This window comes from Bacillus rossius, chromosome 1 (genome assembly GCF_032445375.1).
Source record: "Bacillus rossius redtenbacheri isolate Brsri chromosome 1, Brsri_v3, whole genome shotgun sequence".
NCBI classification, from domain to species: Eukaryota; Metazoa; Arthropoda; class Insecta; order Phasmatodea; family Bacillidae; genus Bacillus; species Bacillus rossius.
This window is the reverse complement of record NC_086330.1, coordinates 92,026,377-92,314,734: the sequence shown is the minus strand read 5'-3', so window position 1 is coordinate 92,314,734 and position 288,358 is coordinate 92,026,377. Positions and strand designations below refer to the sequence as shown.

At 41.3% G+C, this 288,358-nt stretch overlaps 4 protein-coding genes across 9 annotated transcripts; 2 read left to right on the top strand and 2 right to left on the bottom strand.

The window, feature by feature from the left end:
* The first annotated feature begins 61,966 nt into the window (after window positions 1–61,966).
* LOC134540007 (cilia- and flagella-associated protein 298-A) lies at window positions 61,967–183,984 on the top strand. Of its 4 annotated transcripts, none has more exons than XM_063382445.1 (6): window positions 61,967–62,433; window positions 63,283–63,426; window positions 73,319–73,554; window positions 74,447–74,617; window positions 75,460–75,675; window positions 182,807–183,984. In XM_063382445.1, the coding sequence occupies exons 2-6, from the start codon at window positions 63,288–63,290 to the stop codon at window positions 182,915–182,917; spliced, it is 873 nt and encodes a 290-aa protein (XP_063238515.1). In that variant the 5' UTR covers window positions 61,967–62,433; window positions 63,283–63,287; the 3' UTR covers window positions 182,918–183,984. The 4 variants fall into 4 exon arrangements, with proteins under 4 accessions (XP_063238515.1, XP_063238521.1, XP_063238499.1 ...); XM_063382451.1 differs by having other exon boundaries at window positions 61,988–62,010; XM_063382429.1 differs by having other exon boundaries at window positions 62,423–62,730.
* On the bottom strand, window positions 110,455–201,177 carry LOC134539987 (uncharacterized). The gene is made up of 6 exons (XM_063382396.1): window positions 201,092–201,177; window positions 123,603–123,966; window positions 123,087–123,305; window positions 122,267–122,508; window positions 120,245–120,539; window positions 110,455–119,809 (listed from the first exon to the last, which is right to left on the bottom strand). The coding sequence occupies exons 2-6, from the start codon at window positions 123,963–123,965 to the stop codon at window positions 119,543–119,545; spliced, it is 1,386 nt and encodes a 461-aa protein (XP_063238466.1). The 5' UTR covers window position 123,966; window positions 201,092–201,177; the 3' UTR covers window positions 110,455–119,542.
* LOC134540024 (phosphatidylinositol N-acetylglucosaminyltransferase subunit C) lies at window positions 193,132–210,143 on the bottom strand. 2 transcript variants are annotated; one of them, XR_010076391.1, is made up of 3 exons: window positions 209,976–210,109; window positions 198,238–202,044; window positions 193,132–198,152 (listed from the first exon to the last, which is right to left on the bottom strand). XR_010076391.1 is itself a non-coding variant. In XM_063382463.1 (2 exons), the coding sequence occupies exon 2, from the start codon at window positions 202,010–202,012 to the stop codon at window positions 201,134–201,136; it is 879 nt and encodes a 292-aa protein (XP_063238533.1). In that variant the 5' UTR covers window positions 202,013–202,044; window positions 209,976–210,143; the 3' UTR covers window positions 193,132–201,133. The 2 variants fall into 2 exon arrangements, 1 of the variants encoding a protein (XP_063238533.1); XM_063382463.1 differs by having other exon boundaries at window positions 193,132–202,044; window positions 209,976–210,143.
* Window positions 210,093–256,062, top strand: LOC134539994 (leucine-rich repeat-containing protein 59-like). 2 transcript variants are annotated; one of them, XM_063382409.1, is made up of 7 exons: window positions 210,093–210,479; window positions 211,057–211,159; window positions 212,455–212,514; window positions 224,153–224,275; window positions 238,141–238,363; window positions 238,784–238,990; window positions 254,966–256,062. In XM_063382409.1, the coding sequence occupies exons 2-7, from the start codon at window positions 211,064–211,066 to the stop codon at window positions 255,283–255,285; spliced, it is 1,029 nt and encodes a 342-aa protein (XP_063238479.1). In that variant the 5' UTR covers window positions 210,093–210,479; window positions 211,057–211,063; the 3' UTR covers window positions 255,286–256,062. The 2 variants fall into 2 exon arrangements, with proteins under 2 accessions (XP_063238479.1, XP_063238487.1); XM_063382417.1 differs by having other exon boundaries at window positions 210,338–210,479; window positions 211,057–211,184.
* Window positions 256,063–288,358: the final 32,296 nt, after the last annotated feature.

Genomic DNA, 288,358 nt, shown 5'->3' with positions numbered 1-288,358 from the left:
CATGTAAATTATCGTACCTCATGCAGACAACTTTTCAAAAGCTTAGGTGTCTTAACATTTTCATCTTTATACATTTATGAATTACTTATATTTGCTCATTCACAGCTGAACTGACATTCTCTATACCCCAATTGTATTACATACATGTATAGGGGTCAACAGAGAGATGTAATTAAATAAAAAAAATGAACTGCAGAATTTCAATTTACATAATTATTCGACTAGAACAAAAAATAATTTTCATATATTACAACATCGTACAACATGTTTTGCAAATACTCCAAGATACTCTTCTATATGTCTTTATAGCAAACTTCCACCACATTATAAATCAGAAAACCAACTTTGTGCATTTAAAAAAAACTGAAAGATTTGCTGTTGGAATTCAGTTTTTATTCTATCAATGATTTTATGAAAGCAAAACTATGCTAAAAATGTATTATTATTATGATGATGATGATATTATGTACATTATTTTTGTTTATGTGTAATATATGATTGTACTGACTTGTTCCGGGCAGAGGGGAGGAACGGGAGCGGTCCCCGATCAGAAGTCGCTGCCCAAGAGCAGGGAGAGGTAGGAGCGGTCCTTCAGAGAGGTCGCTGCCTACCAGAGGAGGTAGGAGTAGGAGCGGTCCTTCAGAGAGGTCGCTGCCTACCAGAGGAGGTAGGAGTAGGAGCGGTCCTTCAGAGAGGTCGCTGCCTACCAGAGGAGGTAGGAGTAGGAGCAGTCCTTCAGAGAGGTCGCTGCCTACCAGAGGAGGTAGGAGTAGGAGCGGTCCTTCAGAGAAGTCGCTGCCAACCAGAGGAGGTAGGAGTAAAGGCGGTCCTCCAGGGAGGTCGCTACCTAAATAATATTGCTCAAATATTATGCCACTTTAATTTACCCAGAAATTACTGGGAAGAGCTTTCTGCCTGGCTTAGCTCAGCCAGAGTAAATATACAATGAATGTACATATTCATAAGGGTGGGCACAAAAGTACCATTCCTGTGCATACATAGTAGAATTACAATAATATTTACATTCACTTGTATACTTCAAAGGCTTCTTGTTACAACACTGGGTATTTACATATTTGTCCTGAATTATGCTGGGCAGGTTGACAAAGTTTCCTTAATTTACATTATCCTTTGTCTGCCATCTAGGGGCGGGTGGCGAACTAACTTTCCTCCCCATAGATTATGTAGGATGGGTGGCGCACTTGGGGCTTGCACTATCATAACAGCCGAGGCCAAACTGGTGGACATGACAATTCACCCCCCTTCCCTCTGTGGCCTTGGCTGGGATCGTTGCACATGCCAGGAGTCAGCACGCTGGGCTTCAGTCCCAGAGCTGGCTCCTCTAAACTGGCCACTACACTTCGTTTTATGACAACCTGTATTGTGCCAGTTTGGTGAGGCGGTCCTGTGGTCGTAGCCTCTGGCATGGACTGGAGTGTCTTCTTGGAGTAGTGTTTTCTTCTGGCCGAGTGTCCTGGGGTCCTGATTACGTTGTCCCTAATGATGGGGATTTGGGGAGGTTATCTGGGCCCGGGTTAGGTTTTCCGGTGGGATCCCTTAGTGGGGATTTTCGTAGGTCCTTTTGGTGGACCTTGATGGTCTTCTGAGGATTCATTTCTAGATCGAGCACTTGCCCGCGTCTCCCCACGATTGGGTAGGGTCCCTGCCACCTAGGGGAGAGGCTGGCGCAGAAGTTATCCTCCTGTGAGGACATTGGGTGTGTCCGCCAGTAGGCCCAGTCCCCTACTTGGAGTGTTGATTCTTGTACTCCTTCAGGAGACGCAGGGTGAACCCTTTGGTGGTATTGAGACTGATGTTCTCTGGCGGCTTGTTGTCGGTCTTCAGCTTCGGCTCCGGTGTGCGGAATTTGCTCCTGTGCTTCTTCGGCTTGTTGGGGTTGGGAAGTGGGTAACTCCCATTCTCCAGATCGGGAAAGTTCGTTTCCCAGCAGCAACTGGCTGGGGCTGCAGCCGAGTGCTTCATTGTATCGGTTCCGAAGGGAGAGTAATATCGATGGGATATGCGAGTCCCATTGGCGGTGGTCTTTCCCAAGCCGAATCCGTATTCCCTTTTTAATTTCTTGATTCCTTCGCTCTGTGGGGTTCCCCTGGGATGGTACAGTGCAGTGGTCCATCGGTTCACTCGCCATCGCTTGCAGGCTTTGTCCCATTGTTCTCCGGTGAATTGCTTCCCATTGTCTGTAAGGATCTGTTTGAGATATCCCCAGCGTGAGAAGACTTCATTCTCCAAGGCTTGTATTAACTTTGGTGCTTTAGAGTTTCTCAAGGGAAATGCCGCCACCCATCGGGAGAAAAGGTCGGTAACTACTAATAGGAATCGATTTCCCCGGGCACTCTTGGGGTATGCCCCCATGAGGTCGGCTGCTGCTGTTTCCCAGAGTTTCTCTGGGTGGTGAGGATGAAGGTGGTTGGACCCCGCAGGTCGGTGTGCTTTGGCCGTGTTGCACCGATAGCATTGCCCTACATACTCTTCCACATCCCTCTTTATCCCGTCCCAGGTGTATCCCTTTTGGATTGCCCTCCGGGTTTCCGCCATGCCGGGGTGGCCGGCGAGATCCGCATCATGGTATTCCCTTACTACCTTTTTCCTTAAGGCTCGGGGAACTAATAGTTGGGGGTTGGCCCCCTTGTCAGGCCATCTCACTAGGCCAGCGGGGTGGAGGCGGTGGGTAAGAGCAAACTGTTGATCAGCGGGCGATTGCTCAGAAGGTGGGGTATTATGTATGCGCTGCAAGCGCTGCACCATCATACAAATGCCTGGGTCTGCTTGTTGGCCCTGTGTTATGGCTTGGCAGAGACCTTCCCCTGGGATCCCCGTTTGCTGTAGGCTCATCCCTTCCTTTGCTGTTGGAGGGAGTGGGTTTGGGTCTGCGACCATCCTGTCGTAGTCTTGGAAGTCATCTTCCAGTGGTGGCCCTGTGGGTGCTCGGGACAACGCATCTGCGAACTCATTGTCCTTCCCGGCACAATGTTCAATGGTGAAATCGAACTCCTGTAGCATCAATGCCCAGCGGGCAAGTTTCGCCTTACTGTCCTTCATGGATCCCAGCCACGTAAGTGCCCTGTTGTCGGTGCACAACGTGAAATGCTGGTCTTCCAGGTATGGCCAAAATCACTTGATGGCCCACATGATGGCCAAGCACTCCAGCTCATTGCTGTGGTATTTTTGTTCTGCCGGTGATAGCTTGGTGCTGGCATAGGAGATGATCCTTCGGTTTCCCAGAGTCGGTTCCTGGTATAGTAACGCTCCTAGTCCCTTTTGGCTGGCATCTGTTTGTAGAGTGAATGGCTGGGTTGGGTCGGGTCGGCCTAGCCTCTTGATCTGGGAGAATGTCGTGCGGAGGTCTGCCAGGGCTTGTGCTTGTTCGGCCCCCCAGTGAAAGCGCACTTGGGGGCTCAGCAGATCGGTAATGGGTTGGCAGATACTAGAGAAATGTGGTACAAATTCCCTGATTCAATTGCAAAGACCCAATAGCTTCCGGACTTGACGTACCGAACTGGGCGCTTCAGCTTCCATGATGGCCTGTATTTTCTCTGGATTAGCTTCGTTTCCATCTGCTGATACGATGTGTCCCAGGTACTCCAGTTGGCTCTTTCCAAAGTGACATTTTTTTAGATGACAAGTTAGATGGTGTAACTGACACCGTTCCAGTACTTGTGCTAGATGGGTTAGGTGCTCCTCCCAAGAGTTGGAAAAAATAATAATGTCATCAAGGTAGGCAAAGCAGCATTGCCCAATGAGGTCTGGTAATACATCCTGTGACATCATTTGCTGGAATGTACTAGGGGCGTTCTTCAAGCCAAAGGGCATGACTTTGAACTGATAATGCTCCCCTGTCGGAGTGGTGAAGGCAGTCAAATGCTTGGAGTCTGGGTGCATGGGGATCTGCCAGTACCCTGATTTAAGATCCAGGGTGGAAAATACCCGTGCTGTCCCAATGGCTTTAAGCGTTTCGTGGATATTTACTGCCAGGGGCGCTGCACTGACTGTCGCCTCATTCAGCGGCTGGAAGTTAATGCAAAAGCGTGGTGTCTTGTCCTTTTTTGTCACTATGACAATTTTCGAGTTGTATGGAGACCGGCTGGGCTCTATGATATCCGCCTCCCGCATTTCAGCCACCTGTTCTGCAATCAACTTCCGCTTGTGGTGTGGGGGATCCCCTTGCCAACAGTATATGGGACGGTTGTCTTTCAACGTGATCTGGTGACATGCACTTGAAGTCCGTGGCAGGTTTCCATTGGGCATGAAGACAACTCTATAGGGCTGGAGCATATCAACCAATTGTTGTTGAAGAGACTCAGGGAAGGCTTGTTGTAGGTCTGCCAATGATAATTCCGGTAGTGTTGTCTCAGTTACTCGCCAGGCTACCCAGTAGAGGGTTTGGTGTGGAGCTCTTCCAAAACATATCCGCTCTGCTTCGAAATCCATAACAGGCTTTTGTTCAATAAGCCAATCTTGCCCCAGTATCATGTCTTCATGGAGGTCCTCGGCTACCCAGCAGGAAACTGGCACTTCCCTGTCTCCAATGTGGCATCTCAAGGAGGTCCTGCCTTGGAGCATAATACGGGTGTTTCGTTGTGCCAGTTGGGCATACTGTACTTGTGTGGTCATGGCAGCTCCAGTCTGCTGAACCAACTCGGCTTTTACGTAACTGGTAGTGGCTGCAGAATCCAGTAATGCATAGATTTGGTGAGGGCCCAGCTGTACGGAAAGGTGGGGTAGGACCCGAGGGTGGTCCTGCTGGATGCTCGTCACTTGCCCAGCTCCCTCTGGTTCTCTTGATATGGCAAGTGGGTTCTTGTATTCCTCCATTCCCTTGGGGAAGATTCCGGAGGTAGGTTTCCTTCCTCTTAGGCGTTTCCCTGCAAGGGCTTCTTGTCCTGGGTGTCCCGCTGTTGGCGTCGGACCGGGCATTCTGCGTTGAAGTGCCTCTCAGGACAGTACCAGCATTTTGGTACCTCCTGGCGGCTGACGGGTTTCTCCTCCCGAGTGGGGAAGGCGTTCACTTTTCCCGTGGGAGTGCTCCGGGTCTCTTTATAGTCCCGTTGTACTGCGGTTGCTCGGAGATGTAGCTCTGCCCAATCCTTGGGAGGTGGGTGTCTGAGGAATGGCCGGAATGGCCGTAGGTTGGGTCTGACCAATTCCAGTGCCGTAGGAAGGAATTCCATCACATTTCTATCAGGGTAGAGGCGTTCATATAGTTTCTTCTTGCGGGCGAGGAAACTCTCTATTTCCTCGCTGTCCTTCTGCTTGCGGCTGAACAACTTGGCAGTAAGTTCCGCGATTCGTGGCAGGCTGCCGAACTGGTTGGCGAAACTTGAGGCGAAATCTTCCCAGGTGTCGTAAAGTCCTTCATGACTCTTCCACCATCCAGTAGCTTCTCCCATTAGTAGTCGTCCGACATGGTCAATCCATTCGCCCTGGGGAATCCCCTGGGTCTGTAGGACCTGCTCCCAGTGCTGGAGCTGTTTGACAGGATCCTCATGGTCTTGTTCCCGGAAAGGCCTCAGTGTCATCTTCGTTTCGGCGCCACTGGGAATTTCTGGGGTGTTCCTACATATCCCGCACATGAAAGAGAGTTCCGCGAGGTTCAGTGGGGTGTCATTCCAGCCTAGGCAGGATATATGGTACTCCCGATAGCAGCTCTTGCAGGTGGTAAGCACTAGGGCAGTTCGTGGGCAGTCTCGGGCGAAGCATCGGCGTGGTACAACTGACGTTGGCTTCTGGTCCCACAATTGTTTGGCATATGTGGATGAAGTCTTGGGGATCGATGTCTCGATTATTGTGTCCCAGACACTGCAAGTGGAATAATGTCCTGCAACACACGCAGGGGGTTTGGGGTCCATCCTGGGTACGGCAATCTGGGGCGGCACACGGTGTAGACTCCATTGCGGTATTTCTGTTGGGCACCACCAGGTGTTGTCTTCACTCCTGGAAGTGGATGTTTGCTCCGGCTGTGCTGATAGCTCTCGTAGAGGCAGAGTGTTGGTCCTCAGGTTATCCAAGCTGACTGGCCCCACGTTGGGCACCAAATTGACTTGTCCCAGGCAGAGGGGAGGAGTGGGAGCGGTCCCCGAGCAGGGGTCGCTGCCCAAGAGCAGGGAGAGGTAAGAGCGGTCATTCAGAGAGGTCGCTGCCTACCAGAGGAGGTAGAAGTAGGAGCGGTCCTCCAGAGAGGTCGCTGCCTACCAGAGGAGGTAGGAGTAGGAGCGGTCCTCAGCTTGGATAACCTGAGGTGGCAGGTGTATAAGGGTAGGTCAAACAACACAGATATTATTCAGGTTCTGGTAATTAGGTGTAATATTTAATTACATGTGTGGTAATTTATTACATCGGCACCTATTGCTACACAAGGGCCTAACCCACTTAACACAAATGAGTATTAGACACAACACAAAGCATAGGTTAATATGGCAGGTTCATTCATAATTTGGGAAATTGGCAAGGAAAATTAACATACGTTGAAACTTTATTAATTGCAAAAATTATGAAATAAAAATATTTAAATAAAGTTTATTATCAATAAATTACTGAACTGGCTTGTGGAATGCCTATCATGTTCGTTAATCATCTGGATATTTACGTCGCACACATGATTACGATACAACAGATCATTTAGGTCCATTCAAAAATACGTAATATTATGTTGCACTTTTGCGTTATCAACGAGTTAGCAATCCACAAAAACAAGTATTTAAATAACAATTTCAGTTCGTTATAGAGTTCGTGTACCTAGGCTTTAGCTCAGTTTAATGATCGGTAGATCACAAAACTATCTCTCTCGTTTCACCGCTGGGTTAAAATTGATAAATGAGATTGTTTACAGTTACAATAATCTTTACTGTTTTTGGTTATTTAAAGTCTTTTAAAATGTTGATAATATAATTTAAACTCAATGTTCTTTCAATTAGTACGTCGCTATAACAACTTTAGTATGGCGCTGTTTCACATGGTATGGATGGTTTTTACTTACATAAACTAATCACTCCTGGGTACATATTCGACAGAATATGCCCTAACAAACTAGTAAACATTTTACAACACGTCGAAAAAACTCATCCTTTTTTGCGGATGGTCTGAAATAGCTAATTTCTTTTTTTCTTTCGAATTTTTGACAGGCTCCGCGCCCTTGCATCTCACTGGGACGCCATCTCTTACATAACTCTTTCTCAAATAGAAACGTTCCAGGCGCCTTCTACTTGAAACATGGCCTCTGATTGGCCGGAGTGGAATGCCGTTAACGAAATTTACAAAATCACATCTTGTAAACAAATGGTATTAACAAAGTTGCAAACACAAAACTGAATTAAATTTAAAAACAGAATTTCCAACAATGCCACATCCTTCGTATATGACACGTATAATAACACAGTTTATACGTTTTGTCCAATTGGTCCTTAGAGGGGTATATCTAAGTAGGGGGAGCACATCGGTCCTGGGACACTATAAACAAAGAACAGGTGATTGTCTGAGCACGTGGGGGGGGAGGGGGGGGGGCGTGGCACCACATGGTCGAGTGGGCATTGCCGGGAGCCACATGGAGGGGGTCTGCAGGGGGTTGTTGACGTCACGTGGAGGGGGGTGTGTGTATGTTTCTAAATGAGGAAGGTAGGTAGCGCTAGTGTCGTACGCCGGAATTATTTTTACAAGTATAAAATTGTGAGGGCGGGTGGCGGTTGGATTCGAACCTTCGTTCTGGATCATTAGTCCGTCACGCTAACCATAGGACCACGAGACCATGTTGGAGAAAATAATTTCAGATGTTGTATATATGCTTATAAAATATTATTTTAAAGAAAATGTATATTTTTTATAGTGCTAATCGGGAAATTTAAAATATTTAGTGTCGGCTGCTATGCGGCCACAATGTTTATTTTTTTATAGTGGTAAGCGGTAAATTTAAATGAGGCGCATCGGCTGCTATGAGGCCGCCATGTTTATTTTTTTTTATAGTGCTAGTCGAAAAATTTAAACGGCGGGAAATTTAAAAAAATATACAGTGTGTGTTGCTAGTCGGCCACCATGTTTATTTTTTATAGTGCTAAGCGGGAAATTTAAAATATATAGTGTCGGCTGCTAGTCGGCCACCATGTTTATTTTTTTTAGTGGTAAGCGGTAAATTTTAACGAGGCGCATCGGCTGCTAGTCGGCCGCAATGTTTTATTTTTTATAGTGCTAAGCGTGAAATTTAATAACGGGCCGGCCACCATGTTTATTTCAACATTGGAAAAAATAATAATTTCGACTGCTAGGAAGTAACCAGAACAGCCAACTTTGAAAAAAAATTAAATAATATTATATGTATGACAATCGATTGCTGAAAGTCGCCATCTTGTAGTACAGCATACCAGGCGGCCGTCTTGTAGCATAGCACACCAGGCCGCAATCTTTTAGCACAGCATGCCAGGCTGCCATCTTTTTTTCTTCCCCATTTATAGTCATCATTTTTTCATTTCTCAAGTTTGAATATAAAAAAAGTATTATTTCGGCAGCTAATACTCTATGACTATAGTAGTAGTAGTAGTAGTAGATGCCTAATTTTGAAAACACACACTTAAGTGAAGCCATGTTTTCTTATAGTACTAGACCAGTATAGTCATATTATGCTTAATTTGTTGTGTAGCATGTCTGTCTATAATAATAAAAAGCTATAGGCATTACTTATGCTTAAAGCATGTTAGTAAAAAAATTATACTTTACATATTTCAGCGAATTCAAACACCATTTTTTTGTGTGTTAAAAACATAATGTTCTCTTGTAGTGTGTATTGTGGAAATGAAATATACAGTAGTATTATTTACTTAAAAAAATAATATTATTTATAATATATCACCAATTTTATTTAAAAAAAGTATTCTTATAACGTCACTTGTCATTTAAAAGAAAATGTACTGTGCATTTATAGTCATTATATATTTTAAAAAAATAAAAAAATTTTCCCAAGGAGTGGTAGCTGCGAGGGAGAACGCGCCGTCGTCTGCGGCTCCAACCCCTTTCCTTCCTCCCCCACTGTCATTTTTTTACATAATGACCCAGACACTGGCGCCCGCATAGGGAAGCCGCTCGCAGAGGGGTGGGGGCTGCAGCCGCAGAGAACTGTATACAAATGTAATTTCTTCCAAAGTTAAAATATATATTTCCCCAACACTTAAAAAAATATATATTACTTCTACCTGGTGTGTTAGTTACCTGTACCTGTCATTTGATTAATACCAGGTAAAAGTAACTTGTAATAATAATATTTTGCCATAGTCTCGTTTACGTAATGTTTCTGTTAAAATATAATGTATGTATATATTTTTTTCTCACAGCATTTTTTTACGAGTCTCGTTTACGTAATGTTTCTGGTTACCAGCCACAAGTAACACATAATGGATATTGAAATAATGTAGTCAACACAACGATATTACTTAGTTAAAAAAAATATATTTCTTATCCCCCCTACCCCGCTGGGCGTCCATAGCCATCAGCTTGGCCACGACTTTGCCGCTAGGCAGAGCCGGCACCTGCCTGTTTGTAGCAGGTAGCCGGAACCCTCTTTTTTCGTCGACTGCTAGCGGCCGACCTCAGGGACATGTCCCAGAGGGGCCCGCCACCAACAGCAGCGGCAGTCTTGGCCGGCGGTGTTGGAGGAGGAGGGGGAGACGACGGCCCTTTCAGCAGGTCTTCTGCGAAGAAGGCTGCCGCAATGTCGGCTGTAATACTCGTCCCCTCCTCCACCTCTTCCTCGAAGAAAGAGGCCGCCAACGCTGATGGGATCCGTTCCATTGTCTAGGTTGGAGAGATCTGTAGAACGTCACACAAATTTCAGGCATTCTATCAAGAGGACGATTTATATAAATTAAAAAAAAAGAAACAGGAGAATATTTTATTTTTACATTTAATTTTTACATTTAAGAAGTTAGGCAGCTGTTTTCAAATATAGAAGTGGTTTTGAGATTGCAGCTTGTTGTACCCAGCTCTTCTTGTTCAGCTGAAAGAAGTTTCAGCTCTCTACGAAGGCTTAACTAAAACTTATCTCAGGTAAATATGTTTGATTTTTAGTGAAACCTTAAATGATTATTTGGCTTTAATAAATCTGTTTTTGTACTTTCATGTGTCGGAAAGTAATTATCATTAAATTTAATTTTTCAGATCAACTATGACACAGGCAAGACTTAACCATGTAGCTGTACTACATGCTCATCAACCTTAAGCTGGACGTACTTGATTTAAATGTCATTGCGTCTCAATTTATAAGTAAGAATGAGAGACGGGGACATGTGTTTGGTAAACGATAACGAGCTACTGGCAGTCGGGTACTAGTACAGCAGAAAGACTTTAATACAAAAAAAATGTGCAGTGTTATTTAAGGTATCGAATAGTGAATGACATGTGCTGGAGATTATAAATGTGTAGGGCTAATCAGTCAAAGTAGTCGTGACATAAGATGTAGCTTATTATGTAGACAAGAAGGCAAAGTTTATGAATTATAAACAATTTTTTTTAATGTTTCCAAGTGTACATGTTTTTTTTTTTAATTTAGATTGAAAATATCGTAAATTAATTAGTTGTAGAAAATAATTTATAAAAATATAATTATGAATGTAAAATAATACTATTTAATTCCATTCGAGTAAAAAAAAGAGGACTTGTGCCCTCCCTGTATTCTGACCATCTTTATTTGTAAATTCTTCACTCATTAAATTTTATCTTAAGGAAACAATAATAATTGTTGTATAACAATAATAATTGATGTATCCAATGGTTGGACCCAAACTTTATGAACACAGCTTCGCCAATGATACTCCGGCAATCAAGTGTCCACAAGCAATACCATTAAACTGAAGTTATAGAGATTTTGAAATCAAGAAAATGCTACTTCTAAAAATAAAAATAAAATTTGAACATAAAATGTCTAGCATCAAAAGCTATCCTGAAACAGCATGTTTTGAAACAGCTGATGGGAAAATTTTTTTATTCACGATGAAGCCAGGAGCCTCGAGCGTTGACAAAACTCAAGTTACTGATAAGAGTAACAAGAATGAAATGAAATATGAGCATTATTCAACCCAGCGAGCCCGCTACGGGTTAGGACACACAAACAGTGAAAGATGAGAAGGGAAGATAAGACCCCACAGTTGCACAACTGGATCGCAGCCCAAATGAAAAATAAAAGCAAGATGTAAATAAACACAATGAGATGTTAATTTATCAAATGTTCATTGAAATGAAAAACATGAACAATTAAATGCACTGTGATGCATCATGACCAATAAAGTAGACTAACAACGTGAAATGTTAGTAGCAAAGTATTAATATTTATTTTGTTGTTGTTAATAACCATGTATTGTAATGCAAGTTAATGAGAGAAACAATAGTTAATTGTGATTTAAATAATGTTAATTAATTATAATCTTATTTGTTTATGTTTAGTAAGTTAAGAATTTTATTTTCTTATTGATTAAGAGTTAGATTTGTTGGCACTGCATTACACTGCAGCAAGAACACAAGTTTTAATTCCTTGCAGACACTTGTATTTGTAAGAGTACAAGTACGCACATAGTGATTAAGTTAGTGATTAAAGCCCGGACACCTATAATTAAGCCAGGTGCGAAGGTTACACCGAGTAAAGCTAGATATTGTGCGGTTCGCAACGATTGTGTACCTAACAGTAATGGGAACCGACGAATGCTTCCTTGTGGGAAGTGGTGATCCCGCCGACACGATCAGCACCGCAGACGCCGCGTAGTCGCATAGACGCACGTAGTAGTGAGGCAGGGCGGCTGAATGTAGGCGCAGCCAGCAGCTGCAGATGAGAGCTGCAGTGCCAGGAGCAGTGCAGTATGGTACTGCATCATCGCCACACGCCAGGCCCCGCCGACGCTTGGTGAACCAGGCCAGGTTTGTTGGCCGCTTTGAGGACAGGCGCCGTCCCGACGCCTTGTCCGCTGCCGACCAGGGCCCTATTTCATAAACATTACAAGTTACAAACTTACAAGCTACAAGTCACAAGTTCACAAGTCACAAGTTCTGGGAAATGTGTTTCCTAAAAAAAGTCTCGTAACTTGCAGAAGTTTGTTAGCTTGTATCAAATTTTCACAAGTCACCTGTTTTATTCACAAGTTGTTTACATGAAAAATGGAGAGTGCACGAGTAGCAAAGAATTGAAATCAGCAGTATTGCAAAAAATTAAAGAGAACAAGGATACCTTGTACGGACAGTTTACTGATACTTTGACAAAAAAAGGATAAAATTGATGCGTGGAAGCAAATATTAATTGATGTTGCGGTTAGTATTGGAGCAGTAAAAAAAGAAGATGGTTGGGAATATTTGAGAGACTATGGCTGTATCCGAATACTGGCCTAATGGATCCCTTAGCTAAGGGATCCACTAAAAGTGCATCGTAGTGGACGCGGCCATCTTTGTGTTGAATCCGAATTCTCACAAGGGATGCCGATGCATCCATTCACGCATCCACTAATTCGAGATTTCTAGGGATGCGACACTCGCATCCACTAACGCGTCCCTACATCCATTAGCTTCGGAATCTGGTTTTATTTTGTTTGTGTATAATATTACTTCAGATTTTCAGTATCAGATTTGTTTAAAGCATTATAAGCGAAAGTGATAACTTAAACAGAGACAAATGAAGACGTTAATAAATATAATAAAAATACGAATTTAAACTTAAAGGATAATTCAAAACTCATAAGTATTTTTAAAGTTAACAATTTATAAAATGTATTTTATTTGGATCGCTAACATGTATAACATACACGTTACATTATTTTTTTAATTGGTAGGTATTTATTATTTACGTTTTGCTGAATATTCGTAGATATCCCTACACAAAATGGCTGCGTGAACATTAGTACGACTGACAGTCAACAGGTGGTGCTAGCAGTAAAAGTATTCGGATACTATCCATCCATTAGAAATGCGTCCTCTACATTGTGGCTGCATTTGCTAAGGGATGTAGGGATGTGTGTGCTAAGGACGCATCCCTATGTATTCGGATACAGCCACATTTTGGCCAAATTTGAGACGAGCAACTATGGTGCGCCACAGTAAATTCTTGCCATATTTATATATTAAACTGAAACTGGAGAGATTTATATTAATATCATTTTTTAAAAAAAAATTATTTCCAGAACATAGTAGACAATGCGAAAAAACATTGGGGCAGCAGGTAGTAGAGGTGGGTTGTGACAGCAATTTTCGGTATCTGTTCCAACCTGATACTGATACCGCATTGTACCTAGGGATGCAACATCGCTCTTAAAGACATCGATATCACGAACATCGATGTTCAAACGAAAAAGCATCGATGTCAAAAAACATCGTTCTGATAACCGATACATCGATGTTTTAACCGATGTTTTTTAATATCAGGAAAATCATGCCAAAATGATTTAAATTCTAGTATGTAGCCAAAAACCATACCTACTACAGGTTTCTGACCACAATATCCACAACCCATTTAGAGTCGTGTCTCTTGCAGAACAAAAACATGTATGTATTAAAAGCAAAGTCTGCTACCAAAAACTTAAAAATCCGCATGAACTACTTGACCAGCTCTCAGTAAACTTCAAAGAGTTGTGGACAAATTTAAATGACTACAACTTCACAACATTAGCAGAAATAAAGGTAAACATTAAGGAAAGAAGCAATGTGCATAACATGGCAAAATTTAAATACTTAAGTATTTTCACTTGACTTTTAATCCCTAACGAAAAAACAAAACGGTAAAAATGACAAAAAAATCATACAAAGAAATATAATATTTACATTTACTAAAAAATGGAAGAAAATTCTCTGATAAAAATTACACAGATGCATCACAAAAAATTATAAGGGTTACAGTCAAGGTCAGGGTTACAGTTATGTAAAAATAGCTGTCAAAATTATCTAGCAACATTAATATAAAATATAAATGTGCCCGTCTTTCTTAAAAAAAAAAGCATTTATATCTTAAAATGAATTTTGAGAAAATAGTTTCAATAAATACCTATTTATATTAAAACAATCACTAATCTAACAGCAAACTCTTAAATGCTTTTCGTAAGCAGACCCCCACTCGGATGTCTTGAGTAGTTTTCAAATCACGTTGTTTTTTCCTGAAGCTCTGCGCACCGTATGTGTGCCCGAGCAGACTGCAGTCTTAAGACACAGGCTTACTTAAAATAAAATTACCCTTTTTTTTATGTCATTAGTTATCATTTCATGAATATATTGTAAATAGTACAGATCATGAGAGATCTATCTATCCAAAAACATTTAGTTTTCAAGAAACTTTTTTTTTTTAGTTTTCGATACTTATAAAACTTACATTTGTAAGTATAAATAAATGTTGTAAATGCTAAACCATTTTGGTTGATATCCTTATCATTTTTTCCAGTATTTTAAGAAGTCTAAAATCATTTAAAAAATAACTATTTTTTTACACAATTTATTTTTAATTGAAAAAAAAAAATGGAAAAAGCATGAAGTGTATGTGCAGGTTAAAATGTAACATTAATTTTCTCGATAGAGCTAGCGAGACCGTATCAGTTCCAATCAATAGCTTGTATGTACAACAAGCTATGAAATTGTCCATAAAGTCTCGCTGCTTTTCCCCTTTATTTTTCAACATTTATAAGAAAATTCTTATGTTAACAATTTTTTTTAACGGTATATATTTTTTCCAAATGATTTTACACATCTTAAAGTACTGGAAACAAATTTATACTGAAATCAACCAAATAGTTCAATAATTACAACAATTTGATACCTACTTATAAATGTAGGTTTCTATAGTAAGTATAAACAGTTAAAAAAATTGTATCTTAAAAACTAAATGTCATATCGTAATGTATTTTTATATATTCAATAAATATTCCTGAAATGATAGCCAAAATATTATAATAAACTAGGGTAATTTTAATGATGAACGATGTCGATGTTTTTGGATATTTTCGTCGATGCATCGGCGATGTATCGCTCTTGAAAACATCGATGCTAACATCGATGTTTCATGAACGATACATCGATGTTTTGAAAACATTGATGTATCGTTTGCATCCCTAATTGTACCATGTTACAAGTCTCTGATACTTCTGTATCAGACGGTCCCAGGAGGCAACAAAGCTCCGCGTACGCAGACCGTGCGACCGGAAGGAGAATCTGATACATTATTTATCACGCCTGGTAATTCACTACCTCTGATACTCTCATGCCCGCCTGATACAACCAGTATCAATCAGTTCAACATTCACTGCAGTTCGTCCTGGCCGTGTATCACCATGTTGCGGGCTGTCATGCTTTGTAGTTAGTATCTTTATAGTGAAATAAGGAATGGATAAGTGCACGAAAAAGACTTCATTTGTGTGGAATTTTTTCACGGAAAATAATGAGTTTGCTAATTGTAATTTGTGTAAACAAAAACTGAGTTTAATAATGAAGATGTAGATTCTGTTATCTATGTGTATTAGAAATGTCATTCTGTTTGTTCTATGTATGTTTAAACTGCACATAATAGACATTTCTAAGAAGGGGCAATCTATAAAGTCAACGTTTGTACTTTATAGAAATATTTATATTGATCAATTTTGGTGGTTGCAGAAGTCGAAACAAAAAATTGTTTGATTTATGATATGCAAATCTTTACAAATTTTAAATAAGCTAAAACGTTATTTTGTCTCTGGAAGTATGCTTATCTTTGGTTTTTTAAAAAAAGGTAATATATTTTTTATTTATTACTATATTTGTAAAGAATAGGAGATTCATTTTGATTATATTTTGCTTGCGTTAAAGCATTGATTTTTTTTTGTTTAAAGAAAAATTGTAGAATTGCGTGTTACAAACAAGGACAAGTAAAAATATTCTTTTAGAATATTCGGTTTGTTCCATTTTTCGGTCATTGATAATATGCGTCCGTAATTTTAGCAGCAAACTGGAAACTTCGTATGATTTGAATTAATACTTAAAAGAGATATCGAAGAGCTGTTTTAGTAACGGTAAGATTTATTTATCGATATATACCAAGAATTAAGTAAATTTATTGAAAATATTGTGTTTTGATAAGAATTGTTAATTATCGTCGAAGATTTCAACACTAAAATTCACGGAAGAACATGCAACGAAACTTTTATACTAGAACGAAGATCTGCCTAATTATGTTACCTTAATCGACGCAAAGAAGAACGGTTAAAATATCTTGAGGATTTGAGAGAGAGACAATTCAATTATTCAATCGACGACGACTGAACCACGTTAAAATAGGAAAGGTGCTGCAGTTTTGACGACACGAGCTAATAAGAAGACGTCTCGGGAGCCTAGCAGGAGGACAACCCAGCAGCCCGGTCCGCGAGCAGGACCGACTCGACGGCGCAAACTAAGAAGGAGGCGGCCCACGAGCCGAGCAGTAGAACAGCCTAGCAGTCCGGTACGAGAGGAGGACTGAGTCAACGACCTACCAGCTATCCAGAGCAGGAGAGCCAGCTACACGCGGATCGTCGCAGAGTCCTGGTCATCGAGGAAGTCAATACGTCTGTAGAGGTTATAACTGTCACTGAGGTCGGTTTTTTTTTCAGTCCCCGTCCAGTCGTCGATTTGGAACGTTTCCCGTTTGTTGAATTTCACGAACATTATTTTTTTTATAAAACCATTGATTTTCGCCTGAAAGACTTACCAGCGTCATAATTTAAATCCAAGTCTGAATCTCTTGTTCTATAATTATTAGAATAACCAAACTAATTAATTTAAATTAACTCTCGGGATACCAAGACTATTGAATAGTAAATATCTGTTTGGAATTCTTTCAGGGCATTAAATTTGATATAAACGTTAGTCTCTGATGTAGTAATGTTTCACCAACACTCAGTGGTCCACGCTCACCGAGTGCTTTCAATCCTGGCTTAATACATAATTTTTACTTAATTTGAACTTACCACAACTTAACTTTCAACAGAAACATATAGAATTATTGAATCGTTTACATGATATAAAACAAATTGTTGATATATTTACACTACACTAACTTTGAATGAGTTTTTTTTGTTTTGTTTTGAATTGGATAAACTTGTTACATACATACACAAAGAATTCCAAGCATTCTAAAATAAGTTAATAGTCTAGTAGGATAAAAATGTGATCAATGTATGTATAATAATAATTGTACCCTGCAACGGCTCTGCCGCACTCACATTAGGTCTAAAATACACCTACTTTAGTTACAGACGCAATTTTACTTTTATTTACGACACATAAACTAGTTACATTGATTTACCTTGATAATTTTAGCTGTTTGAACCAAGAACATCTAATTCATTTTTTTTTTTAAACTGACGGAACTCGACGGTTGTGAAAATTTGTTAAAGAAACATAATCAATTTTTTTTAGCTTCACACACCCGTTGGTACGTCAAAATATTTCCATAAATGTTCTGAAATACATATAAAATGTATCATGTGACCCAAAATACCTCTGGAAATTAGGATGACCGAGGGTATATTTATAATTTAAAAGAGTATTGCACTTTAACAGATACCATAATGTTACAGCTGCATTGGTCAGCTAGTTCCAGTGAAGTGCAGTGACTGTGTTCCAATTCATCACAGCATTCCCTCGTACACTTCCTCTTGATCACTTTTTGCATAATGCCCCTTGACCACACCCTTAGAAAGTGTTAATCGGTGGATTGATATGATCTTGTTCGTATCTTCTTGTTTTCGTCAAGTTTTGCTTGTCCATAGTAATGTGTCATTTTTTGATTATATAAAAAAATAGATATTGTAATATTATTTTGTTTGAAATTATTTTAAAGATGTGCTCTGGTAGGGCATAGAATGTAAATTTTTGTCGTTTTTAATGTAATGATAATTGATTATATTACTTAATAATTTGGCTTGTACAATAATTAAAAATTTACTTATAATTTCTAATGTAAGATTAAAAAGGCCTGCCGACAAAATCCAACAATTCAGATAAATTAATGAAACCATATTCTCCACCCTACTGAGCTTAATTTATAATTTATATATATATATATATATATATATATATATATATATATATATATATATATATATGAACCAAGTTAAAGAAATAATTTAATTAATAAAGACATCAGATGTTTTCCCAGGTTAGCGTACCAGACTTGCCTAACATTAATTTTACAAACTATTTTATTATTCTAAAAACAAATTATGGTTATAAAAGTAAAATTTAAATAAGTCTTCAGTATGCTTGCAAAGTGAATGAAACTTACATGAATGTAATAGGTAGCCCAGCATTGGTGTCCATGGTTCCTGTCCATTGCATTTTATTTTAATGGGGAATTTGAATGTGATATAGTGGCAGGCAGGCATGTATCTACATCAGTACATGGGGAAAAAGGGACAAGCTAATGCACAAAGGTTCCATTATTAAATACAATGACAATGTCATCTTGTAATGAATAAATTAAATTGAGGCTCCCCAAGCTATCTAGATGTGATCTCCTTATGCTCAGCACAGAAAGTATGCTAATATTTACTTAATCCATAACAACCAAACCCCACTTGCATAGGAGACATGATTACTGAGCATTTTAAAATATAATTTTCACAACCCAATGTGTTATGGCCACTTCAAGTTTGTTTTTGAGTATCATAAATGAGCACTTGTCCATCGATGTCTTTATCTGTATTTGAACAATGTCTTGAGAATTTGGGTATGGTTTTCTATTGCATTCCAGATGTTGACATTCTCAAAAATCACGACACTGTTATTGTGTACGGTATCAGTGGTCTAGATAATCATGTGGTATTACATTAACTTAAAATACTTGATACACACAAGAAAAAAAATCGCATTCAACCTCAAACAAATGTTATAGAAATAAAAAAATAATATACCTATATACAATACACTAACATATTATAACAGAAAATTCCTACTTGTATGTTGCACAGGAAACCGGTATTAACATAATGAACAGCCATGAGACTTGACCTGTGCTCGTATTGTGATGTACTTTTCTCCTTATTTAATGCTATAGTAAGTATATATGGCTGGTGCTTGTTTTTTGGACATTTGCAAGAAAAAAATGTGCGCTTGAAAACCCTCAAAAGACATGTAACAATTTTATGTTATAATTAATGTCTTTTTCTTCTTAAACACACATATACTTGACGCCGCCGTCAGTGCTCCCTCTGAGAGCACAGGCCGTTATGTGTCCTCAACACCTGATAAGTGCCGCGCCCCGAACGCGCCCGCGCGCGCAACGTAGTGCAGTGCCCCGAACGGCGTGACATCAGTCACGGCCTCCTACGTGTGCAAAGCGCCCGGCCGGGTGTGGCACTGCGCAAGGGTATTGTTTCTCATGCATTTTATAATATAAACAAAATCTAAGAAATCTAAACCATTCAATAATTAATGTTAATTAAATGATCATATGTTAAAAGGGTATAATTCACAAAACTGGCCGAAGTCATCTTCCCGCGCTCCGCAGTTTTCCCGCGGAATTTCCCCCCTCCCTGGCCCCGGCGGCCAGGGAGGTTAGTCAGTCGCCATCCAGCACTCGCCCGGGCCGGCAGCCCACGCACGGGGAGCCTTCAATTTTCGCGCCAACACCATGTAACTGCAATAGGTAAATATAGTCCAAACGTTTTATATCAGCTCCCCGGTCGGCCCAAATCGGCCGTTAGCAACCTCGCGCGGTCTTTTAATAACATGTGTATCCCATCAGGGGTTTTTATATTTTACGTAAGCAATTAGGTGACCCGTCGTGGCACCTGCGCCTCACGCTATTACGTCCCACCTCGGGACATAGGTCTTGGCCCACGCAGGGCGGCACCGCGCCAAACGCGACCACAAACATTCGGACGAGTCATCAACTGGGACTTGCCGCGGCCACGTGTACGATATCGTTCCAGATTCTCACGTGTCCGTACCCAGCTTAACGTGGCCTTCGCCACCCCGCGGACTATCCGCTCATGCATATTCTCCTGTGCGGGACTAATCGCAGTAATTCAGTGTAACGTGTTTTAATAAGTAATCATTCTCCTGTGCGGGACTAATCGCAATCACTCAGTGTCATATGTTTTCTTAATTAATCTGCGGGACCGATCGTCCTCACGCTTCACGCCACGTCCGTATACTCTCGCAGAGACCCTAGCAGGTTCAGGTGCGCGGAGCTTAGGTCGACGATGAAGCGGCCAGTCACGTGAAGGTGTGACCTGTAGAGTGTGCGACGTAATAAATAACCAAAAGAACTCGTGTGTTTCATTAATAAGGCGTCCTGGGAGGCCATAACAGCCCGGGGAGTCCTTTGTCGCCGCATCTCTGCCTACCGCCACGAGGCCAGGAACCCCCCCCCCCCCCCCCCTTGAGATTCAAAATTAACCTACCAGCTTAAATTTACGTAAATTCAGATTAGGCAACGGGAACGGCGTCATACTAATTTACAGAGAATCTAAATATGAAACAATGCAGTCTTAATACAATTTCATCATATAGCTTTATAATCGACATATTGTTTTCCATTTCACACAAGCTCAACATAAATGAGACTGGACTAGAATCGGCTGTCCTCACTAAACAAAAAACTTGTCTGACCAGCCTAAATGAAGTGAGATGGTGGTGTAGTAGTGGAATATAAATGGGAATGAAACAAATGTGTAATGAGAAATACTCTTTAACATTGCAATGTCACTTTCCCTAATTGAAAGACTTATTGTATCAGACAAGAGCTCAAATTGATCCAGCTTCCCTAACATTGAGTGGCCAGTGACTTGCTGAAGATACAATAGTGGCAGTCCATAAAAAATCTGGTTTCCTTAATTTTTTCTATAGATAGCATGTTAATCTACCTAAAGTTCGTGGATTAAGCTAGGTTTTATATTTGTATTTAAATACTACCAAATTGACTAAATAGCCTAAGGATAAAACAACAAATACAATATGGCAATAGTATATAGGGTCTCTAAAATCCAAATTTTCAAAGTAAATACACAAAATAATATTAACACAACAGTACTTCCACACAAACTATATTCAAATGAGATCACAAATTTATTGTAAACAAATAATATAAATAATTTTGTAATATGCAGTACAAAATTTTAAAATAATATGAATGGCGAGTTATACTTTGTACAAAATAGAAGGTAGCTAGTTTGGCCTAACTCGTCAACAATGAAGTCATTAGAGATAGAGAAACTTATTCAAACAGACAATAGGGTTTTGGATTGTAACTTCTATGATCTATGTTATGAAACCAGCCAAGAATGCACCTGAAGTAAGTTAAGAACCATGTATAACCATAATCAGAAAGCCACACCAGGTCTAACCAGGTTCTTTCCATTTGAATACTTAACAATAGAGGCAAAGATGCAAAGGGGTATTTTCAATAACAAATAACAACATAGTCTGAGAAGTAGACTTTAATAAAAAAAACTATATATATATATATAAATAATATATACAATACATGAAACTTTTAACTGACTCTCTATGCAGATGTTTTTGGAGATTTTTGCTGGAAAAAAAAGAAGAAAAAACAATTATTTTTAACTTGTTTCAGGTCAATTATGACATGTATGTGAGATTTTTAAACATGTAGACACTAAGTTGTTACATTATTTATTTTTAAATTACCATGCAAACAGAAAAAAAAAGTTTCTGATGCCAATGATAAATTTCAAAACTAAAAGCATCTTAAAATGGACAAATTGGTATTGCAACCTATGCATTTTTTTTTCAAACTTATTAAGCAGGAATACTTCTTCACTGGGAATTTCTTAACATGCTTTTTACATTCCTAATAATCAATTTAATGGTGTCTGGTTAATGCAAAGAGGCCCATGACATTGTATAATAACACATTTTAAGCAAAGTTTTAAAAGAAAACTTAAATTTAAATCCTAATGATTTCCTAATAAGTGTCTGTGTGAACAGTGCCTGTGATGTTACATCATTACAATTCAGCCCATGTTTTTGTGCAATAATACTCTAAAATTTCTAGTAATTTTTTGAGCAGATTCTCAATATTATTTAGTGTAGTGCACATTTAATGTTTATTTTCATTATTTAAATTGCTACCACTACATAACTATACACATGTAATCTAATAAATCATCATTTAATGTGTTTCCTTTATTGTCATATAATGGATGGAATTAGGTTTTGTCAAACTCTCCAAATCAAACATACTTGGTTACTACCATAATTTAGCATAAGAAAAACTAATTTAAATAGAAAAACCAATGATGCTTATGCTTAGTACAACACAACTCGAAGACTTGTACCTTCTCTGCGGTAAAGGACAAGATTTATTTCAATTATTTGGCGCTGCAATTCCAGCCCACTAATAAAATGAAGGCCAGATTGCAGAAATAACTTTCTTAGGCGAAATGGAAATTAATGAAACCGCTGTCTAATTATATGTGTAGGCCTAGTGCATTCACTTACAATAAATTACATTTATGACAAGCCAGATATAATAGCAGGCTTTATTAAATTTCCGTTAATAGTAATACGTATGCCTACAACATACGATGTAAGTACTACAGAGTGCAGAACATAACATAATAAAAATAATTACTTAACCAGTAGAATTTTAAATTATTTCAAATAAAACACTTCAATATTTATATTAAAATAAACACAACATAATTAATTTATGTGTTGTGCACAGTAAATAAACATTAATTACCCTTAACTACATATTATAGGTTATGAAATATATTTACTTAAGTATATTATAAAAGCCCGAAGGTGATAACTGAATAAAATAAATTGGTTTAATCAAATGCTATTAAAACCAAAATATTTAGGAACCTATAAGCCTATATTTGTGTGATTTTTAACTAAAGATAATAAATAACCCATACATTAGCATTCGTGTTCTACAGTCAACGACCATATATAGCTACAGTAAGTAGAAAACTCATTAAACTCATTAGATGCTTTCGCAATTTTATTAAATCGCGAATATCCTGTTAATGCATCACATAAATTAAAAAATCAGACTGAAAACAGCGCACATATAAATATGGCACGGGAATGTTAAGCACACCGACAAAAAAAGACATTCCTTAACCTACAGCTTTACACATTTCGAAGACGCATAAAAGAATGTTTCTATACCGGTACTTGCTTAAGTGCGAAAGTAAAAACAAAAAAAAAGTAAACTAACATGAAATAAATAATGTTAAAACTTACAATTTATTCAGTGTTGCCAGGCGTAGCACACAAAATTCGGGTACACTTACCTCAAAATTCGAGTACTTACGGGTACGAGAATTTCTTATTTCGGGTATCATTCCGGTACACACACAAAAAAGGATTAAAACATAAATAGCTATCTTCTTAAACAAAAAATTGTCATATATGACACAATCTCATAGCAAAAACTTTTATAGTTTCAAGGCCCGTGTGAAGAATATTAAAATGTGTGGTTTTGGCAGAACGAGGTGGAAGGGATAGATTAGGTCTCAAATAAAAAAAAAAAAGTATAATTTAGAGGTCAGGAACAAATAACTTCGCTAGTATTATAATTTTTAGTTAACAGCTCAATTATATTATATGATTAAAAGTAAATTAAAATGAATATAAGATCTTCAAAAGCATTATATATACATCTTTTCCTGGTACAGTGAAGTGTGTTTCACACCCAACTAGCCCTCTTTTTTTTAAACAATACAAGACCCTCTTAACGCATGGCTATGCTACTGCTTCCTTTTATGAGTATTACTGGTGAACAAATGGGCATATTATAATTTTTTAAGATTGGTTTGTAATATCAGTTGATACTATTTATGATAATACTTGACGCCGTCCCCGTTGCCTAAACTGAATTTACGTAAATTTAAGCTGGTAGGTTAATTTTGAATCTCAAAGGGGGGTTCCTGGCCTCGTGGCGGTAGGCAGGGATGCGGCGACAAAGGACTCCCCGGGCTGTTATGGCCACCCAGGACGCCTTATTAATGAAACACACGAGTTCTTTTGGTGATTTATTACGTAGCACACTCTACAGGCCACACGTTCACGTGACTGGCCGCTTCACCGTCGACCTAAGCTCCGCGCACCTGAACCTGCTAGGGTCTCTGCGAGAGTACACGGACGTGGCGTGACGTGTGTGGACGATCGGTCCCGCAAATTAATTAAGGAAACACATGACACTAGATTACTGTGGTTAGTCCGCACAGGAGAATGATTTGCTTATTAAAACACGTTACACTGAATTACTGCGATTAGTCCCGCACAGGAGAATGATTTACTTATTAAAACACGTTACACTGAATTACTGCGATTAGTCCCGCACAGGAGAATATGCATGCGCGGATAGTCCGCGGGGTGGCTGGGCCACGTTAAGCTGGGCACGGATACGGTGGAATCGGGAGCGATATCACACACGTGGCCGTGGCACGCCCCAGGTGAATACTCGTCCGAAAGTTCTGGTCGCGTTCGGCGCAGTGCCGCCCTGCGTGGGCAAAGAACTATGTCCCGTGGTGGGACGTTAAAGCGTGAGGCGCAGGTGCCACGACAGGTCACCTAATTGCTTACGTAAAATATAAAAATCCCTGATGGGATACACATATTATTAAAAGACCGCGCGTGGTTGCTAACGGCCGATTTGGGCCGACCGGGGAGCTGATATAAAACGTTTGGACTATAATTACCTATTGCAGTTATATGGTGTTGGCGCGAAAATTGAAGGCTCCCCGTGCGTGGGCTGCCGGCCCGGGCGAGTGCTGGATGGCGACTGACTAGCCTCCCTGGCCGCCAGGGCCAGGGAGGGGGGAAATTCCGCGGGAAAACTGCGGAGCGCGGGAAGGTGACTTCGGCCAGTTTTGTGAATTATATATACCCTTTTAACATATGATCCTTTAATTAACATTAATTATTGAATGGTTTAGATTTCTTAGTTTTTGTTTATATTATAAAATGCCTGAGAAACAATACCCTTGCGCAGTGCCACACCCGGCCGGGCGCTTTGCACACGTAGGAGGCCGTGACTGACGTCACGCCGTTCGGGGCACTGCACTACGTTGCGCGCGCGGGCGCGTTCGGGGCGCGGCACTTATCAGGTGTTGAGGACACATAACGGCCTGTGCTCTCAGAGGGAGCACTGACGGCGGCGTCAAATGCCCCCCCCTCGACGAGGCCGTTCTGTGCCTCAACACCTTACACACACACTTAAAGATACGCCGGCACACTGACCTGGTAGACCCGTGGCGGCTGTCCATGGGGCGGCGTCAGGTACTTGTGCGTCAGCGTCAGCTGCGGCCGAGGTGGGCAGCGGCGGCGTGGCGGCGCCTTCGGCGGCAGGTGGCGGCACGTTCGAAGTGGCGCCCTCAGCGGCAGGCGGCGGCGCGCCCAAGGTGGCGCGCGTGGTGGCGCCCTCAGCGGCAGGCGGCGGCACGCCCAAGGTGGCGCGCGTGGTGGCGCCCTCAGCGGCAGGCGGCGGCGCGCCCAAGGTGGCGCGCGTGGTGGCGCCCTCAGCGGCAGGCGGCGGCACGCCCAAGGTGGCGCGCGTGGTGGCGCCCTCAGCGGCAGGCGGCGGCGCGCCCAAGTTGGCGCGCGTGGTGGCGCCCTCAGCGGCAGGCGGCGGTGCGCCCAAGGTGGCGCTCGTGGTGGCGCCCTCAGCGGCAGGCGGCGGCGCGCCCAAGGTGGCGCGCGTGGTGGCGCCCTCAGCGGCAGGCGGCGGCGCGCCCAAGGTGGCGCGCGTGGTGGCGCCCTCAGCGGCAGGCGGCGGTGCGCCCAAGGTGGCGCTCGTGGTGGCGCCCTCAGCGGCAGGCGGCGGCGCGCCCAAGGTGGCGCGCGTGGTGGCGCCCTCAGCGGCAGGCGGCGGCGCGCCCAAGGTGGCGCTCGTGGTGGCGCCCTCAGCGGCAGGCGGCGGCGCGCCCAAGGTGGCGCGCGTGGTGGCGCCCTCAGCGGCAGGTGGCGGCGCGCCCAAGGTGGCGCGCGTGGTGGCGCCCTCCGCGGCAGGCGGCGGCGCGCCCAAGGTGGCGCGCGTGGTGGCGCCCTCAGCGGCAGGCGGCGGCGCGCCCAAGGTGGCGCGCGTGGTGGCGCCCTCAGCGGCAGGCGGCGGTGCGCCCAAGGTGGCGCTCGTGGTGGCGCCCTCAGCGGCAGGCGGCGGCGCGCCCAAGGTGGCGCGCGTGGTGGCGCCCTCAGCGGCAGGCGGCGGCGTGCCCAAGGTGGCGCTCGTGGTGGCGCCCTCCGCGGCAGGCGGCGGCGCGCCCAAGGTGGCGCGCGTGGTGGCGCCCTCCGCGGCAGGCGACGGTATGGCGCCTTCTGCGGCGCGAGTGGGAGCACGGCCGGTTTGCATCGCGCCCACCCCCCGTGAGCCTTCACGGCAGTTGGGGGCGGCGTCGGCGGCGGCGGCGTCGTGGTTGTCAAGTCCGCCTCGGTGCCTTGTGGCACGGCGTCGACAACCCGGTGGTCTGCCAGACTAGGTCGAAATGTGGCGCTTTTGAGACGAGCGGCCGCGCCACGTGCTTTCTCGGTGGCTGGGGGCGGCGTCGTCGGTGGTACCGGAGGTGGTGTTTGGGATCCGCAGTGGCGCTGCGTGTGATCCGCCACCTGGTGATCTGGACTAGGTCGCGATGTGGTGGATTCGCGACGCGCGGCCGCGCCAGCTGCGCTCTCGGTGGCTGGGGGCGGCGTCGTCGGTGGTGCCGGAGGTGGTGTTCGGGATCCGCAGTGGCGCTGCGTGTGATCCGCCACCTGGTGATCTGGACTAGGTCGCGATGTGGTGGATTCGCGACGCGCGGCCGCGCGAGCCACGCTCTCGGTGGCTGGGGGCGGCGTCGTCGGTGGTGCCGGAGGTGGTGTTCGGGATCCGCAGTGGGGCTGCGTGTGATCCGCCACCTGGTGATCCGGCCGACGTTGTCGCGAAGTGGCCGTCTTGAGGCTTGCGGCCGCGCCAGCTGCGCTCTCAGTGGCTGGGGGCGGCGTCGTCGGTGGTGCCGGAGGTGGTGTTCGGGATCCGCAGTGGTGCTGCGTGTGATCCGCCACCTGGTGATCCGGCCGACGTTGTCGCGAAGTGACCGTCTTGAGGCTTGCGGCCGCGCCAGCTGCGCTCTCAGTGGCTGGGGGCGGCGTCGTCGGTGGTGCCGGAGGTGGTGTTCGGGATCCGCAGTGGTGCTGCGTGTGATCCGCCACCTGGTGATCCGGCCGGCGGTGTCGTAAAGTGGCCGTTTTGAGGCTTGCGGCCGCGCCAGTTGCTGCTTCAGTGGCTGGGGGCGACGTCGTCGGTGGTGCCGGAGGTGGTGTTCGGGATCCGCAGTGGTGCTGCGTGTGATCCGCCACCTGGTGATCCGGCCGACGGTGTCGCGAAGTGGCCGTTTTGAGGCTTGCGGCCGCGTCAGTTGCTCCTTCGGCGGCTGGGGGCGGCGTCGTCGGTGGTGCCGGAGGTGGTGTTCGGGATCCGCAGTGGTGCTGCGTGTGATCCGCCACCTGGTGATCCGGCCGACGGTGTCGCGAAGTGGCCGTTTTGAGGCTTGCGGCCGCGCCAGTTGCTGCTTCAGTGGCTGGGGGCGGCGTCGTCGGTGGTGCCGGAGGTGGTGTTCGGGATCCGCAGTGGTGCTGCGTGTGATCCGCCACCTGGTGATCCGGCCGACGGCGTCGCGAAGTGGCCGTTTTGAGGCTTGCGGCCGCGCCAGTTGCTGCTTCAGTGGCTGGGGGCGGCGTCGTCGGTGGTGCCGGAGGTGGTGTTCGGGATCCGCAGTGGTGCTGCGTGTGATCCGCCACCTGGTGATCCGGCCGACGGCGTCGTAAAGTGGCCGTTTTGGTTGGCCCAATTGCCACCTGGGCGGCAACAGGGGGCGGCGTCGGAGGCGGCGCGTCCGCGTCGTCCTGACGTGTCCACCCGATCCCCGCGTGCCAATTGTACCACAGGGGCTGGATGGGCGTGCCTTCCTATACCTGTGGTGATGTCGTCTCCGCCCCATATGGCGACGGCGGCGTCGGCGTCGGGGGCGGCGACGGCGACGGGGGCGGCGGCGGCGTCGGGGTCGGCGACGAGGTGCGGACGGGTGTTTCGGTTGTTCTTAAAGTGGGCGACATCTTGGCCGCGACAGCGGCGTGGTGGCTGGCCGTGTGTGGAAGCGGCGATGCGTGTTGTGTCATGTGGTACAATCGTGGCGGCATCCAGTCTACTTCCGGCCCCTCAGTGTACTCTGCGGTGACGTCATCCTCCCACTCGTCCTGTTCCTCGTACTCCCAGTTGTACCCTGGGCATGGGTAGCCCTCGCTTGCCCATGCCTCGTAGGCCTCCTGGAAGTCGTTCATCTTCAGAGACTCGTGGTGACTTATGACCTTGTTGCTCCACTGTGCTTGGCTCGCGGCTGTGCTACGTCACCCCTCACAGCTGACCTAGGGGTGGAGCGTGGTGTGGAGGGGTGGTGAGCGGAGCGATGCGCGGGCTGAGGGGTGGTATCAGTCGTAGGAGGGAAGGGGTGGTGAGTGGAGTGACGTGCGGGCTGAGGGGTGGTCTCGGGCGGAGGAGGGGAGGGGTACTGAGCGGGCAGTAATGCGGGGGCGGGGTTGTCCGGCTGGCGCGGCGCCGCTCCGTCGCGCGGTGTTGCCACGCTGCGCGCTGTTGCACTGTCCCTACTCGAGCCCTTTGTCCACTAAATTCTCCGTTTCGTTTTCTTGGCTTGATTGTCGAAAGAGTTTGGTGATGTTCTAGCCACACTAGTTGGGCGCCATTTTGACGCCGTCCCCGTTGCCTAAACTGAATTTACGTAAATTTAAGCTGGTAGGTTAATTTTGAATCTCAAGGGGGGGTTCCTGGCCTCGTGGCGGTAGGCAGGGATGCGGCGACAAAGGACTCCCCGGGCTGTTATGGCCTCCCAGGACGCCTTATTAATGAAACACACGAGTTCTTTTGGTGATTTATTACGTAGCACACTCTACAGGCCACACGTTCACGTGACTGGCCGCTTCACCGTCGACCTAAGCTCCGCGCACCTGAACCTGCTAGGGTCTCTGCGAGAGTACACGGACGTGGCGTGACGTGTGTGGACGATCGGTCCCGCAAATTAATTAAGGAAACACATGACACTAGATTACTGTGGTTAGTCCGCACAGGAGAATGATTTGCTTATTAAAACACGTTACACTGAATTACTGCGATTAGTCCCGCACAGGAGAATGATTTACTTATTAAAACACGTTACACTGAATTACTGCGATTAGTCCCGCACAGGAGAATATGCATGCGCGGATAGTCCGCGGGGTGGCTGGGCCACGTTAAGCTGGGCACGGACACGGTGGAATCGGGAGCGATATCACACACGTGGCCGTGGCACGCCCCAGGTGAATACTCGTCCGAAAGTTCTGGTCGCGTTCGGCGCAGTGCCGCCCTGCGTGGGCAAAGAACTATGTCCCGTGGTGGGACGTTAAAGCGTGAGGCGCAGGTGCCACGACAGGTCACCTAATTGCTTACGTAAAATATAAAAATCCCTGATGGGATACACATATTATTAAAAGACCGCGCGTGGTTGCTAACGGCCGATTTGGGCCGACCGGGGAGCTGATATAAAACGTTTGGACTATAATTACCTATTGCAGTTATATGGTGTTGGCGCGAAAATTGAAGGCTCCCCGTGCGTGGGCTGCCGGCCCGGGCGAGTGCTGGATGGCGACTGACTAGCCTCCCTGGCCGCCAGGGCCAGGGAGGGGGGAAATTCCGCGGGAAAACTGCGGAGCGCGGGAAGGTGACTTCGGCCAGTTTTGTGAATTATATATACCCTTTTAACATATGATCCTTTAATTAACATTAATTATTGAATGGTTTAGATTTCTTAGTTTTTGTTTATATTATAAAATGCCTGAGAAACAATACCCTTGCGCAGTGCCACACCCGGCCGGGCGCTTTGCACACGTAGGAGGCCGTGACTGACGTCACGCCGTTCGGGGCACTGCACTACGTTGCGCGCGCGGGCGCGTTCGGGGCGCGGCACTTATCAGGTGTTGAGGACACATAACGGCCTGTGCTCTCAGAGGGAGCACTGACGGCGGCGTCATACTTTATACCTATGTATCAAACTTTCCGAATGATTGAATGCTTTGTGAGAGAATAGTACAGTCCATTTTTGTAGTATTAAGACTGCTCTCTCACCTTACCTCTGTGTAGTTCTTGACCGTATGTCTACACTCCGTAATTTTGTTGCATAAACAGGATAAAATTTTGTTTTTAAAGTGTGTGTGTTTTCTTGTAGTTGACATCGCTTTAAACACCAAATTTTTTATTGGGGTTAAATTGTAATTATGTACATAACTGTTTCTATATACTGATATTTTTTTCTTGCTGAGTGTTACACTCGTAAATCGTGGTTTTAGAAGTGCGACAGACTTTCGCAAAAAAAAATTACACAAATTTTTATATGACACGTGTGTTTAACAATTTATAGAAAGTTCAGGAAATATTTGTGGGACGTTCAGTCACTAAAAGAGAAATCGTCTTCAGTAGTGACATGTAGTTGGTTTGATGTTTGTGGTTGTAGGTCTGCATAAACATTTGCATTTGTCATTCGATTAAGTGAAATAAATATAAATAGCCAAATAACTCAGACGTTACATACGTTTACCAGGCAATTTCAATTGAAAAAAAAATACTTATTGAATAATTTCATTCATGTAAACCATGCACAATTAAAAACGCAGGAGTAGTAATACATAAAAACAAGTAACTCAAGCAAGTGGTTCTACACACAAAAATATTTCATATTTACTATTCGTTTACCTGTAAATCCCCAATATATTCCAAGTATGTTGGGTCAAACCTAACTCTAGAGTTATCTCACAAATATTAAATAATAAAGTTACTGTTATAAAACAGAAATATTTTATTAAAATAATAAAGTTGAGAATTTATTACTGTTGATTTTTTCGTTTTCTAAAATTCGGGTACATTTGCGTACCCGAGCAAGTCTTCTCGGGTACCAGGTACAGACACAGTAATTCGGGTATGCGTACCCGAATTCGGGTACGTCTGGCAACACTGAATTTATTCACAACATATAAAAATCCAAGTACCAAAATACTGCGCCAAAACAAGAAATAATACACAAAGACAAAGATTTCTAAACTTCAGTGCCAACAAGCATGATGGGAAGTTTCAATATAATGTCTCAGATACATTTCAGAATCAACCACAATGTAATATTGCCAAACGAATCTTGCTGAAATGTATCTGAAACTTCATTTATAGACATGAGTACTATGTGTCCAATGAAATGTTTATGAAATATTCCAGAAACATGACAGATGAAATGTAATCTATTCGAAACATAGTAATGTTACTGCAATATCACAGACATGTTACTGAAACATTGTGTGCTGTATGGGAAATCATCGACTAATCTGAAGAAACATTTGAAAAAACATTGATATAGTATGCTCACTAATGTACCTATCTGTTTTTTTATTTTTTATTTTTGATAAAATCGTGAATTTTTAATGTATAAAAACACTAGTTACTAATTGTTTTCGAAAAAAGAAAGTCCATATGTTGATTACATCTGTTATTAGTGTCAACTGAGAATTTATTTGCATTTTCATAGCTGTTAGGTGCACAAATATAAATATTATATCTTGTATTAATGTACTTTTTAATATTAAAATTTCATTAGTTTTATTATTGAACGAGACGGTGCACGCACTGCGCACTGAGCGTACTTTGAAGTAGGACAATAAACAAAACGACCTGTAACCAGGGCTGCTACTCTGATATTCATGAAAAACCTAGATAACCTACAAAAAAACCCAGACACATGGGTAAAAAACCCAGATGCGTCTAAAATGCTATCGTTGAAAATGTTTGCGTACTAATTCAAAAATATAAACATAACTGGTTTTAATATAAAACAATTAATTACCTTACAAGACTGAAAACGGTTAAATACAACCAATACAAGAAAATTACACTCCAGCAAAATGGCTGTATAAGTAATTCTTGGACCAGCACATATCATAAAAAAACCTACAAATATATACATGACAAAACAAATACCATCACTGCATTCTTTAAACCGGTAATTGTTTTTATAAAACTGCATCATGTACGTTAGTCTTTATTCAGAGTCTGATTCTACAAGATTGGTTTGAAGGTTAATTGTTGCATTGGTTTTGTGTTCTGCAAGCCTCTTTGAAGAATGTGTCTAATTTAATATTCGACTTAGCTTCTTGAAAACTAGTTTTGTGTTTATATGTATTTTTGTGTGTGAAACACATAGACTTGTTTGCATTTATCAAACAGATATTGCAACAGATACAGTAGCTACTGCCTTTATTATTGTTTTAGGTATAAAAAAAATTAAAATTATAAAAAACCTAGAATTGTTGGAATTCATTATTTAAAAACCCAGAAACCCAAACACCATTGGAAAAACCCAGATCTGGGTGGAAAAACCCATGAGTGGCAGCCCTGCTTGTAACAATATCGCTTTGCGCCTCTCCTTCAAGGCTTCAACGCCTTCCCCTGCGCTTCCTCCCCTACATTCTTTCCCTTCTTTATCCCTTATTCGTCGTTCCTGCTCCCTCCCCTTTCACAAGCTCCGCCCAAGTGACCGTCATCTGCGATCGGGTACTGCGCTCATTGGCCGTGGTGTTCCAGGTGAATTCTGAACTGATACTAAAGTCTCTGATTCTTTTCAAGTGTACTCGTTTGCAGTTCCTGATACAGGCGTGTATCAGTGACAAAGTAACAGGTTGATACTTTTCGACCCACCTCTAGCAGGTAGAACACATGCCAAATACATAATTGGGAAAGACTCGCCAACTATAACAAGTTTGGGTGTACCTCTGTACTTGAAACATGGAGCAATGCATCCACAAATGTATCAGAGGAAAAACGTTTCACTGCTGAAGGAGATGAACAGTGTGACGATGATTGTCATACTTCAATAACACAAATCTCTAAAAAAACAGAAAGAGGCATCTGTAAGTACAACATTATATACGGTAATAAAAAAATTTAATTGTATAACTAAATTTTTGATACTATTATTGGTTAATGTAGAAAATCACTACTTTTGGATTTAACTAACCCAAAATAAGCTATGGCAAAACATAATGTATTGCAAACTATTTAACCAAAATTTAAACACTTTAAAATTGTCAAATCATAACCTAATCAAACATTCATGAAAGGACGTTTTTAAACAAACCTAACCTAACCAACCTCTTTTTTTAAACCTAGCATACCTCGCACACAACATAGGACGGTAATTGTGGATAAGAATAAGTTACGCATGCAGAATGACGGAACTGTTAGGCTTAGATGGAAGATTTGTTAATGAAATATGTTTTTATATGTGGGAGGTACATTAGGTAAAAAAAATAGTTTATTTATGATAGTTTATCTTACGTTGGTCAATGCTCATTTAGGTTAGGTTAGTTTTGTTAAACAAATTCCCTACCCCAATTAAGTTAGGTTGAGTAGGTTTTTAAAGTATATAAATTGTCGAAACATTGTGGAAATATATTTTAGTAAATTGTGGTTTGCCTTTTTAGGTTAGCTGGGCCAGGTTAGTTTAATTAATGTATAATAAGTTAATGCTGTTAACACTTTCCTAGTTATATGCACGAATAAATGGAGACAAGAGAATAACAACATCCATCTTGACTACTTTTTTTACCTCTATGCACTCTGGTGGCATGATACCACACTAGTAGGTTTGTTTACAATCTCGTAACACCCCCTGTCAATTTCAAGTATAGCATTAACATTCTGACAAACAGACACATAACTTGAAATTGTATAACAATAGACCATGCACACAAAGTCAACCCTCCACTACAAAGAAAAAGTTTGCCATACACATTATTTTAAACATAACATTTCTCTGTACACACGAAATTTGGTAGCAGTTAATGGTTTGGTGAGAATGTCTGCGACATTTCTGCTTGACTCTACATAGGCCACTTCTATTAGTTGCTTATCAACAATGTCTTTTATGAAGTGGAATTTTATGTCTATATGCTTTGAGCGCTTGGTGTTTTCATAATTCTTCATCATATGAATAGCGCCCTGATTATCAACCATGAGACAACCCTTAACATCACCCACAAACTCTGATAGGAGCCCCTTCAGGTACAGCAGATCCGATGCTGCGATGCTGCACGATGTGTACTCTGCTTCTGTAGAGCTTAAGGCAACGATGGGCTGCTTTTTTCGAATTCCAGGATACCAGATTGCCTGAATGAAATGATGCCACCCCACTCACACTTTTATGGTCTGTCTGGTCGCCCCCCCAGTCTGAATCTGCATATGTGATTATCTGCGATAACTGGTCTGGACATTTGTGGTATGTTAGTTTCTTGTCACTTGACCCCTTCACATACCGAAGCACTCTCTTTGCTGCATTCCACAAGACCCTAGTTGGGCGGTCCAGAAAGCGACTCAAATATGCTGTGGCGAATGCTATCTCTGGCCTGCTGATTTGGGATAGGTAGGTTAGGTTACCGACCAGTTCTCGATACGGTACCTCAATCACTGCATCCGATTCGCTGATATCCGGTCTGTCTTCCATAGGAGATGAAGATCCTTTGCAGTTCTCTAAGTTAAATCGCTTCAACATTTTTTCGATAAGCTTATGCTGTGACATTTCAATTCTGTCATCTGATATAATTAATTCTGTACCAATGAAGCACTGTACTTGTCCCACATCTTTTGCATTAAATTCTTCTTTTAGTTTTACTGACAATTGTTCTATTTTAGCTTCTTCACCCATCAAGAGAATGTCATCTACCCATATCACCAGCCACAATGCATCTCCCACATACAAACATGCATCAAAAACTGACCTTCTTAAATCGTTCTTGGTTGCAATCTCGTTAAACCTATTGTTCCAGCATCTTGGAGACTCACGGAGTCCATATAGAGCACGTTGTAGCTTCAGAACCTTCTCCCCCTTTTTCACTCCCTTTGGCGGGAAAATATATACTTCCGTGTCAAGTGTACCGTTGAGAAAGGCGGTTGGTACATCCATCTGCTTAATGCTCCAATCCTTCTGAAGTGAACATGACAAGGCTAATCTGATGGTAGGTAATCTGGCGACCGGTGCATACACTTCTCCCTGTGTGTCTGTTTGAAACCCTTTGGCCACTAATCTGGCCTTTTTAGTTCCATCTGCTTTAGTGTGAAATACCCATTTTGTCTCGATAGGCCTGACATTCTCTGGTAGGTCCGCTGGTTTCCAGGTTCCGAACTTATTGTGTGCTTCCAGTTCCTTATTGATGGCCTCTCTCCATTCTCCACTTTCTTGCACTGCTTCCTCATAGGTTTGAGGATCTCCCTCACTTACCAGGCAGTAGGCAACATACAGTTCGTAGTTCTCCAGGTGCTTTGGTTTTGTTGATTTTCTCTTTGGTCTTGTTAGTGAGAGATCGTCGTCCTTGTTTTCAAACCCATAAAACTCTTCGTCGCTTTCTGTCACTGTCGGTTCTGTACTTATCGCTCTTGTCACACCTTCACATTTATTCTCATCTCCATTGCTGACCTTCAATTTTGTTGCACCTGGTTTTTCCTCCTCCTCGTACACCACGTCAGTCTCATCGAATGTCACATCTCTTGACACTTGTACGTTGACTGTCACAGGGTCCCATACCCTATAACCATTAGGGCTGTAGCCAACCATTCTTGTCGGCTTGGCTCTAGTGTCCAGCTTGTCCTTCTGTGGCAACTTCACCGCCCATGCCTTGGTTCCGAAAATCTTCAATTTTGTAAGGTCAATCTTCCCAAGAAAGAGCTCCGCTGGGATTTTCCCTTCAAGTGCCGCTGTAGGGGACCGATTGAGCTGATATGCTGCGGTGCGTACTGCCTCACCCCATAAATATTTTGGCAGGTTTGTTTCTGCGAACATGGTTCTCACTTTGTCCAGTAATGTTTTGTTTAGTCTCTCACTTAACCCATTCATTTGCGGCGAGTACGGAGCTGTATATTCCAGTTGGATGCCATTCTCCGTGCAGAGTGTTCTCAGTTTTTTTGAAGAGAACTCTCCTCCATTGTCGCACCTCACCCTGCTTGTGCACTTTGTTCCGAACTGGGATTCTAACCATTTTATGTAATTCATTAGATTTCCCGCAGCCTCATCTTTGGTCTTGAGTAGGAATATCACACAAAAATGTGAGTGGTCATCAGTGATAGTCTGATAGTACCGCTCACCACTGTTTGTAGGTGGAGTGACAGGACCCCCTACGTCTGTGTGAAGTAATTCTCCAACCCTGTAGGATCTCGGTGCATTACGTTTTGGAAATGGTAGTCGACTGGCTTTTCCTTGCCGGCAAGAGTCACACACTTTATTTGAATGGGGCAACCCCATAGACTTCAAACTCGCCCTGTTCAGGTGTCCAAGTCGCCTGTGCCACAGATCTTCTATCTCCCCTAAACAACAACGTTCCAGCTTCTGCAATGAAAACGTGGCTTCATATAGCTTTCCAGATGCGTAGCATACAACATTTAGGCCATTATCATCCACTATTTCAGCTTTCTTAGCACTAAAAGTAACTCGTTTGCCTGAATTGACCACTTTTGTCACCGATAGCAGGTTAAACGTAAGGCTCGGTACAATAAGAGCTTCCAGTTTTATTTTTACACCGCCTTTGACTAGTCTTAGTGTTCCCCTTTGGTTTGAAGTCAGCTCTTCCCCATTGGCCACCTTTATCTTTATAGGATTTACAAGATCTTCAATGCTTTCCAAGCATGACTTTAGGCTTGACATGATCAGATGGTCTGTACATCCTGAATCTAATATAAAAGTGATTTCACTTACCCTTTCTTCACCTTGAGCTAGAGCAGCTTCTTTTGTTTCCGTTGTGGCAACAAAGGTGACTTCTGTTTCATCGGAGAACAAATATCCTGAGTTATATTCGCTTCTCCCAATATCACTGTTTCTCTGATTTCTACCTCGATATCTATTCCCCCAATCATGGAAAACATCTCTGTTAAAATGCTTTTCCACCTTGGGACAATTTGCCACAAAGTGACGGGTATCTCCACATCTAAAGCACTTCCTGATTGATCTTGATGCAATAAATGATGATTCTTTGCTCATATCTTCTGCTTGCATATGGTTCAATTTAATTTCTGCATCAAGTAATCTCGATTTCACGAAATCCATTGTTAATTCGGTGTCCATAGTTTCAAGGACTGTGATGACATTCTCATAACGTTCGGACATGGTTAGCAACAGATGACAGACTTTGTCATCTTGCTCTAGGGCAGACCCCATCCCCTCAAGATCGCTTATCAAACTGTCAAACTTGTTGAAGTGTTCTTGCAAAGGTGTGTTACATTTCAATGTTAAAAGTTTCTTCCTAATCAACAGCTTTGATATTGCACTCTTCCTGTCAAAGATCTTGTCCAATGCGGTAAACATGTCAGAGGCAGTTTTCGCATCCCTGACATAGTCAATGTGGCGATCTGTCACACAATTAATAACCAAATTCTTAGCCTTTTTGTCTGCAGTATTTGCTTTCTTCAGCTCTTCTCCCACCATATCCATCATTTTTACTCCTCCATCGACCACCCATCTCACCTCTTTTTCATCCAATAGTGAAAGAATGCGAAATTTCCAATTTTTATAGTTCGTGTCGGTTAGCTGCGGGTATAATGTTGAAGTGCTGGCCGCCATGTCATCAACGCTGCAACCCGATCACTTAATATTTTAATTTTTTTTTTTTTTAAACCGAATGTCTCAGAAATTCACTTCCCGATCGCGCCACGCACATTACCTACTTGTCTCCTCTTTCTTAATTACCAGTGTACTACGCCTGGGCCCATAACCTGTTAACACTTTCCTAGTTATATGCACGAATAAATGGAGACAAGAGAATAACAACATCCATCTTGACTACTTTTTTTACCTCTATGCACTCTGGTGGCATGATACCACACTAGTAGGTTTGTTTACAATCTCGTAACAAATGCTTTGTTTCTTTTTGTCGGATGCTGCAGTAATGACAAATTTATTGTTGAAGTTCTTCTAATTTTTGTGAACTCATCCTAAAACATTCATTTATTCATAGTAAGTATGTGACAAAGTTCATATTTATTCTCTCCTTGAAAGTCCTTTGCCTTCTAACCTCAACTTCTATTTCTTCATCTGAGTCAGTAAAAACAATGTCCATTGTTTGTACTAACAAAAGTACTAATTCAAAAGAGATTCACATTCAGCAGAAAGGATTTAACCACTACTTTCAAATCGAAGTAAGATTTACAAAACTAAGAATGCTTGTAGTAACTTAGGGGTTTGCTACGAGTATTTACTTGTGAAATTTGGTTTATGAAATGCTATAAATTTTTCACTTGTATAAAACACATGTAAATTGTTAAAAACACTTGTAATTTGTAGCTTATAACTTGTACTTTTATGGAACAGAATTATAGGAATTTTCACAAGCTACAAGTGATTGACTTGTAAGTTATAGACTTGTATAAGCAGCCGCCGACGTCGAGGATGCTGTCATCACCGCAGGTGGACGCTGATCCATTGCAGTGACGAACCGAGGAAAAGTGATATAATAGTGCGCGAATTCCGGTAGAGTAACGGAAAAAAAGGACGCTAAAAAAAGGAAAGGCGGTCGTGCCAGAGTTATTTTTTGTCGTCTTGTGCGCGCGTTGCTAGGCAACGAAGTATTTATTTTATATCGTGCGATGGAGGAAGAAAACAGCCAATCACATTGCACTATTTTGAACGAGTCAACGGTTACATTTCAATATGATTGCCAAGGGCAGCAATAATCTTACCGTAACATTTAATGTTTTCGCCAAGATTAAGTAATTATTTATGTTAATTTATTTATTTGCGATACGTAAATAATTTTATTATTTGAAAACTGTATTTATTTAAAAGTGTATATCTATGTTATTGATGTTCTATGGACTGAAATGAATGTTTGAAATGAACAAATGCAAAGACCCCTCTAAGGAGCTATTGACTTTTAACGGTAAACGGTTAATATGACGCCGTTATTATTTAATGAAAAATGTTATTTCAGTAGTTATTTATTTAAAATTAATGAAAGATTTGGTGTTCCGTGCTATTGTTGCGCGCGGATTTTATGAGTTTGACGTTAAATAATGTAACTTTTTTTAGCTTTCTGCCAATCACAAGCCGTTATTTAAAATACGTCAGGCATTGATAATATAATTTGCCGTCGCCCGACCTCTTTGACAGGTCCGGGGGGTACCTGACGGGCGCTAAGGGCGTCGCGATGCTGTGGTTGTATGGAGGGGCGCCAGGCTAGCGGACTGCTAGACCGTTGATGTTGGGTCATGGGGACTCTGCCCCCGCGTGCCCCGCCAGGTACACGGCTTGAATCTAACCTGAATGGTTCTCCCTTGACTGTGAAGGCCGCTCGGCCGTGTGGAGGACGGGAGACTACAGAAAATTATTGTACACGAGTTGGTGAGAATTACCTTTAATTAGTCCCGCTACAAAAACTCTCATTAACACTTGGCGACGTCTAGCGGTTACACAATTAACACAAAAAAAACACAATGCTACGCGACACTAATGGTTACCGCGGCAGTCTCGCGGGACGTAGGTCGATGCTCGCTGGAGACGGCCAGCGCCGAAAGTTAACGGGTGCAGGGGGGGCTCTATGAGCGGGCTCCTAAGTTCGGAGAAACACTTACGTGTGTGCAGCCGGCAGGCATATGCACGGCGTCCTTAAATAAAAATACTTTCGCTGGAGTCGGCCAGTACCGTACGTTCGGTGATACGAATCGTAGCGCGGTAACACACTGAAGACGGTCGGGATAGGCCAGGTTCCGCAAAAGACGCGCCGAGTCGACGTGGGCAGTGGTGAATTAATAAAAAGTTTTAAATTTGAAGATGTAGTACAGAATAAAAATAATCAATGAAACAAACTTGAATGCTGCTCACGGACACACGTCTGTTCCCGGCGCGGAGTGGTTGGAGACTGCTGAACATGGCCTCCTCGCAAGGAAGAGAAACTTTCTCTTCTTTGTGAGTCGGCACCAAAAACTTATAATAATTTAATTGGTTACATGATGAGTAAAAAACATGCTCCAGGTGCTTGATTAAAATGTAGCACCTGGTAATTGGGTGCTTAAAGCTTAACAATGGTTTTAATGTATTTAATTATTCAAATTGTGACATCAAGTTGGAGACTGTAAATTTACTAACATATTGTCCCACTGCGAATTATTTTAGAGGAATTTCTCATAGTCTGACTTGATCATAGTCACGGGCATTTTAATTAAGGCCAGTGGCCGCAGTGACTGTTAATGAGGTTTGTTGTCTGCTCCGTGCGTGGTGTACTCGCCCGGAGTGGCTATGACGCACTTATTACATGTCAGGTAATTAGTAATTTCGGACTAATGGCTTTTCGCTTAATTGAATTATGGGTTCGAGCTTCCGGGGTTCCGTACCTTTAAGTTTCATTACGTCTATTGGGGTCACACCCGAGGCGCTCGCCTGACTCATTCCGGCTGGGCAAAGGAGCGTGCTCCGAAAACAGGATACAGTTCTGGTGGTGCGGAGCACGGGCTTAACGGTACGACGTCAAACGCCCCCCCTCCCAGTGGAATCCTGTCTCCGCCCCTAGCACAGCCGGCACCCTTCAACACGCGATCCCATGGCGCTTGGCGCCTTAGTGCCTTTGGCGCATGAGGTGCTGGCGCAGGCGGACGCCGCCTCGGTCGCCTCGTGGGCAGCTGGGCCGGGAGGCGGCGTCGAGGCTCATGGAGTGTCGGTGTAGGCGGACGCCGCCCCGGTCGCTGCGGGGGCAGCTGGGCCGGGAGGCGGCGCCGCGGCGCTTGGCATGGGAGGCGGTGCCACGAGCCCGCCCCAGATGTACTCGGCCAGATGGACCGGAGGCCGACGCTACTGTTGGGGGTGCTCTCGTGGGCTACCTTCCTCCGGGCTCGTCGGGCCTTGCCGTCCGTAGGGCTGGAGTTCCCGCTCCGGTATCAGACCCGGACTGGGTGAGCTCCGCCCCGGGGTGGAGTCCAGGACGAACTCCCGCAGCCTCGCTGGTCTGCGTCTTGTCCGACGGGGAGGTCCAGCCCCCTCCTCGCGTGGTTGTGTGACGGTGATGCGAAAAGTTGTTTCGGCAAGGGAGGCCGCGTGTCCCCAACCGCCTCTCGTCAGGCTTGGGGGCGATTCCTCTTCGGCCTCGTCTGGGTCGGATATGATGGGTTCGGGGTCAGGGGTTGCTCTGGCGAGGTCGTCGGAGTCGCCCACTGCAACTTCCGTCACTCGGCACCGGGCATGACGGGGCCGACCCCTTCTCCGCTGGCGTGGCGTAGTGTGAGTCTCTGTAGGTTCCTCATGCCTTAGGAGGGGGGGGGGCGGCTCGCTCTCGTGGGCCTCCCCTCGTAGCGCGGTTTCGGCGGGACAGGGTGCCTCGCCGGGGTCTTGGGGTGCGTCCGCTTCCAGTTCCCCGTCGGTGAGGTACTCGGGCTCGTCTGGAGCGGTGTCCTCGGCTTCCTTTCGCTGTTGCTCGAGTCCTCCAGGAGGAAGTGCATCAAGGGGAATGTCTGGTCAGTCTGCCGTGTACCCATGTTTGGGTTCGGTTTGGAGTGGTTCACCGGGGGTCGTTGCCACTCGCAGGTGGTCCCAAAGGATCTTCTGCACGCGGCGGCCGCCCAAGTCCACCATGTAGGACGTCGCCCCCTGGCGCCGCGTCACAGTGTAGGGCCCCTCCCAGCGGGGAGCGAGCTTGGCGCAGTAATTGAGCGGCACCGCCGAGAGGGGGTATGCTCGGGCGTACACCCGATCGCCGGCCAGCAGTTGTGCCGGGGGTCGCGCTATCTGCTGCGTGATTCCCTTACTGTAGCAGGCTTGTCTTGCACGTGCTGCGTCGTGCTCCTGGGATCGTCGCTCGTCCGGCTCCTCTGGTTGTTCTCTTGGGTGCGGTACGCCGTGTGTTGCCAGCTCGCTGGGCAGCGTCAGGTTACACCCCTGGATAATCTCGGCGGGGGTCATCCCAGTGGCCGCGTTCACGTGCCGCCGGACGCAGAACAGTGCGTCGGCGACGTGGCGGTCCCACTGGGTGTGGTCCTCCCCTAGGCGCAGCCGCAGTTGAACTTTCAGATCCTGATTCCTGCGCTCAGTCGGATTGGCCATGGGGTGGTAGCAGGGTGTGGTGTGGCGGATGATATATGCCTCTTGGCACTACCCTCTCCACCGGGCCCCCAGGAACTGGCTGCCGTTGTCCGTCAGGACGGACTCCGAGTAGCCGATCCGAGTGAGGATCTCTCGCGTCAGGACCTCGATATTGGTGGCCGCCCGTGCGTTGCCGCAGGGGTAGGCTTCTGTCCAGCGGGTGAACATGTCGGTCACGACCACTAGAAAACGCTTACCCCGCGGCGAGCGGAGGTACGGCCCTATCATGTCCAGCGCGAGCATCTGGAACAGTGTTGACGGGCTGGCGAGGCTGCTGTGCTGCATGCCGTCGCCTCGGCGGGCTTTGCGGCGCTGGCAGATCTCGCACTCCCAGACGTAGACCCAGACATCCCAGTTAACCCCCAATCAGTGGTAGTACCGGCAGACGGCTTCGGGCGGGATGTAGGTCTTCCACTCGTCCTCTTCCCCCGGCGGTCTATTCATAAACCGGTCGTCCCGGAGCTGTCAGGCGGGGTGGTCTCCTCTGCGCGCTGTCTCGTGGCGCCGGTCGGCGTCCGGCGAGCGGCGCTGGGCCGTGAGGACTCGCCGCTCCAGGTCGGCCTCGGTACTGGGAGGGTCTTCGGTCCCTTCTATGCCGATCGTGAGGCAAGTGCAGGTAGGGAGCCCGCCGGCAGTCATGCTGGTGTAGGTGGGGGGCAGGATTTCGTCCCACTCCTCCTCATCCAGTACCTCCCGACTGCCATCTGGCTCGCATGAGGTCAGGTCGGGGATCTGATTTTCCGCGCCTGGCACGTGCTCGACCGTAAAGTCGAATGACTGTAGGAGCAGCACACAAAGGATAAGCTTCCCCTTCCTCACCTGCATGGTGTGGAGCCAGGTGAGGCAGCGGTTGTCGGTGTGGAGGGTTAAATGCCTGCCCTCCAGGTGTGGACGGTATTTCTTCATGGCCCACACCACCGCCAAGCACTCCTGTTTGTTGCTGTGGTACCGCCTCTCCGCCGCGCAGAACTTCGCGCTGGCGTAGTCCACCACCTGCCGTTCTCCGTGGTCGTTCACCTGGTACAGCACGGCCTCGGTTCCCAGGGCGCTTGCGTCCGTCTGGAGGATGAGTGGGCGCTCGGGGTCGATGCGGGCCAGTTTGTGGCACCGGGTGAACGCGCTCTTGACGGCCTCGAACTCCGTCTGGGCGGGCGAGGCCCAGTGGTAGCGGACTTGGGGTGACAACAGGTCCGTCAGAGGCGCGATTACTTGTGAAAAATTCGGAATATAGTTCCGGAGCCAGTTCAGTAGCTCGATGAAGCGCTGCAGTTGCTTCCGGGTGCGTGGGATTTCTGCCATCGCGATCTGCTGGAGGTGACCTAGTTGGGGGCGGTTCCCCTCCGCATTAACCACGTGGCCATGAAGTCGACCTCAGCGGCTCCGAGATGGCATTTGGCTGGGTTTGCCATCAGGTGGTTTGTGGCCAACTGCTCCATCACCAAGGCCAGATGGCGGCAGTGGCCCTCCCAGGTGTCTGAATACACTATGACGTCGTCCAGGTATGCTAGGGCCAACTGTCTGATGTAGCCCTCCAGCACACGGGTCATCATGCACTGGAAGGTGGATGGGGCACACTTTAGGCCGAACGGCATGGCTCTGAACTGGAACCTCTGTCCATCTGGCACCGTGAACGCCGTCTTCTCCCGGTTCCCGCGTCGTATGGGCACCTAACAGTAACCGGACTTCAGGTCCAAGGTGCTGAAGACCTGGGCCCTTCCCAAGCTGGCTACGCCAGCCTCGACGCTAATTTGGGGGGGCCGGGCCCTGACGGTCTCGGCATTTAACGGCCGGAAGTCCACACAGAATCGGCTTGTCCCGTCTTTCTTAGTGGCCAGTACAATGCACGCATTGTACCGGCTGTGGGACGGCTCGATGACTCCGTCGTGCAGCATCTCGTCCACCTGCTCCCGGATGGTTCGCTGCTCGCGAAACCTGTAGCCGCCAGGCGGGTCGAACACTGGGTCATCAGTCAGGGTGGGGATGCAATGTTCGGTGACGGTGGTCCGCTTTAAGGTTCCGTCCACGGCAAACACTTCGGGTCGGCCAGCGAGGACCTTGTTTACCTCAGGCTAGTAGGAGGGGGGGACATCGTGGCGCACATCCGCCAGGGTCAGCATCGCGTCCTGTCGGGGGGGCGTCTGTCCTAGGGCGTACACCACGTACCTCTCGGCACTTCCAGGTTGAGGCGGGGGGTCCTAGCTCCAAAACTGCATCTCGCTGGACCAACCAGGGGAGTCATAGCACCACCTACTCACACAAGTCTTGCACGACTACTGCACTACTACACTATTATATAATTCCTGCGTACTCACCACGATCTCAGCATACCCCAGCATCCGCCCGGTGTGTGTGGTGGTAGCCAGGCGCAGCTCGCCGCTGCCCCGACGTAACGTGCCTGCGGGCACGAACGCGGGGCGTACGAACACGTCGCTCGCTCCCGTGTCGACGAGCGTGGCAGCTGGCCGGCCATTGACCTCCACGGGGATGCGGAACAGGTTGTCCCGCGGGCGGCCCAGCTGTCCCAAAGTCGGGAGGGTGCTCACCCCGCCAGGCGCGGGGTTGATGGTCTGTGTGGGGGGAGGGAGCCTTAATCCCGGTCCCCCCGGGGGTCGTTTCCCGACTGGGCTGGGCTGGTGCGCTGTGGCGGTGATGGTATCGCATGCGCCTCCTGGCACGGCGGCATGGCGGGTCGTGCCGCTCGGAGTCCCCGCGGGCACTCGTTGTGCAGTGGCGTTCGACACCAAGGCATCCCAAGCGACACAGGGGGACTTGCTGTCACCCGATCTCTGTAAAAGTTCCGGGAGGTACCTGACGGTCGCTACGGGCGTCGCGATGCTGTGGTTGTCCGGAGGGGCACCAGGATAGCGGACTGCTAGGCCATTGGTATTGGGTCGTGGGTACTCTGACCCTGCGTGCCCCGCCATGTACACGGCTTGAATCTATCCTGAATGGTTTTCCCTTGACTGTGAAGGCCGCTAGGCCGTGTGGAGGACGGGAGACTACGGAAAATTATTGTACACGAGTTGGTGAGAATTACTTTTAATTTAGTCCCGCTACAAAAACTCTTACGAACACTTGGCGACGTCTAGCGGTTACACAATTAACACAAAAAAACCAACACTACGCGACACTAATGGTTACCGCGGCAGTCTCACGGGACGTGGGTCGATGCTCGCTGGAGACGGCCAGCGCCGAAAGTTAACTGGTGCAGGGGGGGGGCTCTATGAGCGGGCTCCTAAGTTCGGAGAAACACTTACGTGTGTGCAGCCGGCAGGCATATGCACGGCGTCCTTAAATAAAAATACTTTCACTGGAGTCGGCCAGTACCGTACGTTCGGTGATACGAATCGTAGCGCGGTATCACACTGAAGACGGTCGGGATAGGCCAGGTTCCGCAAAAGACGCGCCGAGTCGACGTGGGCAGTGGTGAATTAATAAAAAGTTTTAAATTTGAAGATGTAGTACAGAATAAAAATAATCAATGAAACAAACTTGAATGCTGCCCACGGACACACGTCTGTTCCCGGCGCGGAGTGGTTGGAGACTGCCGAACATGGCCGCCTCGCAAGGAAGAGAAACTTTCTCTTCTTTGTGAGTCGGCACCAAAAACTTATAATAATTTAATTGGTTACATGATGAGTAAAAAACATGCTCCAGGTGCTTGATTAAAATGTAGCACCTGGTAATTGGGTGCTTAAAGCTTAACAATGGTTTTAATGTATTTAATTATTCAAATTGTGACATCAAGTTGGCTACTGTAAATTTACTAATATATTGTCCCACTGCGAATTGTTTTAGAGGAATTTCTCATAGTCTGACATGATCATAGTCACGGGCATTTTAATTAAGGCCAGTGGCCGCAGTGACTGTTAATGAGGTTTGTTGTCTGCTCCGTGCGTGGTGTACTCGCCCGGAGTGGCTACGACGCACTTATTACATGTCAGGTAATTAGTAATTTCGTACTAACGGCTTTTCGCTTAATTGAATTATGGGTTCGAGCTTCCGGGGTTCTGTACCTTTAAGTTTCACTACGTCTATTGGGGTCACGCCCGAGGCGCTCGCCTGACTCATTCTGGCTGGGCAAAGGGGCGTGCTCCGAAAACAGGATACGGTACTGCCGGTGCAGAGCACGGGCCTAACGGCCATGGTTGGTACAATGTCAAACGCCCCCCCCCCCCACCCCCCAGTGGAATCCTGTCTCCGCCCCGTGTTCCCGTTCCCCGGGACGACGACCCTTTAGCACGGCCGGCACCCCTCGACACGCTATCCCATGGCGCTTGGCGCCTTAGTGCCTTTGGCGCATGAGATGCTGGCGCAGGTGGACGCCGCCTCAGTCGCTGCGTGGGCAGCTGGGCAGGGAGGCTGCATTACGTCTATTGGGGTCACGCCCGAGATGTTCGCCTGACTCATTCCGGCTGGGCAAAGGGGCGTGCTTCGAAAACGGGATACGGTACTGGCGGTGCGGATCATGGGCTTAACGGCCATGGTTGGTACGACATCAGATTTATTTAAGAAGTTTTTGAAGAATTTAATGGCCTGCTTAAGAGAGAAATCCTTCAAGACATCGACGTAAAATTTATAATCCTGCAAAATAGCTAGGAAAAGATAGGCATCTGCAAAAAGGGATGATATTTTTGCATTGTTAGGAAGTAAACAAGCATTTTTAGGGCTTGCCGTCCGCCGCGGTCTCGTGTTCGAAGTCGGGCGCAGGACGGCTTTCTTAGAGATTTCTGTTCCGGGAGGGCGCCAGGCTAACTCGGTGTCTAACCGTGTGATGATAGTGGGTTCTTTGTCCCAGCGTGGTCCGCTAGAACCGTCGGCGGTGATGGAATTTGTTTCCTGATTAGGTTGGGTTGTTTAGGTTAATTTACATTCACTGTTCTGGTTGTTCTACGGGTCGCACGTAGCGCACGGGAGGTGCGGGGTGGACGTTTTATTGTTCACGATTTACACTGGTTCATTACATTGGGCACGAGGTCTACTCGGCGGTACATGACTGCCAGTGAGGCGTCGGAACACGTAGAAGTTTTGATTACATTATTATTACAATTACACTTGACAAAACGGCACTCTGTGGTGCTTTTACGTACACTATTACACTGCACACGTTATCTGAGAGGAACACCTGCATGCCTCTACATGTGTTTACTTATTATGTCCTTACGCCAGTCGCAGTCGAGGGAGAGCGTTTGATTAGCATCGGCTAATATCGTAATCCGTAACTTGCGACGCGCGGGCCCACCTGTGTGGACCGCAGGTCGCTACTAAATTATAAACATGTTTAAGCTTGGATGTAGCCTGTGCCTGTGCACTTGGCGATTAATTAAAGTTCTGGGGTGGCGGGAGATGGCCCGTACCGTATACTGCACGGCCCCACGTAATGCTTTGTGTGGGGCGTGTTAAATTGACCCGGCTGGGATAGGCCCTACATCTGAAAAGGACCGGGCGCACACGGGGAGTATTTAAAAAAAGGTTTTGGTTGTGACTATAATTACCAGATGGACATTCGGTGAAACAAAGAAATGCTGGCTCCCCGTGGGATTTGCGTCCGTCTCGGTCCGCGAGTCGCGCTGTATTGGCGTCTAGCCCTGGCGCGAGATGAGGGGTGAGCTCCCTGTCGAGCCAGAGTTTCTAAAGTTCGTTATTTGTAAAAATCTATATAATTATCTAAATTTAAGTGGCGCTAAATTCACACAATAAAACTTAATGATTAACTTAATATCTATATATGTTTTAGAATTGACATTTAATAAGTTTGTCTAAAATAAGTTTGAATATTAGAGTCAAGCTGGAGACTGTCTGTTTCTTGATAACTACTCCAGTGGCGAATGATAATGCTAATTTGGGGCGGTTTGCGTTACATCACACGTTTCACTACTGAATTTAGGCTGAAGGCCGCAAGGGTTGCACTCACAGCAGTTTTAGTAGAAAACTACACTTGAGTGACCCGAGCACTCCTACGTCGCACTCTATTAATTAGGGGCTTTTGTTTGTTTTTGATTACTTTATTATTGTGTGGGGAATTTTGTAGGCACGGGGAATGTGTTGCATGTGTAATTAAACTGGTTCGCTATTCTCTACCTTGGGCTGCGGTCCGCTCACTTGACTCAGGTGGGCCATGGCTAGGGGTGCTTTCCGTTAGCGGAGCCGAGTACTGGCGGGTGCAGGTCGGGCTTTGGGGTGGCCTTCGGCCGTACGATGTCAAAGGCGAGAAGCCCAACCTTGCGCCGCGAGTGGCTCCGCCACGTGAGGGCGCCCCTAGCTTCGGCAGCAGCACCGCTCAGCGGTGTCCGTGATGGCCGCAGCTGGTAGGCTCTGCGTCCTGGGCCAAGGTCTTCCTTTGGTGAACACCCGGTTGCTGGCCTGTTAACGTCGTCCCTCGGCGTCTGGTACAGCGTGGATGGATACAGCCTCCTCACCAGTTCCGGTGTACCGGGCGGGTTTGGAGTAGAGGCCTCTTCGTCCTCGTCGTCCTCGTCGTCCAGTTCCGTCACCATGGGGTGGTGTCGGCGTGGTCGTTCTGCGGTTGTGCCCTAAGCACCTCCACGGACTCGTTCTCGGGGGATGACAGTTGTTCCGAGTGTGGCTGCGGTGTCTCGCAGCGTGCGGTGGTGCGGTGGTGGCCAGGGTGCCGGCCGGCAGGGGCAGCGGCGTCCAAGGTCAGATGGCCTTTGGCAGGCGGGCAAAAGCGCGGGTGGCGCTCGGTACGACCTGGCTCAACCTTGCCAATATGCAGGCGTTTCGCGGCTCGTCGTGTCAGACGGATGACAGGTGTCATCGTCTGAGTGACGGTCACGTGCGGTGGTGGGGCGGTCGGGCGCATGGGTACCGGGGCGTCGACCTGCATTTCGTCAAGCAGATGCAGGGAGAACAGGTGACTCGGTAGCCGCGGTGACGTCACGGTGTTGTGGTGCAGCGCCAGTGGCAGCTTGAGTGCGCGTCGCCTCGGCGGCTGCTGTGGCAGGCCGGCCGAGGGGTGGCGTCGTGGCGCCAGTGGCGGCTTGAGTGCGCGTCGCCTCGGCGGCTGCTGTAACAGGCTGGCAGAGAGGTGGCGTCATGGCGCCTGTGGCGGCTTGAGTGCGCGTCGCTTCGGCGGCTGCTGTGGCAGGCCAGCCGAGGGTTGGCGTCATGGCGCCTGTGGCGGCTTGAGTGCGCGTCGCCTCTGCGGTTGCTGTGGCAGGCCGGCCGAGTGTTGGCGTTGTGGAGCCTGTGGCGGCTTGAGTGCACGTCGCCTCGGCGGTTGCTGTGGCAGGCCGGCCGAGGGGTGGCGTCGTGGTGTCTGTGGTGTCTTGAGTGCGCATCGCCTCGGAGGCTGCTGTGGCAGGCCGGCCGAGGGGTGGCGTCATGGCGCCTGTGGCTCCTTGAGTGCGCGATTCCTCGGCGGCTGCTGTGGCAGGCTGGCCGAGGGGCGGCGTCGTGGCGCCTATGGAGCACAAAGTGCGCGTCGCCTCGGCGGCTGCTGTGACAGGCCGGCCGAGGGTTGGCGTCGTGGCGCATCTGGAGCACAGAGTGCGCGTCGCCTCGGCGGCTGCTGTGGCAGGCCGACCGAGGGGTGCCGTCAAGGTGCCTCGGGCCTTCCTGATTTCGCCTCAGGTGGTGACGAAGACGGCATCAGCGTCGTGCGCGTTTGTTTCGTTCTGGCGGGTTGTATCGACTGAGCCTCGAAGCCAGGCTGGCACCGCGTGGCGAATCCAGGCGGCGGGGCCTCTCACAGGCGTCTCAGCGTCGTTGCCCTGGGCGTTGCGTTGTCCAGCGTCCCTTTTGAGACCGCATACTCATGTGGCAGTGAGGACGGCTGCATGACATTGAAACTAGGCGGTGGCGACGGTGTGGCGCGACGTGTCGGTGTCGAGTCTGGTGGCATCCCGGATGAGGCGTGTGTCGGAGACGACGCGGATTGCGTCGAAATGGTCCTTCGCGGCATGGTCACGGTGGTCAGGTGCGGTGGCGAGGCCATCCCAGCATCGTGAGGTGTTACCGACACGAGGCGGGTTTCGGGACGTCGTGGCAGACTGCGGTGGGACGGTCGGCGTCGTGCGTCGTTCGGTCGACTTCGGCGGGTCAAGCGTCGTCACAGTCATGTTGAGTGGCGTCAGGTCTGCGAGGGGTGTTGAGGCTGGTGGCTTTGGGCCCGGAGGCAGAGGGAGCAGGATTGTCGGCGAGAGGGTGACGAGCGTCGGCGTCGGGACAGAAGGCGTCCTTGGTGAGGCGTAGTGCGTCGGCATGAGTGGCGTCAGGTTGATGAAGCGTGGTCTCGCTGGTGATGGTGTTTCCGGACTTGGGTCGGGAGGCGTCAGGTCTATGAGGGATGCCGAGGTTGGTGGCTCCGGGACAGGAGGCGACGGGAGCGGGATTTCTGGCGTCAGGAAGCCGAGCGTCGGCGTCGGGACGGTAGGTGGCTGGAACATTGTACGTGACGGTGCGGATGTCGTCGGGACGTGCGTTCGTGATACGTCATGCGTCTGCGTGAGTGGCATCTCGATGTCTTGAATCGTCGCGGTGTATCGTAGGGGAGGAATTATTACCATCGCTGCTGAATACTGCACCTAGGTGGCTCGTTCTGCGGTACATCGCGCACACGTGAAGGTGAAGGGCTCGCGCCGCAAAGTCCCTTCACGCTCGTTGGTGCAGTCATGATGCCATAGTCTGGCACACTCGTCGCAGTGGTAGCCCATGCTACTTCCTCCAGGACACGACAGGTTTCCACACATCGTCACTATATATAGGCGGTACTCTTGACAATAGCCACAATCGTACCCCGCGGCGGTCCTGCCATATAGGTTCCAACTCGGGCAGGGATGGTAACACCCGATGCATTCGTCTGCATACATCTCTTGTTATTGTGCGTGTTCAGCTGTGTCGATTCGTGTTTTTCAATCGTGGCTCTGTGCGCGCCGTGCAATTCTGTGCGCGGGGTCGCGCTTGCCGGCTGGGCAGGTTCCCGGACAGCCGCACAAAGCAGAGGCCGAGAATGGCCGAGGCGCGGGAGGGGGTGCGGCTGGGTGTGCGAGGCGATGGCCGAGAGCGCCCGGACAGCCGCACAAAGCGGACGGGTGGAAGATTGAAGGAGGGGGAAGCTGTTCGGATGGCCGTGCGAAGCGGATAGTTGCTAGGGTGGTGGATAGGTGGGGAGGTGGGGGGAAGGGCATTCGGCCCCTCACGCGAAAGAGAAAGCTGGATGGTGCGGAAGTGAAAAGGGGTTGGGTGTGGCCGCTGGGCTGTGACGTCGCTCGCCTGTGTCGCGCGTTCTGCTGGAATGTCGTGCGCTGGGGGAGGGGGAGAGGGATCCTTTGTCCGCTGCTCCTGGCGCGTCAGCCTGTCTAACTTTCGCGCGTCCAAAATGGCCATTTTCTTGCAGTTTGTTCGATTTTCAAGTATTTTGTTCAAAATTTAGCCCCACGTCTGGTGCCATTTGCCGTCCGCCGCGGTCTCGTGTTCGAGGTCGGGTACAGGTCCTAGCGAGGTGGCTGGTTTTCTTAGAGATTTCTGTTCCGGGAGGGCGCCAGGCTAGCTCGGTGTCTAACCGTGTGATGGTCGTGGGTTCGTTGCCCCAGCGTGGTCCGCTAGAACCGTAGGCGTTGATGGAATTTGTTTCCTGATTAGGTTGGGTTGTTTAGGTTAATTTACATACACTGTTCTGGTTGTTCTACGGGTCGCACGTCGCGCACGGGAGGTGCGGGGTGGACGTTTTATTGTTCACGATTTACACTGGTTCATTACATTGGGCGCGAGGTCTACTCGGCGGTACATGAATGCCAGTGAGGCGTCGGAACACGTAGAAGTTTTCATTACAATATTATTACAATTACATTTGACAAAACGGCACTCTGTGGTGCTTTTACGTACACGATTACACTGCACACGTTATCTGAGAGGGACACCTGCGTGCCTCTACATGTGTTTACTTATTAAGTCCTCACGCCAGTCGCAGTCGAGGGAGAGCGTTCGATTAGCATCGGCTATTCTCGTAATCGGTAACTTGCGGCGCGCGGGCCCACCTGTGTGGACCGCGGCTCGCTACTAAATTAAAAACACGGTTAAGCTTGGATGTAGCCTGTGCCTGTGCACTGGGCGACTAACTAAAGTTCTGGGGTGGCGGGAGACGGCCCGTACCGTATACTGCACGGCCCCACGTAATGCTTTGTGTGGGGCGTGTTTAATTGACGCGGCTGGGATAGGCCCAACACCGGAAAAGGACCGGGCGCACACGGGGAGTATTTAAAAAAAGGTTTTGGTTGTGACTATAATTACCAGATGGACGTTCGGTGAAACAAAGAGATGCTGGCTCCCCGTGGGACGTGTGTCCGTCCCGGTCCGCGAGTTGCGCTGTACTCGCGTCTAGCCCTGGCGCGAGGGGAGGGGTGAGCTCCCTGTCGCGCCAGAGTTTCTTAAGTTCCGTTATTCGTAAAAATCTATATAATTACCTAAATTTAAGTGGCTCTAAATTCACATAATAAAACTTAATGATTAACTTAATATCTATATATGTTTTAGAATTGACATTTAATAAGTTTGTCTAAAATAAGTTTGAATATTAGAGTCAAGCTGGAGACTGTCTGTTTCTTGATAACTACTCCAGTGGCGAATGATAATGCTAATTTGTGGCAGTTTGCGTTACTTCACACGTTTCACTACTGAATTTAGGCTGAAGGCCGCAAGGGTTGCACTCACAGCTGTTTTAGTAGAAAACTACACTTGAGTGACCCGGGCACTCCTACGTCGCACTCTATTAATTAGGGGCTTTTGTTGGTTTTTGATTACTTTATTATTGTGTGGGGAATTTTGTAGGCACGGGGAGTGCATTGCATGTGTAATTAAAATGGTTCGCTATTCTCTACCTTGGGCTGCGGTCCGCTCATTTGACTTAGGGCCGGATTCAGAGAGCTCTTTCGATGGTTATCCACACACCGAATGGCTTTTCCATTGAAACTGCTCGGCAGAGACGTTTTTCAGTGGTTGGTTGACTGTTGGATAAGGAGAGCCAACCACTTGAAAGTGAATGTGGTCTGAAGCTCATTCGAATGCCTGTTCAGTTGAAAATCGGTGGAGCAGTTGATGGTTTTAATATATAATTCCCACATAAAAACGTGTTCATGTATGTTTGTTATTTTTAAAACATTTTTGTCATATGGCAGATATGTAAAATATGGTTTGGAATTAAATATGCGTTTTTAAAGAAATCGTTTCGCCCGCAAAGTGTGCATCAGACACGTGTTTTGTAGCGATGGCAGAAGATTTGGATGAATTTCCAAATCACATTGACGAGGTTTTTGAATTTTTTGATGATCTTAAAAATGAAAATCCAGTTCTGCGAAGGTATATAAGAAATTTAGCAGGCCCGTTTTATTTTTGTCGGGATCAAGAGTTCGAAACAATTTTTTTCTCTGTAAGAAACTGCATCTGTTTTTTTTTTGTTTTGTTTTGTTTTCGATTACGGTTTTGTGCTTTCTCACGAGATCAAAAATAATCGCTTTTTCATCTGGAGAAAACACTATAATTATAGACAACGTATCCATCTTAAGAACATTTCTTAACCTTGTGTAGGGTTACCAAACGTCCTCCTTTTTATGTATTTTTTTGCGTCCGGCCGGATTTTCCTTAATGCTCCAAAATGTCCGGCTTTTTTTATAAAGTGAGATAATTCCTGCAGTTACACTATGGGCAAAGCGCGCGCTGTCCGTAGAGTCATCCCACTAGTAAGTAGTACTATGACAGTTTGACAGGTAGCAGCACATGCAGAAGCAAGTGTTTTTAAAATGCTGTATATGCGTAGTTTGTTTGATTATTTATACTGAAACTGGATTAAATACAAAAACATTGTAAAATATTGTGGGAAGCCTACATTTCACAAAGGGTTGAGGACCAACCCGAACATGCCCGAAGACTTCACCTTCGGCCAACGAGCATACAATCATTCTGAAAGAGTGGAAACTCCCATGTTAAACGCGTGTCACGATAAGCAGACTGCTATCATGGCTGCTATGGAGCGTTTGCAGCGAAGTTGACGCTGGCACGGACAAAATAAGAACTAACAACTTGCGCATGCGCAGTGGGAAGCTGTCACGCACGCACACATTCATGTTTTTTTTTGTTTGTTTATGTTTGGTAGCGGTAACGTAACCATGAAAATGTTTTTTCTTGTCAAAGCATAATGGAGTTTGGATCAGCTTCGGATGTAATACTTATTTGCTGCTAATCTGGATGCAGACGACAACGACGACGCCCCCACCCTCCCGACGACGCTTGTTAAAGCTTACGGTACATAACCCGCACATCCAAGCAACCGCCGCCATTAATTTCTTTACATGTGGACGTGTCAGCACGCGTTTCAGAAAACGTCAGTGAAATATCGAAAATGGTCCATTAGGTTAGGTCCGTTAGGATGGGTTAGTATACCTACAATAAAAAATACTATAAACACATGTGAACAAATGGTTATGTCAGGAAAGCTATATTTTCAATTCGAAACTCCCAGTGATGTAAAATAATTTACAGTATTTTTAATGTAGCTTTAAAATTCGTTTTCTCGGAAACTGTTGGGAATAAAATAACACCATTTACACCGTAAATAGAGGAAGGTCTGGAGTGTCCAAAAAATGTTTTTTCGTATTTTTATAATTTTTTTTGCGGATGAGACCCTATATCCGATAATTACCCTGCATTGTTAATATATTATTTTAATTACTTATCACGTATCCTGTTTTATCACTTTATTCGGATAGCATGTTCCTTTTTATTTTATCTCTTACCTGGCTGCTTCGGCATCGGTCCTACGTCGTGGAAACCGAAAAAATCGCTGCTTGTTAGGCAGCGATGTACAACCACGTGCTGCACATTTCCTCCCATAAGCATATCGGCCAGACATTCCTACCTTCTCTCAACCAAGTCAAGTCACAAAACGCATTTTCATTCACCAACCAACCAACTGTGTAAATTAAATATTCCAAATGAAAAATAATTGTATGTTCGTAGATGCACGTTAATTCCAACTTACAAACACAAACAAACACACTACTATGACTACATGTGTCAAATATATAATTACAAGATTACTTATAACTTAAGTAAAACATAGTTTTGAATTTAAAAATAAAAATTATTAATATTTCTGTTAAAAGCTACTTATTTACGTTAATATGTAAAAATATAATTGTCAAAAGTCTCCAGTATGACCTAATATGTTACAACTAGCGATAGTTTCCGCTGGCACGGGAATAACAGAAACTACCAAAAAAAAAGCTACATAACATTGCAACCGATTCCTATAACAGTTTCCTCCCCATGCCTTCGGCCAACTTCGTGACTTTGTTTTTATTTTCATAAACAGCACGACCATGTTGGTGGATATCGTGGATATCAAAAACACTTATTAATAATAATTGTGAGGTTAAGTGTTTAATTCATAGAAAGAAAGTGCATATTTAGTAATAATCTTAAGATTATTATTCACTGTTATATTACAAGTATTCGTTATGTTCAGGATCTTTCAACGCACTAAATTAAAACAGCAAGCATCATGTACCTCGGGATCAAGTGAAAAACTTGGATATGAGATACTGAACTTTAACTAACTTTCAGATTTGCGTGTAAATTAAGAGATATGTATCATCATTTAGTTCATATTTTCTCTCTACATGTTTTAAAGTTTAGCCTAGGTTGACGTAATTTTTTTCGTATCACGTGTCCAAATTGATCCCTTGGTTTTGTGGTACAAGATGCTTGCTGTTTTAATTTGTTACGTCGAAAGAGTATGGACATAACAAATACTAGAACATCACAAGACAAACAAATTATCTCAGGTGTTGTGAAATAATTTCTTTTGTAACTGTTTTACATTCATATATAAATTGTAATAACACAAGTTAGTATGCCCATGTTCTTTCAATGTACCAAATCAAAACATCAAGCAAAATGTACCACAGGAACAATGTATACAAGATCATGCCTTCTGGATCAAGGGATGAATTTGAATATGTTATACGGAACTTTTACCAATTTCACTTTCGGGACAAGTATGTATCACAATATCATTATCACATTAATGATGACATTAACATGGCACATTTATGTCATTACCATTTCTGCATTATTATGTGACTAGCATGATTATATGGGGGTTTTAGTTTGGGAGTATTCTAATGCTTGTTTTGCACAAAATATGTTTGTGTATTAAACTAGCTTTCTGGTAACGTATTTTATGTTATGGCCATGCTTATTCTAGATTTAGAACATACCTACTACAGTATATATTTTACCTGTGGTATCATATTCTATACTTAAGAACAAGCCCTACCTGTACTAGTATAATAGAACACCATACTGAAGATATATTACATTTCATTATTATTTCTCAAGATATATATCTGATGTAACAGAAGCATATGAATGTCCTCCGTCCAAAAGTTTTTTTCCCAGTGTTTGTACTTTAAGAACGTACAGGTATGTGTGAATGCACAGGTATTATAATGTAAGCTTTAAACTTTGATTACTTGCTAACCTGTAGAAATTTAAAGTCTGTTTTCAGGATAAATTCAGGGCTATGACTAGTGTCAAAAAAAGTTTTTGTCTAATTTTTTTTTAGTTTGTAGAAAAGCCACAACGTAAGATTATTACCCACCTCTCCTAACAGCAAATAAAATGCACAGAGTAATTGTATTGTTTTGTGGCTTTTAAATGAATAAAGAAAAATTTCTGAAAAACTTGTTCTCACATCCTGACATGTATCGAAATATTTCCCAGGAGAATGTTGAGGTACTTTAAGTTGTTTATCGTTTTTAAAACTGCACAAGATTTTATTAAGTTTGTTTTAATCAACAAAAGTAAGAAGAGTAAAAATTATAACTTTTTTTTTACTTCCTGATATGTTTTTCAGTCATTACCCAAGAGAGCAATACTTGCAGCAAGAAACACATAACTCCATATGTGACAAAATCTGATTATGAGGCCCTTGTTTTTATTGAAGCAAGCTTTTTGCAAGCACAGCAGGGACTCGCACATGGCGGCACTTGCGATATCACAATCATGAATGTTAAAACTATAAAACTATTGGTAGACTGCTTGATGTAACACAGTGCTGTCTTACAAAATTATTCCAAAGCATTTCAGGAAGCAAAAGGTATTTTGTAATTTTTATTTTCTTGTTTGCAAAAAATCTGATAAACTGTAAAATTACAATGAACACAAAACACTACTACTTAATTACTATAACATTTTATAAAATCATAAAAATAAACCACCTACTTTTCTGGCTGCTTGTCTTAAGTTTACACAAAAAATATTTACTGTTCTGCCATTAATCTCACTTAGTGTTGCAGCATACAGTATCGCAAAATGCAGTCACTACTACAATCACCACACATTTATATTCTATACATCTACCTGAGAAACATTAAGAGCTAAGTGCTGTTAACTTTTGTTACCACTTGTATTTATAAGCAGTAGTAGTTTTTTTTTTAATTAATGTGTGTAGGTGCTAATTTTGCCATTGCATTAAATCACCCAAACACTCTTTGTGATGTAGGTATACGATTTTTCCAATTTTTTATGTAACTGAATGTTTGACAAATATTAAAAACAAAAAAAAAAATATTGAAAGCTGTGAATACATGAAGAACAGTATACATTTAAATAAGATAGGCCTACCAAAACTATTGAGCTTATCAAATTATACATATACTTACCAAATGAAATGTGTTGACCATCTGGTGTGTATCATGTTGCCATGAATATTATTTTTCTGCTATATAGTTTCTGTTAAATACTATGTATTACTTTATTGCTCTACAGTTTCTGTTATGGACTTTGTCTCCAGATTGCCATTTATATGACTTATTCTCTACATTCTCAGTACTTGTAATTGTTTCTGTTTGTTGCAGGTATGTAAGGAAATTAGAAAATGAGCTGAAACATTAAACTCTTTGGACACTCCATAGAAAGGAAGAATTATTTTCTGTTTAATGCTGGCATGTGAAGACATTAGAACATTTTCTTGTAGATTAAATTCTTTGGACATTCAATGAAAATGAATTATTTTGTGAATTTTTGTTATAATAGTGCTTTTTTTATTTCACTTAGAATTTTATTTCATTGCCGGTTAATTGATAGTAACTAAGAAAGTGAAATAAATTTTTTTTTGGAGAAATAAAGAGTATTTTTTACAACCTTATATTTCATGATTGTCTATCTTCAAAACTTACCAAACTTGGGTGATTCATATGGAAAAAATAATGCTGTCATTTAAAGGAAAGAAAAGTGTAAATATTTTTGCTGAACGTTCATAATAAATAATTTTACCTTTTGACATGTCAGTTATCTTTAAAACACATTGTAGTTATTAGTATGTACAAGAAATAAAGTGCAAGATTTTATGCCTTTAAAATATTAGTGTTTAAATATACAATGTGTCTTCGTTATTTTCATTCCACAGCACATAAATGAATTTTTTTTATAAAGTGAACATATAAATTTAAATGTAACATGTAACCTTTTATGTGGTATCGCTTTCAAGATACATTCACCCACTGTGTTGGTACATATCAAGTAAACCAACGAACAATTAGGAAAGCTACAATGATAGGGTTTTTTTATACAAGAATGTTACGGATAAAATAATACAATGGAAAGAGATTACTGTGGACACAAAAAAAAATTAATATTTATGTTTGTTTTTTTTTTCTTCATAAAAAAAATATTCTTTAGTGACAATCTAGGCTGCAAATGTCTCATACATTACTGAATTTCTATACTGAGCATTACCAACACAGAGCTTACACAGTAATAGTTCCTCTTTACATTATACCATCAGGTGACACTACAAAGTCTCATAACATGCTATTGTTTTAAACAACCTCAGTATGTACCTTTATGGACAATTACTTTTATGGTGAGAAACATAATGTAGTAATTTGTGCATAAAATAATTGTTTATATAATTTACTTAATAGTCATGCAGTATAGCTGCACAGTATGAACCTCACAAATATAATGAAACCAGTTTTTAGTGAATGACCACAATATTAACTCTCAGCATTTTCACACACATGTCTTGAAATATTGTGGTAAATGTTTTATAGACTTTCTCACCTCTAAATCTTTTTTCTCTCGTTACCCACACATCCCTGGGTCATCTTTGCGGAGCCGGGCTTATCCCAACCGCCTTAGATTTAACCCTGCCACGTGACCACGCCGCAGGGTCGACAATTATGGAACTCGCTGACTCCAGAGGTAAGCGTTTTAATTTAATGTAGCCGTGCATATGTTTGCTGGCCCAAACAAAGACATTAAAGCACTTGTAGATTCACGGCTCGTAGAGCCTGTTCGAGTCGTAATTCAAAAACTTACGGGTATGGCCGACTCCATGCAAATCCCCAATAAGACTGCTGTTAGATGTAACGTAAGCACATAATGAAGCAATCAGAAACTTTTGTCAGGGTAAAGTATAAGGTATAACGCATAGTGTAACACCGCAATGCATAGCATGCGAATAAATGCGAGAACAAATTGACAGTGATTTCCAGTGCCCCCTTACCTAAGTTAGGCATCAGCCATCCATGCTGCCTGAGGAGTGTGATACTACTTCTCTAGTTAGTAATTCAACCACTGCCACGATCCTAATGAACAAAGCTGGGGCCGACGACCCACCAAACAGCTGCATAAGTTAGCCTGGCACCCTCCCGGAAAGAAAATAAAATTTTTAAGCTGTAAATATATAAAGGTGATTTTGAATTTTCCATGAAAAACAATTGAAACATGCTATAGATACAACACTGAATATAATTATCCTGAAACATGTTGAATTCAGTTAAGTTCTGTTACATAGTTGAACAGTGACGAGATTCTGCAAGATAGGAATAGCCTCTGTCCGTAAGTATGGGCGGTGGGCCTTCACTAATCAAAATTCCCGCGCGTCTTGTTAAAAGAAAAACAAAGTCCCGAAGTTGGCCGAAGGTGAAGTCTTCGGGCATGTTCGGGTTGGTCCTCAACCCTTTGTGAAATGTAGGCGTCCCAAAATATCGTACTCCATTGTAATTAATTCATGGCTTTTTTAAAAAAAATATATATATTGTCCTCCTTTTTAGTGAAATGTCCTTTTGCGAGATGAATGTCGTCCTTTTTTATTATCGGTGTCTGGTAACCCTAACCTCGTGTCCAATCCAAACAAAATATTATTTTCAGTGGGAGAGCAAACAAAAGACAATCGAAATTAAATAGGGCGCTTTTCCACACACACTCCAAGTACTTGATCTAAGAAAATTTTTGTGCCATGTTGCCAGATCTTCACTGAAAGTGGATGGGAACAAGCTTTCAGCTGGCAGTCATTCGAAAGGCGTTTTTGAACTATGAGAGGTGGAGAGTCTGCCAGATGAATGAGAGTTGGATGCGCTTTCGAAGGTCAACTCTGAATTCGGGCCAAACACAAAGACACATGGGTCGATTAAGTTGGTTTTATTGATATGTTACACGTCCTCATACAATCCTCCCTTTACACAGCTAAAACGCCCGAGGCACGATTCGGTATAAGTTGAGGAGGCGGACCACACACGTGGCCGCCTCAAGCCTTTACGTAGAAAGAAGGTCGTAAAAACTCCTGAGAGTATAAAAATTAATAACTAAACAGCCCCCACCGACCGAGAGAGGCCCCGAGGACGAAAAAGAAAGCTATTTGGATTGGTTAATTTTACAGAGCTAATTATCGGTGAGCCAACGGTGATGTCCTCGGGGTGTCTGCATAGACGTCCGCTCTCGGCCGGCTGAAGAAGGAGACTAGGGCGAGACAAGGCTCGCGGCAGGAAACATGGCTTCCTTCGTGTGAACACAATTACCGTTAACATTTTAGAGACTGTGTGCCCCGGGTTATTACAGAGAATAAAATGAATCTTTTATAAAATTAATATACCCATACCCACGACCAGACTGTCTGTAATAATTACTTGTGCATGAAATTAGTTTAAATAAAGTTATATACTAGTTCCGCCGTTGCCTGCTAGGGAACGTCCTTGGACGTGCTTGCACTTACTTTATTACAAAAATATAATATAAAGAAAACAAAAGAGACTCACTTGACTGACCCATCGTGACACTGTTTAGGGGTGAAAATAAAAGGTTAACAATATTAATTTAAATACATATAGGGGTGCGGCGCACTGCAGCTAAGCGTCCTCTTGCGGTAGTTCGTGGCGCGCAATTCAAATACTCACACGACTACGTACATCATGGTACAAATGCCGGGCAGGATAGGTGTGGAAAGGGAAATGGAGGATGATCAGGCTCATGGGGCGAAGCCCCGGCTGACGTCATAGTTTTAGAAATGGCCTGTGCAGCTTATTTCTTGTAAATATAGTAGTTTGGTAATATTGTATGTGTTAGTAACATGATTGTAATTTTTAGTAATATAAGTAAGATGTTTTAATTTGTTACTTACTCGTGCTCTGAATCTATGCTTCGCCACTGACTTTAACTAACCTTGTCTGCCTATATTGTAAATTCTCAGGCAGCAGGCTGCTTTTTAAGAAAAGCCTAAGATGTCCATTAAGTTCTGTCTCTGCCCGAACACGCCTGAATATTCACCTTCGGCCAACCTCGGTATTTGTCTTATTTTTGCGCAGGAAAAATGAATTCAAATATTAAAAGTGGTCGGTTAGGTTAGCTACATTAAAACGCTTTAAAACACTATGAATGGTTAGTTATGTTAGTATAGCTACATTAAAATAAACAGAGAAATATAAATATATATATAAACCCGAGGTTGGCCAAAGGTGAATATTCGGGCATGTTCGGGCAGGGACAGAACTTGATGTACATCTTAGGCTTCCCGCTCCTTAACTTGTTCTTTCAATTTTCTGATGAGTTCATCACGTCACCGGCGTACCCCTTCTTGTTGTTTACGTCTACTTGCGAGGTCTGTTAAGTGCTGTCCCATTTCCTATTAGAGAATGACATCCACATATGAGTTAATGGTAATGCCCTTGGGTCCCCTGTCCTTGGTGACCGGTGTATTATATTAACATTTGACCTTATTCCATGGCCTTCTTTCCATTGGTCGATGGGCCTCGACCGAGATGATAGTTAGCAATGAATAGTTCCTGCTAGGTATTCCTACCATGCCCCTCCGCCTACGTGCGCTCCGCCCGGTATATATTTCAGTTGGATAACGCCGGTATTGATCTCTAGAAGAGGCGGCTTCTGCAGCAAGACATTGAAGACATCTGGTTGTGAGGGACCATAAGCCGTGTTGACCACGTGCGAGTATAGTTCTGGTTCTGGGCGAAAGCCGTTAACCAACAAACAACAAATTCATCACGTCACTGCCCAGTAACAATAGGTTCTGCACATGTTCTTTAACCTCGTTACATTTACAGTCAATTGATAACGGGATACGACGTTACAATGAATTGAATGCATATTTTTACAAGCTTTTTAATCAATGTTAGACGCTTCTAATGTTGTACATGTAAATTCATGTACATTTGTTTCAAATTAAGTGGAATACCATATTGTTGTTAATTTGTTTCAATACTGCATTTTGGAAGAAGCCTTATGTGGTTGTCATGGCAATCTTATGTAAATAAAAGTAAATAATAATGTAATGGTTTCTTTGAACCACTTTTAATTATTGGCGGTAAGCATTAGACGAACATTTTTTAGACTACAATTTAATGGCTTTGCAATGTAAAGCGAACGAAGAAATTAATAAAGTTATCTTAATTCAGTTTAATGATGTCATGTAGTACTCTAAGTGGATGTAATTGTTGTTATTATAATTAATTATATTACACTACTTGTTCTGTTTTTATTTTTGAATACTTTAAGGTAGGTAATTACTGATGATTTAAAAAAAAAGACAAAATAAAATTTCGAGATTTGATCTTTATTATTATAAATTTCCAGCACTTTTTTTAACTCTGAAGAGTTAAAAAAAGTGCTGGATATTTATAATATATATATATATATATATATATATATATATATATATATATAATATGGGCGTAAAATAAAAGTAACTGTTAAACTCTCACATTTATAAGTGTAAACCTACATTACTGGCATGTTCTGGAAGTCTTTATGGTTAAGTGAAAGTAAATCTCAAACATTGGACCATCTGTAACGGCCAGCGTCTCTATCCGAACGAGAAAAGCTTTGTGAGTGAAGGGGTTGTGTGACCTGGTTGCAGCCAACATGGTGAAGCTGCATGTGAAGAGGAAGGACGAGAGCCAGTTCCTGTATGACACCAGCGTCACAAGCACTGTGGACGATGTTATCATTGATGTCACCGCCATATACAATGGCAGGCTGAAGGTCACCAGGGTTTGCTCAGGTGAGCTCATTTAGTTTGTGTTGCAGGTAAACCTCTAAGAATATCTTGCAGGTGTAGTGTGTAAGTGTAGGGAAAGTGACTGTGCAGAGAGACTGTAAGTAGGGCCAGGTTGGCAGGATTGTAGGGAGTAGGGAGTAGGCATGATGGCGGACAAGAGGTGTGAATGTGTGTGGCTAGTGTATGAAAATAAATAAAGAAAATACAAAATTGGCGACGAGGATAAAAACAAACGTTATATAAACGTTAACCAAAAAAAATGAGCAGAAACTATGGGGTTGATAGGACACATCGGGGAATTTGATCCTGATAATGAAGATTTCGTGTCATACCTAGAACGACTAGAACAATTCTTTCTTGTTAACAACACAAAAGACCCTGACAAATTGCCATTGTTCATCACCTTGGTAGGTGCAAAAACGTACGAAATTTTGAAAAATGTGCTTCTTCCAGCAGCTCCGACATCACAGTCGTTCGTTGAATTAGTGGAAGTGCTGACTCGCCATTTTTCGCCGGCGCAGATGATTATCGCTGAACGCTATAAGTTCCACAAATGTGACCAGCAGACAATGGAATCGGTGTCGCAATACATCATGGAACTTAAGAAGTGTGCAAAGCCATTTGATTTTGGAACGTTTCTGGACGATGCGCTGCGTGATCGCCTTGTTTGTGGGTTAAGTTGTGACATGACACAAAGGAAACTGTTCACTGAGCCGAACCTCAACTTCGAGAAGGCATGTACTATTGCACTCAGCATGGAGTTAGCTACTTCACAAACGAAACTACTACAACCAGCAGATGCAGTAAACAAGTTATCAACGAGACGTCCAGACGAAAACAACGCACGAGGCATCTATCAACCGAACGTCCATGCCTCAGGCCATGGCAAGGCAACGAGGCGGGTAAAATCGACAGAAAAATCGCGGTGCTCACGTTGTGGTCGGGAACACGCACATGAGCGGTGCCCGGCTTTAAATTGGAGTTGTTTCCAGTGTGGAAAAAAAAGGACACGTAGCCCGTGTATGTCGGAGTAAACAAGTTCATAAAGTGATCGAAACAGACAGTTCCGGTGACGAATCAGTGGGATCAGTGGTAATAAAACACCTGCACAGACAGGTGCGTGGTAAAGGGGCGTGAATGCTGTGAATAATCCGCTCACAGTAGTTGTCCCGGTTGATCACCATAGGTTAGAAATGGAAGTCGATAGTGGGGCAAGTGTGTCCATTGTGTCAGTAGCAACATATAAGGCTATGTTTCCCAAAGTCAAGTTGCAGCACTGTGATTTGACACTTACAGCGGTCACTGGAGATTGTTTGAAAGTAGTAGGCAAAATCCAAGTAAATGTGGTAGGCGAAAATGGACAACAGCACAGTTTGCCTTTTGTTATGACAGCATCGCGCCGAAAAACGGCCCCACTTTTAGGTAGAGACTGGCTAGATAAAATCATACCCCACTGGAGAAAACAGTTGTGTATGGGTGCAGATAAGATCATTAGGGAGGAAGCACTTACACCTCCGAATAACAGTGCCAGTGTAAACAAAACTGAAGGGCTGACAACGAAGTCCTGGGAACAAGAACTACAAGAAAAGTCTCCTGTAATATTTGAAGAGAAGTCGACGAGTGCTATACAACAGTTCCAGGTGCACCTAGTGCTAAAGAAGGATGTAACACCTGTCTTTCACAAAGCCTACTCAGTACCTTATGCATTGAAACAGCAAGTGGAAGACCAACTGAGGGACCTGCAGAAGTTAGGAAAAATTGTGCCAGTGAAACACAGTGAGTGGGCGAGTCCAATTGTAATGGTGAGAAAGAAATCTGGGGCTTTTAGGCTGTGTGTTGATTGCAAGGTGTCATTAAACAAAGTTTTAAATGTAGATTCATATCCACTGCCAAGGCTAAATGATGTTTTTGCAAAGTTGGCTGGAGGACAGATATTTACTGTGCTGGACCTCAGTAATGCCTATCAGCAACTAGAAGTTGGGCAGGAATCTAGGAAATACCTCACAATAAACACACACCTGGGTCTCTTTCAATGGACTCATCTACCATACGGTCTTGCAAGTGCACCTGCAATCTTCCAGTCTGTGATGGATAGGGTGTTACAAGGGTTGGAGGGTGTGATGTGTTATATTGATGATGTCTTGATTATAGGTAAGTCATATGAAGATTGTAAACATAAGGTAGAACAAGTGTTAGAGCGTATCAGTAGCTTTATCATTAAGGTCAATATGTCAAAGTGCCAGTTCTTCAAGGAATCAGTAGAATATTTAGGGCATAGATTGGACAAAGATGGTGTGCATCCAACCCCTCAGAAGGTTGAGGCGGTGGAAAGGGTAGCGGTGCCTAAAAATGTAGAGCAGCTAAGATCATTTCTAGGACTGATACAATTCTACCACAAATTCTTCCCAATGTTGTCAAGTAAGCTAAAACCCCTCTACGAGCTGACACAATCAAACAGGGTATGGAATTGGACTGAGGAGTGTCAAACAGCATTTGAGTGGTCCAAACAAGCACTAACATCGGCAACATTGCTAACGCACTTTGATCCGACCCTACCAATAGTAGTGGCTTGTGATGCCTCACCTTACGGAGTAGGAGCGGTCTTGAGTCACTGGGTAAACGGAGAAGAAAAACCAGTAGTCTTTGCTTCCAGCACCTTATCCAAGGCAGAGCAAAATTACTCCCAAATAGATAGAGAGGCATTGGCCATTATATTTGCTGTAAAACAATTTCACAAATATTTGTATGGACAGAAATTTACTTTGCTCACAGACCACCAACCTTTACGAAGGCTTTTGGGTCATGAGCAGGGGATCCCTACATTAGCCAATACTAGATTACAGCGATGGGCGGTCATACTAGCATCATATAACTATGTGATAGAGTATAGAAGGGGGTCTCTGATGGCAAATGCGGATGCCCTGTCCCGTTTTCCAGTGTTGAATGCAGCAGAGGAAGGGGTGTATTCGTTCAGTGTAACCTTGACTAGCCCGGTTGATGCGCAGGCAGTGGCAGAAGCCACAAAAGTTGACCCAGTACTGTCCAGAGTATTGAATGCAACAAGATCAGGTTGGCCTAATAGTGTTGTTGACATAAACATGAATCCCTTTTTTCGTAGGAGGCTGGAGTTAGCCTGTCAAGAGAGATGTTTAACCTGGGGTGATCGAGTTATCCCATTCGGGCTCCAACACGAAGTTATGAAACTCCTACATGCCGAACACCCAGGTATCGTACGGATGAAAATGATGGCTCGTTCTATGGTATGGTGGCCCACTTTAGACGATGACATAAAACAAGCAGTGGAGAGTTGTGAAGCTTGTCAGAGGATGAATGTGAGGAATGATATTCCAACAGTGACGTGGCCTGACACTTCTGAGGTATGGGAGAGGATCCACGTGGATTTTGCGGAACATGAAGGAGTAACAATGCTGATTTTGTGTGATCAGTTTTCCAAGTGGATTGAAGCTTGGATAATGCAGAAAACAACTGCAAGTTGTGTCATTGAAAGGCTACGATCTTGCTTCGCCATTTTTGGAATACCATTGACTCTAGTGTCTGACAATGGGCCACCGTTTAATTCGGGAGAATTTAGTAACTTTTGTCAAGCAAATGGCATTCGGAAAATGAAAAGTCCATCGTACCACCCACAATCAAACGGGTTAGCTGAAAGGGCGGTGCAAACCCTTAAACAAAACTTAAAAAAACAGGTCATCGACAACAAAAAATGCAGTCAAATAGTTGACATGCAACACAGATTGCAAAATTTTCTATTTGCATATCGGAATACTCCATGTTCCGTAACCAAGCAGAGTCCTGCTGAAATCATGTTCAAACATAAACCTCGCACACGGCTTACGATGTTAAAACCACACAGGAAAACGGTGGCAAAGGAGACGAAAAGGCAACAGAGTAGACAGGGATCTTGACATCCAGTACCACTCTATGTGTCAGGGGATAAGGTCTGGGTACAAGGTGTAAAAGCAAAGGGACAAAAATGGTTTCCAGGTCGGGTGGTGAAAATCTTAAGTCCCATGACATACCTAGTGTTGCAGGATAGAGAACAGCGCCGGAGAGTGGTTCATGTAGACCAACTGCGGAAGTCACAATTGACCGAGGAGCGTCATCCTGGGTCTCCGTCAGCTAGAGGCCCGGTTGGCCCTCCGACAGTAGACTTGGCGGGGACTTGTGGTACTGGGATAAAACACTCTCCTCCTCACAGTAGTGTATTAGAGAAGATAGGGAGCAGTGAGAGAAGTGGTAGCAGCTCGCCCACTAGAGAAAGGAGGTCAAGTAGTAGGGATAGCAGTATGCCTGCTTCGCCCTTCTGAGGATGGGGTACTGGTGGCACTCCTGCTCCACCTTCCCAAGGATTTTCCAACAAGCTACCACAAAGGGGTGTAGTCAGGCGTTCTGGCAGGATGGTCAAGGCTCCAGATAGGCTTGATTTATAAGTAGGGTATTTGACATGGTAAGGTGTGAGTTCTGCATTGGAGTTGCTGGTATTAGTGTTGTACTGTGTTGTTAAAGTTTTAAGAGAAGATGGAGTGTAGTGTATAAGTGTAGGGAAAGTGACTGTGCAGAGAGACTGTAAGGAGGGCCAGGTTGGCAGGACTGTAGGGAGTAGGGAGTAGGCATGATGGCGGACAAGAGCTGTGAATGTGTGTGGCTAGTGTATGAAAATAAATAAATAAAATACAAAAGCAGGTTAACTCAGTAAAATTCTTAGGGGTAAATATTGATGAGCGATTAAAATTTACCGAACACATAAATAATATTGCGAAAAAATTAAATTCAGCCTGCTATGTCTTGAGGTATCTTGTAGAATTAGTCAATTTAAAAACAATTAAAACTGTGTATCATGCATATTTCCATACAATCATGTCATACAAAATTGAAATCTGGGGAAATGCCAAAATAAACGGAAATATACAAAAATTGCAAAAAAAAAAAAAAAAAAAAAAAAAGCCATTCACATAATAACTAAAGATAAAAAAAACATCTAGTTGCAGAAAAAAATTAAAAAAATTAGGAATACTAACATTTACAAATGAATTCATATACAGAACATTAATTTTTTGCTATAGAAACCAAACCAAATTTAAAAGAAACAAAAATATCCATCATCATAATACTCGAGGCTGCAATAAATTGAGACCCATACAACACACCACTACTCAATTTGAAATAGGAATAGAGCAAATTGGCAGAATACTATTTAATAGCTTACCTTACAAAATAATAGAAATCAGCAACATAGACAAATATAAAGCTTCCATAAAAAATTTACTTGTATGCAATCCATTTTACAATTTAAAAGAATTTACAATGGAGTATATACTGCTGAAAGAGGGGAAGCATTCTGGTTACAGCCAGACTCCCTTGTATAGCTACAATGCCTAACAACAATATCCTAATACCCTAAATCCTGCTTAATTTTTTTTTTCCCCTAAATAAATATAAGAAATTGCTTGACACATCATGTCTATGGGTATGTATAAAAGAAATAATGTAATATTTGTGTTTTACTTCAAAGTTATATGTATGTAAAACTAAATATGTATGTGTATTTTAAACTGTGTACCTACATGTAAAACTGTATGTATATGTATAACTGTAAATATGTAAATGACATGTTCCATAGCCTTATGGTTTCTACCAAAAGAAGACTCAATGGAATACATATAAATAAATAAATAAATGTCTACTTTAATGAAATTTTCTGGCTTTATAAGTTGTACATCAACATTGCATCCAGTACTTCTTTCACTGTGCCACTCACTCATTACTGCATTTGTATTAAGACACATTAGTTAACCATTGGTAGCACAGGTGATGTCACTTTAAATCCCAATTGAACTCTCTTTATAATTTAGTCTATTAAAATCTGATCATATAATCAAGAATCATGATGGGATTTATTATCTTGTCTTTCATGGAATTTACACTAGGCGCAATATAACTCCGAGCTTGAGCTACGTCACACATGAGGAGTAGGGACTGCAACACGTGTGGGGGGGTCGGGTGGAAGAGGAAGGGTATAAGCAGATACGGCGACCTTTCACAGCAAGTAGAGAATAGCAGAAAACATTGACCACTTACCACTGACGTTCCAAGCACTACCTCAGTTCTTCAACGCCACTGACTGTTCCATCCGAAGAGTCTGATGTGTAAACGTCACTGATGCCACTGTTTGCATCACCTAACTGAACAATCACTTTATCAATTTCAATGTCAAAACGCACATCCTTATCCCGGTATTCGTTCTCGAGTGTCTTAACGTGATTGCAAATCGGTATCCAATCTTCTGGACCCATTCGGTTAAATATCTCCTCGCAAAGTTTTTTTACATTTGCCAAATTGTAAGTAACATTTCTTGAAGAGACTTCTCCTTTCACTTTAGCCCTTATGCTTTCTATCGGATTCAAATCCGGATGATAAGGGGGCAGACGAAGTAATGTGTGGCCACTATTTACCAATAGTCTGTCTGCCGAGTACTGCACTTGCGAAGGTTTGTGCTTCTTTATGAGGTTTTACAAGTTTGGTTTGAGCATGTCGCTAGTAAAGGAAATATTCTCTTTACTTAACCACTGCTGCATTTCCGATTTTGTCGAGCTGGAGGTAGGCGTTTGATTTATTTTTACATCGTGATAGGGAGCATTATCTATCACAACAACACTGTTTGGTGGAAGATTTGGTATTAATTGTTCGGTGAGCCATTTTTCATAATTATCTTTATTCATGTTTTTGTGATAATCCCCTGTTGCCTGGCGCGACTTCCACATTGCAAGAGCATTTGGGATAAAACCTTTTTCGCCACCTACGTGAATCATTATTAATCTTTGACCCTTCGCGACAGGCACTAGTAAACCATTTGAGGACATGTCACTCCACATTTTATTTTTTACATGAGACGAGAATATGTACGACTCATCCATGTATATAATTGTGAGTTCATCGTTTCTATATTGACGCATACTCTTGAGATATTCTATACGTTTTTGCCGAATATCTGATTTTTCTATTAAAAGTAAGCGCTGCGATTTGGTTTTCTGCCACCTGAATCCTAGCTTCTTCAAAGTCATCCTTAAGGTTGTATTGCTACCTTGGTAATTTATGTCATTCTTTAGTTTACGTTGTACAGTTTCGACAGTCTGCACACGTTTTTCAAGTAAGTAAAAATTGTACACAGTACGTCGTACCACAGCTTCATCAAAGGTGTCAATTTCGTGTTTACATGTTTTCTTTCGCTTCTTGTTGGGCGTCTCGAAAGATGTTCCTTCATAGCTTCATTCCTCTTAGCCTCCTTTTTAATTGTTTGTACAGTCGTGCGAGACACACCCGTCGCCTTTGCTGTGAAATGGAGGGTTCCTGCAATCGCGCTTCATTTTCCATAAACTGCAGAACGTTATAGACGATTTCCCGTGCCTGCGAGTGCAGTTTTTTACTCTTAACTTTTGACAACACTGCAGGCATTTTATGTATAAAGTTGTACTTTACTGAAGTACTGCACTACATATGCAACACTGGCTCTGAACAAAAGTGATACACTACATGCACACAAATCTCAGATCTAAACTGTAAACGAAAACGTTTAGTAAGTACCACGGATGTGTTAACGAACGTATTCGTCGGATTTCACCGAAGGACTAAATTTTCACTGTGTGCAGTAGCGTGTAACCCCTGTTATCAAGTTACGCATTATCGCTCGCAGCACCACATCTGCCTTCTCCAATGTCGTGACTCACATACACACAACGATTTTCTAACCGTCACCCAGGCTCGGAGTTATGTTGCATCTACTGTACATACTGTGAAATCCCACTCACTTAGAGCTTTCAGATCTTTATTAGATGTTTAAAATATTGTAACAGTTTAGTTTAAGGAAATCTAATAATTTAGAACAAAAATGTTTGGTGGTTTGTTGTTATGAGATTTAACTGTAAATAATTATATTTCTAAGTCATAATAAGTGCTACTAATTCACACACACATATAGGCCTACATACAATCACTAGTTAGATTTACAGAAGACTCCACAAAGACATTGGGGTAAGGTGATTTTAGAGTCAACTACAATTTGTACATAACTTTATTTTTATTATAACACATTACCTTGTAAATGTTTTTGTTAAACTATGTTGCATTTCATTTCAGAATATATTTACATATTGTATTACAATGATAGAATTGTAACCAATTCCTGGCTCTCTTGGGGCGGGAGGGATCTGACTCATCATGGGAACTTAAGTCTTGGGGTGGGTTCTGCTTCGTTTTCTTCATCCGTAAGAAAAGGGATAAATCTTCGAGGATGTCTTTGTGGAGTGAATGTTAGTATACATCTTATATTAACTGTACATTATATATTATACACATTGAATACCAAGTATTATCACCTATATAGATGGTTATTATGGCGCCTAAATAACAATACAGATTCAGCTATTTTCGATAAATTTCCAATTTAGAGTATTATCTGGTTGTTTTCATCATGCATAGTCATCGTATATCGGTAAGGGTGAGAGATGGAGCTCTTGAAGTGTTTTCATTAGATTCTAGGTGCAAAAAATAGTATTCAATAACAGTGATGTTCGAGCGCAGTTATTTCAGAAACTATGTGAGACAGTGATAAAGTGACTAGTACAAATGTTGTGGAACATTTTGTGTACTTTAATTTTATATAGAGTGATCTTTTCTTTAGGCTGCGTAGTTTTCGAGATAAAAGCCAAAAACTTCTACAACATGCCCCCCTGCCCTCGCTCACCTTCTAGGAGTGGGGACTTTCAGTATTTTTACCTCCTAACAAGTTGAAACAAAGTCCGAAGATCAAAAATTGTGTTCTTTCCATTTCAACCTTTCATTGACTGGACTAACTAGTTTCTGAGAAATTACAGTTTGTAGTTCACATTTGATAGCCTATGCAGTGAAGCAGCAGCTGCCATGTTGTGTTTTAAATGCTTTGCAGATCCTGAGGTTTTCCATACATATAAACGTGTATAGTTTTGATTTGGATATGTAACACAATGTCACGTAAATAATAACTTAAAACAAATTACGTGAGTCCTTACTGTGTATCCAAACCGAAGCGTCAGTCTTTGGCAGGGATTATTTTAGCAGTATGGAGCCCGAAGCACCTACATGTTGTGTGCGATAGCACGTAATGATCCCTTCCAGTGTTCACAATCACCCATTAAATTTATGCCTGAAGTTTGTGCACTTCTGTATTCACCAAACTGAGTGAAAATTGTTAATTAACGTGGGGCGAGAATCACTCCATGTTTGGATTGCAAGGGCTTGGGAAACCTAATTTGTCCATCTTCTGTCATCAGCATTAACACACGTTCCTGCCGACGCATTGTGCTTGGGTGTGACATTGGCAAGGCTGGGCAGTTACGAATGTTATAACACATGAGCTGTGATGTGGTTGCAGCAGTGGCATATGGCTCAAGTGGAATAGGGTCTGTTCTGTAGTCAATGTACTTTTTTTTACAAAGTGAATCATCCTTAAGTTTCACAAAATTATGTTTAACACTAATTTTGATTAATTATTGTTCTATTTCACTTGTTGATTTCATTTCTTTCCAAATTCTAAAATACCAACTTTATTTTCAGGTTAGTACTCTACCATTAGAAAGGTTATGTTTATAAATTTTTTTCACAGGTTGTTCTTTACCACTTAGTTTTCTTACTCTTTTTCCACTGCAAGTTTATTGTTTTGCCTCAATAATTATTTCTTAGGTTTATAAGCACACTGTTACTCTTCACCATTTTACACTAGAGGCTGATCCAGCGGAACAAGGGGGCGACGGGGGCAGCGCAAGAAGACTGTTAATATAGCCACATTGAGCCATGCATGCATGCCCACACCGCGCTGAGAGCCGTGTTCATGCGTGCGCAGAGCTGGAGGAGCTGGCACAGCACGGCACGCTGCTGCCCCCCAACATGGCGGGGCTGGCGGACGAGCAGGTGTGCGAGCTGAGGCTGGTAGACGAGTGGGGGGAGAAGTGCGTCCCCAGCGGGGGCTGGACGTTCCATAAGGACCCCCTGGGCCGCCGGAACGGCCGCCAGCCCGGCGAAAAGATGAGAGATGTCGTAGACAAGACTGTGGCAGAAGCCAGGGCCATCGTATCTAAGGTAACCGAACCCAACACCATAAACATTCTAAATCAAGGTTGCTACATGTTTGGCAAGCATGGAAAAGTCAGTGAATTTTTAAGTAGTTGAGAAAATGTTTGGAATTGGTAAATTAGATAGTGGTAATTTGTAGTAAAAAACAAAAATTTTAGTCAAATAATTTATTATAGATTTATAAATTTCTTTAACAGCAGCAACAATTCTCTTGGTTGCAATAAAACAGCTTTCACTATTAAAATTATTGTTGTTAGATGAAATAAAAATACATTCAGGACTACAGCCATGTGAATTAGCAGTTCTGCAGGATTATTGAACACCAATATAGTTTTAGTGGGAATACCAGACGAAAGTTACCCCGGTGCTTAAAAAATGTCGTGATAAGCTACTCTATAGAAAAAATACAGATGATCATTGGTCTTTTTTAAAAAAAAAGTAATTACTGAAACGTACATGAGAAATGTAACCCACTATAAAACAGGAAACTCTGTACTGACATGAAAACAGACAGTAGCGATAAACTCTGAGCAAACTAAAAAAGGCCGGCAGCGCAGTAATACAATCTGGCGGCCAAGTTCAACAATTACAATCCACCCAAAAAATACCTGAATGCGAGCGGCTCAATTACAGAATGTGCCAAACTACAGAATGGCAGGTTAAAGACATTTTACTAGTATGTGCTGCAGAAGAATTATACATACAATGATTTTGGTTTGAAACAGCTGAAAATTTTTATTTTAGTATTCAGATTTGCTTGGAATAACAACTGGAGTATTTAATAAAAGTATTCTTGTGAAAGAAATGTGGAGCAGTTAAGGTGGTCTGGTCATGACATAGTGTAGTATCCATGAGGGGCCAAGCTAAGGCTCCTACTGATGCCCTGTGTGGGGTGCAGAAACAAATCCAGGCGGACGTGTGCCTCACCCAGCGGGCAGTGCAGTCTGCGCTGGACATCCTGCGAGGGGCTGTCATGATCATGTACCCCATGGGGCTGCCTCCCCACGAGACTATTCGCCTGGAGCTGGAGAACTCGGAGGACCTGACCGGCACACAGGCATCTCTGGAGGTGAGAACATGCATTCACATCCCTCATCTACATCAGGGTAGGGTTGAAAACCAAAATATTGTTTGTGTAGAGGCAGTATGCTTGATCAGTTGTTTAGATGTGTGTAGTATGTTGAATCTTGTATTGTATTTATTCATGCACCCTTGCTTTTTATATACATATGGTAAATCACAGTAAAATGGCGTTGTAAAATTAATTAATTGTTGTACTTAAATTTTTTAAGTTTAATTTTTAATTGTTTGATAGTCAGTGAGAAGTAGTTGACTGGTAAAAAATCCTCCTTCCTTCCCTATTAAATTTTTCTCTTTTTTAATTTGTGTCATTCTATTTCTCTTATCTCTTTCACTTTCTATAATTTTTCTCTTTTTCTGTATGCCTCTGTGTGTGTGGATTAAGTGTGAATGCATATACAATATAGTACGGTGATCCAGATGAGATGGGACTTTTCCCTGGCCAGATCACCGAAAGTCAGCATTAAAAATAATTAGTTTTAAAATGCACATAATGCAAGTTTAAGATGGGTAAAATTATAAAAATCTATTGTTTTTTTGGTTTATAAATTCAACATTTTCTGCACCTTAAATTAAGTTTTAATACTACTCTGTATATGTAGCAAGTTTTTAACCAACAAAAATTAGTAAATTGTAGTTTTTTTTTATATTCTGTCTGGATTAACCGGATGTCCTGACGAGTGGGGTCCGAATTAGCGGGACTCTCCATTATTTAGTTAGTGTGACTTGTATTTTTGCATGTGTATCGTGTCACCGGACTGTTGGGGCCTGTGGTTGATGAAGGTCCGCGAGGGGACGCTAGGGACGCGTGCAGTAGCGTGAGGGGCACAGGTGTTGGACGCGGCGCTGGCCCAGCTGTGGTTCTCGGGGCGCGAGCTGCAGCGGGGCAAGCTGATCGGGGACTACGTGGGTCGCAACGAGAAGACCAAGGTGGTGGTGAAGCTGCAGAGTCGCGGGCAGGGGCCACCCGCCCGGGAGCCCCTCCTCTGCGAGGAGGAGCAGAAGCAGCTCATGCTGCATGCGTACCGCCGCCAGGAGCAGCTCAAGGTGGGTCCCCACCTGTCCCCAGATCGATAGAATACCATTGTCGAGGGCCAGATGTCAATCTTCAAACTAATTTGAGGACTATGCATTATTTTGTTGTATTATTTTGTATATTAACCAGTAAATACAATAGGTGGCATGTCATGAAGAAACAAAAAATATATATTATTTTAAACAAAGAAAAAGATTTGAGAACTGTAGGGGAATTTCTTTGATGTGCAACTGTGTAAAGGCATAAGAGAAGATCTCTGAAAAGAGGGTAAGGAAGGGCATGGCAGGAAAATGCAGTGAAGATCAGCATAGGTTTAGAAAGGGGAGGTTAACCGTAGACTTGATTGTTGCCATATGATAACAGATGGAGAAAAAGTACAAATTTGAGAAAGATCTAGTAATGATATTCTTTGAAGAAAGCATAGCGTAGGACAGGGGGAAAGACTGTGTGTTTGGTAATCAAGGGAAGCAGTTGGGACTAACAAAGAGTTAATAAGTAGAGTGAGGAGTATGTATAAGGAAAACAGAAGCAGTGTAGAAACTGGAAGAGGATTGACAATGATTTGTGTGTGCAAGTGTGTGTATGTGTGTATACTTTCAAATATGTGGATATTTTTATTAAATATATTACTATTACATATACACTCTCAATTACTAAATATAAGTGATAATTACCGGCTTAAAAGATTCTCTGTGTTATACAGTGGTGAATAAACACAACACAAATGAAAATATAACTTTTCCAAGATAATAATACCGTGTTTTATCGCTTAATGGTTGCACGCGCGTAATCGTCGCAACCATATTTTAGGCTGTCAAAATTGGGATAAAAAAAACTTCTCTCGTAAACGTCGCATGATGTTTTTGATCCCGCTAGTAGATGCCGAGCGCTTTGTGTAGGTATCTTTTCCGTATAAAACGATGTATTTTAAAGTAGAAATCTAATATTTATTCGGTCATTACCACTTACTTAATAAATTAACGGAAAAATACGAAGTTTTTGACGTGTAAATTTTCTTATAAAGACGTGTTTAAACGTTATTTCCTTTATCTGATTGCGTTATCGTGGCGTACCGCTTCCAAAAATATAGCCAGCGCATCATTCATGTTTGGTTATGTTGCTTCCCGTATAGAGCGCGCGCACGTACTCGAATATCAATATCTCGCCGATTGGATGCAACGCGCACTATCTGTCAGGCGCCGTGTTAACTACATGTGATAGCTCGCATTCTTTCGTGGCAAGTGTGTACTACGACACGTTAGTTCACGTCAGATTCAAGTGGCTTGCGTTCGCGTTAGATTTTTGGTTTTTTTATTTAAAGTTGAAGAAAGGTTTTTGTTTAAGGAATTATTAATATAAATTGTTTGGCGTGCTATTGTATACTCCACCTTTTTTTAAATAAACGTACTTTCCATGAACGAGTTTTGTTTTTATGAATAACTTTACCTAACAAAATTTCTTTTTTCCGCATAATGGTCGCTTTCCTACTTTTCAAACTTATTTTAGAATAAAATGTGCGACGATTATACGAGAAAACACTGTATATAAACAAAAAAAAATCTGGCTGCATTAAACTAATTACATTTACAAGACACAAATAGAATTTACTATATTTTAACGAAACACCAAATTATTACTCTACAGATAAACTAGACCATTCCAAAACTTTGTTCAATAAAATGTAAGAAAATGTCATAATCTAGCATTGCCAGATATGATGCACACGACTGTGCAACAGTTCATTCAATGTTCATAATTAATGAAATTGATTTATTTTGATTTGCCGGCTATTCGGGTCAGGAACAAAAAAAAAATCCTCTTTAGACTATTGGACCTGGTTTTTGTTATTGTATTTTAAATGAAACTTGTAAAAATGTGCATTATTTTACTTTTAAGTCACTCGGGGATTAAATAAATAAATTTTATCATGAGTGGCTTCAGTTACTATGAGTAAACCAAAGCGTACTTTAGTATCGTTGACCCAGGAATACTATTATTTATGTTAAAATACCTCCTCGGTGGCGATTCACATCACAAATCTTGTGAATCAGGTAGGCCACAGATTGCATATGTGTTGTGCACGTATAATTTATGCTCGTGCACGGATTTTACACCACGTTTGTTTCTCTAGGGCAAGTCCCAACGGATAAACCCAGCATTCACAAGCTGGACCCTAAAAACCTTCCTTTTTCCAGAATTCTCAGTGCCGGGGGCCTCTAACCCCAAAGGTTTGAAACGGCTACACTGCTGAGAAACTCTCGTCAATCACAAACGGCAGTTTCAAAACATTCTTTAAAAATTCCAAATAAAAGTTTGTTATTGAAAAAGTTCACTGGCAATGTCTTGAAATGTGTGCCGAATAATATATAACTAGAGACATGAACTTTTCGTGATCACGAATTTTCGTCGCAGAAACGCGAATTTTATTGTTTCGATGGGTTTTCACTAAATTTTAACAATTTTGGAATCTATTCACGAAATTTGAAGTTTGAAAAGCATTTCTGTTGAGGTTATTTCTTTTTCATAACAGAACTGCTGCACCGAAATTACGTTTATTTAATAATCACAGAATACAAAAGCACGTCAAACAATTAAAATTAATGAGGCATTCAACAAAAACATACTTCATATTAATTGAATTGAAAATGAAAACCTTCACCAGAGTGTGAAACGTAACTTACTAACATAAACGTACCGTGCCCTATCGGCGTCGTAGTACATACTAACCACAAACGAGTGCTTTCAAATGTAGTTTACTTGGCTGGAGACAGAGAGCACTCTGTGCATGCAAAGAGAACTATCGATATCACGCTACGTTCACGATCTCTATACAGGCATCAACGTAACCAAACATTTATGATGTTGATGCCAGAAGAGCCTGGCTGGATTTTCATTCTCATACGGCAACAAAACAGATAATTTTATGAAGATTGAAATTGTGTTTGAAACGGAATTAACACTTAGCAAATTTTTTGTTTCTGTTAAATAATTAAACTGTAATTCTCTAACTTACAATGCAATGGATTTCAACTTCGTATCATTCGGGAAATAAAGTTTTTGGACGTAGTCTTAAAATGGGAGGGGAAAAAAAGTTTATCTAATGGAAAAATGAGATTCATGGTAAAATCTTTAAAAATATTATTTTAAAACATGCTGCCTTTGTAATGTTTAGCTGCAAAGTGCAAACGTGAATAACCTGTTAACTAATCAGCGGTAGTTACTGTATACTGATCCCTATGGATGCTGTATTTTTAGGGCTGCGTGCAATGTTTACAAACATGTTTTCGCGTTATTAGTTTTTTGAATTCCCTTAATGTTTGTGTGAAAAGTTCGTGTTACTAGGCTCGTCACATATAATTACTTGTTTTGTTACAAGTTGTGATTGCAATTTCGTGTATGGTAGAAATCTGTAGAAATGCCGAAAGTTGTAGAGTCTGCCTTGACTCGAGCAAATGAGTTCTCTGCTGAAGGCTTTCATTCCAGTGACAGAATGATTTTGTTTTCTAAGTTCTGTAACGCATGTGTGAGTTGGGAAAAACATAAAACATATAAAAAGTAAAAAGCATATCAATAATAAAAGAATTTCAAGTGCAAAAAAAAACATCCTTCAGCAAACGATTGGTAGCAGTTTCCAGGTTGTTAACAAATGAAAAGATGCAGCAGATAATTTTGCACTCGACTACAACAGCATTTATGAAGGCAAATATTTCTCTTGAGAAACTACAGGAACCTAGCATCAGAGACTGGATGCATGAATTTGTTGAAGGTTAATTATAAATATGTTTTTTGTATAAAATTCTTCTACAGCCTCTACAGATCAGGCCGTATGTATTTACTAATTATTACAAATTGGGTTTGACATTTACAAATTGTTACAAGCCAACAAATACTAGCATCATTTTTTATCTCTTTCAGTAATAGTAGTATTAAAATAGCTACATTTATTGGGGATTATTTTTCATGGGCTGGAGATTTGCCAACAGTCAGAACATTGAGAGAAAAGTACATACCAATAGCAGCTGAGAAAAGATTTGCCACCATTAAAGCTGAAATTGCTGGAAAATATCTACAGTTTTAGCTGATGAGACCACAGACAAGAGAGGGAAGTGCGGCTTGGTTATACTTTTCCGCCTCATGGAACCAAATGTGTCTCAGAAAGTTTTTCTTGCTGGTGTTCATTTCCTAGAAGTTGCCAATTCTACCCATTGTTCCAGAGCTGTGCTAGATTTTTTGAAAAAGTATGATGTTAGCTACGATTCAGTAGTTGCTTTCGTCAGTGATGGGGCTCGTTACATGTCCAAGTGTAGTGACTGTCTCAAAGTCATTCTGGGTGACGAAGTATTGTATGTGCAGTGCTGGGCTCATAAGCTCTGCATTGTAGGCAATATCTGGCCGAAAGTTTGTACTGAACTTATAACGTTTCGTTATATACAAAATAAACAGATGTTCAACGCCGATTGTAATTTTGTTGTTTTTATTTTTTCAAATAGAATGCCCCGACGAATCCAAACACTTCCAATGGTTCATTCACTCGTTCCACATGTATATCTGACTGTCGAAAATTGCTCGTATTTCGCATGATGAGAATTAACGGTAAAAATAGCGTCCTTCAGTAATGTTTTGCTGCAAATACATGAAGTCAGTGCGGCCTCAAACGTGACCGCACCCAGCGAAACCGAATTTCGCCCCGAGCCAAATGCCGACGAAGGTGGCCGAAATTTCTAATTATTGTCCGAAAGAAATATAAAAAAAATTAGGTTAATTTAATACTCGGCATGGCTCTGACCACCCACGTTAAATGATCTATTAGCAAATTACTTCATAATTTGGCGAGAAGCCACCGAACGCGACCTACTGGTGCAGCAGTCGGCAGACAACTGTTGAAGTCCTGCCACACTCTCCTCCACGCAGGGAGTAGACGTCACATGACCTCACCGACCAATCACACGCACTCTTCATTCACGCTTACAGATACAAGCCAATCACAGAACAAGTTACAATACATAGAAAAACCTTGTACACACAGAACTCTGGGCTTCCCTTGATCGGTCTCTTTTCAATTTTACATCGAAATCGGGGACTCCCATTCTCGTTCTCTCTCCCACACCGTGAGACAGCAGTTATCACTCAGTTCCCACGCAGGGGGGAAATTACCGTCTTTATCTCGGTTGGCGGGGAAGCACTGTTTCTTTCTCACTCCCACTTACAGGCCTCTCATGCCTCTCTTTCTAACCATAACACCAGCCCAGACACAGTTCCTTGATCTACAATTATGCAACACGTTAATTAAAATTAAGAACAGCAATTATAATACAAATTACTTTACAAAATTAAAATCATTTAGAAATAACCTGAAAAAGTAGGCCTAAACAGGCAAAATTCTAGTACAGCGACTTCTTTGCGAATAATTACATAAAAAAATAGTACTGATTGAAAATGTCTAATAAAATAATAAATATGTACCTTCTTAAAAACATAGCAAGTGAAAAATATCAACCCTAAAATATATAACAAACGGTAAAATATCATTAGGAAGACTTTTTAAGAAATATTTACATTTGTCGTGACCGAGCGGCTGGTTCCTTATAGGTGAGGCTATGTGGGGCAGCGGAGCGATTAAAAGCAATAACTTAATACTGCAGACAGGACAACTCTTATTATTATTCTTCATTCTTGGCTCGTTACAAGTATTAAACTCTACAAAGCTTTTACCTCCACTTCTTGATACATAGAAATTACAAGTACAAACTTAAGATTCTACAAGTCTGTTCCTTCTGACAAAGCTCTCAGTCCCCATCCTAGGACCTCCTCCTAGGGAGTCTCCCGACACACTCTCTTCTGTCCGCTTCCTTCTGCTGGGGCAGAGCGCACTCTCTCCCCACCCTTTCTCGTGATTCGTCATTTTCATTTACACACTCGTTTCATGTTCAGTCCAAGGATTCAGTCATTGTTTAACCTTGTGATGCGTAGTTTCCTCTGCAGGAAACAGTCTGTTTGAACCACCACACATAACTAACATTTGGTTAGCCAACTGACGTAGAAGGCTTGTAAACCTTCGACAGGCATACTCATCGTTCGATACACAAGACATGAAACACTCTATTGAAACATTACTCATTATTCACCTTATGCTTATAATACAATTTAATACCAGAATTATAGTTATAGTATTTTTATATTTCTAATACTAACCCAAAATAACTAAAATAACCAGGTGCTTACGACACATTCATGAAAATAGTTTAAAAGAAAAATTATTTAATTAGGAGGGCAGGGTTCTGCAACATTACATTACCCCCCCAACTTTTCAATTAAATTAACACTACATTTAATTGAAAAGTTATAAAAGTGAAAAACTAACTTGTACAAAATAAATACAAAAACATCCTGAGAAATAATTGCATCCAGTAATTAAAACACTTGTTTATATATAAATTCAAAAAACTGTTACTTAAATATTGCAATAACATCAATTCCTTGTCAAAAAGCCAAAAATTTGAAAACATCTCTCTTACTACAAAGGGTCAACAACTCTCCACAAATGGTCATCTCCCTCTCGTCAGTGCTTAATACAAATAATTTTGAAACTGGTTTCTCTATAAGCTTCAAGCAGACACCCCCTGGTCAACGAAGAATCTTCAACAACAAAAAACTCTGAACAACTTACTTAAACTCCAGGAATTACATCCCCACGACCACCTCGACGACGATAAACACAAAAACTTCAACTTCTTCAAAAACTTACACCTCGGCAGAAACCTCGACGACAACAACAAATAACCTCAAAACAAATTATCTTCTTTGAAACCCTTTAAAACCGCTGTTACTCTGATTCTCTGCTGCTTCTGACAAACTCCTCAAATCCCATGAAACAACCACTTTAACCCACAAATCAACCAAAATCTCCACTCCTCATATCTGCACTAACAAAACTTTGACAACACTATCACTTCAAAACTGTTGACACAAAATTTTCCTACATTACATCCAAAAAAACAACTTGTAAAAATTTCAAAACTCTCACAATACCACTACCATTAACTTCAACCTCTGGATAACACTTATTTCAAAATTATAACTAGACTGCTCAATATTGATAACCCATGAACTACAATTTCTAAATAGATGCATCAATTCCTAAGACTCAGAATCTAACATAGTAAACTTTCCACAACAAATGCAGCTCTAAAAAACATTAAATTAGCTATGTTAAACTTTAAAAACTTTTATATAACACACTACATCATCACTTATCATATTCAAAATTTCTTATTAAAAGTTACACAACCTCATAATATTTACACCAAAATACACACAAACTTAATTCTTTATCAACACACTGAATTTCCATTTGTTGACATTATTTACTTACATTTCCTAGTATCATTAACTATAATATAAAAAACAAACAAAACATCATTATCACACATAAAAAAATACACACCGTTCCTTTTCCTCCAACTTCCTTCTCCATCATGCCTAACTCCCGAGCTAGCCGAAAGGTAAGGGACGCCCAACTACAACCCTTTTAGCTGCTAGTCAGCTCGGCTAACCTATTACCAAATTACACAAAAATTTATACAAAGTTATATCAAAAATTTACACAAAACATAAACATCTGTTAAGTTTGTTACAACAAGAATTTTCATACTGCGTAAGACTACATATCAAAAAACGTGTAATTGTTTATCCTTATCACTTATCTACATTAATTTACATATTCTGTCCTTAACATTTTACTGAATTTTCCAAGGTTTAAGTAGTGATACATGCCAATTTACACCATTAACCTTATAAACATTATGGCCTACAATAGATTCTATTGCAAAAGGTCCATCGTACAAGTGAAAAAATTTATGAATTTTTTGTTCATACAGTGAAGACAATTTATGGGACGCTATAAGTACTTCATCCCCTACTTTAAAAACACAAGGTTTAACTCCTTTGTCAAACCTACTTTTCCTTTCCTCTGCCTTAGATAACAGTATTTTCCCTGCCTGTTCCAATTTGTCCTTTAACCTTACAGTATCACTGTCTGGATAATCCATTATGATTAGTTCTTGCAGTTTTGAAGTAGGTAACATTTGTTGCATTAACTCTACTGGTGAAAAACCTGTGCTTTCATGCCAAACATTGTTTATAATAGCTTCCACTTCACTCACAATATTAGCCCATTGGCTATGGTTTTCACTACAATACAATCGAAATAACCTACCTAGTTCCCTCATCACTCTTTCAACTGGATTAGCAGCTGGATGGTACACTGCTGTATGGCCTAGTTCAATACCAAGGATACCAGTTAATGTTTTCCATACCTCTCCCCGAAACTGAGGTCCATTATCTGAAATAATCTTTTGTGGTACACCTATTTCCTTTACATACACATCCAGAATTTTCTCTGTTACCACTCGAGCGGTTGCTCGTTTGATCGGGTACAATTTAACATATTTTGTGAATACATCAAGAACAACAAAAATGTATTTTACTCCACTCCTTCCCTGTGGTAGTGGACCAAACAAATCGACACATACTACCTCTAATGGCTTAGTTGCCAACACATGTTGCATGACCCCTTTGCATTTACTGTTCATTACTTTAGTCTGTGTACATGGTAAACACTGCCTGACTACCTTAGCCACAGTTCGGTACATGTCTCTAAATATACAAAATCCTTTTACGTACTGTACAGTTTTTCTTACACCAAAATGTCCACACTCTGCATGCATAAGTTTACAAATTTCAGTACTTAAATTATTTGGTATACATAAAACCCATTGTGACAATTCATTATTTACATTTTGAAACAAGTGGCCCTCATTAACCACAAACTTTTCCTTGATAATATCTCTACAATGAGCAGATTCCAATTCTTTAATTACAATTTGTAAACGAGGATCTTTATTGACTTCATCCTTAAGTTTCCCTGAAAATTCCTTCAGTCCTTTATTTACTTCCTGCATTTGTTTACAAATTTTACGAATCTGAAACTCCTGTGCCTGAGTGGCCTCCACGTCTGCAATTCCCCTTGAAAGTGCATCAGCTACTACCTGCATTTTCCCTGGAACATGTAGTATGTCTAAAGTGTATTCCTGTAATGCCAAAATCCACCTGGTGATTCTACCGTGTAACAATTTACATGAATTTATGTAGCACAAAGCCTTGTGATCTGTGAAAACTACTGTTTCCCTGCCATAAATGTAAGTGCGAAATTTAGAACATGAAAACACAATACTCAGCAATTCTTTTTCTGTGGTGGTGTAGTTCGTTTCTGCGGTGTTGAGTGCCCTGCTTGCAAAACTGATGGGTACCTGCTCCCCCTCCTCATTCACTTGGAACAACATGGCCCCTACAGCCTCATTTGATGCATCGCAAGCAATGTAGAACTTCTCGTCTAACTTCGGATGATGCAACAACACTTCCTTCTCTAACTCCTGTTTGAGTCTTTCTACTGCTTCCTCTTGTTCAGGTCCCCACTCCCAACTCTGCCCCTTCTGCATAAGCTTTCTCAACGGTCCACATATTCCAATGAAATTTTGTATATATTTCCTAAAAAAATTGAAAAGGCCAATGAAACGTTCTAACTGTTTACGGTTTTTAGGGGAGGGATATTCCCTTACTGCCTTCAGTTTCTCAGGGTCAATATGGATGCCCTTTGCATTTACTACATTACCAAGAAACGTTATCTCGTCCTTCAGAAATTCAGATTTTTGTAAATTTGCTGTCATTCCCCTCTCTTGCAGTTTTCTCAAAACCCTTTCAATAATATCACAGTGTTCTTCAAATGTAGCAGTGGCAATCATGATGTCATCTACATAAATCGTTACCATATTAAGAATTTCAGGTCCTAAAACTGCCTCGAGCCCCCTAATGAAATGACTAACCGAAACATTTAATCCAAAAGGTAGCCTTTTAAAACAATAAGTTTTTCCTTGATAGGGAAATGCAGTACAAAGCCTATATTCAAGTGCTAAAGGAATTTGCCAATAGGATGCAACCAAATCGATTTTCGAAAAATACGCACATCCCTCAAATTTTTGTAACAACTCGTCCATTGGTTCTGGTGCTTCTCTGTCTGGGATTATAATTAGATTAACTTTCCTAGCATCCAAACATAATCTCACCCCCCCATTTTTCTTTTTGACCACTACCATAGGATTCAAGTATTCTGAACTGCGTCTCTCGATAATGTCTGTATCTATCATATTCTGAATTTCTTGCTCCACAGCAGGTTTCAACTGATATGCTACTGGATATGGTTTTTGAACGAATGGTTGGTGCTCTCTTAAATTTAATTTACATTCATATTTATTATTTAGTCCTGGAAAATTTGCAAAAGCTTTGTTTTCTAAATGTAAAATTCCCCTTAATTTTTCCTGTTGCTCTACAGTACCACTATGCAAGGTTATCTGATCTACATCATTTTCTGTAATATACTGTTTTTCCAACAAATTACACTTCAGCTCTGTTTCTTTAAAATTTTCTCCTCGTATTATCCTTAAACTAAATGATTTTGCCTTTATTTCTGTTCCAAAATCAATGAGGGTTCCTGCCACATGTATCCACTGCATGGAGTAGTCTATTATAACTTTATTTCGCTGCAGCCAGTCTGCCCCCAAAACAATATCAATACTGAGCCCTTTAACAATTAGGAACACTACCCACATTGCTACCTCTCCAAATTTTATCTCTAGTAGTACCTGTTTTTTGACATTTTTATTCCTAATCCCTGTGGCTCCAATTATGGTTACATTTGAAACTGGAAATACTGCTGTGGATTTTGAAATTTCATTACCTAGAGACATAAAAAATTCTTCTGACATGGCAGTCACCTCACTACCTGAATCGACTAACATATTTGCTTCCTTACTGGCACAGACAATTTTACCTTTAATGTATGGGCATAGACCTATTTTACCTTGAACAATGTTTGTAGGTCCCTCTGTTTCATTTAATAGCTCTTCCAACTCATTTGTTATGCTAGGTTCATTTACCTGTATTGTGTTACATTTTGATTTGACCCCTAAGTCACATTCCTGGGAGGGATTTGGGGCTCGATCCTTCTCGCTTACCTGTTTAAATTACTGTTTTCCTGCCTCCTTGGTCCATTCCCATGTCTGTCTTGCCTGTCCTCACCTTGCCTTTGCTCCTGCAGACGTGGCTCCGGTCTCCACCTGGGCAGCTGATAGTTGCCCAGTCGTTCCTGTACTCGTAGTGGTCTTACCCCTTGCTGTTGACCCTCAGGATGGTGACCTCTATCTCTGGGTGTTCCTCTCTGGTCCCGATGGTCTGGATCTCGGCCCCTCAGTCCTTCCTCCCTCTCATTTCTCCTGTCCAACGTTTCCAGCAAATCGATGACCTCGTCCACAGTTCTTGCCCTGGCCCCTAGAATGCAGTTCTGCATTTGCTGGTAAAAATGATGAACAATATGGGAGATAAAACGTTCATCAGTTATAGGGTTGTTCAAAAATTTTGATTGTAGGTACAGCCTTCGTACATATGCAGTCATGTGACCATCCCTATGCCGGTATTTCCCTGTAAACAAGTACTGTAAGAAGTCATCCTGGACATAAATTCCCCAATACTGTCCAAAAAGGCTGTTTTAACTTCTTCAAAAGTTTTCCACTCACTCTCTTTATGCATCGCCCATTGCAATGCTGCCCCATCCAATTTCGATACAAACAATTCTACTTGCTGTTCGTCTGAACCCTTTAAATATCCAAAAACTTTCTCACACTTCGTAATGAACTGGATTGGGGTAGCCCCTCTATCATCTCCATAAAATTTTGGTACGCTTTTCTCAAAAATATTGACTTTGTCCACAGTAAGCACTGTACTCCTAATCCCTCCATTAGATTCTCCCCTAATTTTTCCCAACTTTTCTTCTACTTTTTTCAAACACTCTTGTTCAACCTCGTCTTGAAACTTTTCAAATTTGTTACCAATTCTCCTATTTTCCATCAAAACTTTTTCAATATTAACCCCGAAATTGCTTTCCACTTCCTCTATTTTCCTTTCATTTAATAAAATACTCCTTGCATTCTCATTAACCTTGACCTGTACATCAATGAGTTCGTTATGATCTTTACCCCAATTGTTTTGAATGTGATTGAGATTATCCTGTACAATAGAAATTTTTTCCTTATTTTCCTGAATCTTGTTTCCCTGAATTGCAATATTTTCCTTCAAAATGCTTATTTCTTCCACACATGTTCCCATTCCGGCTTGCACTTTTGCAATATTATTTGCACATTCATCTACTTTGTTTTTACATGTGGCGACCTGTTCATTAATTTCAATTTTAAAGTCATTCATTTGGCTTTCAACCCTATCAATTTCCTGTCGCAACTGTGAAGATATTTCGCTCCTAACCTTTGCAATCTCTTGTAAATTTACCTCAATTTTGTGAATTGCCTGATCTATTTTGTTGTTGGTTTCATTCTGTCCCTGTTCAATTTTACTAGTAAGATCCTGTTTTAATTCCTGTTGTCCCTGTTTCATTTCCTGCCTCATTGACAACAAGATCTGTAGCATTTGATCTGACCCCCCCATAACCTCAACTGGGCTGCTAATTGTGTGGGATTCCATATCCTGACCTAGTTCGGCAGGATGTTCCATGTTTACAGGTTTTTCCTGCTGACATGAAAAATCTTGCTCTATTAGTTCAATATCAAGGTTCGGATCTGAATGATTTGAATTTTCAGGATTTTCTAAAAATCCTATGAAGTCGGTAGTTTCACTGCTACTGGTACTCATGTTTCTACAGATAACCAAAAATTCTGGATATCAAACCTAACACACATACAAAACACTACAACAATACTGAAACCCTAATTACACAATTCTTTACATTATATTGCTCCTTTCACTTGCTGTTTCCGGCGATTCATCCCTCGTTGTCCCGCGAAGTGACGATCTCGATGTCCCGCGCTGAGACAGGCCTGAAGTCCCACGACGCCTTGGGTCTCTCTGTCCCGCGATGTGACGCTTTCCGCCGGTTCTCTGGAACACTTCACTCGCTGAAACAGCACGCCGTCTCTTGCCGCATTCTCCGCTCAGCTGCGCCGAAAGTTCTGGATACACTTCGCCGTTTCCTTCTGAACTGTTCAATATTTGTCGTAGATTTTTTGTTATTGCAGGTTATCGTAATCACCAACTGTTTTAAGAATGTTTATATTTTATATTTATTGCCGAAATGTCCGCCTCAATCTCAGGGTCGTGTCCAAATGCAAGCCGTGCGGCCGGGCGCCAAATATAACGTTTCGTTATATACAAAATAAACAGATGTTCAACGCCGATTGTAATTTTTTTGTTTTTATTTTTTCAAATAGAATGCCCCGACGAATCCAAACACTTCCAATGGTTCATTCACTCGTTCCACATGTATATCTGACTGTCGAAAATTGCTCGTATTTCGCATGATGAGAATAACGGTAAAAATAGCGTCCTTCAGTAATGTTTTGCTGCAAATACATGAAGTCAGTGAGGTCTCAAACGTGACCGCACCCAGCGAAACCGAATTTCGCCCCGAGCCAAATGCCGACGAAGGTGGCCGCAATTTCTAATTATTGTCTGAAAGAAATATAAAAAAAATTAGGTTAATTTAATACTCGGCATGGCTCTGACCACCCACGTTAAATGATCTATTAGCAAATTACTTCCTAAGTTGGCGAAAAGCCACCGAACGCGACCTACTGGTGCAGCATTCGGCAGACAATTGTTGACGTCCTGCCACACTCTCCTCCACGCAGGGAGTAGACGTCACATGACCTCACCGACCAATCACACGCACTCTTCATTCACGCTTACAGATACAAGCCAATCACAGAACAAGTTACAATACATAGAAAAACCTTGTACACACAGAACTCTAGGCTTCCCTTGATCGGTCTCTTTTCAATTTTACATCGAAATCGGGGACTCCCATTCTCGTTCTCTCTCCCACACCGTGAGACAGCAGTTATCACTCAGTTCCCACGCAGGGGGGAAATTACCGTCTTTATCTCGGTTGGCGGGGAAGCACTGTTTCTTTCTCACTCCCACTTACAGGCCTCTCATGCCTCTCTTTCTAACCATAACACCAGCCCAGACACAGTTCCTTGATCTACAATTATGCAACACGTTAATTAAAATTAAGAACAGCAATTATAATACAAATTACTTTACAAAATTAAAATCATTTAGAAATAACCTGAAAAAGTAGGCCTAAACAAGCAAAATTCTAGTACAGCGACTTCTTTGCGAATAATTACATAAAAAAATAGTACTGATTGAAAATGTCTAATAAAATAATAAATACCTTCTTAAAAACATAGCAAGTGAAAAATATCAACCCTAAAATATATAACAAACGGTAAAATATCATTAGGAAGACTTTTTAAGAAATATTTACATTCATGAAAATAGTTTAAAAGAAAAATTATTTAATTAGGAGGGCAGGGTTCTGCAACATTACAAACTCAACAATGCAGTTGTTAAGTGCAAGGCAGCGTTTCAGAATACTAGGAAATGCAAACATCTTTACACATAGTTTCTGACAGAGAAATATTCAGGCACTGACAAGAAAATTTGTCAGTTTCCTGTTCCAGTCCTCACTCGCTGGAACAGCTGGTTCAAGTCAGTGTTGTATGTTTCTGAGTATCTGACTGACATAGTTGAGTTTTTCGGTTCAAACGAAATGCAAAACTCACCAAATGCGGGAGTAGAGTTTTTCAATGCTATTCCAAAGTCAGATATTCAGAAAGTACACATCCAAGCCGTGTTTGTTCGAGAACATTCTGCACAGTTGATGGAACTTATAGACTGTCTGGAGGGGTCTTCATATTCAACCAGCCATATTCTTTGTGGTAAACTTTCGAAACTGAAAGATGGTTTTTCAGTAGCAGCAAATGAGATTTTTGAATCTGAAACTGCTACTTTACTAGAAGATTTAGGAAGCAAAGTTCTACAGGCCGAAGTAAAGCCGACACTCAAGCGTACTGAATCACTTTCCATGGATAAGCTACAAGAGCAAATGTCAAGAGATCCTTGCAGGAAGACATTTGAAGTGGTGGGAAAGCTGTTCAACCCTTCTAGTGTTGTCCTCAATGACGTGAACAGCAGCTTGGTCACATCATTTCAAACCCTTCCTGGCATGAAACTTACTGTCTTGACACCATCCGACATTGCTTGTGGTTACACAGGATTTAAGGAAATCGTTAAAGTAGAGGCTGAAAAGAAACAGCCTGATGTTGTAGAAGTGCTTCTTTCCATGAAGCATGACTTTCCTGCTTTTGTTTGTGCTGCACTGAGAGCTGTTTGGCTGCCATGTTCGAACGTTGACAGTGAGAGGTGTTTTTCTTCCTATGGTACAGTTGTGACAGATAGGCGGCAGAACTTACTGGAGGAAAACACAGAGATAATGACTGTGTTTTCTATTGACCAGTCTTAGTGACATTTCTAAACTTTTTGCTGGCAAAAAAAACAGTTTCAACAAAAAACTTTTATTCAAGCTCATCATTGATTAAGATTCATATCAGTTTGATGTGTACATGCATGTTGTGTTGTGTCAGTTTGTTAAGGGTGTAAATTAATATTACAGTGTTTAAGTGACTTATTAGTGGCAAAATAATGTGTACAGAATACAAAAACTGCTTAAATATGGATCTGTGCTGAAAGATAAGTGTTTTATTGTAAATAGTCGGCTTTTAGTGACGTGAGAGCATAATATTTTTTCATTGCTTTTCATGTTTTTTTTTAACACTTTTTAGTTTTTGTTTTATCACTTTTGAGTAATTTTATTTACCGAAAAGTTCGTCCCTAATATAACACACAAAAATATATAAAAGTTATTGTTTTGCTAACTGTAAACACCAAAACAGAAGCTGCCGGTTACCTAGCAACGGTCACGGCTAAACGTAAACAAACCTGCGGTAATATGATTTTAGCAGCTCTGTATCACTGCACCGATATAACGAAGTGGTTTAAAGAAGCCAATGGAGTGAAACAGAGGAGTGCATTGTTCCCTCTACTATTTATTATAGTGTCAGAGAGAATTATGAAGAGAGTGGAAGAAAAGATCAGAAAAGGAAAGATGAAGGCCAAACTATTTGCTGATGATTTGGTATGGGGGAAAAAGGAAGATTAGGTGCAAGAGCAACTTATGGCATGGCGTGAGGAAGTGTGGTATGAGATTCAACACTAAAATGAGTGAAGTGATGTTCATGATGAGGAACAAAAAGGGATTAAGGAGATGCATTAAATTAGTTGGTGTTAAAATGAAACAGAGAGAAACCTTCAACTTCTAGGAAGTTTATTGAAGGGAAGGGGCAAAAATGGGAGAGGACATGGAGATGTATTCATTTGACAGGTATGTGAGAGATTTACTATGGAAGAAGGAAGTGCTATTAAAATTCAAACAATTGTTGGACAATAACTACTTTGTACTTTGTGCCCATATTCAGTTAATGAGCAGAGACTTTGACTGTACATAAGTGAGATGATGGGAAGATCAGTAATTGTGAGGCATATGTTGGCAGTTAGGAAACGAGACAGTTTCAGGAATGACATACTGCAAGGAAGAGCAGGAGTACAGGAGTTGAATGAGATTATGGAAAAAAAAAGAATGAGATGGTGTGGCCATGGAGTTGAAGTACTTTGGAATAATAACCTTAGAAAGACCAAGGATGAGGTGGGAAGAGCTGATAGTTAGAGTGTAGGAGAGTGGCTTCATAACAGGATCTTCTGGCAACTTATACTACATACAGGCAAACAAAGATGGATAATACATGTAAATACACCTAACGATGTTGTTTCAAGTGGGAAAACACAGCTCTGGAAAGGTTAGCCCAAATAAATAACTACAGTTCAATTTAAATGTATAGTGACAAATTAATCATTTTTTCATTAAGTCCACAAATTACTCTCCTTGCTGGAACTCGGCTCAACAATAGCTCTCTCTGTCTACTGCTCGTCTCTTACTGTGTACCTTTCTCATAACACATTGCCTTGAACTACTCACTCATCCACCGCACAGACAACACTGTCCCTGGTGCTTCGGTCCCTGATGCTCCAATCTTAGCACATGAAGTCCGTCACTCAGCATTCACTTTTGCTCACCAAGAGGTCATTCTCCCTTTTCACTTCATTGCTTTCATCAGTCTCACACTTGTTTGCTGGTGTCGCCACCAATCTCTATCCTCACTGACTCACTGGAGGCCGGCATCGTCTTACATATGTACCTGCGAAGTTTCTGCCTGAAAAGCTCTCAGAAGTGTCGCAACATCAGAATTCCCAACTTATCACTTGAAACTGCGAGAACAAAGGCATTCTAGTTATGCCACTTCTTGCGACAGTGCTCTCGGGATGCGAAGAATGTACCAGGCGACCCTCCCTTGGTCTCGCTGAGACAAAGGTATGGTTAACAGAAAGCAGCCTGTTAATAGATCCCATGTACAGTAGAAGGAGCAGGGGAAGGCATTACTTGGGTCGCATTCGGGTTTTCCCAGAGATAAGCGCAGTCAGTGCGACGTTTCAGCCCTCTAGTCATCTCGTAACACTGCCTCTTCCTTAAACCTGTTCGTCCTGAACAGGTGTCAGGCCTCTTTTGGTATGTTCTTTCCATATATATATATAAAAAAAAAAAAAAAAAAACATTTTTATTAGTCTTGTTTACTTCTCTCATTCTATTCGATGGTCTTTGCACTTCATAAATTCCTCCTAATTCCACTTTAATTTTGAGTTGCCTACCTTTCATCCATTGTGGGTTATGCTTCCACACCAGATAGCCCTTCTCGCAGCAGCTGTAGTCCCTCTCATCACCTGATGACACTTCCATGTCACAGCCGTCACACGTCATTCGGCCAGCTGGTCAAACTGGGACAGCTGCTGCTTTGGTTGGGCCAGATACTGTTCTAAAAATTGCACATTACTGTAAAACATTTTGCTTGCTTCTCCTATTTTCTTCTATATTTGTTCTTGAGCAGCTACTCATTCACCTTGAATTTCTTGCTGGCCCTTTTTGTCTATTTTCTCGAGTAAATATAAATTAGATATCGATTTACAGCGATGAATTGGCTTCATACTAGAAATATAGCTCATGTGCCGCCAACTAGTATTTTTGGCACAATTTTAAATTTGAATCTTTAAAAAAAATAATGTCACCAGTCATTCTTTTGCTGCAAGAACTTAAACTTGATCATCCTACTGTACACTCCAGTTTAATCTTTGTCAGACCTGCCTCCCCAATTTTTCCCAGCCCTAGATCAGATTTTGCCAAGCCTTTTGCGAGTCAGACTGTGTATCCTTTTATTCCCGCCTTGGCGCACGAACATCGCCTGTAATTCACCTCCGAGCCGTGACGAGAACTACTATGTCCTGCAAGCTCTCAGGGCAGGCTACTTCTAAGACCTCCCCTGACGTGAGCACTTCAGGGGCATGATCTCGAGTAATTTTCACCAACGTACTGACGTCGTCCCAGGTCATTATGCCACCTCGGTGTCTCACCGGTCGTCGTGTGTGGTCGGTGGTAGTGTCTCGAACGGGTGGAGGTCGATTGTCGCGGAGATCGACTCGAGCCCTAACGGGACCTGCCAGTACGCGCCAGTTGGCTTTCACCCCTCGGCGCGAGCAGACGTGTGCGACTCGCGGAGTTCGGCGATCGGTGTTCGTGTGCGTACCGAGAACGTGACAAGTTAGTCGTGTGTGTGGTCCAACCACTCCTGCCTGCCACGTGGCGACGTCACGACCACCGAGAGACGGAGTCTCGTGCTGTGTACTAGCCCACAGCAACCACCCCTGTTAAAGGTTAGTTGGCGCCCTCAGACACCACCCAACCACGCATCAACATCGGCAGGACGACAAATGGCGCCCATCTAGGTGGCTCATCAAAATTGCAAACTATTTAGGCAAATAAAACCTGTCAAAATTCCCGTCAAAACTACGGCAAAGTAGTCGAAAGGCGAGCCAGGACAAAGGGGAGGAAAACGCGCGCGAAGGACAAAGGGCGCGTCTGACCAGCGCCGTTAACGGGACCCAAGGGCAAACGAGGTCACCCCACCCCCACCCCAGCAACGCGCGCGCTAGAAAGGAGCACCGGCCACCACTTTCCCCTCTCCGGGCCGCCGAGCGCGCACGTGCACCAAAGAAGCCAACTCCGGCCGTTCGGCACCCGAGCCTAACCGAGTGGAACCGAAGGCAGCCGAATCGGCACACTCGACCGCGGACCGCGTTCACGCACACATCCCGTCTCCCGGGGCGGCCAGCCACGTTCCACGAGGATGCAGAGAGATCCGGACATAGCTATCGACATGGAGGGATTGTGTGAGGGCTGTTTTAGACCCTTTCCGGAGTCACTCGTAAATAATGAGAGTGCTCAGTGTCAGTGCGCGTGCGGCCTTGTCCGCGTCAAAGAGGAGCAGCCGGGAAGCGCCGCAAGGGGTACAACAAACACGCTGTGCGCAGCCGCGCGCTGTCGTGCGCAGCCAGGCGAGACGGCCCGATGCCTACAGTGCGGGGTCACAAAACACCGCGCATGCGCTGAAGTACGCGAGTTCGTGCATTTTCGTGATGGGTTGTTCCTCTGCGTCACCTGCGAGAGCACAATGATGCAAGCGTACCACGCACAGCTGACCCCCGCGCCGCGCGCCGCGAGTGGGCCGGTCATACTGCCGGAGTTCGCGGGTCACACCCACGAGGACCCAGCCATGTTCTTGCGGGTATGCAAGGAAAAATTAGAACACCATCACATCGCACCAGAGGAGTGGACAGAACGCGCCAGCAGCCAGTTGTGCGTCGACGCCCGAACCTGGTGGTCTCAGACAGGCGATTACGACACCGCGTGGACTGATTTTGCACGACGCCTGGAGGCACGCTTTGATTACTCGCGCGCACGGGCCTGTTGCATGAACGAGTTGTTCTGCCGAGCCCAGTCTAGCGGGGAAGGAGTAGAAGCATTTGTGCACGGGAAGCTGCGGCTCTACCGACGTCTAACACCCCGTGGTAGGATACAGGATGTGCTACCGAACATTGTCGAGCTCTTGACGCCCGAGGTACGGCCTTTCATGCGTACTGCAGTGGAGAAGGGACTAGACGCTTTCCTCGCCCTCGCAAGGGAAGTAGAACAGAACCTCAAGGCAGCACGAGACGCCCGGAGCGTCACGACGCCCTAAGTCCCACAGGCGAGGCCGACAAGACGCCTGGAGGACACCCTGGCCGTGGTGCGATATGTGCAACCCCCCCCACCAAGTGAAGACCAACCTCCGTCCAACTTGCTACAGGAGGGGGGAGGGGCATCGCGTCCGAATCAGGGCGGCCAGGCGGCGCGACCAGCATGGGCAGGCAACCAACGTGGCGGCCCTACCAGTGAACGTGACGATCATCCGCCACGCTGCCAATACTGCCCGACGCCCGAACACCACTGGCATAGAGTGTGCCCGACCAGAGAGGCGCGGTGGATGGCGTCAAGGGGAGGACCCGCGCCGTCGGGAAACTGCAACTAGGGGGCGACGACGCAGTTGGCCGCCGTCCCCGGACCTCACGCCCTGCCTCCGCCGACACACCGCCTCACCTACCACTCGCCAGTAGGGGCGGCCCACCGCACCCGATGACGGACAGCCCCACGTCGCCAGCGAGCGACACCATTCACCAGGCGTCGCCGGTGACCCGACCCACAGCTAGAGGGGCGAGAGACGCACCGTCTCATTTACCACTCGCCAGTAGGGGCGGCCCACCGCACCCGATGACGGACAGCCCCACGTCGCCAGCGAGTGACACCATTCACCAGGCGTCGCCGGTGACCCGACCCACAGCTGGGGGGTCGAGAGACGCACCGTCTCATTTACCACTCGCCAGTAGGGGCGGCCCACCGCACCCGATGACGGACAGCACCACGTCGCCAGCGAGCGACACTATTCACCAGGCGTCGCCGGTGACCCGACCCACAGCTGGGGGGTCGAGAGACGCACCGTCTCATTTACCACTCGCCAGTAGGGGCGGCCCACTCACCCGATGACGGACAGCCCCACGTCGCCAGCGAGCGACACCATTCACCAGGCGTCGCCGGTGACCCGACCCACAGCTGGGGGGTCGAGAGACGCACCGTCTCATTTACCACTCGCCAGTAGGGGCGGCCCACCGCACCCGATGACGGACAGCCCCACGTCGCCAGCGAGCGACACCATTCACCAGGCGTCGCCGGTGACCCGACCCACAGCTGGGGGGTCGAGAGACGCACCGTCTCATTTACCACTCGCCAGTAGGGGCGGCCCACCGCACCCGATGACGGACAGCCCCACGTCGCCAGCGAGCGACACCATTCACCAGGCGTCGCCGGTGACCCGACCCACAGCTGGGGAGTCGAGAGACGCACCGTCTCATTTACCACTCGCCAGTAGGGGCGCCCCACCCCACCCGATTACGGACAGCCCCACGTCGCCAGCGAGCGACACCATTCACCAGGCGTCGCCGGTGACCCGACCCACAGCTGGGGGGTCGAGAGACGCACCGTCTCATTTACCACTCGCCAGTAGGGGCGGCCCACCGCACCCGATGACGGACAGCCCCACGTCGCCAGCGAGTGACACCATTCACCAGGCGTCGCCGGTGACCCGACCCACAGCTGGGGGGTCGAGAGACGCACCGTCTCATTTACCACTCGCCAGTAGGGGCGGCCCACTCACCCGATGACGGACAGCCCCACGTCGCCAGCGAGCGACACCATTCACCAGGCGTCGCCGGTGACCCGACCCACAGCTGGGGGGTCGAGAGACGCACCGTCTCATTTACCACTCGCCAGTAGGGGCGGCCCACCGCACCCGATGACGGACAGCCCCACGTCGCCAGCGAGCGACACCATTCACCAGGCGTCGCCGGTGACCCGACCCACAGCTGGGGGGGTCGAGAGACGCACCGTCTCATTTACCACTCGCCAGTAGGGGCGGCCCACCGCACCCGATGACGGACAGCCCCACGTCGCCAGCGAGCGACACCATTCACCAGGCGTCGCCGGTGACCCGACCCACAGCTGGGGAGTCGAGAGACGCACCGTCTCATTTACCACTCGCCAGTAGGGGCGGCCCACCGCACCCGATGACGGACAGCCCCACGTCGCCAGCGAGCGACACCATTCACCAGGCGTCGCCGGTGACCCGACCCACAGCTGGGGGGTCGAGAGACGCACCGTCTCATTTACCACTCGCCAGTAGGGGCGGCCCACCGCACCCGATGACGGACAGCCCCACGTCGCCAGCGAGCGACACCATTCACCAGGCGTCGCCGCTGACCCGACCCACAGCTGGGGGGTCGAGAGACGCACCGTCTCATTTACCACTCGCCAGAAGGGGCGGCCCACCGCACCCGATGACCGACAGCCCCACGTCGCCAGCGAGCGACACTATTCACCAGGCGTCGCCGGTGACCCGACCCACAATTGGGGACCCCAGCCAAGCACCACCGCGCCTGGGGCGAATGGGACAGAAGGCTGGAAACCTCATCCGCATCCCTGTCTCGCTGGATGGGAGGCCGGTGGAGGCGTTGGTGGACACCGCGGCGACTCACACCTACGTTGCGGCCCACCTTGTCCCTGATGCTGAAGTGACACCTGAGGCAGACACCATTCAGCTCGCAACAAAGGGATCTAGCACGGTCACGACTGGGCGTGTGGAGGTGAGTGTTGGCATAAGGGACTATGTGACCAGGACGTGCGCACTCGTAGTGCAGGACCTCAGGGATGAGCTCATCCTAGGGTTACCCTGGCTAGTCCAGGAGGATGCTAACATAGAAGTCGGGGCAGGTAGGATGCATGTCGGGACCCAGGGGCGCTGGACCGTGTATGGGTTGTCACATCGCCACCCACCTACCTGGACGGATCCTACCCAGCTGATAGACCTACGCCACGGCGTACCACCAGACTATTGTGTCCTTCTAGACAGAGCCCTCAGGCAGCAACCACAGGTGTTCGCGTCAGCTGATCGGCTGCGCCGCACGAATATTACAGAACATTGTATACCCATGGTACCCCATGTTCCTCCATTCGCCAAGCCAGGGGGTTTCGGTCCCTGCGAGCTCACTGCCATCCAGGAACAAATCACAGAAATGCTGGGGGATGGGGTAATAGAGCCCAGCACGTCACCATACAACTGTCGCATAGTCATGGCCAGTAAGAAAGACGGCTCCCTGCGTTTCTGCATCAATTTTAAGCCAATTAATGACCTAACCATCCCGGCACCACCCCCACTCATAAATCTTACAGAAGCGCTCACCAGCATGGGCGATGCCCAGGTGTTTACGTCACTAGACCTGAAGTCCGGCTACTGGCAGGTGCCAGTTCGGCCTGAGGACCGCCCCAAGACAGCCTTCACTGCACCCGATGGGCACAGGTTTCAGTTTTATGCCATGCTGTTCGGGCTGATGGATGCCCCTGCGACCTTCCAGACCATGATGGTCCGCGTCTTGGACGGCTACATTGGCAAGTTTGCCGCGGCCTACCTCGACGACGTGATCATATGGTCACGATCGTGGGAGGATCATGCACATCACCTCGCATTGGTCCTCGAACGGCTAGCCACGCACGGACTGACGTGTGCGCCGCGCAAGTGCCATGTCGGTGCAAAGGAACTGGAGTTCTTGGGGCACCTCGTGAGCGCGGACGGGTGTCGACCCCTGCCAGATCAGCTGGCCCTGATAGAGGGGAAAGAGCCTCCCCGTACCAGAAAACAATTGCAGAAGCTAATGGGACTTTTAAACTGGCTCAGGTCATTCATCCCGAACTTCGCCACCATCACCGCACCAATGACGGACCTCCTGTCACCCAAGAGCAGGTTTCGATGGACGGACGCGGCAGAGCAGGCCCTCGCCTGTGTCAAGCAGCAGTTCAGGGAGTGTCACACCCTGTCACGGCTAGTGCCCGATATTCCCCTATTCGTCCAGACAGACGCGAGCCAGGAGGGTATGGGGGCAGTAATCTACCAACAAAGAGCTGGAGAAGAGAGGCGGGTGATTGAGTACGCCAGTGCCAAGTTTGGCCCTGCAGTGCGGCGGTACCACGTCAACGAGCAGGAGTGTCTCGCGGTGGTGTGGGCACTCAGGCGATACCGACACCACCTCGAGGGGAGACGCTTCACGCTCCGCACTGACAGCCAGTGCCTGCAGTGGCTGAACTCCGCCCAGGGAGGCAAATCCAAGTTCACGCGGTGGGCACTGATGCTACAGAACTTCGCTTTTCGCGTGGAGCACGTCCCTGGGCGGGAGAACCAGCTGGCGGACGATATCTCCCGTCACCCGGATGCCAACACTGTGTTCAAGGACGATCAGGGATGGGACGACTTACTTCCCCCCTGCAACCCCCAGACGGGGTCTACAAGTGAGCCCCCGCCAGCAGCACTATACGCCACTACGGCCGAGAGGCCCCGCGACCCTGCACCAGCTACCCTAGCCAGCCTCATGGAGATTGTCTGTCTCGCACAGAGCCAAGACTTGGTCAGTCAAGCAGACCTCGCTAAATGCAGAGAACAGGAGCTTCCCCACCTACGTAGTCTTGACGGGGTACTCCAGAGCCGTGTGCCCGGAGACATGAGCTCGTGGCGCACGCACGTGCCGCCGGCTGGACGGAAGGCTGCCTTGCATTTTTATCATGATCACGACCTAGCGGGACACCCGGGGGCCGACCAGACCCAGCGGGCACTGCGGCAGTGGTTCCACTGGCCGGGCGTTGCAGGTGACATCCGCGATTATGTGCGAGACTGCCAACCATGCCAACAGCGCAAGGCCCGTCGGCCTGACGGGGTAGAGCAACAGTGCCCCAGGAGGCCCCATGACCCATTTCACACCGTGGCTCTCGACGTAATGGGCCCATACCCCCGCACATCCCGCGGGAAGCGATTCTTGGTTGTAATCACGGATACTTTCACACGCTGGGCAGAAGCGTTCGCCGTCACCAATTTACGAGCGGAGACCATCGCCACTCTCCTCGATGCCGAAGTATTCCCACGATATGGGTTTCCCCGAGTGCTACTCACAGATAATGGCACACAATTCAAAGGCCGGCGCTGGAAGGCTGATTGTAAGCGCTGGGAGGTGGAGCACCACACGACACCCACGTACCACCCAAGAGCAAACCCGACAGAACGCCGCAACCAGGACATCAAAGTCCAGTTGCGGCTACGTCTGGGGGACGACCACACCCAGTGGGATGTGCTCCTCCCCAAGATATTGTACTGCCTCCGTCGCCGCCGAAACGTTGTAACCAACTACTCCCCTGCGGAGTTGCTTCAGGGACGGGATCTCGCCCTCCCAGGGGAACTCCGGGTAGCGGGCGCTGCTGAACGAGTGCTTCAAATGCCTGTCGCCGAAAGACGGGAGGATGCACGCCGGAATCAGGCACAGTTTGGAGCCACTCATACCCCTCAGACCACTCACCCACCCCTGCCATTGGAGCCGGGGCAACAGGTGTACGTCCGATGTCACCACCTTTCCTCCAGAGGCAAGAAGTTTTGCGCAAGCCTGGCCCCTAAATGGTCCGAACCCCGTGAGGTAGTGAAGCGACTCGGGCCTACCACCTACGCGGTCACAACACGGAGTGGAAGAGCCGCCAAGGTTCACCGAGATGATCTCCGGTTAGTCCACCCTAAGGTTGGTCCGGAACACCTGCACAAAGGTCCACAGAGGACAAGAAGGACATCAGACAAACATCAATTCCCCCCATCACCTCTCGCGGCGACATCAGACACAGATCATGCAACCATAGTATCACCAAGCCCAATGACACCAGCCACAGGTCAACCCCTCCTGTCACAGGCCATGCAGACGGCGAATGTGCACCATACTTGCTCGTCGCCCGAGCCCCAGGCAAGCAGGGCCACGATGCCCGAGCCCCAGGCAAGCAGGGCCACAATGCCAAAGCTGGAGCACATGATGAGGCGCTTGGGTTACTGGGACTATCTGGGGTTAACGGCATCTGCCGTTACCCAGGGCATGTCCCCCCCTAAATGGCCAGCGGATGCGAGTCTGGAGAGATCGACATTTTCGGTGCGGGTTGACGAGCCTGAGTCCACAGGGGCAGACCAGCGAGGCGACGAGCAACCCAACCAGGAGGACGGAGGAGTGACAATCGTCCCTCTCGATGAGGCCGACGACACAGGGAAAGCACCGCCTGTACCCAACCAAGCTGAGCCAGACGCCACGTCACAAATTCAGGTGGTGCGGCGATCGACCCGGCCTCATGTCCCCCCTGTTAGGTTCGGGATAAATGAGGGGTACCAACCACCACTAGGGGCCCGTGCTGGGGTTCGCACCAACCCTAGACAGAACCTTTTCCCGGATGCACACCACTGCTCAGTGATGAGGTTGCTACCGCATATCGCCCAGCCCAACTCCACTACATCTACCAACACCTCTCCGACACAGTGCACTCCAGAGAACTTACAGTGTACCTACGGAGGAAATGCCCCGAGGCAATGCGTGTGATGGAGGCTTCGAGGGGCATAACGGCCTCAGTGAGGGGGGGGCATTTGACGTCGTCCCAGGTGCTCCCGTGGCTCGCACAGGTCGTTATGCCACCTCGGTGTCTCACCGATCGTCGTGTGTGGTCGGTGGTAGTGTCTCGAACGGGTGGAGGTCGATTGTCGCGGAGATCGACTCGAGCCCTAACAGGACCTGCCAGTACGCGCCAGTTGGCCTTCACCCCTCGGCGCGAGCAGACGTGTGCGACTCGCGGAGTTCGGCGATCGGTGTTCGTGTGCGTACCGAGAACGTGACAAGTTAGTCGTGTGTGTGGTCCAACCACTCCTGCCTGCCACGTGGCGACGTCACGACCACCGAGAGACGGAGTCTCGTGCTGTGTACTAGCCCACAGCAACCACCCCTGTTAAAGGTTAGTTGGCGCCCTCAGACACCACCCAACCACGCATCAACATCGGCAGGACGACAGTACAGTCACACCTCCGGGCTTAGTAGAGCCTCATTCCCACTGTCACAGCAGTCTCCACCCACCCTTTTCTCCAAGTTTTCCTGGGATTACTGGCCAGAGCATTGACCGGACACTAACCCCGGCCAGGGTCGGCCTGTCCCAAGGCCATGACTCCAGTCCCAAAAAGTACATGCTTATGCCACCTAGAGGCAGTTTTGCGAATCACTTTCCCTGGGTGTTTGAACGCCTGCTAAACGCCTGCCCTCTGGCGTCTCCCGCAACAACCAGTACCCCATAGTTCCTTCCCAGGACAACAGAGCGCTGGCCTAGTCCGCTCCATAAGCCCCATGCTGCTAGCAGTTGCCTCGTGTGAGTCGACCTCTACTTGGTTCAGACACACCTCAGTAGGTCGCGCTGACATCGGCCAGTACTACCAACTTTGAGATATCGAAGTCAGTATTTCTCGAGAAGCCCCTCAGTAATCTTTGGAACCTTTCGATCCGGACCTTTTTATTAACTTCGCCTTTTGATTACGAGTTGCTGCCGCCCCAAATTTACTGCGCGCCGTGGCTCTGGACTGACCACTCCGTATCTCCGGCATCAGGACGTCTCTGTTTTTCTTTTAGGATGTAATCAACTAGACAAGGGATATGATTCCCACAACTTTAGTGACTAACATTTAGTCAGTCCGTTTAGGTCTACCTTGTAGGATAGTCATGTTTTATTCATTATAATTTATTAATTTTTTTTTTTATCATGGAAACGTCCGCGACAACCGCCAGTTCGCGAACTCATCACCCGGGCAGATCCTGGAAGCCATCTCCCTGTTTGGTGAGTTTTGACAACCTTTACTCCCCGACCATCATCGTGATTAGAAGGCATTTTCTGCCTATTTCGCCAACTGTCTGTGAATCAGTCCTGAACATATGTGTTTCGGATTGTTCACAGAGAGGGTCCCAGAACCGGACAGATTCCAAGAACCGGACAGATCCCAGAACCAGACAGATTCCAAGTACCGGACAGTTTCCAAGGAACGGACAAGTTCCCAAGGACCAGATGCTAAACTCACCACTCCACCCTTGAGCCCTTCCTCCATCCATGGGGACGACTAAGGCGCCCGGACGCCTCGTTAGCAGCATAACTTTGGCCAGCCATCGTCAAACTTCCAGTTCTTCAGTTTTTCAGATTGAACCATACTGTGCGCAAGGTAAGTTCAAAACATCACAGCATCCTTCAAGCTGAACCAGCCAAGGATGATTTAAAGAAAAAGATCGTAAAAAAAAAACAAGTTTCTTAAGAATGCAGGAGGTGTAGGGGAAAAATCGGCGCACCATCTACAGAAGAGCCCAAGATCAATGCAAGACTAATTTTTTATTCTCGTTAGTAACAATAACAAATATATGAACCGATGTTAAAGCATAACAAAGAATTAAAAGATAATACATAAGTGGTATACTATACAACTTGTAATACTTTACACAATACAGAAAAAAAGGTCAGGTGGTGACGCAATCGGTAAATGATATTATAACTATAACAGCCTACTTTAACCAGTGACCTGCAGTCAAACCAGCTACGCAAAGATTTGAAACAAAATGACAACACACTATAAATATTGACGGCGAGCGACCCATATGGTCATGGGCGAAGGGAGAACAACTGATAATGAATGTGGCCAACGAAAGAAAAGGAAAAATGACAAACACAACTCTAAGTTAACAAGCCACTACAAACACAATAAACAAACAAACTTCGTTAAAGTTCCAAGTTACTCACGCCCATGACCACGGCTTCGACGTCACCAAGTGCACAAGTGCACACACCAAACGTCAAGGCAGACTGCAGGTAGCGACACCGCTAATAGCGGGTTTATATACTAGTTAACTAGGGGCGGAGTAAGCACACAGGGGAGAGGGGAAGGAAGAGGGGAACTAGCCCGAACCGTCCAGACTGAACTGGCTTGACCGAGCACACACCAGCGGAGGGGTGGCAAGGAGGGGCAGGGGAGGTGAGAAGGAAGTCACCACACACACAGCGAGCGCAGTCACGTATCAGCCGGCGGACAGTGAGGAGACGTGAGTAGACACGTAGCAGCCGGCGGACAGGTGAGACATGCGTAAGCACGGCTCAAGATTTTCAGAATAAAATTAAGCCACGATATTGTATAAGGAACTGAATTGGTTTATTGTTGCGTATTTAATTTAAATTGTGTTATGATCAATGAAATTGTAAAATAAGAGCCGGCCCATTCTTTTAATAATGTAATTTCAAATCCATGTTTTATATATATATATATATATATATATATATATATATATATATATATATATATATATACACATATATATGTGTGTGTATATATATATATGTATATATATATGTATATATATATATATATATATATATATATATATATATATATATATATATATATATATTTGTTAATCAATTTATAAAATATCTTACTGTGAAAATAATCAAAAGTTAAATAAAAACAGAGGTACTAAAATCTAGACGAAATCATTATTTTGCCTTCTGAAACTAAAAGATCCTCTAGTTACCCCCAGTCATCAAGAGAGAGTGAAGTGTAACAAAGTAATTACATAACTTGGGTTTACTCTATTGTGACTGAGGAGTGTAACAAAATGTGGCTCGAACCTTCTGCAACATAAGGTTTAGTTACATGGTTGGTTAAATTAATATACAAGCAAAACAAATACGCTACCGGTAATGGAAAATAACTTTTTTCTAATGACTACCAAAGATCACCAAAATTCACCACACACAATTCCTACAGTGACTATCTAATGAATAATTATTTATTTCGGTAATACAGCACAAACGATGATTACCATCTCTATCGGAAGCTTGGGCAGCGGGTAAGGGAAGTAATAAAGAACTAAACAATTGAACATTGAAAAACGTATAGAACTGCAGCACGGACCTGCACCAAGGGAGAAGAGGCAAAGTGGAGAGGCAAGGAACTGCTAAGGATCACGCGGAAACCACGCCGGGATGTTACCTTGGGACAAGAACACACTGAGGATTGCACTGAACATCTGGCTGAGAACAAGAGGCTAAAACTGACTGAATCCATTTTAAAATTTGCGTAAATTGTGCCAAAGAATATTCAAAAAATTAAAAACCATTCAGTATTGAAAACATAATTTAAATAAAATTAAATCAGACAAAAACATAGAGTTAAGTCAAGATTTAAGCAGATAAATAATGGGAAATTGATGGGAAATAGTTACAAGATTAAATAATCTATTTCTAAATAAAAAAAAAAGAGAATGTGCAACTCAGTACACGTGACAGAAGTGAAATTTCTTTGGCAATTTTAACTTCAACTCATAAGTATATATCATAAGGGGTAAAATGGCAGCGAGAGAAAGAAGACAATTTTCTAAATAAACATGAATTAACAAAATTATTACTCATTTCAAATTAACTACTCAGGATATCAATAATTATTGATCAATCAATAATGATTAAATAACAGTAAATATTACTCATTATTGAAAACTCACACCAAAAAAAAACTGTGGTGGTACTGTTTCTTCAAACAATTCTGCCATTTGGAACACGCCAAATCACGGAATGAAATGTGAAACAGGGACTGTTTCAAGAGTGCTCTCTACACTGCTGTATGAACAAGGAGAAACGTGAGCGTGCTGGTATCAAATATAAAATTCAAGACATTCACAGCTGACTGTATAGGATACCTATATCTATTTTCTGAAACAAGCACATGTGACACTCTGTCTTATTCTTTCGTTCATCTATCTCTCTTGGTTCTATTTCTGTTTGGGGAATCATAGCAAAAAGAGGAGAACAAAAATGAGCACAGCAACGTATATAGCATAGTGCTCTCTTTATATCTATTTGGCCATGTACCAATTCTTTGTCCTTTTCAAGTCAGAAACGTTTCACAACAATGTTTTCATGAAAACTTTGCATTAAAAATAGGCATTAAAATTTTCTCTCTTATCGTGCCCAAATAAGTTTCACGTCAAAAATTTAGATGAAAAATAAACTTCAGTTTATATTACAGAATATTATTAATGCAAAATTAAAAGAAAGAAATCAGTGCTGGAGCCAAAAATGGTACAGCATTGGACTAAGATTGTAATGTTTCTTTTTCAATTTGAATTTTTGTAGTTTATTTTATTCAATTCTAGGTTTCTTGTTATGCAAATCCTTATTTCTTTGGTGTGCCATCATCTTACTTGGTGGTTAATAAGCAATATGGAATAAGTGGTTACATCCAGTGAAACTAGACGAATGTTACATACTTCATTCACAGAACAATATTGTATTTTGATTAGGGTTAAAATCCGGAAAATCCTGGTACTTTTAATATAGTAAAATAATTGGGAATTTAAAATCAATTCCTGGTTGTTTCGGTACTTTCGGCACTCGACTTTGACAGCATAATATTTTGTTTTTATTGTCGCTTAGGTTACTTCCATTTGATACTCTCCTCTGGAGAGTGGCGAGGCGATCTACGGGCGGGGTGAGGGGAGTGAGTCTGCCGCGCGGGATGGGCGCTCCTCAGCCAGTCGGTGTGCTAGTGCCTGTGGCTGTTGTGCCAGTGTTCTTTAAATAACGATGTTGTCTTTTTTTTAAGTTTGTTACGAAAAGAATTATGTAATGATATTTTAAGTTAATAATGCTGTGATTTTGCTAGCATTATAACTATTATTTATTTATTTATTTATTTTTTCAAAGTTTAAAATTGAGAGTATGACTTAGGATAAAGTGAATTGTTCACGTTAGTAGATTCTGTTTGTAATAAAATATTTTAACACAAATGTTTATCATTTTACTTTCGGTCGCTAAAACTTGTTTAATCGTTCAAAACTATTACTACTTCAATCACAGACTGCTGTACAATTAATAAAAATAACTATCTAATACCGAAATTACTGGGAATTTGTGGTTCCTTTGAAGACTAGTACCAAAATTCACGATTCTGAAAATCGGTTATGGTTCCAAATTACCCTAATTTCGATATCGATACAATTAATTTTATTGCATCCATTATATGTTTATATATAATATATTATATTTTGTGCATACAAGTTTGCACGAAAGATCTTAGCCAAGTCATGTTACATAAAAATAGAATACATAATACAGTGACAAATTAAATAATTGAATAAACATATTTTCTTATAATCTTCAATTTTCTGAAATCACCACTGATTTTTGAGAGAAGCATAGCCCATCAGCAATCTCAAAATGTAGAAATAAAAGAAAAAATGCACTGAACATAATGTTGCAGAATTTTTCGGTATAGCAGCTTTTAAATTTCTGTCTTTATTAGTGCAGGCTGGTTGGTGTCGCCACAGCTGTACGGTGGCACAACTCGGTAACAGGAGCACGTGACGGTCCAGGCAGTGGTTGTGCTGGCATGGCACATACTGATGTGTGGCATGAGCCCGACCATTGTCCGGTGCTGCCTCGTGCTGACGTTTCTGGGTCGCTCTTTGGTGAAACAGGAGGCACTGTCAGTCTCGGTACGAGTGACATGGGGTCCTCTCAGCTAGTTTGTACCCTGATTGCGAAATTTGGGGCTGGCTGCACCAAAACCTTCTGGAAAGTAGGAGGGGTGGTCGAGCCTTTTAAGCGCAAGTTTGAGTGAGGTCGGAGCTCACTGGGCGGGCTCCTGCCCATCCTGGTAATGAGTCAGTAATGTTCAGTTACTTGTTAGGCTCACTGGGTAGGCTCCTGACAGTTCTGGTAACGAGTCAATGTAGTTTGAGATGTCAGTTCGTGTTTTATGATGTAAAGTTTTAGACTGACTGGGCGGGCACCGGCCACCCAGGGTAACTGTTCAATTAAGTTCACATTGATAAGTGTTAAGGTAAAATGGCAAGTTAAATTTACTGTAAAAACAGAGGCAGGGAAGCCCCAAAACATATATGAGAAGATCCATTTCATGTAAGTTAAAATTTTTATCTATGACTCAGTCGATAGTAACTTCGTAATTAAGTATTTTGATTTAAGTCTTTTTAAGTGCCTAGTTTAGATATGTCTACTTTACTAAAGTTCTGGTACTCTTTTAATCACAACTGGTCTCATTATTGAGAATGTAATGAAAGTTGACACCTTAAGCAATTATTTCAGAAACTGAAACGTATAAGACTTTTATTGTTAATCTTTATCACTTTAATAATAAATGTTTATTTTCATAGAATTAAGTTTAAAGTTATTTAGATTAATTCTTTTATTTAAACCTTGAGGAATAATAAGACGTCATACCCTAGAACCTCCTGTAGAAGAGAGAAACAGATTTTTGATTTGTCTTAATATCGTAAATCCTATACCGGTATCATAATAATGTTTCAATTTTTTTGTTTATGAGTTATGTCACTTTTGCCTCAAAGAAGGATACCATCTTCTCTTGTGTATCAGCTTGTGGTGTTTTATTGTTTGATGTTAACCTACCCTCTCACTTTTTTATATTTAGATTAATTTTAATGTTTTATTTAAACCTCAAATTTGTCACAATAGTTTACAGTTTTACATGTAGCTATGCAATTTTATTGATTAGATGATTGGGATTAATTCAAATATTCATTGATAAAATAGAAAGAATGACCAATAAAAATTATTTTGTTTGCCCTTTAGCAAGCTGGCTCTTAAAGAAATAAGTCGAGGCATAGTTTAAAAATTTCTCAAGTATTCTCTTAACTTCTCCAAGGCATTGAAAATATTTGCTTGTTTCTTTATTGATAATCATCAACAGTATGCTCTGAAGAAGCAGTGAGAGAGTTTTCCTAAAGGGTTTCTTCTGAAAGCATTTTTAAGGAAACCACTTGGTTAATTAATAATATTCATGCAAAATTGCTTTAAAATATATTTTGTTATTTAGACATGCTCATGTAATGAACAAACTCTCACCTTTAAGTAATTGTCACTTTATTTTGTATGTATTTACACCTTTATTTACTGATTAAGACATAAGTAATGTATAGCCACATTTAGTAACATTGTTTTGTTATATACTGTACATGCTAAAATACATAGACAGTGCATTACAGATGTGGCATAGCCGGTCTTAATTCTTATAGCTTAAGAGCATTATAAATACTAATAATTGCTGTTTTAAAAACTTTAAATTACTGATTGAAAATATGTTCTTTATTTAACTTAATGATAGAGGAAAATTAAAATATTTTTCATGATATAAAAGTATAAAAGTACAAGATTAAATTTGATAATGAAATTGAAATTTATGTTGTGCATAATATATTTTATTAGTGGATTTTTTTCCCTATAACTTTTTAATAGAAACAATGTTAACGTAATAACTACCTTGCAAAATTTTTAAATTTTGATGAAAAAATTAGCTATAAAAATCTTCAAAATAATTTTTTTATTTTTAACCTGTTTACTAAATATGCTTAAAACTAAGCATATATTATATTAGATTTATCGTAGACATTATTTTTTTTTCACCTTAAAAATCTTATTTTCAAATTTTCAAAAAATATTAAATATTTGTTACATTTTATACTTGCTTTAGAAATTTTTTGTGTTATGATGGTTTGTTGTCAATCTAAAGTATAACTACAATATAATACTACTAAAATTCAATATATATATATATATATATATATATATATATATATATATATATATATATATATATATATATATATATATATATATATATATTTAAGGGCTACATACGTATTAAAGAAACAGAACACATTCCGTAGTAATTTCAGCATTCATTTAAACTTTTAAATGTTTAAACATTTGTGCAAAATAGTTTAGGTTTTCAAAATTACATTACTGCAACTTGGATTTGTGGTCAGCCCAAGTCCATTTTTTTATAACTTTTTATTAAGGGGAGTTGTAACCTTAGGAAGTAGTAATAGGTAAAAAGCTACAACAAATCTTAGAGATAAATAATACATTAGCATTCATAGCAGTTACACAACATGAAGTACATGTGTTGGTTCCACAGCTGGCAGGCAAACAACTACACAGTTTTACTTCGTAAGTTAGTATTTGATAGCCTTACACCAAGGCCACCTGTTTCGTCGAATAACACACAAAAATTCATTAAAACATTTTCATCATAAAAAGCAGTCATATCACCTCAGTAATATATTTATTACAATAACCCTTATGTTCTTAATGATTCTATATTGTGTTACCCAGTAAATATTTATCAGTTATAGGCATGTGATCTAGTTTCTATGTATTTTGGAAAAAAAAATTTCAAATCTTGATTTTCAAAGGTGCCTACTTTCCTTGATACCCCCACAATAGGTTGTGAATCATATTATCATTTCCTACCTTATTTCATGAGGAATAATCACTCTGTGTATTTATGTAGAGTTCAGAATCATCCTATATTATACCCACTATGTATTTAATGTTATAATGTATTAATAATTCCAGTTGTTAAGTTTTTGCCCAACACTAAATCTTCAAATTTGCTATTTTAAGTAACTAAAATCTTAGCTTGAAAGTAACTTCTAGATTAAGTCATGCAGTCACTTAAATATCTGCATTATATTCCAAGGCAAAATTGTATACAGTAAACTCCCTATTATCCACGGGCGGATGATTCGCGATGCGTATTATCCGCGCATGCTACAAAAAAAAAAAGCACATATGTAAATCTGTATTTTATTACAAGTGAGCAAAATTGAACTCTACTAACGAGTGTATTATGTGCAGTTTACAGTAAAACGCCACAGGCCTTCTCGAAACTCACGCAGTAGGCTGGCATGCATTGCTATTTAGTATTTTTGTCTCAGTCGCGCTTTGTTTATAGTCGTATGGTTGCTTTGACGAGCAGACAGTCAGTCAAGGTCGCTCCCTTCCCCTTCCTCCTCCCTCAACCTCATGGCCTCTTACTTTCTTTCTCTCTCGTCTAATGACACGCCCACCTTCTTCTCTCCACTCACCCTTTTCAGTTGACACTGAGCGTGTTTGTTGACAGTCAAAGTTTAGTTTTGCCTAGTTACATCGTATTTTAGTGTTTAGTGTTTGTGTTTGCCTGGTTTGGTGTTTTTCGTTATGGATTTAAAATGGCAGAAAAGCGAAAGAAGGTCGTGTTGACGATTACGCAAAGACTGGAAATGATCTCTAAAGTAGAAAATGGCGCTTCAAGGAAGCAGATGTGTTTGGATTATAGAGTCGGGGAAACAACAGTGCATGACATTTTAAAGAAAAAAGACAAACTGATGATTTTTTGCATCAATGTCGGACAATGCTTCTGCGATGAAAAAACAAAAAACTATGAAGTATTCTACCTTTGAAAATCTAGACTCTGCATTGGCGGAGTGGTTAGCTCAGGTGCGAAATGAGGGTACCCCTAAAAAGGGTCCTATCATCGCGGCTAAGGCAAAAACATTTTTTGATCTGTTAGGGCTGCAAGGAAATTTTGATGCGTCGTCTGGCTGTTTAACTCGTTTTAAGCAGTGTCATGGAATTCGTGAGATTAGACTTCACGGAGAAAAACTTAGTAGCGACCAACAAGCAGCTGTCGATTTTCAACATGAATTTGAAGAATTTGTTTTAAAAGAGGAGTTATCCTTTGAAAAAATTTACAACGCAGATGATTCGGGACTCTTTTGGAAATGTCTTCACACTCGCACTTTGGCATTTGAAAGTGAACGTCAAGCGACGAGGCATAAAAGCAGCAAAGAAAGGATAACCATCATGTCGTGCAGTAACGCTACGGGTGGTCATAAGCTTAGACTTTTTGTCATTGGAAAGTCCAAAAAACCGAGATCATTCAAGGGCACAAGAGCAGAAAATTTGCCAGTTGATTATTATAACCAAAAGAAAGGATGGATGAAACAAAAAAGTATTTCAAGAATGGTTTGAAACGATTTTTGTACCTCAAGGCGTAAACACCTTAAAGCAAAAAATTTGCCTGAAAGGCTGTGCTGTTGATCGACAACGCACCTTCTCATCCAGCTACAAGTGTACTGAAATCTTCTGATGGACAAATTTTTGCAATGTTTCTCCCCCCAAACATTACCTCACTAGTGCTACCCATGGACCAAGGGGTCATTACAACAATGAAAAGAACGTACAGAACCAAGCTGCTAATGTACAAAATTGAAGAAGGTTGTGATCTAAAAGAGTTTTGGAAACACAACAAAATCCTTGACAGCATCTATGACATTGCATCTGCATGGGACTTAGTGAAACCATCAACTCTGAGTAAGTCATGGAGAAAACTCTTGCCTAATGTCGAATCAAATGATAAGCTAAACCCTTTGAGTTGTGAAGAAGAGAATGAAGATGTTGACACGCCCACGGCAACGCTGGCCGACTTGGTAAAATCAGTTCCGGGTGGTGAGAATGTCGACGTTGGGAGCATTGCAGAGTGGTTGGAGTGTTACGCTAATGAGCCGGGGTTCGAGTGCTTGACATAAGGAAATCGCTAACAAAGCAAGGGGAGAGGGCGTGAAGGAAGAAGAGCAAACTGAAAGTGAAGAAGACGAGCCCAATGCGAAGGCGCGGAAGACTCATGAAGTGGCTTTGCAACACATCGTCGGACTGCTTCACTATTTAGAGGAACAAGACGACGATGCGCAGTTGGCTGAAAAACTGATGTTGCGGAAAATTCAATCAAGAATTGAGAAAATATGTTTCCAAAGCAAGAAACAAAAGCAAGTACCTGATTTTTTTCAAAAAGTTGTAAATTTAAAGAGTTGTGCTGTTTTAGAGTCTAATGAAGTCTCTGAGTATGTACAGTACTGTATCCTTGTTACGAAGTAAGTACCTAGCACTTTTATGTTTACATTACTGAAATGTATTGTATGTTAATTATTTAGTAAAATACTAAAATTTTAGCATCATTTAAAAATTTTTACTGTTAATTGTAACTTTACTATACATAAATTTTTAGATTTTTAAGTTGAAATTAATGTTTCCTTTTTTGTTTCCCATTTTCGGCTCTATTGAGGATTAACAGAGATTTTGATTATCGGCGGTGGCCCTGCCACTTAATTTTGCGGATAATCGGGAGTGTACTGTACTGTTTTAATCTCCAACCAATCACATTGTAATATGTACCTTAGTTTCCAACATTTAAGACTACGTGTAGTAGTCTTACAGTAGCAAAGGTCCGCTCTTCAGTAGTGGAAATTCACCTTCATGCAAGACTTGAGGCCACTTGGTCTCGGGCGTGTACGTAGCACAGACTTGATTATCTATGTACAGTCTACAAAATTTTGGATGGCTTCTTAGATTTTATGAGAATATTGTGAGAATAGAGAAACTTTAAAAATGACGGCTTTAGTTTTGTTCATTTTGGATAAGAATCTAGGACGTTGAGGCTGTGATGCACTGGGATGAAGGATGGAGAGGCTACTTTGTTCCCTCATTGCACACGAGCCGACATATGAGGTTGAGGGTGGTTTCCAGCAGTTTTATAAACAAAAGAAAAAAAACAGTTCTGCTTTGCCTTTCAAATCCATGGCATCGAAAAAGAGACCATATCATAAAGTATTACAGATATTAAACACAAAAATGTGGAAGTTGTGTGTGTAAATGGATTAAAACAGGCTCAAGCTATGTCAAGTCTTGCTGGAATCACAATAGAACGACACAGAAGACGCGATGTGACATTAAATATCGCTTTATTGTGAATATGCCATTACCATTAAATACACACTCAACCCATATAGAACAATCTTCAATGTGTACAAGTTTGTTTAAATTGATCTGTATGAGAAAAATTTGTCTGTCCCAAATTGAAGTTTTATTCCAAAATGTATTTTTACATGAACGTATTTAATGGATTTCCCACACAAATTTACAACATTAAACCTAAACACTACACTAATAATAATTTATTACCAATGCATCAGTCTAACCAACATTCAAAATCCAAATTATCACAGTCATTTCAGTAACATCGCACTTATATTGTGATTGAAGTAGAAAAATTTTAATCAGGATCTGTAATATTTTTCATTTTTGTCATGCTTCCATTACTGATGTGTCAAACTTAATTGGTTAGAAAAATATTTCATTCATGTTGTGTCCACTCATTGTGATCATCATGCTATTGTGAGTCCAGCATCATTCTATCATACACATATTCAACTCCACATAAAAATAGCATCATATAATCATACAATAAAATTTGTCATACAAGATCAGTGGCGGCTTGAAGATTAAAACTTGCATTAAATTGTTGTCTTATAAGCAAAAAAAGGGTATGTGTAGAGACTAGAGAGCTACTAATAGTACACCAATATAGAGACATTTGAAGTTTTGAGTTTGGGACTTGCTCACTTATGTAAGTTTTCTATATCTATGTAAAGTTATAATGATTTTTCTAGCATTAATTAGCAAGCTTTTGTCTTACAAGAGTAGCTAGAAGTTCTATCTCATGCGATGGCTCTTTAGTATGTAAAAATCTGGACGGAGCAACAAAGTATTAAGGCGTGTTGAAGTTTTACTCGGTAAACCTAACATTGGACAGTGATGCAGCAAATATATACATTTGTACAAGCATTTTGTATAAAATATGTTTACAAAGTTGCACCATGTTCCATTAAAACTTGCATGGCCTTTAACAGAAAAATAATTTAAAATTAGATTCTGTACTATGCGCTAAGTACAGGTATAATATCTAAAAAAAATTAAATACTAAATCATACTTTTGCAACAGACCCACTCTCATTTCTACAACAGCAAGCACTAATGAAAATTAACAGTTCAATTTATTCTGAAGTTGAAATATTCTTAGAAAACTTTTATATGAAAGGTGAAAATATTTTTTTTTAATGTGAAAATAATCATCACTTTCTAGTCATATCATTGAACATGTAAACAAAAATTCTGATGGTACACCTTATAAACCACTGACATTGAAAAATTGACATTCCATTGTATACATTGCAAATTTTGGATCATAAAATCTAGTTTAATCAAGAAATAATTGTCTATCCAAAGTGGGAATAAGTCCTACTTAATTCCAAATATAATTTAATCACATTGTCCGGGGACTTCAGAAACTACAATATTATGACATATTTGTGTCTGTTACACTCATAAATATTCTGTGTTGCAAAATTGTTTTTGTAGCAAGCTTTTCATGTTTCCTTTAATAATCTAAAATAGTATTTCTAACACACACAATAATTTTTATAAATACTTTTTACCATGAACTAACATTTTACATCTATATTATATATACCTATATAGAATAAGTTATCTGAATTATTATTTTCTGTCAGTTTCTTTTGACAAGCATACACATATTCATATTCATAACTACACATTTGCATATTGTGTTACAAATATATAGTAAAATTTTTTCATTGTCTTTCTTGATCTGGTATTTTTTTTAGAACTGAATGAAAATTTATTTGTAACTAAGGGCAAGTGTAATTAATATCATGTTGTTCATTTAATGTGTTATTTGTTGTTTGATTTTAAATGAGATTTTAGAAGCCATCTTCTTAATACTTTTAATATGATTTTTTTTCAAGGATTTTTCTCTAAGTGTAAATACATTAACATAGCAGGCAGGAAAGTTGTAAGAATATCTGTTAGTTTTTTGTTAAGTTTACTGCCTCCTGATTGTGAAAAGCTGAATGCCTGCAACAGCTGCTTGAAGGCAGTGTTCAGTTTGTATCAAGGGTAGGCTTCTTTCATACATTAACTTGTCATCTACTCAAGGCTTTCATGTATCATACAATGAAACCATTGCTTCAGTTTTATTTCAATAACAACTTGATATTTCAAGCTTCATTTTAACAGCTGATTATTTTTATTAGCTGAAAATCTTCCATCTTTATGTTTAAAACATGTTACACTTACAGAATTTTTGTTTAAAAGAATACCTAACTTAGAAAAACTAACAGGAATTAGTCTTTATGATTTTCTAAAATTACCTTAATTCTTCTTACTCATTGCAAGCAGTATCCTTACTCTATTATGGAGGTGCATATGTGATGGATGTTAGGCCATTTGTTAATTTGCTTCAATTAGTTTGTTATATATACTCCTTAATTATTGAAAAATCAGTGTTTAGCTTTCTATGACTAAATAAAGATGGGAAAGAACAACTAAAATTGAATGTTTTATGGAAAGAAATCATTTGAAAACTAAGAAACAATTATCACAGAGCTTTTAGTATTGGAAAAACAGCAGACTTATGATTACAAGTATTTAGTTTAGAATTATTTTAGAATGGTAGTTATACTTTCATTATTATTATAATATGAAATTAATTAGATTCTTAAAAAAAAATCAGTCTATATCTTGTGCAGTTTTTTGGTTCATGTTCACTTTTGTCAAGAACAAATCAACAAAAGTATCTATCATATATGTGTGTGTGTATATGTATATAAGATAACCTCATATACAAAAACATTGAGTAGGTATTATGCTTTGAATTTAATACACTTTCAAATACAAAATGGCCTTGTTTATAAGACTACTTAAAATATAAAATGACCTCCAATAGAAGACTAACTTGATTATATGGCGACTTCACGTGTAAGATGAACTCAAATGTAAGACAACTCCTATTATTAAACAGCTCAGATATAATTTCAAGTTAAATTTAAGATTAAGTATAATACCAAGCCAAATATAAGATGACTTCGAATATAATATCAAGGTAAATAAAATATGACTTTGAATATAAGACAAACTCAGATATAGTAAGTTAAAAATATGATCACCTCGAATATAAAACAAACTGAAATATAAGGTGACACTGAAGACAAGCAAAGTTCTGTACAAATTAACCAATTTTTGTGATTGTTGAATATAATTATATTTTATAATACTAGTTACAATTAATTTTGCTATTGTCAGCTTTTGTTACGGTAAAGTTCGTTTGATAGGTAACTAATCAGGAATGTTACTAATGTTAAAAATATATATTATTTGAATTTATAATATTATTAGGATTAAACCACAGTTAAAATACTTGGATTCCTGCAGTCCTAATATTTCATGTTGGTAATCAAGAGTTTATTGTAGTTTTGTGAAGCTTAGTACCTCCCTTAATATTCACTGGCTGAGCAAGTTTATCCAGCATTTGATTTTTATCATAGGTCCAGATGGTTAGGTCTAAATCTCTAGATAGTTCATTAAAATAAAACTCACATGGGAGCTTAAAAACATCTTTACGAAAGTTAAATTACAAAGTTATTATTTGTCTCATGTATTCTTATTTCTTGAAGAAAGTTATAAAAGTTTCAAAATTAAAATTATATATTGAAAATAATTTTAGTTGTGCAATTTGGATTTAGAACACAGTTTTTGCTTGTAGGGTAGCTTTTAATTATACATACTTGCTGTAAAATGTTATAGTTTATTGATTATGCCACAGATAATATATTACTTGCAAATAACTTAAACTGAAGTTTGTGGAAGTTGGTATGTTTTTGTTATAACACATTGTTTATTTAGTTTACTAATAAAAGTGAATGCTACAGAATATTCTGCTATGAGATATTGTGTGAGTGATTGATTCCATAAACTTTGCTGCTATTTACTTGTAAATATTTTGCTTGCCACATGTTAGTTAAAAATATGTATTTATTTTGTGGTACGTTTTCATAAAATACTTGTCAAGAATCTATGGGAGTGTCTATATTATTGTGCTATAAAATTATTTTTTTCCTGTGCTATTTAAATAGTGGTTTCTTAGGACCCAAGGCACAAAATTATCCTTTAGTAAAAACTGTTTCGATTGGTCGTTAAAATCATAGTGTAAGGCACATTAGTTAGACATCTGTTATTTTTGTTGTCTGGTGGTTAGAAAGTAAAGCAATAAGTTATAGTGTTTTTACTGTATTGTGTCTTGGGCCAATCACAAATCTTTTTAAGAATGGATTTCACAAATTTCTAGTTTCCTTGGTACCACAAGTACTTATCCGAGTTGTGAAAACCAGAAGCAGTTCAGGAAAACGTCATAAAATAGAATTACTTTGAGACAATGTCAGTGCCAAAAAAAATTTAAAAGATCTTAAATGTGCCATACCAAACGTGACTTTCTGCATATTTTCAGCTATACAGTTTTGACAATTCTTGAGAAATCTAACATCTTTATCCCCTTTCCCAAGTGAAAATTCTGAATGAAACAAACCTTAAGTGTATGACCATTTTATATGTCTACCTTGGGATCATAACTGTTTGCTTCTTGGGAGACAGGCGGAGTTAATTTGCAGTAATGAGCACAAAATATATGCAGTGAAATTTACTGGTATTGTATAAAAAGCACCTGTTAGTACATGACTATCATGCTGCCTATTACCTGTTACTTAATAGCTTGCGAGCAGCAATTTAGGACAATATTGTGGATTGTTTAGGCATGTAAAATTTGAATTTAAAACTACTGGTAAAGGCATAAGCCGGCCAAGTAGTTGATGATATAATACAAGATTACCATCTTTCTATATTTACATATCAATAACATTTTATTTTCGTCATTGTAACTAGTGTATGTTAAGTAAAAAGTTAAGAGAAAAATCCAACCCTACAGCAAGAACTTTTTTTTATGCATAGTTTTCATTCTCAATTTCTAAAATCTTTAATTAAAATATATATAATATTTCTATAAGAATCTTTCTTGTTATCTAAATGGTTTTCAACTTGTATAATAACGCACAGCTGTTAACTAATTTAGGTTCAAACTAATTGGTATTTTTCGTGTTAGTGTTAGTGTTCGTGTTCAAATTGGCTTTTACTGGCTTGGTAAGGCACCCAAAATTTTAAAGTTATGTTTTTTGTAGGGACAGAAATTATTACTGTGTGCTCAAGACTGGTTTGTTTAGCATCGCCTGCAAAGCAAACACGTTGATTGCTCTTGAAAGCATTAGAGAAGAGTGTACTTAATTATTAAGCACTGACATTACCTTTTGGTTTGGTATATAAAAATAGTTGTGTTACATAAGGTAGGTTATTTTGTAAGAGCGGGAACCACTTGTGCACGATACCTGATCGCTTGGCTTGAATGGAAGGATGTAGTCGTGGACACCACACGCTCATGCCCCGGGCCCCAGCGCCGGGGACTCCTCGTTGTCGGTCTCGTCGTCGGGCCCCGTGCGGACGGGCTCACCCCCCGCGGGGCTGCCCCCCCCGCAGTACTTGCAGTGCATGCGCGCGTCGTCCCCGACCGTGACGGAGCGCGTGATCACGCACAGCGTGGCCGCCGACAGCAGGAACAACGTGGAGGGCACGAGGGCCGCGATCAGCAGCTCCCGCCACGTCTTGCGCAGGTCGAAGCGCGCTACCACGAACGATGAGTCACTCTGCGGGCCATCCACAGTCACAATGTCAAACAACATTAAATGTGGCTTTTTAACTGCTGAAACACGTCTGTAATATTTATTTATGTAAAATGATAAAAACCTGTTAATTTATATGATGTATATTATAAAGTAAGTTCTCGGAATTAGTCTCGTAATTTACACGCAGCAATTATTTTAATTTGTAATAAAAAATGAAGTTTTTTTAATGCGTGAAATAATTGTTTCTAAAAATTCTCTTTTGATTTTTCATAATTTTAGTTTAGAATTCATTTTCAATCTTATTAAATTTAGTATGTTATTTGATACACCATCGCAGTTTCTGAAAGTGCTGAGAAATGAGATCTGAAAGAAGCTGCAGGGTCTACTAGAAAGTGCAGTATGGAAGAAGAGCAATGCGGGTGAACAGTGTGTCAGCCAAAGCGAGGGTCAGCTCACCTTGTCGTAGTAGCAGGGGAAGCGGGAGGGCGCGGTGTGGTTGTCGCCGTCCCGGCCATGCGTGTTGAGGAACTGCTTGCACTCGCCCTGCAGCGTGTTGACACACGCCTCCAGGTTGATGTACAGCTTGGTCCTGTTGTAGATGACCAGCTGGCTCTGCTGGGGCGCGAACCACTGGCCCAGGTCGGCCACGCGTTCTGCTTGCTCGTACAGCGACCACAGCACCGTGAAGTTCATGAACAGCTTGGGCACTCTGGCTTGGTCCACCAGCGATCCGTTCACGCAGTCGGTGGCGCTGTGGGGCAGGGCGCATATCGCTGCCACCTTCATCTCCAACTACTTTACAAATTAGGTTGTTGGTTACTTTTTATTTGGCCCTTTACATCAGAATCTTATTGTCATGCACATTCACTGAAAAAGGAAAAAAAAAATCTCAATACTGAAATCATCCGGGCCTGCGGCCCCTGTTAAGTCCGATATGCCACCGCCCAAACACCACCCACCCTCCATTCAAACCTCCCGCCTACCCGTGCGTACGTGTGCGTGTGTGTGTGTTCGCCTGGCAAGAGGGCGCTGTCGAGTCAGTGCGCCGTCGAGTCAGTGCGCCGCACCCCTAAAACGTAATTAAATATAACTGTGTTATTTGTTTTTATATTCCCCAAGTGCAACGTGACGGCAGATCGGCCGGGAGGGTTTTATGTTCTTTTAATTAAAATAAGGTAACAAAATATAATAGCGTTTCCAGACATTCCCGAGGAAACCCGAAGCCAGACAATAATTAAAATTAAATCTTAATAATTATAATTTGTACAATCCTTTCTCTTTATTCAAAAAAATGTCACGTAATTTTTATATCATTCTTGTCATGTTACTTTAGATTCCCGTGGCATGGATTCATAAATATCTTTAACGGCAATTGTTTCGGCGAGAGGACGCCATGTTAGTTGAGCCGAGCCATGATCTCAGCCCAGTCTTCCGCCATCAACGACCGAGAGTAGACGCGCCAGCACTCCGGGGACCTCACCGCTTGTTTTCATCACCAAGTAATTCTGTTTAAACTTAATTCTCTCTAAATTGTTTTCATTTCGTCCTCGGAGCTCCTCTCGGTCGGGGGACTGCATAATTAATTGTATTACGACCAGTAACGGTCTTTTCTTCTGTTTACTACGTAACTTGAGATGTGACCACGTGGTGGGTCTTAGCCCTTAAACCGATTCGTGCCGCGGGCGTTTTAACCAGTTTCAACCCTGTACGTGTGTAAGTTGCAGTAACCGAATAAATCAGGTGTGTAAATTCTATGTATTATTTTGATATTTAAATCTGTTCGACCACGTGGAGTGTGACGGCGTGTGGGATGCCTGAGAGCCCACTGCATAGATAATAGCGTGCCCGACGCTGAGAGCGGGCAGGAATTCATGCTAGGTGTATTCAGGGGGGAATTAAAATCACGCCTCATGGGCGACGTCACGACCCTGGGAAAGAGTCTCACATCGGTCCGTGCACGTGGCACGGTGGCGCCCATAAAATCCGAGCACGCATTAGAATTCAGTCATTAAATATCAGAGACTACGGCCCCGCAACAATACATAGCAGTTCATTCAAACATTAAGTTTTTGAAACCTCAGACTTAACACATAGGCAAAAAAAATTGGGAAAGATTATGTATTGCATTAATAAGTTATAATACACTTAATAACTACTCAACATTTTAAATTAAAATAGATTAATCATAAGATTATAGCAGTATATAGATCCATATTTTATCTACAGAGGTTCATTTAAGAGTTTATTTTTACACAAATGTTCTACATGAATGTAAATATTGCTGTAATTTACAGAGGAGGCATAAAAACGCTATTTACTCTTGATATGGCATTCTTATACGTCATATCTGCCTTGAACACATAAGGATATTTTTAAAGTTGACTTGTGAAATCACACAAAGTTTGATTTGGAAAATGTTAGGATGGGCTGATGTGTGCCCCTCGTCAGGGCATCAGGGCAGATGTGTCGGGGGCGAACCTGAGTGTGGTGTCGTGGCGGGAGACAGCGAGGCAGGACGCCATCAGCACCCCGGAGTCGTTGTCTGCCCGCCAGAACTCTGCGGGGTCGGCCAGGGGGACAGGGTCCTCGGAGCCGTTGGCCTTATCGAGTGCCACGGCCCTCTCGCACTCCCCCGTGTACACGCTGTCCTCGTACAACAGGTACACATTCACCCCCGTCGTTGAGATCTTGGGGCAGTAACGGGTGCAGTAGAACACTTGCTGCGCACACACCATACACGATCATTTCGCATTGCGTCTTTATGTTTAGGTTACATTTACTTTACGTTATTGGACTCTAGTCTCTTTAATTATTATTTAATTCTTCCAAATAATCTCCAAAACTAAATTACTGTATCCGCCACTGACGAAGTCGTCAGAGTTGTAAATAACACAAATCAGAGGTATTAAGGAAGGATCTGGCCATGAACTATATATAACCAAGAACCTTTCCAGCATTTGATGGTGTGATTGTGGGGAAACGTGATTATAAAAATAATAATGGTGAGTACTTATTTCACAAGTTTGAGCCTGGTGACCGCAGATAACATAGTGGCAGTAGAAGCTACGACACACCTACGGTTCTAATGGCAGTGGTTTGATGTTGCGATCCTCATTATGGACGTACAGAGTCTATGTGACATTCAGTCAGGAAATTTCCTACAAGAGGAAGATCTCCATCCCGGCCTACCTTTGGCCCATGAATGAGGAGTCCTGACCGACGAACCACAGAAAAAGGAAACGAGGATGGTGGAAAAGGCATTTGAACCCTTGCAGAAGTGACAGAAGCCGGGGATCACCTTGATCTTAACGCAGGTGGATTTGTAGCAGCTGAAGAATCCGTTGAGCTTCATGTTGTCATGCTCGCTGTTGACGACGATGCCATCCGCCTTGGGCGCGCACTGGTACAGCTCCGACATGTTGGCGCAGTGGCCAAGCGAGCAGTTGAACACACCGGTCAGCGCGCTGCATTCGGTGCCGTTGTTGCAGTTGAATTTCTTGAGCGCCTCCGGGTCCACCTGGCGGCGAGTTCCTGCCGTTAGTCTAACCAGCTAGTACTCGCGTAGAAGAAGAATACACCAGGTATAAAAAATTATATTCCGTAGTGGAGAGCTAGAAGTAAAAATTAAGAACCAGTAGATGAAAAATAATGAAATTGTTTTGTACACGTGTGTTAGTTGCCAGAAATAACACTTGAAGACAAAGAAAAAGAAAGATGGTGGAATGCGTGAAGGGAAGGAAGTGTCACATGGCATGAAGCAGAATGAGCACTAATGTCAGACACGCGGGGCAAGCGAGAAGAGTGGGGGTCGCACCTGGGGACAGGCGATGGAGACGAGGCGTCGCGGCCGGCACCCCTCCAGCCGCACCTGGGTGCCATTGCGACGCACCTGCACCTCGATCTGCGGGCAGAAGCCAGCCGTGCGGGTGAGGCACCACTCGCCGCACGACGCCCAGTCACAGTAGCTTGTTTGCATGAAGGTGTTGACGGTGTGGCAGGTGACAGGCGTGGGCTCGATGCCCGACTGGAAGGCGCGGTGCGACGGCATATAGATGGCTACCGTGAGGTAGACGAGCGCCACGCCGCTCAGCACAAGTGTCAGCTGGCACAGGCAGATGATGCGGCACAGGCGCCTGTCCTGCTCGGGGATAGGCAGCGGCTTCGCCTTTCGGCCCATCCTGAATTCATCACAGCATAACTCTCAGGGTGTGAACCTTCAGTATGAACTTTATCATTTGGTTTAAGCATACAAGTTGCTAACAAAATCTTTTATCACTTAGCTTCATAACAAGTCATCTGATGGCTAAAACACCTCACAGGCGTTGCGCAAGCCAAAAATATAAATTTCCTTGGAGACTTGTCATCGGACTAGTGAATTTTCCATTGAACATTCCGTACAAGCGTTTGAATAATAGCAAAACGAAATGGACGGTTCCTGAACGTGGAAAATATTAAAAGAAACCATACGTAAACGGGTTACTTTCCATTGCCGCATAACACTATGAGCGCAGATAGACTGTCAAAATTGATGGTTTCCTGTGTTCCAAACAAGGAAGCGAAGTTACCCTGGTACACTGAGGATACAAAGGAACTGCAGAAAGCGGGCATCGATCGCTTTTTGAGATATGGAGGAAACTCGGGGCATTCCAGAGATTATAAGACAAACCGAAAGCATACAGGCAAAAAATGTTCTTACAAAATAAACTCCCAGAAAAGGAATCTGGAAGTACTGGTAGAAAATTAGAGCAAAATGATGTGAATAACTAAAATAACATGCAAATTTGGGCCAATAAGAATAAAATAAATAATAAATAAAATAAGTAATAAATAAAAAAAATGCAATGCCTTGTTCTGCCAACAATTCCGATAAATAACCAAGAAATTATGTCAAAAGTTGATAGATTCGCCAATGGCTTCCAATATAACACAAGCAAATTATTAATAACTCAACTGACAAATAGTGCGCTTAATTTTTTTATGTTATTTTCGAGAACTTGGTCATTAGAGGTAATTACACACCACAAAAATCTTCTCCACTCTTAACCTTCGTCCACACAACTTTACTCCAATCCACGTAACTTATCTTATTAGAATACATAGGCCTATATTTGTACTGTTATGAACATATCTCTCCTTGTGCTTCGGCAACCATGAGGTTAGTAATCACAGAAGATTGAAATTGCCGAGAAAGTTTTATCGCACGCCACACGCCAACACCACGATACTTTTTTTTTTTCATGTTGACACCTATCTAAACCTAGCATTAAGTATAGCCTGTTTCTCCGTTCACCTGACCTTGCTAATGCTCATGATAGGCCACCGTAGCGTGCGGGGACTTATTGGAGGAACCGCGAATGTGCATATAATAAGTGGGTAGTTAATAGAGCGTTGTAGCGGCATTATGCATACAACAATACCCTGGGCCGCAGTCGTTGGTTGGCTTGTGCCCTTCATGTGATCAGATAAGTGTCCTGGGGGGGGGGGGAAGAGGGAGAGAATAGGGAAAGCCTTCGCACGCGAATGTCTGCGACACACACGCGAGGCCCTCCAGAAATATTATTATTGCCCGTCTCGGGGGACATTCGTGCCACACACCCCCACCCTCCCCTTTTCCGAGGGAGGGGAATGCGATGACGGTTCGTGTGGTCCAACAGTGCTACCAACTTGGCCGTCTCATATTTCGGACCTTTTCTTGTGGCCCCAGTCTGATAACATGCCCGGAAGGTTGGCTGTCTTGTGTCGCCATGGCAACTCCTCGACAGTCATGCTTCTGAAAGCTCTGTGGATTCCAAAAAAGTCGGAAGACAACAAGGCCTTCAAGATCGTGTTAGGTACCGATTATGTGCTCATAATTTTAATATGTTATGCCAAAAGCTGTGTGCTAACCACCCCCCCCCCCCCCCTTTCTTGACAATACTGGTCACCAATAATTCCTTTGGGAAGTTTCCGAGTGCACGAAAGATATTCGGTTAAGGTAACTTTCACCTAGTCGTTTGGTCCAGATGTTAGGATTTTGGTTGGTAGTCCGGGTTATCGGGTTTGATACCTCGCTGGGATGAGGTTGGTTTCACTAGTCCAAAAGTGCCTTCCGGGGTTCATGACTGGGCGTTGTTGTCCATCCTGCAGAAGGCAATGTGGAACCACAGCAGAATTATCCTGCCATAAGAACCTAATTCAGAGAGTGTTTCAACATTTGTGTTCACCGCATTCAGAAGTTGATTCATCATAAGTGAATATTACTGAGAAGATACGGAAGCATGTTTGGTGTCCCTTCTGGAGGGCCGGATTTTTCGGGCTGATTCTTCTGGATTGTTCTGTGTGTATTTAGTGCAGTGGGCACCACCGTGTTGTGTGAGTTTTCTCTTGGTACTCCTTTTGTCCCTTTGTCTTCATTCCGCCATTATTGTGCCCTCTCCTAACCTCTCCTTTCCCACGCTCTGGACTGAACAGAACACACATTCCAGAAAATACCTCTAGAAGTGGAGGGGGTTGTAACCAACACCGGTCTCCATCTTAGCCATCCATGCTGACCCCACTTCTCGTGGAAATGATTTGTTATCGTTTCCTCGTAGTATGGGTTTGGATTTCGGGATTGTTTAACTAGTCATAGGAATCAGTTGATGTTCTCATGTTTCGCTAACCGTAAGTCAATGTAATATTCGAGTACACGCGAACTTGATGTTCTTCCATGCATGTCTTTTCGGTGCGGTCACTTTGTTGTTTTCAGCTTCACGTGTCCAAGGTGGAGGCAACTTATAACCCGTATACGAATATGATCCAGGGCAAGCTTTAGCCATAAATGCAGCTCTTGGTTTATAGTGTTATATTTTACTTTGCACTGTCATGTCCACAGATGGAACTTTTTTCTTTTTCCATTATATTTCGATGTTGGTTTACTAATTTAAATAAATCTGTAATAAATATTAGGTACACGTAAAAGCTTTTATGTTAAATTTTTATTTTTGTCCCTAATTTCTCTTCTCGGGATTGATGTTAAAGATACCGTCATACTTCTTGTCAAGGAAGGTAGACATGTATTACAACTTAAATATAGGGTAGGTGGTGGTTATATTTCTTTAGTTTTTCCATTACAGATGTCTCCGTGAAAGTGACAGTTGCTACATAAACAATATTTGAATTCATAATTCTTTCACAATCATTGGCGTTGCTGTGTTCACCCGTTCAGCTGACAGTACATCCGTACATCCCTTCCTTAGCCTTGTCTTATGTCGCCTTCTAACAACCCAGTGTCACTGTCTTCAGCAGGGGGCGCTGCCGATTATAAGAGGTTTTTAAGTGCTAAATAAGTAATCATTCAAATAGTCGCGTCTCTCGGTAATAAGCCCACTAAAATCCTGGGCCCTTCGTGTTAGTGTTTCATATCCGTCTTATCACATATTATTGGACTGAGAAATGTAATTTTTTAAAATCCACCTGATAAAAATATTGCAAGTGCTGATTTAGTAGCAAAATTCTTGGAATTCTTGTAAGCGTAAAACATGTTATGTTGGTTTAATTAAATAATTAACTGACATCGAAGAAGGTCATGAGGTTCGGATAAGACTGGTCTATATGTCTGCCATTGTTCATGACCCGGTCTCGCGGTCCGAAGACGCTTGGTCTATATGTATGGATGGCTTTGTACGTGAACCTTTTAGAGGTTATTCTAAGTATCGATAATCTAGACTTTCATGTTAGGCTTATCGAAAACATTTAATTCGTCGGACAGGTATATTGTTTTGAGTTGTTTTTCGTAGAGAGATAGATTAATAAACTCCACGAAAGGTAATGGAAAACAGAATATTAAATTTATTTAAAATTTAGTTACACTTGTCACTGGTCAAGAATCAAACCGAAGACAGGAATCCATCGATTCAATATGTAAATTAATGAGTGATTTTTTTCGGTGAATTTTGGAATTTTTCCCGAATTTCTAGGTCGATAAATACAAATTTCCAAGATGGCGGTCATAACTGCTTACTGGAGGTCGGTAGTATAGGATTTAAAGCCTATTTTAGGATTTTGAACATGATTTATTGAAATTATATTTTTACATAAAATTAATTCTTTTTGCATCGCCCAGGGATCGAACTAAGGTCAGGAATCGATCGAATCAATCATTACTTTAATGAGTGAATTTTTTGATGAATTTAGGAAGTTTTCCAGAATCTCTAGCTAAATAATTACAAATTTTCAATATGGTGCCCAAATGACAAGAAGGTGGATGCCACAGTAATAATAAATGATTACTGCACTCTAGCAGGTAAGAATTGAACTAATATGATGGTATCATGCTCTAGTAAAAGAAAAGATGGTAGCCACCAGCGGACTAAAACAAGATGGCGGACATGACATACTAGCTGGCGATATATATGTGTATTGATATGTATGTATACATATGTATATATATGTGTGTATATATATATATATATATGGAATTACTGGTGGCAGGTCAGTCTGCCGGTGGCTTCCATGGAAGAAGGATCTATTGACATTTATTTTTTTATTTTTGCTCTTACCGGGTTTGAACAGAGGACTTCAAGGCCTAAGTGCGTTTTTAAATAGTATTTTATTAAAATGTAATTAATAAAATTTTATTATAGTTTTTGAAATTTTTTTCAAATTTCTAGCATATAAATTACTGTTATCCAAGATGGCGGCGGTAACGAAACATGCAACATTTATAGAATCCAAGATGGCGGCCGTAACGATATGTGCAATGGTGTTGTTGAAGGTTTTTTATTAAAATTTACTTTATTTTTTATTAATTTTAAATGTTTTTATTTAGATCGGATAATAAATAAAGATTTTAAAGATGGCGGCCGTAACGGATATTGCAATGGTGACGTCATAATCCTAGATAATGTCAGAGGCTTCTCGGAGGCTGTAGACATGGATGCTTAAGCCTCTTTTAGGATTACGTGTTCTTTATAAGGCAAAAGACTTTTGAGGTTTTTCGAATTCCGAATTTTTGAATTTTTGAGGAAGAAAACGAGAATTTTTCCTTCCAAACTGCATTTTTTTTTTTAATTTTGAGTCATTATGAGTTATTATGAGTCACTTTTGAGGAATTTTTGAGCCAAAAATGGCCGCCGTGACGTCACAATCCAAGATGGCGGTTCGGCTCCCGGCTCTACAGCCTGAAGCCTGTGGCAGTACCGCCATTTGCATACTACTTATTATACGAAAATCGCAATTTTTCTTATATATATATATATATATAGAATAATTAAATTTTAGCATTTAAAACTCTTCATTTGAAAAACCTTCCCCGCCAGAAGGTTTAAATCATTGCACACTCGTTGTATGTGCCATACCCCCTCTAATATTTTTTGCACTCTCAGTATTACAATCACCAGCCCCATGTTCTCCCTTTATAAACTAACGCCTATGTTCATCACGTGCCAAGTGGTTTGGAGTCGATCTTGGATGTACCTACGCCTTAATAGCTAGTTTGTCACGTTGGACAGTGAGGCTCCACCAACCAGGCTCGCTTGCCGTCGGTGTGCGGTTAGGGATGGCAACGAAATATCGGAAATATTGATATTTCATGTTCAACATATCGATAATTTTAAATCGATATTTTGTTTGATAGTATAGTATTCGAATATAATAATATTTACAAGTAAAAAAAAATATTGATAAAATACAGAAAAGAATAATAAAGGGGTGAACCAAAGGCTTCGGGGAGAACAAATTATTATTTAAAAGGAGGAGGAGTAAAGGAAATATTTTTGATTTCGCATTAGGGAATTAAATAGGTTGATAAGTTGAAGCTTTACAATGCAGTTACACTCGGCAAGGGCAGTGATCGGTGATATGAAAGTGGATAATTGGACGTATGCCTAGTAACTGCTTTTATATTCGTACCTATGCAGTCTTTTCAGTGTTGTAATGTGACGGAGTTTTTTTATTTGGTGTTGTGACGGTATGGCTTCCAAAAAAAATTGTTTTATTCACTTTTACTAGAAAGAGCTTAACTTGTATTAAATAATTCCTTTATATAAGCTTAGATGTATCAAGAACTCAGTACAACATATACTTAAATATTAATTTTATAATAAGTAACACATTGATAAAAGTTTGTACATTATAATAAACCGATATGTAAAAAATACCGTTATTTTCAGGTCTATATATCGATATAAGTCAAGCGATGTAGCAAAAGACCGATATATCGATGTGTTGAATAGTTTTGCCATTCCTTTGTGCGGGGCAGGTATTGCTGCGCTGCCCGCGAAGTGGCTGTTTAGTGGGCCGGTCGATAGAGAAGCATACCGCCAGCCTTATTGTCACCGCTTGACCCGGTGACCCATCGAAGGGTCGCCGACTCCTTCAGGGGCGCCTGTGCTTTCGAGAGTGCCGCGTGGCCTGACCCATAACATGGCTGCCACATCGCCGGGAGCTTGATAGCTGGCTAAACCGCGCGGCATACAGAGTAGTACATAAGTACTTTTTCCGTTGCGGTTTCAGTGGGGGAAAAATATATATGGCTCGTGGGTAGCCAAAATCTATGCACTGCGTTCAATTATAAACCAACAATTTAAAATTTCGACTCATTAATTTAACGTATTATGAATTTCACGTCGGTGTGTAGGTTTTGACTAAAGTTACTTGCATACTAAACACGCGAATCTTAACAGATTTCTAAAGGTTCCGTTACATTTAAATTAGAAAATTTTGTTTTAAAAAATTGATGACCGCCGAAATACGAATGTAAACAGAAGCACGTACCGAGGTTTTTAAATTATTATCTTAACATGTATAGTGTTGGCGACAAGCTTAGATTATGTAACATGTACTTATGTTGAATTATAGTAATAATAATGTCAATTGCTTGAAGAGCCTATTTCGGTGCTTGTAATAGCAATTTGAAAGTGGGAGAGAGATTATGATAATAAAGAATGGCAAACTAGTATTTCTGCAGTTGGACTGTGGAGCATCTTGCGTGAAGCTGGGTGCACAATTGGAAAAAAAAAAAAAAAAAAAAAAACATTAGGTCGTGTGCACAATATTTGACCGCCATGTTTTCCAATTTACTCATTCTCAATAGCTCTTAGGACAGTCGTGTACACGGGAAGGAATTTAATATTTTATTTCTGTAACGGACACCTGGCGCAACGATCAATGAGATTAGAGTAGGAAGCAATTTTGGTGGGACTAGAGAACTGTTTATATTTATCAATCATATTATTGAAAGCAAATGCTTTAAATATTAATTAATGTTATTACTTATAAAAAGTCATTAGCAATTAATGTAAATAATAAAAATGTATCTTGGCTAGACTGGTTAACTAAAATTTTTACATAACCAAAATTAATTTGTGTGTTGAAAAACTGTGTTAACATAAAATACTAATCAGAAGTCACAGGATTAGCATTCCGTGGTTAAAATATTATTATGTTATTCATTAACACTACCATAACTCGCGAAAGTTCATCGGATAAATTTAAAAGTAATATTTAAACTGCAAAACAATTCCGCACATGTCGTGTGCACAATTGTGTGCATAGCCTGCCTTGCACTCGCTAAGGTTTTAAAATTATGAACCCAAAGAAGCGCCACCGTGAATAGTATGTAATAGCCGGTCCTGGGACAGGGTTCAGGGTGTAGTGCCTGTGGTGCCGACCGCCATCTTGGATTGTGACGTCATGGCGGCCATCTTGGATGACCGTGACCTTGAAAATGACCTTGACCTTTGACCTTCAAAATTTGCCAAAATGTACCCAAAATTCGCCTAAATTTCCATTTTTTTTTCGGAAAAAAATTCCGCTAAAAAACTCAAATTCGACAATTCAAAAATTAGGATTTCGAAAAACCTCTAAAGTCGTTTTGCCTTAGAAAGAACTCAAAATCCTAAAAGCGGCTTAAATGTCCTAAGAGCTAGCTGCTTTAAGCTGCCGAGGTCATGACCTTCAAAATTAGGATGCCATGGCAGCCATTTTGAATCATGACGTCACCGTTGCAACTTCCGTTACATCCGCCATCTTGAAAATCTTTATTTATTATACGATTTTAATAAAAAAAATTAAAATTTATAAAAAATTTAATTAATAAAAATTTAATAAAAATATTTAAAAATCGTAGTTTGACATTGAGCTCGGAGTCCTCGGTTCGAACCTGCTGAGGGCGAAAAAAATAAAAATGGCGTCCAATCCTTTCCTCATGGTGGCTGCAGGCAGACTGACACACACCACTTTTGTCAAAGTATATATTTTGTCACCTAATATGACGTAATGTCCGCCATCTTGAAAATCCGTAATTTTTATGTTAGAAAAATCGGAATTTTTTTAAAATTCATTAAAAAATTAATAAATCTAATTGAATAATAAAAGTTTAATAAAATATTCCTTAAAAACCACTGTTGCACATATCGTTATGGTCGCCATCTTGGATTATATAAATGTTGCATGTTTTATTACACCCGCCATCTTGGTTGAGTACGGTGTCATCGTTACACTTTATGTTACGACCGTCATATTGGATCCTATTAATGTTGCATGTTTCGTTACGGCCGCCATCTTGGAATCGGGTAATTATATAGCTAGAAATTCGGGAAAAATTCCAAAATTCACCGAAAAAATCACACATTACTTTACATATTGAATCGATACTTGGTTCGAACTCTGAACGAAGATAAAAATAAATTTAATTTAAATACCATAAAAGTGTCAGGTTCGAGGAATTAAACACCGCAAGTTCTTTTACAAACATAATATTTATTACATAATTTCTATTCTACTACAGGACCACTTTCGAAAGCCAGCAATCTTATAAACATTTAGCTCCGCATCGGTGTGAAATGACTAATTCTTAGCTCCAGTCGGTTTATACTAGACAGAGACCAACCAGAACCTTTACTGACATAGTCCTCCTCTTTTTGACAGAGTTTCTGGATACCGTGTTGAACAGTTTGCTTCACATCGTCAGAACTGTAAATTACTGCAGCCGATGTCTTGAATGCACACTTCCTCACTTTGTCATCGAACAGATATGGCTTTCCATATATACAGTCCACCCACAAGTTATATTTCAAAGGTTCGTTTGTTGCTACGTCATCAGTAAGCTGATTATGTTCTGTCTGATATCGTCAAGAAAATTACAAATGTCTTTCGACTCACTAAGCGTATTTAGATAATAGTAGTCTTTCAATGTTCCACGAAATGCAGACTGCGCCAAGTAGAAGCCATTATCAATACCTGTAGGGCACCGATAACAGTCTTAGGTTTAGTTCCATGTCCAGACATCATACCAATCGGTTGCTGCTCATCCGTTTTTTTTACCTGTACACTCACGAGTCTTCAACCTAAACCGAGGAGTCGAAATTTCTGCAGGTATTTCAGCAGTAGGCGCACGGACTTTACTGTTGCATATTTTTGCATGTCGTCGCAAACTATCAATTCGAGTAAACCATTCATGACACTCATCGCAGTGAAACTTCATGCGAGAAGGATTCTTCTTGCATTTTCTCCTCTCATGTCTCCGTGCATCATAGGAAAATGCAAACATTATATCGCAGTAGCTGCAAGGATACCGGGGTGATGAAGACGAGCCTTTCAGACCCGATCCAGATACTGACGTCGCAGTTGCACCATCTCCAGGCATACTCTTATGCACATCAATCATTCGCTGTTGTATAGAAACCTTTACTTTCTGTTGCGCAGCTGGACCTTTGCATGTCTTCACGTGCGTTTTAATATTATCTTTTCTGCCAAACTGCTTATGACATTTCTCACAAACAAACATTTTGCGAGGAGGGTTCTTAGCACATTCTCTCTTCTCGTGTCTTCGAGCATTGCTGTTGTTTGAGAAAATCTTGTCGCAGTAACAGCACCGATGTTCGTTAGTTGTTGACGTTTCACCATCCATTGAAGTCTCCATCGAGGGCGGAACAGCGTTCGTCGAGGTTTTCTATGCAGCCAGCACTACTGGCATTAAAGTCTCTTCTGCTGGTGGTACCGCGACTTTTGTAGTCTCCTCCAATGTTGAAGTCGTCGTTACCAACAGGATCTGCTCCTTCGTCGCCGCTGACGTCAGGGTTCCCGTAGACGATGGTACAACCTCCATCGAGTTCGTCGTTAAAGACGGTAAATATACCATCTAGTTCACAAGACCAGGTAATTACGCGACTTATGCACCAGACACCTTACTTATGCACCTTACACCGTCGACGTCAGTAACAAACTGAACGACCTGCTGTCTAGGACTCGCTTATATATATGCATCGGACGGAATAATATGCTAGTCAAATCAAGAACCATTTACTATAATACTAGAGACAAAACAACATTAAAAATAGAAGCCCAATAAACGAAAAAGGCAGCACATTTGGGAAGCACCATCAACAAAAAGGCAGCACATTTTGGAAGCACCATCAACAAAAAGGCAGCACATTTGGAAGCACAATTAAAAAGGCAGCACATTTGAAAGCACAATCAACAAAAATGAAGCACATTTTGGACGCACCGTCAATCAAAAGGAAGCACATTCTACAAAACGAAAGCTCATTTAACGAAAAGGAGGTACATTCTCACGTACATTCAACTCGGTAGGATGCGATCGTCAATGTTAAGTTAGGATATAATGTCTCCATCAGTTTTTAGTTCCATAAGTCATTGGCTCCAATAGTCATTGGCTCCATCAGTCATTGACTCCAACAGCTCCAACAGCTCAATCAGCTCCAAATGCTACAACAGCTCCATCAGCTCCAAATGCTACAACAGCTCCATCAGCTCCAAATGCTCCAACAGCTCCAAATGCTCCAACAGCTCTATCAGCTCCAAATGCGACAATAGCTCCAATAGCTCCAACAGCTCCAAATGCTCCAAATTTTTCAAAAGCTTCAATGCTCTAACAGCTACAAATGCTCCAACAGCTCCAAATGCTCCAACAGCTCCAAATGCTCCAAAGCTCCAAAGCTCCAAAGCTCCAAAGCTCCAACAGCTCCAAAGCTCCAAAGTTCCATCAGCTACAAATGCTCCAACTGTCTACGGCTCCAAAATCAATGATGTCAAAAATATTTGACTCCTAATAGTCTTATGCCTTGTGCTATTTGACTTCAAGACCAAGAGGCTACAAAGCTACGATACTACAGAACTACATGTATACATGAGTACTTGACTACGAAGCCACACTACTACAAGGCTCCAATTGCCGCATCTGTCTACGACGGAATTTTCTCTTTTGCTCCAAATGCTCAAACAGCATTATGTTATAAGATTACAAGGCTACTTGGTTACATAGTCACAAGTCTACGAGGCTCCAAGGCATAATGACTATGTGACTACGAACCATGTGGTTACGAGACTATGCGATTGCGAGTCTACATGGCTACATGATCGCGAGGCTACAAGACTACGAAGCTACCAGAACACAAGGTTACATGATTACGAGGCTACAGAACTACAAAGCTTCCAGAACACAAGGATACATGATTTCAAGGCTACTTGGTTACGTAGCTACAAGTCTACGAGTCTCCAAGGCATCATGACTACGAAGCTTCCAGAACACAAGGTTACGAGACTGCGAGACTTCAGGACTACGAAGCTTCCAGGACACGAGGCTATGTGGCTACGAGACTACTTGACTCTAACTGACTACAATAGCACCATTCAGGGGTGAGAGTTAATTTATCTCATGCAAAATAACCTGTTTAAAGTAGTGTCGATTACTGTCAACAGTTGACACCACATGTTGCTTACAGGTTAATATTATTTAGTTCTTTTATGTGGGATGCAGGATGCTCACTATCGATCGCAAAAGAAGGATGGCTTCGCTAGACACCAAGGTGAAGGAAGTTCGTCTTGCATGTTAGTGCTTCACAGATGTCTCATGGTATATTATTTGACTGAGGAATGGTTGTTTATTTTTTGAATCCCACCTGGTAAAAAAATTGCACGTGATGATTTAGTAGCAGAAATTCACGAATTAAATGTATCTCCAAATAAAATGTCACGACTCATTAGGTAAAAAATCCTTCATGCAGAGAGCGGTTTCTCAGATTAGACAGAATCACTTGAAGAAACCACACGAATTATCAGGAGCACACGTAGAAAACCATCATCATATTGACAAGAATAATCAGGAGCAAACGTATTGACAAGAATAATACGGAGCACACGGAGAAAACCATCACACGTTTCTTTGATATCAGAAAATAACAGTAAAAATATTTAATAAATAAAAATAAACAATAAAAAATTTAAAATGAAAAAAAAATTACAAAAAATACATAAAATTCTGGCTTGTACTAGAACTCTGTCTTGGCTCAACAATGAGATGGTTACAATCTAGCAGAATCTGAGGTTTTTCGAAATCCTAATTTTTGAATTGTGGAATTATTTGAGATTTTTTAGCGGAATTTTTTTCCAAAAAAAAATTGGAAATTTTGAAGAATTTTGAAGAATTTAGGGTAAATTTAGGAAAATTTAGGCAAATTTTGAAGGTCAAAGGTCAAGTTCAAGGTCATGGTCATCCTAAATGGCTGCCGTGACGTCTCAATCCAAGATGGCGGTCGGCACCACAGGCACCACACCCTGAACCCTGTCCCAGGACCGGCTATTACATACTACTACCGTGTAGTCGGCTGAGCTGCAGACGCCACCGTCAACTGACAGTATACGAATCTGGTGTAATGCCGACATGCTCGGTCCCTCTCATCAATGTTTTTGCTCACGAATAATTATTAGTACGTGCACCGTTTGGTTTGGAGCAAGTATTTAGATTCCTGTACTCAGCATTGTAAATAATGCTATAGACATGTGAGGTTCTCTATCAGCGCTAGTAAAGTGTGTCAGTCACAAAGTGTGTCGTCTGGCGAAGGAGGTGTACATGGTTTGATACCAAACGCGAAAAAGACCCATGAATCATGAGCACCGAGTAGGTTTGATATATATATATATATATATATATTTTTGTTAGAAATGGTTTGTTGTCTCGCACGGGTTTGCCCAGAGGTAAGGCCGTAGCCAGGATTTTGTGAAGGAGTGGATTCAATTGAACGATTATATTATTTTTTATGAGTATATTTTCGTTATAATTGAATTTTAAAAGAAAATTTACTGTCACACTAAAATCCCGGGGAATATTGGACTTATAGAACTCCAGCTTTTCCACACAGAAGTTTAAGAAATGATTTTGCTTGTGAAAAGAAAACATAACATTGTATACTTATGTTTTTGGTTTAATTGTTTCAGTTCTTTGTTCTTAATTCAATTATCTGAAGAATTCGTTAAAACAAGTATTAAATACATATCTATAAATTAATGTTATTAAATGCATGAAATACTAATGTCGAGTATGTATGAAAGAAATGCTTACAAAAACACGTGTTCAAACCAGATTTAAATTTAGACTACTTGTAAAAACAATTCCTGCCGATTTTGTGTATGTGTGAGGCATGTCGGGCTATAATGAGGAGGATATACATTATTGTAGCCCACTAAAAATGAAAAAAAAAAAATCTTCCAAAATAATATTTTAGTAACCTTATATAGCTTAGGTTGGTACATTTGTGTTATTCTGCCTTAGTTTTTTTATTTTTTAAATTTTGTAAGGGAGGGATCCAGACTCCACGGACGCCCCTGACTACATCCCTGCCAGAGGCCTGAGGTGAGGTACTTCCGAGATTTTAGAGGGCCCCGAACCAATTTATGTTTTCATTAAATATTTTATTTATAATTTATTATTTTGCTTATAACTTATTACGTTATGAAGGGTTAATTAAAATGATGATTTTTTTTAGTTATTTTATATGGTAAATAAGAATCACTCGTTTATATTTATCATTTTACGTTATAGTATACAATTAACTTTATAATTATTGACAAGACCTTGCGGCCGGCATTTCTCAACGTTCCCCTCCCAATATGCGCCCTTGAAGGGTAGTGTGGGAGTATCTTCCAGTTCTCTTTTTAAACATTCCAAAGCTTTTTATATACAGAACTGTTAGGGATCAATCCCTGTTGTTGATTGGGAGGGTATTAGAGCTTCGGCGCCGACCAGCGGCTGGGGCACCAATACAGCATATTCTTTGCCTCAGCCCCTCTACCACACTCAGCTAACCAGACAGTTGGCTGTGTCCTGTGCCCGAAGACTTTATCAGCACTGCTGGCGCTTTCCCCAATCTCCCACATCACACTGGGACCCCTCAAAACACCCAGTGAACCCGTGGTCCGGTGGAGGCCTATCCAACCTCTGTTAGCTATCCAGGCTAGTACCGGAGCTGTGTCGTCGCTCACAACGTCGATTCCACATCAGGCTAGGGAACCCTTGGAGCCTGCTCCAAGCGATCGGAGCATCACTACCAAGTACGAGTCCTACCCAATCAGAATCCAGGGCCTTGTAGGAAACCTCAGTGGGATACTGTTCAATCTTTCATGGATTCTTCCCTTACTACTACCAACTTGACATTGATTCGGCAGACTGTTCGCCAGTTGCTAACCGACTGCCACTCTTCAGAGTTACTCCACCGGATGTCCTCGTCTCCTTGGATTATCCTCCGACCTGCCCTACCTCGGCCCGGCAGATTTACAGCTGATTAAGGCCCGGAAGTGAACTCATCCGGCGGCGATCGCAGGAAGCCCTGGCTAGAAATGACAACCACGGTGCGTATGTTGGAGGGCCTCGGGGTTGCCTGGGTACCTCCCCCGGCCATTGAACTAGGGGAACATGTCACACCTAGTCGAGCGGTTTACAGCTATTTTTTAAGCCTGGGTACACCCGAACACAGGGGCGCCTTTCATGGTCCATCGATTACCATAGGCCTGATCCATTCACTATGGGGCCCTTTGGGACCGAGACGCCGGGGCTCGGCAGTCGAACCCTCCAGAAAGGTTTCAATCGCATCTGCTGTTGCCCGCAGATTCAGCCAATCCACCATTTCTGGTCCCATACATGCAATTGAGGATGCACTGCGGCAGGGTTACACCCGGCATTGTTCTCTTTAGTTAAGGCGATGCTATGACCAGAGGTTGAGGCTACCCACCCCAATGTGGTCACCACGATTCGCCCCCAACAGCGGTGCCCACGTGGAGGCAGAGGATTACCACTTGGTGCGGAGAGGCTATATGTTCGCATTCTTGCACTCATTCCGTGAACCTGTTGGATCATGTCTCGGATACTAGAGCCAGCAACAGCTCCGACACCTCAAGGGACAATCACCTTCCTCACAGGGTCAGGTCCACTCTCGCGGATTTACCAGTATAAAGAACTACAGAGAGAGAGCAAAAAACCTCGCTGAGTAGATGTCCTACCCGCGCCGTCGCGACACCCGCCGGCGAAGCTGAGGTGTCGCTGCTCGGCACCCGCCGCTCTCGGGCGTCCACAAGGCTCGAGACCGCGCCTCGTGGCGCACCCCGGTAGGCGGGAAGCCCCTGTCTTCACCTGGTTATTCTTATTTCAAACCCTGCAGGAGCTGTGCGTGTCGGCAGTGTGTGGCGCTGCCCTGGGTCGAGGACTGTCGCCGGCGGCTCTTGCGACAGTGCCCGCGCCCACGCTTGCCGTGGATCAGCTCTGCACCGTGATCTGTTTGTGAAACTAGAGGAGTTCTGTGTCGAGCGTTTGCATGATAAATTATCCTGGGGATTGTTGCCACCCATTGTCGATTTGCGGCCACCTCAATGGTAATATAAGTGACATGGGAACTCCCGATCATCACTGTGTACCGTCTCCATATGCGCCAGGCGCGCCGAGTGCTTTGTGTAGGGCTGCCAAAAAGCATAGACGAAATTTCATTGCACCGGAATCGCTTTTCTTAATGTGCCATTCTTCATAGCGAGTCCTCCAGTCAATGTCAACATATTGGAATTAATTCGCTGACATACTGGTGAAGTTTATATGCGGCATATGCTTATTGACTATCGCGTAATACTCAACTTTATGTTGACAAAAAACTTTAAATGTACTTGTTTCGGAGGTTTTCCTCCGTAACCTGTGTTAACTATGAGGACCTAATTTTCTGTCTTAATGTGGTCTTTTACCGGTGGGTTCGCCATCCGGCACACCTAAAACTGCGCTTCGTTCATCCCTAGAAGGTATACCGGCCAGCGTAACCTTCGACCATCGCTTAGAACAACTCCAGACCGTTTTGACGGCCATGTTGACCGTAAGTCCGGCAGCACCAGCGAGGATATTTGGCATAGTCAAGAGGGTAACGGCCGTTGACAAAAGGAGGTATACAAACCCCTCGCAGCAAAAGGAAGCACTGCCGCCCGGCTCTGTCTATGACGTCACGTCGCCCAGCCCGCAGGAGCCTTGGAACCGGACTCTGTGTAGTCGCTCTCACTTTATGCCATAGTCATTTTACAAGACGATCTTGGTGTTTAGACTCTCGGAAGGAATACTCGTGGTAAAAATGGCGACTATGGTGACTCGCTGAGCGAGTCTGCGAGTGGAAGCGGCAATAGCAGAGTTCACAAGTACGGGCTAGGGTGACGGTGGAGGCGTGGTGAGGTGGTTGTAACTGGCGATACCAACTATGACACATTATCTCTAGCATGATAGACTGACCAGCATGGACGATGAGAGTTATTTCGCCTGTTGGGCGAGTGTGGAGGCAATGACATATAATTGTGTTTTCCTTAACCAGTTGCTGGAGGTTGAGTAGTGACTGTTAGCGACGCCATCTTGGAGCACGAGCAAAACAGTTTGCTGTATAACGGCTGGAGGAAAATAAATTATGCGCCGACGCCGGAAAACGACGGAGAGGACTCCGTTATCTAAGAGTTGCATGCTCGATGAGAGGGCCGTCAGGCACCTGGGGTGCGCCGTGGTGACGTCTCTACTTGGACTGGCCGAAGAGGGGCGATTCGGGTGCAGAACGATTAGCCCGACAGAGAGTGACCAATGGTGCGCAGCAACCAGGACGAATGAGCATCATCTGAACGAGTCGACTGCTGGTTAATTCTACTCGTGGGGTCGAGCGTAATTAATGAGGCGAGTTACATTTTGGTGTTTACGCCCGATCAACTGGTCCGCTTCCTTCCAACCGATTTGTTATCAGAATTTGTAATAAAAGTATTTATCATTATTAAGATTAAATTGTGTTGAGAAATACATTTCAAAACTTTTATTTAAAATATGTTAGTGATCATTGATTTTAGAGTACGTTGTCTGCTGCCGTAGTTAATAAATAATGCCCGAAGTTGATTGATGCATATATTGCTTTGAAATTTCTTTAATTTTCTTTTGCCAGCATTTATTTGTTAATCGCCATTTCACGAGTTCAGTATTGTAAAGACGTTTGGACTTGGCTCTGTTCTTGTTATAAACATAATAAAATTGCAAGTGAGTGTTGTTACCTGTTATCCACGAGTGCGATATTTAATCTCTTTGAATTACCTGTTCGCAGCAAGGATCTGTCGTTTGATGACAGTATCACTTGCAAGCCAGAAGACTAAGAGCTCCTCAGAATATTGTTGTTATGCTTGTTTTATTGTGCATGTAGTTTTGTAATAAAATTCCGTTGACCATAGCAAGTCTAGTTTGTTTTCAAGTCGTTGCCATACCTCTAAAGTATGCCGAAATACTTTCTCCACGACCTTATTAACTTTTAACTGTACAGTATAAGACGATTCGGCTAGCAGCAACCAACTCCACGTTCCCGGAGCCGACACTAACTCACGATGCGGGAATGGCGGTGGGACTGGGGGACACGCAGATGCTAGTACAGGTCGGACTGCCTCGTCGTCCGGCGGCTGTGTCGCGGGCACGTATCCAGTCGTGACGCAAGTGTGGGCATGGGCGGTCGACTGGAATTAGTGTTTGGCAGATCAATAACGTTTCCATTTTTAAAAAGTATAAGAAAAAAAAAGGGGGGGGGGTGGTTCTGGAGGAAGGTCTTATAACTTCTCATAAATGATGCAGTGTCTCCACCTGGTAATTAGTAGTTTTTTCATAACCAATGTGTTTTTAATTTTTTTTCAGATTTTTTTTTTTGTTTCTTGTTTTTCACTTTAGAAGCGGGATACGTCCTTGTGCCAAGCTGCGTACGAGGTTGTGGCCAGAGACGATGACTGCCAGCGGGGGGCGGGGCCCAGAGGAATGCAAGGAAGGACAGGAGGGTAAACACACGGGGGGGGGGGGGGGGCAGAGAGCTCGCATGGGCGGGTGATCGATGCGCGCCCCGACCCCGCGCGCTCGGCGGCGATGCCTCCGACCTCTGGAAGCCTTGCTTCATTGCGCCGCCAACTTGTGCATGCGTGCGAAACTACCTAATCGCCCTAATATATGTAGTTTAGTGGACAGTCGTTTTTAACTCACCATTTCAAATAAGCACTATTTTACCCCCCTTCCAGCTAGACGGGATGCAAACCTGACTATATTCGCTTTTAACTATGTGCAGTTACATGCAGTGACTTTTTGAAGTTATACTTCTTTGGGCGCGCTTTAAAAAATGTTGGGAGTGAATTTTTAACGATGCGCAACGAAATTTTCACATAATGAAAAAAAGAGAAGCTACATACAAAAAGAAGGCTGTATTCATATAAAAATTATATATGTGATTTTAAATTGTACATTATTTATATTTATATTGAATACTGGTCCATATAATTAAACACATTTATTTATTGAAATTATTAATGATATAAATTGTGTTTATAAAATTTTACAAACATATTTTCAAGAGTATTTATGTAAGTGAGGTTATGTTCCCGTATGTATAATTTATTTGCATTATAAATTGTTACATTTTTATTTAATAAGTAATGTAACATTAATGAATTAGAATAACCTTCAGCATACTTATTGAGTTTTATTATTAATAAAGCATATCTCGATTATTTTACTAAATTAAATAATTAATTTTATACATGTTTTTATATTAATATTGAATATTGAGTATTTATTATTTTTAAATTTGATTGAATTTATACTTGACTAACAGAATGTACAATATTACTCCAGTCCTTTTATTATTTCATTTCTATTAATGATTTCATTTCTATTAATGATTTGCATGGAAAATTAAATTTATCTTTTCACTACGCCAAGTAAGTACCTATAACTTTTAACGCGCGTAGCCTACATAAGAACACGCGCCTATTTTTTTTCTTTCAAATGTTGGTTTCACAAACACCCAGATAAGTGAGCATGAACTGAGCGTAAACATAGCTGAAACACAACACTGGGTCCTGAACACGAAGCTCAGCTAGGACCGTAGCTGGCGCTACGCCAGTCAGGTCAGCAACAGATGCCGTCGAAGGAACCGGCAGAGTGCTAGCGGGACTCGCACCGAAGGTTCCTCACCGCATAAACGTTTACTTCCTAGGACTGGCATTGTCCGCTGTGTGAGGTTTCACATTGTTGTGAAGAAATATTTCGATAGTTTGTTAAAGAAGTTGATTTATGGAACTTACTCAGTCGTGGAAACTCCGGAAATGAACTAGCGAGTGAACATGTCGCAGTCGGTCTTGCCTGGCTTCTAACAGAGATCATATAACCTGCAGTGGAAACCTGACGTCAAAAATTTAAACAAAATAAGACATATAATGCTTAGATATGTAGTTAGAAAATGATTTAAAGATAATGCTTCAACCCACCGTGGCAGGTGTGCCAGTCGTAAATAGTACACTGTTTCAGGCGGCAATTTTTTTAGTATTCTTATATAGGCTTTCTCATATACTGGCTGTTGTAGTTTTACAGATAGATCTATAAAAATTGCTCAGACATTTACAGCTTAGATGACCTTCCTTTTCCTTAAAATTCACCTTTTATATAGTCGCGTTCTACTTAACGATTTTTAAACATAAACGACCAGCGTGCCTTGTAGAATTTTTATGTACTATTATTTATTATTATATATTATTTATGTATTATATATTATTTCATCGCTTCTTTAAATGTTTGTAGTTACGTGGAAATATATTCCACAAAATTTTAATCGATTTTTAGTTTGGGGTGTGTGACATCTCTACCTCGTTCGCGAGCTGTTAACCGGTGTCGGACCGACAGCGCGCGAGAGGTGTGTGGTTGCGAGACAGGTGGCGGTGGTGCAGTACGCTGTATTCCTGACTCCAGGGAAGGTTCAGTGTAACCATTTTTGTCTTAGCTGATTTCTCATGAGTAAGTTTTCTTTACAGACTTTCAGAGCTCAGGCGTTTACACGTAGAAATTTAAGTATTGATTTTGCCTGAGAAAAAAAAACTTAACATTTTATATTTTGGGTAGTTGTTTTAGTACTTTTGTTAAGTCAGATGTTTGATGAATTCGTTAAAACAAGTAATAATTATTTGTATGTTACTGCTATTATATACACTAGACGTGCGCCAATTTTGTGTGAAAGACATACTGCAACAGGTATCAATTATAGACTACTTGGAAACACATTCCCTGCCGCTTCTGTGTATGAAATTGTCGGGCTGTATAGGAGAGGAGTGCATTATTGTAGCCCACTGAGGATTATGACAATACTTCCAAAATGACCTTCCTGCAGCCTAAGTTGGCGTAGTTGTGTTGTTGTGGCGTGACTTGGCTTGTTTTAATCGTGGGAAAGGACCCGGCTGCGTCCCGTGGGTCGACACCTCGACAAGCGCCCCAGGGACGCAACTCGCTCTCCTCTGTTTCCTACTGCAGTCCATCGGCTTGAAAGCCCGCGCGTCTGTGTCGGCAAGACACACTGTCAAACTTTATCTTCGAACACCTCCTAGTAGGCTGTGTCAAATGAAGTTGACGAGTTACGACTTCACTGGAAACGTAATTAGCGTAGCCATGTTTGTGTGACAGGTTGGATTACTCGAGTCTCTATCGAATATTTTGCATATAAGATGGGTTATAAAATATATTGAATGTTGGATAAGTAATGTTTGCCTGAACAAAGTATTTGTTTGTTTAATAGCGAAATTTATATATATATATATATAATTAATTGATTCAAACAAATATTTTAGAGTAGGGAAGATTTTGTTGGCCCAACATAGTAATTTTGTCAGCTTGATTATATATTTTGTTAGGCGTAAAAAATCAATTTTGTTGCTCACCAAATTTGGTTAGGTCAACAAAATATCTTGTTACAGAAAGTTAATATTTGTTTCGTCACATATAAACAATTACTTGTTTGATTCAAACAAACCTTTTTCTGTGTGTGAACGGAGCCAAAAAACGGGCCACAAAAACGTTTTTAGAGTTTGTAGTTCGCAGTACGGAGTGTTGAAATAACCTCCCGGATATGCACCACTCCCCATCTTCACTTCTAACATTATAAAGATAAAACACCAGGGTGATGTGTGGAGCCATATTTGCAGGCAGCCCACTTCCTCGCGTGTGAAGTTGGTCACCCTTCGCCCAGTGTTACCACACGCCGCGGATGCCTACATACGACTTAACGGTTGCCGCCTTGATATTTCTTGTGAAGCGGTTCACAGTTTACCTGGTCAAATTTAGGGCTGGTTTTATGAATTACGCAAGGAACGCAAAACACTACTCAACATATCCGAGTATGGTCTCTTTAAGAAAAGCAACTAAGAATTCGCTGAGGGCTAATAAGTGGTTTTGTTTCTGGATTAAGTTTTTAAACTGTATTTTTGGAAGACTTAAAATAGCTAAAAGACGTATTTTCAGAGTAATGTTCGGCATAAAACAACTGGTAGAGATTCACGAAAGCAGTCAAGGGACTTGCATTGCACCTTTATCTTGGTTTCTCCGCCATATAATGTAATGGCTACCTCTGAAGTGTCATAGCACGACTAGACGACTGCGCGCCTGTTGGGCGACGCCGCGCTAGGAGAACTAGGCGGGCCCAGGGATGTTAGACAGTGGCTCAACGGACCTGGTACAGATGTCACTAAAAGCTGGTATCTGAAGGAAAAAAACTGGTACACTCCAAGATCTTACATACATACTTTATTTGTTGACAAGTGTGTAACCTTTTATGTTTCCATAGTATATATCGTATTAAAGCAGTTTATATAAATATATATATACATATAATCTATGAAACAAAATCTACAGGATCTTTGTCAGTGTAAGATTTTCGGCATGACGCTGTGAGAACTAGCATCTGAAATTATAAGATGGCCATAAAAACGTTAGCACCTAGTATGAATACTTTCAATTAGCACCTAGTATGAATACTTTCAATCAAATTAGCACTTTAAAAAATTCTCTTAAAATGCCGTTTTATTAATAGTATACAGATGGAATTATTAAAACGCAACTATTCGAATTATTCGTCCACGCCTAATATTAATTGTTAATGCATGGCGCATCGCGCATGGTCGATGTTCAAAGTTGGTATTTCTGCATACCAGCACAATTTCTACTTGGTACATGGTACAAGACCCTGAAAAATGGTATGTGTACCAACAAGTTGGTACGTCTAACATCCCTGGGCGGGCCCCTGGACGGTGTAAGTCGCCGAGCAGCGCGCCGGCGTGGCGCTAGTGTCTGTTGTCCGAGCCACCCCCTGGTGGGTGGCCGGATCATCCCCGATAAGCGCGCGGCCAGACAATCGATCTGCCCGGCGCTCGGTGCGAGGCTACAGCGCAGCTCTGCGTCACATTGTCGGCACGCTTTTACTCAACACTGTTCGTCTCGAGTCTTTTCAGCTGCTGTGCTCGTCTAGTTTCATCATTAAATAAACATTCATATATTTCCTTTATCAGTTTTTTTTTTTAATTTATGACATATTACACCGTTCACTTCGTTTGCTTTATATTTATGCCAAACGCTGTTCAGTCTAACAAACATTGTGAGGAATGCCATTTTCGTCAACGTAAAACATTGTTGCGTTCGAGTTTATATGTGTTTTTAAAAATGTAATTTGCTACTTGCTATTTTTTTTTATTTTTGCTGTAAATAAAAAATGGAAATATTTCTTAGTTTAAATAATAGTGGAATTAATTTAAGGACGTTGGCAACATTTAATATTGACAAATATTACTCTAGCAATACTCAATTCCTTTTAATTCCCTCGTCCTGTTTTGTAAGAGCCGTACCGAGATCTCTCAAAATTATAAGACTGTTTAAGGTTATCATGATATTGTGTTACCGCTGAAACAGTTTTAAAAATCTGAGAAAAAAATCCAATTGTACTATTTTTGCTAGGTAGTTACTGTGTAGGCAAACACAATAAAAACGAAGGAAGTACACGTTTAAAAGTTTTTTTTAAGCCAGAAACATTGAATTAAATATGCCATTAATCAAATGCTCTATAAGGCACCACACAATCTTAATTTTAATTTTTCGTTCAAATAATTTTGTTTATGACGCAGTCAGCAGTTCAACGCAGGAATGACCTGTTGCCTTAAAAATATTCTTTTCGTCCAGAAATTAGCCTCTTTCAGCTCTTTCCTTCTCGTTTACCCAGCTTTAAGAGAAAAAAAGCTTTAAATTTGTAAAAAATTTCCTTTAAGTTGCATTTCCTCGCAGGTAGTATGATTATCGTATGTTTGGCAACGCTGTTCGGGCACGCCATCGCCGCGGCCTAGCGTGTTACGGGCACTACTCGCGTGTGCGACCAGTGACTCGCAGAAATAGCCTTATTTAGCGACATGCAGCTTGCAGACACGCTAAATTATATAAAATCTAAATGATGTGAAAACCCCTGTTCCAGCCTTATACATTAAAAAAAAAAAAAAGAATTAGAGAAGAAACGTAAGACCAAAACTAGCATTTCGACAGAGAATGTTTATCTAATGCTTCTCGTATACAGATGCGCCTCGGAAATCTTGAGTAATTTTTAAATGGCACGTGGTATTATGAAGCTCTGACCACCGTTTTGCTGCCGTAGCTGTGCTTGTTTATGATAAATATGACCGATATAAAAATGATGTATAAAAATGTAATTTGCTAACTCAACGTAGACTGCCATGTCGTTACTTATTACACAGCCTGTATAAATGGCAATGGCAGACATTACCACTTCTTATAGGTATGTAAACGAAGTGGCCTAGATACACATAAATTATCATGTGAATGGGCTGGGTAGCGGCACATGGCCTTATTACCATTAATTTATACTCGCTCGTAAACTGGAGCCGCAATATAGTTTTCGTTCCTTGTGATAATGGTTTCATTACGGCGTTTTCCCCTCCCTTCTTTCGCACTCATTTACGTTCCGTCTCCCGCGCGCTCCTGGCAAGGAAGCCGATTCTTTCCGCCGCGTGTCGCCAGATGCCAGCACCGGCGCCAAGAGGTCACGTGACATGGCGGCCAATTGCCACGTGTATCGAGCTGATTAAACATTATTATATTATTAGCTAAAGTACCCGCACTGGGTGCGGGGGATTTTTTTCCTAATCGAATATACACACTAATTGTCTTCTTAATTTGAACGCTCAGTGTGCAAAATTTCATCATTAGTTGCCCAAATACTTTTTACGGGGTAGTAAGGTAGTGGCGGTAGTTATTTCTAAAGTTCATGTAGCCAGGAAGAAGGGAAGGTTTACAGTAAATTAATTTTTATTTTTAACATCAAGTGAAACAATTTTCTCAAGGAATTAAATTTTTTCTTAAAGGTGATTGGGTAGTGTTTAGAAATATAATGTATTCAATGAATCTTTTTTTAAATATAAAAATCAGAAGTAGACAGTAAGTTTCCTCCTCTTATGAACGTCAAGTTATCAAGTACCAGTATTATACTTTAAGGGGTGGGAAAGGTAGACGGGGGTGGTTTATAGAAATTTCATATATATAATTTTACGGAGGTAAATTTTAATTGAATATAGATGGTTAATTTTTTTCCTAGCTTGACCGTCAAGTTTGCAAACTTTCATCAAGAAATACCATCATTCTGCTTTTAGGGGTAGTAAGGGTAATTAGGAGTGTTTATTCTAAATCTCATCTAGACAAAAGGATGGAAGAATTTTTTTTAATCGGACGTAGACAGTTATCTTCTTAATTTAAACGCCAAGCAGTGCCCCCCCCCCCCCCCCCCGAAGGGTAAAATATGTACTGGATAACGCGACTTCTTAAGGGTCCTTTGGGCGTATGGTCTCCGCGAGAAGAGCTCTCCATGCCACGTGTTCGAGCAGTCCGGGAGGCGTGGTGTAGGGTCGGGGGCGTGGTCTACCCTAGTGACGCACCTAAAGACTGTTGCAGTGGTGGGGGTGCGAGCGGTCCGGCTTGTCCCTTCCCCTCCGTCATTGTCCGCTAGGCACCCCGAGAGCGAGGGTCTGGCGGACTGTCGCGGCGGCAGGTACAGCGCCTCTCGCTCGCTATCCCAGTAACGACCGTATGAATTTTTTTTTTTTTTTTTTTTTTTTTAAACGCTCGTGGAAACCAATGGATCAACGTGGTTGTCAGATTTATTGTCTCTAAACTGGTCCAGTCCCATGGGAGCGTTAAAGTATTACGTAACGCAATTTTTTGATATTTTTGACCCCCCCTCCCCCCCATGTAACGCGCCGTAACGTTTTTCTGTACCCCCCCCTCCCCCCTAGTAAAACGTTACGTAACCCCAAGTGACCATTTTTACCTAAAGTTACAATTATGTGGCGTAACGTACCGGAATAAGTCACTAAAATACCTTTGTTATTGTTTTAATCGCTTTAATGTTATTTATTAACATTTGAAATGTCTTGTTTTTAAAAGTAAGAGCTTTCTAATGTTTTTTTTTGTCCTAATAAATTTTTACTACTCAATCATACATTTAGCAATCATACATTTAATTACGTCGTTTTCCTGACTTAGCCCTGTCCTTACACACTTTTTGCTTTATCCGCCATTTTTCTTCTCACGCATTCTCCTATTTTAGCGTTTTACTAATAAAGCTATTAAAATCAAATAACAAATTTTATTTATAATAATTATTTTTACCTTTGGCAATGCAATTACAAACATAAAACTAACTGAAATAAAACATATTTGTCAAAATATAATCGTATTTAAGAATACGATCGAACGAAAACGAAAAAACATTTAAAATAAAATTAACCATAATTAAAATAAGTTGATTGTAAAAAAAAAAAAAAAAAACAATTCAATTGGAGTTTTACTGCTCCTCTGTCCATGGGCTTGCCAGCCACTCAGATTCTTTCATTACTGGCATCCAGAGAGCAGACGAAGAGGGTTCCGGAATTGTTAACCCGCTTGCATCAACTTCGTCTTCGTCAAGCCAATCGGCATCCTCAGACGATGTTTCACAGCGACGCACAATGCAGAGAAGCTCATTTGCCCTTCTTGCAGCAAGTCGCTGTGGCCGTACTCGACTTTCATGAAGGTGTTGGGCAGTCTTGCCATGCATGAAACGATTGTGCATTTGCACACTCTTGTGGGATGTAAAATAAATCCCACAGGTTGAACATACTCGGTTCTTTAGGTCGGATTGTACCGATGGACAAAATAAATCGTAAGGCATCTGCTAAACCCTTCTAGAGGAGGCGACAGATCAACAGACAACCTCACAAGAAGTGGCGAAAACTTGCATATTTTGTCTATCTGACTAGGTACCACGAGCTTGTTTGTGGTTTGAAGGATTGGACAGGGTGGCGGCAGGAAAGTTTCTGGAAAGACAGATTTTAATGCACTCCTCAAGCGGGAACAGCAGGATTCATCCGCGCATTTAATAACTTGCAAGAAATATTCCGATTCACGGACGTGAGCGCTATACCACGCCATATTAGGTTCTGCTGGATCCTGCAAGCTATCTTCAGGGTTTCTATATTCCGCCGAAACATCGTAGTTGTCAATTTTCATACAGTCGGCCAAGTGCTTGGAGCACATAAACGAAAAGGGTTGCCATCTTGGGAGAACAAAATACGAACAATTCAATCGGGAATCCCCCGTAATAAATAAACGAAAAGGGTTGCAAACTTGGGAGATTTTAATTCACTAGTAGTTTTATTAACCCTTCAGACCAATCGTCTTTCGTACCACAACATTACTGTTGTGATGAGAGAAAATCTCACACATAGAAAACCGTGTATTGTGAATATCAATACCTACATAATTTCTAATATGGCGATTGGAGTCTACGTTGACAACCGAAGTATAACGAAACCATCCGAATAGCGGTATTTTTTGTTTTAACTACTTTACTGGAGTGACGAGAAAAACTATCACAGCTGTTGATAATATATATTTTTTTTGCTTTACGTTTGGAGTTAAAAAAAACATTCTCTAATCCTGTAAAGCAAGCAGAAGCAATTTCGTGAAGGTAAAAAAAAAATTAAGTTATCATGCCATTTGAAATTTTGAGAAAAAAAAGGGTTTAAAAAATGCGTGAAAGAATCTGTCTCTACGTGACCGTTCTGAAGGGTTAAAAAAAAAAAAATAAAATGTGACGTAACGCGTAGGTCAACCCCCCCCCCCATCCCTCCCCTGTAACGCATCGTAACGTTTTACAAGACCCCCCCCCTCCCCCCCAAATTCGTTACGTAATACTTGAATGCTCCCCAATGAGGTATATTTATTGATAGATTAGCAAAAAATTAACAACTTTTGAATCGTTTCTCCATTACCACGTTCACTTTCGGGAGTTCTGTAATTTTTTTCTTCTTTTCACATCTCTATTTATTGTTAAATTTCGAAAATTCGAAAAGTTAGGTAAGGGAACGTGCGTTTATTTAGGTAATATTATGCAACCAAAAAAAAAAGCGATAGTCTCCAGATTATTGAGATATATAAGATTGTTTGAAAACACATGTCACCCCTTTTTCTCTCCTTAATTTTACCTTCCATGTTTTAATTTTTTCCTAAAATTTCGTATTAAGGAGTTAACAAAAATAAATACAACACTAATATTTCAGACAACATATATTTTTACATGATACAACAAACCAAAATTCTACTTTTCTAAAGACCTATTAGAATTGGCAAATTTTAAACCAATAAACTAATTCCATTAAGTTACATTTATAAAAAATGTGTGCTGATAGCTACAAACAGCAGCAGTTCTAGAGTGAGTACAAACACAGGATTTTTTAAATTAAATATTGTATTTACATAGGTTTTTACTGTCAATTTATAAACACTGAGATAATTGTCATTATAAAGTATTCCTTACAAAAGAATTTTATGTAATAATTGTACTGGTTTTGCTAAGCCCATGCGCTTTTTAAAATCCTTAACGTTATGAAACGATTATAGGGTCATAGAAATTTGGCGGATTTCACGTAACACTATTCAGCTTAATGAAAGCCTTTTTACCAAAAAAAAAAAATAGTACTTTCAACAGTCATTTGTACAAAATATAACAAATATATAATTTTACACCAATGTAGGTGGCAGCTGTATCTTCACCGATGTATGCGTATTTATACCCTCACGTGATCGAGTGTATTATAATCCAAATTTGTATGTGTAAAGAACTCTCTTTTGTTATTAAATTGCATCCAACAAAGTAAGTGTAAATTTACCCATTACTTACACATAATTTTTAATAGCTTCGGTGATGGCCCCTCGCAGTTTCAAAATCTTACTTCGTACATTTTTTCTGAGTGTTGGTTTAGCAATTTTTGCTTGCTAGCACAGTACTTTCAATTTATTGCAGTAATTCCTCAGGAGGTGATTACGGCAATCAATTTTTTCTACTGTTATCTTTGCATAGGGTCTAGCTTCCAGAATTTTTGTGTAGCAACTGCTGTCTCCATCGGCTATAAGCTTACCAAATATAACACCATATACAGTTTCACTTTGTTTAAATCCCTCTACGATAATACTTGCTTCCATACTTGCTGAGCTGCCAGTCCAGTTTTTGTAGCTGGTGTGGGCAGGAATCTCTCCATCAAGACTTCGACTACAGACAAAGCAAAACTTGTTTCTAACTCCCATAAACAGAACTTTTTTTTTTGTAGAATACCCCACTATTGCTGTAACACCATAAAGAGCATTGTATTGACATCTATATGAACGTTTTGACCAGCAACCATTTGCTACAACAGTTAAAATAGGAGTACCATCTGCACTCACATCTCTCTCTACTGCTAAAGCTGCTTCTTCTCTTATTGCCTTCTCCATTTCTTGTAGAGCAGCTTTCTCCCATGCATTACATATTTTGTTGCGAACCTTGGTATAAGTTTTGGATGACATGACAGGAATACCTATAGATGAGCAAAACTCTTCGATATGCGAATGACCTCCGCCTATACTCATCATCCCAGCAATGGCTCTTGAATTTACATCTAAATGTGTCTTGTCTTTAACTGGATCCTCTGTACGTAAGTGAATTTTTGATTACACATATTACAATACATTACAAAAGTAGGATACTAATCATTGGGGATTTCTTTATAAACATTCATATTGCGCAAAGAACATCCACAGTGTGGATTGTGATTTGAGATTTCAGTGATTCTTTTCAGGAAGTATTCTATTTCTACCATTCTAACTCCATGAAGAGGAATTGTTACTGTATCTGTTCCTGATGTAAAAGAGCATTCATTTTCTATTACAAGAGGATCTCCATCACATTTGTAAAAACATTTCTTTTGCATCGTCTATTTCAAGCATCTCAATAAGAATATGTTTTTCATTATTTTCTCAAAGTCATTATTAATTTCGAGAAATTCAACCTCAGGTATCTCGTTCTGTAGATTGCAACACGATTATAGCATCTTTAAGTAAAATAAAGTCCTGAATAAGATAACATCATTACCATTATGATTATTCTGCATTTAGTATTACATAAAGAATGGGAGAAACCTTTATCAATGAATACTAAAATTTGTGAAGACTGCAAAATTCCGAATATACCATCAGAATGGAAGGAAATTTATTACACCATTACGAAGGACAAAACTTGAAGATTGATCTTCACAAAGAAAAATATTTACCATGCAAGCTATAGTGCGACAACAAGGAAAAGAACCTGCGCAGATCTCACTGCCAGCAGACAGTCACATGATGAGCGCGTCAGGAAGTGGAGGGGGTTAGTAATGGAGCCGCTGTCTGGCTGAAAACACCTTCGCGCTCGGCTGTCTCGCAGTCCGTATTACACGAACCGATCTACGTAATGGCTTCTACTTCGGGATTTAAATCACGTATTAAATCTAGCACGCCATTGCGGGGAAAATCTCGTGAGATTGTGTACAATGTTGCAACACATCTCAGTAGACAAAAACAGTTGTATAAATTGACGTACAATGTCTCTGAAACAACAAGTGCTGCAACAGGTGTCTTAGTATCAACAGATAGACGAATTATAGCAGAAGGTAAGGCGAAATTAACGAGCAAAACCAGTTTAGCTTTTTCGACACCGACGCGTAAGAAAACAGAGCATAGGAAAATAATCGAAGTAGACGATTTTACATGTGGTGCCGTGCGGAGAAAAATTCAAGAGTTTTATACAGTAAGGACATTAAATAAGTTGACTAAGGCTTTGCAAGAAGACAATGTTTTGAACTGTAGCAGGGAATAATTGCGAAAGTTGTTGAATAGGTTAGTGTTTCGCTGGAAAAGTGTCAATCGAAGAGAAAGATTTTGATTGAAAAGCCAGAAATAGCTGCTTGGAGAGGGCGCTATCTTGAACAAATGCGTGAGTTACGTGAGGCTGGCAGAACCGTAGTTTATGTTGACGAAACTTATGTTCATGCTACACACAGCGTAAGTTCTTGTTGGCAGTCAGATACGGAAATAGGCGTCACAGAATCCATTGGGAAAGGTCCAAGATTAATTATTGTTCATGCGGGTGGAGAAGAAGGCTTTGTTCAGAATGATTTACTTATTTTTAAGTCAAAACAAAAATCTGGAGACTACCACGATGATATGAATTTTGAAAATTTTTCAATGTGGGTGTAAATTAAATTACTGCCAAATTTACCTGAAAAATGTGTTGTAGTTCTGGACAACGCCAGTTATCATAATGCACAGCTAAACAAAAAAAACTACAGCATCATCCTTAAAACAAGACATACAAAACTGGCTAGCAAAAAACAATATTCCATTCTCTTTAACAATGACCAAAGAGAGTCTTCTGCTTTTAGTAAAAAGTGCGCCAGTAAAGAAACAATTTAAAATAGTTGCGTTAATCATGGAGTGTGGCTATGATGTCATTCGCCTGCCTCCATACCATGCTGATTTGAATCCGACTGATCTGGTATGGGCAGACATCAAAAACATCGCTAGATGATAAAAGAAAATTGTGTGAGGAATTGTTCAGTATCTATTCTGTGGACAAATGGAAAGAGTGTTGCAAGCATGTGAAAAATATTGGACTATGTTAGCAGTGACAGGAGAATTGACATTGAAATTGATAAAATAATAATAAATGTCGGATGTTCAAGAGACACGGACACTGCAAGCGATACAGACAGTGAGGAAAGCAGTCTTTGTGATTCGGAATAGGTGAGTATGTTAATTGTGGGCTATCTTTTTTTCCTTGTTTACGAAGTGGTTATTTTCTATGCCTGTTTCAATGTTTTGAAGCAGTACTTACATTTAAAATGGATTCTAAACCACTTCGGTATAATCTTTGCGCAAATATAATTTTTAACTTCCTACATAATAAATTAGACTCGGTGAATCTAAGTTTTTTTAGCCATGCATTTGAATGAGCCTTTACATATATATATATATATATATATATATATATATATATATATATATATATTAAAAGTGTTAAATGTTTGTGATTTAAACGACGAGTCGATACATGAATCTTCAATCAAAACACCATCATGAAATTAAACATCAAAATGGGAAAAACAATAACAATAATGCTATGCCATGAGGGAAATAGACTTTGATCTGGAAAACTAATTTAAAAATTGTGAGGCGCAATTTAGTTGCCACTGTGGTCAAATGATGAAATGAAATGCATAAGTACGCCGTTGGTGTTCGTGAAAGACGGGCTCAGGCGTGACGGGTTGGTTTGCCACCCCTTTTTTCCCACCGTGGTAGGGGAAGTCTGTGGATGCGCAGAGGAAAATCTGTGAACGCTCTTTTATTCGTTGTCGCATTATACACATCATAATTCGCTGTTCGAAGGACACATTGTGCTTCTATTTATTTAAGTATCTACTAAAATAGTTTTTATTGTATTATCGTATAATTCAATCAGTAAAATACATATGATCTGAATATAGAACTCAACAGGTGTTTGTCTCGTCTCACACAAAATTACTTCAGAAAATATCCAGAAATCTATCTCTGATATATAATCGCTTTCCGAAAAAAATTCTAACCATACCTTTGAAAGCAAATACCATGACATATAATAATACTGTTACGAAAATATTGCATGAAGTTTAGTTCTTGTCCATTACCGACCCGACCCAAAATTATGAGGCACCTCAGTTTTCCACATTGTTTATAGCCAAAGTTAGTTTAGGGACTTCTTTTTTCCTCAAATAATAGAAAGAGAATAATTTTACTTATATTACAATTCTGAGTGTTCTTACTGCCGATAAGACCTAAATTAGCATCTTCAGAAATATTAGGGACAAATAGCCTATGTATCGTTAATTTAGGAGCCAGATCCTTTTACCTTTTGAATGGTGGTTTTCAAAAAAAAATTTGTACGGCACGATATGTGGTTCAATTTTCACAAAGAACTTTACAAAACAAATTTGAAATTCACCTGCTGATGCCTTGTATTTATTTGAGGAGGTGGAGCTGGAATTATCTGTATATGCTATTATTCTCTTTATAAACATATACATTATGAAAAACTTAGAAAGAAACTCCCTACAGCCAATGGTTAACACCTTCTGCTATTCATATTCAGCCTTACACTGAACCTAGAAAACTGAACTGAACGCCGAAACTATAAATCTTTAATGTTTTATGTTTTATAAAATGGAATTTCAAGTAGGCCTAATTTGTATCTAATTTATTTTGAGCAATTATTTAACTTTAAAGACATGGGACATCATGGGTTCATTGACCTTAGACGAGTAACCATTCTGAAAATAACAAGAGCTGAGTGTTGTATTTTGAATTATAAATTGTAACCATGTTGGTAACACAATTTGTAATACAAACAACAACGTCCAAGGTTACTAAATGTTACGTTTGACGCAAACAATAAATTAGCGCAAACACTGAATGGGCCTTATTCCTAGGTTTTTAATATGATAGGTATAAAAGGTTTTCATTTTTGCACATACATACGTTTGCACAAACCATTTCAACTGTTCATGGAGGTAAAATTACATAATGGTATAAAACAGTCTCAAACTCTCCAGTAGGTCATTCCAAGATGACTAGGCCGTACAATTGAAGGAATTATTTGTCAATTTTCGTAGATAATTGAAAACTTAACATTTTAGTTAGGGGCTAAGTGCCAAAAAGGAACATTCGAGAAAACAGAAGAAAAAAACAGTATGCTTTTGAAAAATAGTAAATAGTAGTAAAAAATGAAAAACACTTACATTAAAAGTAGATGTATTTGGTTCGTTCTGGGACAGGGGAGGGGGGAGGGGGATTCGGGGATTATGTCACTTCCTTCGACCATGCACGCACGAAAAAGTATCCCGTTACGTTCATCACCCATGTTGGATTACGTCACTTCCGCCGGCCATACACGCACGAAAAAGTGTCCCGTTACGTTCATCAGCCATGCACGCACGAAAAAGTATCCCGTTACGTTCATCACCCATGTTGGATTACGTCACTTCCGCCGGCCATACACGCACGAAAAAGTGTCCCGTTATGTTCATCAGCCATGTACGCACGAAAAAATGTCCCGTTACGTAACGAACGAACGGAGGAGGACGGACAGACCAGCTCGCCAGGACGTCTCGCTCTGAAAAGTATTAGGCGGTAATAAACAGCCAGGAGGTAACGAATATAAGCCTACTTCTACACGTGTTATGAATGCCGGATACATACGGCCAGGCAACCATGTGTTTTGGCGCGCTCTACTTCCACGACGCGCAACGGCACCGGCAAGTTTTTATTACTACCTCCTCTCAAGTTCTGATCTCCTAATACTTCACAGCAGAGAAGCGCTGTTGGTCGGAGCCTGTAGGTACTTCCTTCGCACACCTAACCTAACCTAACCTAACCTAACCTAACCTAAACTAACCTCACCTAACCTAATCCATATGCTAATCTATGCTAACCTAACCTAACCTAACCTAACCTAACCTAAACTAAACTAAACTAAACTAACCTCACCTAACCTAATCCATATGCTAATCTATGCTAACCTAGCCTAACCTAACCTAACCTAACCTAACCTAAACTAACCTAACCTAACCTAATCCATATGCTAATCTATGCTATGCTAACCTAACCTAACCTAACCTAACCTAACCTAAACTAAACTAAAATAAACTAAACCTAACCTAACCTAACCTAACCTAACCTAACCTAACCTAACCTAATCCATATGCTAATCTATGCTAACCTAACCTAACCTAACCTAATCCATATGCTAATCTATGCTAACCTAACCTAACCTAAACTAAACTAAACTAAACTAACCTAACCTAATCCATATGCTAATCTATGCTAACCTAACCTAACCTAAACTAAACTAAACTAAACTAAACCTAACCTAACCTAACCTAACCTAACCTACCCAAACCTAACCTAACCTAACCTAACCTAACCTAATCCATATGCTAATCTATGCTAACCTAACCTAACCTAACCTAATCCATATGCTAATCTATGCTAACCTAACCTAACCTAACCTAACCTAATCCATATGCTAATCTATGCTAACCTAACCTAATCCATGCCAATCTATGCTAATCCATGTCAATCTATGCCAATCCGTATGCCAATCTATGCTAATTCGTATACCAATCTATGCTAACCTGTATGCCAATCTATGCTAATCCGTATGCCAATCTATGCTAATTTATATGTTAATCCATGCTAATCCATTTGCCATTTTGTATTTCTAGTAATTTCCACCAACTTCGAATCGTGACGTCACCGTTGCACTTTTCGTCACGGCCGCCATCTTGGATTCGAATTTTTTTTTCGAACTTCAACTTTTCGAAATTTGATGTAAACATCAGCCGCCATCTTTTGCCTTCCTTAATACATACCTAAGACGTCACATTTGAAATTAAAATTATTATACAGCCACCATCTTTAATTCCAGCACAGACTACCAGATGGCGCTAAATTCAAAAATTAGTTGCCATAGGCGAAGCCATCTTGGTCCTCAAGTTGGTTGGTAGATGTCGCTAGTATCGCGCGCCAAATTCAAAAATTAGTTGCCAGAGGCGCCGCCATCTTTAATTCTTAAAGTTACTGCCGGAGCGCGCCACCGTCGCCATCTTTAATTCTTAAATTTACTGCCGGATGTCGCCAAGTCGGTAGCCTGTATTCACCAAGTTCTCTGTTGCCGCCATCTTTAATTCATAAAGTCGCTCCCAGATGGCGCCACTGTCGGCCATCTTTAGTTCAAGGCATTGTCGCCGGATGATGACAAGTTTGAATTTAAAAAACCTACAAGTGTTATGCAATGTGTAACCAGTCGAGACAAGTCGAGATAAGTTTGGAACATGAAGCCATATTCTAAACTACGTTTAATATATATATATATGTATGCATTTATATGTTTAGGTTTGATAGAGTAATGCAAGGGAATGGCTTTTCATTTATATTTGCGACAAACAAACCATCCATCCGATTACATTATTCCAAGTAACCATATTGGATGATGACATCACCGTTGCAATTTCCGTTACGGCCGACATCTTTAAATATATTATCCGAGTTTAATGAAAAAAATTTTTTAAATTTATAAAAAAAAAAAACTTTTACGACACTGAGTTCGGAGTCCTCGGTTCGAATCTGGTGAGGGCAAAAAAAATGGCGACCGATCCTTCCCTCGTGGTGGCTGCAGGCAGACTGACTCCCACCACTTTTTTTTCAAAGTATATATAATGTCATCTAGTATGATGCCATGTCCGCCATCTTGTCTTCGATGCTGGAAGCCATCATCATTGTATCGTCAGCGAGAGTACGCTGGCGCCATGTTAGTTTAGTTCTTATCCACTAGAGTGCAGTAATCATTTATTACTGTGACACCAGACATCTTGAAATTTGGCCGCCATCTAGAAAAACCGTAATTATTTAGTTAGGAATTCAGGAAAAAATCCAAAATTCATCAAAATAATCACTCATTAACTTACATATTGATTCGATCCGCTCCAGTCCTTGGTTCGATACTATATCGATGCAATAAAGTTTAATTTTATGAAAAAAAAAATAATAATTTCAAGAAACCATGTTCAACATTCTTAAAGAGAAATAAATCCTCTACTACCATCATCCTATCAGACATCAAGACCAACATCTTTGGAATATTCGTAATAATTAACCTAGAAATTCAGGAAAAAGTTAAAAATTCATTAAATAAATTTGCAAACAATATACTGATTAATTAGGTCGACTAAGGTCCTTGGCACGATCCTGGACGAAGCTAAAATATAATTTAATTTAAATACCAGAAAAGTGTAAGGTTCGAGAAATAAAACACCACAAAGTCTTTTACAAACATAATATTTATTACACAATTTCTATCCTACTACAGGATTTCTTGCGAAAGCCAGCAATCTTATAAACATTTAGCCCTGCATAGACGTGCAACGACTACTTCTTAGCTCCAACAGCTCCAAATGCTCCAACAGCTCCAACAGCTCCAAATGATCCAACTGCCTTTTCTTTCAACAGCTCCAATGATATTGGGCTACAATGGTACGAGTCTAAGAGACTACGATGCTACAAGGCTACGAGTTTAAAAGGATCTAGCTGGTTCCGAGTTAAACATGACTGTGAGACTGCATGACTAAAAGACCGCATTGCTACGAAACTACATGTCTATGAAGCTACATGGATACAAGTCTACTCGGCTCCAACACGCAATCTACACACAGTACACACAGGAAACTGAACGTACACACAGTACACACAGGAAACGGAACGTACACACAGTACACACAGGAAACTGAACGTACACACAGTACACACAGGAAACGGAACGTACACACAGTACACACAGGAAACGGAACGTACACAAAGTACACACAGGAAACAAAACGTACACACAGTACACTCAGGAAACGGAACGTACACAAAGTACACACAGGAAACAGAACGTACACACAGTACACACAGGAAACTGAACGTACACACAGTACAAACAGGAAACGGAACGTACACACAGTACACACAGGAAATGGAACGTATACACAGTACACACAGGAAACGGAACGTACACACAGTACACACAGGAAAAGGGACGTACACACAGTACACACAGGAATCGGAACGTACACACAGTACACATAGGAAACGGAACGTACACACAGGAAACGGAACGTACACAAAGTACACACAGGAAACAAAACGTACACACAGTACACACAGGAAACGGAACGTACACAAAGTACACACAGGAAACAGAACGTACACACAGTACACACAGGAAACTGAACGTACACACAGTACAAACAGGAAACGGAACGTACACACAGTACACACAGGAAATGTAACGTATACACAGTACACACAGGAAACGGAACGTACACACAGTACACACAGGAAACGGAACGTACACACAGTACACACAGGAATCGGAACGTACACACAGTACACATAGGAAACGGAACGTACACACAGTACACACAGGAAACGGAACGTACATACATTATACACAGGAAACGGAACGTACACACAGTACACACAGGAAACGGAACGTACACACAGTACACACAGGAAACGGAATGATCATACATACAGTAGCGGAAACACACAGGCTTAGTTGGAAATCGGAATACAAGAAATAAAAATATTAAATTTTTACTTTCAATATTTAATTACTTCTCAACATTACCCAAATACAAGTAAAAGAAGCCATTATTGTATGTAGCCAGCTCTCCTCAGTTCTTTGATTATGAAGGATATTTCTTTGATGCACGAATAGTTTCCTGCACAAAGCGAGCCATGTAGAAGTCTTAGCCGGTCAACCAATATGTTTGGATCTATCCATGACGTGTAATCAATCTCTTCTACCACCATCTTACTTGCTTGTTTATTATAAATTCTTTTATAATCACAATCGTCCCAGTGATCATAATAAGCATTATCAGATTTATTTATTATAACACGACGTTTCCATCGTTTCGGTCTCAGGACATCGCCACATTCTTCGATCTTGTCAGCTCTAGGTGCTTCATCACAGTCTATGCCTTTGTCAACAGCATCAGAGTCACTGTAACAATCACTGTAGAAGACATCCTCTTCACCCAGATTACCGTATGAATTCGCTATCGATGATGTCGAAATGTCTTCATCGTCTTCATGCTTCCTTTCTAGGAGTCCATCATTTTTACAAAGAATGGAGGATCTACTGAATATAGGCTTGAATGTATTCTCACTTTTCACGGTGTTGATACTTACATTAGTTTCAGTCTTCCCGAAGCCATTAGCATCCTTCAATTTATGTTCTTCCTCACGATCGGGTGAGCTAATACCATCACGCTCAGGACAAGGAAAATTATTGTCGTAATGCAGATCACTCTTCTTTAGTCTAGTGGATTCATCGGTGTCCTCTATGCCGTAAGTAGTCTTGACTTTACATGTTCTACCATGTCTTTTTAAGCTGTCAATTCGTGTTAACAACCTGCTACAACGATTACAGCTTAACATGTTGCGTAGTGGGTTTCTAGCACAATCATTCTTCTCATGACGTCTAGCATTCCTTCTCATGACAAAATCCTTGCCACAGTATCTACAGTGGCTTCCTTCCGATTCAGCTGCAGATAACAAACCATGATCCATGGTAGCTTCTGTGACTAATGTTAGATACAAACTGTCAGTTTTCTCCAATTGGAACCATTTCTTAAATAGAATTTTTTAAATATTTCATCAGCGAGAGTTAAGTTATCTAATGCAAAGCAAATTGATGCAAGTAGTTCTGGCTGTCATCAAAAGATGTCGCCACGTGTTGCTTGCAGGTAAATAATATCTATTTCATTAATGCGGGATGCGGAATGCTCACTATCGATCGCAAAGGAAGGTTAGTTTCGCTAGACTCCAAGGAGAAGGAAGTTCGACCTTCCTGTTAGTGCTTCTTAGATTTCTCATAGATTATTATTATTCGACTGAGAAATGATTTTTTTAAATATCCACCTGATAAAAATATTACAAGTGATGATTCAGTGGCAGAAGTTCACTAATTAAATGCAACCTTGAATAAAAATTACATGCCTCATTAAGTAAAAAAATCCTTCATGCAGAGATCAATTCCTCATCAGTAACCAGAAGCACTCGGAGAAAACCATCAGATGTCTAGTCAGGAATAATCAAAAGCACCCCGAGAAAACCATCAAAATATTGTCAAGTATAATCAGGAGCACACGGAGAAAACCACAATAATATTGTCAAGAATAATCGGAAGCACACGGAGAAAACTATCAAAATATTGACAATAATAATCAGGAGCACACTAAGAAAACCACCATAATATTGACAAGAACGAACAGGAGCACCCGGAGAAAACTACCATAATATTGACAAGAATAATAAGGAGCACACGGAGAAATCCACCATAATATTGTCAAGAATAAACGGGAGCACACTGAGAAAACCACCATAATATTGACAAGGATAATCGGAAGCACACGGAGAAAACCGCCACAAGTTTTGTTTGATATCATAAAATTACAACAAAAAAATATTAAAAAATTAAAAATATAAACGAATAAAATTCAAAATCTGATTCTGCTAGCTTGTGAACTTCTCTTTGATGTGCAAAGTTAGAGTTCTAGTACAAGCCAGAATCAGATTTTGAATTTTATTCGTTTATATTTTTAATTTTTTAATATTTTTTTGTTGTAATTTTATGATATCAAACAAAACTTGTGGCGGTTTTCTCCGTGTGCTTCCGATTATCCTTGTCAATATTATGGTGGTTTTCTCAGTGTGCTCCCGTTTATTCTTGACAATATTATGGTGGATTTCTCCGTGTGCTCCTTATTATTCTTGTCAATATTATGGTAGTTTTCTCCGGGTGCTCCTGTTCGTTCTTGTCAATATTATGGTGGTTTTCTTAGTGTGCTCCTGATTATTATTGTCAATATTTTGATAGTTTTCTCCGTGTGCTTCCGATTATTCTTGACAATATTATTGTGGTTTTCTCCGTGTGCTCCTGATTATACTTGACAATATTTTGATGGTTTTCTCGGGGTGCTTTTGATTATTCCTGACTAGACATCTGATGGTTTTCTCCGAGTGCTTCTGGTTACTGATGAGGAATTGATCTCTGCATGAAGGATTTTTTTACTTAATGAGGCATGTAATTTTTATTCAAGGTTGCATTTAATTAGTGAACTTCTGCCACTGAATCATCACTTGTAATATTTTTATCAGGTGGATATTTAAAAAAATCATTTCTCAGTCGAATAATAATAATCTATGAGAAATCTAAGAAGCACTAACAGGAAGGTCGAACTTCCTTCTCCTTGGAGTCTAGCGAAACTAACCTTCCTTTGCGATCGATAGTGAGCATTCCGCATCCCGCATTAATGAAATAGATATTATTTACCTGCAAGCAACACGTGGCGACATCTTTTGATGACAGCCAGAACTACTTGCATCAATTTGCTTTGCATTAGATAACTTAACTCTCGCTGATGAAATATTTAAAAAATTCTATTTAAGAAATGGTTCCAATTGGAGAAAACTGACAGTTTGTATCTAACATTAGTCACAGAAGCTACCATGGATCATGGTTTGTTATCTGCAGCTGAATCGGAAGGAAGCCACTGTAGATACTGTGGCAAGGATTTTGTCATGAGAAGGAATGCTAGACGTCATGAGAAGAATGATTGTGCTAGAAACCCACTACGCAACATGTTAAGCTGTAATCGTTGTAGCAGGTTGTTAACACGAATTGACAGCTTAAAAAGACATGGTAGAACATGTAAAGTCAAGACTACTTACGGCATATAGGACACCGATGAATCCACTAGACTAAAGAAGAGTGATCTGCATTACGACAATAATTTTCCTTGTCCTGAGCGTGATGGTATTAGCTCACCCGATCGTGAGGAAGAACATAAATTGAAGAATGCTAATGGCTTCGGGAAGACTGAAACTAATGTAAGTATCAACACCGTGAAAAGTGAGAATACATTCAAGCCTATATTCAGTAGATCCTCCATTCTTTGTAAAAATGATGGACTCCTAGAAAGGAAGCATGAAGACGATGAAGACACTTCGACATCATCGATAGCGAATTCATACGGTAATCTGGGTGAAGAGGATGTCTTCTACAGTGATTGTTACAGTGACTCTGATGCTGTTGACAAAGGCATAGACTGTGATGAAGCACCTAGAGCTGACAAGATCGAAGAATGTGGCGATGTCCTGAGACCGAAACGATGGAAACGTCGTGTTATAATAAATAAATCTGATAATGCTTATTATGATCACTGGGACGATTGTGATTATAAAAGAATTTATAATAAACAAGCAAGTAAGATGGTGGTAGAAGAGATTGATTACACGTCATGGATAGATCCAAACATATTGGTTGACCGGCTAAGACTTCTACATGGCTCGCTTTGTGCAGGAAACTATTCGTGCATCAAAGAAATATCCTTCATAATCAAAGAACTGAGGAGAGCTGGCTACATACAATAATGGCTTCTTTTACTTGTATTTGGGTAATGTTGAGAAGTAATTAAATATTGAAAGTAAAAATTTAATATTTTTATTTCTTGTATTCCGATTTCCAACTAAGCCTGTGTGTTTCCGCTACTGTATGTATGATCATTCCGTTTCCTGTGTGTACTGTGTGTACGTTCCGTTTCCTGTGTGTACTGTGTGTACGTTCCGTTTCCTGTGTATAATGTATGTACGTTCCGTTTCCTGTGTGTACTGTGTGTACGTTCCGTTTCCTATGTGTACTGTGTGTACGTTCCGATTCCTGTGTGTACTGTGTGTACGTTCCGTTTCCTGTGTGTACTGTGTGTACGTTCCGTTTCCTGTGTGTACTGTGTATACGTTACATTTCCTGTGTGTACTGTGTGTACGTTCCGTTTCCTGTTTGTACTGTGTGTACGTTCAGTTTCCTGTGTGTACTGTGTGTACGTTCTGTTTCCTGTGTGTACTTTGTGTACGTTCCGTTTCCTGTGTGTACTGTGTGTACGTTTTGTTTCCTGTGTGTACTTTGTGTACGTTCCGTTTCCTGTGTGTACGTTCCGTTTCCTATGTGTACTGTGTGTACGTTCCGATTCCTGTGTGTACTGTGTGTACGTCCCTTTTCCTGTGTGTACTGTGTGTACGTTCCGTTTCCTGTGTGTACTGTGTATACGTTCCATTTCCTGTGTGTACTGTGTGTACGTTCCGTTTCCTGTTTGTACTGTGTGTACGTTCAGTTTCCTGTGTGTACTGTGTGTACGTTCTGTTTCCTGTGTGTACTTTGTGTACGTTCCGTTTCCTGAGTGTACTGTGTGTACGTTTTGTTTCCTGTGTGTACTTTGTGTACGTTCCGTTTCCTGTGTGTACTGTGTGTACGTTCCGTTTCCTGTGTGTACTGTGTGTACGTTCAGTTTCCTGTGTGTACTGTGTGTACGTTCCGTTTCCTGTGTGTACTGTGTGTACGTTCAGTTTCCTGTGTGTACTGTGTGTAGATTGCGTGTTGGAGCCGAGTAGACTTGTATCCATGTAGCTTCATAGACATGTAGTTTCGTAGCAATGCGGTCTTTTAGTCATGCAGTCTCACAGTCATGTTTAACTCGGAACCAGCTAGATCCTTTTAAACTCGTAGCCTTGTAGCATCGTAGTCTCTTAGACTCGTACCATTGTAGCCCAATATCATTGGAGCTGTTGAAAGAAAAGGCAGTTGGATCATTTGGAGCTGTTGGAGCTGTTGGAGCATTTGGAGCTGTTGGAGCTAAGAAGTAGTCGTTGCACGTCTATGCAGGGCTAAATGTTTATAAGATTGCTGGCTTTCGCAAGAAATCCTGTAGTAGGATAGAAATTGTGTAATAAATATTATGTTTGTAAAAGACTTTGTGGTGTTTTATTTCTCGAACCTTACACTTTTCTGGTATTTAAATTAAATTATATTTTAGCTTCGTCCAGGATCGTGCCAAGGACCTTAGTCGACCTAATTAATCAGTATATTGTTTGCAAATTTATTTAATGAATTTTTAACTTTTTCCTGAATTTCTAGGTTAATTATTACGAATATTCCAAAGATGTTGGTCTTGATGTCTGATAGGATGATGGTAGTAGAGGATTTATTTCTCTTTAAGAATGTTGAACATGGTTTCTTGAAATTATTATTTTTTTTTTCATAAAATTAAACTTTATTGCATCGATATAGTATCGAACCAAGGACTGGAGCGGATCGAATCAATATGTAAGTTAATGAGTGATTATTTTGATGAATTTTGGATTTTTTCCTGAATTCCTAACTAAATAATTACGGTTTTTCTAGATGGCGGCCAAATTTCAAGATGTCTGGTGTCACAGTAATAAATGATTACTGCACTCTAGTGGATAAGAACTAAACTAACATGGCGCCAGCGTACTCTCGCTGACGATACAATGATGATGGCTTCCAGCATCGAAGACAAGATGGCGGACATGGCATCATACTAGATGACATTATATATACTTTGAAAAAAAAGTGGTGGGAGTCAGTCTGCCTGCAGCCACCACGAGGGAAGGATCGGTCGCCATTTTTTTTGCCCTCACCAGATTCGAACCGAGGACTCCGAGCTCAGTGTCGTAAAAGTTTTTTTTTTTTATAAATTTAAAAAATTTTTTTCATTAAACTCGGATAATATATTTAAAGATGTCGGCCGTAACGGAAATTGCAACGGTGATGTCATCATCCAATATGGTTACTTGGAATAATGTAATCGGATGGATGGTTTGTTTGTCGCAAATATAAATGAAAAGCCATTCCCTTGCATTACTCTATCAAACCTAAACATATAAATGCATACATATATATATATATTAAACGTAGTTTAGAATATGGCTTCATGTTCCAAACTTATCTCGACTTGTCTCGACTGGTTACACATTGCATAACACTTGTAGGTTTTTTAAATTCAAACTTGTCATCATCCGGCGACAATGCCTTGAACTAAAGATGGCCGACAGTGACGCCATCTGGTAGCGACTTTATGAATTAAAGATGGCGGCAACAGAGAACTTGGTGAATACAGGCTACCGACTTGGCGACATCCGGCAGTAAATTTAAGAATTAAAGATGGCGACGGTGGCGCGCTCCGGCAGTAACTTTAAGAATTAAAGATGGCGGCGCCTCTGGCAACTAATTTTTGAATTTGGCGCGCGATACTAGCGACATCTACCAACCAACTTGAGGACCAAGATGGCTTCGCCTATGGCAACTAATTTTTGAATTTAGCGCCATCTGGTAGTCTGTGCTGGAATTAAAGATGGTGGCTGTATAATAATTTTAATTTCAAATGTGACGTCTTAGGTATGTATTAAGGAAGGCAAAAGATGGCGGCTGATGTTTACATCAAATTTCGAAAAGTTGAAGTTCGAAAAAAAAATTCGAATCCAAGATGGCGGCCGTGACGAAAAGTGCAACGGTGACGTCACGATTCGAAGTTGGTGGAAATTACTAGAAATACAAAATGGCAAATGGATTAGCATGGATTAACATATAAATTAGCATAGATTGGCATACGGATTAGCATAGATTGGCATACAGGTTAGCATAGATTGGTATACGAATTAGCATAGATTGGCATACGGATTGGCATAGATTGACATGGATTAGCATAGATTGGCATGGATTAGGTTAGGTTAGCATAGATTAGCATATGGATTAGGTTAGGTTAGGTTAGGTTAGGTTAGCATAGATTAGCATATGGATTAGGTTAGGTTAGGTTAGGTTAGGTTAGCATAGATTAGCATATGGATTAGGTTAGGTTAGGTTAGGTTAGGTTTGGGTAGGTTAGGTTAGGTTAGGTTTAGTTTAGTTTAGTTTAGTTTAGGTTAGGTTAGGTTAGCATAGATTAGCATATGGATTAGGTTAGGTTAGTTTAGTTTAGTTTAGGTTAGGTTAGCATAGATTAGCATATGGATTAGGTTAGGTTAGGTTAGGTTAGCATAGATTAGCATATGGATTAGGTTAGGTTAGGTTAGGTTAGGTTTAGTTTAGTTTAGTTTATTTTAGTTTAGGTTAGGTTAGGTTAGGTTAGGTTAGCATAGCATAGATTAGCATATGGATTAGGTTAGGTTAGGTTAGTTTAGGTTAGGTTAGGTTAGGTTAGGCTAGGTTAGCATAGATTAGCATATGGATTAGGTTAGGTGAGGTTAGTTTAGTTTAGTTTAGTTTAGGTTAGGTTAGGTTAGGTTAGCATAGATTAGCATATGGATTAGGTTAGGTGAGGTTAGTTTAGGTTAGGTTAGGTTAGGTTAGGTTAGGTTAGGTGTGCGAAGGAAGTACCTACAGGCTCCGACCAACAGCGCTTCTCTGCTGTGAAGTATTAGGAGATCAGAACTTGAGAGGAGGTAGTAATAAAAACTTGCCGGTGCCGTTGCGCGTCGTGGAAGTAGAGCGCGCCAAAACACATGGTTGCCTGGCCGTATGTATCCGGCATTCATAACACGTGTAGAAGTAGGCTTATATTCGTTACCTCCTGGCTGTTTATTACCGCCTAATACTTTTCAGAGCGAGACGTCCTGGCGAGCTGGTCTGTCCGTCCTCCTCCGTTCGTTCGTTACGTAACGGGACATTTTTTCGTGCGTACATGGCTGATGAACATAACGGGACACTTTTTCGTGCGTGTATGGCCGGCGGAAGTGACGTAATCCAACATGGGTGATGAACGTAACGGGATACTTTTTCGTGTGTGCATGGCTGATGAACGTAACGGGACACTTTTTCGTGCGTGCATGGCTGATGAACATAACGGGACACTTTTTCGTGCGTGTATGGCCGGCGGAAGTGACGTAATCCAACATGGGTGATGAACGTAACGGGATACTTTTTCGTGCGTGCATGGTCGAAGGAAGTGACATAATCCCCGAATCCCCCTCCCCCCTCCCCTGTCCCAGAACGAACCAAATACATCTACTATTAAACTTATGTAAACAAAAGTCAGATTCCGAAAAAAAATATATTGAAAGCTAAATTAATTGAATTTTAAGGCGATTAAAACAAATGATGTTTTAATTTCCACCGAAAATAGTAAGAGTTTGAACATTAAAGACATTCTCTTTAACAAAGTAATACAAGATATAACAAAATATGTATACCAACAAAACGAAAATATCATTTAATTGAAGAATTTGCTATGTCCACTTTAACTGTTGTAGGCCTATTATATTAGAGCATCATCAGGGCATAGAGCATTTTACATCTGTAATATGTTTAACCAAATAATGCTTAACCTATAACATAGCTGTTATGCCAACCAAAAAAAAAGTTAACTGAAGAATTAATTTACGCCACATTTTAATATTCTTTTACGTTATATGCATTGTGTTCACACCAAACATCAGTACATTTAGTGTTAATTAGACATACCTCTTTCCTTGTGTTTTCTGAGGTTTCTGCAAACAGTGTCACATGAAAGTCTATTTTGTTTGGCAACACAATTGTTTCTTCAGCACAGATGAACTTCCACCGTCTTCCACAAAAGAAGAAATGGAAAAATAGGTAGTTCATGTGGTGGCACAGGCTGTAGAACAGTGTATGTTACGACCTGTGACGACCTAAATATAAAAAAAGTAAATTATTTTTTAAATACTTATGTAGTAGGAAGTAGCTAGTAAAATGAGGTGATATTTTAATCTGCAGCCTCTATAAGCCCAACGCTATTTTTGGGGGGAAGGGGTGTTAAAGGGAAATAAGAAAAATGGGGAAAAATTAGAAAATGTTTGATGGCAATGGCCATTTAAAAGGAAATAAGCAAATTTTGAGCGAAAATCCACATTTCCAGGTGAATACCAAACTTTGAATGTTCTGTCATCAGCCTAAGTCCAAAACCTGTTAACGTATGCAGCTCGAGATATCTGTATTTCAAGAAATGTTTCAAAGAGTTCTTTATCTGTTCTTTTTCTTTTTTCCCCGGTCAGATTCATGAAAAAAACTAACGCCACGCTTTATATCTGAGTTATTTCAAGTAGTACACTGGGCAATAAGTTAGTGTTACACATATTTCTGAATTCCAAACTGCCTCAGCGTTAAAATAGGATAACATTAAAAAACTTCATTTCAGTGAACGAGATATATGGTCACAGTCGACCTAAAACTAGTATTGCCACATAAATGTATACTATAGCTGACCAGTATTAATCGCAAATTTATAAAGTCTAATAATTAATAGTCTTAAAATTGCATAGGTAGGTAATGTTTACAGTATATTACTAACATAAAAGATACGCATTTGTTCCCAAAAAATGGCGGATGCTATGTAAAGCTTCTCAAACAAAATATATAAATATGATTTCTTTTTGGTTGAGCTTTGAAAGGCATCAAGTTACAAACATTAAATATGAAGATTACTGTGAGACCAAATTTTGTGAAATTTATACGGCTTTATTTTTATGAAATGCTTCAACTTATATATCATCCTGACGCCTGTGAAACATACGAATTACATATTGCCAGATTAATATAATACCATTGGCTACAATGTAGTTTCCCGATTAAATTCACATTTTATATATATAGATATATAAAGATATAATTATCTTCACTTCAAGAAATAAGACGTCTTTCCTGTAAATTTAGTACCAACCTCTATATATATTTCTCTTTGGAGTCGTTGCCGACCTATTCATCTGGCAGCGGTAGTGTCATGACACGGAGATTCGTGCCCGAGGCCGTAATCACTCGACCGGGAATAGAACCCGTGTCCTCCCGAATGCGCGTCCAGCATGTTACCATTTCGCTTCCTCACTCGGTTTTCAGGAGAGGGGTGTAACCCCTTTCCCCGGTTCCCACGTCATTGAGTAGGCCTACAAAGAAATGAAGTAGCATTTTTGCTTGAGTAGTCACGGTTCACTATGGTTGGGATCGGTGGGATCGGCGCTGTCAACCAGTTCGCAGCTAGTATCAGGAACTTGAGGTACCTCGAAGTTGCTTTCCGTTGTTTCCAGTAAACTTTGCCGTTTGCTGAATAAAATAAAGGAAGTAGTGATAAAAATATTGAAATTAAATGCCAATAAAATACATTTCTCTAGCGATTCAGCAAATAAAAAATGGCATCATCAGTTTCAACTATGGTAATTTTACATTTCTGTGAAAAAATGGCAACGTTAAAATTTTCACATTATATAAAAATGGCTCAGTATCATTCAAGCCTAGTTTTCACATGTTAATCAGCATTCAAGTAATATCTTTACGTAAAATATAAAACTACTGACAGCCATTGAAATCTAAAAAAAATAATATTATTATATATTCTCAATTGCTAAGTTTTCCTAATTTATAATAATTAACCAATTACAAATATAAAATACTTATTTTGCTCGGGACTCCAAAAACTGAGTTCCTTTCCTTTTCTTGCGACGTGCAAAAAGGTGCAGTCTTTTCTTATTCCCTTTTCTGTAGTCTGCATTCATAACGAAATTTCTTCAATTATGCGTATTCTCCTGACGAAGATTCTTGAATAGTAACGCAATCCACAGAAGCGCGGGAAGAAGGCTGTGCAGTCGAGGAGACAGCTAGACCCGGTGGTCTGAGCGTGGTCGCTGCCTCCCCTACCGCCCCAGCTCCCCACCCCTCGACCGCTAGCTCACCCCCACGCGCCCCCAAGGCCAGGCCTTCTTCCCTGTAACTCTCGCTGCCACGGCTTGCCGCCGCGCGCGACTCTTTCCAGGGCTTCAATTCATATTGAAGAAACGCTTTTCCTCAAAAGTTTCAGTGACGACTATAAGTTTTATATACATCAAAATGTTCGTAATCGCAATGCGCATGTTTGTATGACATTAATTTCCTCTAAACATTTCACAGCAAAAACTTTTTTTTGTTTAATTAAACACTGAATAACTCGGTTGAAAAAAATTAAAATGCAAAATCACTTTCTAATGAACACAGGTAATAGTATAAGTTCTTCAAATATATCTTTAGAATATTTTTCAAACCTCAGGTTTCGTCATAAAATGTTTTCTCCCGAAGGCCTGAAAAATCGATGGTGGACTTGATCCAAAGGACCCTTAAGTAATAAACAGGTATTATACTAGGTCTAGAGTACCGGTGCCTCACCAAGAAGTCAATCCTGGATCCGCCTGACGTCAGGTGTGCAAAATTTCATAAATAAATCTAATCCTGTTTAAAGGGTTGTGAAAGGGGGAATATGAAACCTAATATGGACAGGAAAATGAGGCTAGTTGTTTGAAATCGTATGAAGCAGTAAAATTCCTCTTGTTTTTAACATGACTTGTGCTTAATTTGATTTTTATATACCAAAACTATGCTTTAAGAGAGGACATAGGGGGATGGGGTGGTTTTCCAAAATATCATGTTTTCCAAATATCATATCAATTATATGTTGAACAGTAATTTTCTTCTTATTTTGAACGTCATGTATGCAAATTTTCATTATGAAATACAAAATGTTTGCCTTGAAAGGTGGGAAAGGGGGATGGGGGTGGTACCAAGCGTACTGCTGTGATACTATGTATAATGGGACTGTAGAAGGAGAATCTGTATCATAATAATTGTAATACCAATTTTCTTAGGTATTTTAAAAGTTGATTACTTTTTACTATGACTATTTTAGTTTATCAAATATTTTACAGGGTGGGTTCATTGTCATAAAGTTTCATTTGGCCTACCAATATGTTTGGTATGTTCCCTAATGTTTACGAAATGACTATATATGTGTTTTGTTGCTACACGTGGGTCTGCCATCTTTGTGACACATTTCTGTTTGACTTCCGTTCCGTTTTCACAAAATTACTCCTACCAAATTCCGTTCATCGAGTGCTAAGATGTTTACACATAAAAAAAAATAAAACCCATAAACCTAAGCTACACGTGCTGTTACGTTGTTTTATGAAATGTTTTACTTAAATATCGTTTATTATCCATTTAACTTTACTATTTTAACATACCAACATAATGGTTATTTATCTACGCGTAAAATTATAGGTAAAAGAAGCTTCGATGTACTATTGCGCTCAGGCAGAATTTTTGCTTTCTTTTTTACTCTAGTTTCGTCGTCATCTTCAGCAACTACACTCACCAACAGCGATGCCACTCGAAATGACGCCGGCAGCAGGCTTGCGTGGGCGATCAAAGTAACGATCGCAATATTGACGGTGGGTTATAATAGAGTTGACGCTATTTCTGAGCCGTGGTGACCTTTGAGTCGCGGCCGTCGTTAAGACTAGACCTACCGCCGTAGCTCAAGGGAGGCCGCCAGGAGCGCTGCTTGGTTGCCTCGGGTGAGTGGACATTGTCAGACCCGGAGACGACGTCCTCTTGAGAGCCCAGCGATGAGTGAGCACTTCCAGAACACCCACTTTGTGTCGGAGCTGGATTAAGTTCGCGTCTAGACCAATCTTCTGAAAGCCTGGTTTTAATGATATATGCTTCCAGATCATTGTGTATCCTTCCAACGCATCATTACGGATAAAAAGCGAAACATTTACAAAATAAACACGCTCATTATTATTCCAATGTATGTTAATCAAAGTAAAGTAACGTTCGTAGTCAATCAAATAAAATATTTTTAAAATTAGGCTTTCAGACATGAAACTAGAATTTCTCTGCTGCTACCATCTTAACTCGCTATAGGTGTACGAGAAGACATATTAATCGATTAATTTATTCGCATTAAGGGGCGACGACATTTTGAGCTGTTATTTTATTCAGTTTGTTCGTAAGAGTTAGAATGAGCTATTTACGAAGCCAGCAGCAGTAGTAGTATTACTAGCAGAATTATATTTAGTAGCTGCAGTTGCGGTAGCAGTATTAGCTATTGTAGGCGATTGATAGCATCCCGCCAAGCACGCGCGCTCGGCAAGTTGCCCGCAGAAAACAGTAGGAGCGCGATGAAGCGACGCGACGTCAAGGAACATAAGGGGTTCATGCAGCCTCACGTGTTGGACTCACTGAAACCCGGGAGGGTTTCCCATTCCCCCTACTGTCTCATCGGAGCAATCCAGAGACCCAGGTTAAATAACGTAATTTAGGTTTTCCAGTATTATTGTCAACAAACCGTAAAACGCATGAAGATTAGTTCTTGGAGTAAGTGTCTGTTATAAATTCGAAGTTACTCTGGTTAGCAATTGGTTTAAAAAAAAACCGTAACCGTATAAAAGCTCATGTTAGAAGTTTATTTAATAGCTTCAAAAAACTCGCTTCTTTCAAGCTATAATCACTTCATGGTTTCCACATGAAGTTGTTTTGTTAAATAAAGATGTTTGCAAACAAATAAATGTGGAATTAGCGTTAAACTTCATTATAACTAAAAAGAAACTTTTTTCTATCAAGATGGGAAAGGAGTATTCATGGTGATTTAAATTATTGCCATGGTAAATATTGCACACACCCACATCCTATCTTCTTACCTCCGAATGGAATAAAATATTGTAGAAGGAAAGATGAAGGCCATGCAGTTTGTTGATGATTTGATGGTGTGGGGTGAAAAGGAAGGTGAGTTGCAAGAGAAACTAACGGCATGGAGTGAGGAAGTGAGGAAATGTGGTATGAGATTCAGCACTACAAAGAGTGACAAGGAACAAAAATGGAGTTAGGTGTTTCATTGAATTTGATGGTGCTGAGTTGAAACAGGTAGAAACCTTCACGTATCTAGGAAGTGTATTGTAGGGAGGGGGCAAAATACAAGGAGGATATTGTAAGGCGAGAGCGACAAGGGATGCATTTTACACGTGTGTGAGAGATTTGGTATGAAAGCGGGAAGTGCCATTAAGTGCAAACAAGTGTTTTACAACACCTACTTATGTGCCCATAGTTACATATGAAGCAGAGACTTGGACTGTTGACAAGAGAGATGCTGGGAAGATCAGAGCAATAGGAATGAAGTTTATGAGGAGCAGTGGCGAGGCGTGAGGTTTACATGAGGGGAAGCAATAACTCCGTTCACACCAAAACATGATGATGTTGGGGGGGGGGGGGGGTGTCTGGGGGCCCTCCGCCGGGAAAATATGGATTTCAAGGTACAAAATGGTGCTATTTAAGTAGTTTTCTTAACTGAAAATTGACTATTCCACAGGTAGAAAAATTGACATTTTTTTTAAATACTTTTTTTTTGAAAAATAATGATTGACTTAAATTATTCTGATAGTAAAATACCTACTCTACATTACTTATATACTAAGTGGGAGTGTAGTATCATCGTACGCCCACAAATCCCCCACGCACTGCAAGCCAACAGCCCGCGGGAGAGATGCGCGCGCCCCGAGAGACGACCGCCGACTGAAACGCGACATCGCCACCTGCCGTGCCGAACTGTACCGGACATAGCCGAAGCAGTCGGCGGAAAAATTCCACCGTCTGCTTCGGCCATGTTCGCTCCAGTTCGGCAAGAAAGCGTTACCTTCGTAGCTTCTACCGCGTATTTTTCCAGCCAATCCCCTCCCTGAACCTTTGTACCATGCCACCCCCCTTCCGAAAGGAAACTACTGCGGCAGCCTTCCTGCTGAAAGCGATCCTACCAGCGCTTCTAAACCTAGCAACGCTTCTAAAACAGCATGTTTTTGTGTCAACGAGTTCTTTTTTTATAGCGCACAGCGCACAGTATTGGGTCCCAAGAAGATAGTGTAAAAAATACATACACCTAACTGCACGAGCCAAAGTAAAATACTATTCTGAATAAAATTATTTATTTAAAAAATACAATGTCTGGAAACTGCCTGGGCAAGCACTGCTTGCCTTGCTTGCCCTGACGAGACGCCACTGATGAGGAGTATGTTGGCAGTTACGAGGCGGGACAAAATCAGGAATAAGTTTGTACAAGCGAGAGCAGGAGTATGAGATCATTTAAAAAGCAAGAATGTGATGGTATGAACATCTGCATAGAATGGGAAAAGAGAGGCTGCCTAGGAAAACGATGAAATTAAGTACCGGTACACATGGAAAAAACCCAAAAAAGACCAAGGAGGAGATTGGAAGAGCAGATAGTTAAAGGAATGCAGGAGAGAGGAGAAGATTGGAGTTAAGTGAAGGATGAGGAATGGTGGATTAACATAGGAAGATGGGGGCATTTTACTTTGCTGACCCGGCCACAGGGTGGAAGCAGTTAATGATGATGATGAAGATGTTCTATTATACAGGGTTAGCCTGAGTTCGACCCACAAACTTGGGCTACAGGTTTATCACGACAAAATAAGTTGGGAACATCTATACGACTTAGGTGTAAAGTGCTTCCGAAGTTGGAGCTGAACAACATTTTTATTGTAAATAATAGAGAAAGTATTTAAGAAAGAACACTGAACGGATACATTATGTTTAATTGAATGAATTTATACAACCACCGAGAATTTAGCTGCTGTAGATAATTATTTAATTGAAATAATAGGGGTTAGTATCACGCCACAAAAATATGTGGAAAATAAAGGTGTTACCTCAAATTATTTCAGTGAAATAATTTCGCTACAGCGACAAAGTCTCAGTCATTCAATTAAACATAATCTATACGCTCAGCGTTCTATATTATATATTTACTCTATTATTTTCAATAAATTGTTGTTGAGCTTCAACTTCAAAAACTTATACCATCCTTGGGAAACACTTTAGACCATTAGTCTTATAGAGGTTTTCAACTCATTTTGTCGTAATGAACCTGCAGCCGAAGGTTGCCAGTCAAATTCAGACCCAGTCTGTATATTCATCGCAGACCCTCATTAAGAGACGATGTTTTCCCAAAGGCTCCCGGTTCGTAGCTCGGTAGTTCGATGAACGCTGCCGCGCACTCTCAGAACGGCGCGTCTGCACGAGCTTCGTTCCAATAGCGAACGGTTCGTTGCTCGTTTGCCAGCACAGTTGTATGATGATTTATGTACACAACTTACACTTTTTGAGGTTATAGTGCCCGAGATTTCATGCAGAAAGTGTTGTTCGTGATTAGTGAGTTGAAATAGTGTTCTGCCACAAGTTACAGATTAATGTTAGAATAATTGGTGTGTAATATTCAACAGGCCATTTATACTACTGCTGTCTTTATTGTTTTGATTTGTCCTGTAGGTTTGATTGTGTTGTCATGTCGTTTTTTAAAATCTGATTTACTAATATTAGGCAGTGAAATTATTTAATTAAAATTTATGTTGTCATCAAGCTTGGAGGAGAAACTACTTTTATTCACAGCACCGACACAAGCGTGTACCGAGACTTGACGAGAGAAGCACCAAGTTCGCCTGAACATTAATACACCGACGCCTTCACCCCTTCCCCCTCCTCGGGTTGGGCAACCCCCTCACTCTCCACTACATAGCGCCGCGCTGTCCCGAACAGGTTGGCTTTCGTGTCAGTAATGACCTGTTGCCGCGACACACACATTGTGAGCAGAGCTTCATAAATAATCACGCGATTTGAAAACTACTCCCACTACCAGTGGGGTCTGTTAACGAAAAGTATTTAAGAATATGCATGAGGGAGGATATGTAGTTATTTTCCCGTATTTCGTTTGTAAACAATATTTTTAGGAGAGTAAATATTGCTTATAGGCGTTTTTTTCTTCGGAATACAGTTTAGGCATAAAAATCCTGGTACACATTCTTGAAAGCACTTAAGGGAATTGCATCATACCTTTATCTTCATTTCTCCGCCATATACTGTTACGGTTACTGCTCAAACTGCTTGATGAGAATACTGCGCGCAAGTTCACGGACTTGTGCTTAAAGGCGATCTAAGTTCACAATGTGTGTCTCAGAGTTAACATTTAACGTGTATTCGTGCTTAGTAGATAATAGTGAAACAAAAACATATGGTAATAAACGTTTAAAAAACATCACTGATATTCTTGACCTAATTTGGACGAAACAAGACTGTACGAGTTTTCAGTTAAATTCAAACATAAGACTTAAAATAAGTAGCTAAAAACAGAAAACTTTTTCTTACTGCGATGCCAACTTCAGTGCGTTATACCAGGTGGCGGATACGTCATCCATCGTAGCGCTCAGGATTTTTTTTTTTTTAATTTTCAAAAGTGTTTAGATTAGCGTGAATAGGTACCCGTTTACTATTCTGAAGAAAAAAACGTAAAGCTACAGCTACCTATGTCTACGCACCCACACGCGAAGCATGCATATGTCTTGCACGATTGTCTTAACTCTATCGAACTAAGCCCAGTGCCTTCCGCATCTGAATCACGAGCCAGTGACGCCCATATCACAGCTTGTGGACCTGGAGCACGCAAAGTAGCTCCAGACGGCGCCCTTGGAAACCTTGGAAACAGTGGAAACAGGGCCTGGCTTCACAGTGTTCACCAGCAGGCTCGGAGTGCGATCAGTGGCGCACCGCCCGTGGTCTGCAAGCGAGAGCAGCGGGATGACAGGAGCCGAGGGCCGTCGGCGCTGGCGCTAGGCAACAGCATGATCATGAATATAATCGTGACGTTTTTGGTAAATAATTCAGTTAAAACGATGCTGCAATTTTTAGCGAGGTATTTTTTAGGGTTGTAATATTGTTTGCGTTACTTTACATTTGAAAGTCAAGCAAAAGTTTGATTAATAAAATAACCAAAGGTAGACTTTTTAAGCTTATTCGCTTAATTTTTGAAATGAAATAATAAAAACCTTGAAACGTTAAGATTTGTAATTTTTCGTCCGGAAGTATCAGAATAAAAAAAAAAACATTAAAGCCAATGGGTCCGATCAATAGACCGATTAAGCCATTTGAACATTAGGATGAGTAGTACCTGACTGCATTGAGAGTAGGTAAAAAATAATATATATTTAATTTACATAATATAACTTTTAAATGAGAATGAATTTTTTTAGGTCTGTGATTTTGGTAGAAAATACAATTGCAAAGTTTTCTTAAATGACCTAATTATTATTTTTCACATACTTTTAGTAACTAACACAAATAAAGAAAACTAAGAAAATAAGTATTATCAAACTCTTGTATTGCTGTTTAGTCTTTGGAATACGTTTATTTTCCTTTTTCGGGACCTCGATTGCAAAATGTGGTTTCTATTAGGCGTTTACAAGTATCAAGGACGTCTAAGAGCGTTTTGCCTAACTAGCTTTTTCCTAACAGTATTTCCACACTCCCTCGTTCGCCATTACTACGACATTCCTGGTTCCGTTTTCCTAATGGTATATGGTCAATCTGAAACTTCTATGCAACGCGACCACACCGTGGCGTGTAGAAGTGTGTAAAAAAGGGCAGCTTATGACTCGCGCTTACTGGGAATGCCTCTCCGGTTTGTGAAACAGAACAACTCACAGCGTTATAATGTGTTAAAACAAACTGACTGTCTTTAACTCTCCGCGGAAAGTGTTCCTGACTACAACTGAAGGACATATTCATTTACCCAGAAGCCTCCAGTGTGTGGTGAGTGATACGAGCGCTAACTACCGCGGCCTCCCACCATACTGATGTTGGTCTGACCCCGCCCACACGAGTCACTGAAACAGGCGGGATGACGCGGCAAGTCTCGCCCCGTGCCCGGCGCGAGAGCAGGCACGACAGGCGCTGGCGGTGACGACAAAGCGAGCTAGCGCACGAACACACGCTGGTGGCAGGCTGCCGTGCTTACCGACCTGTGGCGTCCGGCCGCTCGGTGTCGCCTCGGCGTAATGCGAAGGGGCGTAGCCGCCTTCCCTTCCCTCCCCTCCCCTCCCCGCACCCTAAACAACTCGCGCCCTGGCCTCTGGCGGCGGCCGCCCCAACTACCCGGCGTCGCGTCTCGCCGCCCGCCGCTTCCTTGCCGACTGCTGCTGATTCCAATTGAAAGTGTCAATCCGCCGGAGGCTGTGCGCCTATTTAGAGAGTTGAAAAAAAAAAGTGTTTGAATGTTTCTTTCTTCTGAATGTCGTTTGATTGATAACAATAACAGCGTAAAAGGTTTTCCATAGAATCAAGTTTAACCATAAAAACTATTTTTTTTCCTCTTTTAATTTTCCATTTCAATTTTAATTTTGCACCAGTTACAGTTATACAACAATTTATATACATTATACAATTATATACATACAACTATAGTATATAATAATTATTATTTGCACGAGTTTTCACAACTCAAAAATACCGTTTGGTAAATATCTGGTGAGACAAAGCTGTGATCCGACGAAGAATACTAGACAGCTATCGAAAAAATTTCACACGATAATCCCTTAAATTATAATAGTGAGAGGGAAAAAATGAAGTCAGCTTCTTGGTGTCTAAGACCTAGCCTTAACTACATATAAACGTCAGTTGGACGCCAGCGTGCTGGGTAAGGGGGAGAGCAAGGATTTCCCACTTGCTCACGTCACAGCAGGAGGAGGAACGGAGGGTTAACGCCGCTGTGTGAGTGTGACAGTGTCTGCAAGTCGAGCCGTGGGCGTCTTCCTGTTACGACGCAACCGGGCCAACTCCTCGACCGACGGGCGAGGTTGTACACTGGACAGACACATGGCGGTCGAGAAGTTTGCCCTGAGAGTAGGGCGAAATTACAAGAATCCATTGGAAACCTTACAAGTTATGCAGCACGGGCAGGTCACATTTAAAGTAATTGCCACTGTAACGTTAACAATATTTAGTTTTTTTTCTTCTTTTTAAATTGCGAGGTTTTAATGATTGTACATTAGGCAATAGGGAGGAGCTCGGCGAAATTATTTTCCCCCGGGCCCTTGGTTGCTGTCGATGGTCCTGGACAGACATGGAGTTTCGCGAGGCCAATTTAATCTGAAGATAAAAAAAAGAGAGTAATGATGTTTTTATAAAATGTAATAAACGCGGTAGGTTGAGGCGCGTGCCACGAGGGTCTAGTGGCAGAGCCGTGCAGCCAGTGGTGCACATCAGCCTCCCAAGAAGACACCGTGCGCCGCGCCGCTCGGAGGCCGGCGAAATGTCGATATCCGGCCGGAGATGGTATCTGCCGCCGGCGGGCGCTGACCCTGTCGCCTGGACACGTCTAAACGGGCACACAGGCTCGCCAGCGCTACACCAACAGCGACGGTGGGCAGGGCGCACAAGCTCCACTTCAGGGGAAAGAGAATGACCGGAGGGTTTTGGGTGATATGCAAGTACGTATCCCGGCATTCAACCCTTTTCATGGGGAGGGTCCATGGGGCGATACAATAATAATCAATAACAAATTTTTTAACTATAGTTTATCAGAAATTGTTACAAATTTTTTCTTAACTTCCGGGCTTTGCTCCTTGTTTCATTTATTTGTAAGTTTAAAAAAAGTTACAGGTAAATAGCTCTAAAAAAAAAAAAAAAAAAAAGACAAGTTTGTAAAAAATATTTTATCAACTTCAAAGGTCAATTGCTTACTGGACTAAATATTTTTTGTTTCCTCTCCAGTTTTTTCTCAAGGGATTTATATTATAGAGATAGGGGCATATTGATGAGATGGAACTGTGACGGAATATGTGGGTGATGGTAGCATAACCCAAGAAAATCTACTAGCCCATGAGAAAACATCACTCTTTTTTCTCACTTGTGGAAAATATGGATTTTACTCCATCAGAAATTGAACCCAAGACATCTTATAGTGGAAACAATATGGTAACACTAGTGGTGTGTAGTGAAAGAGTACTGTTTATATTATATTAATGACCTGTAAATAGGGCGTTCAAATAGGTGGAGCGGTGTAGAGTAATGACGTACATCATCGTACACTAATCGTAGGAATAATTTTTCTATGTATGTAGCTAGTCGGAATCAGACCCAAAAACTTGACCAACTTTACAAACAAACATGTATTTTTATTAAAGTAAAGATAAATATACAGATAGGGTTTTATGTCATAAGGCAACCCTTGACCAAGACTTTTAGTAGGCTCCACCAGGAGCGTATATAGTATTTCATTTAAGAAGGGGGGAAGGGGATAGAACCACTTTGGATGCTGTTTGCTTTCAAATTCTTTCCTTTTGTTGGGTGGAATAAAATGGGTGGGAAGGCTTATATGCTCTTCTCCTGCGTGAGCACCTTGCCTTCGGCACGCTGGTACGTACTTGGTGCTCATGCCGGGGTGTTGGGGCAGAACACACAACCCATGCCACATGAGCATGTGCAAGTGAACCAGTCGTGTGTGGTGTTCCAGAAACTGGACCAGGACAACGATGACAGCTACCTGGATAGTGCCTGGGCAGACAGCAGCAGTCTCAAGAAGTCCTTCCAGGGTCTCAGCAACATCTCCTGGAGACCCAAATAAGCCCTCTGGAATACTTGCAATCGAGTACTCCTGATCAGTTTGACTCGGACAATTAAAAGTTTGATACTGATGAATCGTGCATCTTTAGTCAGTATTCATAATGGTTTTAAATTTTGTAACTTTTTGCACTGGTTCAAAAATATCTTAAAAGTTGGTAACACAATTTTTTTCCTTAAAAATTACATAGTTAGAAAAATGTTACTATTAAATTTATTTTACAGTTTAAAATATTGTATCTGCACCTACAACTCGTTTTGTGATGTAATATTATTTTATATCATTAAGTGTGTGTTAAACAGCTCCAAATTTGTTACTTGCTGAGGTAATGTATGTTCGAAATATATTAATTCTACAATAAATCAGCTATTGAACACAATGATTCCATATAGCATTATGGAGGAAAAAGCTATAATGCACCGAAGGTTTTAATTACAGTGAGATTCTGCAGTGGTTTGCCATTTATTTACACAGCCTGAGCTTGTTTATTACATAATATTACATAAAATATTGTCTAAATAATTACATATGGAAATAGGAAATACATCAAAATACTCAATCAACTAGGCATTAAGAAAATCACTTTTTTTTAACTAACTTTTCCACTTTTAGTGTAGATAAAAAAAGGAAGGTATAAGGCTGTGGTCCAACCATCTTAATTTTGGTTTTCCTTTGCTTACTGAAATAAGCTCATTTGTATCCCTAACGTGTTGTTCTGTTTTTACTTCTCTAATGGCCACACACCTAACACTCAATATGCTTTTATATATTTATATATATATAAACATGTTGAACTGTTTATAGTTGAACAATGCAGTATCCTTGTACTAATTTCCTTAATTTATATGTTCTATCCATGTGGGATCCATTGGACGAAAATAATTAAATAAATAAAAACAAATCACAAACATGTATTAGGGTGTTTTAATAAATTTGAAAAAAAAAAGTCATTTTTTGCTTGTTTTTGAGTACACCTCGGACTCGTATACCGCGAACAATTGGTTCCGAGAAATACTAGCGCTAAGTGGATTCGCGTTACGCGAGTTCGGTATCCCCGTTAATAACAATGTTATTTTACATGGTACGGTTTAGTGAACGCACAAAAAAATCCTTTTAAGTACAAGGGGAAGGTAATAAAACTGTCACACGTAGTAGTAGAGAGCATCAGTCGTATGTATTAAGTTTGAGGAAAAAACATCTACGCGCGCGCGCGCGCACACACACACATACACACACACACACACACACACACACACACACACACACACACCCTCCCCAGTTACCTTTGAGTTTTCCCCACATTGAAAGATTTTCAACATATCGTGGTAGTCTCCAGATTTTTGTTTTGACTTAAAAATAAGTAAAGCATTTGCAACAAAGCCTTCTTATCCACCCGCACGAATAATAATTAATCTTGGACCTTTCCCAATGGATTCTGTGATGCCTATTTCCATATCGTGACTGCCAAGAAGAACTTACGCTGTGTGTAGCATGAACATAAGTTTCGTTCACATAAACTACGGTTCTGCCAGCCTCACGAAACTCATGTATTTATTCAAGATAGCGTCCTCTCCAAGCAGCTATTTTTGGCTTTTCAATTAAAATCTTTCTCTTCGATCGACACTTTCCAGTGGAACCCTAACTTCTTTAACAACTTTCGCAAGTATTCCCTGCTACAGTTCAAAACGTAGTCTTCTTGTAAAACCTTAGTCAACTTATTTAATGTCGGACCAATTTCCTTACTATATAAAACTCGTGAATTTTTCTCCGCACGGCACCACATGTAAAATCGTCTACTTCGATTATTTTCCTATGCTCTGTTTTCTAATGCTGGAATAACAATGCCCCGACGGCCCCGACACGACAGGCCAAACAAGTTCAATAGCCAATGAAATAAAAGTTTGCAGTGACGTCAGCCCGACATAATACGCACCCCGACGGCCCGCAAGGAATAGATTCTATTTCTAATTTCGTCGTGTCGGGCTGCCCGACAGAAAAGAAAACGGCAATGGAAAGGAAACAGTACAGAACTAAATTTCAAAAATATTTACCTACTTGGTAAATCTTTTGCTGAAAAGTGAAATTTCGTCTCCAAAAATATGTCTTTCAGCAAAAATTGGCCTTACCCACCATCTTTTAACATTTCATTTCTTTTTAATTCTTCGCACAGCTAACATCAGGAGTATTTTTCTGTCCCTCACTGACATATCTTTATCTTGTTTCCTTGTAACTATAGTAAAATACTCTTTGTTTTACGAATCAACTTACCTTACTTCGTATCGCAGACGACTAAATGTTTGTTTTTGCATTTCAACTGTCAATAATAAATAAAAGAGCCTACTTTGTTTTTAGCGCATTCTATAATGCATTTTAATTGAACATTTAGCTTGGCACTATTTGCCGAAGGCCAAATTGAAAATTTTTGTCGTGGTATTGTAACCCTACGCTTTTAAATCTGTCGTGCTGAGATGCTGCACAACAGTTTGTCGGGCCTGTCGTGTTGGACCTGTCGGGGCATTGTGATTCCAGCTTAACCCGTTCGGTGTCGGAAAAGCCAAACTGGTTTTTCTCTGCTTTTGTTCATTGAGATGTGTTGCAACATGTAGACAATCTCGCGAGCTTGTTCCCGCAGTGGCGTGCCAGATTTAATACGTGATTTAAATCCCGACGTGGAAGCCATTACGTAGATCGGTTCGTGTAATTTGGACTGCGAGACAGCCGAGCGCTGCAGTGATATCAGCCAGACAGCTGCTCCATTACTAACCCCCTCCACTTCCTGACGCGCTCATTATGTAACCGTCTGCTGGCAGTGTGATCTGCGCAGGTTCTTTTACTTGTTGTCCTACTCGCCGCAGCGCGCGCCACTGCCTCGCACTCCCGCAAGCCCTGCCATCTCGTGGCTGTTAGGCCAACTACTTGAATAGCATCCCAAAATCATGAAAGTATTTCTCCATATGGAAGCGACTTCTATCCATATACATATTCAATGGCTAGACACTGCCCGAGCGGCATCCACACGGTGTATCCGACCATGCGGCGACACTCCACGGCAGTAAATTTATACAAAAAAATTAATTCTCACCTTGCGTTATGCGGGTTTTTATTTCGCACTATCTGAAACCATTCCACAAAAATTGTTTTCGCGTTATGCACATTCACGTTAATTGAACTCGTGCTATGTGAGTTGCAGGTGAAGTCTCAATTTTACCTTAAGTACCATGAAAAAATTTAATCCATATTAATATATTTTTACAAGGGTGCACATATTAGTTTTTAAAGTTATTGTATCTGAAATGACATTGACAAGGTGTAAACATTCAGCTATTTTCATTTGGAATTTTGTTACATGATTAAATTTTTAATAATTTAGAACTCATCAGATTACAAATTCTTAGTAAAAATTTAAAACAAATTATTATTCTTTTTTTTTTTTTAGAAAACATACTAAAATTGTAATATACATATATCAACATTATTTTTTAGAACACTTATATAGCAATTCATAAGGATAAATTTGTCAGTATTTTAACTTATAGCTTTTATTGAAATGTTTTCACTCTTTTAAGCATGAACCACAGTCATTAATAAGAACTAGGCAGGCCCGGACTGGCTCCTTCTGGGGCCCTCGGCCAGAAACTACCGGGAAGTCTGTGGGTTATGAAATACCACACAGCAAACAGGGAAGGGGGGGGGGGAAGCAGGGGCGTTCCCTCCGGAAAATGTTTAGAAATTATGCGCCCGGAAACAGCATTTTACCCTATTTTAAGGCTTTAAAAGTAAATGAATTTTGATCAAAATTTTTGAAGAAAATATATTTTTAAGTAAGTAATTGTATTGTTTCCACTGATTAATTACATCAACACCTCATATATTTAAAGTATGCCTTTATAAATCATAAATTGGTGAAACTTACAATAAGTAATTAAAATAAAAATATAATAGGATAAGAAAATTATCAACAAGGAAACCAAGCCGAATTTTACTACTGTATACTGTATTATATGCAAGCTAAATTAATAGAATAATAAACATAGGCTAAGTTTGTTACACTTTGAATAACAATATTTAAAAATGAGTATTTTTAAAATTTCAACAAACAAAAATATTTTTCAAATTAAAATAACAAAATTATTACTTAGTTCTTATTTTTGTCTATGATACTCTATTGAATTGTAATAAGAAAGCAATCCATAAAGAGAAATATAAATAATTATTTTAAGATAAACACAAATAAAATAATAAAATAATCTTTAAAAATAACTATCATAGCTAACCCAACAGCTTTTTCGTAAGTTATTTACTGGTTGCAGCTACTCCATCTATAATTTCGTCTTTATCTAATACATAAAATAAGTCTCTCTCAACATTAATAAAAAGTAGGCTTGACAAGAGCTCTTGGCTTAAAGCTGACCTTAGTCGGTTCTAAACAATTTTAAGTTTAGAAAAAACTCTTTCACATGTAACTTGTGTACAAGGAATAGTTAGCACAAATTTATAAACTACATACAGATTTTTATAGATCCCAGATTGTGTGAAATCAAAAAGAACAGAAAAAGCACATGACAAACATCGACAACATCTTTTGTTTTCGGAGCAGTTGACACCTATAGGTTTTTCTGGTGCTTTTTCTTTTTCTGATGCTGACTCAAAATCGTCATCTTGATCTTCACTGTCTGTGTTTTCTTCACCATCGCGTCGCTCCTATTTTTTGTAACTTATATAACTTGTCATGTGCAGTGTGTTTTTTCTTTGTTTCTTCTTCCCACACTGCCATTCTTTTGTGCGACAAATTTAGAAAAACCGCCGTCTCTTCAACCAAATCAAATAAGTTTTCTGCTTGCAGTATTTTAACAGTCGTATCAGCAGCTACTAAGTTTAGCACATGTGCCGTACAATGGGTATACATAAGATCTCCGTTGTCCTTCTTGAGATTGGCTTGCAGACCGTTTAGCATCCTTTCATGTTACTAGCTCCGTCGAAAGAACAAGCAATAATATTTTGATGATGCTATGCCACATTTTGCTAGAGTAGATTTCACAAGTTCATAAAAAGCAAGTCCACTTGAATCATCAACTACTGTCATATCTAAATGTTTTTCATATATTTTTCCTTGTATTACATAGCGAACGCATATAGCCAACTGATCCATTACAGCAACATCATGTGTACTATCTACCACGACGCTGTCATTTATGCTATTTTGAAGGTCTTTCAAAATAATTTTACGACCTATTGAGCTTATTACTTTGATCAACTTGTTGATAAAGGTTTTCGACAAAAATGACAGTAAAGAACCTCGTCCAATAGGCGTAGGCCTTTGAGTTGTCTTTCTTGTTGCTATTCTCTTCTTTATTATTTTCTTTCGAAGCTTTTTGCTTTCTTCAATACACATTGTGATGCCATTTTGCAAAATAAAATCACAAGTTTCAGAAAATTTCCATGGTTTTCCATAGAGCCAAGCGTTTACGCTCCTGCTTTATCACCTCTATAGGCGATTCCTTGCCTTCCAATAAATAAAACAATGTCAATCAAACATTGCACAACCAATCTCCTGGTCTGAACTTCTTTTTCTCACTTTTTTGTTTGGTTGGTAGCTGAAAGAGTTGAGATGCCAAAACCTTTTTGGCTTTGAAAAGCTGCTGTCACCGCGAGTTCGTGGTAATGAGAGTCTTCGCGAATTTCAATAGCTTTGTAAATATGTTTGGGAGAAACGTCGTGACCAATAATAAAGGTAGAATCTCTATGATCTTTACCTCCAAACGCCATACAACAAGAGCAGTACACTTTGTTAAGCTGAACTGAGTATGATAACCATTTTCTGTGAACTTTATAACCATTTGGCAGAACTCGATAATACAGCTTTGGATGCTCAAATGGCAATTTAGTTCCTTTTCCTTCTTTCACTTGAATTGGGTGCTTCTCCATAAAAGCTTTTTTGACTCCGATCGGGTCATTTTCGTTTGGGGAGATGAAACAACCAAGTTGTTCCACAGCAGCATCAGGTGTATCCTGGTCATCTCCTTCATCGGTGTTTTCTGAGTCGGAGCTCGAACTATTTCTTGATGAACCGCTGCCGAGATGAAAAGATGTTCATGACGGACTGTCTAAAACAGGATGATTGCAAGCAGGCGTAGTTTATTTCCTTCTTAACACTACAAGACGAAGTACTAGGAGTAGACGCAGGCTGAAATGAAGGATGTGACACTGGATCTTCAGTCTCTGAAAACAAATACATACCTAGTCGCACTATAGCTAAAATATGACGTTAACAGTTTAGTTTTTTTAGAAATTAATTAAATCTTCTACTATAAGTGTTGAATTTAGTCATCAAAAGACATCATAGTGTACACTTCAATATGTCAGCTTGGTGCCTTGCAGTAACTACAATTTTTAGTATTTCCTATGTGAAGCAATTAATATTAAAGAAACGGAAATATTGATATCAGTGTTATTGACTCGACTTATATTAAAATCACAAGCAGGCAGTTACAAAAATAAATAGTTTGTCGCTGTAGCATAAAATACTTTCGGAAAGAGGTATTAAAAGTGCCGTGATTGAATGGAGGGGGGCGAGGGGTGGGCTGGGTTCACAGCTTAAACAGAGATGACGAATGAAGGACGAGACAGCTGCATTATCGCTTCCTACGGAAATTCCGTAGTGCCTTCTGTCAAGTCTAGATGACATTCGAGAGGCAGTAAACAACTGCTGTAAAAACAGGCATAAGTAACGCAGTTTCGAGGCAGAGCATGTTTTTCAACTAAGCTCTCCCATCCCTTTGCCTGGCACGTGAAGATAAGGCGTTCGTGTCTGAAAAAAACGTGAAAACATTAAAAGTAGTTTTATTTAAGTAGAAATTCGTGAAAAAGACTGAAAGAATTAGAAAATCTCGTTTTAACATCCAAACATCACAATTCGCATTATTTTTCGAGTTTTTCGCGATCGTGATTTTTTCAGGTCCCTACAATTGATAACTAATTCAAATTACCTGTATTTGAATTTTCATTGTGTCCTGAATGATGACTAAGTCATACTGATAAGAGTCTACGACGCCCCTCACCTGTCGCTAGCTGAATATGTGCTAGGGAGGTTTTGTGTGTATACGACGTGAAGTATCACCAACGTAACACGTAAAATATGTGACCCAAAATGAAAAATATACAGAGGCAATTTTGTAAATCTATTGAACATTTCATAGAAAAAAAATTATTTGGGGGCCCCCCTGGCCTGGGGGCCCTCGGCGATCGCCGACTAGCCGACCTGGCCAGTCCGGGCCTGGAACTAGGTATACTATACCAACTGGTTATAACATAGCATGCATAACTCTTGACCATACCGGTTGTAACACAGCATAACCCCTGACCCAGCTAATAATAACACTTAACTAAGAATGTGTTATGTTGCTTATGTTTTCTTAATGTTTCATGATTATTTTATAATCATGTTTCATCTATTATGAATAGGTATTTGCTTATGTATACAACAAATCTTATTTCCTTGTGTGTGAAAAATATCTTAAAAATGAATTATTCATTTTGGTTAGGTTATACATTAAGCTGAATGTATTTTTTTTTATTCTTTGTCTATTGCTATTTGTTTGGTCAGTGAAATTAACGTGTGTGTTGATTACATTTGTACGATGTCTGATTATCTGTACTACTGCAAAATTCTAGAAGCATGAAAAAAGAAAGACAGGTAAGTAACCACGTGGCACCACAAGTTATTATTCTTGTCTCTAAGAAATGCGTAGTTGGAAAATCCCAGAATGTAGGTGCATGACTGCGCAGCAATGGAGTAGAATGTTCGCTGGGTGCTATTTGGGCAGCCAATCAGGATGAACTATGCTGTGGGGTGCTGTGATACTCAAGACTTACATGGAAAATTGTTTGTGCATATATTTTACATATTTGGTCAAGTGTTTCGTGATTGGTCGGTTGGCCCACAGGGCTGCCTCCCTTTGTTTCCAACTTTGTAAATGAAGGCAGCAATGTTGTGCAACCAGTTGTCGCTTGATTGTCGCCGCGTGCAGTTGCTTCGTTGGCAACTCAACACAAATGTTTAGGTCATGAGACTGATTTCACGCCTAATGGTCGAGGCCAAGCCGAGACTTAACTTTTTTTTTAATACTTTTTGACGTCAGCGTTCCCTTTCCCACCACCTTTCCTACCCGGCATTTGTATCGTGACGTTCGTAGCCGTGTGAGATTCAAACTGCGCGCCACGAACTACAGCAAGAGGGCGCTTAGCTGCAGTGCGCCGCACCCCTATAAGTCTTAATAATTATTGTAATCCTTTTCTTTTTGCCCCAAAATAGTGTCACGACGGCTATGTATGCGAGTGTCTTTTGTTTAATTAAATTATGATGTTTTGTAATAAAATACGTAATTACAGAAGGTCTGGTCAGGGATGTGATGTGCTAATTTTTATAAAGAGTTCATGTTATTTTTAATAATAACTCGGGGCACGCAATAGCTAAGATGTTAACGGTAATTGTGTTCGGCGCGAAGGGCGCCATGTTGCCATCCGCAAGCCTTTGTCTCTCCCCAGTCTCCTTCTACAGCCGGCCGAGAGCGGACGTCTCTGCAGACACCCCGAGGACATCACCGTTGTTTCACCAAGAAGTAGTTCTGTTAAGTAATTTATCCAAATCGTTTTCTTTATATCCTCGGGGCCTCTCTCGGTCGGAGAGACTGCTTAATTAATAATTATTTACTCTCCAGAGTTTTTATTCATCCGTGTAAGAAGTAAGAACTTGAGGCGACCATGTGCGTGGTTCGTCTCCTCCTAATTTGATTCGTGCCTCGGGCGTTTTATAACAGTATCAAGGAAGGATTGTGTAAGGGTGTGTAACGTGAGTAAATAAAAACCAACTTAATTGAGTCACGTGTCTTTGTGTTCGGGGGGGCCACGTGGGTCCTTACCAGTCAGTGGCGTGTGGGACGCCCTAAGAGCCCACTGCGATTAATTAGTAGCGTGCCCGACGCTGAGAGCGGGCTTGGTTAGGAATAGGTGTTGCATTTAAAATCAGGAGGGCTAATATCTCGCCGCACACGGGCCACGTAACGCCCTGAGTTAGAGTTTCAAGCCGGGTCCACGTGCCCACTCACGTGGTGGCGCCCATTATTTTCCACCAGTATTCGAACCTTAACACCGGTACGCCCTCATTTTAAATTAGAAATTTGACCCCAGGTGTCTGCATTCGCCCAGGATGACCATGGGCATCCCTCAGAGACATTATCTCTGAATGATGTATCTTCGTCAAAGTTTAACCAAGGGATTTCTTTTTGTTTGTAATCAAGTGATCAGCAACAGTGGAGATGTGTGGAGAAATCATCTGGACCTGATATGTAGGTGGTGATCTATGTTTTGTTTTTGGAAAATAATAATATAACAAAATACTGTTCAAATATCTTTTATCTTGAAAAAAAAACATGAAAATGTAATACTACGGTATTATCAGACTAACTGAAACTGTTTATTATTGTTTTACGTTCGAGGTTAATACCGCTTCCCGATACTTTCGGCAGTGTTTTGTTTTGTTCCACGCATGGCGGCGCGCGCATCTCGTGCTGTGTCGTCATGACAACTGCTAAAATAAATAATCGCGCGGCGTTCGGAACAGCTTTAACGAGCCTATGCTTGATTGATATTGACATTTCATTGGCTTCATTAAAAAGGACGCTAACATGTCGCGGCCGTGATTGGCCCTTTTCAATTAACAATTTAATTTCGGCAAGAGAGAAGAGAGAGAGTGGAAAATGACGCCGTTTAGTGCGTGTGGTAGTGTATTCCCTCTGGGAATATTTCGTTCGTGGCGATGCTAATTTCGGCGTTATTGATCTGGAAATTACGTCAAAATACTGGGCAATGTTAATTGACGCCCTGTAATTGAATGCAGAATAATCGCATTCAATTCACGTGAGCGACGAAGTATTTTACGAACGACATTAAGCATCTATAGTTAAGGTATGGTCTGCATCATCGCTATATATTAAAATTGGCGTAAATTTTACCGTCAACATACGCGAACTATAATTATATAAACTTTGGATTATTATAAAATTAGTAGAACATTGACTTTCGGCGATTAACAGCAAATTTACTCACATTGGCACAAACTATATGTACACAAGTCCAGAAGTCTTTTGGTTAGGCGTTTCATGCTCGAGCAAGCCGGAGCAAAACCCCAAAACTTTTACTCAGTGAACAATTTCAGGAAATTTATTTATTTTGTATTTTATTCAAGAGTCAGGTTATCTACGACATCCCATAGACTTTATTTAATATTTGTTTGTTTGGTTATTATTTCCATGACTCAAGGTTTCTCATTATGATTAAAACAATAAAATAAGTTTTTTTTGTGTTATTTTGTTTTTAATTATTGATGACCTCTGGCGCCCTTGTATTAAGTCCTGGAATAACGTTCTGAGTAATTAAAAATGGAAAATCTTAGTTTCATCACGTACACGTTTGTGTACAGAAGGGAATAAGATTAGAAACACATTTTTCTGGCGCACGAACTGTGGGGCCGATAGTGTGCATATTTGTATTGTGTTTTGTGTGGTAAATTAAAACAGTAAATATGGAAACTAGGGGAAGGAGTAGACGTGTCAGTCAGGACAGCTCCAGGGACAGCAGTGTGGAGTCTACACACTCTGTAGATGTGTCTGTTCCCACATCACCTAGCCAAGTACCTAACACAGATTTTGTTACCCCAGTAACACATGCTGGAGCGGCTAGAGTAGATGTGACACAACCCCAAGCTACCACCACACCACACCACACACACCTTTGCCTTTATTGCCAGCTGCAATAAGTAATGAAACAAGTGCTAGCTTGCTCATCATGCTGCAAAGCATGTGGCAGGAGGTGAAAGCTAACCACCAACAACAGCAAGCTAGTTTTCAGGAACAAAGTGCCAGGAGTGCTAAGTTAGAGGAGAGTCTCCAGGGCACTAGTGCTAAGTTAGAGGAGAGTCTCCAGGGCACTAGTGATAGGTTGGAGGAGAATCTTCGACAGCAATTAGACAAACAACAACAAGAACAGAATGCTAGGCTGGAGGAAGGTCTCAGGGACACTAAGGAGTCTATTAATAACACTCTTCAAAAGGAAATGAGTGAAGTTAAGAGTAGTGTGTCTGCTATTTCTGTACGGTTGGCAGAACACGAGAACTACACGGAGACACAGTTGCAGCTAATACAACAACAATGTAGCAGTACAACAACTAGGTTAGCAGCAGAGTTAACTACCCAGACTAGCCAGCTGAATGACAGGTTAAATCAATTAGCTGAGCAAGCTGCTCAGAACAGCTGTAGTCTGGAAAATATACAATCTACATGCCAGACCATGATTGAAAATGTAGTAATCAATCATACCACAGACATGAGGGAGCAGGTGGACACATTAGTAAAAAGGCAGACAGAGTTTTCGATGGACATAGAGCAGCAGGTAGGCAAGCTACAAGAGAAGGTATTGCAGTTGAGGGTAGACAATCTTACTCGAACCTCCAGTCACCATGTAGCATTGGCCCCAGCCCTGAACACCAATGCCAATGAAATCCTCAGTAGCTGTGATTCACCGCAGGTTGAGCAACCTGAGCTCCCAATCACACACTCCAACCCAGCTAACACACACACCACATTGGACCCAGTTGCAGTGATGCACCACCCGGCACGCCAATGGTCAGAGGCGATGCCTAGGTTCTCTGCTCATGAAGGAGAGAATCCAATGAGATTCCTTCGACGTTTCGAGGAATACGCTGACATGTTCAGGCTAAGTGATACTGAACGCCTGAAATGCATGGCAACTGCACTGAGAGACCATGCGTATTACTGGTGGGAGGTATTACAAAGTACCATCACTTCCTACCAAGAATTCAAAAGCCATTTCAAACAGCAGTTTTGGAATGTGAAAATACAGGGAACACTGAGGGCACGTCTGCATACCGAGCGGTATGATAGCAAGAAGAACAGAACTCTGGAGACACACTTGTCTCAAATGTTCGAGAGGACGCGCTACCTCGAACCAGAGATGGGTGATATTGAGTTCATGGCGATGGTGACCTCCCAGCTACCCATCAAGTACCAAGTACATTTGACAGGGCGTAGCTTCAACAATATCACAGAGTTCCGCGAACAGGTCCTCGCTTTCGACCGGCTGGAGCGGCTGTCCAGGAACAACAATAGTGAGGTGGAGAAAGACCTCAAGCCTACACATCAGAAGGCAGCACCACTCTACACACCCTGGCAGCGTGGTAACGACGGCGGCAAGGCCAACGTCCACTGCACGTCATGGCAGCCTGCGAAACAGTACCGGACAGGGAAGTGGAAGACCAGGAGGGAATTCCAACCTCAACATCAAGGAAACCGCCAGCCGAAGAAACCCTACACCCACAACCAAAACCAGTGGTGGGGAAAGCATTACCGTCCTGAAGATCCAAATGGAAGGCCACCCAGGTGGGAGTACAGGAGTTACTCTAACCGTCAGCCGCCCAACAATATGCAACAGCATATGTTGCATCCCCCTGTAGCAGACACCGCTCCTGTGAATCAATCACCAGCGAGTTTCTCTACACTCAACCATCCTCCAACCACATCGTATCCCATGCAGCGAGGATATTTTGCTCGGCAGCAGCCGATCCCACCCAACTGCACAGGAACGCAGCCTCAGCCGACTGCGAGTTGCAGCTACACACAAGCTGTAACTGAAAACAATACGAACTCGTCAAACTAGAGAGGGTTGGTGACGTAACACCCCGATCACCAGACCCTATACAGAGCAAAGGGGGTAATATTGTTATGCCAAGTTACAATTGTTTGCCATACCGATCTATGTTAGCCACAGTCTTACTGACCGTACTCGCAAAGATGAAGGATTTTGTGGAAACTGTAGGAAAACCTACTGTGGTACTATCTGACAGGGGTACACAATTCTCCAGTGATACCTGGCGAGAAGGAATTAGGAAGTTGAACATTGTACCAACAACATCTTCCATTAGACACCCTCAGTCAAACCCCGTGGAACGTCAGATGAGATCAATTGGCAATATGCTACGTATATATTGCCACGACAAGCAACAGTCATGGCGAGATCAAATTAAATTTATTGAGTGTGTACTGAATCACACAATTCACTCGTCTATTGGCATAACCCCCCATGAAGCCCTATGCTCTGTAAGATCGGAGGTGTTACCACCGAAATTAATACCGGAATGCGACACACCTGAACGTGACATGGAGAGGCCAACTCAGGAAGAAATCGAAGAACTAGTACGAGACAAATTAACAAGAGAAGCCGACCTTAGGAAGAAAAGGAAGCCAGCATCTAGGATCAGTAAATTCACTGTAGGAGACTTAGTTCTACGCCGTACAGCACCAACTAGTAACAAGTGGGCTCATCTAGCGAAGAAACTATTTTTATTGTACTCAGGTCCCTACAAAGTAGTAGCTGTGGAGAAATGTAACTGCTACACTCTACAGGACCCTGATACAGGAAAAATTGTAGGGAATTACAATTTGAGTCAGCTTAGGCCTTACAAAACACCTGTGGTGGATTAGAACACCAAATATGTACCATTATTACTTGTGTTATGCTAAAAAATCATTGTATTGTTTATGTTACTAAGGAAATTTAATTATATATATCCTCGTAAGTTGATAGAGGTAATCCAGGTGTATAGGTACCTCATTGCTTCGATATGGTAATTTATATTCGAAGAATTAGGGTGTTTGTCAGTTGATGATTTTATTCCAACTGATATTTGTGCTTGGAGCATATGTGTTGCCTGAGCGTTGGTTTGGTACATTGTCCTAGAGGGACATACCAAATATTATGTACTGTGTGTACAGTTACTGTGTTGAGACACAGTTATTATCACCCTATTAGTCGAGTTCGACCGTATTAGCAATGGATATACACGTGAGGTTTAAATAAAATTTGGCATAAGATGTGTACAAACATTATGTGACATATTACAATGTATAACAAATGCAACACACAACTAAATACTACATATAATTAATGGCCTAAAGATTAGTTGACTAATATCCTACTAAATGAACACACTTGTTGGTATGAGTACTTACAGTTTGATCCAGGCTACTGCCTTGCCCCTACCTATGCTTCTTCATCGTCTAGTAGTTAATAATGCACTTTAATTGGGTTCCCACAGGACACCCGAAACTATAAGTGGATATCAACTTCATCCACACTCTTATGAATAGGATGTAAAAACACTCCACTTTATATTGAGAAAAGAAGAAATGAAAGATAAAGAATTTTAAAGATTGTCTTTAATGAACAGCTTTAAAAACATAAACACTATACACTAGCACTCAATCAATAATATTTATCTTGAGGTTATTGTCATTATTTCATAGCTGAGAAGCAAATAATGTCTCTTCTTGTAAATAAGTGTAGCTATTGTATAACATGTGATGAAGGAAAATATTCACATATGATATGTGAGAAGCATATTAAATATGCTAATATGTTATTGAAAGCCCAATATTATTGACAAATCTCAATTAAGAAATTGAATGTAATTATTTACTAGGTGAAGATATTATGTTGATAACATCCATAAAATATATTTTATTTATTCATCACCTACAATAAAGGTAAACAATAACCTGTTGTTGTTATTGAAAAACACTATGCAATGCTATTGTTGCAAATACTGTTTATTTATTCATTACCTTATTATTTAACAGAGTTATTATGTGTTCAATTAATGTTTATATTTATTATTAAGTTGTTATGAATTATTAATTTTATGAGTTTGAGGAATCTCGAGTCATTTAATTTATGTTAGAGTAGGGGAGCAAGAGAAGAAGAGGGGTTAGTGATAACATGAGGCACGATCACAGGACGCTGTATATTCATATCGCGCAAGTGATAAGAACTGTTATAGGACGTGTGATTAACGTGTGTGTGTGTCTTCTGATTGCCGACGAACTGAACGAGTTTTGTTGCGGTCCCCTTCGACACCGTCTGCAGCAGTAGATGCAGCTGCAGCAGCAGCAGCAGCAGCAGTAGTCCAAGGCACATGTAGAGTCATGTGTTGGACATTTGACTCAGCAGCTCGTACCAGTTGGTACGACCCCAGCGAACACGCCGCAGACCCGGTGGGTCTGCATCAGCACGACACCACAGCATCCATCGTGATGTCATTGGTGACATCAGGTGATACGATCATCGATGAACAGCACACTGGTCCAGCAGTCTTCACGACGTCGATCGCCTACAACAGTGTATTGTTGGCTGAACCGCCATCCCAGCACTGTGGTTTACACCGCAGTCAACCTCTCTGCTCAGCTGTCACTTACCATGTATGGAGATTGGTGAGCTGTCTTCTACATCCTTGCTTCGCCTAATCAGGTAACTGATATTCCACAACATGTAGACAGATCATGTTTACAAACAACAGTGCGACTGTCCAGCCTACGAAGAGTAGTGTCGTTTGGCAAGAGAATAACGTTTTTCAACTTTCATCGCAATGTTGCCAACTTGTGAAGTAACCAGTTCCAGTTATTTTTTTAACGATCTAAATTGAATTTAACTTTTTGGACAGTGAAATATAAATTTATATCGGGAGCGGCACTGTAATACTACGGTATTATCAGACTAACTGAAACTGTTTATTATTGTTTTACGTTCGAGGTTAATACCGCTTCCCGATACTTTCGGCAGTGTTTTGTTTTGTTCCACGCATGGCGGCGCGCGCATCTCGTGCTGTGTCGTCATGACAACTGCTAAAATAAATAATCGCGCGGCGTTCGGAACAGCTTTAACGAGCCTATGCTTGATTGATATTGACATTTCATTGGCTTCATTAAAAAGGACGCTAACGTGTCGCGGCCGTGATTGGCCCTTTTCAATTAACAATTTAATTTCGGCAAGAGAGAAGAGAGAGAGTGGAAAATGACGCCGTTTAGTGCGTGTGGTAGTGTATTCCCTCTGGGAATATTTCGTTCGTGGCGATGCTAATTTCGGCGTTATTGATCTGGAAATTACGTCAAAATACTGGGCAATGTTAATTGACGCCCTGTAATTGAATGCAGAATAATCGCATTCAATTCACGTGAGCGACGAAGTATTTTACGAACGACATTAAGCATCTATAGTTAAGGTATGGTCTGCATCATCGCTATATATTAAAATTGGCGTAAATTTTACCGTCAACATACGCGAACTATAATTATATAAACTTTGGATTATTATAAAATTAGTAGAACATTGACTTTCGGCGATTAACAGCAAATTTACTCACATTGGCACAAACTATATGTACACAAGTCCAGAAGTCTTTTGGTTAGGCGTTTCATGCTCGAGCAAGCCGGAGCAAAACCCCAAAACTTTTACTCAGTGAACAATTTCAGGAAATTTATTTATTTTGTATTTTATTCAAGAGTCAGGTTATCTACGACATCCCATAGACTTTATTTAATATTTGTTTGTTTGGTTATTATTTCCATGACTCAAGGTTTCTCATTATGATTAAAACAATAAAATAAGTTTTTTTTGTGTTATTTTGTTTTTAATTATTGATGACCTCTGGCGCCCTTGTATTAAGTCCTGGAATAACGTTCTGAGTAATTAAAAATGGAAAATCTTAGTTTCATCACGTACACGTTTGTGTACAAAAAACTTTTCCTTTCAACTAATTTTGGTGAAAGACTAAAGTCAAAATAATCTTTAAAGTTATTGCATATTAACATTATAAACTGTTCAAGTGAATCAGGTAATTGTTATCTATCTGGGATGCCTAGCCAGATCAACTTGGAATGTAACGTGGTTAAAATAGGAAAGAAATTAAGAGTAACAAAGTGACTGGGTTCTCAAAACAACAGGACGCAAGCAGTCAGAATAGTGCACTGGTACAATCAGAGGCAGAGGCCTAGGGGAGATAGGAATAAACCTGAGCAGCCTCTCTTGTTTCCCGTAATGCTCTACGGAGGGCGGAGGATGCCAGCAAGTACATTTCACCTTGAAAACTGGGGTGGGAACAATACACGAAACACAAGCTATTTTATCAGCACAAGTGTAGTAATTTCAACAGGGTGTCTACAAACCAAATTAAACACAGAACAAATTAGATGTACTATTACAGAAACATGCCAATTTTTGTGTTAAAAAGCTATACACTATTCAACGATAACTGCTACACCACTTACATTTAACTTGCAACTATAAACTGAAGTGACACATTAAAAAACAATATGCAAGTCAGCAAAAGGCTTTTGGAAATCAGAACTTCATGACTTCCAGCACCTTTACAGTTTATTTAGGAACCTTTATGTGACTACTTTGACCTTCAGTTTTGTTACTTTTATATGACTTTTGTAACAATTCCTTCAATTATGTTACTTCTTTATGATTTTTGTTACCTGTAGACACCCTGTACAAGATTCTATTTCTCATTCATAACAAAATATTTCAATGGAAGTGCTTTTTTGTACAGTAATAATATAATTTACTTTAGTTTTGCAATACATATGGCATTTGAATTTTAGAGATATCTCTAATCATTATAACCACCACATATAAGCATGATGATTTGGCTAGCAGTGGTGCGTAGTGCATGGTGGAGTGGTCATGCACATGTAATTGGGGTTCTATTTATTTCAGAATGTAAGAGCGTAATATAATACTGATTGCATGCTAGCATTGTTCCTGGTGCCACCCTGGCCCTTGCTATGCAGCTGAGTTATTTATAAAGAGTAATGTTGCAGATATAAAATGTAATTAATAAAAGAAAAAAGTAATGAGGACTGCCGACAGAAGTGAAAACTTAAAACTATAAACAAACAGTTGTAATTTTTGGATATCCAAATTAATTAATTGATCTTAAATTAAAACTTGTAAATCAAAACTGTAGTGCAGCTGATCTGCTGATTATTCCACTCAGCAATTTTATCATGGCAGGTCAGAAAATAATGGCATTTTCTATAGGTGAATCTTTTCTCTCTATTCTAAACCTATCAGATTTTGTTCCTCTCTAAAGCTCAGCTATGCTATTATACGCGGACAACAATTTCCATAGGAAATGATCATTTTGACCTTGCATATTGTGTACAATTAAGTTTTCTCTGCAAAGCAGTTAGCCTGTATTTTAGATCAAACTAAATATAAAATAAAAATTCCTGTTATTTTAATAAATAAAAACAATAAATTACTTACGAGGTACGCAGTTACAATGTAAAGTGAGCAGCGAGGAAGCTGTTATTCCCAGTGTGTATCGTCGATGATGGCTTCGTCCCAGGGGCCATAGATGTTGTCCTTGTGTGTCTGCCACTGTAGGAACCACAATGGGCAGACGACGGTGATGAAGAGTGCCGCGCAGATGAAGATCACGGTGATGATGAGGGACACGGAGAGTAGCGCGAGCACAGTCAAGGCGACCGTGGCCACCAACACGAGCGCGGAGCCCCGCCATTGGACCAGCAGGAGTGGGAGGAGTGCGAAGCTTTCCACCGCACAAGTCAGCAGCACGAAGGCGTGGAAGGGCGATGCTAGACGTGACACTAGACACACGGCTGCAAAGAGGGCCGCGTTGAGCGACAGGCAGCTGGAGACCACTGCTGCTGAGAGGCCGTAGTCGAAGAACACTACGTGCACGCTCATCATGAACGCTGCCATCGCGTAGATGGTGTCGGTGCTGATGGTGTCTGTGAGGGTATGGAGGATGGGCGAGAGGACGTACCCGAACACCAGGAATATCACTACCGTCTTGGCATCCTTTGCATAAACCTGCAGGCGGTTGTGCCCCTTATCCGGGACTTGCCGGTGTGCGCAGTAGCCTATGCTTGTGGCCACGCTACTTGCCACGAACACTGTTTCTGGCTGAATCCAGTTGCAGTGCAGGTACATGAAAACTATCACAAACAAGATCACGGAGCAGATTTCTTGCGTTACCAGACCGGCGCCACAGACGGCACTCAGGAACGTTATCTCCACTTTGTTTACATTCCGACGTAGGTTTTCTAGAAATGTGACATCTGTGTAGTTGTCTGGAAAACCTATATTTTCGTACAAGTTTTTCTTCCAAGTGACTTTGGCTAACTGCAGCAGTTTTTTTGTCTTGTTCCTCCTGTTTGCCATTTGTCTCAGCTGTGAAAATTTACTTCAGGAATCTGCACAAAGAAAAACAAAAAATGCATTATATGGATGTATTTCAAAATAAATTACATCTACAGCCATGTCCCAAATAATGGAGAGACTATTTTTGTTTTAGAGACCACATGGGCATAATACATGTGTTCAAATTACTTCCAAATGGTATTTTCTGTCAGTCTAAACGTAATGCAATAACTGCCTTCAGCCACTGCCACAGATACATTGGAATGCAACATCACAGTGATTTTGCAAGTACCAAGCTTATTTGTCTGAAGTCTGTGAGCTTTTTTATGCTTGTAACATCATTTAGGTTAAAAATGGAATATGGCCTGTTACTTTGAGTACTAAGGTATTATTATTTTCACAAATATTAGCAATAAAAGAAATACAGCCACAAAAGACCCAAATTGTGCTCTTTTACTTTTCTATAAAAAAAATTATGCTGGTACTTCAATCTTGGAACTAACCCTAAATGTTTCATAACATTTTCAGAAATAACCATAAAAATTGTTTGATAGCTGGAAAGTGATGATATTAAAGTATTTCAAAAATAATTGATGTATAATATATCACATAGAAAATTTATCATAATATAGAACATAAAAAATAAGTTATAACATCAAAGTTATATATATGTATGTGTGTGTATGTATATATATACATATATATATGTATATATATATATATATGTATGTATATATGTATGTATGGTATAAAATAGTATTCCATTGGACTTAACAAAACATTAATTTATTGTATTTATTTGGCAGGGTTGGCTATCACAGACAATTGTCAATTGTTTTATATAACACATCAGCTCCTGTTTTCTTAATGAAAAGAACGTCATTACTCACCAAATTTTTATAAACTGCAGGTTTCAATTAAATCAATTTCTAAATTTTTTTCTTTATCTCTGGTAACCTCCTTGAGCTCTAATTTATTTATTTTTTAAAATTACAAATCATCATTTTCAAGAGTACGTAAATCCTTAAATGCTAACACTAGGCCATAAGCCAATCAGCATGAAGAATCACATCACTGAATTTTTACCTAGGGTTCAGAATTATACTGTGTATGTATACACACACACAGTCAGAGCTATAGAGAAAAACCAATAGTCCGAGAGCAATTAACTTTTTCAGGCCCCTTCAATATTATTTAAGTTAAACATTTTGTAAACCCTCCGAATTAAACTGTAAACATTACTGGGGTAATATCGTGATATGTGCGTATCGCATGTCTCTCAAGGTTTCCTATGAATTCTATTTATTAATTTTTTTTATTTGTCATATGCCTAACAACAGCAGAGGGCATTAGCGAAGGGCGCAACACATACAGACAAGGACAAAAATGGTGGCTGCAAGTATGTGGATACTCCCCTCTAGTGTTGGGTACCATCAACTAATTTCTACTATCAAATAATCAATGATTATTCATACCATAATAAAGAATAATTTTTTGAAAGTTTTAGTTGAATAACTTTTCATTCGCTGCAAGCTGCAACAGTGTTATTAGTGAAGAATGAACATGTCTGAATGACTAAAAACTGTTCCAATTACTATTCAACCTGCAAAGATGTCATTTTTTAAAAAAAAAAAAAAACAATTTTGAAACCTCAATTATCAGCTCAGTGTTTACATACGGAAGATTACAGAGTACCGTGTGTGTGTGTATATATATATATATATGTAATGATAAGGGTGTAGACTAAAATAATAGCAATATTGTTTAAAATTAGTCTAATGATCAAAGATCTTTTCAATAAATTCTACATATAAAATATTGAGAGCTGAAAGTAATACAAAAATTATTGTTTATAATAAACTATAACCACGATAATTGCTGTGTTTAAAACAATTTTAAGAACATAATCTCAAAAAATGTAATAATCGGATTACATCTTAAGAAATGGCTTACATAGCAAATTAAACATAAAACTTCCCTTGCAAGTAAATCCAAAACAGTGCAATAGGAAATGAGATACTAATAAACCGTTTATTAGAAACTTTCAGTTACCTTCGTAAATGATTATTTTTTCTCGTATGTTTTTTAATGCTAACTTTAACCCAACCTAACCATTTCACAGCCACATTAAGTGAATAAGTTTGTTTTAATTTTTATTTAATGAAGTTTTATAGTATTCATTGTCATATAATAATCGCAGCTACCAGTTAAGCGGCAATTCTGAATAAGAACCACTTTTCTAGAAAAATTAAAATAAAAATTACAAAATGCATTTTTTTACTTCATGGCATGTTTTGGAATCATTGTCTAAGAAGTTGTTTTTACCAACAGTTTACATTTTAATGAGTGGTAAGGTTAGGTTACACATTACAAATACTGTGATATTGTGATAATAGTCAGTTAGGTTAAATACTGATGTCTAACCCACTGCCTCGTGGATTGTTATTGAATGATTGCGGTTGTGCCCGGCGCCAATCAGTGACTACGTGCACTGATACACGAGACTATCTCAGGGGGGATATTGGCCACGTAGCGGCAGGCAGTGGTACGTCGGCAGTCGACTTCTTGTGCCTTTACTGGCCGTCTCAGGTGCCACACACACAGTAATTAGTCACTACGGGAATGTTCAGAAAGTACGGAAATAAACGATGGAGTACAGTAGCGGAGTTTATTTTACAAACCACCCTCGTACATGGTGCTGCCCATGTAGCTGACCTGTCCGGTGCATGAGAAGCTGGTCTGGCGCATGTTGAGTTGTTGGCAAATGCTCTACATGTCCCGGCGTGTGCGTCCCTCCCGGAGGGCTGAGTTCTACTGCTGAGGTCGCGGGCCGCTCGCAGCTGCCCGGACCATTCCCACACGAATTCCACACGCCAAAACCGAAAGATGGGACAGGCCAACTAGTTTGGCGTAATTGCGCAGTGAACAATTTTTAGCAGACCAAACAAGCCTCCCATGGTTTTTAAAATTATTACTGTAAATTGTTTCCGAATTTATATCCATAAATTGCCGAAGCTTTCCCTCGTCCTGCATCGATAACGCCGTCTCGCTTCTATCGATATATCGTTGCGGTGCGGGCTGGACGGTGCACTGCACTGCACATGTCGACACCACAGTAATGGTTTAAGTGACCGGAGGGAGCCCCAACAGGTATCATCAATACTTTAAAATAGTATGGAATGTTAGTTAAATTAGGTTAGCAACATTTTTAATACTTTAAACAGTGTGAATAGTTTTTTATGTTAGGTTGGCTATGGTAAAAACATAGCAAAATCTTTTGAAATTAAGATAGGAATTACTGACTTAATATGTAGCTAACCAGCCATTTACACAGTTTTACAGTTATTGTATGTAACTAACCTTACCAACCATTTACAAATTTGAACAGTATTTTTAATGTAGCTAACCAACTACCATTTTCATGATACTAAGCAATTTTTAAATGATCAAATACTGGTAAACTATTTTAAATATATAAAAATTCCCTTTCACATATTTTTAAAATATTCCGGAAGTGAAAAAAAAAAAATTTCAATCTTTTTATAAAGAATTCTTTGTGCTAGCATAACCACCTAAGTGATCTTAAAAACTTTTAACCTATAACTGCGACCGCGAACTTGCTACTGAAGTAAGGTTTTTATTTAAATATTACGTATTCACCCAACAATTTTATTTTTAAAATTGACCTACAATGATATATGGATTTGTGAGATAGCATCATCAAAAAGTATAATCATGGAAATGTAGGTCAAAGTGAACGATTAAATTTAGTTACAACTAAACACCAACAAACACAACACACAGATTGGCTGAGAACGTGTGAATACAATTACAACTAATTTAATTGAATGATTTTCAAATTAGTCGTGACTAGTGATGGTTATGTACTGTCAATTTAGTCGATAGTTTTTATTTGATGGTGCTCATCACTGGTACCCTCCATCGGCACCAAGAGCAGGCAAGCACAACCTGAGGGGGAACCACAGCAACTAGGCACATCAACAATTGGTCAACACACGTAAGGTGAGTGAGCCCCATACTTGCAGCGACAAAAATGGATGGAATGAATACAAACATACACAACAAACACAAAGATACAAAAAATTAAACACACAAAAATAATATAACATAGGGATAGAATGATTACAAGAATTATAAACAATAAGACAAAAGACAAAGAAAATTACAAAGAATCAGGATTGCTGCAAAAAGACTGGCCACTCCAACTCCTACGGTTTGACTGAGCTAAAACATCAGAAGCCAATAGTAGACTAGTAATATTAGTACTATCGTGGTAAACTCAAGTAATAAAAAACATCTAAAAACTCAACTGGGCTACTTGGTACATGGACAGGGTGTTTAGCACCCACCCCACCCTATAAATGGCCTTGCACACTGTTACAAAATAGTAACAACAATTTTGTATTTGATTTTTCAAAAATATTTTACACGTAATTTTTTAAAAATCAAAGAGTCAAGTTTACAACATGATACCGTGGAATACAGATTAATTTAGTGGGTGGAAAGAAAGTAGGAGAAATCTTTGACGTCAACGAAGTTGGCCAATGATAACGAATTTAATTGGAGGAATGTAGGCAGCCACTATAACATGTATTTTTGGTTCCATTAAAAAATTGAATAGCATTGTGAAAATAAATACGAATATTATTGAAAGTTTTGGATCAAAACTAGCAGTTGTGGTTTGAATAGGAGTGAAGTAATAAGTGGAATAGAATATCTTTATACTAGGTTGCTATCGCACAGGGTTGTCTAAGGAGGCGGATACTGAATTGGGGTGTCACCACGTGGTTTGTGGGCACGTTGACCCGGCAAGACTCCTTTCTCGGGCCGTGACGTCGCCCAAGTGCGACGAGGCACACAACCCTAATACTGCTTCGTTGGCCCCTAACACCCGCTATCAGCGGCGGGCAAACTGGTACACTCGTGTAATGCCCTAATCTTTACTTAGGTGGGCTCTAGGCGTCCCTCACGCCAGGCGACTACACCGGGGCACCCGTGACCGAAATAATATACACTCAAGATTCACACCTTATATTTATTAAACATCCCTCGTCTCTACATTGTTCATGCGAAACAGATAAAAAGCCAACGGCAAACAATTGTTTTAGGAGGTGAGCCAGGTCACCACGTGGCCTGGCCAAAGAAACGCAACAAAGTTAAATTTAAAATGCTCGAGGAGCTTAAATTCTTATTGAAACAGTCTGCCACCCGGAGTAGGCCTCGAAAACAGAAAATTCTTATTGAAACAGTCTGCCAACCGGAGTAAGCCTCGAAAACAGAAAGAAAGCAATTTAGATTAATATATGCAGAACGGATGCTAACGGATCAGATATTACCAAAACAATGTCGACGAGGTGCGGGAGTGTCCCACTGCGGGCGGCGGAAGAACAAGACTGCCTGGTCAACAGGGTGTCATGGCGTCTCCCAACACTCGAGTTCCCGTTAGCTTGTTAACTTATAATTACTAACATAGTTTACCCTTTTAAAAATTAGTAATAATTAAATGACAATTTCTGAGACTTCCCTCTGATTTCATTACAGTATACTTAATTAATTATTGTCTAAAGATTATTTGTCGGTAGTTCCTGTAGCGGCCACATGTGGCGCTGCGCCGTCCTTCCTGTGACTTAAGACAAAACACTGGGCGAAATTATAAAAACACACAATACATAGCCCTTTATTTCTTTACTTATTAATTAATTACTATTTTATGTTTCTGGTCCGTCGCACTGCCTCTAATGCCTCTTGCAGCTCACACACACACGCATTCACACGTCACCGTGGCGGGCGGTTCAAACAGAGGGTGATGGTGGGAGGGTGGTGGCGCTGGCGGAACAGGGGACACATCAGGCTCAAGGGAGAGCGCAGCCCTGGTTGACATCAAGGTATGTACACAATAAGTATTTAGTACGTAGTAAGACATGAATTTAAATAGGTACCAGTAGTAATGAATTTAGTAGTCAAGAGAGAAATGAAATGTATTGTTCCTTTCTATTGAATTAATTTGTGTAGAGAATGAAAGTGTGGGAAGTGATGATTTGTGTTTTGGGATACTGAATGAATAAAACCGTTGAATGTAAATGCTCATTTGATATAATTATACAAGAGTAATATTGACAGGAAAAGTTTATTGCCATTTAGCCAAACACGGTAAGTGGTTTTTAATGGTTGATAAATGTTTTAATGATTTGTTGTAGTAGTGTTTTATGTAAATATTGTTGCTGGTTATGTAAGAGGTGTTTTGTTTGTGTTTCACTTGCGATGTTAAGTGAAATATTTGTTTTATTTGGTTAGGTGAATTATAAAATATATAATGTAATGTAAAAATGGCTAGTTTTCCTAGGGAAGGTTAGTTTTGCACTCAAAGTTATAACAACAGAGCAAAAGATTTGGCAAGGGTAGGTCTGCTAATAAAACATTTTTCATAAGTTTACATTGTGATATAGTAGGGATATGAAATCGTCAACAAGGTGATATGCTGAAATAATAATAACATGTACATTCTTACTGAACAAGCATGGAAATAGGGCATCTTCGACAGGGAAAATTTACACGATGTTTAGCACAAGATTTTTTTATTGAAGAAATTACATTATAGTACGGATAGTAATATATCTTTGGTATAGTGTTCTATACTACTTAGAATAGGTAGAGCTGTAGTATAGAATACGATACCGAAAAGTTAGCTTGATAAAGAAACATTTTAGTGCAAAACATGTGAATGTTCCACGCCCAAAATTTCAATGTTCCCGTGCTTGTCTTGTAAAAATGTAGGGGTAGCAATGACATCAGGGTAATGTTCCTTATTGCATATCCAGAAGTATTTTTAAATAAAACATTAATTTAAAATAAAGAAAGGAATTTGTTGTAAAGCTGTATAAGAACCAAAATATATTTGATTTAGAAAATATGTATAAAACTTTGAAAAAAAATTTTACAGGGAGTAATTATTCTGTGTAACACATCCCATTGTATTTTAAAGTAAAAAATTAAAATAAAGTATGCAGGTGCTTATGATTTGAAACTGTACAGTTACCAATTTTTTTTTTTTAAGATATGCATTATAAAACTTTGATATTAATACACAATTAGAAACATCATCCCTGGGAGTAATTGTTCCAAATAACATATCCAATTGTATATTAAAGTAAAATATTAAAATTAAGTAAGCAGTTGAATATGTTTTTGACGTAAAAATGTACCATAAACAAAATTTATTTGATTTTGAAAATATGAATTACAAACATGGATATAAACTGGTTACGTAATAAAAAACAATTACCTTAGAAATACTTAAGTAATTCAGATAATTTTCATGATAATCTTTTGATTTTAATGCTTACTTAATATTCAAGTTATGTCTGTTTTGTGTGTAGGCTATAAGTCTGCACTATGATAGTGAACAAGTCCATGTAAAATTCAATATCTTTAAAGGACTAAGTAAATTAATTGGTTTACCGATTTAAAAACAAGTGATATTGGTGTAAAATTATAAAAATCGCTAGGTATGAATAATCAATTAATGTAATTTTACTGACTTTCTGTTCAATATTTTCTGGTTTTTAATTTTTAATACTTTTTACTACACAAATTCTCTGGACTGCATTAACCTTTCCATTACAGAGTTCATTTCAATCCATTTGCAATCCGAAAACAAGTTTTAATTAAATGATCTAACTACATTTTGTTACTAGAAACTTTTTTCGGATTTTCTTCTTTTTAAATTATTTGCGAAAGTCATGCTATATATTTGTGCAAACCTGAACACAAAAAAAAAACGATTTATTTGAATTTCGAACACTATTCTTCATAAAATTATCTAATAACCTGTAAACGTATTTATTCTATTTTTATTTCTTTTTTTCATTCTGGCAAAAACCATTATACAAACAGGCTTAGTTTGAACAAAAATGGAAACCATGAAATTATCATGTACAGTCCTACGATAATACATTATACCCACCAACAACAATGTCATAAACGTTGATTATGTGTTGTTTTTTATTTTACAAAGAACCTAAATTTATATAGCATATAAATTTGAATTGGTCACCAAGGCAACACAGCTACTGGCTACTCCGGCCATCATGAATGTTTACAAACAAATAAAAAATAAAGCAAAGGTTAATACCCCGTACCAATGCTGTAAAAACTCATTGATTCCAGTAAACAAAATAATATATAGTCTCTTCTTACGTTTTCTTTTCTTACTCGTAATTATGTTGCATTAGTCTAATACAACTTAAAGTCAATCCTTTAAGTATGTTTTCGATTAAGAACTTTTATGATAGTTGGCACGTAGGATTGGTACTCGCGTAAATTTGTTTTTCCAGCATTGGTGTTCCAGATGTCAAAAGGTTTTCAGCTGACGTGGAAAGTTTCTAAACAAAATTGCTCCTAACAAGTTCGAAGTTCGAAGCTGCTGTTCATATCACACTTGTTTGTGTTCACAACTGTATTGTAAAAGGTAAATTTCAAGTATAACTAAACAGATTCGATTTCTTGGTATATTTCAGTCACTATCCCAATATTTATTTCTCTTTTGTAAAAAAAAATGGGTACTCTACTTAGCACTTGATGAATGGTGACAAGGGTTGTTTTTTCCAGGTATGTTAATTACGGTGTTATTAAGTAACTAGGATTTTTTTTCTGTACAGAAGAATCGAGTTTTTGGAAAATTACAAGTGTGTTAAAATGTCTTGTTAGTTGGGAGAAAGACTTTGAGAGTGAAGTACCTAGGACTGCCGACGATACATGTCCTTTTTATGTATGAGGTACCTGTGCTGAGGGCAGGATAAGTGTACTTAACATGAGTTTTGATCAGGGTCATTTGAATGTGGAAAGCGGAAGCTTCTGGATGGATCGTGGGAGGAAAAAAAGCAGGATAACAGGGTACTGGCAAGAAAGGGGTGTGGTTAGGTAACTAGGGCCAAGAGAGGTCAAAGTGTAGATGCATCTGGCCAAGTAAATTATGAATTCATGCTTGATTTATTTTTAATTTTATTGAAAATCAAACGAGGGTATATAAGGATTGATTGGTGCAGCGAAGCGATGCCGAGCCGCGACATGAACCTGCGAGATCGTCTGGAGGACAGCACACTGGACCTGAGCATGTCCGACCTGGAGGATGTTCCAGTTCGTGACATTGTGAGCATGGCAGCCGCCCAGCTTGGTCTGTAGCATCTGTTGGTTAGAATTCAGCTCTTGACACTGAATTTAATGTAATATATGTAAAACAACTTTTACATTCATTAAAATTATTTTAAAAACATTTTGGTTGATTGACACAGTTATAACATTTATAATGTTGAACCTGTATCATCCCGATCCTTCATTCAACTGTCAGTACCATTTACTTCCCTAATCACTCAACATAATTTACATGCATAAATATTTATTGACAACAGCTAATATTGAAATATTGAAATTCTTGCAATTGTGCATTTGCCAGGTGGCAAGGAGGTTAGCTCCTAAATTCCCTCCTAAACTTCTGCAACTCTTTTGCCCGTACCACTTTCCCTTCAAGTTGATTCCACTCCCTCCCAGACCTCACCAAGGTGTATTACTCTATTTCTGTCCTCCTCCAAACCATTTGAAGCTTCCACTCATGGTCTCTCCTCCCCCTATATATCCCCTTTCTTCAGCCTGTTTCAGCTCATCCCATCCTGACAACCTTTAATAGCCTTTTGTTTTGTATTAATGTATTTTTGTGCCAAATACTTAGAAGAAAACAGTGATTTTGAGGGAAAGGAGATAGTGTCTTTAGTGCACTTTCCCATGATTGGCCAATTTCAAGGCCTTTTTAGTCAGATAATTACTGTTTTTACAATTTTTATTATGTTCACTAGTTTTTGGAATAATCATAAACTACTTAAGAAGACTATGTTTCATTGATGAAGATGTATTTGTAGAATAATTGTTAGCTCACCATTGTAATATTATCAATTTTTGTTTTGTTTTGACTATTATAATGTTTAATATTACTGTTGACAATACTTAAAAGTATTGCACTAATTGTATGAGAGGTTTTTTTAATAGACATTCATCAACACCAATTTGTATTAATATTTCTGTATTAAAGGTTATCATTGTAATCCAATAGTTAAATCGAACAATAATTTTTGAAAAAATAATTTTAAGAAAAGTGTGTGTGCAAGGTGAAAAATTAATACTGATACATTTTACCATTACTTAATTTTTAGTCTATTAGAGTCACTGTCAATTATCGCAGAGAAATTAGCTAAGAAGTTAGGTATCAGTGCTGCATTAAACACAATGCTAAAGCTGGTGGTTTTTTTAGTTTAGAATTGTAATAATCCAAAGTTTTATATAGCTGCACACCTTTAACAAAGTAATATTATTCATAATTAACCAAGTTCAGTATGTACGTAGAAAATCTTTATAAGTGTTTGTAATATGTAACAGTGTTATGTTTACCACAGATGGCGATCAAAAAGGCTACAACGTTGGACCTCTCCAATAATCGACTGAAGAGCCTTGGGGTGAGTGCTAACTGGGTCATTATCAAAAAAACGTACAATTTCATAGCATAAAAATATTTCTGAAAAATTTCTTTTAAACCTTTTCATAAATAGTTGTAGAAGAGATATTACATTTAGTAATTGATTTATAATATTGGTCAAGATCATATAGTTCTGTGTTGTTGATAGTTCATTAGCTGTTAGTACATAGTTTTGTATTTTGTTTTACATTTATTGTAGCTTGTATGTTGTGCTTTGTGGTGTGGTCATATAAAGGTTTGAGGTGTGAGTTTATTATAGACTGAGAGACTTGACAGATTTACATAGTAAATGAAAACCTTCCAGTCCATAGGACTGTTGTACGTAAGAGTGACTCTTCAACCAGGCTCTAGCCCCAATGTTGAGGATGGTCAGCGAGATACCTAATTGATACAATGCAAGCTTTCAGTAGAGGGCAGTAGAGTTCACAGTGCACCTTCAGACTGCAGCCTCTGGGGCGACAAGTTTCCAAACCTCTCACCTTCTCTCAACTGTACATGATTTCCTCTCCTGCAGATTTTTGAAGGGAAATAAAATCAAGCACTAAAAAGTATAAATATATAATAACAATATTGTTCACCACTGTGTTCATCACACATGCATTGGGAATGTATTTGTGTGCCATATATAACAACAAGATTTTACAGATTTATTTTCGGTTAATTTTCATTTTTAAAACAGATTTCAGTATTATTATTTTTATTTAAAAAAATCTGTTTATTAAAAAAAACATATTACTGAACAAATATGATGTTAAATGTTCCATGATACTAATTTCTCCAAACCAGTGTCATTTTGGCTGATACATGATGCACTTTATAATGATTTTAATAAGCATGTCTAACATTTTGAAACAAATAAAATTATTCTGTTAAGTATTTCTGTGTTTGAAAATGTTGTAAGGTCATAATGTTAAAATGAGTAACTAATAACAATTTCAAGATTTTAAAAAGTAAATTTTTCCAATTTTTTTACTAAGTTGGGGTATAAATGTCATGCTAAATAAATTACTTTAACTTAATTTCATATTTAAAGTATTAGGTTTTTGTCATTAGAATTGACAGGGAATTCCATGTACCCTAGAAAAGTAGTGTAAAAGTCGGCAAAATAAAAAAAAATTCTGGAATTTGCTATCCATACTATGAATCAACACACTTTTCTCCATGCTGTTATAAAGTATTAATCTTTTATTTTGTTTAAGAAAAAACATTTTTCTCCTAAGTTTTAATTCTGTCTGGTTGTTGGCATTTAACAAATCACACCAGACCTTACCGGACACATTTACAAAAAAATAAATGTAATATATATAAGACTAAGTTGATTCATTGAGAAATTTATATTTATACTGCAATATTATTCATACTGTGCTGTTACTATTTTCATAATGCACAGAAAGTTATGACTTATTTTAATGATACTATTATTTATAAAGTCTTATTATTTTGATTGTTATTATTATTATTATGAAATTTTATTATTTAATTTGTATATTGTTCGCCCGCAAAAGTTATTTAAATATATTTTTTATTAATTATGTATATCTACGAGAGCTATGCTCTATGACCTGAAATGGACTTATATGGACAGTCAATTGAGTATATCCCTCTAAGGACTAATGAACTTAACGAATAAACGATGATTTTATTCGGGGTATTACTTAAAGAAATTTTCATTGTTGGAAATTTTCGTTTTAAATTTACCGCATTTCTGTGTTTTCAATTGTATTAATGAGTGTTATTTACGGTATTTATATTGTAAATTACGCTAACCGATTTTGGTTTCGGCCAATGAGAGGCCGTGTTTTAGATGGGAGGCGTCTAGAACGTCTTAATTAATAAGAATGGTTGTAAGAAGGCGTCTGATGCCGACGCAAAGGCGCGAGGCCTATTTTAAATTTGAAATATAGCTAGCTAGATTATGCCATCCGACACTCGGGATGAGCTTAAACGACGTATAAGTAAATAATGTGTAAGTTTACAAGGGCATATTCTGACGGATATGTTATTAGGAGTGAAAATCTGTAAGTAAAGATCTTGCATTTTGTATCGCCCATAGACATACCCAGCTGTATGTAATTTCTTTGTGAATCACTTCGATTTGACTGCAAACTGATTAGTTTTCACGTAAAAGGTGTCAATTATTCTGAACTACGTAATGAAATGATATTTCCAAGATTTAAATTATTATTTTATTTTGTGATACCCAGAGGTGAAATGGGAGTACAAGTTTCGTGTCTCTACCATATAAACTGAGTTAAGCCAAGACAAATACGAACCCAAATATAAACATAAATAGTAATTATACTAATTAATTGTGCTATGATTTCAAACATTTTTCTGTTATGTAAGAATGTGTCCGTAAAAACATCATTTGATTGATTTTCTGAACTTACACTAACGAACTTTTGTGAACGATTCATGTGTGCTACGTATTTTCCTGATGTTTTATTTACATAAGCGTATATCCACGAGTCATGTTCAGTATCGTTAGGATTGTTTTTCTGTGATTTTTTTATCTAATTATATTAATATTGATTTTTATCTTTACACCTATGTTAGTTGTCCCTGATGAATAGCCATTTTATTCTTAATAATAAAAACCTGAATTTTATCCCTATGTGTTGATATATGTTACCTAGCTACCTGTGTCCAAGAGTGTGTGTTTTATGATAAATAACATTTTATGCATGTTTCTAAGGGTCAGAGTACAATAGCATAACAGTACCATTGACATATATATATATGTATATCTATATTTTTTTGAAAAATAGTGACAGCCAGTGTATATCGTCCCGACAACACACACACAACAAAAGGGTCTATTTATAAATCAACGAGTACTATTAATGGTACTGGCGCCAGCAGTAAGCATACACCAACAAGTTTAGCAGCAGTACAGTATAGAAAGTGGCGCACATAAACGTGGGGCCCGAGTGTGTTGACACTGAGTTGTCACACCTTATTTCAAGTTGTCATTTGATCCTGCATAGTGTATCTAATCTATTATAATAACATGGCACACAACCACCCCACATACTCGCTCAGGAGTAGGCGTGACAGTGTGTGTGAAGACTGTGATAACACAGGGAATTCAGGAAGTGACACGGCGACATCATCAGCAGGGGGTTCACCAGGGAACACTTGTGTGGAGGGACCTAGTGATCACTCTACCACCGTGACTGAGAGGTTAGGGCGACCCATGTCACCAGCAACAGGGGAGCAGGAGGAAAGGGAGGCCACTGCCCCTAACATCACACCATTGCCAGATAATACTGCTACATCACCTGTGACACTGGAAGCACTCATGCAGTTATTACGGCAGAATAATACTCAAATGGAGCATCATAATGCATCCCTAAATGCGAAATTAGAGCAGAACAATGCGAAACTTGAACAGAACAATACTCAAATGGGGAGGCTTACGGCTGAGTTGGGAGCGCTGAGGGATCAGACCAACTCAGGATTAAAGAGCCTGGAACACAGCATTGAGGTTAGGCTGGCCCAGCAACACGAACAGGTCCAGCAGATATCTGAGCAGGTATCGCAGAACAGTAGTCGTGTGGACAGTCTGGAGACTCATGTAACATCCATACGAAACATGATCTCAAATGAACACCAGGGACAAGCTAGTGCTAGGGAGGAGGTGCTTGGACATCTCCAGCATCTCGAACATAGACTGGAGGACATGGAGGTGGCTACTGCCACACTACGAGATAGAATCGAGCACCTTAGTGTACACCCCAGTCCCAGGAGTGAGTCAGCTGACCGCCAAGCTCATGTACCGTCACACACAGCCCCTGTGTCAACTGTACCGACTGCCCCAGTAGACAGGCAACCGTACCCCAGTGAGATGTACACAATTCCACTGCTACCCATCCACAATCATCCTACCGTTCAAATGGATCTGCCCAGAGAAACCCCTGTATTGAGCCCATCCAACATTGATGCGGCCACGCTCATGCACCATCCAGCTAAGCATTGGGCAGAAGCTATGCCCACGTTTGCTGGCAGAGCTACAGAGAACCCCATCCGTTTTCTGAAAAGATTTGAGGAATACACCTCAACCTTTCATTTGAGGGATACAGAGATACTGAAGTGTCTCAACAGCGCCCTGAAAGGACCGGCATTTTACTGGTGGGAGATGCTGAGTGCATCAACGCATAGTTACGCCCAGTTCCAGTCCCTGTTCCACAACCAGTATTGGAACATCCGAATACAGAGTCACCTCCGTGCACAGCTTCACACGGAGAAGTATGACCCAAGGAAGTGCGCGTCCTTGGAAGCGCATCTATCAGCAATGTTTGAGAAGACACGCTACTTGGATCAGCCCATGACGGATGATGAATTCATCGCGGCCATCCTCACGCAGCTCCCACTCAAGTATCAGAAGCAGTTATCAGGCCTGCCGTACCGTGATGTGACAGAGTTCCGCGAGCGCCTTCTCAATTATGATAAACTTGAGAAAATGGACAGAGCACCCAATACCAAGGAGGAGAGTGAGAGGGTACCACAGCCCCACCGACAACAGCCCGTCCACAACTACTGGCAGAATCGCGAGGGAAAACCCAAGGAGCTCAGACAGGCAGCGGTGAACACAATGAACTGGCAGCCAAGAGGAGGAGGACCTAGCCGGAACGATCAATACCAGACAGGCTACAGGAAGACCCCCTATTACAAGAGGAAGACGTGGTGGTCCAACTCCAGGAATTACCACAGCGATGACGAAGCAAACCACCGCCGGAGGCAGGGGGACTACCGAGACAACAAGCGAAGATCATTCTCGCCAGAGTCACGGCCACCCAGGGAGTCAGCAGACCGCCGCCGGAGAGCATCGTCAGAAGACGAGCTGGAGTACTGCAAGAAGTACCGCCGTACCGACGAGCCCCGCTACAACGGCAAACCTGAGGACTACCGCCCGCCATACCACTATGCCCCCAGGACTCACGAGACGAGTGGCGGCCATGCCCAGAACAGCCACCTCTCGTACAACCGGAACACACAGATGACAACATTCCCACCACCATTTGCTGCACCGTCTACATCTCAGCAGACGACGTACTACAACCAGGGACCAGCAAATCAGTTGGCAGCAGAATTCAAAGCTGCTGTGTCTGAAGCAGCAGGGAACAGACAGTGGAATCGTCAAGAAGGAGCCAGATCACCAGCTCCAGGTGGACGTGCCAACACTGGCACGTTAAACTATTAAGGATCTCTGTACGATCAACCCTGAATTTATACCCCATTGTGACAAGGAGCCCGAAAGGACAAGACTACCCACAGGAGAAGAAGTGGAAGCATTCGTAAGAATGAAGCTCACAGCAGAAGCTGATGTACGAAGAAGAAGGAAACCAGCATCCAAATTGTCTAAATTTAATATCGGCGACCTTGTGCTCAAGAAAACATCTCCTGTCAGCAAGGCATGGGAGAATGTCACCAGGAAATTATTTTTGCTTTTCGACGGACCATATGTCATAACTGACATAGTTCAAGAGAACTGTTATGCTCTGGAAGACCCATCTACAGGCCGACCAGTAGGCCGGTATAATATTTCGCAGTTGAGAGCCTACAAGAAACCTGTGTCCCAGTGAACAAGTTCGACACAAGCTAGTGAAACACCTATATAGTACGAGTATAGGTACTATAACAGCTGAGCGCAATCGGAATGTCTAGGTCAGAGCCAGGACCTGACCAGTATAAATGTGAAAGGTATTAAATGGTTACTGTGTAATTTGATACGCCATGTGAGGCGTATTGCAACCACTGACAGGTACCTAATGTGTAGCGGAAGTGTGATACCCGCTTGGTACATTATCGTCGCGTCGATGCGGAAGTGCAATTCCCGCTTATTATTGCCTGTAGTGAGGTGAAGTGAAATGCCACCCACACAGATGAAATGAATCTTCGAATTTAATAGTGTATTATGTGTATAATATTGTTTGTCAGTTGGTCTGCGTTATTCTTCGTGTGAGTATAAGTTCACTAACAGTAATACCTGAATCTATGTAATGAGATGCGCCTATCTGTAAGTACTATCATACTAACTAGCAAAAGGAAATGTCAAGCTTGTGTGTTGTCGACTAACTTGTGTGAGTGAAGTATGGCCTAGCTGTGTAAACATGGGTGAGCACTGTTCTACAAAGCATCTAAGAAGCACATGAACACTTTGCAACTACTAGCATAATAATAATAATAATAAGGTTACCTTGAATTACTGATGTGGTTACTCCAATTTTTCCGAAGCACAACACACCACTGAATTTATTAAGAATCGCCGAGATTTATTTATTTTTGTTATTAAACACTGCTGGAGAAGAAGATGAAAAAAAATATATATATATATTTTTTTGCAAATTTAATACTTTTGTTTTACATGAATTCTATGATTGAAGTAGGGCTTTGCAAATGATCTCATAGGGTTGCATTCTGCCCTGAATGCAGAGTAGAAAAGTATGCATTCCTTTCGCATACAAATCCACTCAGTATTAGAAAGCTATTTCTTTAAATTAACTTGATTTGGTTATTTTAAATAATGATATTTATGAAATGATAACGAGATATATACGAACGACTGTGTCATTTATTGTGGAAAAAAAAAAAAAAAAAACTATACAAAAGATTTTAATTTCATTCAACGTGGAACTTGAGATTTTGTTTGTTTATGTTTGTAATCGTCGAGTAGGCGAATATGATGTCAAACGAAGACCTGAAAAACTCAATGTCTAACAACTATGTCGCGGACTTAGTACACTGTTGCAGTAAATGTCAGCAGGCTGTATTATAAACAAGTACTAAGTAACTGTAAAATTGAGCCAGCCAGAAAAGAAAAAAAAAGAAATTTTTTTTTTGCAAGCTATCGTGAAAGCATTTTTTTTGTTTCACTTGGCTTTGTCAGGATAGAATTATCCTTTGCATCGAGATCATGAATCTCAAGTGATTTTAACAAGAAACAATTCCTATCAGAGAAATTTCTGAATGATATAAATACACAGTCAGGATCCTGCGAAGCCCGCATCGGATGCCTGAAAATGAAACTAATGGTTGAGATGAGAGGAAAACTGCTATACACTTTCCAAACAGCTGTTTGCGTTATATGAGAACCCAGCTGATTACAGAAAAAAAAAATACTAACTTGCTAGAAGTGGTAGAAATAAAAGTTCACCAGACACTCGAGTAAAATAAAAGAAAAGGAAAGGCCGCCTTCGCCGAGCGATAAGCTGCAATAAAAGAGAGATAAAAGAGAAGGAAACACTGTGCGTTTCCTTTCCAAGCACAAGTTACACATGATGCGTGTACTTAAACGAAATCAAAACTATTGTTGATTTGTTTGCTAACATAAACAAATGCTTTTAATTATGTAATATATGAAATGTTCCTTGAAGTGATATTGTAAATATGATGTTATGTATATTATATGAGATGTTAGTGAGAATTATTAATTTTATCAATTGTTGATATTATGAAGTTATGAAAGATTGTGAGATGATGCTTATGGAAATGTACGAGATGCATAATGAAATTGTACATAGAATAAAACAGGTACAACCTGAAGGCATAAGGATGCCTAACAATGATGTAAACAAACCCTTTCATTAACACGAAAATCAGTTTAGTTAAAGTTATGCTTGAATGTTATCTAGCTAATAATACCTATTGTTAAGATGTAACAATTTCACTTTGAAAGTTATTGAATGGTTAGCCTAAGTTACTATACTTATTATTTAATATCTGATGTTATTTGATCCGATTAATTACTATTTATTTTAATAGAGTTAGTTTATACTGAACTGGCTTGTGGATAGGCTACATTAAGCACAGAAGATGTCTTAGCCTGCCGACATTCGTGCGTTACAAGTGCACGATTCACACATGAGTGAAGAGTTTTAAGACTGTTTAATGACCGGGACACGTGTTAGTTAAAATGTACACAATACGGTTAGCAACGGCTGTGTACCTATCAGTGATGGGACTCGACGAGTGCGTCCTTGTGAGAAGTGGCGGTTCCGCCGACACGAGCAGCACCGCAGACGTCCCGACGCCGCCTCTCACGTGTTCGTGGGGTAGGGCGGCAGCTGCAGCCGCAGTTCGCCGCGGAGCCCGGAGCTGTGGTGTCCGGTACTGCGAGCCGCCACACGCCAATCCCGCCGACGTGAGTTGTGGAGCAGGTGTTGGTGTTGGCCGCTTTGAGGTCGGGCGCTGTCCCGATGCCTCCTCAGCCACCACCGTGGATTACGTTTGCACCGCGGGTGGACGTTGATCCACTGCCGTGACGTGTCCTGGAGAACGTCACATTGTTGACTCACATGTACATACACCCGTTACAGCCATATGAGATTGCTACTTACAGTAAGTATGTCCTCCCACGTCCCTCTCAACAGGAGCGGCTCAAGGGAGTAGACGCCGTCGAAGAGCTGCAGCAGGTCCAGCAGAGAAGATTTTGCGCGGGAAAACCCGTGGACCATTCGAGCGCAGGTCTGCTAGCGGCGACGACCTGATGCAAAGTGATTAAAATTGCGCGAATTGTCTGGTGTAACGGGCGAAATGACGATAGAAAAAAAAATAAAAAGGAGGAGAAGAAGAAACTCAGTCGCTCCAAGTTTTTTTTTATGTGTGGTGCGCGCGCCGCTAGGCGACAAGGCTATTCGTTGTACACAGTGCGAGAGAGACGGTAAACTGCCAATCACATTGTACTGTTTTGAACAGGTCAACGATTGCAGTTCAATATGATTGACAAGGGCGGCAATTCTGTGCTGTTACTATTTTCATAATGCACAGAAAGTTATGACTTATTTTAATGATACTATTATTTATAAAGTCTTATTATTTTGATTGTTATTATTATTATGAAATTTTATTATTTAATTTGTATATTGTTCGCCCGCAAAAGTTATTTAAATATATTTTTTATTAATTATGTATATCTACGAGAGCTATGCTCTATGACCTGAAATGGACTTATATGGACAGTCAATTGAGTATATCCCTCTAAGGACTAATGAACTTAACGAATAAACGATGATTTTATTCAGGGTATTACTTAAAGAAATTTTCATTGTTGGAAATTTTCGTTTTAAATTTAACCGCATTTCTGTGTTTTCAATTGTATTAATGAGTGTTATTTACGGTATTTATATTGTAAATTATGCTAACCGATTTTGGTTTCGGCCAATGAGAGGCCGTGTTTTAGATGGGAGGCGTCTAGAACGTCTTAATTAATAAGAATGGTTGTAAGAAGGCGTCTGATGCCGACGCAAAGGCGCGAGGCCTATTTTAAATTTGAAATATAGCTAGCTAGATTATGCCATCCGACACTCAGGATGAGCTTAAACGACGTATAAGTAAATAATGTGTAAGTTTACAAGGGCATATTCTGACGGATATGTTATTAGGAGTGAAAATCTGTAAGTAAAGATCTTGCATTTTGTATCGCCCATAGACATACCCAGCTGTATGTAATTTCTTCGTGAATCACTTCGATTTGACTGCAAACTGATTAGTTTTCACGTAAAAGGTGTCAATTATTCTGAACTACGTAATGAAATGATATTTCCAAGATTTAAATTATTATTTTATTTTGTGATACCCAGAGGTGAAATGGGAGTACAAGTTTCGTGTCTCTACCATATAAACTGAGTTAAGCCAAGGCAAATACGAACCCAAATATAAACATAAATAGTAATTATACTAATTAATTGTGCTATGATTTCAAACATTTTTCTGTTATGTAAGAATGCGTCCGTAAAAACATCATTTGATTGATTTTCTGAACTTACACTAACGAACTTTTGTGAACGATTCATGTGTGCTACGTATTTTCCTGATGTTTTATTTACATAAGCGTATATCCACGAGTCATGTTCAGTATCGTTAGGATTGTTTTTCTGTGATTTTTTTATCTAATTATATTAATATTGATTTTTATCTCTACACCTATGTTAGTTGTCCCTGATGAATAGCCATTTTATTCTTAATAATAAAAACCTGAATTTTATCCCTATGTGTTGATATATGTTACCTAGATACCTGTGTCCAAGAGTGTGTGTTTTATGATAAATAACATTTTATGCATGTTTCTAAGGGTCAGAGTACAATAGCATAACAGTACCATTGACATATATATATATGTATATCTATATTTTTTTGAAAAATAGTGACAGCCAGTGTATATCGTCCCGACAACACACACACAACAAAAGGGTCTATTTATAAATCAACGAGTACTATTAATGGTACTGGCGCCAGCAGTAAGCATACACCAACAAGTTTAGCAGCAGTACAGTATAATACATTGTTTAATGTTTAACAAATACCAATGATTATGATTCAAAATTAATTATATTATTTTTATATATGTATTCAGAACAACAAAAAAACTTTCAAACTTAAAATTTACTGGTTTAAGAAAATGCATTGACAGGTATTTTTTTTTTAAATTTATTTTATTTTACACATCTTTGTAATGGTTCCATGTAGGTATATTACCCCTTATTTTTTTATCAATTATTCTTGGACTCTGTGAATGTGAAAATAAATTTTTACTGTTTGTTAAAATTTAATTAGAAAAATATTTGATATTCGTGAATATTGTGATATTTGATTCGAGTGGAAAAAAACACAGTTCTCAGAAGCCTAATCGCAAGTTTTTATTTTTATTGTTGTATGCGTTTGTGTATTGTTATCAGCATTTTGAAATGTCAGAAATGCTGTATATTGTAAGAACATTTTATATCTTTAACCGTGTCATCTTCGCTATTTTAAATTTGGAAAATAGCAGCTTTAATATTAATACTTCTAAATTTGTTGTTACTTTTTATATTTAATCTTTTTAATTTGTGTGTTTGTTTGTTTGTGGGCCTGCATATATGAATATTAAAAAATCTTGTTTTGGTTCATTTTTGACAATTTTTTCCACCAAAGTTTAATTGCACATACTAACTTAAACCACTCATTAAAAAGAGTACTTAGGCTAACTAATAGTACCAAGAGATGAACATTCTGAAAGAACATATCTTACCAATTATCATATGGTCATACTGCAAATATGCTGGATAAAAATTGCAGTTTACGAACTTTCCAAAATAAGTTACTAAGTATGACTACAATCATATGTAATGGTTTATAAAATTTTCAATATGGACTGGAAATCCAGGAAAAGTCAGGGAATTTCATATTCAAAAAATGTGGAACAACCCTGTTTAAATTTTGAGTGAAAATGCTAATTAGTTGCATGATTTTAATTGCTTTGTGGTGTATTAACTTGAATTGTGGTGTTTTAACTTGAATTGTGGTGTTTTATGTTGTATTTAATTGCTTTTCAATGTTATTTCAGTTTAATCACAATTCATCATTTAATCTTGTCCCTAATTATGTACTATTCTCAAGAGTGGACACAATTGCGCAACAAATATTCAGCCACATCCTAGGTTGCAGGCCATGTTAAGTATACCACAATGAATATCATCTCTCATTTATTACTGTCCATCTAAAACAGTTCATAACTTATCCTTTGTGAGAAGACTGTAACTTAGTAACCACATGCAGCATAACCCCCTTCTGACTGCCTAAAAGCTTCATGGCAAGTCCATGAAATATCTGGAGGTTCACTGTGGTTATTTTTCCTTTAGAAAAACTTTGCTACCCTGACACACATCGTGAAGCTGGACCTGAGCAAGAACATGTTGACGGAGCTGCCGGAGAACTTTGGAGATCTGGTTCTCTTGAAGCATCTGGATCTGTACAGTAACCAGGCAAGTAGCGGGCTGGCCTTGTTGCCTTGAGCTAAGACTCCCATCCTCTGCCTGTTTGCTTCCTTCACTTACTATTGCAGTATTGCAAGTTAGCTGCGCAATGTCCCATCTTTTACTTGTCATAGTAAATTCAAATTTTCATTGTTTGTGCATGAATGAAGGAAGATTCAAGTTTCCTACCGACCCGAGAGCAGAATGTAAAGGCGTGTACACACATGCACACCGTGGCTGCAATGCAACACGCCACGAACAGAATTCGCACTGTGTGTATGGAGCCTCGAACATGCACATAGCGCACGCTGTGAACTGCGTGCCGCGAACCACCAATTTTCGGTTTTTACGAAGAATAAAAAGGGATTTGCCGCACCAGGGTGGACGTGTTTGGGGCTCGCTCGTCCTTAGTAGCGCACAGGTAGCAAACGTGGAGGTTGTGACGATGATATGTTGGGCCTGATAGAAGTTTATAAAACATATCCTGTGCTTTGACTACTACAAAAAAAAAAGCCCAAAACTTTTTTACACAAATTTTTAAGACTAACACTTTGTATTGAAATTCTTTAAAACTATAGTTAAATGTCAAGAGAAGTATTAATTTTTTTTGGCCTTATGGTTTACCAGTAAAATGGGAAGACAGTACAAAGTGACTATAATCCAAACTAATAGAGTAGACAATACCATGAAAATTACCACTTTTTTTTTCTTCTTTCATTACAGTGTATTGCTTATTACTTCAAGTGTTACCTTTCACTTTCAAATTATTTAGACATTCAGTAATGGCACATAATGCCAAGAAATTTCATTGGAAAAAGGGGTTATTTAATCAATATTCTCATAGCAAAGATATTTATTTTTGTTAATTATTATTTCCAAGGAACCAGTGCTAATTGAAGGAAATATCATTCAAAAAGAAATGAATGTGCAAAATAAAGGCAGAGCATTTTTCTCTCCGAATGCACCAAAACAAGCAAAATTAAGGTAATAGGTAATGGATCAGCACTGCTGGTGGATGCTGTTAGCATTTTACTATATAGGTACTGCTGGAAAATTCAGCACATATCCTGAACAGGGCAAGATCAAAACATTTTTCATATTTTTAACTTCCAAAATGGTGTCATATTCAACAGTACAATATTGGAGGTTCAGGTTGCTGTTTGCAAAATTTTGATGAAAGCAGCTCAATGTTTGTTTGAAATACCTGCATACAATCAGCTATTTCATTTCGGTGAAACTGACAACTTTTTCCCTCAAATGTATATGCTACAATTGACTTTTAATGTATCAGCTCCATCATTTTCTCTTCCTGCACAATAACAACATAAACAACAACCCTTTGAGTCACATCTGTCGCAGTCTTCTCCAGCTGGTCAGTCCCTGGCACAACTAACTCCACATGCACGAGTTATCATGCTGTCATCTGCCTCTGCTTGAGATGTACAATCCGATGCAAGTCACACTATTTCACCGCTGGAGTCGGTGCACAGTCCTTATATTATTCATCTCAGTGTCTTGAAGACTTGAGTGACTGTACGTAGTTTTCCTTGAGGTGAATTTTTAGGTGAATTTTTCTGATTTAATTTAATTTGGTGTTGGATTCAAATGTTGAATGTCACTATTATTACATCATGCATGTACTGTATTTTAATAAATACTTTTATCCAAACACATTTTAAACAATTAAACTTTAAGAAGTATTATTTATACTTTGGTTCATCGGACCTTGATATTTTCATTTAACACTTCAATCAATGCTGAGCAGATTTCTGTAAATATTCCTCCGATAAACTGCTTTGAAATTCGGAAAAGGTTTTGATATCTTAAGTATGAATCTCGTTTCGCTAAAAACCACAATGTCATGGCTAACCTAGAATATAAATATAAAAATATAGTAACTACAATACATATAATGAAAATGAACATTTTTAGTTTTACTGGCATGGAATTAAATAGTAGGCTATCTACCAATCTTAAAAAGTGATTGGTTCTCACAAATATATTTCATTCTTGCAGATTTTAATGTTCATCTTCCGTGTCTCACACGGTCGAGTGAACTGTGGTGTTCGTCACTTCTAGATGGTTCGTTGCGGGCTCGAGGCGCGCTGTGTGACTCCGCGCGTCGCGTGTAGCACGTGTTTCATGTTTCATTGCAGCCACAATGCGCATGTGTGTACACGCCTTAAGGTTTATTTTATGTTTAGGCAAACTCAATACTTGACAAATATACTGGAATATTAGTGATGTAGTGATCTAACAAATGGACTAATTGCTATACCACATTGATTAATGTTGATTCCCTTCACACATCTGCAGCACATCACTACTCCACTGTGAGGCCACACTTAAGTCTCCTTCTCAGTGGACGATGCTTCCCTGCGGGTTCATCCCACAATAACCATTATTGCCATATTTTTTGGAATATATTACCCATATATCTGCGAAAAATGTGTGAAACTTAACTTAAAACTTGGCAATGGTGCATACAACAAGTAGTGTTATCGGACAATGGACGTTCTGCAGGTAGGTGGGTTACTGACCAATGTTGTGTGTTTAAGACTTAGATAAAGCAATAAGTTATAAAGGGGTTTGGTTAAATTTGTTTATGGTTGCTGAAATTTTTAAAATAATAAAATAAGCCAATGAAAAAAAACAGGCAATCTGGTTCCCAAAAAAAATACATTGGAGAGTTTAAAAAAAATTAATTAGTCATGTTAGTCATGAGGTTTTGCAAGGGCAAAAACCAGAGTAATATTTGAAATGGAGATTAGACTGTGTGGATGGATGAGAGACGTCAGTTTGGTTTTGCAGTATCTCCAGAATTATGTACATTAAAAGCAGTAGGTATGGATCTCTGGTTAGTTAGTACTCATTTGTTTCAAAAAGTGTGATGTGAAGCAATGTTTTGTAATGGAGCAATGTTTTGTAATGGAGCTTTGAGGTAAAATTTCACATCAAGGTGGATGAACATGCTTTAAAGAACAAATGACAATGAAGAATACTGGATTGCAATACATTTGGTGCTCGAGAAATCCTCTGGTTGGTGCAAGTGCCCAGATACCTAGTTATGATGTTGTTGTAGTTGTCACATGCTGTACCTTCTTTCACAGTCAAGCTGTCTCTGTAATCTTACTATTTCAAATAAAATAAAAATTGTTTAAAAAAATGAAGACTATTTGTGGTTATAAATCTTAGAAGATGTACACTGCACAATACTTTTTATCTCTTTGCAAATTTTACTTCATATTCTAGTTGTTTTACTCAACTGTAAAGATAAAAACATTGTTTTTGTTATGAACACATTGGACTAGCACATTATGCCAATTTTAAGTCTTAAGTCAGATAGAACCCACACTCAGAAAAACTTCCAATATTTAAAACTTTTTTTTTATGTTTAGAGTGAATAAACACTTGAGTAAGACAAATGATTAGAAAGATGATAGTATGCTGTGTGTAGAATGTTATCATTACTGTCATTACAAGTAAATAAAATATTCTTAGCCTCTCTTCTTTCTCATAAAAACTCGTAAAATGCATTGATGAATCACAAAACCACTCGCAACCATTTCACTGTTTAGTAAGAATGTGTGTGGTGAAAAGTGCAGTCGCTTGAGAGCTGAACAATCACAGTAAACGCTTGGCTACAGCTAGCCTACGACGTGGTCGCGCCTTACTTCGCTGAAAACTTTGGTGTGGCATGTCTTTGTAACTAATCCACACTAAGTCATAAACAATTTTTTCTGAGTAATTTGCATGTAGTGAAAATTATATTTTCATTATAACTGACAATTTTGATTCTTAAGAGGGAGACACCATCTTGATTTCAACAGATTGTAGGCCATATAATTATTAGTTAGTAGGTAGTGACTGACTTCTGCAAATAGTTTTTCCTGTTAAGTCATTGACTTTTAGTTTTTAGTTAATTTTTGGGTATAACTGTAATACTATCAATAGACAATATTTACAAAAATATTAATTCTCATTTTTTTTATAACAGTGTATGCTGGCACAAAAATTTACAATATTATAAAGAATATCCAAGTCTAAAATTGTTATAAATAAGAAGTTCACTGCAGTTTTATCATCTTGAGTCTTTAATTGCACGTCTGTACAAGCTTACACGTTTTCATTGTTCCTGCCACACAACATGGCCGCCCGGATGTTGGTTAACATGTTGCCAACATAACATCTTACATCTCCTTTACTATATATGGATTGACACTAAAAACATACAAAATTTACACCCAATAAACTACAACCAGTTCACATAGTTACATGGCTCAACAACAGTATCTGTTTACATTTCAAGTTTACATACAAAACACTACAATTAGGTAGCTCACATGCAACTGTGACTGTTTACATTTCCATATGTCTACAACTAATGTACATAATCCTCTAAATAGCGAGGCCTTCTAATAGCCCTTCCTGGCCTAAGGGCTGGCAATGAATCGAGCATTGTTTCTTCACTACCACTGACGGAATCAGAACCCAGTTCAATAATAGAAGTAGCACTTTCACAGTCTCTTGGCAAGTCAGTATCACAACCTGAAGGCACATTATTTACAAAGCCAGGTACTGTCCTTAAGTGTTTTCTGTTTCTCCGGTAGACAGTGCCATCTAATGTCTTAAGCAAATATGAGCGAGGTGTATCATATTTACTAACAATAGTGGCTGGGTTCCACATTTTACCTTGTTGAACTCTAACAAACTGATTTGGATGCAATTCAGGGAGGGCTTTCGCACCCCTATCAAAGTACAACTTCTGACTCTCCTGACGTGCCTGTAATCTATCAGGAACATCAGCATGAATGTGTGGTTTAAGCAGATCTGAGTGAGTGGGAATTTTGGACTTCAATCGACGGTGCAACAGCATTTGAGCTGGGGACAGTTGAATACCAGGAATAGGAGTATTTCTGTATTCAAGTAGTGCTAGAGATAAGGGGATTTTACACCCTGATACCTTCCGTAACATACACTTTGTAATATCCACTGCTTTTTCAGCAAGCCCATTAGACTGAGGGTAGTGTGGACTAGTGGTTTGAACTTTAAAATTCCAACATTCAGCAAACTTCTTAAATTCATAACTGTTGAAAGGCACATTATCAGAGACAATTAAATCTGGACTACCTAAACTAGGAAAAATATGTTCCAACTGTTTGATTACTTCAGTTGATGATTTATCTGTAAGAAGTTTCACTTCTAACCATTTAGAGTAGTAATCGATGACAACTAAGAAATTCTTCCCTGCGAACTGTAAGATATCCATCCCCAAATGAGCCCAAGGCCGGTCAGGTATTGGATGTGGCAACAACGGCTCCTTAGTGTTGCATCTTTGATAGGTTTGACAAACTTCACATCTACCAACAAGTATTTCAATGTCCTGGGACATATTAGGCCAGTAAAGTGCCTCTCTGGCTCTGGCTTTACATTTACTGATCCCAAAGTGAGTTTCATGGATTAAAGATAGCATGGCTGGTCTCAGAGATGCAGGCACAAATATTTTTAACCCAACAAAAATCAAGCCATCTACTACTTCCAACAAATGCTTTAACCTCCAAAACATTTTACAGGAATCAGGTAACAACTGTTTTGAAACAGGCCAGCCATCAGAAATAACCTTCATGAGGGCCGAGAGTTGGGGATCCTGTGCTGTAGCTTCTCTGAACTGCTCTTTTTTTTCTTCAGACATGGGTAGATTGGACACCAATGAATGAACTGAAAACTGCAAGTCGTCATGGGAGTTATCATCACTTCTCAGAAATGCCCGAGACAAAGCATCTGCAACATACATTTCAGACCCTGGTTTGTGGACAACTGTTACTGAATATCGCAGCAATTTAAGCCTAATATTCTGAATGCGAGGTGTCAACACATTTAAGTCCTTATTCATGATGCCTACAAGTGGTTTATGATCACTGTGAACTGTTACTGGCCTCCCATACGTAAATTCATGAAACCTTTCACAAGCAAATTTTACAGCCAAAAATTCCATTTCAATTGGTGCCCACTTCTGTTCAGAGCTAGTTAGACTCCTTGATGCAAATGCAATCGGCTTGTCATTCTGTAAGGCACAGCAGCCTATTCCCAGAGAGGATGCATCAGTTTGGATTATGAGTTCCAGGCTTGGGTCATAGACCCCTAAAACAGGTGCAGAAGAAATGAGATTTTTCAGCAATTCAAATGCTGAATCCTGTTCACCTGACCACTGCCAAGGTTCATCGCGTGAGTAAGGAGTCTCAAAGGAGCAGAGACTTTTGCTAGATTAGGAATGAATCTTCCTACATACTTTACTAAGCCAAGAAAACGTAACAACTCTGTCTTATTACAGGGCACTGGCATGGACACAATAGCTTCAACATGTTTTGTTTCTGGCTCAATACCTTGTGCAGAGATTACATTTCCAACATAGCTTACACGAGATGCTTGATACTGAAACTTAGATTTATTAAGCTTGACATTACATTCTCTAGCTCTGCACAACACCTTACGAACTATTGACTCTAAATCAGACTGAGTGTTTGCTCTCATAATAATGTCATCAAAGTATATCTCAACTCCATCAATATCACCAAATATCTCAGTTGTTTTCCTCTGAAATATCTCAGGAGCACAACTAATTCCAAAAGGTAGGCGATTAAATTTAAACCTCCCAAACGGTGTTACAAAACAACACAGCTCTGAGCTGGCCTCATCAAGAGTGACCTGTAAAAAACCATTAGACAAATCAGATGTTGCATAGTACTTGAACCCTGCCAGTCTTGAGGCGAGGTCTTCTGGAGAGGGAATAGGATGCATTTCCCGCTGAATGGCTTTATTAAGGCTATTGGGATCAAGACATATTCTCAGGTCCCCATTTGGTTTTTCAACTATCACCAGATTGTTTACCCATGCCGTCGGACTGGTTACTTTGGTGATGACACCCGCCTTCTCAAGTTCTGTCAAAGCTATCTTCAGTCTATCAAATAAACTACGTGGAACTCTCCGACAAGGGTTAGCAACAGGAGATGCATTAGGATCAACATGAATAGTAAGTGGCTTACCAGGAAACTTTCCTAATCCTGTAAATACATCTTGGAACTCATGTAGTAAGTCCTCCTTAGATGATCCAACATGTTGATTGATAGCACTGACACGCTGGACCAGGTGCAGTTTCTGGCAAGCTTCCAAACCCAGAAGAGGAACAGCTTTAGGAACGTCCACAACTTCAAACTGTAGGTAATGTAGATTACTGCGCACAACACATGGCAGTGTGATAGACCCTAAGTGAGGTATTTCAAACTCCCCATATGCTCGCAAAACTGGGCCGTTCTTCTGAATGTGATTATCACCTACACCGAGTTTATTGAGCAGAACAAGCGGCAATGTGTTGACTTGCGCAGCCGTGTCAAGCTTGAATTGTACAACTGTGGAGACAACAGTGATTGGTTCCCACCATGACTGATTATCACGAGGAGTGGGTACACCAACTTCAGATATATATAGGTACTGATTAGGATTATAGACTGTTTCATCTTGATGTGACAGTGATTCTACATCCACAGAGACAGCATTGGCTTGACGTAGGTTAGGCTGCCTATTGTGTGTACTATGATCTGTAGATTGTTGACGGGCCGATGGATTCTTACACACTGCTGCAAAATGATTTTTCTGGTGACATTTAGCACACGTTTTATTAAAAGCCGGGCACTGCTTCTCACGTCCATGATTGTATCCACAATAACCACAATTACGACTGGGCTGTTGCCTAACATAACCTGATTTTCCCAGACTTTGGGGTGACTGAACTGACAATACATCCTTAGATGAACTTGCATTTGGATTCCCTGTGGTGCCTTGCATGGCTTTGAGCTGAATACGATTTGCTTCAACAGACAGGCACACATCTACAGCTTTGTCAAGAGTCAAGTCGTCTCCACCTTGCAGCAGCTTCTCTTGCATAACAGAGTCGTTAATTCCCGCCACTAATATGTCCCGGCACAAAAAACTTTCTTGCTGGCCAAACTCACACACGCGTGAAAGATTTTTAAGATCAGTAACAAACTGTTCTATTGCCATACCTTCTGGCCTCCTTGAAGTCAAGAACTGGAACCGATGATACAGCAAATTCTTCCGTGGCGAACAGTACTTATCAAATCGTGCAATCACTGTTTCAAACTTCTCCCGTTCGGTTTCAACGAGGTTGAATGAGTTGTAAATCTCAATCCCTTTATCTCCGATAGCATTAAGTAAGAGTGCAACTCGTGGGATCTCGGCATCATCTTTTATCTTTAAAACTTGCAGATACAGGTTGAATTTTTGCTTCCAAAAGGTCCAGTTTTTGTCTAGGTTACCCTCGACACAAAGGTGGTCAGGTGGTTTCGCAAACTTGTCCATTTTGGTCTTGATGGCGAGCCAAACGAACTTTCTACATTCGCAACACGAACACAAATAACCCCGCGCCTGACACCATGTTATAAATAAGAAGTTCACTGCAGTTTTATCATCTTGAGTCTTTAATTGCACGTCTGTACAAGCTTACACGTTTTCATTGTTCCTGCCACACAACATGGCCGCCCGGATGTTGGTTAACATGTTGCCAACATAACATCTTACAATAATAACTTAATATTTGTAGCCTTGTGGCTACGGACTGTGATCGGGACGAGTAGGATCGCATTTCAATGAAACACAGTATAGTTGGAGGTGTCCTTTATTGGCGGCAGCGCTAGAACGCGTACAAACTGCTATGACCAACCCTGTGCGCGTGGCTGTGTTCCGAGCCGGACTGGCCCGCCTCTCGGGTCTTCCTCGCTGCGTGCCAGACCCCCCAGGGCGGGGGTGGCCTGCCGGCCTAACGGTACTCCTGGGGGGGGGCGCGCATCCTGCCAGCTGTCCGCTCGCCCGCAGGGAACCCGTGAAGCCGGAGGGCTCCGGTCATCGCTGCAGGCAGCAGCGACCACGGCCGCTACAGCACCCCCGTGCCAGTGATGTGCCACATCACGAAAAACCGCCCTGCAGGCGGTCGGGGAAGCGTACACGACGCCCGGCCCGCGTCACTGGAGGCGCAGGGGCAGTCGTGGTGGGCCCCTGATGTTGCTGGGGAGGTGTTTCCCCCACAGGAGGGGGGGCGACTGTGGCTGGTGGCTCCTGGTCGGCCAAGATATAGGCAGGCTTGAGTCGATCTATGGAGACCGTGGTGCGCCGGCCATGCATCAGGAGAGTTGCAGTTTTCGGAGTTCTGCCGAGTACTGGGAAGGGGCCCTCGTAGGGCGCGTGTAGGGACCCCTTTTGCCCCTCGCAGCGGACGAAAACTTCAGTGGCCGTCGGGAGGTCCCTGGAGACAAACGGCCTTGTCCCACCATGCCGCGAGCCGTTAACTGGCCGCAGGTCTCGGAAGTGCAGGCGGAGGTCCGTCACCAGGCCGGGGGCATCGAACCGAGGGGCGTCCGGATGTTCTCCGAGAAATTCCCCCGGTAGGCGCAGGGGCTGGCCGTAGACCAACTCCGCAGCGGAGGCACGAAGGTCGTCCCGCCAGGCGGCTCGAATGCCGAGCAAGACAGTAGGTAGGACATCTACCCAGTGCTCGGTAGCATGGCAGCGGATGGCTGCCTTGAGCGAACGGTGCAACCTCTCCACCATCCCGTTGGAGGCCGGGTGGTAGGCGGTGGTCTGGAGGTGAGTCATGCCCACCAAGGCGGCGAGGGCCGCGAACAGGGAGGATGTAAATTGTCGGCCTTGATCGGTGGTAGCTCTCAGGGGGGTGCCAAAACGTGCCACCCATGTGGTGTAGAAGGCTCTGGCGACTGTAGCTGCCTCGATGTTCTCGACAGGCACGGCCTCTGGCCAGCGGGAGAAGCGGTCAACCATGGTGAGGCAGTAGCGAAAGCCTCGGGAACATGGGAGAGGGCCGACCAGGTCTAGATGGACATGGTCGAACCTGGAGGAAGGAGGTATGAAAGATCCTACCGGCGAGGAGGTGTGCCGTGCGATCTTCGACCGCTGGGACGGTATGCAAGATCGGGCCCACAGTCGACAATCTGCTTGCATGGATGGCCAGACGAACCGTTGTGAGATCAACTTCCCTGTGGCCTTGATGCCTGGGTGCGCCAGCCGGTGCACCATGTCAAATGCCCCTCGGCGGAATTGTGGGGTCAGGAAAGGCCGAGCTGTCGGTGTGGACACATCGCAGTAGACTTCCAGTGGCGAGTCTGGGATCTTGACCTTCGTCAGCCGCAGGCTGGAGTCGCACTGCAGGAACTGCCGCAACTCCTCATCCGCTGCTTGAGCCTGTGCCAGAGCATGATAGTCGACCGGAGCTGTGACCGATTCCACCCGGGACAAGGGGTCCGCCACGGTATTGGCCGAGCCGGGAATATGGCGAATGTCTGTCGTGAATTGTCCAATGAAGTCGAGGTGCCTGGCTCGGCGTGGAGAGCACTTGTCAGAGTTTTGGGCGAAGGCGAATACTAGAGGCTTATGGTCCGTAAGGATGGCAAAATCCCTGCCCTCGACCATATGGCGAAATTGCCGAACAGCTAGGTAGATGGCGAGGAGCTCCTTGTCATAGGCTCCATACTTCTGCTGTGCTGGATTCATCTTCGCAGAGAAGAACGCCAAGGGTTGCCAGTGGTTGCGTACCTGTTGCTGGAGTACCGCTCCTACTGCAAAGTCCGAAGCGTCTGTCACGAGAGCCAGGGGGGCGTCGGGGATAGGGTGGGCCAGCAGGGTCGCCGAGGCGAGCCTGGCCTTACAATCTTCGAACGCCGTGCTGCTTGCGGCCGTCCAGACGATGGTATCTTTGCCTTTGGCTGCCCCTCGTAAGAGCTCATGCAGGGGGGCCTGTGCTGCCGCAGCCCTGGGAATGAACCGTCGATAGAAGTTCACCATGCCAGTGAACTGGCGCAGCTGCTTTGCTGTGGTAGGCTTGGGGAAGTCCAGGATAGCACGGACTTTCTCTTGCAGAGGTTGGGAGCCGTTGGCTGTGATGGTGTGTCCCAAAAATGTGACGCAGGACTTGCCAAAGACGCACTTGCTAGGGTTGATGAGAAGCCCATAGTTCGTGAGGCGGTCAAAGAGCTCAGTCAGATGCTGCAAATGCTCAGTCTCGTCCTGGGAAGCCACCAAAATGTCATCCAGGTACGACACACAAAAGTCGAGGCCTCGGAGGACCTCATTCATGAACCGCTGGAATGTTTGTGCAGCATTGCGGAGGCCAAAAGACATGAACGGGAATTCAAACAATCCGAATGGAGTGGTTATGGCAGTTTTGGGGATGTCCACCGTGGCGACTGGGATCTGACTGTACGCTCGGACTAAATCGATGGTGGAGAAGATGGTCTTGCCATGTAATGAGTGCGAGAAGTCCTGAATGTGCGGGATGGGGTACCTGTCCGGGATGGTGCGGGCGTTCAGCAGTCTGTAGTCCCCACAAGGTCGCCACTCTTCTCCTCTCTTGGGCACCATGTGGAGGGGAGAAGACCAAGGGCTGTCAGATGGTCGGGCTGTGCCCTGCTTGATCATAGCCTCGAATTCCCCCCTGGCCACGTGCAACCGGTCTGGAGCCAAGCGGCGCGGTCTGCTGTGCACTGGCTGTCCTGGCGTGGTGTTGATATGGTGCACGGTGGAGTGCTGCACTGGCTGGGGGAAACCTGCAGGCCGTGTGAGGCTGGCGAACTTGTGTAGTAGCTCGGGGTACGGCGGAGGGGGTGCAGGCGTTTTGACACTACAGACTTGACTTCTGGTAATGGTACAAACCGAGGTGAGAGAAGTAGTGCTGTCCACTAGGTGTCGATTCCGGATATCAACTAGCAAGCCAAAGTGGTAGAGAAAATCTGCCCCAAGGATGGGCTTAGTTACTTCGGCCACCACAAACCGCCAGACCAAGTCCCTTCGAAGTCCTAAGTTGAGGGTGAGTGTGACAAAGCCGTAGGTTGCGATCTGCGAGCCGTTGGCGGCCACCAGGGAGTAGTCGGACTGAGGGCGCCTGCCTGGCATGAGGGTACGCGGGTAGACACAGATATCGGAGCCGGTATCAATGAGGTACAGTACCTTGGTAACCCGCTCTGTGATGAACAGGCGGCGGCCGGTAGGCAGGGAAGGGTTGCCGGCCGCCATCAACGCGTCCCCTTGTCGTTTCCCGTCTGGTACGTACAGGGCGCGGTGCACCTGTGGGCTGCGTCCCCGAAACTGCGATGGTACCAGCAGGCTCCTGGCGGGCCCTTACTGCGGGAGCGGGAGCGGTATCCCGCGGGCGGCGAGCTGTCCGAGCGACTCCTGCGCTGCGCACTGCTGGTGGCAACTGCTGCGATCTCTTGCCGCAATATCGCGGCCATTTCCCCGATCTTCGCGGACATCAGGGCCGCCATCTTGTCCACCATCGCCTCCAGGGAGGACACTGCAGCCGCCTGCGGCTGGGGGTTGGTATCTGCAATGGCATCGGCCAGGTCGGCCAACGCATCCAATGATGCGTTAGTCTGCGTGGCCAGAATCGCTTGGGTAGGCGATGGGAGCCGACCCAGCCATAAGGATCGCAGGAGGTCATCTGGGATAGCTGTCCCCGCCAGGCCGCGGAGGTGTCGGAGGAACTGGGATGGACGCCGATCGCCCATCTCTTCTGTCTCCAGCAGCTGCTTGGTTTTCCTCGCTTGCGAAGCACTTAGCCTCTTGACCAGCTCCGTTCTCAGGTTCTCATATTTGCCCGTGGCTGGCGGTTGCATGAGGATGTCGCGCACCTCGGTAGCATAATGGGAGTCCAGGTTGCCCGCCACGTAATGAAATTTCGTATTGTCTGCGGTTATTCCTGCAATCGCGAACTGGTTTTCGACTTGCGCGAACCACATCTCGGGATCTGCGGGCCAGAACGGCGGAATGCGAACCGCCACCCGATCCACCGCCACATTAGGAGGTACTGTGTCTGGGTTTGGCATGGTTTCCGCGGTGGTCCCGAACCGCCCAAGTCGCACTACTCACGTGTGGGAGGTCTCGCGCCGCGTATGTTTGGGCGAACGCGCGAGGTGGCGCGGTAGCTACGCGGTCGCGCGAGGTGGCGCGGTAGCTCCGCGGTCGCACTAGGTTTCCGCGGTGGTCCCGAACCGCCCGAGTCGCACTACTCACGTGTGGGAGGTCTCGCGCTGCGTGTGTTGGCGCGAACGCGCAAGGCGGCGCGGTCGTACTACTCGCGGTCGCGGGCGCGTAGCGCGTGTGCGCCGTCGCTCAGGCGCCTCCGCGCGAAACGCGACCCGAACCCGCCTGGAGATCACGTCGGGGTCACCACTGTAGCCTTGTGGCTACGGACTGTGATCGGGACGAGTAGGATCGCATTTCAATGAAACACAGTATAGTTGGAGGTGTCCTTTATTGGCGGCAGCGCTAGAACGCGTACAAACTGCTATGACCAACCCTGTGCGCGTGGCTGTGTTCCGAGCCGGACTGGCCCGCCTCTCGGGTCTTCCTCGCTGCGTGCCAGACCCCCCAGGGCGGGGGTGGCCTGCCGGCCTAACGGTACTCCTGGGGGGGGGGGGGGGCGCATCCTGCCAGCTGTCCGCTCGCCCGCAGGGAACCCGTGAAGCCGGAGGGCTCCGGTCATCGCTGCAGGCAGCAGCGACCACGGCCGCTACAATATTTAATATTAAATTCTGCAAATAATGTCTCTTAATGTGTAATGTGTGCTTTAATGAAACAAATTTTAATTATTAAAGAAAAAATATATGATATAAAAACTGTTGAAACCAATATGGCATCTTACAATTCCATCATTCCCCCTTAAGCTAACAGCTTCTGAGATTTAAATATGAAGGCTGCGAGGCTTATTGGAGGGTGCAGGAAATAGCTGTTGTGACTGTGCTCCACGGGTGTTGATGCCAGTGTGTCGAGAGTGTCGTGTGGGCGTGCAGCTGACGCACCTACCGCTCAGCATGGGCCGCCTGCAGAGTCTGCGCTGGCTGGACCTGAAGAACAACCCGCTGGTGCCTGCCGTGGCGGAGGTCGCAGGGCCCTGCCTGGACGCGCAGCAGTGCGTCAAGTGTGCGCGCAGTGTTGTGCCCTTCCTGCGTGCCATGCAGGAGCAGATTGACGAGGAGCGCGAGCGCCGCCTCGCGCAGAAGCGTAGGCAGCAAGGTAAAGGATTTTCTTTGGGGACGTGGTATGTGGATGGTACTAACTGGTTCACATTGTGAGCGTGGGCATCAGGAACAAATAACCAGCCAATACTAGTCTTTATTTTTTAAACAGATTCTTCTATGAATGAACTGTTTGGGAGGAAATGTAGAGAGAGTATGGTTCAAAAATTTGGAATGAAAAGGAAAATTTCCTGTCACATAAATCAGTAAAGTTTTTAAGTTTACTTAAATTTTGGTTACTTCTTTGTATGAAATACTCAAGCTATTAAGAAAAAGACATATTATGATGATTGCATGTATTTAACTCTCTCACATCCTTATCTAAGTAAAAAAAAATTTCATTCCCGAACAAATGCATAAGTTTTGTTACATATTTATAGTATTATCAGACTGTTTGCCATTTCTGCCCCACCGATAGAAATGGCAGAGAAAGCAGCCTTAAATCAGAAGAAAGAAGAATCCAAGAAGAAAAAGAAGGCGAAGGCAGCAAACCACACTCAGGCCCATGCAGAGAACGGAGTGAAGCTGACTACAAGAAGCGAGTCTGAGACCAAGCGAACAACACCAAATGAGCCACGCACTGGCAAGACAAAAACTAAAATTCCAGAAAAGAAATCCACTTCAGGTACTTATATTATTTTAATTATGATTAGTAATTCATAGATTTGGTTACTACACTAGAACCCTGAATTTAACGAAGCAACGATTTTACGAATACATTCTCAGGAACCTTCAAAAATTCGGAAATTTTGACACCAAAATATAAATAATCAGAAAAATTGCAATGAATGCTTATAAAAACGTTATTATTTAAAGTACAATGAATATTTTGTGTGGATTAATACTCTAAATCACCCGGCGAGACAGGCAGCTTGTGCACCTGGAAGCCTCTGTGTTCCATCACTGACTAATTAATTTGTTTCCGTATTGAAAACTTTCAAATCGTTTTCTTAGTTATCTCCACGGCCTGTCTTGGCCAGTGAGCTGTTTAATTATTTTTACTCTGTTAGGGGTGTTAAAAACTACCGTATTCACCCGAAAATAAGACGACCCCCCAATTATGAAAACATGTTTCAGAAAAAATTATAAACTCACAATCTTAGCTTTTTTCTTTTGGTGCCATTGCCTGGATTCACAAGAAAACATTGATATAAGCAATATCTACATATATTTCTGAAATTGTCTTCTACAAATAACATTACACATTTAAAACACTGAATTAGGTCTTTTCAACTGCTTTTTTTTTTCCAGTTACAGTTACATTACACATTTTCCTCTTCTCCACTGTCACTATGATGATCATCACTTTCACTGTCTTCATTCTCATCGGTTTCACTGTCCAAATTCTCTGCATCATTTCACAAGAACTCATCTTCTGTGCCATCCATAGCATTGGTTAGGCAACATTTCTTGAAGCCATTTACAATAACTTCAGGCCTGATCCTGTTCCATGCTGTCATGATCCAATTGCACAGTTGTGCAACAATTGGCTTCTTAATTTTACCCGTGGGTGTTTTTTCATGGTTACCTGCTGCCAGCCATTGACGGTATAGCTGTTTCAAATTGTCCTTAAAAAGTTTGTTAACCACAACATCTAGTACCTGTAGTTGAGAAGTCATTCCACCAGGAATAACTACCAGATCTGTGTTCAAGTCTTGTATTTTTTTTTTCACGTCTGATGTCAGATGTCCTTTAAAGGCATCAAGTACAAGCATGCCTCTCTACTTCAACAAAGCACCAGGTCTTCTGTCCCAAATTATTCCTAACCAATTCAACATCAAATCGTTGGTCATCCACCCTTTTGGTTGACACCTCACTACAATACCCTTAGGCAATTGCTCTTTAGGCATTGTTTTTCTCTTCAAAATTAAAAATGGTGGCAGTTTCCTGCCATCTGCCAACACTGTCAGCATAACAGTCACTCTTTAATTTTTTGTTTCAAGAACTTTTAATTGTGATGGATTTTGCCTCACGATCATCAATTGTGTAATTTGATGGCATATCAAAATAAACAGGGGTTTCATCTGCATTCCCGATTTGCCCCATGAGATAGTTGTGCGATTTTCGTAATTTAATAACATGTCTTTGATAGGCTGTCAACTTCTCTTCATTAGTCTTGTGCACCAGCCCCTACTAGCTTTGAAATCTCTTCCAGCAATGTTCAAAGTTATTGCGATTTCGCGTGCCTTTTGTTGCAAAGAAATTGAAGAAACTGGCATCCCATTTCTTCTCTGTGCTCGTACGAATTCCGTTACTTGTTTGTCAATCTCAGGGAAGTGTCCACGTCTTGGTCCACGGAAAGATTTTCGTGTTGAGCATGCATTCTGTATTCGAGGCTTTTGTTTTCTCCAGCACTGAACATTTGCCTCGGTAACACCTTACTTTCTAGCTGCCGCACAGTTATTGGTGTCTTCTGTATATTTCACAGCCATCATTTTAAAATTTTTGTCATAACTACGCCTTTCACCTTTATTACAATTTTCTTTAACACTTAAACCTCGTTTTTCCACGTGGTCAGCCATAACGATTAACGAATGTAAACATGACTTCGACACAAATCAACAATGCAATTTCCGTTCAACATAGATAAATATGTATCGTTAACATATGCCACTTCAAAGATAAAAGTACACTAAGTATGTTCCATATTGACGGGAATACTGATCTTTTGCTTTGCGATGTTGGCAGCCTGGAACATGGCTATGGCATGCAGCAGAGAAAGTGTCGTATACACGTCCGTATTGTGTTATCTATGAGCACGGCTATTGTTTGTTTACTTAGCTGCTTATATAAGCTCGTTGCTTAGCTGGAGTAATGTTACGGCATTTTTAATGAGGAAGTTATGAAAAACATGAAGTGCTGCAATATTTGGCGTATGGCAAACCCATTGTTTGGGTTATATTGGAGGCTGTGAATAAACAAATAAATAAATAAACAGCCTTTGTTATTATAGGTAGGTTATACAACAAAACAATATTTAAAAAAAGTTTGATCTCGGTTGTTAGGCGACCCCAAATTTTTTGAATCCTCTAGAAGGAAAAAACTATCGTCTTATTTTCGGGTGAATACGGTATGTGTGAGAAGTGTCAGTCACAAGGGTTACAGACTTAGTATAACTATTCATGCCACTAGGATTTTTCCCTGTTTCTTAAAGGACTGTATGATAGACATGAAAGCTAAGTAGTAAATTGTGTTACTGTGAAATGTTTCTCTCTGCATTTTGCAACCACATGTCCCTGATGGCTGGTACCAGTCGTGTGGCATGTCTTGAGAGTCACGGTGTTGTAATTGTACAAGCGTGTCCGACGCTAAGAGCGGGACAGTTCAGGAGGATTGATCCAAATACAAGGGAGCAGAGTTCGAGTCTCGTCGCAGATGGGCGACATCGCTAGAGCATTTGTTTGTTGATGAATTGTTAGTTGCTTTTTGAAACATGAATTTGCTGATGGTGGCTGGAAAATTTAATTATTTATTATTTAATTATATAAAATAAAATTATTTAATAATAGGTAACTACAGTGGAACCCAGCAATTACGTTCCCACGAATAGCGTTTTTCCGTCAATTAAACCATTTTTTGCTGGTCCCGCTATTTGTCCTATGTTTACAATACATTACATTCCCGCTAATCACACGGTAAAATCAAATGTCTTCCCGTGATATACACCGTTGTTGTCATCGAATAAAGCGCTTGTTGTTACGTGTTGCCAACCGCAACTGTAGTAAGAATACATATTCCATTTCGATTCTATCGATTCCTCGAACAGAGTATTCCATTACGTACATGCATGTTGTGCACTACGTCGCAAATGGCAATTCAGGTGCTTTTATTGTTACAAAATTTTTTTCATTCTTCAGATCATCCCATGTAGTGAAAGGAACACGTCCACGTAGCACATACATGTACAGTTTCTCGCTCCTTGGCAAATGTTGGCAACACTACTGCGTACCGCTGTGTTCGTGTGTTGGTTTGGTACTTCGTGTGTTGGTTTGGTACTTCGTGTGTTGGTTTGGTACCAGTGATTCTGGGGTTTATTTTTGTTTACCTTGATGTAAATTTTCGCTCTTTATTGACACGTTCTACAGATAATTTATTCACGTTTGTGATTAAATTTTCGCAATATTCGTGCAATGGCGAGTGGTCGTGAAAGAAATGCTTTAACAGTTGAGCAAAAATGTAATATTTTGAGGCAGTTTGAAAACCACATTGGATCGCGTGTGGTTTTAGCCAAGGCATTGGATATTCCAGTGTCTACATTAAACGCAATTGTTCGTAATCGAACATCCATCGAAAATGCTGCAGAACAAAGTGGACCATTGGCAAAAAAAAATCAAAACTGTGAAGTTGTCCAAACACCAAGAACTGGAGGCTTAGTTAAGGAGTGGTTTGATGCTACACAGGCAGCAAACATTCCAGTGGACGGCAGGTTGATTCGCGAGAAAGCAACGCAGATTGCGGATCGCTTAGGTATTGAGTTTACCCCCTCAAATGGTTGGATTGATCGGTTCAAAAAGAGATATAATGTTATGTACCATACTGTTTGCGGTGAAAGCAAAAGTGTTCATCTGGAAACAGTTGAACACTGGAAAAACACTTTGCCAGATGTGTTGAAGGGTTATCACCCTAAGGACATATTTAATGCCAATGAGACCGGGTTGTTTTTTAATGTACTCCAGAACAGAACTTTCAATTTCAAAGGAGAGAAGTGTCATGGGAAGAAATTGTGCAAATTAAGGCTGACTGTTTTGTTTGTGAATTCTGATGCCACAGAGAAGCTGACTCCCATAGTTGTTGGGCAATCTTTAAAACCTAGGTGTTTTAAAGGCATCAAAACTTCCCAACAAAATATTTTGCCAACAAAAAGGCATGGATGCCTGAAGCCCTTTTCAGTTCCCAGCTCCATGCATTAGATGCCAGGATGGGGGTGCAAAACCGCAAAATTCTTTTGCTAGTTGACAATTGCCTATCCCACCCTAAATAAATTACACTACGTAATGTAAAAATAGCTTTCTTCCCTGAAAACTGTACAAGTGAACTTCAACCCCTAGACCTTGGAATAATACATTATTTTAAGTTGATGTACAGGAAGCAACTCGTGTACAATGCTGGATTCAGGAGAGGATCCATCCACAATGCAAATCAGTGTTTTAACTGCTCTGCATTATATAGCGTGGGCATGGTCAGAAGTCAAGTCTGACACGATCATAAACTGCTTCAAGAAGGCTGGATTTTTAACTGAAGGTGAAGTTGCTGCAACCCAGCCAGAGGCAGCCAACACTGTACGAGTACAGCCTTCAGAATGGGAGACACTCAGTCCCGGTGTCACTATTGAGGAGTTTGTCAATGTTGATGCTGCTGTGGTCACTTAAGAAGTGCAAACACTGGATGACATTATTTACCAGCATTTGCAGGACAAAGAAGACGTGGAAGAGGAGGAAGAGGATGACGAGGACGAGCCAGTACCAGCATGCAGCCACAGTGAGGCACTACAAGCTTTGGACACTGTGAGAAGCTATTTAGCCAGTGTCTCTGGAAGTGATGAGGTGTTTCATCACTTTAATAAAGTGCAAACTCACCTTGAGGGTGTCAGGATCAAGTCTAAATGTCAAAGTAAAATATACAGTAAAACTCGCTTAAAACGTTCCCGTGTAACACGTTTTCCCGTTTATTAAGTTCAAAAAATTATTCCCTTGATCACTTCCATATATCCCTATGTTAATATTTCCCTTTCATAACGTTTGTCTTTATATATGCTTCCCGCATATAATGTTCAGCGTTTGTGGGAAAAAAATAAAATAATATTGTTTATCTTTAAGCTTTTGACCATTTTTAAGGTTAATTTTAAAAATTTACATATTTCCAAACGTTGAATACCGTATTGGTCCGAATATAAGGCGGCCATTTTAACATAAACGAGAGATGCGAAAATTGGAAGTCACCTTATTTTCGCACCCAAGACGTCAGCACCGCTAACATTAGTTCCAAGCTGAAAGCTACAGTAGAAACATTGTTAAACAAAATGTTCATGATTTTTTATATTAACTAAAACATTGTTACCTCACACGGGGAAAACGATAAATCCACCCAATATTGCAGTAATTCACAATTGTTTAAAGATGAAAATTAAAATATTTGTTCTTGAGTAAAAATGTGAATGTTGAAGCATCTCAAAATAGCAACCTTTAATTACACAATTCATATTTGTACTTTGTGTACAATCGCGTGTTAACATTTACAGTAATTTAATTTCAGATTTTTAAGAGAAATACAGTAAACTCCCGGTATATCGCGCCTCGATTGATCGCGGAATCGGGTATATCGCGGGTCAAACCATGTCCCCCAGTCAGAAATGAATAATAATAATGGAATAAATGGTTGACAGCCGATTAGGATAATTTTGCGTTGTAACTAACAAACTAAGCATCGGGCAGAAAAAGCCTAGGCGTAGAAAATGTCCGCAGTAAAATTCTAAACAAGATATCTCCGTACATTATTCCTCTATCTTGTAGGGTTTTCAAATTATGGTCCAATCCAGCCCAGTGATATTTTCTGAAACACTAGTTCTTAACGTCGCTTTATCTCACAAATGAAGCATCGGACAGGGGACCTGATAAAGCCCACCGTCCAGCGACATCCAGCGTGACTCGGCTGGGGATTGATGTTGGATAGGCTTGGTTGTCGGCAAGCGCTGGGTAGGGAGAGGCGAGCCGAGAATATGGAGAGAGGTAGAGATTAGAGCGGGCAGAAACACAAGGGGGAGTGGGGGAGGGAATGTGTTCACGCAGCACACAGGCAGAGCATGAGTCACTTGACTGAGCAGCGTCCCTGCGTACAAGGCAAAATCAGGTAGTCCGGTGTTTAAAATTCCACTCCAGAATCTTAATTGGTACTTTACTGGACATCTGTATATAAATGTTTTGTTACAACTTAAACCTACAGACGTAATATTATTGGGTAATTCATTGTATTATACAAGTTCATCTTTTTACTTTGGTATAATGTTTTAACATTAAATAGTAAAGTAAATCGGCTAGCGTATTTTTAATCTTTGCCCAGGAATTCCCAGTGGTCCAATATTTACGTGAACCATACTGTACCACTTTTGACGTGAGGTAGTAAACAAGTCCCGGAAATGTTTATGTGTAGCGGTCTCCCGACCTTTAAACAGAGGCTGGGGAATATAACACTTGCCGATCCGAGCCACACACACTCAGCAACTCGACACAGCGTTTGGTGAAATAAGTAAAGACAAAGTTTAACACGGTTTTTAATACGGCGTCACTGATTGCGCTAAAATTAAATTGGCGCAATTTTTGTTTCCCACATGTGACCATTTATAATTTACTGTAAGCATGGATAATAAAGTTTAACCACTTGACACGATAGACGATTCTTTATTTTTTATTGTACGAATGCTAGAATCGTTTTTTCCCTGTATCTGCGGCCTGCTTCTACAAAAGACAAGCTATCTGTAAGTAAATCTAGAATTTTTATTTTGTCAATCAAACTCGGTACTTTGCGATTCATATTCGGTTTGAAGTATCACTACGGCCTTTCTTTTTAGAAGACTTTGACCACAGACTCGTGTGTAACCGCACACACTGCACTTACTTTGTTACGGACACTGACGAAGCAGATACTGTGGCTAACAACACGAGACTGGCAGCAGCAGCTTGTGTGCCGCACGTGTGTATGGCGGCGTGTGGCGCGCTCGTAGGCCGTGCGACAAACTGTGCGCGGCACGCGGAAAAATAAAAACAATTCAACATTTAATATTTATCTTTAAAATTTATTATTTTTATTTTTTCACCCGTGTTTAGTGAAAACTGCGGATGCAAAGTCCGCACAAAGGCGGGCCGTCTATACTGTGCGTGCTTGCCGACCTATTAGAACACAGGCGGTGTTTTATGCCTTTTGACCTTGGTCACATCGAAACATCGCGGTTATGCAACAACGCGGGTAAAAGTTATGTCCCCCGACAACCGCGTTAAATAGGGAGTGTACTGTATTTGTACTAAAATATCACAGCTATTTTCAGAACGATTGTTTACGTTTACAAACAGAAAATGTTTTGAACATTTCGGATGTAATGTTTGGAAATTCACAGCTGCCAACTGTCTTTCCACAATATTTCTTTGTTGTAAAACGAACATTGCCGAACACGCACGAAGACGCCATATTTACAGGAATTTGGTACGTTGCTTCAAAAGCTATTTTAATAATTTCACAGTAATCCACTCTTTATTTATGTAAAAACCTTTCAAACAACATAATTATCATAGATTATTCTTTAAAATTCATAGGACAGAGACTCTGTCAGAGAGTAAAATGGACAAATATTCGCGGTCACGTCACCGAAGTTATTCATGGCCGTATGCTTCACCATGGCAGCTAGCCACTTCTTTTGTTCCGGCAAGCTGCATTCTTTGTTTGCTTTGTTAAATTTAACACACTACTAAATAGTAATACGTAGCTTAAGTGAAACGGAAAGTTAAAAGCGGTATACATAAATGCAAAAAGGATTTATCAACACAAAACGTATGTCTAATGAATTTTCACATTAATTTCTACCAAAATTGTTTTTACATTTGAAACTGCAGGTCGCCTTATATTCGGGCCAATACGGTAGTTAATTTGAACAGAACAAGACCGTCGAAAAACCTGCGCCGCACGCCACATGCTGTTCTATCTGCGCAGTTTCGAGTGACGAATGAGAAATGCGCACGATCGTTGAAACCTGCGCCGCACGCCACATGCTGTTACTTGTGTGTATTTCGACGAATCATATGCCTGCGTTTGTTTGGACTGAGAGGCTGTTCCACCTGCAGAACATTTTCCCCATTCGTGGCTTAACTGACGAATGAAAAACGCCAACGATCTTCGAAACCTGTGCCGCACGCCGCACGACCAATCACCTGCTTGCATTCTCAGGGACTAGAGGCTGTTCCATCAGTACACCAATTTTCCAATTCAAGTCATGTGACGAAAACAAAGTAAACCATATACCGCCAGCTATTACTTTCCTTGAATTATTTGCGTATATTTTTTAAAACAATAAATGTTAGTGATTGCTTTATTTGCTAGTGTTTTGATAATACTAATTTTAATGTGCTTATTAAATTAAATACAGTTTTAATAATTCAATTTACTGATAAAAAAATATGTCATTAGTTATTCCGTTATTCCAGCATGCCAATGATAGTAAGTGTATTTTTGTGTGAATACAGTACATGTCATTTGAGTAAAATCGATTTTTGCATTGGAAATTACTTTTCCCTTTTAAGAAGTTTTAAGCATCCAGTCTAGGCCTGTGCGAATATTCGAATTTTCGAATAACAAAACAAATAGTTTATTATTCGTATTCAATTCAATTTCGAATACTAACACTTCGAAAAAACAAATATTCAGTCATTTACGAAAAAGGCTGAGTGGGATCACTGAAACCGGGAAACATTTCGGGATCACGGAGGTTTCTCTCGTTGGGCGGGGGCAAAAGTTCCGCGGGATTTTTGTAATGTTCTAGAGTTATGTATGTGGAGTTATTCTACTACATCTGGCCACGTAAAGCCCGTTTGAACACAGTAATTCGGAGCGATAACTAACGTCTTTTATGTAGAAGAATGTCGTCAGGTCGTTTAAAATAGATTTAAACTGTCAGCACACTGATAAAGATAAATACGTGTCTGTAAAATCCACACAACCGGGGTGTTATAGGTGACAGTTTTCAGATTAGAGGGTGAAACATGGTTTGTCGGCACTGTAATTTTGTTCCAAACGTGACGGCAAAGAGAAAGAAAATTGTACAGACCATGTGGAAAACATCTGGCCGCATACTCACAGCAAAGACTCCAAAAGCCTAACATGCTACGTCAATGTTTTTCAATAGGATAATACACAGTAAACGACCAGATGCAGGCAGCATCCCCCACCCCCCCACCCCTTCAAACCCTTTCCACCCTTCCCAAATTCCTCGCGTAGTGACAGCTCAGGCAATTATCCTGTCCCGAAACATAGCTGTGGTAGCAAGAAAGTACTTGCCTATATCTGCCACATAAGTGTGCAGTGAGAGACTTTTCTCAACAGCTGGCAACATTGTGACGTGTAGAAGAGAGAGTCTACTCCCCGAAAATGTAGAGCAGCTTGTGTTTCTCCACAAAAATTTAAATTAGCTATTATGTAGTGATGTGACAAGACTTTTTTTAATACGAACTACAGTAGAATCCCGCTGATGCGACCCCTCACGGTTTCCGGAAAAACGGACTTATAAACGGAATGGTCGCAATAGCGGCTTTTCGTGCGGGCAGGTAAGATAACATGACAGCTGAACGTCTTTTCGTGCGATAGTGGACGCGCCGAGCTCGGCTAGACACTGCCGCGTGGACAGTCTAGAGGGGTGGTATCTATTTTTAGCGGTCTTTTGTATGCCTGCCCGCTTACAGTACAGCTCCCGCCAAGATAAACGTGAACACATAGCGCCCAACAAAGTGTAATAGACTTGTTTTTCAGCCGATTTTACTCAAATTTTCAACTTTCTCTGCTTAAATTTTTCACTGTTTCTCAAAAAACGGTCGTATAAACAGAATGGACGCATCAGAGGGGGGTCGCATCGGCGGGATTCTACTTAATTATAAAATTGGAGAACCTTAAAATTTTAAGTACTGTCAGTTTTTTGATTCTACATACATTGTATCAGTAAATATGTACCTGTTATCATATTGTAATGTGATGTGATGTAACATGCTTTATGGGATTTCAATTCTCATTCCAATTATTTGAACTCAATATTCGTTTCGAGAATAATTTGATATTCATATTTGAATTCGATTCGAACTAAAAAACTGATATTCGCACAGGCTTAATCCAGTCCCTTGAAAAACTTGTTAACAGGGTTTTACTGTATATGACTTTTTAAGGAGGCAGTGATTGATGTTTCTTTTTTAGTTTTTTAATGTACTACTACAGTATACAGTAATAGATGGTGTGTTTACACTATACCTTTGTATTACATAATGATGCCATGGCTACGGTACGTACGTCTAACAGCTGAGAAGGGTATGTTGAAAATTTAAAATGTTCAAATTCAAAATATAAAGTTGTTAAATGTTAGGCCTATAACATATTTTTACTTAAGTTTTGAGATTGCCATTAACTACTAAAGTTAATTGCTAACAAAAATAATACCTATAGTTATTGTTGTAAAACTTTATTACAGCAAGTGTTGACTTGAAGAATTATACATATCTTCATGAATTTTTTAGTAAAATTTTACTTTATTCTCAATTACACTTTCCCCCGAATAACACCATTTTCAGTTTTCCCCTTGAAAAGTTTAATTCTGGGGTTCCACTATATGAAATATTTTGATTCATAAAATACAAAGTTTAAAAAATTAATTTTAAAAGTGCAATTGCAAGAATTTGTACATGTTTAAAATTCAAGAACTGGAATTCAAATACCATCTTAACGCACGCGGCGGGAAAAATTCATGGTACCAAACATTTATGCGGAAATGCATTTCATATGGTCGCTTTGCACGGGAAACAGTAAAAGTAATTTACGTTATGTGAAGTCCTATATTATTTGGTTATTATTAGTGGTGCACCGATATGACTTTACCGATTACCAAATTGATTACCGATTATGAGAGCAATAATCGGCAGATACCGATTCAGTTACCAATTCTAATGAACAAATTTTTTTAAGTGTAATAATGCACACAAAAATTTTTATTCCTATGTGAATTTAATAACAAGATTAGGTAAAATTGAGAATACAGTTATAATAACAGTATAAAAATATATAAAATACACTATTAAGTCATTGCAAAGTGTAAATTAAATTAACTTCTATTTATATTTGTTGTTGTAAACAACTTGAACTACAGTCTAATAATTGTAATTTACAATGGGTATGTTTTTCTTGCGGAAAACTAGCATTATTATCGACTATCACATAAGGTTGCATATCTTCACAAATCATTTCAGCTATAAACTGTGTCAGTTCTAATGCTCTTGGGTCATTCACATCATACAGTATTTGCTTTTCCATGATGTCTGTTATTTTTGTTTGAGCCAATTTCATTACTTTTCTTGGAACCCCATCTGTATCACAATCATCTGTGGTTACATTAGCACACTTTTCCACTAATTTATCAGGATGCATTTGCTTGATGTGGTTCCATAGGTTAATAGTAGTGTATCCCTGCTGATTGGTCAGTCCACTACCACCACCACCACGAGAAATTACCGTTTAACAATGTAAACATGTTGATGTTGCTTTATTTTGTTCACTTGAGTTTATAGAAAAATGTTTCCACACTTCACTTTTATTCTCCCTACTCGCCATCTCACTATAATTATATAAAAATTACACAAAACCAATTCTAGCACATGTGATTTTATTTATGTTGACTGATATATAAAATTATAAATACTTTTTCACTTTTCACGTCACATACAAATAACACAACAACGGATAATGTTACCAAAGACGCCCATAACGAGTTGGTAAAACGCAGTGTTCAACTCTAGAAGGTATCGGGACCGCGATTTTGAACAGCTACTACGACTCTAATAGATTGATTGTCATAGAATCCACTGCAACTGCTTGTGGTATTTTGATCTTGTGCCATCATTTTACATCTCTGGCTATAGGTAATGTACAAGGGGGAGACCTTAGATGCACATAAAGTTCTGCCATACCCTATTACACGCGAACAATTCTCCTTCGGCCAACTTCGGGATTTGTTTTATTTTTGCGCGGGAAAAATTAATTCAAATATTAAACGTGGTCGGTTAGGTTAGCTACATTAAAACACTTTAAAACACTATGGACGGTTAGTTAGGTTAGTATAGATACATTAAAATGAACAGAGAAATATAAATATAAACCCGAGGTTGGCCGAAGGTGAATTGTTCGGGTGTAATCGGGAATGGCAGAACTTCATGTGCATCTTATGCTTCCCGGTACAAGGCCACGAAACAAAAGACAGAACAAAAGACGAAACGTAAATAAACGTGCAGGAAAAATGTATTTTTTATTGTTTGAGGCAATGAGATTTATTAAACTTAACGAAATATCTGTAATCAAGATCTGACGGAGTTAGATGAATTTTGTAATATATACAAATATTACCGTATTTCGTCCTAAAATGTGTAACAAAATATTACACGGTAAAAACCTACTTAATTAAGCCGGGACGTAGATAATTGGCAAAGTAATCATTAAGATAATCGCCGATTACGATTAATCGGTATCCACATCGGTGCACCACTAGTTATCTTTTTATATATTTTAAAAATCTTAACGTAAGTTAATTATAACTAAACAATGTCTCCATCACGTTATTATGAATGTTTCTTTGCAGTTCAAACAGTTGATATTTCCCATTGATTGTAGTGGTAGCCATGCTCTAAATAAAGCAAATTTTTGTTGTTATCTAACTTTACTGTGCTGGTGATATATTTATTTACAATGTATTATATTTAAGAACGTTAAGAAAACATAGGTTGTTTAAGTTTGATAGTAGCTAAGAAATGATGTGAGTTCAAAGTATGTAGTAGTATGAAAAGTGAAAATGGTACTGGTGAATTTTACGGTTATTACACTTTTATTTTTCAATAATATCGGCCGAAAATAACAAGTGTATTGTGAATCTGCAGAGAGGCCGATTCAATGAAATATCTGCAAAATTGGCTTCTGCCCATTCGTATCTGCACAGCTCTAGACATCACTACCCTGCAGAGAGAGAGTCATCAGGTTCACGTGCCCTTCCACAAAATGGCGCCCATCTACCATCCATTCTTGTGTAGCACAAATTTGTATAAGGGCTCCTTGACATCAGAGCATTTCTTGAAAAACTATTTTTCTAATAACCTTTTAATACAAGAGAGGTGGCCAAGCATTATATTACTCTGGGCCTTGGTTTAAATCCCTGTCCAGCTGTCTGATTTGGACATGCAAAAAAAAAAAACATTTTTTTTATAAGTTTAATATTATTGTTTTTCAGATTGTAAACTTAAATTCTTTTGGGTGTACAAATCTGGAGCTTTTTTATTTCTTAATTTTATTCCTTGTTTCTTTAAACTATGCTGGAATATTCATAACTGAACACATTGTATAATTCTTGCTGACTTTTTCATTACTGCAGTTTTGCAGTGAGTATACAATCCAAGATGGGAGTAGCACTTCCCAAATTAAGGGCCTTGCCTACTTAAGGACACATACTTGTGCAGAACTTCTGGAAAAACAACACAATTTGAAAAGTGCTCAAGATATCAGAATGGGATCTGTTCATGAAAAGCATTTAAGGATTTGTTGAGGGCGGAGAAGTAGTTTTGTTTCCAGATGAAGTTTTTAAACTGTATTTTTAGAAGAGTTAAAATGGATAAAACTAGGGATGGGACGAATCCACATTTTGGTCGAATACGAATCCTTGTTCGAATCCTCAGTGTTTCTCATTGAATCTCGAATCCCAGTCCCACACTAAACTTCACCACATGTTATTAAAAAAAATCACACATTTATTTTAAAAAATTACATAGGCCTATGTATTAATAAAAATCACATGTGTATGTATATATAAAATTATAAAATATGTGCATTGTGTATACACCTGATATAAAATAGAGACAAATAACCTCAAAAACCACACACGTTTGCATCTGTCTAATACTCTGTTAAATTAATCCTTCCTATGTTTTAAATAAAATACGTTTGTATAACAGGCACCATTTAAAAAAGGTTACTTTTTTTCTGCAATGTTATATTATTGAAGGTTGGAAATGATCGAGTAGTTATGCTAATTGACAAAATGCAGCGTAGTTTATCTTATGTTTGTGCTATTTCCGTTACCTTAATAATATAGTTTAGGTATACAATTTTCAATTACTACCGTATTTACTTGTGTATAGCGCGCCGTCGTGTATAGCGTGCACCACAATTTTTGCAACAAATGCCAAAGAAAAAAATTTATAATTTTTTTTCCCCATAAATTAATTTTACTAACATTTTGTGGTACCTGTTAAGTAATTTCTTACGAAACAAATGATTATTTACATTGATGTGTGGTTATGTCAGGAAAATACTTAAATTAAAATAATACTCTTCCACCTAAAAGTGAAACTTTTGTGGCATACTGTACCATCTGAAACGACACGAGCAAGCTAAACTCTGCTGTGTAGACGGAAGATAATGAAGCGCTGTATCGTCACAACTGGTACGTGGGCGGGAGGGAGGGAGGGAGGCAGGCAGGAACAGGACTATGACCATCAAGTAACCTTGACAGTTGACAGGAATAAACACCACCACTCCCGTCACGCTACGTTGCTAAGCAGATGACTCACAGGTAGCTGCTGGGACGAGGAAGCGAAGGAAGTGGGCGGGGGACTGATGACAACATTCTCTCTCTCTCTCTCTCTCTCTCTCTCTCTCTCTCTCTCTCTCTCTCTCTCTCTCTCTCCCCCCCCCCCCCCCTCAACCCGGCACTATTACTAGCTGCTGCGCTGACTTTCTGTAGAGGGGGAGGTCTAAAAATAAACAATAGGCCATGATGTGTGTGTGTGTGCGTGCGTGTGTGTGTGTGTGCGTGCGTGTGTGTGTGTGTGCGTGTGTGTGTGTGTGCGTGTGTGTGCGTGTGTGTGTGTGCGTGCGTGCGTGTGTGTGTGTGTGTGTGCGTGCATGTGTGTGTGTGAGCAGAGTGATTTACAGCGGAGGGGGAGGGCCATACTAAAAGGGAATGGAGAACGAGATAGAGAGAGAAAATGAAGAGAGTGATGGAAGAGTGAGCATTGAGAAACGCACTCTCCTGCAATCTTTCCCTTTAAACGTCACCCATCACCCACCCGGCAGTTAACGCCTCCCCGCCTCCCCCTCTCACCTTTTTTCCCCATGTATAGTGCTCATCCTTGATTTTTTCTCCTTTACTTGAGGGAAAAAAGGGCGCGCTGTACATGAGTATATACGGTAAAACTCTTAAAAACCCACGAATCCTCGAATCCATAGGATTCGGTATATTCGACGAATCCAAGATTTGAAAATCCCATCTCTAGATAAAACACATATTCTAAGTCATTTATAGGCATGAAACAAGTGGTGAAGATTCTTGAAAGCACTTAAGGGACTTGCATTACACCTTATCTTTATTTCTTCGCCATATAATTTCATGTTTATGCCTCAAATATCATAGTTGCCCTATGCATAACGAGAAGATTATGTGCCAGTCCACAGCATTGCACTTAGAGTAGTTCCCATGCTAGAAGCACCAGTGAGCAACTTGCATATCATCCCACCTCACTAACACAAATACATCCCTGACTAGCCACAAGGGTTGGATCTGTACAGACACATAAGATGAGACATAAGATGGTGACAGCAGAACACTAGGGTGTTGGAATTGGGTATTCTTGGTAAAGGAGCATCAGTGACCATGTTCCTTGATGTGTCATGCTTGCGTAGTGAAGTTCACGTAGTTCAGTCCCAGCACCAAGTGGTTACCCAGTGGTTTGAAGACCACTGTGATCTCTGAGGTCATTTCACCTTCCGCCCTGTGCATGTGCCGTGTGGACAGCAAGCATCCTGAGCGAGCATGTGTGTGTTGCAGTGTTGTGGGCATGCTGCAAGCTGACCCTGCTGGCATTGTTCCTGGGGGCAATGACCCTGGGCGCTCTGTGGCTCGCGGACCCCCGCCAGTTCAAGGAGGTGGCGGGAGTGTTGGAGGTGCGGCTGTGGGATGCGGTGAACTGGGTGCACATCACTGCCGTCTGGTTGCGCGACCACGATACTACTCGCTGGGCCGTCAGCAACGTGCTGGAATTGTGGCAGGTGTTGTGGAAGCGCGCTCTTGCCGGCTGGCTGGCCGCCCAGCATGGTGTCTCGCACTTCCTAGACACGCTCAGAAACAAGCTGCTAGGCGCAGTGTGATGGCGCTGCGCCCCTGCTTCAAGACTCTCTGTGCCGGGGTGCTGCTGTCGGGCTCGGAGAGGTCATGCTAAATTTTGAGATGTATCTAAATACATGCAGGCATCGGAATCACTGTGACATGTTAGGGAGGGCGTTTTTATTGTTTGGCGACAATTTTTTTGGAGCAAACAAATATATTGTTATGCAGGGAATAACTAAAATCAGGGAAGTTTTTGCTTACCACATCTCATTACTTTCCACAGTTTGATGCTCTTAAATTTGTGACACTCATTTTATGATATTTACTTCACAACACAACACAACACAACACAACACTAGTTGTTGTTGAAGTAATTTTGCTTGCCATGATTCATGTTTAATAAGACTTCTGCATTTACCTCATTACAGAGTACTACTAACTTTAAAGTAGGTACACAGTTATTTTGAATAGAGACCAAAATAAATTATAAGTTTTGTTAATATTTAATGTTTAGTATTATATTCTCTATTTTTAAGTGTAATTAAATGTTGATGCTTTACCGTTATTTCCTCAAAATTTTCCTGTGTATATTTCATTGAAATTTTTTGTGTATCGTCTTACAGATATCATTAAAAACTTTCATCATTTCTTTAAAAGAAATATCAAATAATTCTGAGAAAAAGATTTGTTTGTTTACCTATGTTTTCTTCATTCGAAGAGATGAATGCAGTGACCATTCAAGGGTTATGTCTTCACATGGATTGCTAAGGCTGCTAGTATCTGCCAAAAGAGCAAATAAAGTTTGTGTGTTTATGCTAGTTTGTGTTGTTAATTAATGTATGTGAATTAATGAGATTACACAATCACATATGGTTCTGAATGGGTGCATTGTTTTTCCTTTTAGCTGGAATCATCTTCATGTGATATTTTTGTGTGATTTGAAATGTTTTAAATATGAACTGAGTAGACATCTCAATTGTTTATAAAAATACTAAAAAATGTTATAAATTATTGTAAATTAAATTGCATTTTTTATATTGAAAATTAGTGTTTCATCTATAGAATTAGATAATCTCAAAAATGGTCTTACCTAATTTACTAAATTTTAATGGACATTTTGTTGTGAATTTTTGAACTCTGAAAATGGGGTACACCTTACAGATTATATCTTAAAAGTTCTGCCAAAATGGAATGGTCCTGGTCGTGCTTTTGTTACTCCCAATTTTAAAACTGTATTAGCCCACTTCACACGTGACAAAACTCTGACATACTGTGCCACTAGCGACTGTGACACTACAGTCAAATGTCCAACTTTATTTTTGCTCTGGCAACTGGTCAACTGGTGATTCATAATTTTCCGTGATGTGTATCCAACACATCTGAAATAAATTACATTTCCTACAAATGTAGATTCAATAAATATTTATGACAAATCAATACAATCATTTATGTAATATGTTTAAGTTATAAAATGAAAACACATTTAATTGCCTTTCTCTATACACCTATACCTTACTTAACACGTCTTCAGATTGTGCGGATTCATTAAGCGCTATGTGAATTTTACTGCCCCAGTCTTGAATAGCACGTCTGTAAATTTCAGTTAGCGACGTGAGTTGAAGGTCATGCCCGGGCGGGCAAGTCAGCCAGCCGACTGATAATAAAGTACGTAACCACGTATCTTCCATTACGCGGTGTTGTATTTGTCATACATACAAAGTGCGATGGGAGAAATATAGGCTAAAGATAAATGGTGTGACATATTTATAGTTGGGTGTTATTCAACGCATTTATATTACATAAAGTATATTTTCATACACAATTTTGGAACATAAAAAATAAATTAGCCTTGCTATTGTAGGTAACACATCTCCAAGTTATAAGAAAGTTATTAGTAGTAAAGTAACTTTCAACTTTTAAAGTTGTATACCACGGATTCAGATAAATGGAAAAACAAAACTATCTTGAAAAATTAAGACTTTGGTTAGTCAATAAAAGAAAATAGAGATGTCATTACATTTATCAAATCAGGAATATTTACTTGTTAAGTTCAGTATATAAGTACCTGACAAAGAAGATAAATTGAGTTTAAAATCGTTATTTTATATAATTATTACGTTGAACCAGGTGGGGCATGAGTCACCCACCTGACTGCCTCAAATGTCAAAAGACACAATTAAAAAAAAAGAAAGATAAAGTAAATAAATAAAGTCGTGCAGAAAATCCATTTGTATAATGTGAACAACATTAAATAATATATTTGTTAACTTCTTACATTTGTTAATACTGAAATGGGACATTCATCATATAAGGTTACCCTATAAGATATGATATACATAACATTAATACAAAATGGTGTAACAGGTCGTAAACTCAAGATGTGTTTGTAATATCCAAAGTAGTGATGGCCCGATATCCAAAAACCAGATACCGATACCGATTCCGATATTTCCAAATTTACCGATCCGATATCCGATACCCGATATTCCGATAATAGGCCTATCTCATTTCTAACACTGATTCTATAAAATTGTGGTTCTGGAGTATGGATTGTTAGAGACAATGAAAAATGTTAAATATTAATAAAACATACTTATGTGAATGTATATTATTTTTATTAATTGTAAAATATTGTAAATTCACATTAAATGAAAGCTAATAATAAAATTATAATGGCCTTCAAATATCTCCCTAAATTCAAGGTCTTAAAAAATTAATTTATTTTTCAAGGCCAGATAAAGCAATCTTCAGTGAACTGGCAAAAACTTGTTGAAGGTATGGAGAGAGAATCACATTTGTCAGAACCACCAACTTCTTTTTGATAATGCAAGGATAAGTGATTCCACAAATTTGATGTATTGAATGTCCTAGAAGATTTTCACCATGCAATATTTCTTTACAGCAATAATTGCAAATTGCTTTTGCCTTATCATTGGTTTTTACTTGAAAATGTAACCAGATGTCACTTTTCGGCGGCATTGTGCATTATACTCACAAAACAATAATGCTTATAACCCGGACAGCTCTATACTAACAACTAGTGATGCGACGAGTCAAGTAGACTTGGTGGAAGACTCGATTCTTTATAGTACTCGAGTGACTCGGATAGCGATGGCAGCGGACTCGATTCTACAGGTACTCGTTCCAAGAGTACACGCGGGCAGTGTTGCCAACCTGTACTCTCATGAAATCCCTAGAAACCACACATTTTTTCCCCCAGATTTCAATAAAATCCCTAGATGGTAAAAAAACAATAATAAAATTCAATTACATCTAAAAATGTTTAGTTATAGAATATAACATTGGTGAAAATCTAAACTATGAACCAAAAACCAAAACAACAGCGAATAGTCACATGAAAATTACTAGTAAAAACTGTTAAACTTACCTTACTTAGCCGGTGTAGCAATACATAGACGACCAGAAACACACCAGAGTCTTTTAAAATAAAATAAATTTTTACTGGCTGGGAGAAAATTTAAAACACTATTTCACTGACTCTTGCTTGTTTAAATGTGAACCAATAAGACAAACTTCCAAAGTGGAAGTATGATTTATTATGTTAATATCTCTAGTTAATTTATGATAATATTTACACTTATACATTTCACTATATATCATTAAAGCACAATATTAATCTTCACTGCTGCTGTGTTCATTGCCTTTAAACTCATACATGGACTTGCTGAACAATGCCTTATGTTGTTTTTCAAATTTGAATTCATGACAAGTTTCAATGTCTCTTTTTGCATGAAGCAAGCCAATCATCGTCTTCGTGGAAAGTCTATTTCTACGATCCGACAGCAGAAGTTTGCAGGCTGAAAATACCCTCTCGACTGATGCACTTGAGTGTCGCAGAGCTAGAAGATTTTTGACGAAGGTTGTTAATTTTATGAAAAGAGGATTTTCATCACCACTTTTCATTTGTTGTACTCTTGCCCAGAATTCTTCTATGCTCAAATTTTTGCCAAACACGATTTCAGTCTGCCTTAGTGGTCACCATTCTTTATCCACTTCTTGGTATTCATTCTCAGTAATAATCTGAGGATACTGGGGGAAAATATTTGCGATGGTGGCAATTGATTCGTTAACAATTTCTGGGTTTAAAAATTCCAGTTATTTTTAATTGCTCATGTTCTTGAAAGCAAATCTCTGATAAATTTGATGAGCTCCTTCAATTAGAAATTCCAGGTATTTTAGCTTGAACTGATGTAAATCTTCTCTATTACAGGAAATGGTTTTCGCTGAAACTATGCAGTTACTTTCTCCTAAATAAAGATCATTTAACGGAAGATAGTTTGCAGGATTCCTGTACTGAATTTCTTCAACCGTACTACGTGTCAAATAATCTGGTTTTATGTAACAGTCAAGGATGCTTTTATAAAGTGCTGAAATTCTGTTATACAGCAGATATAATTTTGGTTTCTCGCTTTGCATTTCCTTATTAAGGTCTTCAAAGTATGGCAAAATAAACTGTAAAAACTGAAGGTAAAGTTTGCAAATCGGATTTCTAAGCAAAGTTAAAATGTTTTGAGCAGCTGGAATTTGTTCCGAGAGAGCAGCATCTTGAAAGAACAAAATTAAAGCCTGATACTGCTCTAGTATCCTCTTTACCACAGGGAGTAATGAGAGCCACCATGTCTGTGCTGGATGAAGTAATTTATGTGGCTCTGTACCAACAAATTCTTGGAATTCGCGAAGCGCTGAAAAAGGTTTAGGGCTGCAATGGAAATAGTTGCAGATGTCTCGCGTAAGTTGTTCCACAAAATCAGGCAGTTTCTGACATGCCTTTGAGGCACAAAGGTGGAACGAATGACAAATGCATTTCATAATAAATATTCTATGTATCATTTCCTTGAGGCGAGAAGACAAATAATTATTAGCTCCCATAATTACATTTGCTCCATCTCCAGCCATCCCCACTAAATTATCCTTTAGTTCAATTCCAGCTTCCTGAATGATTGGATAACCGTATCAAACAGTACTTCAGATGTAGCACTACCCAGATCAGTGAGGCTGAAAAACTTTTCATGCACTTTAAAGTTATCATCTACTGTCCTAACTACACTGCAAAATTGCTTTCTTCCAACACTGTCAGAGGCTTCATCAACCAAGATTGAAAATTTGTTAACCTTCAGCTTTTCACACAGATCCTCAAAGGATTTCCGCCCAATCACATTTTTGACAAGTGCTGTACATTTTGTACAACTACATGTAATGCCTCTAGCGATAACTGAATCAGGACATATTTTTGGTATGATTTTAGACAAGTGTGATGCAGCATAAATGGTATATTGTGTTCAGCTATGAATGCTGCTATTAGCAACTCGGCACTTTTCAATTTATCTTCATGGCTAGAACTAGTAGCCATGGTCAAAAGTTTATTTTTGGTTGAATCTTAGCAGATCGAACAGAGATCATGTGCTTATTGGTTTTGGAATGTTTTTTGATTTCTTATTTTCCACCCTTTGCATCAGTCTGGCAAGCTTTACACCGAAAAAACATTGGCCCTTTATTGCTGCCTGTTAGCCAACCCTTAAAAGCAGGTTCATTTTCCCAGGACACTAGATATTTCTGACTGTAGCTAAGTTTTGTCTTTTTGGGTGGAGTGGGAAGAATGGGATGTGCTCCCTCTCTTTCGTTGCTGTTACCACTCATTTTTTATAGGACATAGCCTGCAGGGGAAAAAAAAAATTGTAATCTATAATACAGATGATCACTTTAAAATGATTAAATTATTTAAAAAAAAAAAAAGTATGTTAGTTGACACACGAGCATTTAAACTTCCTACAACTAAACATTGAAATGAACTATGGAAATATTACAGTTTGTCTTATACTTTAATAATATTACAATCAAGAAATAGTATCTGTACTTCAAAGGGAAGGGAATATAACTTTTACGAACTACTGCAAAATTTTGAAGGCTTACTAAAATAATTTTAAAATTAGGTGTTTTATCCTGGAAATATAATTCAGTTCTATGCCGAAATACTGGTCACTTTTTTATCATGGACTATTCACAAGCAAAGTAGTAGTAATCTAAAAAAATTTAAAGCAAATCATAACATTTTAATAAAATTAATTTTACTGTTAATTAATATGAATATATTGTTACTTACCAGATTGAGTTTAGTATTAGAAACAATTAGGGCAACACTTCCTCTAGCCACAAAAATTCACTATTCTCTTAAATAGCACCAAATACCTTACTATATGAATACCAAACACACCTATCCTGAAAGCATTGCTTCAACTGGTCACAAAACATGTAGCACTTAGCAGTAGCAACCCGCGCGCGCCACTAAAACCGGGAAGGTACAGTATATGGAAGCAAGACACGAAGGGGAATTCCCAAAGTGTAAAGCACGGGAGTGATAATTACATGAAAGAAGGGGAAGCACCTACTGCAGGTAAGTTTGAGAAACCACAAAAATATGTGATGATAATTGACAAATGAAACTTTTTTTTTTAACTATCTACTAAAAATTGCCTTCATTTTTCTACACCCATGTTGTAAAATGGCAACATTCTTAGTTTTCCCTAGAAAAGGCCTTTTTGAAAACATAATTCCCTAGTTCCCTAGATGACCCGTGAAATCCCCAAATCTGGGGATAAATCCCTAGGGTTAGCAACACTGCACGCGGGGAAGTTGTCTAGCTACTGCGCACCTAGACTCGCGCATTATCTGGGACTGCAGGATACAGGTACTCGACGATCCGAGTACTTGATTACAAGTACCGACGAAGGTTTCACCCGACCAGCAGCAACTGTGTACTCATCCTCATTGAGACACTATCTATAATTTCCAAACGAAGTGTATATATTATTAACATAATAAAAGCAGTATCATAGATAAATATATATACATATTGACAAGGTCGGGGGATTCGGTAGTATTTATAACGTACTTTTAGTGGGCGCCACCGTGTCTAGGGGGCACGGACCCGGCGAGAAGACTCTGTCTCAGGCGTGACGTAGCCCGTGTGGCGGCGTGACTCGTTTCCCCCTTTCGCAATTACCCTAACCACGCAGTGGGATCTCAGGGCGCCCCACACGCCGACAAACAACACTCGAAGCACGCAAACACAATGGCTCTATGAAAACGCCTTCCTCGGAGAGCCGTAACGGAGTGTCTCTCTTCAGCTGGCGACGGAAAGCGACTGCGCGAGCAATAATGGCCGCAGAGGTAGCGGGCAGAAGAGGGGGGGGGGGGGGTGTTTGGCGCCAAGCGCCCTGAACAGTTACCCTGTCTCCCGTCGTGCCGCGGACGTGGTTAGTGATTGAAATGCATAAAAATTACAATAAATTTTAATATAAAACATATGGCACTTGGGGAACAAAACAAAAGATTTGCACAGTATTATTATATCTTGGGGAGCGAAGCACTGATTCTACAGCGCCCTCTTGCGGCGGCGCGCTATTTAAAACACGTCGGCCGGGAGGATTAACAGGAGGGGTGGTGGTGGCACATCGGGCTCAGATGGGCGTAGCCCTGGACGACGTCAATTGCCCCCTCCTAAAGTAGGCCGATGTGATGACATCTCCCTTGACATCACCTTGAGTGGGCGTGGCATTGTTTACCTCGCGCTCCCTGTGGCAATGTTTACATTTCGCCAGCTGAGCAGCAGCTCCGTGCCCTTGGATGTCTCCTGGGTCGTAGGTTGTACCTTGGAACGGGCTCGGGTGCTTCTCTCTCTCCTTCACCTGCCTCGGATTCTGCGGGTTCTTCCACGAAGACCCTAAAGTCTGAGTCCTCTATGGAATAGTGGAATGGCCACATCATCTCATGGCTGTCCGGCGACTCTGGTCGTTCGTCCGCTTCGTCTGGCGTCCATATCAGAGGCAAGGGCATACCGTCTCCTCTCGTCGACAGTTCGTCTGTTTCCGCGAACCCGCGGAAGGGAGTGTCCTCTCCGTCTGTCTCTGTGAACAGCTGTCTTGTCAGGCCCGTTCTGCGTGGGGCTGGAACCGGCGACTCCACTTCCACTCCTGGAAACCCCTGGAATCCTGCGCCCTCGTTCTCCATAGGGGTTGATGTCGCAGCATTGGCGTGATGTTGGTCCTCGGTAACTGTGGGGGTCACGGGTTCGCTTCCCTCTCCCTCAGGGCCTCCTTCCCCGCCTCCGTGCGCGATTCGTACATCATCCCGATGGTACTTCGCGGCACGACCACTCGGAAGTGTGACTACGACCGCGGTGGGGCCTGGTATGCGCAACACTGCTATGGGGCCGATCCACTTGGGTGCAAGCCCCGCACAGAAGTTTTTGTTTCCAGCTGAGAGTGGATGTAGACACGCGTACACCATCTGCCCAGGTGTCAGTGGCGGCGGTGGTCGTGTGGTGACGGGTGTGTGTTGCGCCTGGTAGGCCGCCTGCCTGCGACGAGCCTCTCCATGCGTCATAGCGATGTTCCGCCCGCGCTCCTCTGGGGTTTCCTCCCTGTCCTCCGCGCATCTCTCTTGCACCCGGTACTGGCCGGGCAGGGGTAGGTTACGTCCTTGCACGAGTGTGGCTGGAGATTCGCCGGTAACTGTGTTCACACGGCGCCGCAGGCAATAAGTGATTTCCGGGATGTGCGTGTCCCACAGGGTGTGGTCTTCAGCCAGCCGGAGTCTCAACTGCGCCTTTATCTCCTGGTTGCGCCTCTCGGTGGGGTTAGCGCGGGGGTGGTACAACGGCGTGGTATGCGTCGTGACTCGCCACGCCTCGCATAGCTCCCTCCACTTCCGTCCCGAGAACTGTGACGCGTTATCCGTCAACACAACGCGTGGGTAGCCCCAGCGCGGGAAAAATTCTGTGTCCATGGTGCGTGCAATGGTGCCAGCGCGGCAGTTTGACAGCGGAAAGGCCTCGACCCAGCGCGTGAAGCAATCCGTCACAACCAACAGGAATCTCTTCCCGCGTGCTGACCTTGGGTACGGCCCCATCAAATCCAGAGCGACCGTGTGAAATGGCTCGGATGGTCGCCGGGGTCTTTGTTGTTCTCGCCCATCGGCTCGCCGCGCCTTTCGCCGTTGGCAGTGTCGGCATCCTCGCACGCCGTCCCTCACATACTTGTTAACCCCGGGCCAAAAGAAGAGGTCTCGTACTGCACGTACAGTCTGATCCGTACCCGGGTGTCCGGCTAGTCTGTTCACATGTAACATTGTGAATATTTCGCGTCGCGTCACTGCGGGTGCAAATGTCCGCCATGGTTGTTGAGTGCCTGCGGTGCGTGCCTGTAACAATCCCTCGAGCACACGATACCCCTCGCACGCCGCCTCCCCGCACTGACGTATTAGCCCTTGTGTGTGTTCGTCTCTGCGTTGTGCCGCGCGCACGAATGCGTCTAGATCGTCTAGTTCCACCCCAGGCGGTAGGGTGGGGGTATTGTTTACGTCTGTGATCGCACACAGCGCCGCCGCCTGACTAAGTGTGTGTGGCCTAGGTGTCGGTGTGCCGCTCGTGGGTGGGAGGAGCTCGTCCCAGTCCGCATCGTCCCGCGCCTCTACCGTGTCGTCTGGGTTACGCGACAGCTCGTCGGCCAGCTCGTTGTGTTTGCCAGCGACGTGTTCCACAGTAAAGTCGAGTGCTTGCAGGACCATAGCCCACCGCGTCAATTTTGACCGCCGCCCCTGCATAGTGGCAAGCCATTTCAGGCACTGGCTGTCTGTCCGCAGTATGAAATGCTGGCCCTCTAGGTGTGGCTGTACCTCCTCAGGGCCCACACCACGCCCAAACACTCCCTCTCATTCACACTGTAGCGTTGCTCTACTGCCCCGAACTTGGCGCTCGCGTACTCAATTATGCGAGGCTCGCCAGCATCTCCAAGCTGTAACAATATGGCTCCTATTCCCTGTTGGCTTGCGTCCGTTTGTACAATTATCTGCTTCCCTGGATCTAGTCGGGCCAGCAAGTGACATTGCCGGAAACGCTGTTTCAATTCCTCGAAAGCTGCTTGCATTTCCGTGGTCCACCGGTAGGACTTTTTTGGTGACAGCTGTTCGGTCAGTGGTGCGGCGATGACAGAGAACTCTGGTATGAACGCACGTAGCCAATTGGCCAGTCCGATGAACCGTTGCAGCTGCTTACGAGTGTTTGGGATAGGCTTGTTTACAATGACAGACAGTTGTTGTGACGTTGGCCGATTCCCCATCCGCATTCACGACCAGGCCCAAAAAATCTAGTTCCGTTGTACCTACGTGACATTTCTCGGGGTTACATGTAAGCCCGTGGGCGGCTAGTCGCTCTAGGATCAACGCGAGGTGGTGCGCGTGTTTGTTCCATGTCTGTGACCAAATGATAATGTCATCAAGATATGCGGCCGCGAACTTGCCCGCGTAGTCCCCTAATACACGCGTCATCATGTTCTGGAACGTGGCGGGTGCATCCTGCAATCCAAAGGGCATGGCGCAAAACTGAAACCGTCTGCCGTCCGGAGTCGTAAAAGCGGTTTTAGGGCGGTCCTCTGGGCGTATGGGTACTTGCCAGTAACCCGCTTTTAGATCTAACGAGGAAAAAATCTTTGCATTACCCAACCCCGCGATTGTATCTGCGATGTTCAACAGTGGAGGTGGTGCGTTTACTGTTACCTTGTTAATTGGTTTAAAATTAACGCAGAAACGTAAAGTGCCATCTTTTTTTTCCGCTAGCACGACCTGGAAGTTGTATGGGCTCTCGCTGGGCTCGATAATGCCATCTCGCAACATTTCCCTCACTTGATTCAGGATGGTCTGTTTCCCCGTGTGCCCGTAGCTGCCAGGAGGGATGAACATAGGGGTGTGGGGGTGAGTAGGAATAGAGTGCTCTGCGACCGTCGTACGTCTCAGCGGATCGGCAGTCGCGAACACGTCACTGCGGGGTACAATTACACTCTGGATAGCTGCCTGGTGCTCACGGGGCACCCCATGCTTGAAAGTAGCGAGACTGACCTGGTGTTTGGTTGGTGGCGGTGAGCGTCCGAGGCCATACACTGTACGGCGGCCCTGGTTGCCGACATGTACGCACCCATCGCGTACCTCGATCATGGCACCTTGGTCGTACAGCCACGGATGTCCCAGGATAACGTCGTCTCGGAGGTCGTCGACCACCAACGCCGTGGTGCTCGAACGTTGGTCGCGCACGTTCACGTGCAGCGTTACGACGCCCCTGGTGTGGCAGGCGTTCCCAGTGGTCGCCAGCTGGAGTTGGCCCGGCCAGGCCTCGAAGGGCGTCCCTTCGGCGAACTGCGATGACACACAGTTGTGGCTGGCGGCGGTGTCAATGAGGGCACTGACTGCCCGCCCGTTGACCACGACCTGGATGCGGAGTAGCACGCACTCCTCCACGCTCACGTGCCCCAGGCTTGGTCCAGCTGTTGTTGTTGTGATAGCCGGTTGCGCGGGGGGTGGCGGGCCGTGTTAGCGCGTCGCCCCCGGCTGCCCGTTTCCCGACGGATCGTTCCGTTGGGCTGCTGGTCGATATCGGTTGCGCACTGGGCAGTCCTCATGCCAGTGGAAGGTGCCACTCGGGCACGAGTGGCATTGCGGTGGCGGCCCCACGCCAATCTCGCGTCTACGCCACGCCGGTGGCGGGCGTTCCTGCCGACTGTTGTTGGCGGATGGGAAGTACGGCACCACAGCCGTTGCGTCAGCGGCTGTCACGGTCTCTGCTCGTACTGTCGATTTGGATGACCGTACCGACTTCAGGTCATACTCAACGGCGCGCGCGTGTTGCGTGAACTCCTCGGCCGTCTGGCGGGTTGCATGTCGTAGATGCGGGCGTAGCTCCGGACGCATCAGCTCGACGATGCGCTCCAACAATCCCTCCGGGCCGCTCGCCGGGAACAGCCGTCTATGTAGCCGGAGCTTCTTGACAATGAACGCCTCCGCCGATTCATTCAGACTCTGTTCCAGACAGTACAACTCCGTCCTGACCTTCATCTCCGCTTTCACGTCCGCGAACCGCGCCTCGAATCGCCGTGTGAACTCCGACCAGGGCATGTCGAATTCACTGACGATGCTCCACCACGTCTTCGCCTCCCCTCTTAGCGCGCCTCCCACGCGCTCTGCCCACTCCACGTCCGGCACGCCGTACCGATTCAGTCTCTCATGACACACTCGCACGAACTTCCCCGGGTCGTCACACGTCCGTCCAGAAAATTCGGGCAGCTCGATGTGACCCACAGGCGTAGGTCGCGCGCACGCATTTGTTGGCTCGACATAGACTCGCGTCCCCGTGGCGAACGCCGCCCCGCATGTTGCGAACTTCACTTCCCGACATTCGGTGCAGTCGTACCAACTGTCGCGTGAAGAAGCCTGCTCGGTCTGGTCCATACACAGCACGTGTTTGAAGGCCCGGCAGTTTCGGCACCAAGCGTCCTTGCCCGCCTCTCCAGTACAGGTTGCCACAGTACACTTCAAACGTTCTATCCCGACTGAATTCATTCGCCCCGCAAAACCGTCCAGGCGTGGTTCGCAGCGTTCCAGACACACGCACGTGTCCATCCACGAGGCCCCCGTGACGCCCCCCACGTGCCTCGGATGTGCGCACGTGACGCAATACATACTGTTTATATTAAACACGAGCTCTGGTTTAATTAAGCCCACTCCAGCTGCCGGTCGTCTATCGTCTGCCATGATCGCATTAGTTCAACTCACATAAGCACTGCAACAAAATTACCGCTCCCGGGATGCGGAATGCCTCTGCTGCGCCTGGATTCCTGGAAGCGCGCTAGTGGTCACTGGATAGGTCGCGACGTAGTACCGTTAGGCGCGCTGCACGGACAATGGCTGCTCGGCTCCGACGGAGTACCGTTAGGCGCGCTGCACGGACAATGGCTGCTCGGCTCCGTGCACTCCGGTTAACAATCGCACAACTCCCGCGCATCCGGTCTTGGTGGTCAAGGCAGCTTTTTGTCACGCCCCACGCTCTTGGGAGCCAATTGACAAGGTCGGGGGATTCGGTAGTATTTATAACGTACTTTTAGTGGGCGCCACCTTGTCTAGGGGGCACGGACCCGGCGAGAAGACTCTGTCTCAGGCGTGACGTAGCCCATGTGGCGGCGTGACTCGTTTCCCCCTTTCGCAATTACCCTAACCACGCAGTGGGATCTCAGGGCGCCCCACACGCCGACAAACAACACTCGAAGCACGCAAACACAATGGCTCTATGAAAACGCCTTCCTCGGAGAGCCGGAACGGAGCGTCTCTCTTCAGCTGGCGACGGAAAGCGACTGCGCGAGCAATAATGGCCGCAGAGGTAGCGGGGTGAAGAGGGGGGGGGGGGTGTTTGGCGCCAAGCGCCCTGAACAGTTACCCTGTATCCCGTCGTGCCGCGGACGTGGTTAGTGATTGAAATGCATAAAAATTACAATAAATTTTAATATAAAACATATGGCACTTGGGGAACAAAACAAAAGATTTGCACAGTATTATTATATCTTGGGGAGCGAAGCACTGATTCTACAGCGCCCTCTTGCGGCGGCGCGCTATTTAAAACATGTCAGCCGGGAGGATTAACAGGAGGGGAGGGAGGTGGTGGCACATCGGGCTCAGATGGGCGTAGCCCTGGACGACGTCAATATATATAATTATACATGTTATATATAAATTATTATACTTAGAATACAACCAAGCAATTTTTGTGACAGTGTAAAACATGAAATTAGATTAATGGAAAAGAATATAATTATCTGATATTTTACTGTCGTGTAAAAAGGATCAGTGAACTGTCAAACGAATTTTCGTACATACAATTGTTTCCGTTTTCCGTACTTTACAGTACGTCTGCCAACAATAGTCCTAGTCCAAGAAATAACTATCTATGTATTTACGACAATCTAAATATGTAAGCCGGCTGTGATAAAATTTTAGTAACTGTATTAGTTGGCAATACTACGATTCAGTGGCGTAGCCAGGATTTGCATATGGGGGGTGTTAAGAAGCATGGCCCCCCACCCCCGTATTAAAGCGGGGGGTCCGGGGGTCCTCCCCCGGGAAAATTTGGATTTTAAGGTGTAAAATAGTGCTATTTTAGCAGTTTTCGGTACTTAAATTTAAATATTGTAATGGTAAAAATTTTATTAATTTTAATATGAAATTTGTTTGAGTGATGAATAAGAAATTAATTAAAGATTTGGTGCTAAGGGGGGGGTTCGAACCCCCTAAAACCCCCCCCTGGCTACGCCCCTGCTACGATTCCATGTAGGTCCCTTCGTCCCTATATAAACTCATTGATGTAATTTTATGTTTAGAAAATTATTATTATTAACATTGGCTGGATTTTTAAATGTTCAATAATTATTTGGCACTAATGCTATTCGACGACTGTTGAACATTTGATTTTCCTAAAGTATTCTGCCGACAATTAAAATATTAAAAAATTGTAATTTCAAACTCAAACCTCTTGGGGCGACTGAATTGTTTCGAACTAGGCTGAAGTTGGATTTATTCCAGATTTATTTTCCTTCCCCTCATTTCCCCCACCCGAAGATGAGGGCGGAGCATAGCGGTACAGTACTGAACATACAAAATACAGCACGTTCTTGTGTACAGCACTATACATACAAAATGCAACACGGAAATAAAAGAAATTGCGCAACGGTACAGTACTACACATACAAAATGCAAATTTTTTTGTGCAGCACAACACACAAAATGTGCAACAAGTGCTTGAATACCCATACAAAATTCAACAAAAAGTACAACACTACACATACAAAATGCAACAAGAAAGGATATGCGAATACCTTTCAGAACATATAAGTGCAACACTGCAATTGAGTTAACTCTATTGTAGTTGTAAAGAAGTACAGCCAAACCCAAAAAAATGTACATTAAAGGAAAAACATGAATGTACAGCATAAACATCTCTGTACAGTACCGTTATTAATAAAGGTTGCAACAATAGAGCTGTTGGGCTCTTCTGTTGTGCGCATGGTCTGCTAATTCAAAAAAATTATAAATATGTGGATCCACCGTATAGCACGTACCAAAGGCATCTAAATCAAAAAAATTACACCATTATGCAGTACTACAACATTAAAATATTTTTTTTAATCAAGGTTGCAAAAATAGAGCTGTTAGGCTCTTCTGTTGTGCGCATGGTCTGCTAATTCAAAAAATTATAAATATGTGGTTCCACCGTACAGCACGTACCAAAGGCATCTGTATCAAAAAAATTACACCAATATGCAGTACTACAACATTCAAATATTTTTTTAACTTTAACTAAACGCTGTAAGGATAGAGCTGATATGTCATTCTTTTGTGCGTATTGTGTGCTTCACCAATAAATTACATAATGCATGGTACTCACCGTACAGCTCTATCAAAATCGTCTAAACCAAAATGATAACACAACTTTGAGCCGGGAAACAATTAATTTTATTTATTTTTTTCGTTTTAAATCAAGGTTGCAACAATAGAGCTGTTAGGCTCTTATGTTGTGCGCATGGTCTGCTAATTCAAAAAAAATTATAAATATGTGGTTCCACCGTACAGCCATAGGCGTGCCCAGACATTTCCATTAGGGGGGGCCCTGCTAAATTTTTAAATCAGAAGCTGAATTTAGAATGTTAAATAGCCTAAATACATTCACTCATTGCCGTGTTTATATTTTTGTGCAGTATCAACGAGATATGTTTACTTGTTAATATTTATATCCATATAATTTTAACAATCTTGAAAATATGTTTTTTTTTTCCATAGACAAATGTTTAAAGGGTACTTACACATTTCCCCCCCTCGAATTTTCCAATAGCTTGGTCCAGATCTACCTTGAAATGAACTTCTTTTTAGTGAATGCAAACACAGCAATTCAGACAACAGAACTTTTACAAACCTCTTAAAATTTTTTTTTGCTTGGCCATTTTAAGGGACCTCGTGTTTTAAATAAACTAAGGCGGCTGTATTTCCAGAACGATAAAATGTTTAAAAATATTGTTAATTAACATGCTGCAACACTGAAAAACAGCTTGAGTGTCACAGTGCCAGAAATATACGAATATTAACGAACGCATTAGAGAAAATTCCGATCTGAGTGATTATATTAGGGGGGGCCATGGCCCACCTGGCCCCCCCTGTAGGCACGCCTATGCGTACAGCACGTACCAAAGGCATCTGAATCAAAAAAATTACACCAATATGCAGTACTACAACAATCAAATATTTTCTTAACTTTAACTAAACGCTGTAAGGATAGAGCTGATATGTCATTCTTTTGTGCGTATTGTGTGCTTCACCAAGAAATTACAAAATGCTTGGAACCTACCGTACAGCACGTACCAAAGGCATCTGTATCAAAAAAAATTACACCAAAATGCAGTACTACAACATTCAAATATTTTTTTAACTTTAACTAAACGCTGTAAGGATAGAGCTGATATGTCATTCTTTTGTGCGTGTTGTGTGCTTCACCAAGAAATTACAAAATGCATGGTACTCACCGTACAGCTCTATCAAAATCGTTTAAATCAAAATGATAACACAACTTTGAGCCGGGACTAATTTGTTTTATATTTTTCTCGTTATAAATCAAGGTTGTAACAATACAGCCTTATATAGCTCCATTTATATGAATAAAGGATACAGACTATGTAAGTATGAGTGCCACGCCCCGTTTTTTTGAAAGACTTAATTGAACAGTATGAAACGAGGACTGTAAAGCATCATGTTTAACTGCAATAAATGTATTCATATGAACTGAGAACCTTCTGTGTTGAGTTAAAAAATTACATATTGATGGTAGAATTATATGAATTGCTTTGAATTAATCTTATTAATTAAAAATAGACTAAAATAGTTACAAAAATTTATAAAATTGATGTCAATTTTATTTACATTATACAATTTTAATATCCGTTTAAAATAAATCACATTGACTTTACGACTCGGATTTCGAAACCCGGATGTTGTTTCTTATGCAATTCTTGTATTGGTTTTTGGTTAAATTACTTTACCTCGCTAGCATATCAGTTGGGTGTAACGTTGATTGAGTGCATACATTATCTACTTATTTCAGTAATTTGTTTTCTTAATAATTAGAGCTTGTTGCCCCAGATGGAAATAATCGTATGATACCAATCAGAATTTCATTTTCTTTCCTTGTTAACATGAAATATGCTCCCTTCATACAATTTCACAGAAACTTTAAAACGGGAGCAGAATCGCAAAGTATTTTCACTCACTATTCATCGGCACCGGTGTGAAGTTCGCACCCCCACTTTTGAAAACATAAGGTTTCTATACCTCAATCAATAGATCACCGTTAGGCCAGTTTTGATCAGCTAAAAGTTTCGTTTGATCATGTTTTATACTTTCTCAATTAAGTATGTTTAAAGAAAGGTGCGTAGTTAGCACCCCTTTTTTCAATTTCAGGGAAGAAAATGAAATTCGAGAGTTTTTATAGGTATACGTCAATCGTTCGATCATGATAGTATGATTAACTTTGTACACAAAAAGTTTTGTTCGATAAAAGACTATCAATTACTTATTTAAATGGTAAAAAAAAGTCCCTTATTAGGACATCAACTTTCAAAAATCGGCTAAGGATATCTGTTCATCAATCATTATATCCTCATTCGTTCAGTTTTGATTGGAAAACGTTTTCTTAGATCTATTGACAGCCATTTCAAAACAAAATTTTTAAGCGTGCTGTTTGCGCCATCCAATTGCGAAAATGGCTGAATAAAATGGAATCTTACGATATTCTGACTTCTTCCTTGGATCATATTACATCAACGAAAGTTTTTTTTAAAAGTTATATACTCAATATTTAAAAATAACTTTTTTTTAAAGTTTATTGTTATATTTTCTTAGTTGTGACAGTTATAATTAGCGTTTATAATTTTTGATGTTTGTTGTGTGTTTCGGCGTTGTGGTTTTCTAAGTTGACAGTTGTAATATCTGTATTTCTAAATTGTAATAGTTCTAGGTTATAATTGTCTATGGTATGAAGTTTCTACATTGCGTGTTTCGGAGTTGTGTATTTCTAAATAAGATATGTGGACAGCTCTAAGTTGTATTTTTTTAAGTTGTTATAGTTGTAAGTTGTGTCTTTAGAAATTATTTCAGTTTAAGATATGATTTCCTAAGTTTTGATGTTTCAAGTTGTGTGGTTCTTAAACGGTTAACATTCGGTTGATAATTCTGCGGCGTATCTTTCCATACAATTTTTTATTACGTACCTACAAAATTCTCACATTCACTGCTAATGGGAGATAAACACATAGGCCACGCAAGTAGTATATATTGGTAGGTCCTGCAACAGGTTTCTAGGCTGAGGATTCTGACGTCACTTCCGCCATCATGGAATATGACGTCATTTTGGTGTCTAATTACCTCAAAATCCCTCAAAAAAGCCTCAAAAATCCTCAAAATTTCCCGTGTTCGAGACCAAATTTCCCATTTTGAGAGAAAATTTCTCGATTTAATTTTTAAAAAATTTTAAAATTCGACTTTTCCGCATCATCGCTTAATATCCTCAACTAATAGCCGCCATAAGCCGTTGGGTCATCTGGCCTTGACCGCGACTTGGACCGTTGCACTTTTCGTTACGAGCAAAAAACCTGACAATCTGTAAATTTGAAAGGATTTTAACGGTACAAATTTTAAAATTTATAAAAAAATACAATTAATAAAATTGTAATAAAAACCATTCCGCCATATTGAATTCCGGCCGCCATCTTGTAATTCCGTAATTTTTATGCTAGAAATTCGAGAAAAATAATTAAATATTCATTAAATTGAGCCGCCATCTTGACATATTGCGAGCGTTGCACTTTTCGTTAAGGCCGCCATCTTGCACTTGGTTTTTTATCGAATTTTAATGGGAAAAATTTAAAAATTATTAAAAAAATTAAGAAATTAAATATTTAATAAAATGCAGTCACCATCTTGAAATCGGGCACGCCACTCCTAAGCGTTGCATTTATCGGTACGGCCGCCATTTTGTACGTTTTTATCTTCCGATTTTAACGGAGAGCTATTTACTGAGTTTCTGTGACTATAAAGGGGAATGGGACAGTCTATATTTATTAAAAATGCATTCGTCAAACATCGTTTAGTTTTGCACATCTTCATTCAAAACCTAAATCAACTTAAAGTTTTTTTCAGATGTGGCTACCTAACCATTACCTGATGTCATAGCTGTGTTGAACTGACAGCTGCGCCTATACAGTGAGAACCAAAGTGAACATTAAAGTTAGAATTTAGCCAGTGCAGATCTGAATGCAGGTATTTTATTTGTACTTCGTTAGATCATAGTTTGATCAGATTTGAACATTAAAAACTTTGGATTCATCATATGCCTTATTAATTTAATTTGTTGAAAAGTGGGAAGAAGCACCTCTATATTAAAATATCTGCGATGAAATTTTAAAACACCGGTCTTCTTAAAATTAATCATTACATAATCATCAGCTAAGGCAGATTTTATCAACAATAAAATATATACGTACTAAAGACATTTATACTAATAATACAAATTTCCCAGGCAAAACGTATTTACACATGTTTGTTCCAGCATCAATCAACAACTACTGGACGGTTTTTTATGATTTTTTAAAATAAAATGCTTTTTACCTGACTTCGTAACTAACCTATGTCTGAATACAGAATTTCACCCCAAAGGGGGTGAAAAAACGGTAAATATGGTTTTAGGATGGTTCGTTATATTTACAACACCAATCGAGTGCAAGAAAAGTTTGTGGGTACCAATAATTGACACTTACTACCACCATTATTAAATATTGTCAATTTCAACCACTCGGGGCTGAAAAAGAGGTAAGTACATATCAAAAGATATTAATTTTATCTCAGACTTTAATTAAGTATGAATAAGGATTTGGGGGGCCAATATTAAGCATACGAAAAATTACATCAACAAGAGTTATTATATTTTGCGAAATTCAATTCCTAGGGGATGTGAATAAGGACAACGTTTTTTAAAAGTTAATAATTATGTCTCCAAATTTAATTACCACAGTGCATGAAGGATTTAGGCAACAGTAATGACAACACGAAAATTTTTAACCCAATTATTATATTTTGCAAAATTCAACCCTAATGGGGTATGAAGAGGTAAGTTAGTCATAAAAATTATTTTTGATATCTCTGAATTTAACTAAGTTTAATGAATTGTTTCAGTTAACCATACGAAAATTTCCATTCAGAATTTTTAGATGTGAAATTCAACCCTGAAGGCGTGAAAAATGGGTAAGTACCTATGTTTTTAGAATAAATAATATCTCCGAATTAAACTATAACTGAACAACGATGTTGGGTACCAATATTTATTAACATACGACAATTTACAACAATTTTTATACCTTGCGAAATAAAAATTTGCAGAGGTGAAAAAGGAGTACGCATGTATTCAAATACTTAATTATATGTCCCAATGTAATTGAACACAATTAATTATTTGGGATACCCTTAACAAACATATCCATCCATTCGAAAACGCATAAGTAAATTTTTAAAATTTAATAAATACATATAATTTCCAGGGGCGCAACAACAGGGGGGGGGGGCAAGGGTATTTTGCCCCCCCTCTGAAACCTTGAAGTGGAGGCAAACGGGGGCAAAGAAAGTGCTGTGTAATCAATTTTTAGATAATAAAACTGCTTAAATAGCACCATTTTCCACCTTGAAATACCAATTTTCCCGGGGGAGGACCCCCGGACCCCCCGCTTAAGTAAGGGGGATCGATGATTCTTTATAAAAAGGTATTTTGCCGCCCCTCCCCCTTTGGAAATTTAGTTGTTGCGCCCCTGATTTAACTAAGGAGAAACAATGATTTTGGGTAACAATACTAAACATAACAAAACTTACAAAAAATTATTTTATATAAACAACATTGCTAACCTAAGGCTTTAATTAGGGACAAATATGTTTTTAAGATTAATAATTATATCCACGAATTTAATGACGTACAGTGAATGTTCGGTACCTATTGGGTGCAAATAATAACCATACAAAAATTTCATCCAAATGTTTAATATTTTGAAAATTAACTCCTGAAGGGTGAAAATGGGAAAGTGTGGTTTCATGATAAATAATATATTGAAATAAATAAAGCGTGATAAATGATGTAGGGTACCAATTATAAACTTACTAACTAGGGATGCAACACCGCTCTTAAAAACATCGATATCACGAACATCGATGTTCAAACGAAAAAGCATCGATGTCAAAAAACATCGTTCTGACAACCGATACATCGATGTTTTAACCGATGTTTTTAAATATCAGGAAAAACATGCCAAAATTATTTAAACTATAGCATGTAGCCAAAAACATACCTACTTCAGATTCCTGACCACAATATCCACCATCTATTTACAGTCGTGTCTCGTGCAGAACAAAAACATGTAACTTATTGGTTCCAAGTGTAGAGCACAGTTGAAAGATTTAGCCAGCCAGGTTGATGCTCAAAACTATTCTTCTGTGCATGATTTCTATGTTTCAGCATGTAGTTACATGGAGTAGGAGTAGTAAGCCGTTACTGTGACCGATGTAAACACAGAAATGTAAACACCGGCCCCAGTAACAGCCTGGGGGCTGCCATCTTGTTTCATAGGGGCCGCCATTGTTGTTGACATTGGTTACCAGGGCGCGCCACCGTCGCCGCCACTGGGCGCCGCCATTGTTGTTGACATTGGTTACCAGGGCGCGCCACCGTCTGCTGGATACCGCCATCTTAGTTCAGCCTTTAGTTACCGGAGCGCGCCACCGTCGCTCCGAAGGCGGGAATAGTATACAAAAAAATCCTGGGCACTGGGTGGATTCGATCCCGGGGACGCACCAATGTCGTGGTTAGGATGCGTGCGCCTTGACCACTAGACCACGGGACCTGATGAAGTATGGGGAATTAAATAACGAACATATGCTTTAAAGAAGCTATGCTTAAAAGAAGCTATGTTTAAATTTCGAAAAATAAATATGTCTATAAACCCACACCCACCCCCACCCCCAAGTATGTCTAAAAGAAACCCCCACCATACTAGCTATGCCTAAACCACTATGCCTAAAATACCTGCCATATTGTATGCTTAAACCACCATGTTTAAATGTCAAAAAACACACTTAAAATACCCGCCACTCCACAACCGCTGCCATGTTGTATGCTTAAAACAATTGACGTCATGATGTATGCTTAAAGCAAACACCCCACCCCAAGTATGCCTAACCACCATTATGCTTAAGCGCCATGTCTTAAAAAAATATATGCTTAAAGACCCCGCCTTACTAGCTATGCCTATAGACCCCACCACTCCACAATCGCCATATTGTTTAAAAAATATGCTTAAAAGAACAACCGCCATGTTGTTAAATTTCGAAAATAAATAAAATATCGCTATGCTTAAATAATACAGTCATTCTAGCTATGTCTATAAAACCCCACCCCATATTAGCTATGACTAAACCCCTCCAACCCCCAACTACAAGTATGCTTAATCGCAATGTTTAATTCCCAACCACCAAATTTCGAAAAAAAAAGATATGTCTATAAAACCCCACCCCTATATTAGCTATGACTAAAACCCTCCACTACAAGTATGCTTAATCGCCATAATTAAATTTCGAAAAGAAATAAAATACCGCTATATTTAAATTTAAAAAAAATACCGCCATGTTTATGAAATTTAGAAGAAAAAAAATGCTATATTTAAATTTCCAACCGCCATGTTTCAGTATGTTTAAAATCCCCACCAGCCATATTAGCTATGACTAAAGAAACATAACCTCAAAAATCCCGCGCAGAGAGAGCGAGATGTTGCCTGCTGGAGCGTCACTCGTAAACTGCGCAATTACAATCCCCACATCATATTATAAGCATAATAATGTCTTAAAAAAATGCTTTAAGTAATAAGCATTGAAATGTGTTAAGCATAGTTACTATTACGTCGAGTAAAATAAATAAAGAAAATAAGCATATTTAAATCTTTATAATAATAATACTAAGCATATTTAAATTTAATAATATTTTACAGGCCAATGTGTTAAGCAGTACTTTACGTCGAATTACAAACGCCGTGCTGGAAACCTCGCTCGTGCGCCTTAGCGTTAAGTAATAAACATATTTAAAATAAAATAAAAACCGCACGGATTGGGCGAAGACCCAGAAAAAACAAGAACACCGACCCGCTCAGCTGCGGCACGAAGCAAATAAGCATACAGAAAATAAAAACTCACCGGAACGCACCCCCACCCACCCCAGCGACATGTAACAAAATAAAAGTCGTCTAGGGAAGCATGTTCTCACACCGGAGGCCGCGCTGCATCTGAGGGGACCTGTTGACAAAACACCTGACGCTAGGGAAAGTGTTTACCGATGCGGCGCGTGTCCGGAGGGGGGAAGGTGAAAGCTCCACTCCCGGACTCGTCCGCGAACGCCCCAGGGGGCAAGTTGTTATGCCGAACACCGGCGGCGAGGCCGAAAAACAAAAGCCGGAGGGGGAAAGCCCACAAACCTACCGGCTAACATCACGGTAATTAATCCAAGTCTTTACGGAAACGGGAAAACCTTTCCACGACACTAGGAAACGTTCGCCACACTTTTTATGAATTTTATTCACTAAGTAAGTATCGGGATATGCAGTTACCTGAATCTCAGGACCATAAAATCCGCCTTTAATTTCATTACCGTCCAAATCACTCAAATGAAACACACGTGGAAAATTATTCGTAACTCTGACCACTCTGAAAACTTCGTGAGACCACCTCGGTTTGAATCCCTTCTCAAACACTGTCATGTGTTTTGATATACGTACGTACGAACCCACGCGAGCCTTTAACCGTCTAGAATCTATTTTCTTAACATACCTGTAAACTGTTTGTAGCAAAGTGTTATCCCTCACAGCATTCGGAGCCATGCCTATAGTGCGGTGGAACCTATTATTGTAGACAGAAATTAATTTCGGTAAAAGTGTAAGCCACTTATAATTGCCTTGCGCCGAGAACTCGCGGTAAAGCATATCCTTTAAAGTCCTATTAAAACGTTCTACAACAGACGCCTTGACTTCGCTATAACTAGAGTAATGATTAATTGCGTACTTTTGCATTAAGGCTTGAAAATGTTTATTGTAAAATTCCGCTCCAACGTCGCTTTGAATATTCTTAAAACTTCCCGCCTCATTTAAAATACTCTTCATGGCCGCGGTGACTAATATTCCCGTCTTTCGTTTAACTGGAACCGCATAAGCACGTTTGCTATAGACATCTATAGCAGTAAGGATGTACTTGAAACCGCTATTTATCCTGCTGTACAGAATCATCTCCACCAAATCGATCTGTAATAAATCGCGAAGCCCATATGTCAACACAGGTCTACGAGGAAAAATTCTGCGAACTCCGCGATGCAATTCATTAAAAATCCCACGTTGTGCGACACTCATTTCGCGATATATCCAGCTTCCTTCAACTCTTCAAGAATAGATATCACCTCGTTGCTATGTCCGGTATGGCCAGCAGCTTGCGAGGCCATTAGTAATCTGAGGCGAGCAATAAGTTGGTTCGGGTTGTCCCAATAGATAAATTGCTTTGTGCGTTGCAAATCCAATGTTTTTTGTAACAAGCCACTTCCTCGCTGAGATGAGTCAATATTCGGAAACAATCCTTTAATGATATCAAACTTTGCATGCGTTTCGCTTTTATATCGTTTTGTCGTAGGATCATTTTTTTTATAATAAGCATTTGTAATATCTAGTAAATGTCCGTATTTTTTAAGGCAGAATCGGAGTAGGTGTGCGGCACTCGGCGGAACAATAATTCGAATAAGCCGGGAGCAGGCTGTATCAATTCTTCGTTTACGCGAATTAAATTATTATCGTGAAAAAATACTTCCGTATCCCCTAAGAACCAATGGTTGTTGCGTTTATAGAGACCGTAGGTCCCATCACCCGAGCGAAGGTTGTAGCTCCGTACGTAAGACTGTAATTCACCCAATGAATCATTCATAACATTGCGACGAATACTAGTGTCAGAATCATAACCATCACTCATTACCGGTTCCGGCTTCACCTCTGAAGACTCTTGTTTCGGAACAATATCACGTTGCGGGATAGACTGCACAAACGACTGTCCAAGACTATCCAAACGCGAATTAACAGACTTGAACATTTCCTGATTAATCGCATCCCTCTCCATTCGCGCTCGCTTAGCCAACATATATTTGGCACGTATGTACCGTATGACATGATCTAAAGCGTTTGCCTCGGCAGACATGACTGAAGATACCATACAGCATAAAGCCTTTTTATATACAAAATGTCTAAGTTTTAGGAGGCGGTCTCTGAGGTGTGGGCCGCTTAGCAACAGTCCTCACAGTCGATGCAGAAACCAGTCCATCAACACCATTCTTAACAACACCAATAGTACGAGCCAATTGAGAAACACGTTGCAAAATGTCAGCGCCACTAGCGGTAAGTTTCAATATCAGTTCCACCAAGATACCGTTTACCTTTTCTATAATCGTATTCTCAAATAGATCGAGTTTATTCTCCAACAAAGTAACATACATATCACCCAACTTTGTTGGCAGTACCGACAGATGGGAATTGATTTGGTCCACAGACCGCTGCTCCTTCAACTCCATATTACGTAAAAACTCGATAATACCAACCTGCACATCCCGTACATTGACTAATGACGAATTGAGCTCCGTAAACCGACGCAACAGCTCCTCCGTCACCGTGCGAGTGATTACACTCGCGACCGAGTCGATATAATGTTTACTCGCGCCATCCCCAGCATCCTTTGGCATACCCACACGCTTTAAACATTTTCCGCCCAAATCGCAATTCCCATCAAGATCGCGGGATATACACGAGTCAAGCTGACGTTTCAGAGGACCACCTCCAAACTTTGATACGCTGTAGGACATCCTTCAATGACTCGCAACAATAAAATGATCAAAACCACAACGATACCTGCCATTAAGTAAAGGATAATCCTTTACGATAACAAGAAAACCATGTTCATTTTTCCAACACAAGAAGCACATATCCTTAAACGCGCGAAACTCCATATCACTGTTTACATGATCATCGTAGGCATGTCGCAAATTAAGCATATCCATGCGGAAAAGCACGATAACATTCGCATTATCACGAAGCAAATGTTTAGGTATTCTGCCATAAGTTTGACTTAGGTAAAAACAATCAACATGTGCGTGTCGACCCATAGAAAAATACTGTTGTATGATTCCTTGTTTCTCACACATTATATCGTCAAACACAAACACCGAATTGGCCCTGGCCTCGCTAGGAGGTACCACATCAGCATTTTCTGTATACGGGAAAAATCCTAAACCTTCCACCGCTCTAAGAACCGTAGCCAGCCGTTTATACTTTGGTTAGTGCAGCGATTTTAAATATAGATACACATTCTCGAACCGAAGACCGTTCGGTTCCTCGAGTAAACTAAGTAGGACACACGTTTTTCTGCATTCAGACGGACCGACAATTAAACATCTTATTGTCGACGGTAATAAAGAACCATGCCGCGACTCGCGAGCACTGGCTTCATCAGCCTGTGTAATCCGCACAGGCAGCGACTCACGCTGTGGCACTACTTCCATTACGCAACTAAACAAAAAACTATAAAAACAGCGTACTTATACCAACTGGAATCAGTATAGTGTTATGCGTTGTACACGAAAGAAGGTACAAAGAGGTGGAGGAATAATAAACTCTGTTATTAACAAGCTGCCAGTAGAAGTACATCTGCCAGGATATAATTTCTGCGGTCCGGGAACGAAACTCGCCAAGAGGCTAGCACGCGGCGATACAGGAGTCAACTCCCTTGACGAGGCGTGTCGTCTCCACGATATTAGCTATTCTAAAAGCAATAACCTAAGTGACAGACATATAGCCGACGGTATATTAGCGAACCAAGCCGCACAAATAGCAAAGAATCCCGCAACGAAATTCGGTGAAAAGATTGCAGCGTGGGGAGTCAATAAGATGATGAGAGTAAAACGTAAGATTGGCGGCGGTGTTTCAACAAAGAAAAACCGCGCGAAAAAAAGCGGGCTACTACCTTTCATTTTCCCAGCGCTGGCAGCGCTAGGCAGCCTGATTGGCGGAGCGGCGGGTATAGCCAAGACCGCAAACAACGCACAGTACAATAGTAAAATGCGGGCGCTTGCAAAAAACGGTTCGGGCCTATACCTGCGTCCCTACCCAAAGTCAGGGGGAGGGGTCAAGCGGAGAAGAAGGAAGAGGGGCGGAAAAAGGAAATGAGGATACAGAGTAACCTGCCAAAGCGAGCCCTTACCACCACAGACATAAAGACAGCAATTAGGAAATTAAAAATTCCACATTTTAGAAATGTGTTTATGAAGGATAAATTACCCACAAAACCATATCACAACGAGAGCGGTATTATTAATTTAGATACGAGTAAGGGGCCCGGAACGCATTGGGTAGCGTATGCCAAGACCGATCGTACGGCTCGGTATTACGATAGTTTTGGAGACCTGCCGCCCCCTTTAGAAATGCAGTGATACCTGAGAGTCTGCAAAACAACATATAATTACGATAGACAGCAAAAGTTAAACTCATTCAACTGCGGACACTTGTGCATAAAGTTTCTCATCTCGGTATATAAGAGAACCGGCTTCGAAAGAACATGTCCATCACGCTAATACTAAGTGGAAACACGTCGGAACTGTGTTCAACACACTTCCCACCGATCGACGTAAGTGACGGGTTATGGCAGCTCGCTCTCGTGGATTTTACCGTATACAATTCCATCCCGAACGTGGACGAAAACAACCGAATGTTTAGGTACAAGCTGAAGAACGAAGAGATGACGCGAGAAATTAAATTACCTATAGGTTCCTACGAAGTCTTAGACATTGAAACGTATATTAAACAACACCTACCCACAGACGTAATGTTTTCGTCGAAAGGTAATCCAAACACTCTACAATGCGTATTGCACAGCAATGCACAAATCGACTGCACCGGCGACTGTTCCCTAGCCCCGATACTTCGATTCGAACCGGAAGTCTACGAGGCGAATAAAATTCACGAGTCGACCCAGCCCGTAAACGTGATGCCGGTAAACGTGATTAGAATCACGGCGAATATTATTGGCCACAGCTTCCTTAATGGAAAACCAAACAGTACGATACACGAATTTTCCCCGAACGTTTCTCCAGGATATAAGCTCAGTGATACGCCTCAAACACTCATTTACAGTCCGGTTACGGTGCAACAAATACGAGAGATGGTTATTAGAGTGGTAGACCAGAACGGTAAATTAATCAACTTTAGAAACGAGGTGATTACACTACGCTTACATTTGAAAAAAGTATGGGCGTAAGATACTTTGGTTTGCATAAAGGGGCGGGGGTGAGCAAGCATAGAGCCAGTACGAAAGCAAACATCAAGTGGTTAACACCTGCCAACGTGAGGTTCCTAGAAAAATTAGGTTTCAAAGTATTTCCAAATGGAATATAGTATACTCGATGTGCAACAATCACCGCAGTTTGACGATGCAGTCTCAAAATGTGAAATGCACACGTACAAACCATACATTGCGGGACCGTACGAGCCAAGCTCCGAGATAGTTATAGCAATACAAAACTCTGACGTGTATACGCACATTGCTAAATCGTTTCTGCGAATTCGCGGTGCATTCACGAAACCAAACGGGCAACAACCAGACAATGCAAAAATCGTAAACAATGGTATACTACATATGATAAATCGAATATCATTCGAACTTAACGGCGTGACAATCGACGAGGTACATGAAGTTGGAATTGTGACAACTGTGAAAAACTATTTATCGCGCACGCGTGATGAAAAATCCGTAAATAAGATGGCGGGATGGTGTCCGGACGGCGACTACAGTTTACTACTTACCGCGCAAGGCGAGTTTGAAATATGCGTTCCGTTGAACCAGTTGCTAGGCTTTGCAGAAGACTATAAACAAATATTAATAAATTGTAAACAAACGCTCGTTATAATCACCGCAAACAGTTATATTAACGCTGTAATGGACACAAGCGATCAGCCACAGCAAGTGACATTAAGTTTGCAATCTATCGACTGGCTTGTTCCGCATGTAACTGTAAGCCCCACCCAGCGCACACGGCTGTTGAAAATGATTGAAAAAGGCCGCGACATAGATATGGCTTTCAGATCGTGGGGAGTAGAAGTTTACCCGAGTTTACCACCATCACAGAGCGTCAGTTGGGCTGTAAAATCTAGTTTCTCCAGCGAATGCCCTCGTTATATAATAGTGGCATTTCAAACCGGCAGGCATAATGTTCTAGCCGCAAACAAATCTAAATTCGACCATTGTAATTTACAAAATATCAAGGTCTATCTTAATTCCGAGGCGTATCCATATTCGGACCTAGCAATAAACTTTACGAATGGATACTACCTACTTGCATATAATATGTACTCGGACTTTCAAGCGAGCTACTACGGTAGACTAAATACGCCTCTACTTGACCCGGAGGGATTTAAAGATAAGGCCCCTCTCTTTGTATTCGATGTGTCACGTCAAAACGAAAAACTGACCGCAACCGTCATAGATTGTAAAATAGACATTACCGCAGCAAACAATATACCGCCGCTAACACAGGCATACACAATTATTCTACATGATAGATTAGTATCGTACAACCCGAGGGATCAAAGTATTAAAATAATGAGCTAAACGCGATGTATGTTCAGTCGTGTCTCAGCCGCCATGGCTTCTTCTCACAGCACAGGTTTATCGTTAAGGAAGTTAGCATCGCAGACTCTGAAGGGAACGTGATTACGTGCTCGTTTCAACCATCATTTGCGTGGGAACATTTAATTAGAAAACATCAACAAACAAACACATGGATCACCAACACCTTCCACAATCTGAAATGGGAAGACGGAATATTTCCCTACACAAGCCTGCCAAACATATTGACGGCACACCTGAGTGGAACTATAATGGTCGCCGGAGCCGAACAGAAACGTTGGCTAGCTAAACATTGTCGCAAACATGTGCGCATAGTGAACGTTCAAAGTGAATATGGCTGCCCATCATTAAAGATATTAGATAAAACATACAGCAACAACCGCAGAGGCACAAGACCGGTATCGTCGCGCCACAACGCAGCGCTGCTCAGAGCATGGATGATTGAAAACATTGCCGAGAGCAATGAGAAGGCGGAAATGTCAGAGGAGGAGGGGTAGGCTTCAAGGTCACCGCAAGCGGTGAGATGTCGGTATAAATATAGCTCGGTGGTCCAGAGTAAACAACATCCCAATGCCTTCGTATCTAAATACCCAAGTAACAGGTCGTACCCCGAAACGTTACCGTTTGATGCCACTCCTCCTCCTGCAATGAACTGTTCCGAATGCCGTGATTGCATAATACATTTAATTATTCATCTGGTAAATATTGTTTTAAATAGACCCGCAGGTCCGTGTGTGAACAGTCGTGCAGAAACAGTGACGGTGTAAAGATGGCTAGCTTTAAGCCCCGGAACACGTATCCAGATGTAACTCCAAGCGTAGGCAGTGTAGAGTATAGCGAGTGGAGCCAGGGTGCATTGAGACATGTTACGGAAGAACGTGACTCTACCGTGCACTCGAAACATATACACAACCCAAGACCGGAAGACCTGCCTCTAGAAGTGATTCCCTGCCCCGGCTTCGGCGAGTGCTACGTTAGTATGCTACGCAACGATACAACTCTACCCGCAACAAGTGCAGAGGTCTACGCACACGCCTTCGAGACGCAGCCGCCATTGCCCGCCTGCAGCCAGACCTCACCGCCGCCGGTAAAGCCGAGACGCCGACGCTGCCCTTCCGCCCGCAGAGCGCGGGGCCTTGATGAGGGCGACCTGGGTCCAGCGGTGAGCAGTGACCAAGCAATGGACGAAAGAGTGTTAGACATTGCCAGAACCGCACTGCGCAAAGTACTTACAGACCTTTTAAAGAAAATATAATTTATTTTATACATAACTTTTATTTTATACGTAATATCATTTATGCGTAATACCATTTATACATTAAATTGTTTTCAGTGTAATACCATTTATACGTAAAAACATTAATTGTAACTTTTATTTTATATGTAAATTTGTAACTATTAATTTCAATGTCAATGTAACGTTTATATGTAAAATTGTTTTCACGTTTTGTATTATTTTATATGTAAAAACGAATTATACGTATTATTGTCTTCGGTGTAATATCTTTATACGTAAATTGTTTTCAATGTAACTTTTATACGTAATAAGTTTGTAACTCTATTCCAACGGGTGTGGGCTATTAAAAACATAAAAAAATGTCTCGATGTATTTTTCTTTCTACTTGACCCTGACAACCACACTAATGTGTTCACTCGTGACCTTGCAAACCAAATAAATAACTAATGTGTTCACACGTGACCTTGCAAACAACATAAATATTTTTTGAAAATGTCTTCACACTTTACCTTGCAAACCACATAAATATTTTTTTAAAAATGTGTTTACTCGTGACCTTGCAAACCACATAAATATGTTTTGAAAATGTGTTCACACTAAATTTTGTCTTAAGATGGAAAACGTCCGTGTGACGTACATGTTTACGGACGTGTGGTGAAAGTGTGTCCAACCCGGACTGACCTAGCTGGGCATGTATAAATACCGCCGGCGGGAGGTGATTGCTTGCATTTGATGTCGGCGCATGCTACGTGAGGTAAGTCTCATCCGCTAGTGTTAATTGTATTACACATTTTCTGTTAATCACGTCTCTACGTCTCTACGCGGTCCACGACTGCTGGCTGGGCTGGGCAGGCTTCCTTCCCCGACTGCCGGCTGGGCGGACTCCCTCCCCGACTGCGGGGCGGGGAAAGGCTCGTTGCCATGACAACACGGAGCGGAGGGGAGTACGCTCAGTCGCGTTTACGGCGCGCGCAGAGTAACATGTTTATGTAGCTCGGGCTCAGTCATGTTTACAGCGACACATAGTTTGCGCTGTCACGCTTAAGGGCTTCACTCAAGACCCTTTCCTTTGATATTTACAAATGTTTATTTTATGTTTCCAGAACATTATTTGTACCGCTGAACGTAACTTCCCGTCTATCCCCTCCTCGCCATGTCTACTCCCCCCGAAGCGAAGCGACCCCGTCCCAGTGAGGCTTCCACTTCGGACACTCGCGACAGCGCGCGGGCGTCCGGGGTGGAGCCGCGTGAAGCTGGCGACTTGCCTCCCCTGGAGAGTGTTATCTTGGACTCTGCTTTTGCTAACCGGATAGTGGACTTTCGGATCGGTAATGATGTTGAGTCTATTGATCCCGATTTGGACCGGTTTCTACAGAGATGTAGGGTTCCCTTTCTGGCCTTAACTTCCGTCTTGGTACGCCCCTTTAAAGTCTACATTTCACTCTCGGTTTCATTTGTTAAGGAATCTGTGGAGGGAGGCGAGAGTGAGACATTTCATTTTACAACCCACTCAGCCGCGGTAATGCTCTCTGATGAGGTAGGGGAAATCTACGATGCAGTATTCATTCCGGAAGTCAATAGGAACGTTAGCGAATTCGCTGCCCGTGGCAGTGGGTGGGCTCTACAGCGATTAATTAACATGGATGTACATGTTTCAAGCTATAGGGCTTTCACCGTTGGCGCGCCGCACACGAAATTACCGACGTTTTTATCCAATAGGAAAGCTTGTGTCAATATTGAATGTCCCGTGCAGCATTGCTTTCTGTATGCCGTTATGGCAGGTGTGATGACTGCGGAAGGCAATGTTAAACGAGCCAGTTCGTATACGGATCCACTTGTGGCTTTCAATACGTCTGGTTTGAGTTTCCCGTCCACTCTCCATCAGATTAAGACATTCGAGAGGAACAATAATATTTCCGTTAACGTTTATGCTTGCGTAGACAGTAAGGGGAGTATTGTTGATGAATGTTTTAGTGGCAAGTCTGTATCCTCTATCCAGCCTCTTCGCGTATCCTCTGAGCGAAGAGAGAGACATGCAAATGTTTTAGCGATTCGTTCTAGTGGCGCGGCAGAGCACCTACACTTTGTAACGATTAAGAGTCTGTCCAGATTATTAAATTCCCAACTGTCAAGGTCTACTCATAAGAAATGGATTTGCGAGCTCTGTCTTCAATACTTTACAAGTGAAGACAGGTTAACTTCACACACTATTCTCT

Excerpts from the sequence above, each read along its gene's own strand:
- LOC134540007 (XM_063382445.1), top strand. The coding sequence starts at position 63,288 with ATGGTGAAGCTGCATGTGAAGAGGAAGGACGAGAGCCAGTTCCTGTAT. Across the intron at positions 73,555-74,446 it reads CCAGGGCCATCGTATCTAAG|AAACAAATCCAGGCGGACGT; the intron begins GTAACCGAACCC and ends TGTGGGGTGCAG. Across the intron at positions 74,618-75,459 it reads GCACACAGGCATCTCTGGAG|GTGTTGGACGCGGCGCTGGC; the intron begins GTGAGAACATGC and ends TGAGGGGCACAG.
- LOC134539987 (XM_063382396.1), bottom strand. The coding sequence starts at position 123,965 with ATGGGCCGAAAGGCGAAGCCGCTGCCTATCCCCGAGCAGGACAGGCGC. Across the intron at positions 123,306-123,602 it reads TCTCCATCGCCTGTCCCCAG|GTGGACCCGGAGGCGCTCAA; the intron begins GTGCGACCCCCA and ends ACTCGCCGCCAG. Across the intron at positions 120,540-122,266 it reads CGCCACGACACCACACTCAG|CGCCACCGACTGCGTGAACG; the intron begins GTTCGCCCCCGA and ends CCTGCCCCACAG.
- LOC134540024 (XM_063382463.1), bottom strand. The coding sequence starts at position 202,012 with ATGGCAAACAGGAGGAACAAGACAAAAAAACTGCTGCAGTTAGCCAAA.
- LOC134539994 (XM_063382409.1), top strand. The coding sequence starts at position 211,064 with ATGCCGAGCCGCGACATGAACCTGCGAGATCGTCTGGAGGACAGCACA. Across the intron at positions 212,515-224,152 it reads ATCGACTGAAGAGCCTTGGG|AAAAACTTTGCTACCCTGAC; the intron begins GTGAGTGCTAAC and ends TTTTTCCTTTAG. Across the intron at positions 238,364-238,783 it reads GCAGAAGCGTAGGCAGCAAG|AAATGGCAGAGAAAGCAGCC; the intron begins GTAAAGGATTTT and ends CCCCACCGATAG.